The sequence below is a fragment of the Ursus arctos genome, unplaced genomic scaffold (assembly GCF_023065955.2).
Source record: "Ursus arctos isolate Adak ecotype North America unplaced genomic scaffold, UrsArc2.0 scaffold_4, whole genome shotgun sequence".
Taxonomy (NCBI): Eukaryota; Metazoa; Chordata; class Mammalia; order Carnivora; family Ursidae; genus Ursus; species Ursus arctos.
The window spans coordinates 32,826,182-33,068,726 of NW_026623056.1; the positions used below are offsets into that span (position 1 = coordinate 32,826,182).

General features: G+C 36.2%; 1 protein-coding gene across 5 annotated transcripts; it reads left to right on the forward strand.

Moving 5' to 3' along the window:
* The first annotated feature begins 40,017 nt into the window (after positions 1-40,017).
* On the forward strand, positions 40,018-241,942 carry GSK3B (glycogen synthase kinase 3 beta). 5 transcript variants are annotated; one of them, XM_026494220.4, is made up of 13 exons: positions 40,018-40,618; positions 97,641-97,834; positions 127,651-127,734; positions 156,499-156,609; positions 165,144-165,274; positions 168,695-168,801; positions 176,469-176,566; positions 198,681-198,776; positions 207,111-207,149; positions 209,848-210,034; positions 224,103-224,201; positions 232,699-232,768; positions 237,038-241,942. In XM_026494220.4, exons 1-13 carry the CDS (start codon positions 40,531-40,533, stop codon positions 237,042-237,044), a joined length of 1,311 nt encoding a protein of 436 aa, XP_026350005.1. In that variant the 5' UTR covers positions 40,018-40,530; the 3' UTR covers positions 237,045-241,942. The 5 variants fall into 5 exon arrangements, with proteins under 5 accessions (XP_026350005.1, XP_044238367.1, XP_026350012.1 ...); XM_044382432.3 differs by lacking the exon at positions 232,699-232,768 and adding an exon at positions 228,729-228,778 and having other exon boundaries at positions 237,038-237,213; XM_026494227.4 differs by lacking the exon at positions 232,699-232,768.
* Positions 241,943-242,545: the final 603 nt, after the last annotated feature.

A 242,545-nucleotide genomic window follows, 5' to 3' on the forward strand; every position in this document is an offset into this window, starting at 1 on the left:
AGAACCAAGTAAGGCAAAGAAATGAAACATGCTTTCATGAACTTTAATAAAGATAAAAAGTAGAAATGGAAGAAAACGAGATCAAAGGAGGAAAACATGGCATGGGGTTGGAACTGAAGACTATTCCATCTGCTGCTCGATCTTATCACACGTTGACCTCGGTCTCTAGAAAGCTTGTATCACTTAGTTTCTTGTTTATCTTTTCCTTGATGTGCAGGCGGTGACTCCTTGCCTCACTTCTCCCAACTCAGGTCCTAAAAGAACCCTTTCTTCCTCTGTCTCCAACCACATTGGCTTTTCCTAACAGAATCAGAAGGGGCCAACAGTCCCTAGCGTGGCAGCTGTCGTTGAGCCATGAAGTGACCAGTCAGAAATTGGTCCTGGGGACGCCTGGGTAGCGCAGTCGTTAAGCGTCTGCCTTCGGCTCAGGGTGTGATCCTGGCGTTCCGGGATCGAGTCCCACATTGGGCTCCTCGGCTGGGAGCCTGCTTCTTCCTCTCCCTCTCCCCTGCTGTGTTCCCTCTCTGGCTGGCTGTCTCTCTGTCACATAAATAAATAAAATCTTAAAAAAAAAAAAAAAAAGAAATTGGTTCTGGACCAGTGTGAACACATGTGTTCCTTTGACTATATATATATATATATATATATATATCCATAAATTTTATAACAGTTTAACATTTTCATATTTTTAATATTTCTTAATTTTGTGGTAACAGTTTAATAATAACAGTATTTGTTGTTAAACTATTACCACAAAAATTACCTATAACCCCTTCACCTAAATACAACTATTTTTATCTATCATTTTTGTGAGCCTTAAAATGACAAACATATCTGAATATAACCCATGTTGTCCCAGGCCACACCTGTCTGAAATAAAATAGTCAGTAATGGTAAAAATGGCATTTCTCTGGCTCTGCTGTCACCTTCAATTCTGGAAAATCTGATCACTCTCAAATTCCACCCAACTATTTCTGGGCGTCTCTAACTAAGGAGGAGTAGAGATGAGGATGATCTCTTGTGCTTTCCCAAACAAGGTTACATGTTACATGTTAACCTGCTACATGTCTCTACACCCAAACTGTAATTCATTCCCCAACATCTCCACCCCATAGGGTCCTACCAGGCTCATTATAGATTTAGAGTCATCTCAAAGGTCCTCCTTTCCCCTTCATCCCTGCATGAGGCTCTCAATGTTCTCACAAGACTCTGGTTCACCCACATGACCCATGAGTATTGGGCTAACAGACAGGCTGAGTGAATGATGACGTTCTGAGCTTAGAATCATATAAGTGGACACACTCCTAGGCAGACCCTTGGTTGTGTGTAATCACCAGTGCCATAGAAGTAGCTCCCCACCAAGAAAGCCTATCAAGACTGAAGTGATAGACGGTGGTGTTAATGTGGGAGAGAATCTTAAAATTGTTTCTTCTAATTGGTTATTTTAAAATGTATGATCTCCTGTTTAAATGATTAGTGATAACAAATGGTGACACCCCCCACAACCTGACATCTCCATTAAGAACTGGAAAGTTGGATGGTTTTTTTTATAGGAGTTCAAAGGATTGGCTCAACCAGGCTAGGAAAGCGGATGTTTCATACAGAACATGAGAACTCTTTATTAGAGAGAAGTAAAATTGATTATGGGTAATAAGAGCTGGGGAGGGTTTTTTATGTGGGGAAGATGGTAAAAACACAGGCACAGAGGCAAGAAAGCACAAGGCTTGCTCAGTGACCCATTTGGCTTTAACTGTAGGTTCATGTGGGGAAACAGTAGTAGATGCAACTGGAAGGATAGATTTGGGGGCCACCACATTGAAGAGAAACCTTAATGCCAGCTCAGGAATCTGGAGTTTTGCTGAAGGCACAGAGAAATACTGAAATATGTTGTGCATGTAAATAACATGATGAAATTGACATTTTAAAGAAAATTGTTCTGGTCCTTGTATTCAGAAAATGTAGGAGAGAAAATCTGAAGGAGATAAAGACAAATATAATTAATCGTACCTAACTCTTTGGATTTCTTTGAGTCTTGCTTTTTTTTATTATAATAATACTTTTTATTAGATTATGTTAGTCACCATACAGTACATCCCTGGTTTTTAATGTAAAGTTCCATGATTCATTAGTTGCGTATAACACCCAGTGCACCATGCAATACGTGCCCTCCTTACTACCCATCACCAGCCTATCCCATTCCCCCATTCCCCTCCCCTCTGAAGCCCTCAGTTTGTTTCTCAGAGTCCATAGTCTCTCATGCATCATTCCCCCTTCTGATTACCCCCCTTTCTTTATCCCTTTCTTCTCCTACAAATTGCTTGTTTAAATATAGTTATTGCTAATGCTAGTAAACGTGGCATCGAGTACATATTATTCTTGACAATCTAAAAAATTCTATATTTAATAACAAAAAATATATGCATGAAGAAGCACTCTGTTATTCCACTAACCATGCTTATAGGAAGTTCAGCTTCTTAAAACTTCAGACTATATCTAATTTACCAGACCATTAGACTATACGTAATTTACTGTATCTAATTTACCTGTTGGTACATTAGAATAAATAGCTTCTAGTAACATTTAATTCATCAAAGAGATTGAAAAAATGGCAGGTATTCTGAATCGATCTTTTGGCTAGAAAACCATATAATACAAGATAAATGTGTTTCAAATATGAAAGGTACATAAAATCAGATGGCTTCATAAAATTTTTTCCTCAGATATGTCAGAAATGTGTGCATCCATTTTTCTTTAAAAATTAGTGATCTTTATTAAAGGACTCCATTTATGTTAAACTTTTATTTTGGTTTGGTTGGGTTGGGTTGGGTATGTATCGGGTTCTTTTGTTTTGTTTTACTTTACTACTTTTTCAAAAATTTTATGAAAGTAAATTTTTAAAAAAGATTTTATTTATTTGACAGAGAGATACAGCGAGAGAGGGAACAGAAGCAGGTGGAGTGGGAGAGGGAGAAGCAAGCCTCCCACTAAGCAGGGAGCCCGATGTGGGGCTTGAATCCAGGACCCTGGGATCATGACCTGAGCCAAAGGCAGACGCTTAACAGACTGAGACACCCAGGTGCCCCAGTAAAGGAAATTTTTAATTTTTATTTTGCCTACCTATGAGTCTTGGCAGGAGCATAATTTGCCTTCCACTATAGAAGCTGTAAGTTAAGATTCTCACTTTCTAGCTCCTTTGTCCTTGGGCATGGGAAAATATCCTAAGCTAGGTCAAACAGGTGTGAACTCCCTGAACTTTGAAGCAGGGGCTATAGTCAAAAAGAGTCTGATATCCATTTGGAGACAGGAGAAGGCGGAAGAGTTTCCAGGTCAGCAGCAGTGGTCTCCATCAATTAAAACTGGACAGCACTGTGAGCTGTGGTGGCCAGGGGTTAGTGGCAGTCATGGCCAGGGGTTAATGCAACAGCAGCAGAATGGTTCTGGTAAGGACAAGGTGAGGTTTGGGCTCCCTGGTAACTGCCTTCCTTCCAAGCTTGTCTTTATAGATTGCCAAAAATGGTCTTGTGAGTTCCAAATATCTTCTCAATAAGCTCCTCTTCCATCTGAATCAGCCTTGGTCGGCTTCAAGCTTTCAAGAACTTTGGCTGATATGACAAGTCCATTGTTGAAATTAAAAAAGAAAATAAAATATAGACAAGGCAAAAAATAAAATCACTCATAATTTCCTTTATGATAACTTTTTTTAAAAAAAGATTTTATTTATTTGATGGAGAGAGAGACAGGGAGAGAAGGAACACAAGCAGGCAGAGTGGGAGAGGGAGAAGCAGGTTTCCCGCTGAAAAGGGAGCCTAATGCGGGTCTCGATCCCAGAACCCTGGGATCATGACCTGAGCCGAAGGCAGATGCTTAAAGACTGAGCCACCTAGGTGCCCCATGATAACAACTTTTAACATTGTGTCTATAGCCATTCCGAATTTGTTTTATACATCTATATACATTAAAACACACACACATGGGGCGCCTGGGTGGCACAGCAGTTAAGCGTCTGCCTTCGGCTCAGGGCGTGATCCCAGCGATCTGGGATCGAGCCCCACATCAGGCTCTTCTGCTATGAGCCTGCTTCTTCCTCTCCCACTCCCCCTGCTTGTGTTCCCTCTCTCACTGGCTGTCTCTATCTCTGTTGAATAAATAAATAAAATCTTTAAAAACACACACACACACACACACACACACACACACACACACACACACACAGAGTTAGTTTGGGTGTTTTGGATGCAATAACAGAAAACTCAACTCAAATTGCTTGTAACACAGCTGCTATTCTTGCCATCCTGGCCTTTAACCTTACCCAGGCCTCAGAGACTGAAGAATATGGACTGACCCCCTAGCCATTCTTAATGATCCTGACTTGCCTATTATGAGTCTACCATTATCATTTCATAGAGTCAGGGGGTCCTGGATTCCACTAGCCACAGTGACCACCACCTGATTGAGTGTGGTAGCAGCAGTTGCCTGCAGAGCCCCAGGCTTTCTGGACCAACAGACATCCACCCTCAGGAGGATGAGCTCTGCCATGGCATACCTCTCTTGGACCATGTCATCTGGTTCTATGACACCCACTCAGGTTTTCCTCCTTGGGCTCTTTGCACTACTTCCTGCTTAGATCTAAGAGTTTCCCTCAGATCTTGATTCCCATAGTTTGTCCTTTCTTGGGCCTGACATCTTCTATGATATCTTAATTCTGGCCCTGGACCACCATTTATTTTAGGTGGGGGAGGGAGGTGGGAGTGGTGGGGAGGCAGAGGGAGAGAGAGAATCTAAAGCAGGCTCCATGCCCAGCACAGAGCCCAACACAAGGCTCAATTTCACAACCCTGAGACCATGACCTGAGCCAAAACCAAAAGTCAGACACTTGACCAACCGAGCCGCCCAAGTACCCCAGGACCACCTTAATCCCACCCTTTCCTCACAGAATTTCCACCTTTAATTGTCCCATTGCCTTATCTTAGCCAGCTCCCGATTTGTGATTTGGTATTTTGGGTCCTGCTGCTGATCCAGCTCAGGATCCATGGTCCCTGAACCTGGTGCCAAGAATTGGGTCAAGGTACCATTTCTCCTTGTACCAATGAATACCCTATAATTCTGGCAAGCCTGGAAAAGGAAAGTAACAGGAAAAAAAATTATCAAAATCTCCATATTATATCAACAGAGACAATCTGGGAAATTTATGAGGAAAATTTGGTTTTCCTCTTTGCAGTTGTCTACACCAAAAATTTATATTTTTTAAGTGTAGTAACTATGACCATATGTAATCCATTAACAACTAAATAGGGTTTACCCATATTAGCATGATTTTTAAAACTATACCCACTGATTTTTCCCCTTTTATAGGGTGGCAAGAATTGTTCCAATTCTTAAAGGAAGGATAGAAAGAAAGATTGAAATGTCAAAACATCTATGAGTTATTGGGTGCTGCTATTTGCAGAAAGGGACCCTTCACTTGTCATGTAGAACCAACTTCTAGAACACTTTTCATTGGTCATCAGGGCCCCACTGACACTAAAGTCAAACAATTTTGCCTAAGAAATTGCATATTTCAGTTGTACAAGTACCTTAAACCTGCCCCTCTGCCTGTGACAGCCAAAGAAACAGAGAAAATAGGGGAATGCACACATCTGACCGTGCAGGAATGACTGAAGACAGGCAGCCATTGGGAAGTGTGTCCCACGTAATACATGAATGAATGGTTGGGTGAGTGAGTGAATAAGCCCACCCTTCAGGAAACCCTTTCCGGGAATAGAACATGTTTCTTTTTAAAAGTGTTTCCTTCTTTTCCTAATTGAGAAAAATCTGCTTATCTGATCTGATCTGCTCAAGTCCTGGTCATATCAATTTGCATTTGAATTATTTACCCAATATGATCTCCTCACAGGTCCTGAGTCAAATGCCAACAAGACGAATTGTGCTCTCAGCTGGATTTAATGTAGGAGTAAAGGAGTCTTTCTTCTTGATTATTTCCTATGAGTCCCTGCAATGCCCTAGCACTTTCAGCTATAGGCATGGATGTTCCTAACCTATGGGCTTAGGGTCACCATGTTCTTGAGCTGATCTTGACCAAGACAGGAGACTAGCCCCACCAGCTGGAGGGGCCTAAATATACAGTGTTGTCGTTTGTTGTGAGTCTCAGTTGGGCATCAGCAAGCCAAGTGTCCACTATGCTACTGCATACTCCAACGTACCATGTGTATCCATCTGTACTTGACCTCATCCTGCTTGCCTAGAGCTCTGTCCTGAATCTAGTCCATTTCGCCAGAGCCCCAACTCTATTTGGATCCTAGCAACACTTTTCCATTTTCCCCCTATACCTCCAAACTCAGGCTGGGCAGGGATTTGAATAAACAAAACTTTGAAAGTTATGATTCTGTCCTTTCCTGACTTGAAGTATTAGCAATACCTAGAAACAGTTCCATCCGACACAGTGAACTCCCTTAAGTATCAACATGGAAGTGAGCCAACAGTCTTAAAATGATATCCCTATTTAACAAGGCAGATGGGGTATGAGCGGAGCTAATATCAATCTGGTGGACAAGGCATGGCAGCAGACAGTGACATTCAAAGTCAGGTAGTTGCCATCTGTAGCAGTGGCTTAGTTCGAGACCATCTGTTCATTTTTGGCAGGTAGGGTGGCTGGGTCTCAACTCTTGGGAAAAGTAAGCTAGACCTTACTTAATTGAGCTAGGGTTCAAGGGAGATCTCCAGTTCTGATAGGCTACCAGCTTGCCAAACAAGGAAACTCAAACAGGTGCCTGCTTCCATAGACTAGTTCAACACAGGGTAGGGAAAAAGACGGCAGAGCTTTTCATAAGGCGGGTCTCAATGAACTAGTGATTTAAAATCAATTTAAAGGGTCTCTATAAGCATTTTTCTAATGAAATTCATAGAACAGAACAGAAGATATCAAAGTAAACTGAATGTAGTAAGGAGAAATATATTTCATGAAACTTTTGCTTCAGTTACATAGCTTGTTATATGCACTATGTCTGAGATATGTGAGAAACAAGAACTGGGAAGATGGAGAGGGAGATTTACTTTCATTTTCAGTTTGAAGTTTTTACCACATGGGGAACATAAAAAATGTAAGCAATAGAAAAATATTTGCAATAAACATAATGGACAAAACTCAATATTCAACTCCTACAAGAAAACCATAATTGTATAAAGATAGATATGTTAGTGCAGCAGTGTTTGTGATAGAAACAAATTGGAAATGATTCAAATGTCTGTTAATGAAAAGCTAAAAAAGACTATGGCTTATGCTACTTTGGACAATTATACAGTCATTAAAAAGAATGAGGAAGATGTATAGTACTAACGTGAAAAGATACCTAAGATGTATCGTCCAGTGAGAACTTAAGTTCCAGAATGATACATATGTCATGATATTCATGTCATTTGTGTAAATGACAATTTATCTACTCAACAAATATTTGTTGAGCACCTACTGAATGCTGGACACTATTTTAAATATTAGGGATCTAGTGAAGAATAAAATAGACAAAATTCCTGTGGGTCTTATGCTCTAATGGTGGAGACTGAAAATAAAATAAGTAAGTTTTCTAGTACAGAAGTGAAATGTACAAAGGATAAAAATAAATCAGGGAAGGAGAATAGAGTCCTGGGAGGTGAAGTTTGCAATTTTAAGTAGGGTGATAGGGAAGCCCTGCCACAGAAGGTGGCATTTGAACAGACTTGAAAGAGGAGAGGGAACCGGCCACGTGGTCCTGGGAGAAGCGCTTTCCAGGCAGAAAGAACAGCAAATCCGTGTCTCTGAGGATGGAGCATGCCAGAATGTATAGAGCTGGATAAGTGTTGCTTTTATAAATTGAAAAACATAGATCTACACGTCAGTAATAAATACTTAGACTCCATGGGCAAGTAGACTATGCCAGTGACTAAACAGTTCACATGAGAAAAAAAAATATAACCTCAAACCAACATTTCAGAATATTTGTGTAGCTTCTCTAATGTAAAAATCAAATATTCAGGTTAGAAGAATTTCCCATGTGCCCTTCTCACATGCCTGTTATGTATATTGGAATTGCTTGTGTCCCCAATAGTCTGTGAGCTTCATGAGCATAGAAACTGTTTCTGTGTCTGGGGCATTTACAAGTTTCTTTCTGGAGTCTAGCACTGTTCCTGGCATTCATGGACACTCACAATGGTCTGCTGTTAAATGGTGCTTACCAAATACCAGCAACAGTTCTAAGGAGCTAACTTATTTAATCTTCACAAAATGGTTTTGAGGTAGGTGCCGTCATTGTTGCCATTTTTTAAAATTTTATTTATTTATTTGACAGAGTGAGAGCGAGTGCACAAGCAGGGGAAGCGGCAGAGGGAGAGGGAGAAGCTGGCTCCCCACTGAGCAGGAAGCCTAATATGGGGCTCAATCCCAGGACCCCAGGATCATGATCTGAGTTGAAGGTAGACGCATAACTGACTGAGCCATCCAGGTGCCCCTCGTTGTTGCCATTTTACACACACAGTACTGAGGCACAACAAAAGTAAGTAACTTACTGAAAGTCATTGTTAGAGCAAGAATTTGAACCCAGGCAGTCTGGTGCAACAGTCAGCTTAAGCCATTATAATGAATGAATGAATCCATTTTAATAAATTTATAAGAAACAAATAAAACGATTTTGATAAATATTTCAATAAATTCTTTAGATATGAAATAAAACAACACTTATTCGATTAAAATGAAAGGAATAAGAGCCCTTGCTGGAGGGGCTTATGGGAAGGCAGGCCTCCTGGTCCATTCTGCAGAGCACAGTGACTTAGAATCTGTCTCTACACCAATCTCTACAGGCAAAATTATTAGAACTGTTTATTCCTTTCATGTACAATTGCTTCTTTTAGTAATGCATAAGGAAATAATTTAAAACAAAAAAAAGTTTGTGAATAATGATATTTATATCTGTACCATTTATAATAGGGATAAACTGGGCACAACCCAATTGCCCTGTCTCAAGGACTGGTTTTGGAAAATATAAGGTAAAACAATGTAAGCACAGAACAATTAAAGTAAGAACTTCATGATGTATTTGTGTATCTAAATGTGCACTGAAATATAGCTAAGTAGAAAAAGAACCAAGCTATTGTGTATATAGGCATTAAAAGTATATATTATACTTCTGCAGAGATAATTAACAACTGAGATTTATGTCAAGAGATCAATTCTTTGTGTTTTTTTTTCATAAAATTTTTTTTGTGTTACTACACATCAACTCTTTGTGTTTTTTCCATAAAAAATTTTAATGTGTAATAGCAGGAGAGTGAGGTATATCATCCCTTACTAAGGCTGAATTTGTGAGGCAAGGTCAATAAAGGCCATCTTTTCTAAGAACTAATTTCAGATTGTCGGTAGCTGCCAATATGTGCACATGAGCCTGGAGTTAGGATGGTAGAGTGGTTCTTTCAACCCCGCTTCTAGGTATAGAGAACTTAACGCAGTCTTTCCAAATCAGAATTTCTGGGAAGTAACCCAAGTGTCTGTGTTTTGAGAGAAAACTCTGAAGAAATTCTGATGAATGGCAATGTTTGAGAATAATTGCAATGATACTTCAACAAATATGTATATATTCTTAGAACCAATCAGTGTGCCTGTTTTTCCATAGTCCGTTTAATAAAGTATTCTAACCTTCTATTTTAGCTAATTTGATAGGTATGAAGTATTATTTCCTAGCTGATCCATTTTATTGAGCACATTCATTAAAAGGCATCATTAAGGCACACACTTTTTTAAAAAGCAGAAAAATGCTAGCAACAGACTAGAAACGATCTAAATATCCATCATTTTCAGACTGGTCAATAAATAATTGTATTTCCACACAATGGCAACTATGCTGCTGTTTAAAAAAATGGAGCAGAACTCTATGTACAAATAGGACATTTCTCAGAGATACATTGTTAAAAGATAAATGTGAGGTAGAGAACAGTGTGTCCACTGTGTTGCAGTTATTACCCCACCCCACCCCCCACCACCCCCATCTTGTATATTCATAGATTAGCTCTGGAAGGAGACATCAGAAACTGGTGACGATAGTTGCCTGTGGGTACCAGACTTGGTTGATTAAGGTTACAGTGATTAAGTAAAAGGGTAGATTGACTTTTAATTTTATACCTTTGCATGTATTATTTCTTAAATAAGAAAATGCGAACAATTAGGTACAAATGGAATCCCAGTCTACCTAAATTTCATCCATTATTAATTATTACCAAATTATCTGGGATGTCAACCCAGATTTAGGTTTGACACTCACTACAAATCTTATGCAGGCCTCATTCACTTTACTGCTTTGGTTTCCAGGGCTGTTAGGTTGGTCTTTCCTCTGGTGTTCAGAGCTTAATTGGTTGTTTGTCCTATTTTCTCTATGGGAATGTATCTATTCCTGTATCTTAAAGCATTCTCATTTCAGCTACCTGGGGCTTCCTGGTGGTGTAATCAGGAAGAGGAGAGGCCTTTGTTCTTTTCCCACTGACCTAAAGAGGTCAGAGAGACACCCACCAAAGCAAATAAACAAACACACCCAGTACCATCAGAACACTAGAATTTCTTCCAGCAAGCTTCGTGAATCCTAGCAGGTACAACACTTTGTGCAATGGAACTTCTTTATTGAGCAATGAAACATTGAGAATTTACAATGAATTGGCTTCTAAAGACTCCCTGAAAATAATTTCAAGAGGGCATTTTAAGCACAGTTTGAACACATTTCTGTAAAAAATAGGGGTATATCCAAATGCATAGATTATACAACACCAAGAGTGCACGCTAATGTAAACTATGGCCTTTGGGTGAGTATGGTGTGTCAGTGTAGTTTCATCAGTTATAACAAATGTACCACTCTGCTGGGGGATGTTGATAATGGGGGGGGGGGGTGGCTATACATGTGCGGAGGTAGGGAATATATGGAAATTTTCTAGATCTTCCTCTCAATTTTACTGTGAACCTAAACTGCTCTATAAAAAATAAAGTCTTTTAAAAGAAAGATGGAATCTAGTTAATAAGTTGAAGAAAAAAGCTACAGAAATTCTTGGCTTTAATAAACTATAGAAAGCACGGGAAAAAATAGTGGTATATTGGATTGCCTATGTTTAACACTGTACATAAGTACATAATGTACCTAAACATTTAAATACATATTTTGTTTATAATTTCCCTTCTTTGAGACAACATCACATTGCCTCAGATTATCACAGGATCATCACAACCGTGAGGAAACAACAGAAACTGCAGAAGTCAACTGGTTTCTTTTCCCATGTACGATGAAAATCATGACACGCTATTTATAACATGTGTGCCTCTGGAACTTCGAGAAAGGTATTTTCTCATTTCAATCATTTCCGTGTCTTAATGGTTCTCATGCTAGAAAGTATCTTTTTGTTTTTGTTTTTATTCTGTTTTTTAATGTCAAGTCATGTTTTGTCTTCTGCAATTTCTATCCTCAGATTCTTGTTTGCCTTCCACTAGGGAAAAAAATTGGTATGATCCTTATAGGAAACGGTACATTCAAAGTGGATGACTAAAGAGAATCTGATAAAAGGACTATTTACAAGGATCAGGAGCAAGATAAGGATGTCTGTTCTGTATTCAACATTTCTACTGGAGCTTCTACCCAGTGCAATAAAACAAGAAAAAGAAACAAAAGGCTTTTGGATTGGAAAGGTTGAAATAGAAATTTTATTTCTTACAGTGAGGGTGTGCCAATGACAAATTCTTCCAACTTCAGCTTTTGTATGTATGAAAAATTATTTACTCCACCTTTGTTTTTGTAGTCAAGTTTTTATTTAAACTCCAGCTAGTTAACATACAGTGTAATATTAGTTTTAGATGTAGAATTTAGTGATTCGTCACTTACATACAACACCCCGTGCTCATCACAGTCAATGCCCTCCTGAACCTATCACGCATTTAACCTATCCTTTCTCTGCCCTTCCCCGTCCACTTGCCCTCCAGCAACCCTCAGTTTGTTCTCTACAGTTAAGAGTCTGTTCCCTTGTTTACCTCTTTTCCCCCATATGTTCATTTGTTTTGTTTCTTAAATTGCACATATGAGTGAAATCATATGATATTTGTCTTTCTCTGACTTATTTCGCTTAGCATAATACTCTCTTGCTCCATCCATGTCATTGCAAATGGCAAGATTTCATTCTTTCTGATGGCTAATATTCCATTGTACACGTATACCACATCTTTATCCATTCATCAGTCAGTGGGTATCTGGGTTCTTTCCATAATTTGGCCGTTGTTGATAATGCTGCTATAAAAATCAGGGAGCATGTATCCCTTTGAATCAGTACTTTTGTATGCTTTGGGTAACTACTTAGTAATGCAATTGCTGTATCATAGGGTAGCTCTATCTTTAACTTTCTGAGGCCCTGCAGTTTTCCAGAGTGGCTGCACCAGTTTGCATTCCCACCAGCAGTGTAAATCCACCTTTGCTTTTGAAAGATATTTTCCCTGATGGAGAATTCTAGGTTGACAGGTACCTTTCAGTACCTTAAAGATGTTGTTACACTCTCTTTTCACTTGTATTGTTTCCAACAAGGAATTTGGAATCCTTATCTTTGTTTCTATATAATATGTCTGATGTATTTTAAGTTTTTCTCTTAATCACTGGTTTTGAACAGTTTATTATGTGTCTTTATGTGTCTTGTGCTTAGGATTTGCCAAGCTTTTTGGACCAGTGGATTTATAGTTTTCATCAAATTTGGAGTAATTTTGGCCACTATTTCTTCAAATATTTTTCTGTTCATCCCCCTTCTCTCCTTCAGGAAGTGCAATTGCTATTAAATTGTCCCACAGCTCACTGATGCTCCATCATGTTTTTTCAGTTCTCTTTTCTCTCTTTGTTTAATTTTGGACAGCTGCTATTGCGATGTCTTTAAATTCAAAATCTTTTCTTTGGCAATATCTAATCAGCTTTTAATCACACCCATTGTATTTTTCATCTCACACGTTATACTTTTGATCTTTAAAAGTTTGATTTGAGGGACACCTGGGTGGCTCAGTCGGTTAAGCATCTGCCTTCAGCTCAGGTCATGATCCTGGGGTCTGGGGATCAAACCCTGGGGGGGGGGGAGGAGGAAATCCCTGCTCAGTGGGGGGTCTGCTTCTCCCTCTCTCTCTGTCCCTCCCCCCCATTTGTGCTCCCTTACTCTCTCTCAAATAAATAATATCTTTAAAAATAATAAAAAAATAAAAGCTTGATTTAATCTTTTTAAATATATAACTTCCATATATCTACTTAAATTTTTGAGCCTATGGAATACCATTTTAATATTTCTATCCAATAATTATAAAATCTATGTCAGTTCTGGGTTGGTTTTGATTTATTCGTCTTTAAATAAATAAGATATCCTGCCTTTTTGCATGCCTGGTAATTTTGTATTGGATTCCAGAAATTGATAATAATAATGATATGAGAGCACACCACACACACACAAACACCACTATGCAAATTCTCCATGCAATGGGAAACATTCTCTAGTTATTAGGTTTTATCAGCCCATTCTCTTGGATACTGGAATATTCTATAATCTAATGCTCTTTTGTGTTTTATATATGTTGCGTTTTAAAATAATACACTATTATTGGTGGTTTCTTTTTTCTAATAGTGTTGAAAGAACTGAGTTATGGTTCATGGAATCCAATGCCTCTTTGTTAAATCAATAAAGGGCAGTGGATGGTAAGAGATGCCAGATTCTCTTCTGTTCTCTGTTGATTGATGAATGACCTGGATAAGACCCACTGTTTATCCTTTAATAAAATCTGCCTGTTTTTTTTTTATTGATTCCTTAAATGATTTCACATAATTTTCTTGATGTATTTACTTGCTTGTAGTAGCAGGTTGACAAACTGATGATTGTTTCATTCTTCTGTATGGTCACCTGAAATTAGTGAATAGTTTAAAGGACAATTTCTAATGGACTTAACCTTTCAGCTCTTCAGTTTTCTTATGGGTAAAGAGAATAAATAATAAATGTTATTTATGTGTAACATATAGTATATAAATAATATAACACTTAATAAATAATAATAATAATCAGATTGCAAAAATGGTGTGAGGATTAAATGAGATAGCACGTGAGAATTGGCCTAGAAAAATGCCTGGTATATAGGAGATCCACCATGAAAGCAAGTTCTTCTTTTTTTTTTTTTTTTTTTGGTGGATGCTATGACACTTCGTCAATGTTCTCTTATTTGTGGCATTTTTGCTCTGAATTCTGCCCTAACTCAATCCAATCCTGAAGAAATTTTAGATTGTACAAGAAATCTGCTTGAGAAACCTCATACGCTTCTGTCTGGTATATCTCTTTTGGTGTCACTCTTAACTTTGGATATGATAGTACCTGCCATTTAGGCCACATGACGTCTGGGGAGCTGACCAGACATTAGCATAGAGCAGTGGTTCTCAAAGTGAGGTCCCCAAACCAGCAGCATCAGCAACACCTGGCACTGTTAAAAATGCAAATTTTCTGACCTCGTTCCCAAAATACTAGATCTGAAACTCTAGAGGTGGGACCCAGTAATCTGTGTTTTAAGAAGCCCTCTAGGTGATTCTGGTGCATGCTGGAAGTTCAGAATTACTGTTGGAGCAACAGATGAAGGAGGGAGCCAACAGTTTCCTAACGGCTGGAGCAACTTCAACAGCGTTGCAGGGAATAGAAAGTTCGAAGAAAATGGGCAAGTGTGTGTGTATGGAGTTGGGTGGGAGGGGAAGCATTGGGGCTGAAAAGGGTTAAGTGTAAACTTATAGGGCTGGGAGCAAAAGATATACTCCTAAAGGGCAAAGGAGAGGATGTGGGGTCAAAGGAAGAGGACCTAGAGCCCTGGGGATTTGTTGCTTGTGTGTGTGTGTATCTTTTTTTTGAATATTTCTATATTCGGAAGTCTTTTATCAACCACCCTATCATTCTTCAGCAAAAATATCTATGTGTGTGAACTAAACGTTTAAAAACTTTCTTGTGACCATAAAGCTCTAAGTATTGAAAAGTTGCTTTTACATTGAGCACTGAAACAATTATTGGAATTGCCCAACTGAGCAAACAGACTACATTATCACAAATTTTAATAATCTTACTAAACCTAAAAAGTAAAACTTTATTGGAACTGCACATCTAAATGAGATTTGAGATGCATTTTATAGTATTCTGACTAAAGGAATTGCCACAAAGTGCCTTTGTTTGTTGCTTTGGAGATTCAACACTTCAGGGTGATGTGCAACTTTGGTTTGAAATGTCTGTCTTCTACAAAGCAGAAAAATCATTGAAATGTGAGGAGGAAAATGAGACTCTCAACTGCAGGTGCATACTCAGGGCAATTTTAGGGAACAGTTCAGACAGAACTTGAGGATCTGGAAATCAGCTCTCTTGAAACGGTCCCTGCCCCTGTATCCCTTAGAAAATCTTCACAACCTCCAGGGGTACTTTAATTTGAAGACCCCTATGTATGAAAAGGATGCCAGCTTGGAAGTTAGAAGACCTGGGTTTGCTTGAGTTTTGTTTCGTCACATTAGCTACAGAAACTTGCCCAAAGGGGAGACGATCGACATCTTGCTATGGGCTTCTACCATGTGCCAGGTACTGACTAGATGCTTCACATGCTACTCAGTCACACAGCAACTGTATGAAGCAGGTGTGATGATCAGTAGCCCCATTTTCGGATGGGAAAACTGAGGCTCAGGAAGTGAAGAGCCTAGCCTAATGTCATAAAAGTAGGTAATAATGAATCCAGGATTCAATCCTAGCTCTGACTCTAAAGACCATGCTACAGTCATGCTGTAATAATGCTTACTTGAACAAGTCATCTCCCCACTGTGGGCCTCAGTTTATTCACCTATGCAATAGAGAGAGATGGACAAGGAAAACTATTAAGCCACTTCCAGAGTTGACATCCTACGAGTCTATGTGCAGTCAAGACCAGGGCTTCAGAAGACAATATAGAAGAGATCCAGAAATTCATTAGACCTAGTGATAATTTCAACAGAACTGACATTGGGTTAAAGTCCAAAGCGCTTGACCTGCCATCCAGCTGGGACAGAATTAGGTGAGAACTGAATTCAGAGAAAATTGTTGGACATCTAATAGTCGGACACCTAAGAGGGAACCGGGGGTGGGGCAAGAAAATACATGTAACCCCATTTAAATTCAATGAAATCTATCCATAAAAATCTATTTCCATTTTTCTTTTTAATATAGTGAGATCTGCTGAAACCTGATACAGTCATAAGGCCTATAAAGTGCCTAATTCTGAATCCAGTTGGAAATTACTGTGAAATGGTAGTTAACCTCATATTATATCTTAGAATGTGTGGATCATATGAAGCTCATATGGATTTGTTTCTTTTTATCTTACATGTATTGTAAGACAGCTTCTCAAAATAGTCTACATTTGCAGCTTTGACTTCATTGTTACAGTTTACTCACCTTATTTCTTAACAACTTGCCGCTGAGCTCCAACTTCACTGGAATTATTCTCCTCAAGGTTATCAGACTACCTCTTCATTGACAAACTCAGTAACATCTTAAGAATTTTTGTTCTCTGGGAGCTTTTTGCTGTGTTTGATGTGACTGATTTTATCTTCTTTCTGCAATAATCTGCAGCTTTGGCCGACTCGACATTAAATTCATCAAGTTTTCCTTATACCCTCTGAGCATACCTCTCTCGCTTTCTGGGAAATTCTGCCTCCAAGTACCCATTGTAGGAGGCCAGTGTTAAAGGTTTTGTTCTTAGCCATGTCTTTTTGTCAGTCCAGATGATTTTCAACATTCTCATTGTCTGGGAAAGCTGCAAGTATCTCCATTGCTGACTCACAAATCCATATTTCAGCTTTGTGCTCAAAATCCATAGTACTAAAAAAAGTTGTCCAACTGCTTCTAGATATCCTCAAATTCAACATGTCCCAAACCAAATGCTTCATTATCACCTTAAAGTCTATCCCTGGATTTCCTAACTCTGTTAATGGGACCACCGTTCTCTCAATCATGCGGGCTAGAAACCTTGCTACATTTGACTTTTTCTAGTATGTGCAAATATTGTAACTAGGAAAAATACATATAAAAGACTAAAAGACTATGTGGTGTGCTTGCTTCAGAGGCAGTGAGGTAGGGAGAAGCTGGGAATTGACTCCTAATTCACAAGCAGTCTGGAGAGAGAGGCATCCATTGTGACAGTGAGCTATCAGTCACTAAATCAGTGAGTTGCAAGTTCTGTTGATCATGCCTTGAGTGTGTTTCTCTTTTTGTTTCTTCCTTTCTGGCCACACTGTGCTAGTTCAGTACCTTGTGTCTTTTGTCCTGGATTATTTTAATAGCCCCCTAAATGTGAGGTCTTGGGCTTGGCTTTCAAACTCTATCTGTACAAGTCAAGACAGGAGAGATGTTAGGAAGCAGTAGAACATAGCAGGGGGTAGAGGAAGTGGGAAGGAGGGTGGTTATCTGACAATTAGAGACACAGGAGGCAACGATGTGAAGTAGGCCTCAACAAAATGCCATCTTGGGTTACACTGTGAGACCTAGAACAAGAGAGATGATCAGACCTCTCTAGTTAAAGGATGCCATGAAGTTGGAATACTGCCGTCTGTTATTGCAGAAGAACATTAAAAGAAATAGAGACAAAAGGAAATTTGAAAGAGTAATCAGGATAGTGAAGGATCCCAAAGTTATATCTCATGAGGACTTGTTAACCAACTGGAGATATGTAACTTGGAGAAAATACAAGGCAGATTTTACAAATGTCTCTGCAAATGTAAAAGACTGTTTTGTGGATTTATAAATCTACAAATCTTTTTTTTAAATAAATGGAGTTATCCTGAGATGGAATGCATTCATTTTAATGAATATTTATTGTATGCCTACTCTGTGTTAGGCACTGAGGATACCTGGCAGGCAAGATAGTTCCTACCCTTGTGGAACTTGAATTCTAGTCTGATAGAGACATTAATTGAATAAACAAATAAATAAATGAGTAGTGTAATTTCAGAAAGTGATGAGATCAGCTACCCTATGAGATAATGGCATCTGTTGCTATGAACATGTGAGCCTAGCTTTGATGACCACTTGGCATGAAGGTTTTAGAAGAGATTTAGACATAGGATGGGTTATTGGCTTAGATGACCTTAAGGGACTCTTCAACTCCAAGATTTTATGACCCTGCCTTCTACTATCATCTACCAAATTAGGACTTCCTTGCAAATACCCTAAGGTTTAGAAACCCCAAACTGCTTGCTATTCCAGGAACAAGCCCTGCACTGAGGTTAGTGAGTCAATAGTGACTCAGTGTGAGTATTTACCCATGTGGTTCCTGTGCCTGGAATGTCTTTCTCTCACTTCTCTGCCTCTCAGAATCCTCCTTGTTCATCAAGGCTCAACTCAAAGATAAACTTTATGGAAAGCATTGTTCCCTCTCTGGGCCCAGTGGCATTTAGCTTGTAGCACTATAAAAGCTCTTACTGTCTTTTACTTATATTGGCATTCACTATTTCTCAGTCGGCTTCCCTATTAGTTTTTGATTTTTTTGAGGGCAGGGACCATACCTCCCTTCTTCTATAATACTTCAAGGTGCAAATCTCCTTGTCTTGCTCTGCACCCTGCAGATATTCAACAAATAAATGAATACAGCACCAGGTAATACATGTGATCATTATTATCAGGAGTGAATTAGATATGACCACTGCTTGAAGTAGGAAAAAGATTAACCTACTGGTTTAACTAAGAACCCTCTCTCCCAGTCTCTGCTGTATCCCTCTCTCCTCACTAGGTATGTGGCCCTGGGCATGTTGCCTACCATCTTCATGCCTCAGTTTCCTCACCTAGACAATGGCAATATCAATAGTATCTACTTCAAAATATTGTTGCAAAGATTAAGTACAATCCATGTCAAGCACCTAGGTCAGTACCTACCATATAGTTAACCCTCACTGTAAATTAGCAATTATTATGATTATGATTAGACATTCCTCCCCTCCAATAGATTTTTGGTTTAAATGTATCATTTAGGGGTATGAAAAGACAGAAATTACAAAAAGAAGGCAGATGATTGATTTTATATATGGTAAAGTTTCCATCATCCTATCAAGCAAAATTAGAGATATAACTTTAAGAAGCCTCTATTTGTATTGAATAGGAAAATAGTGTAATAATGGAAAAACTGAATATGGTTACCAGCAAAAACTCCTGTAGGTGATGGGCATTAGAGACAACCTCTCCTTTACAGGTAAAGAAACAGATGGTTTGGAAAAGTTCAGTAACTCACCCAAGGTCATACAGCTAAGGTCAGAATAGGGAGACTAACAGCTTTCCAGGTCTGCCCGGCTCCTTAGCTATTGCTCTTTCCACTGCACCCTGCTGCCTCCCAGTTACATGGCTGAGGCCAACACACACTGGAGATGCTGTTACTCCAAAGCCTCGCAGGCCCCAGTTCTTCATTGCTAGCACTCTATGGGCAGCAGGCCTAATTTCAGACTGATGGGGCTGAGGCTGCTGATACTCCTCTAGCCTTAGGGAGAACTGACTCACGGGCTCAGACAGGCTGGGGCCCGCAGGTGGAGGTTATATGGGGCTCCATCTGTGAAAGGTTGGGGACATGATAAACACAGAGGCTCTGAGGTCTGACGTGCATTTAACCCAGGAGAAGTAGGAGAACACTACATAGTTCTACATCTAGTATGCCCAGGAAGACAAAGCCAAGAATGTATCAAGTGACACCCAAAATGTCAAGACAAGCAAAAGGATTTTCAATCTTTTTGGAGGAACGAGCAAAAATCAGGAAGAGATAGCTCTCTCAGCCCTTGCTCTTTGAGAATTGGTGTAATGTTAACAAAGAATTGAAAGGAGGCAGAGTTACTCTGATCTCAAGCAAAAGAATGGTGTTCACTGCTGCGGTTAGAGAAAACAGAAGAAACTGAAGACCACCTAAGAGGAAGAGGAGGAAGTCAAAGCGTATTTTGCCACTTCTCCTGAGCCTTGGGCTTCAAAGACTTACATACCAAACTGACTGAATGCCTAATATTGATCTTCATATTATTACTACATTATATTTGCATAGACCTTTTCAGTTACAAAGAGTTATTATTTCAATGGTCAACAAATTCAATTTAACAAACATTTATTGAGCTTTTGCTTATGCAAAGTGCAGTTGCTTTTCCCCATTCAAATTGGATGATGTGACCTCTAAAGTCTTTCCTAAATATAGATCAAGCACACCCTGCTGGAGGCTGTTTTTTATGTTTTCTTTAGTATTTAAATCATCACCATGGAATTAAAAAAAATAAAATATCTCTCATCATTTTCACATACACAGAGACTAAGTACTTATTTGGACTACTAACAATTTCAAATAAATGGAGCCTGAATCAATGAAGTTAATGAACTCTGGGTTATGGAGGGCTCTGGGTGCACCTCTGCCATGTGCCAGGATAAAGGCAATCCAAGAATGGAATGAAGCATCTTCCTGAAGAGTCAATTACTTGAGGATTTATGTGTGTGTGTACATACATGCACGCATGCACATCTGTGTGTGTTGGCGTGGGGGATTGTAAAGTGCATATTTGTATTAAAACAAACAACCATTTTCTATTTTGTGGAGTAGAGGACAAAGTCTGCTCCTTTGAGCTTTGTTATAGGCAGGTCCTAGTGCAATAGGGATATTTTTTTAAGTGCTGAAGTCTGAAAAGTACTTAAAATTAATACACTTAATACTTAATAAGTTAAATACTAATATACTTACTTGTAGGTATATTAAAACTTCATTAATTCAGGCTCCATTTGTTGAAATTTTTAATAATCTGAATAAGTACTATAGTTTATGTATATATAAAAATGATATTTATTTTTTAAAGTTCCATGGTGATGATTTAAATACTAAAGAAAACTTATAAAAAAAAACCCTCAAACACTTTATATGGAATAATTTATATTCAAATACTTAATACACAAATTAGAAGTATTCTTATCTACTCTTCAAAGCAGATGTGGAAAGTGATCAGTCTCATTTTGAATTGCATTATGTATTTTAACTTTTACAAAACTTCCTTTCATTTTCTTTAACAATATTCTTATAATCAAGGCTTTTCCTTCACTTTTTTCTTCTTCCTGCCATTCGTGATAATCAGTAAGGTTTTAAATCACTAACCACCTAAACCTTCTAAAGAAGGTGTGGTTTCCTAGCTTCTAGTCGGGCAAGTTGTAACAGGGTCATTGTACTAAGGTTCCCCAATATGGTTACCCTTGGAATGACCTTGCTAGCTTCAATTCAGAGCAAAATCTTGGCAAACAATAATAATCCAATGGGCCATTCCCCAGGGATGCCTAAACATGATATTAGTCATTTCTAGCCCTGAACCATTTCTTCTATTTAGATAAAAGACAATTGTCACAATTTTCCCTTCCGAAGTTTACAGATTAATTCCCAACTTTAATGAATTCCCTATTAAGAGGGTAGCACATTCTATGTAAAGGTCATTTGTTGCAAACACAGTATGTTGCAAGAGCATTGAGTTTTTAATTCTCATTATTGCTTCATGCATCATTTGTCCCATACCACACTGTTCCCTGGACACCAGTTCTACTCCTCCTGTCCTGGTGCGTAGGACCAAAGGAACAAGTTGTGTGGGGAATGGAAAACATGGCCACAGTGGGAGAGCTATGTGTGGCCTGGGAAATATCACCTCACCTCTCTGGACTTGAGTTTCCCCAACTATGAAAATTCAAGGATTGGATGAGCATCACCTTTTTGATGACTGCCAACTCCAATGGTACCTGCTTCTGGGATGTGAAGCAAAAAGAGGTGAGATTGGAAAGGTGGTGGCAACTGGTGTGTGAGGGGCAGGGGTGGGTAGCTGAAGGAGGACTTTGAATGCATGACTGAAGAGCTTGAATTTTCTATAATGGACAGGGGAATCAATTTAGGTTCCTGAGAAGCTGGGTGACGTGATGAAAGTGGTGTGAGAGATAAATCTGACTAGCATGTAGGAGTGGATTTAGGGATGTCACACATACACAATGATGCAAAGTCAAGACAAATATCTCATTATTTTCGCCTCCCACAAGGGAAAAGGTTAACTCTGGTCTTATTGGAAAGAGTCAATTAAATAAAAACTTGTAAGCCTGAGGAAAAATGCAGGGCTTGACTTCATGCAGTCCTCCGGTAATCATCCTCACCCATACCCCTGCATGAGTACAGGCCTTTAAAATTTCCAAACAGTTTTCACAGGTGCTGTCTCATTTCATCCCCCTCAAATACCAAGTATTTTCCAACAATGGAAACAGTTCTAAGCCAAGGCCAAGAAGCAACTAACCAAATTCTGTTAGGCAACCTGGCTGCATTAGAATTTCATTATGGAAAGATTCACTCAGCCGATGGCTACTCAGAGGTACTCTTGGGCAGTGGGCCATGAGTAGTGACACATGGAAGTCTACCTCCTGGGGTCAGCTGAATGGTAGATGGGATTCCTGACTTCCTAGCCATTCTCCTGAGTGACTCAGATGAGAGCCCCTTCCATAGCCAAGTGTTTTTCAGGGCCATCATTTTCTCATCTGAAAATGGAGTAGGCATCTGTCACATGGGAGCAATCCATAGGCAAGGAAATAGGTTTTAAATGACCTGACAATTCCCATTGATAATCGTGTCTTCTTAAAGTGCTGTGTTAGTAGAGAAGGACCCTGAGACTGAGTTACCTATTGTCCATGTTGGCCATGGGTATAGAAATGGAATAGATGGTGTCACGGGTACTCATTTTTGCTATGCCTATCCTTAGGCCTTTAACACTTAGGGCTTAAAAACCCCACCCACGGATTTACCTTTACCAAGGTGGTTTCTAATTTGCCAGGTCATTAAATTAGTACGATGCCCAGTTATTACTATTGCCTTCAGCACAGCCTTCAGCAAGTCCTTCATCAACTGTCTAGATGGCCATCTCTAATACTCTCTCCCTTCCGGGTTATGTGAGGCTTCTTTGTTGTTCACCATGGAGTGATATTTTTGGCAAATCATCATTTGGCTGCCAGCATAGTATGCATCCTCTTCCTAAAGCAAGGTAATCCTAATTTTGGCAGGGAACAGGTTGTTTCTCTTGGGAGCATGATGAGGCCTCTTTCATAAGTTGTCATTTGGATGCCAATAGGTTATAGCCTCAACAGTAAAGTTCAAGGAAAGGGACTGGTCTTCTAAATGGCCACCTGGCAAGAGCACTAAAGTTTGTCCCCAAATTCACTGGGTTATGAACCACTTCCCAAAGGAAAAAAAATCTATTAGATTGCTTGATGAGGTTTCAGCCAGTTTCTAAAATTTCAAGTTTTGACTCATTCACTTTGGAGATAAATTTTCGTGTATTTTTGCCAAAATCCTATGACTACCACTGTCCCTGCAAATGTACAAAATCTGTGTGAATTATCTCAGTTTAATTTGTACTTTCTTCATCAGGGAAATTCCAAACTACTACTCAATTTTCCATCGTATTAGCAAGTAATGCAAAACTTAACTTAGAAGAATACTTGTCTCTGTGCCAGCTTTTAGCTTCCTGAGCGATCATCTCGCTCAAGTTGTTCCTCCAAGATACCACTGGAGTCAGGACAGTTTTGCCTCTAAGATAAACATTAGTATGCCCATATCCTCGTAGTGTACTCTTATCTACCTCTAATCCCTGATTTCCTTTGCTTAATTATATTTTTTTATCTATTCAAAATTGCTTTGCAACCTGACCTCACCTTCATAATTATGACTCTACATTTTTCAGTCTTTTTTTTTTACACAGACATATACACACATTTCCTCATTTTCTTAGTATATATCATATGCTACCTTGGACCAATAGTAATCTCTTATAGTCATCCATCTGATCATTCATTAAACAAATATCTGTTGAGGACCCTCAAGATACCTAGTCTATATCTTATCCCTTTTTAGATTAAAAATTATTAAGGGTACTGATCATGTCTTATATTCTTTTTTGATTCACTTTCATTAAGAACAATACTTTGCACATAATAGATGCTCAGTGTTTGTTCACTAATTAAATTCCATTTGTAACCATATTTCAAATCTGGTGGGACCCTGTATGTATACCTTTCCTTTAAAAAAATCTCCCATTTGTATATCAAATGCCATAAACATTGTTCTACACTCTGAGTGTATTGGTTTCCAAGGCATCTGTTTATCTCTGTGCAATTATTAAACACCAGTCACTACAACACATAAAGGAATAGGCCAAAGAGAAAAAGAAGGCCCATGAAATTTTTTTTTTTTAAAGAAAGGATGTCACCTTATAAACTACCCTCATTTCATGAGAGACTTCTCTTGCCTCTTCAGAGCATACCTACTATAGTGTTCTTTGCAAACTATTAAGCACCATATGAAAGGTGAAACCCTGGAGTTGCCTCTTTGGCAAAGTTTAGGTTCTAAGAACAGTATTTTAGGTGCAAATCACATACATCCAAAATTATCCTTTAAAAGACCTTAAATATCAATAAATTCAGCCCAGCTATTTTTCTCCCAGGATTGGAAGATATTGTTGTTTCTTTGGTTGAACATCAGATGAAGAATTGTATTTAATTTCCACTTATGGGTCATGTTATACAAAAAATATGCCCCGTATTTTTAAGAACTATCAGTACCCTCAATTTCCTGAAATGCTCACACAAATAAGCATGTGGGAATGGGGACCACTGAGTGAAGGAATAGCAGATTCACTTCTCACATCTCATATTCTTTATGAACTAAAACCCATAATTATGAACTTTTTACTAATGGTTTTATAATCCATATTTCATTGGCTCCTGCCTTTGCCTGCTGATATGGGACCTCCAGCTCCTTGCAAAATCCTCTGCCCATAATTTCTAAGAGCCCTGAGACAGGGATTTACACGGGTTCAAGAACAAGACTTATCTGTGGCATGTGGATATCTGTTGCTGAAGTTTCTGTTGTCTTTGAACATTTCTGGTACTAATCGTTGAGCCAGCCCCTTAAACCAGGTTATCACCACCTTCTACTGGTCATTTTCATGATCTCTATTGTGGCCCTAAATGACTTAAAATGCTTCTGTGTTTTCTGGAGACTTCAATACTACAAAATTATGTCACATTTCCTGCAGAAGTGGAAACAAGCCCTAATCACTCACCTATGGATTATATTTTGTGATAAAATAAAGATTTTAATGCGCTCCTATTTCTGCTTATGGTACTTTCCAAGAGGAGTTCATGAAGCTGTCTTAGAGAGAATGAATCTTCCGGATAGGTAAGACCTTATCCCCTCAATCCAAGAGTGACACCGAAGATATAGCATGACATGGGCACCGACCAATTGGGACACTAGCCTAGCGCACTTTAGCAGTGCAAACAGACTGAAAAGTAGCCTAGCTAAACTCCCTTGTCAGTGGTACCCACAATTCTTAACAGTCTTTCTAACAAAACCCTTAGGCAAATCACCTCTTGGCTGCCTAAACTCACCAATTTGCTAGATATGCCAAGAGATGTTTGAACCCCAGTGGTGGACAGAGCTTTGTCCTACTGTGCTTCTCTGTTATACTTGAATGCATTTAATTAAAAAAATGATACTCAAATTATATTGTAGCGACAGCAATGGAAACACTTTAAATGTAAGAAAAAAACATTCAGAAAACCAACAAATGAATCAAACTGTTATTTCCTCTGAGTCCTTGTCCATACACAGATATTTTATAAAATTGTAATTTTAATAATTATAATTAAGTTTCACTTTCCAAGTGCAATCATATAGCTCATTTTGCCAACATTTTTTTGAGTTCCTACTATGTGTACAACATCAACTGAGATCAAGAGAAATGCTTTACATCTCCATTTACGTGAGAAGAAAGATATAAAGGCAAACCATATGGATGTCCTTTTTGGGTGACTCCTGTTGATTTTTTTTTTACTTGATGGCTTCTGTGATGCTAAGAAGTACTTCGCTTTAACTCCTCTCATGCCAGATTAAAAGCTTAACCTCCACAGAATAGTTTACTTACTTAGAGTTCCAGCTGACTTGGCTCTGTAAAAGATTTATTTTTAATTCTGAAAGGGCCCATACCCTTTTGACCTTGAAAATATTTTAAAAATGCAGATAAACAGACCTTAGTTAGGTTTTAAAACATATACAGCAGTTTTCTCAATCTGCTGCAAGCAAATGTGTTTCCCACCATATCTGGCATAGTTCTGGGCACATAGAGACACACAATAAGCACTTCCTAGTGGAATCAGGATATTCAATATTGGCTCTTTTAGTGTTTTCCAACACAGACCAGCAACATTTATAAAATTTATAGTACCACAGCCAAAGAGTTTAATGATAAAAATGAGGACAACTGGATCACTTTTGATAAGAAGACTAAATGGGAAAACTATTCAAATTCTCAGAAAATGGTTAGAGAAAGTAGAATACTGATTCGAGGATCTGCTCAACTGTTTCAGACTTGTTCTTTTGGAAAGAAAAAAACCCAAGTTTTTACTGGCTGCATAATTATGGACTTCATATAATTTACCTAACTACACCTCTATTATCTGATACTGTTTTCCCTTATTTTCTCTAGGTCTGTATCTTATATGCTAATCTTCTATGCATAATTTCAAACTACCTCCAGCTCTCTGAATACCTCGCTACATACATTTCTGGCATTGCATAACCTCTTCTCTTTGCCTGTATATTCTTCTCTTTACCCATCTGGAAAACTGACCTTTGTTTAAAATAGTGGTCTACAAACTGTCTGAGTTAGTACTTTCCTGAGACTCCCAAATGCTCCTGAAAGAGTGGTGAGATTATTTAGGGAACCAGTGGTTATTTTTCCTAAATTATTACTTTTATTTCAAGTACTAGACACTAATAATAAATACACAATATAAATTATAAAAATATCAACAATAGGCATGGTGAAATATTAATGGATTTACAAAACTGAATTATAAATCCTCTCCCACAAAAATCCTTTCTGGTCTGATATCTGGTACTTTCTACTACTATCTGGTCAGAATGTCACACAGGAACACACAATCCTTGGGGCTTTGTGCTTTCTCTCCCATTCCCTTTCAGAAATCCATCCTACAGCAATGAAATCAGAGCAATGATGGCCATCTTGATGGCCGTAACCAAATGAGGGGGACAGGCCCTCTCTCATTCTGGAATTTCTTTTTGGATAATCCACGGGACTTAAAAAAAATTTTTTTTCAAGTTTTTCCCCCACCGAGTTAAGATATTCAATAGCTAAGAAACAGAATGCCACTTTTCTTGTAGCTTTCACATTTGCCACAACATTGTTATATAAAGGCCTAAAGATTTTTATTTTATTCTGAAATGTGAGTCCTATTTCCATGTGAGGAAGAAAATCTTGACCATTTCTGATTTGGTTCTGGCTAATGAGTTCTCGAACTTTTTTTCTGACTGAGAACTTCTCAGGCATATAACTGTTACATTTTAATGCACATAAAACAAGGCTGAATTACCTAAATTTGTTGTAAAGAATTATGTTTAAGTCAAAGTATTCAATCAACACATACTGTTTTAATTCAATTCATGTGAACTGATCTAAAAAAGCTCTTCTCAAAAAATGCTAATAGGAATGGACTAAAATAATATTTTCACATTTCAAAATAATCTAATCAGTAATAATATATTAACAACATAGTTCTGCCCTCTTAGAAGGGCATATGTTATAAGCATAAAAAAACCTAAAGGATTCATCACGGGTTTGTTTTCCTTTTATCTTAGATAGTACACTCCTTTGGATGGTAAGATTATTTATATATGATCTGTCAAAGACTTGATATGAAACTTTTAATACAACCAGAGTCTACTTCACAGTGGCAATATTTTAAACATGGTCCTTCTTCTTTTTGGCTAGTCACCCATTACTTTCCCATTTGGGCACACCTCATTGGTTGGAACAAGCATGACCAAGTATGCTGTGTCTTTGGATTCTGGGCACATTTCAGCAACCACATAAGTGTGTTTCCTCAGAGGCTTTCCTACAGTGACAATGTCTTATATCGCTAAAATACCTCCCATAATTTTCCACTGTCTACAAGACAAAGCCCAGATTTCTTGGTGTAACATTCAAAGCTCTGTCAAATCTGGCCTCAAACTACCTTTTTAAACCTTATCTTCCATTAGTCTTCTCTATCAACTTTCTGTTCTAGCCAAACTGGTTTTTCTGAAGTCAGAAGAACAGACTCACATTGCCCTTAGTTGCTCTATTAGCTCCACCCACCTCAGAGTTTACTAAGGGGGTTTGTCTGGTGGGTTGGAAATGAAGTGGTGGAAAATAATTTACTTCTTCTCTCTTTTCTTCATCTTCAAATCCTAGTACTCATCCTTTAAGATCCACTTTAGATTGAAGTGTTTTCCACTCACCTATTATAAATAGGACAGCATGAGCAGTTAGTTAGTTTGAGCAAATCATGTTCTGCCTCATAAATTTTTCATGGATTCAAAATGTGATTTTAAATAATTATTTATTTAACTTTCCATGTGTATGTTTCCCTAGAAGATAATCTCCCTAAGGACATAGAGCTACTCATGTGACTGATGCACCTCTTTATATCAGGTGTCTAACAGATGTCTTGCATACAGTATGTACTTAGTAGATTTTGGCTAGTTTTATTAATTTAACTCACATTACAAAAGATTATCAATAAAAATGTTATCCAAAATGTTGGATAGCTTTGCTAAGAAATTTGGAGTCTTAGTTAAGAATCCCATGCAATGAGAGGCTTTCTGAGGAATATGTGAATCACAGTGAAGAAATGAATTAGTTTGGGAATGAATTTCCTTTAAAGCCAAACAAATTTATTGTAAAAATATTAAATGAAAACATTTAAAGTTAATATTTTCATCTACAACTAAATATGTTAATATATTAGCAAAATTATTCCAATTTCTGTCTTCCTTTTTAATCTTGATCCAAATGTATATTTAGCAGAACTGGAAATATGGTAACATACAATCTGCAGTTCTATATTTTTCAATTAGTATTGTTTCTGAGTTGCTATTAGTCTTTACATTGTTACTGGTTGCATAATATGGAATTAATATAATTTACCTAACTACGCCTCTATTATCTGATACTGTTTTCCCTTATTTTCACTAGGTCTGTAGCTTATATGCTAATCTTCTATGCATAATTTCAAACTACCTCCAGCTCTCTGAATACCTCGCTACATACACTTCTGGCATTACATAACCTCTTCTCTTTGCCTGGTATGTTCTTCTCTTTACCCATCTGGAAAACTGACCTTTGTTTAAAATAATTGTCTACAAACGTTTTTGATCTTACACCCTACTAGTAAAGAAAGTTTTAGTATCAGCTCCAATATAACCTGCATTACTTATAAAACATATACTCTTGACCTAATGTGACAAGCACATACAAGACATATACAAGAATAAAAAAGGATAAGGTATAATAAACAATATTTAAAAATTGATTTTTAATTAAGGCCTCAAACCTTTTTGTTCTTACCCCTCACCCCCCTCAAAACTAGTAACACTGTCCCAGATGCAAAGTCTTTAAACATTTTGGTAATTGTGAAGACTTCACACTGGCATTAGCTACATTAATCATACTTAAATTTAGGGTAAGCTTTGTCTTCACCTATAGTAGATGGTAACTGCATATTTCCAAAATTCTTCCTGAGAACTTCAAAATGTTCAGGCCCATTTCTTGTCAAATTTGATTAGTTCATTAGCTAACGATGTGAATGATGAAGAGTTCCCTTCCAGAGTAGGAGAATGTCAACTTTGCTATTTTGTTTTCAACCTGCGAGGGTTGATTTAGTTAAAAGCCAAATATGACTGAAAATCCACTTAAACAAGCACAAATAAAGTGCCACATATTGCTGAAGACTTAAAAAAGCAGGAGGGTGTCTTGTATTCACAACCGCTTCAAGGCTGTGGCTTCCTCCTCTTCTTTTAGGATAGCTGTAATGTGAACCATGTGACACCTCTTCTGACACAGGATCCGAGAAGGATGCCAGTATCTACAAGTTAATCAATCATTAGAAAGGTAATTTCTTACTTTTTAAAGATAAAAATAAGTTTTAATAGTTCTAACACCACAAAAGGTTATCCTGTACAACCTCTGGGTGCATACACTCAATTCTGGAGACCAGTAGTTTGAACACAACTTAGAAAATGATCTCTGGGACATCTCTCCGCCATGCTAGTCCATAGCTGCACAAATGATATTACGATGTTGCCTGTTTACATGTTTCCACTCCACAAAAGCTCCTCTAAGACTGGAACAAGACAGTGTCCTCTCTGAATGGCTTTATCTTAATATTTCTGTATTCTTAGGCCTGGCCTACAAAGAGATAAGGAGCTGAATAAATGATCACTAAATGGATTTGAGTGAAACTTCTTCTGGACTGTTTCTTTTGGATAATTTTCTAAGGAGAAATTCCTAGGACAAGGGCACAAGAATTAAGCTATAGGTTTCAACACTACTTTCTAGCTGTATAAACTTGAGCAAGTTAATTCCCTTGTTCCTCAGTTTTCTCATCAGTAAAATAGAGAAAAATGTTATCTACTATATAAGGGCTTATGTGCCCCAAACACCTACCATGGTCCTCAGATGAGTTAACTTTTATTGTTGGTAAAGGGTAAGATTTTCATTAAAGGGAACTCTTTTTTATAAAAATAATTTTTATTTTGTTATATTAGTCACTATACAGTACATCCCCAGTTTTTGTAAAGGGGACTCTTTGAGTGGAAAGGAGAGACCAAAAGCGACAAAGACAAGAAAGGATCAGAAAATCTCCAGAAACAACTAAACAAGTAATAAAATGGCAATTAATACACATCGATTGATAATTACTTTGAATGTAAATGGATTAAACATGCCAATCAAAAGACATAGGGTGGGGATGCTTGGGTGGCTCAGTCAGTCAAGTGTCTGCCTTTAGCTCAGGTCATGATCTCAGGGTCCTGGGATCGAATCCTGCATCGGGCTCCTTGCTCAGTGGGGAGCTTGCTTCTCCCTCTGCCTGGGGCACCCCCTGCTTGTGCTTATGCACTTGCTCTCCCTCTCTCTGACAAATAAATAAATCTTTGAAAAAAATTAAAAAAAATAAAGACATAGGGTGTCAGAATGGATAAGAAACAAGACCCAACCATATGCTGCCTACAAGAGACTCATTTTAGACCTAAGGAGACCTGCAGATTGAAAGTGAGGAGGTGGAGAAACATTTATCATGTAAATGGATGTCTAAAGAAACCAGGAGTAGCAATACTTATATTGGACAAACAAGGCTTTAAAACAAAGACTGTGGGGTGCTGAGTAGCTCAGTCAGTTAAGCGTCCAACTCTTGATTTTGGCTCAGGTCGTGATCTCAGGGTTGTGAGATTGAGGCCTGTGTCAGGCTCCACTGTGGGCGTGGAGTCTGCTTGAGATTCTCTCTCTCCCTCTCCCTCTGCCCCTCCCCTCCTGCTCTCTCTCTCAGTACGTACACACACACACACACACACACACACACACATACATACATAAAACAAAGACTATAAAGGGCACTACATAATCATAAAGGGGACAATCCAATTGTAAATATTTATGCACCTAACATGGGAGCACCCAAATATATAAAACAATCAATAAAAAACATAAAGGAACTAATTGATAATAATACTATAATACTGGGGGACTTTAACACCCCACTTACACCAATGGACAGATCACGTAAAGAGAAAATAAACAAGGAAACAATGGCTTTGAATGACACAATGGACCAGATGGACTTAAAAGATATATTCAGAACATTCCATCCCTAAAACAGCAGAATACACATTCTTTGCAAGCGCACATGTAACATTCTCCAGAATAGATCACATATCACGTCAGAAAACAGGCCTCAACAAATACATAAAGACTGAAGTCATACCATGCACCTTTTTTGACTACAACACTATAAAACTGAAGTCAACCAAAAGAAAAAATCCGGAAAGACCAAAAATACATGGAGGTGAAACACCATGCTGCTAAACAATGAAAGAGTCAACCAGGAAATCAAAGAAGAAATTAAAAAAAAATACATGGAAACAAATGAAAATAAAAGCAATAGTGAGACCTTTAGGATACAGCAAAAGCGATCCTAAGAGGGAAGTGTAGAGCAATACAGGCCTATCTCAAGAAGCAAGAAAAATCTCAAACAAACAACTCAACTTTACACCTACAGGAGCTAGAAAAAGAACAAATGAAGCCTAACACCAGCAGAAGGAAGGAAATACTAAGGATTAGGGCAGAAATAATGATACAGAAACTAAAAAAACAAGAGAACAGATCAATGAAACCAGGAGTTGGTTTTTTAAAAAGTAATAAAATTGAGAAACATCTAGCCAAACTTGTGAAAAAGAAGAGAACGGACCTAAATAAATAAAATCACAAATGAGAAAGGAGAAATCACAACCAACACCACAGAAATATAAGCAATTATGAGAAAATATTATGGAAAACTATATGCCAACAAATTGGACAACCTAGAAGAAATAGATAAATTCCTAGAAACATATAAACTACCAAAACTGAAATAGGAAGAAATAGAAAACTTCAACAGACTGATAACAAGCAAAGAAATTGAATCAGTAATCAAAGAGCTCCCAACAGGGCCTCCTGGGTGGCTCAGTCATTAAGTTGTCTGCCTTCCGCTCAGGTCATGATCCCAGGGTCCTGCTTGGCGGGAAGGCTGCTTCTCCCTCTCCCACTCCCCCAGCTTGTGTTCCCTCTCTCGCTGTGTCTCTGTCAAATAAAATCTTTAAACAAAACAAAACAAAACAAAACACCTCCCAACAAACAAAAGTCCAGGACCACATGGCTACACAGGTGAATTCTACTGAACATTTAAAAAAGAGTTAGTACCTATTCTTCTGAAATAGTTCCAAAAAATAGAAAAGGAAGGAAAAGTTCCAAATTCATTTTATGAGGCCAGCATTACCCTGATATTAGACCAGATAAAGACTCTTCTAAAAAATAGAGAACTACAAGCCAGTATCTTTGATAAACATGGACGCAAAAATTCTCAATAAAGTACTAGCAAACCAAATCCAACAATACATTAAAAATATTACTCACCAGGATTAAGTGGAATTTATTCCTGGGTTGCAAGCGTGGTTCAATATTCACAAATCAATCAGTATGACACACCACATTAATAAAGGAAAGGAGAACCATATGATCATTTTAATAGGTGCAGAAAAAGCATCTGACAAAGTACAACATCCATTCATGATAAAAACTCTCAATAAAGAGGATGGAACATACCTCAACACAGTAAAGGCCATATATGAAAAACCCACAGCTACTATCATAATAAATGGGGAACAAGTGAGAGCTTTTCCTCTATGGTCAGGAATAAGCAGGGATGTCCACTCTCACCACTGCTATTTAACACAGCACTGGAAGTCCAAGCCACCACAATCAGACAACAAAAAGAAATAAAAGGCACCCACATTGGCAAGGAAGAACTAAAACTTTCACTGTTTGCAGATTACATGATACTAACATATAGAAAACCCAAAAGATTCCACCAAGAAAAACCTGCTAGAACTGATAAATAAATTCAGTAAAGTCACAGGATACAAAATCAATATACAGAAACCTGTTGCATTTCTATACACCAACAATTGCATTGCATTCCTATACACTAATAATGAAGCAGCAGAAAGAGGAATTAAGAAATCAATCCCATTTACAACTGCACCAAAAACAATAAGATACCTAGGAATAAACTTAACCAAAGAGAAAGGCCTATACTCTATACTCTGAAGACTATAAAACCCTGAGGAAAGAAATTGAAGATGACACAAAGAAAAGGAAAGACATCCCATGCTCATGGATCATAAGAATAAATATTGTTGAAATGTCTATACTACCCAAATCAACATTCAATACAATCCCTATCAAAATACCACCAGCATTTTTCACAGAGCTAGATCAAACAATCCTAAAATTTGTAGGGACCACAAAAGACCCCAAATAGCCAAAGCAAACTTAAAAAAGAAAAGCAAAGCTGGAGGCATCACAATTCTGGACTTTAAGTTATATTACAAAGCTGTAGTGATCAAAACAGTATAGTACTGCCACCATAGATCAAAAGAACAGAAAACCCAGAAATGAACCACAACTATATGGTCAATTAATCTCGACAAAGCAGGAAAGAATATCCAATGGGAAAAAGTCTCTTCAACAAACGGTGTTGGGAAAACTGGAGAGCAACATGTAGAAGAATGAAACTGGACCTGGTTTCTTAGACCAAACAGAAAGATAAATTCAAAAATTAAAGACCTAATTGTGAGATCTGAAACCATAACAATCCTACAAGAGAATATAGGCAGTAAATTCTTTGACACTGACTACAGCAACTCCTTTCTAGACATGTCTCCTGAGGCAAGGGAAACAAAAGCAAAAACAAACTATCGGGACTTCATCAAAATAAAAAGCTTTTGTACAGCAAAAGAAACAATCAGCATAATTAAAAGGCAACCTACAGAATGGGACAAGATATTTCGAAATGACATATCTGATAAAGGGTTAGCATTCAATCTGTAAAGAACTTATAAAACCCAACATCCAAAAAATAATTACTTACCTTTCCTGTTAGATATTTTCCTGTGGAACATTTATCAAAATTATTGACTAAGGGTGCCTCTGTAAGTTTCAGTTTATTAATACCTAATCAAATTGAGCAATTTCATTTTTTTCTTTGGTTCTTCTGCAATCCTACCTTTGTGTTTTCGTCTTAAGTGTTTTGTTTATGTAAAAGTGGAAAATGAAGATATTACTGGAAAGCATGGAGACAATAAAGATCATCCAAAATGCCATAAAAATTAATATTTCCAGACATCTGTGTGTGCTTGCATAGATAATTTTATATAAATGAGATAAACAGTGTTACTTTTTAATGGAAGGCAGAGTAATCTAGCAGAAAGACACTCAGGTGTAAAATCACATTCCAGTTCTGCCATTTTTTAAAAGGATTTATTTATTTATTTTAGAGAGAGAGAGAGAGCGCGCGCGCACAAATGCAAGTGGGGATTGGGGCAGAGAGAGAGAATCCTCAAGCAGATTCCCCGCTGACCACAGAAACTAATGCTGGGCTTGATCCCACCACACGTGAGATCATGACCTGAGCCAAAACCAAGAACTGGTTGCTCAACCGACTAAGCCACCCAGGTGCCCCTCCAGCTTTGGCATTTACTGATCATGTGACCTTGAGCATATACTTATTTTTCCCTCTGTGTATTAAAAGAAGGCTAAGAACACCCATCTCTTGGGGTTTTGAGAGAAATTAAATAGGTACTCAATAAATGTAAGTTTATTTTCCTTTTTTCTTAATCTTTAACCTTGATATTGGAGGGTTTTCCTAGAGTTCATTACTAAACAACTCTTGTTTATCTCATAGTATTTGACTGTAAGTATCTGGAGCAAAGAGACCATATCTTACTAAATTTTGAAGACCAGCACCTTTAGGGGTTTAATATATGCTGGCTAAATAAATGAGGTCCTATAAGAAGAGTTTCCTTGTGGACTTCCATTTGGAATGGCTGACTCTGGGTTCATTTAAATAAACTGCATCTCATGTTCTATTTACTATCTTCATTCTTAAACCTGCCTCTATTTTCTCCTAGTTTCAATTAAAAATGCAGCTAAGTGGGGATGCCTGGGTGGCTCAGTGGTTAATCGCGTCTGATTCTCTCTCTCTTTTTTTTAAGAATTTTATTTTTTATTTAATTTTATTTTTTTAAGATTAAAAAAAAAGATTTATTTGAGAGAGAGAAAACATAAGTGGGGAGGGGCAGAGGAAGAGGGAGAAGCAGACCCCCGCTGAGCAGGGAGCCCTACATGGGGCTCAGTCCTGGGACTCCAGAATCATGACCTGAGCTGCAGGCAGAGCTTAACCAACTGAGCCACCCCGGCGCCCCTAGGCATCTTATTCTTGATTTTGGCTCAGGTCATGATCTCAAGGTCATGAGATCCAGCCCCAAGTTGACCTCCACCCTCAGCAGGAAGCCTGCTTGATTCTTTCTCCCTCCCCCTTTGCCCCTCCCCCGGCTCAGGCAGGCACTCTCTCTCTAATAAATAAATAAATCTTTAAAAAAAATGCAGCTAAGTGATTTTAAGCAAGTCACTTACTGTAGTGTACAGTTTCCTCATTTATAAAAAAAGAATAATAGTTTCATACTAGTACTTCCTAAACTTCACAAACATGATAGTACCTCCTAACTGCAAACTGCTATATAAATTTGTTACTACAGAAGTTAGTTCATTGTGCATTTTAATTCATAATTATTATCTTGTGGACACACTCATCAACCTCTTTTTTTCCTACCATACTCCAGTTCTGTACCACCCAGCTTTCCTACATTTATCTTTTTCTAATCCTTTGGTTTATTGTTACTGTGACTCAGAATCACTGATCTTTGCAAGGGAGCATCTGATGAGCCCTGGAGGAAACCAAACTAGAGATATGTTCACAAGTCACACACAGTTCAAGACATATGGCTTAAACTTTAAGGTAAAGCAAGACAGACCAGGAGAGGTGAGGACCGTGTTTGAGAGAAGTATGGAGTACAGGATAGGAACAAAAGATCTGAATCCTGGTTCTGTTACTTTAGCTATGTGGACTTTAGGTAAGTTAGTAAACCTTTCTGGCCCTACATTTCCCCATCTGAAAAGTGGAGGTGGTAACAGAACTTACATCATAGTATTATAAAAACACAGATAATATGTGTGAAGCACTTAAGAATAGTGCCTGGCACATTGTAAACACTCAGTAAATATCAACTATTATAATTATTATAAACTGAGCAATGGTTGACAACAGGTGGGAAGGTAAAGCAAGAGTTTGAAAGTCCAGAGAAACACTGAATGTTAATTTCAGTAGTTCAGTATTTTCTCATTAACTCCTCCCTTCCTAAGCCCTAATTCTAGACTGAAATACTTTTTTTTCCTTAAAATTTCCCTCCTTGAGTCAGGCTTTTTTTTTTTTTTTTAACAGCATCAGTTCAAAATATTTGAAGGCAGTAACAGTAAAGCTACTAATCATAACCTTAAGTTTGACTATTTTTCTACTTTATCGTATATAGAACAGCAGCCGTGTTTCCAATTTGTATAACCTAAACATTTGTTATTTCTGCTGGTCTAACTGGAAGTAGGGGTAGGGAGTTAAGAGGAAGGCAGGATTTAAAGCTTTGCTTCACAACATTTTAGGTGCTAGGGGCAAAGGTCTTTCATAATGCCATGGAGAGACAACATTCACCTGACAAAGTTGCCATGCACTGAGTTTGCTTTTGACATTCTTTATCCATTTCCGTGACATCCAGAGACCTTATGTTTTCTTTTAATTGCAAAGAACAAGAGTCTCTATTGGCTCTAAAATCTATGTTCAGGTTTGATACTACAAATTGACTGCATGCTGGCCATGTCTACTCCTGGATGTTTTTAGTTTGGCCTGCAGCGTTCTGAATATTGGTTGCCAATACTTAAAAATCCTAAAATTTCAAAATCCAGCTTTACGGTTACTCTTGGGGGAAAAAAACCATGTATCTCAGAACACTGGACCCACGTTTTTGTGAGCAACAATCTCTTAGGGCTTAACAGCTGCTCCTTTCAGGTACAGCATGGACACTAATTTGCCACATTTCTTATTATTCTCCATTGTTTTACACCAGGCCAGTTTCATTCATTTGCTTTATTTTTCTGCCCCACCCCCCATAGACATTTGAGTCTGCAAACCCTATCTAGACTTTTCCTGTCTCCCATCAAAGCTTACTTTGTTCCAAATCCCTCGCAAGCTTTTCAAAGCAACAGCTAAGTAATCTGATCAACTATGAGTATTTTTACATGTGCTTTCTGGAGATAGTATCTTCATAAAAAGTATGACTCTGCAGGTGGAAATTACAGGCACCACGGCATTAGTCAGGATGGCAAGCATCCATTCTACTTTTTCTGCTATCCTGGCGTAGCCATACCTCACTATCCTCAAGCAAACCTAAGAAATTGGTTCTCAGTAGAACAATGAACACAGGCCTATGTGTGAAACTAGTACTTTTATGGACTTGACCTAGTTCCAAAGGACCAAAAGCTATGGGGCATCTGACTCCCCGTTTCCTCGGAGGCTTCAGGATATCCGGTCTGACGGCATTTCCCCATACCTGTTTTCGGGGCTCGCTCTGCGCTGGGCAGTCGCGCCCAAAGAGCGCGCGCATCTAGCATGAGCTCATTTCTTAGGGGCGTTTCCAGAAGGCCCGGCCTGGCTGCGCACACCAGGCGCAGTCTGGCCTCTTATCAATGGCCAACGCTGCTGGGCAGGGCGCGAGCGCCCAGAGGCGCTGCCTCTCTAGAAGCTTTTATTCCTACTTTAGCGTCTGAAAGTTCGCACCGGGCCGACTAGGCGCCCCGGACTCGTCTGTCCCTTACGGGGAAGACGCTCGTTCTTCGGACGCGCTATCCCGGGCGGAGGGAAGGCTCCGGCGCGATTTTAGCCGCGCCGGGCCGAGAGACACTTGGGTGGGGAGAGCCCTTCTTAACTCTCTGTCCGCTTGAGCGCTCCAAGCCCAGCACCGCTGACCGCAGCAGTTTCGGACAGGCTGCGCGGAGTGCCCGCGCTCCCTATCTGCGGTTTCCACAACGGCTGAGAGAAGCCGCAGACAAGCCCGTCACACCGTCCGCCACGACCCCACTAGAGCCTCTCTCCACTCTTGGGACCGCCGCCGGAGGTGGAAGGCCAATCAAACCGCATCTAGGTCTTGCGATTGGACGGCAGTGAGTGCTGATTGGCTGCCGCTGCGGGTTTCGGCCTCCCTCCTTTTCACTTTTGCCCCCACTCCAGTTCCAAAGCTTCAAGCCAATAAGAAGGCGCTTTATAGACGCCCTCCCTTTTCTTTCTTCTTCTCCCCACCTTGGCGAGGGAGGAGACGTTCTGACTGGTCATACTGACCTCGGAAGCCCCCCTCGCTTCACCAATCAGTGAGGGAGGTACACTCCCAGCGGAGTTTTCAGCCAATTGCAAGGCTGCCGCGGCGCCCAGCCGTGCTGTTTCACCAGTGACTCCGGGTTTCACGGTTCTTAACTCTTCAAGCTTTTTTGCGAGGCCCGGCCACTGTGATTGGCCACTGCTGCCATTGTCGAATTTCTCCTCTAGCCAGCCACAGAACGAGAACCCACCTTCTTCTCGTTCGGCTATCTTCGGCATTTTTCGCTTTTTGGGCGTGGATTTCTAGCGACACTTTCTAATTGGTTTCTCAGTTCGATCGGCTTTTTCCGGGAGGAGTCGCAAATAATCGACGTCCGTGATTGGCTCTGCTTCGGCTTCGGCTCCGTAGCCGAAGCGGGCGGGCGCGGACCTCGGCCGGCGATTCCCAGACGCCTGTTACGCGGGTGGCGGGGCGCTGGGCGGTGTAAGGCTGGGTGGGGGAGGAAGGAGGCGGAGGACGAGTAGGAGGGGGGAGGGGGAGTGGGGAAGAGCTAAGCGGCTGCGCAGACGGCGCTCCTCACACAGAGCAGCCCCCGACCCGGTCGAATGCAGGCTTGTGCTGCTGCCGCCGCCACCGCCGCCGCCGCCGCCTCCCGGGCCGAGTGACAAAGGAAGGAAGGAAGAGAGGAGGAGCCGGCCCCGCAGCCGCTGACAGGGCTCCGGGCTGGGGGCAAAGCGCGGACACTTCCTGAGCGGGCACCGAGTAGAGGCGAGGGGCGGGAGGGCGGCCGCGCTGGTGCCGCGGACGGGGGAGGGGGCCCCAAGGGACGGAAGCGGTTGCCGGGTTCCCATGTCCCCGGCGTATGGGGAGCAGTCGAGGATCCGCTGCCTGGGGTCTGAAGGGAGCTGCCTCCGCCACAGCCGCCGCCATGGCCGCTGGATCCAGCCGCCGCCTGCAGCTGCTCCTGGCGCAATGAGAAGAGGAGCTGCCGCCACCGCCCGCCTCTGACTGACTCGCGACTCTGCCGCCCTCCAGTTCGCCGGGCCCCCGCCGTCAGCCCGCCGGATCCCGCCGCTGCCGGAGCCGCAGCGTTTCCCGTCGCATCTCCGAGCCACCCCCTCCCTCTCCCTCCCTCCTTCCCATCCCCCCTTCTTTTCAAGCGTGAGACTCGTGATCCTTCCGCCGCTTCCCTTCTTCATTGACTCGGAAAAAAAATCCCCGAGGAAAATATAATATTCAAAGTACTTATTTTCAATCAAGTATTTGCGCCCGTTTCACGTGATATATATTTTTTAAGACTCCCCCCTCCCTTTTTCCCCTCCAAGGAGAGGGAGGGGAAAGAATTGTATTTTTTTCCCCAGCCCCGAATCATCTATATGTTAAATATCCATACTGATCTGTCTTGAAGGAGAAATACATCGCTCGTTTTTTTTATAGCTGTACAAAAGGAGTGAAAAGCCAAGAGGACGAAGTCTTTTTTTTTTTTTTTAATCTTCTTGTGGGAGAACTTAATGCTGCATTTATCGTTAACCTAACACCCCAACATAAAACAAAAGGAAGAAAAGGAGGAAGGAAGGAAAAGAGGGTGATTCGGGAAGAGAGTGATCATGTCAGGGCGGCCCAGAACCACCTCCTTTGCGGAGAGCTGCAAGCCAGTGCAGCAGCCTTCAGCTTTTGGCAGCATGAAAGTTAGCAGTGAGTATCGATTTTATTTTACACCCCTTCTCCACCTCACCCTTAGAATAAGAAGCCTTAACTAACCAGGATCTTAAAATATTAGACCTCCTGATAAGAATAATCAGAGGTAGGGGAAAAGGGCAAAAACCTGTTTTCAGTCAAGGATGAGGCAGCTCCCTCTTTTCTCCTCCCATAACACCTCCCCCGGTCTCATTAACCTTGAATTGAGAGAATATGCTTTTTATTTGGATGATTTGATTTGAAACTTGTTTCTTTTCTTATACTTTTTGTGCTGTTGGTAGTCAGCTTTATCATGTGCTTGAGTATTTCCATGTTAAAATAGTGATGAAAGTATTTACTTGCTCATCCTTTTGAATAAAGAGAAGGACAAGACGATAAAAATCGTTATGTACATTTGCAGAGTATGTGTCTTTTTGGAATGAGACTTATTTAGCTCAGGTCTCAGGGGTTATCATAGTTTTGTATACTTTCTAGAAAGACTAAATGTCACAGTCTTCTAACATTTGTTTCTTGCTTGTGTGGCTACAAAGTATTTGTTCTTAATCCAGAGATGAACTTGCTCAGTACCTAGCATTCACGTTTGGAGGCGAGCCTTGAGTTCACCCTTTAGAGAGGGTCGGTGGGGGCTGGTAGAGACCCAGTAGCTGTAGTATCGCTTTAGGCATTGTTTTAATTGGACACATGATTTAATGTTATCTCTTAACCTTCCCGTTTTGACATTACCAGTTTACCACTATATAATTTATGTTTAATCAGAAGGTAACTAGGAAGTAGGTCCAAGTTTTGATTGAGGTTTGTATTGTCATGTTGCCAGATACTAAGTTGAATGTTAATTGTCACTGACTCATCATAAAGTTCGGTTTTGGGGTGCCATTGCATTCAGCACTTGTTAAATGATCTAGAGTTCAAGGGTCCCTTCTTAGGACTATGTAAAAAAATACTCTTGCATTGGTTTCCTGCCACATTTAGATAAAACAATGGGTTTTAGTTATAACAGTGTGAATTTAGACCTTTCTGTCATAGGTTTTGCAGAAGGCTGTAGTCCTGTATATAATAGGGGTATTTGAACTTGTGTTCAGGGTTGTTGCTAGACTGTACTTTTGTCCCAGATTTGTGCTAAATAGTCTGTGTTCTTGAGGTGTTTGATATACTAAGTATCTACTGTTACGAAGTATCTCTATTTGTAGATATGTTTATATGGTATTTAGTGACAGCTTATTTAAACCATACTTCCAGAATTTGACAAAAATATCTACATTGTTTCCTTATTCCTTGAGAAAGGGGCACAATGAGGGCAAAGAAAAACTATTTTGTTGCCTAGGAGAAGGAGAGAACTGAAGAACCGAGATTTTAAAAAAATATATACATGCTGTTATGTGAAGTTGATTATATCCTTAAGCAACCTAAAATTATCATTTTTATTGAGTTTAGGATTTCGATTCATGTTGGCTTTTGGACTTGACTGAAACAGGGTAGTCTAAGGTAGTAGCTGAATGGCAGATCAGTTTTAAAAGTTATTTATTATTTATTTTTGTGACTAGTACAGAATGCTGGGTATGTGAAGAGGGGAGCTGATGATGCATTTTTCAGAGAAGAGTCAAGCTTTCTAAGCACTTCATAGGGTCATTTGAAAGGAATATTTTAAAATTCTGGGGTAATTTTCAGCTATGATGAGGCAAATCTTATAATAGCTACTTAAGAGCCTCTTGTGGTACTGGAGTGTTTGTATGTTTTTCGTCTTGGTAATATAGTTTAAAAACCACTTGAAATCAATTTTAGGTAATTATTTTATTAGATCAATTTCAGAGAGCAAAATAGAATAGCTTATAATGTTAAGTTTTTGGACTTTCCATTTTGTTTCCGAGATTTTCTTTGAAAATGACTCCTTAATTCTTGGTAACGTTATTGACTGAGGATGGAGTAACTCTTGTAAAGTGCATAGGTTAAAGTGTTTAATTTTCTGTTCTCATATAGGTCAACTTAACATTTAAAAAACTGGAGTTCAATGCAGATTTTGTGTTTTTGACTACTTTGACTGTAAGGACACTTTAGAAGAAAAAGTATCATTAAACATTTGTTACAGTGCTACTGTTCTAAGGGACCCATGATCAAAAGAGAGATACATAAAGAAATTAAAGTCCTTGGCCTCCAAAAGCTTATCATTTAGTCATAGAGGCAGGTTATGGGACAAAATATGAAAACAATATCATGATTACTGCAAGATTACAAATACAAAAGAATGTTTTGTTAAGAGGGATGAAGAATACAGGGGTGGGGTGAGGCCTCTGGGTTGGAGAGGAAGGACTTCCTGCAGAGATGTGTTTTAAGACAGGTGTTAAAGGAGACAGTCGCTTGAATTGATAGAGAAGCATAAAGGATTCTGGATGGGAGGAATGGACAGAGGCACAGAGATGGTGATTTTTGTGTGGCAGGTAGATAATTTTTGTACTTACCGAGCAAGTTGGTAAATCTGAGTTACAGGGGCCTAAGTAGGAAAATAAGAGATAGAGTTTGGAAAATGTGTTAACCATAGCCGATGGAGGGAAGAGGGGGCCTGTAAGAGTTTGGTTGTGATTCAAGAGAGATTGGGATTTACCGTAGATTGGTGAACAAGATATCTGAAGGTGGTTTGGGCAGCTGAGTTAATAGATAAATTAGAGCCCTTTCAGGGAGATAGTAGGGTATGTTGTGAACATGAGGAAGTATAAAATAAAATGTGAAAATGGTATGAAAATAACACATTTGAGAGAGTGTGAATGAGGAACTGGCAGGACTTTGGATTGGATCGAAGGGGAATATTTGGGAAGGAGTCAGGAGTTAAAAATAAATTCTGATGTTGTTGGTCTGGAAGACTTGACCGCCGAGTTATATTGTCGATTGTAATGGGAAAGTTGAGAAAGTGCTGAGATGAGAAGGTAGATGAGTTCACTTTTTAAAAATTTAATGTACAATAGGTTCCCTTGAAGTTCAGCAGACAGCATTTGGTTACTGGAAATGATATTTAACTTTACAGTCTATTAATTGCACAATTTCTAATTTTTCTTCACCTAAAAATATTGGGTTTATTTTTGGGAGCAGTAAACTAATGGTTTTTATTTAATGCTTTCTGTTAAAGTCTTAAAAAAGAAAGTAATTTTTTATGTAGGTTCAAACACTTCACCCTTGACCCTAGTTGTAACAGTTCCGTGGTAATTTATCAAAAACCAGTGGAAATATTTTTTGGACTAAACTGTGACATAAAAACTTTAGGTATTTTATTTTTTATTTTTTTAAAGATTTTATTTATTTATTTGACAGAGACAGCGAGAGAGCACAAGCATGGGGAGCTGCAGGCTGAGGGAGAGGGAGAAGAAGGTTTCCCGCTGAGCGGGGTGCCAGACGTGGGGCTCGATCCTAGGACCCTGGGATCGTGACCTGAGTCGAAGGCAGATGCTTAACTGATTGAGCCACCCAGATGGCCCCAAACTGGATACTTTAAATAGCCTTTAGTTTAATCTTTGGTACGTTTAAAACCTGTTTTTCATAAATAATGGTTATTCTTAGGTAAACTTTGCACTTAAAATAAATGATAATAATAATAGTAGTCTTTATTTGGTTTGTGAAGGTTGAGTTAAGCATTCATCCCAATTTTGTTTGTTTATTTATTTTAAAGATTTATTTATTTAAAGAGAGGGAGAGCACAAGCAGGAGGGGCAGAGGGACAGGGAGAGAGAAACTCAAGCAGCAGAGGGCAGAGCCCGAAGTGGGGCTTGATCTCACAACCCTGAGATCAGGGCCTGAGCCCAAACCAAGAGTCAGGCCCTTAACAGACTGCACCACCCAGGCGCCCCACTCATCCCAAGTTTAAATCATGTATTTAAATTGTATATTTGAAATATTTCTTTTTACTTAACTATGGTGAAACCAGGGTTCTCTTTTTGGTTCACATTCAGACCCAAGTGTTATTAAGTAAATGTTAGCAGCTATACAGTTCCCCCTGTAGCTTTGTAATATTTTATTACTCAAAGTTTTGAGTAATATTTTACTCAAAAAAGAGAAGGTAAAAGACTTCCTGTGGTGATTTTGGTTAAAATATTAGTAATAAATCCTTTTGGTGTACTGTTGGAAAAAATTTAGCTAATAGGCTAGGTTTAATTTTTAAATACAAGATTTAGAAAGAGGAAAGTAAATCAGTGAGTATCATTTATTTCCTCATATAAAACTTTTTACATCAATTTTTTTAATGAAGAGAGAATAATTAATAGTAGTTGCATATTATTGTGCAGTATTTAGTCATATTGTATTAAAACCAAAAACTATGTGGCAACTTAAGCGTTATCCTGTTCCCAAGGGAGTTTAACCTCCTTGTGACATCTAAAAATTAGCTTATTAGAATTTAGCCAATTTCTAGATCATCCATGTTTATGTGGATGAGAGCTCATATATGAGACTGAAAGCCTTACTTTCATTAAGTTTTCATTCTTTTCCCGACCAGACCTTTCCAGAGTTGTTAAAACACTAATACTTTCATATAAGAATTGCATACTCTTCTTGTTGCATGCATCTGTAGAATGCTAATTGTGAAATGATTATAAGGTACAAGTACTAGGACAAAACTTTAAGGGAACCCAAAGATTCATAAATCGATTTATGGCTGATTGAGAATGGCATTGAGAAAACGAGGTGACATTCATTTCACTGGCGTAGTTCACATGAAAATCAGTTCTTGTACTCTGTGCTGCCTGTCCCTTGTTTTGGCCTTCGGTTGCAGGTGTGAGATACTGTTTTGGAGAAACAGCAAGGCTGGTGAAGCCAGAGTTTTTTAAGTGTCAGCAGCAGATTCTGAGACTAGGGGAGCTCTGTTTTTTGCTTTATGTATGGAGAATGCTGTGAAACAGACACATGCTGACCTGATGCCACAGTTTCATACTTTTTAATAAGACTCATGGGATTGTGGGATAGGGATGGGGATGGGCAGGCTGTAAGTCTGTGGTGTCTCTTGTGATGCTCCACCCTACAATGGAGAATGGAGGGACAGCATGTGGGTGTGACTGGAGTATATGCTGGTACTAACAGGACCAACTGATTTCCCAGATACTGTTCTAAAAACATAATCATTGTAAGTACATGAATTTGTTGGAACAGTTAGCATCATTTTCTAGCATCTTTTTGGGCAGGGGGAGTGGTGGAAAAAGAATCTTAAATGATTTCAAGAATAGAGGTATTTTTATGGTTTACTGGTTTTAGAGTAGGGGTTGCAGTCTTTGGATTGTAATCTTGGTTTGTACAAATCTTCCTTGGTTATGTGAATTGTCTTTGAAATTGATTGAATGTGATGTAGAAGTGTATATTCATATAAAGACCTGTGTGAATAGTATAAGGAAAAACCGACAATAGAGTTAAAGGAGAAAGCTTACTTGTTTTTCCAAAAGTTTCTACCGTTAAATTGATTTTAAAAAGGGACATTTATTTTATTCTATTACTGAGTTTTCTGTTTTTAAAAATAAGTTAATACCCAGCACATAATGGACATTCAGAAAATTATTTCAATATATACTGTATCTGTAATGTGCTTGGTCTGGTATAAAATATAAAGGTAAAACTTTGTAGATTTGGATTCTTAGTTTACAATCCCCCTGCCCCCTTTTGCTTATGTTTTAGGGAGAAAGGTCTACTTTTAAAGGGTATGCAAGTTAAAATTTTGTAAATAGTTGAATCTTATATTTTTGTATTGAATGGTTTTCTCAGAAGCATTCTGGTTTGATCAGATTGAGGCAATGATGTATTTTTTTGGTTTTCAGTTCTGCCAAATCAACTTTTCCTTTTGTCTCCAGGGTTCCATGGCCAACAATGGCATAAAATATAAATCCCTTAATGTGTTCTCTTTTCAACAAATTCTGGAGTCATTAATTTCTTGATTGTCCTTTGAAATTAATTTAATAACATTTCTGATAGAAGAGGAACTGTTTTTCTAGAAACTTGTATTTTAGATGGTGGTGAAATTTAAATGAACTTACAGGCCTAGGATTGAACAGGCGTGCCCCAAAGTCAAAAGTCAGAGAGATGGGTAGGCAGGCAAAAATATTAGTAACACTGGTACAAAACACTAACGTTAGGACTCTTTTTCATTATCATGTGAAATCCTAGGCTTTTGAAGCTAAAAATAAATAGGTTACTTTAATAGAAAGTGGCCACAGATAGTGTGATTGACATGTGATATGTCTATTGAATATTTACTGTGTTCTAAATAAGCATTCTGCCAAGTTCTTTATATGCAATATTTCATTGTAATCATTACAGCAACTCTGCAAACTAGCTAATATATTATCCCCACTTTATAGATTAGGTAAATGAAATTTAGAGAGGTGAAACAATTTATCCAAGATTACTTGGACAAAAAAAAGTTGCTTTGCTAGAATTTAAACCCAGGCATTCTGATTCTAGAGCTCTCGCTCTATATTGTATATATTATAGAGAATTGTAATGCTGTTACCTGTTACTTGGATTCCAGAGGTAAGCTAAATTGCCTTTTGCTTTTAGGATAGTCTTTCATTGCTAATTAGTGTATGTGTAAGACTTTCATGATTAGGGGCGCCTGGCTCAGTCGTTAAGCGTCTGCCTTCTGGCTCAGGGCGTGATTCCAGCGTTCTGGAATCAAGCCCCCCATCAGGCTCCTCTGCTGGGAGCCTGCTTCTTCCTCTCCCACTCCCCCTGCTTGTGTTCCCTCTCTCTCTGGCTGTCTCTCTCTGTCAAATAAATAAATAAAATCTTAAAAAAAAAAAAGACTTTCATGATTAATACTGCTTTTAAAATTAGTTTCAGGCATGCCTGTTAGCAAATATAGTACTTAAGTATTTAAAGTTATATTGAAAAAATGGTCCATTCTCTTAAGATTTCAGGAAAACTTAAGACAAACATGAAAATAGAAATATTAGGGATTATGCCGGTCAAAAAAGAAAAATAAGTAATATATGGAATTTTTTTAATGTTCAGAAAACTGATTTTTTTAATTGAAAAGTAATGATCATACGTAAATCTGGTGTATTTATGTTTCCAGGTAGTATTAGACTGTGATTCTCCAAATAAGCTATTATTAAGGATTATTACTTCTGTCTCTTTCTGTAGGTTGTGAAGTGTTCTGAGTGTTCTCTTTCTCCTTTCAGTATTTGACAGCAGACTTCATGAGTATATATACGTGTGTGTGTGTAGTTTTGTGATGTTACGTATATACAATTAGTCAAATGTCTATTGGACATTTGTTATAACTGTGAGGCTTCAGGGTTTTTTGTTATTGTTTTTGTTTTTTTAAAGAAGAATAGCTATGCATCAACGTGGAATTGCGTTTTTTGGAAAATTGCCTTTTTTGGAATTGGTTTGTATTTGACAATCAGGAAGTAAACTAAAGAGGCTCCTGAACATCTGAAATCCCCAGACAAATGGTGCACTTTGTTCATATGTTTGTTTTTAAGCTGTTATTTACAATTCTTTATTATTATTTAACACATAGTTGTAATTCATTCAGTTGTCTGGTTTTTTAAAACTGCAAATTAGAAGAGAATGAATGGATACTGGTATTAAGCATTACACCTCCTAAAAAGAATAGAAGGAAAAGCAAGCATATTGGGATTACTTAGTGTAGGCTTACAAGCTCCAGGGGAAATCACTCTGATAATTGTTCAAAATGTTGACCTAGAGAAGTTTAAATTATATCTCTTTTAAAAGGGCAGGAGGATACCTGGGGTTCTGTAATAACTTCTCACTACATCAAACATTCTCTAATTTGTTGGTCACTGAAGTGATGAGGAAGAGAAATGGGTCATCACTGGTTGACCAACTTTATTTGCCTTCCAGTGGTATGGATAAAGGTTCTGAAGTTTTTAGTATGCTAGCCCAGATACGTTTATTATCCAGGAACAGCATTTTATCTGATTTAAGGTTTGTTGTCTTTTTTTCTTTTCTTTTGTGGTATTATAGAGTTGCTGTTTGGATTTTAACCTGCTCATAACTTCTATCTGTGGAATACTTGGAAGGCACTGCATAGGGTTATTAAGCTTTTTTATGAATTATGATTAGCTACTGGTAACTTTATCAAACACACTTAAGACCTATTAATGAGAATTTGAAAAGGTGGGTATCCTAATTGTTGATCTGAAGAAAAAGGACAATCATGGCCATCCAATCATCTTTTGGGAGTCTAAGAAATTCTTAAGGGCTTTATTGGTTAGTATAACTAAAAAATGTTGGGTGTTTTCGATTTCTTTCCAAGGAAGGGTAACCTATCTTAAAAATGTGACTCCTTTTACTTTTCCTAATTCCATAAAGTCAGTTAATTCTTTTTTTTTTTAAACTGCTTTTATTTTTTTATTATTTTTTTAGAGAGTGCACGTGTACACAAGTAGGGGAAGGGGTGGAGGGAGAGAAAGACTCTCAAACAGACTCCACATGGAGTCCCACACGAGGCTTGAGCTCAGGACCCTGAGATCATGACTTGAGCTGAAATCAAGAGTTGAACGCTCAACCAACTGAGCTACCCAGGCATCCCAGTTAATTCTTTTTAATGGATTAACCACTTTTTCATGACATGTGTTGAAGTCCTTGAGCTGAGTCAAATTGCTCCTCCTAGATTTTTAAGTCTGTAGAGGCATCATCTGAAGAATTTGTGGTGCTGGCGTAAATACCTGGCATCAGACTGCCAGTATTGCAGGTGTATTTGCTGCAGTTCCCTATTGGCATTTCAGTTTTCACACTATTTATTAAACTCTAAAGGGAAGGGGGAAACTTTGAGTTGGTAGGGTTTCAGTAGTAGTACATAACTGTATGCATATAGGTATATCATATTTATATAATTATAGCAATAACCACAATATTACTAATTGGATGCTGTATGGTAGACAATTACATGCTAGTCTTATTTACATATTTTGCTTTAAAAAATGGAATTTACTCATGTGATTAAAAATTTTCAAGGTTTTTAGTGATGTCTTTGTCTTGCTCCTGCTTTTTAACTACCAGTTCCCTTCCTGGAGACAGCATCCCAGTGTCTTAAGATTCCTTCTGTAGATACTCTGATTCTTTACATGTTATTTCTATTATGGAATTATATTTTGTGTATACATACCTAAGTGAACACAGCTTTAGCATAAGAGTGTTAGAATTAAAACAATTTAAATCAATAATTCTAGAAAATTGCTAATGTTTTCCTTTATAGTAGGTTACTAAGCCCTTATTTTACTGAATGTGAGTTAGATGGGGAGTAAGTGCAAAGATGAGAGAGTGCTTCTCTTGGTAATAAGTAAAATGCTGATAGTCACAACCGGTGAATACTTAGCACGTTTAAAATATTTCCTACTCTGTATTTGAGAAATGATCCATAGCGTCAAGCAGGTATTATCATTCTTGCTGGAAGTAGTTGTCATGGTAAAGAAAAACGCAAAGGAAAACTCACCTTCTCCTTTAACTTTCCATTTTTCTAACATCTTAGATGAGAAAAACCTGTTCTCTTGAGAGATCAGAGGCGCAGAGTGCGTCAATGTCAATGAAGCCTGTGCCTTTTACCTCTTTAAGAGCGCACGGTTTCATTCTGCTTCTAAACCAAGCACTCGTTAGTCTTTTAAAAAATTTTTTTTATTTTTATAAAATAGTACATTCATACGATTTAAAGAAATCAGATTGTGCAGAAAGTCTTATGGCAGCCACTCTTTTCTCCTTTCTATTTCTCATAGGCAAACTTAACTCTGACAGCTGTTTTTCCCTATTAGTTTTTGTCATATTTTTAGTTAGTATACTTTTACCTATTTGTTAAAATTACTTTTTGATATTTGTTTTCTCATTATGACAGATATTATTTATTCTCATCGCCCTTTTGCTAGCATGCTAATATATTATTTTTAGCTAAATAATTCTTTAAATTACTATTCAAATGATTAACACTCAGTATCTAGACACTAAGCAGTATTCTTAACAGAAGCAGATAGTATGCAGTGATCACATAACCTTTTAAAAACGGCTTTATTGAGATATCGAATGATATCTCATACCATAAGATTTATTCATTTAAAGTGTACAGTGGTTTAGTATGTCTACAGAGTCGTGTAGCTATCAACTAATACTAGCACATTTTTGTATGTGCTATCACCCTGTATGCAATGATAGTCATTCCCCACATTCTCCTTCCTCTCAGCTCTAGGTAACTACTAAACTACTTTCTGTTTCTATGGATTTGCCTATTCTCAACATTTCTTATGAATGGACTCATACAATATGTAGCTTTTGTGACTGGCTTCTTTTATTTCATATAATGTCTTCTATGTCCATCTATGTTGTAGCATTTATCAGTACTTCATTTCTTTTTATTTTTGAATAATATTCCATTGTATGGAATTGCCATCATTTGTTTATCTATTCTTCAGTTGGTGGGTATTTGGATTGTTAGCTACTTTCTGGCTAGTATGAATAATACTGCTATGACCATTTGTGAACAAGTTTTTGTGTGGACATGTATTTTCTTATCTTTTGAGTATATTACCTAGGAGTGGAATTGCTGGATTGTATGATAACTGTTAAATATTTTAAGGAACTATCAAACTGTTTCCAAATCGGCAATCACATTTCCTTGCTTTTAATTTTTTTTTTACAGTTTATTGTTTCCATTTTCTTTTTTCTTGTACTGTTTGCAATTATCATAATCTTGATTTTTTTTTTTTACCCCTCAAATTTTATCAAGGATTCTCTAGATTCTACTCCACCCTTTGTCCTTTTCCTGGAGTCCTCATCTTATTGCTGAGATCTGGCTTGGTAGTTCTCCAGGCTCCACTGTATAGCTGTCACCCTGACTTCATTGCTCTTCAGGGTCCACTCCTATTTCCCTGGATGCCATGTCTTTGTATCACAAAGTACTTATCTTAACATAATCTCATGACATCAGCCAGCAATGCCCCCCAAAATTAACTGCTTGGTAAATGTATCTAGAAAAGTTGTTTGTTGGTTGTTTTTTTACACATTTGCTCCAACACAGTAGTTAAGCTGACACACATTTTTGGCATGTGTCTCATCTTTTCAGTGTCTAGACACTGAGGCATAGATGTTTGGGAGGTTACTTTATATCATTATGATCAAGTGATTACCATGCCATCATGAAGCGACAGCTAAAACAAGTACAGCTAAAACAAATATAGAAATCTGAACAATACTAATACTAGACAATTGTTTAAGCCAGAGCTATTCAATATAATGTAAGCCACAAATGTGAGTCACATATGTAATATAAAATTTTCTTTTTTACATTAAAAAGAGTAAATAAATACAGGTGAACTTAATTTTAATAATATTTTTATTTAACCTAGTGTATCCACAATATTATTTCAACATGTAATCAATATAAAATTTACTAATGAGATATATTACATTCTTTTTTTGGTACTATATCTTCACAACCTATTTTACATTTATAGCATATCCTAATTTGTAGTAGCCACATTTTAAGACCTCAGTAGCCACATGTTGCTGTTGGTTATCCTATTGGACGGTGTAGGTTTAGAATTTTGTCCAGGAATTATGTTATCGTGTAATACTGTTGTCAGTCTGTTCAATCATATAGTCTATTTTCAAGGAACAGATAAGATGTATGTAGTTTAAACATACTTCGTTGATATGTCCTATTGCTTTGTTTTGTTTTTAGTCATGTCTTCAGTTAACTTTGAAATTTTATACCACATTAAAGGAGGTTGAGAGATTTATGTTCTTCAGAAAGGTGCTTGCTATAGGAGGTAATGATTTTCCCCCATGTTTTAGCACAACTATTAAAATGTATATTGAATTCTTATTGGTATGTTTGTTAAATGTTGTCATTGCCATGATTGTCCTGAACCCAATGGAATCTTATTAGTCTAAATAGTCTTTATCATACATTATTTCCCCTTGCTGTTTCAAAGACCTGCCCAGCTTTCAGAGACTCAAATGCCACTTCAACCACTTAACTCTTCCCATCCATGCCTTACCCCAAGGCATGAAATTCACTTGCATGTAACTCCTGTAGCACTCTCTATCACTGTTATATTCTGCCTTGCTTGCATTCTGGTTAACTTGTTTTGTCTCTCCCTAGGGGATTTTAGGCAAAAGGAGTATTTTAATTATTTTTGTATTTCCTGCAATGTGGAGCACAGTACCTTTTAAATTGGGTCACTTAATACATGTTTGAGTTGAAGGCAGTCTGTTACGGTAGTTATGTGTATACTATGAATGGTAGTTATGTGTATACTATGCATAGTAGTTACACGGTATAGAGTTTCCAGGTCACCAAACCATCACTGTTATTTCTAGGAACATTTAAGTTTTGATATAAGAAATTAATTTATAAAGTTAAATACGAATTTTTTAAAAAGATTTTATTTATTTGAGAGAGTGAGAGTGAGAGCGTGCGCACGCACGAGCGGGGGCGGGGAGGGGGAGACAGAGGGAGAAGCAGACTCTCTGTGGAGCAGGGAGCCCAATGCTGGCCTGATCCTAGGACCCTGGGATCATGACCTGAGCTAAAGGCAGATGCTTAACTGACTGAGCCCCCCAGACGCTCCTAAATATGAGTTTTTATTTAAAAATGAAGGAGCAATACCAGGGAAGGGTTAAAGACACAGAATTATAGACACTTTATACTATGTGCTTAGCACTGAATGGCTCTGAAACCTTTGGATGGGTAGCTGAATGAATGAAAGAACTTGGGTGCTAGGTTTCATTGGTTGGTGAGCACAGTACCTTTGAAACATTGAGCCTGTCCAGCCACTACAATACCCTTAAGCCTTCCAGGATTTTATTTGGAGTGGGTGAGGATAGAAGAGAAGATTTAGATCAAAGAAGTCTGACAAATCAATTTTTAAATTTTCACTGTAGCTTATCTACAGGAAATAAAGTGAAGAGACAATATTTAAATATTAACAGGCCCTTTCATCATGGATTACTTAGATGTCTAATCTGTATTATGGGGATTTATGAAAACTTTAATTTTTATAGGGCTTCTTTTTGTGTCTCTAAGATAATATTTGTTTGATATAGTAGTGCATATTAGTATATCAGTTGAAGAGAGAGAAATATTTGGGCTCTCTTGCTAAGTAATCCAACCTCGTAACTAGCTGTAAAATTTGGCTGTATTTGGTTTTGAGAAGTCATGTTGTCATAATAATAATTTGGATTCCACTGATCAACATGGTATCTGCCTCTGTGACTAATTGTGTACATCGTGAGATGTTTGGCTGGTTTTTAGACATGGAAAAGATTTGTTTTCTCTGTAACAATTGTTTGGTATGCCGTCCTTGAAATCCAAGAGGAGTTACTAAAGAAGAAAGTATAGTTCTATTTAAATTCAGTCGAACATCAGGGATAACCTTTCTTGAGAGACTTTTGAGACCTTAATATTATATTTTATTTATTATTTATTATTATTATAAAATATAATATTATATTTTATTTATTATTTTTTATTATTATAAAATATTATATTTTTCCTCTCATGAGCTTCTAGATACATTAAAGAGTGACTGTGTACATTCAAAGGATAGAGGGAATGTTCTAGTGTTATATTTCTGCCATAGTGGAGGATGAGTACCTAGTAGAAAATAAAGGGTGTGTGTCATGACCTAAAACTGGAGCAGATGGACCAGTTCCTGGGGTCCTTAGAAAAGGAAGATCCCAAGAACCTGAGGATTCTCTGACTCTACTGCCTTGCATATAGCATTAGTGTAAATTGTACAGCATGTCAGCTACCAGCATTAGTTTAGGTATAAAATATTGTTTAAAAATCCAGTGTCCCAGTTAAAAAAATCTTTTTATTTCTCACATATACCTGAGAAAGCCTGTGTACTTTCTAAAGTTTAGGGAAGAGATGAGCAAAGCTGTTGTGGACCATGACAGTGAGGGTTGGGAAGAAGTTAATTAGAAAAATGTTTATGGTTATGATGGATATTGAGTTTCTGTGGATGCTGTATTGATGGTACCCCAGATCTTAGAACTAGAGTAATTCAGATTCAGTTGCCCTTTGAGTATTTGCTGTGTCCCAAGCACTATCCTTTCATTTAACTTTCATAATGCTTTGAGACAAAAGTATCTCCATTTAATGGATGAAGAAGCTAAGTTAAAAATATTCTAATTGCTTTATTCAGGATCTTATAGGTAGTAGAGAATAGGTCCAGCATGTTGAACTCAGGACACCAGACTTAACATAAAAGAAAAAAACTTTTGAGAACTTACTATGTCATTGTACTGTACTAAGCCATTTATTTGTATCTCATTCAGCTTTTACAGCACCTGGTAAGGCAAATGTAGTTTATAAATGAGTAACCTTGAGGCTGAGAGTGTCTTACATAGCCAGCAAATTTTATCATCATACTTTGAATTTGTTCTCTTAACTCCTGCACTGTGTTGCCTTTATAATTTGGAAAGAGAATAGAACAATTGTGTAAAATTGGTTGAATTAAGGTTTCTGTGGATAAAGCTTTGGAACTTTCACTTTTTATAATGTTTCTTACCAAGAACAACACAATTGTCAGTCACGTACAAGTAAAGTTAAAATTTTAAATACCTTTTTGTGATAAAACTTTAAGAGCAAATACTTTGCTTTCAAAATTAATACAGGCTATCTATAAAACAGTGGCTATAAGAAATGGGTAAAAAATATAGTTGAAATCCATATCACAAAGTCAGTGTTGAGCCAGATCCCCTTATCTTTGAGGAAATTGAGGTTTATAGTGGTTAAGTAACTTTCACCAAAGTTTTAGAACCAGCAGATGGCAGAGCCTGTATTCCAATTTAGGTAATTTAGGCTAAAGCTCTTATTCTTAACTGCTTTTCTGGTCTAAGAGAATGTGAATGATTGTGCAGAAATGGAGCCTTGCTACCTCTGGTAACTTGAAGACAGTAATCTTAAGCGCAGATAACACATCATAGTTTTACTCAAGGCAAAAGTGTTAGACTTCACCTGCTTCCATCCTTATTATTTCCTGTGGTCATGTATCTCAGTATTTTTCTTGTTGCTTAATATTATTCTTGAACATAAAGATTCTCTTTATCAAGTTGGCACTTAATAAATGTTGAATGTTGAAAAATAAGTAAATTTAAAACAGTCAGTCTTAAGTATAGAGACCAAATTTTAACACATCCATTGATAATCATGTTTTTCTTTTTAAGAATTTCTGTAGTTTTTGAGAGTAGTTAAATATTAATTTAAAAGGTTGATTTAAGATTCCCCTGACTTGGAGAAAATTTTCTGTGCTTCTGAGCAACTTTTCTTAGTTGATGAGTGTTTTAAGTGTCAGATTATAATGAAATCCTGTGATGATACAAAATTCAGATAGAGTATAATTGGCTCCTACCCTCTGCCTTGTCCTATTGCCTGACAGTGAGGCCAGGTACACATTTTGTTCGTAATAATTGGTTTATTTCATACAATTCTGGTAATTGAAAACTGGTATATGAATTTTTCCTTTCTTGTCACCTTTATTCTGTAACTGGAAGACTATTGGAAAAAAAACGTTTTCTGTTAACTTTCCAATAGTAAGTCCTGTTTTTCATCAGTTAGGTTTTTTGGATCATACTTATTAGAGGATATCTGGGTTTTAAAGTACAGTGTTTAATAAATGGAGTATTTATATATCCAGAAGGCACTTCTTTGCTGGCTTGACTGTACAGAATGAAGGCAGGAACTACATAGTGGATAAAAATGACACTAAAGGGGTGCCTGGGTGGCTCAGTCGTTAAGCATCTGCCTTCGGCTCAGGGCATGATTCCGGAGTCCTGGAATCAAGCCCCACGTCATGCTCCATGCTCCACTGGGAGCCTGCTTCTTCCTCTCCCACTCCCTCTGCTTGTGTTCCATCTCTCGCTGGCTGTCTCTCTCTCTATTAAATAAATGAATAAAATCTTAAAACAAAAAAACAAGAAAAGAACACTGAAGAGCCAAAAGAGCTATCGTAGAATCTGAAACAAAGTTCTGGGTTTTTTTTTTCTTTACCCTGTATGTAATTCCTTTGGTTAGTGTTTCCTACACTAATTACTCTAATTGGTGTTATGCTATAATAAATACTCTCTGGCCAGAGAAGTTTAGAAAATGTAGCTTTTAGGATCCCTGTATTCCTTGAATCATACTTGGAAGCCCTGCCTTTGGTATTTGGATCTTGCTTTTATTTTAGAAGAGAGGGAAGGGAGCCAGCATTTAAAAAGCATTATTTCATAGGGCCTAGGTAATGACTCCATTTTACAGACAAGGAACCCAAGGCACTTCTGGAGGGTAGAGGACACAAAATTATTCACAGGGCAGAACTGGGAATGTCCAGTGTTACCGTCTAAGCCCGGATCTCTCTGGTTCCTAAATCTTTGCTCTTTTGACTTTACTGTGCTACTATGTGATTGTAATGAACTTCTGGGTTTTACTTAGAAACAACAATTTAGCAGTAGTACTAGGAAAGAGTATAAACTGCTCTATTTAGGGAAGAAGGAAAGGAGAATAAATTGACTAGTCGAAGCATGTCCTGCATCCTTTGTTTTGCATACATGAGCTCCATGTCTGGGAGGGGAAGGTTTTAGAGAATACTCTGTAAATTAAAGTGCTGTTTGAGTGAGATTTGATACTGTCTTTAGGTATGTATAGTTTTATATCTATTTTTGACATCATAAGGTTAGAGCCCTCTCTTTGATCAGTTATAGTGAGCTTAGACAAGTTATTAATTTCAGTTACATACCTTTCTGGGTGGTTGTAAAGCTTAAAGGAGGTAATTATGAATGTCAGGTGCTTGGCACAGTGTCTGGACATGATAATCTTAGCTGCTATTATTAGTAGTAATAAAAATAATAAAGGCTTAGATGTAGGTTGTTACCTCTCTGTATCTGTTGTATGTTTATTATTTTTTTTAACAGGCATGTGTAGGGTGGTCATAAAGAAAGCCTCCAAATCTTTTTTTTTTTTAATTTGAGGAAAAATCGTCGCCAGATGCCTTTTAAGGTAATGGAAATTCCATCTTGAATGTAGTTATAGTGCATTAAGAAAGTTACAGTTCCGTTAGAGATCTGGCATTTTCAATGAATACTAGTTGTAATAAGTAGATTTTGGCCTAATGCCCATAATTTTTTTCTTTTTCTTTTTCTTTCTTTCTTTTTTTAATGTGAGATGTATATTTTAAGTTGATCCGGTGTCTGTGTTGTCAGTCTTTTTAGACTGCATATTTTTCTTCTGAAAACTATTTTTGTGTAGTCTGTATTTCAGGGACAGTTTGGTTTGCATTGACCATTAGATTATTAAATGTTTAACTATGATGGGCACACCAGAATACTATGGAATGTGAAGATCTTTCTTCCCCCAAAAGCAGGTGTCTGCAGTCTCCTTTGGTAGAATTAAATGGCCCGAGTACTCCCTGAAAATGTGGGTAACTATTTAGAACGATTCAAAACCACTAAGGCTGTTATTAGCTGTGAATTGAATTAAGCAGAATACTGTGTTCTTTTCCTTTAGTTTTGATTACTTCTCTATTTTGATGAAGCTGGGGAAAGAAACTCCTCCCCCCGCCAGAGTTTCTTCTTCCTTCCTCACTTTTTATTTACTGCTTTGAAACAGCCAGGATCTTTGGGGGCTCTAAGAATATCAGACAGTTTTCACAGCTTGAGGCAGAGTGATTTTCATGGGAAACCTTTTCTTAAAAAGTAAAATACTCTTTGTCCTTGCCAGGCATTCTTAAAGGAGCAGCCAGCAGCACCTCACGGCTTTTTCACTAACTAGAATGAGGGAAGGGGAGAATGAATCACAGATCCTTCTTTCTCCTTTTCCTTTTATCTTTTCCCTTTCCACTTAGCTCTTTGTGGGTACCGAACCTGGCTTCTAGTAGAATGGGGGTAATTTTCATTAAATTTTTTATTTTTAGGGAACCTAGTGTTCCCAAACAGGTGTTGAATATTTTTTTCTATTTTGGGGTGTTTCTTCATAAATTACTCATAAATTAAGTAGCTTTGATTATATAAAAGTAGATAGCGTTATGTAATGAACCACCATATATCCATTTCCAATTTCTGTATTATCTGTATGTGGTCAGTCTTAATTCACCCGTACCCTCACCACTACCCAGCATACTTACAAGGCAAATTTCAAACATCATGTAATTTTATTTTTTGGCAAATCTCTCCAAGGAAGCTTAAAATAAATAACGTAACTACAGCACCGTGATTCTACCTTTAAAATATTTAAAAAATTCCTTAGGATAATCAGATTTCTAGTCATTGTTCACATTTCCTGATTGTATCTTTCTTTCCCTTAAAATAAAATTTGTTTGTTTGAGTTAGGACCCAAAGCAAGGTCCATACATTGCATTTGGTTGCTATTTTTAAATTTCTTTACAATTGGTGTTAATTTTTCTTTCACCCTTTTCCTTGCCATTTATTTATTGAAGAAATCAGATCATTTGTACTTTGGAATTTCCCACATTCTAGATTTTGCTGATTGTATTCCTGTGGTCATTTAACACATTTACACATTACCACATTTTGCTGATTGTATCCCTGTGGTCATTTAATAGAGGGGATGTTCATCTAATCCCTCCAGTGTTTCCTGTAAACTGTTAAGATTTTTTAATCAGATTACTTTATTAGATGGTGCTAAGTATCTCTTATTACATAATATCAGACTCTGACTCTCTTTTGTGATATTACGATCGATCACAGTAGGGGTGTATCCTTGTCAGCCTGGTTCACTATCCACAGTAAGGTTCCTCGTCAGCCTTTCATCTAATGGTTTATCAGTCATTGATGATTATTATATAGATCATGGGTTGGCAAACAGGCCAAGTTGCGCACAGGCCAAATCCTATTTGCTCCTTATTTTGTAAATAAAAGTTTATTGTAATGTTGCCACAATAGTTCTGTTATGTATTGTCTGTAGCTGCTTTTATGCTACACAGGCAGAATTGGTTGTTAATACAGAGGCTGTATGGCTTGTAAAGCTTAAGATATTTACTGTCTGATTGTTGATAAAAGTTTGCTGACTGGGATCTAGATCATCGTATCTAGCGGTGGTGATATTCTATCATTCCTTCTGTTTTATATGCTGGAGTTCTATAAAAAAGAACATTTTAAACCTCAATTATATGATTATTCTGAAGAACAGCAGAATCTTTTCCTACTATTCGATAGAGGTGGCCAGCGAGATTGTTTAATTTTTTTTGTACCTATATGAACCCCTGGTTTTGAATATGTTTGATGTTTTAATCTGTTGTAGTATTCTTTTTAATTTTCAGGTTGTCCCATTTTAGCCATAGGAGCCCCTTCACGTTGATTCTGTATCTGTAGATATAACCTCAGTAATCTTTGGTAATTCTGTTTTCTAGTATAACAAGATATTTCAGGCTAGTTTCATGTATCACCTTCTTAGATCCACAATCAGTTACTTCTCCAAGGGGTTCTGATTCCTATTAGTGATAGTATTTAAAGGCCATAGTGTGGGTCTTTATTGCTATGGGCTGATTGTTGTTTCTAGGCCCTTTTAGTGGACAGAGCTAGGGTCTTTATGGATATGTGTGTGTGTTGGATTTTTTTTTATTGTGGTGAAACAATACGTAACATAAAATTGATCATTTGAACCTTTATTTATTTAATTATTTTTAAGTAGCCTCAGGACGTGGAGCCCAACATGGGGAAGAGAGTTGGACGCTTAGCTGACTGAGCCACCCAGGCACCCCCATTTGAATCATATTAAAGTGTACAATTCAGTGGTATTAAGTACATTCCCAGTGTTGTGTGTTCATCACCACTATCTTGCTCTGGATAGTTCATATAAATAGAGTTATACAATATGGGCCTTTTGTGTCTGTCTTCTTTCACTTAACATAATGTTTTCAAGGTCATCCATATTGCAGTATGTATCAGTACTCCATTCCTTTTTACGGCTGAATAATATTCCATCGTATGGAAAACTACATTTTTAAAAAATCTGTTTAGTTGATTGGTATTTGAGTTTTGGCTACTGTGAATAGTTTGTGTAAGTTTTTGTTTGAATGCTTGTCAGTTTTTTGAAGGTATTTACTTAGGAGTGGAATTGCTGGGTCATACAGTAATTCTGTGTTTAGGAACTGTCAGTCAGTTTTCCACAGTGGTTGTACCATTTTGCATTCCCACCAGCAGTGTATGAGGGTTCCAGTTTTTCCCACAACCTCTCCAACCCTTGTTGTTTTCCATTTTTTGATAATGGCCATTCTGGTTGGTGTGAAATGGTACCTCATTGTGATTTTGATTTGCATTCTCTTAGTGACTAATGATGTTGAGCATCTTTTCATGGGCTTCTTGGCCTTTGTATATCTTCTTTGGAGGCATATCCATTCAAGTTCTTCGGCCGTTTTTAAATTGGATTGTCTTTTTGTTGTTGAATTGTAAGGATTCTTTAAAAATTCTGTATCTAGACATTATCAGATATATGACTTGAATATATACTCCCATTCTGTGAATTGTCTTTTTTTCACTGTCTTGCTAGTATGCTTTGCTGTACAAAAGTTTTAAATTTTGAACTCAAATGCATCCATTTCCTTTTTGTGCTTTTCATATTGTATCTGAAAAAGCACTCCAGATTTACCCATGTTTTCTTCTAAGTATTTTATAGTCTTATTTCTTATACTTAGGTCCCTGATCCATTTTGAGTTAATTTTTGTATATGGTGTGAGGTAAGGGTCCAATTTTCCAAGTTCCATTTGTTGAAGAAGCTGTTGTTTTCCCATTGAATGGTCATAGCACCCTTGTTGGCAATCAGTTGCCTATAGATAGCTGGCTTTATTCATGGACTCATGACATATATATACTTTTTTATGCCAGTACTACACTGTCTTGATTACTGTAGCTTTGTATTAAGTTTTGAAGTGGGGAAGTTTAAATAGTCCAATGTAGTTTTTTTAAGGATTATTTTGGCCGTTCAAAATTCTTTGTGGTTCCATATGAATTTTAGGATCCTCTTTTCCATATCTACAAGACAGCCTTTTGGAGTTTGGATAAGGGTTGTGTTGAATCTGTAGATTGTTTTAGGTAGTATTTACATATTAATAGTATTAAGTTTTCTGACCCATGAATATGAAATGTCTTTCCATTTATTTAATTCTTTAATTTCTTTCAGTAATGTTTTGTAGTTTTCAAGTCAACCTCCCTGGTTAAATTTATTCCTGTTGCAAACTAAATTGTTTTTAAATACCCTTTTCAGATGGTTTATTGATAGTGTATAAAAATACAACTGATTTTTGTGTTGATCTTATATTCTACAACTTTGCTGAATTTGTTGTATGATTGAGAAGAAACACCATAGTTTGTACCAATATTTCCAAATCTGATACCATTTCAAGAGTAAGAGTTTAATATTATAAGATTTTTGCCTTTGACTTTTTTAAGCTTTGTATCTATAGCTCTTTTATGCTAAAAATCTTGAGAATAGCGCATTACTTGCTTGACTTATATATACATATTAGTGTTGTTATTTTGAGATTGTTGTAGAAAATGGTTGCTGCAAACAGTTTAAGAATTCTTGCATTTCATATAAATTCTATTAGAGATTTACAGTCAAATTACTATTCTAAAATTATTTGAGGGGTGCCTCCATTGGTTGGGCATCCAGCTCTTGGTTTCAACTCAGATCATGACCTATAGGTGGGGAGATCAAGCCCTGCATCAGGGCTCCACGCTCAGTGGGGAGTCTGCTTCCCCTAGCCCTCTGCCCTTCCCCCCACTCACGTGCGCACACATACATACACTCTCTCTCTCTCAAATAAATAAATCTTTAAAGAAAATAAGTAATTTGAAATGATTTCTCTCCGAGTTTAGAGCACCCATTTGATATATAGTTTCTTTTGTTCATTTTGCTGTCAGTTTTTGGGAGTAACTTATTTTCCTTTTGATTTAATTTTGTTTTATAATTACGTAAAATATTTACATTGTTCCAGGGGCGCCTGGGTGGCTCAGTCAGTTAGGCTTCCGACTATTGATTTCAGCTTGGGTAATCATCTCAGGGTCCTCAGATTGCCCTATGTCAGGCTCTGTGCTTAGCAGGGAGTCTCCTTGAGATTCTCTCTCTCCCTCTGCCCCTTTCCCTCTCACTGCATTCACTCTCTTTCTCTCTCAAATAAATAAATCTTAAAAAAATTTTTTTTACATTGTTCCAAAACCAAAACTACAATATGGAGTATAATCAGAACAGTCAGCTTTTATACTTTCCCTCCCCTATAGGTAACTTTTTTTTTTTTTTTGGCCCCGTAGTTAACCTTTCTTATTTGTTTTTGGTTATTTAAAAAAAAAAAAAAAAAAAAAAATATATATATATATATATATATATTCATATTTCTCTCTTCATAGATAAAATTTATAATGTGTTTAGCATTTTGTATTTTTTACTTAACAAAAATCCCAGAAATTACTTGTAGTATATGAAGCTCTTCCTTACTGTTTTGTATACCTGCATAGCACTCTGATTTTTTATTCAGGCGGTTCCATATAGATGGAGATTAAGGTTTTACATAGGGAAATTTCGATGGGACCAATTGCCCAGTTCTTCTGGCACTGAAACTTTAAAAAGTATTTTATTTTTCATTTTTATCATGAAGATATTATTTTACCACAAATAAACAGTATAGAAACCATACAAAATAAAAAGTGTGAAGTTTTCTGATTCCCATCTGCCCAGTTTCCCTCTACTCTTATCTCCAGGAATTACTGCTAAGTTAGTTCACCCATTTGTCAACATATCTACATATCACAAATGGTTTTTAAACAGAATTAGGATCATATCATGAATATTCTGCAACTTCATTTTATTATCATCAATTGAGCTTTAAATTTGGATAACAAAAAGAGATTCCTGGGTATAAATAAGACTTAAAAAATAGTTTTAGGACTTTTTTTTCCTTCTGTTTCATTAACACTAGGTAGTATATTTTGTGTGTGTGTTACTTCCTAAATTTTCTGTATTGTAATTACTGCTCTAAATCCAAAAAGTAGTAAAAAAAAAAAAATCAGAAAGTAGTGTGTGTAGTCAGATGTTATTGTTGTCATCTGTTGTGGCTTAATACTAAAAGTGAATGTAGGGGCACTTGGGTGGCTCAGTAGTTGTCTGCCTCTTGATTTTGGCTCCGGTCATGATCTCAGGGTCCTGAGATTGAGCCCGGCTTCAGGCTCTGTGCTGAGTGGGGAGTCTGCTTGTCCCCTCTCCTTTCTCCTGCTTGTGCTAGTGCGCGCGTGCTCTTTCAAATAAATAAAAAAATAAATAAATAAAATCTTTAAAAAAATACTAAAAGTGAATCTAAATAAAGTCAGGACACTTATTAACCAGGCTGAATGTAGGCTTTGTAAAAATAGGAAAAAAATTTGCCTTTCTTGTTCATTACTGGGTCCCTAGCACCTAGGACAACAACTTGTTCCTTGTTCTTCCCACTCTGTACTTGTTTTATTTTCACCATATAAATTATAAATGGATGGTGCTATACAAACTATTCTGTGTTCTTTTTTCACTTGTTAACATATCATGGACATTTTCCATGTCAGTTCTTAAGTCTTAAGTGTTTGTTCTGTTAATGTGTTAATGGAGATACCGTATGTTATATATTTAGGTAGTTTCAAGACTTTAATTTGAACCATTTTTCCCTCTTAGACTTGGGCAGTAGTGCTTTGTTTTTAAAATATTAGTGGAAGATACTAAGTTGGGGGTTATTATGGAGTGAAAGTATATAACTCCCTTTTTTCAAGTGTGTAACATAAACATGTATATGTAGAATGGCAGTATATGTAACATACCTTAAACAAATCTAATATGATTATTCCGACCATGAATGTTGGAGTAATTCACTTTGAAATATTTTGACAAGCAATTCACATAAGCAGAAATAATAGTTAACATGTTAAAGTGTTTATTTTAGTATAGTTGACAAAACACAAAAATAAAATGAGAAAAAATTGTACCCCTTGCTCCCCAGTCAAATTGGCAAAGCTTAGGAATATAATAGTTGGTGACAAGGGTTTTGGGAGTTGTGCTGCTGAAGAAAAATAAGTTTGTACGTTCTTTTTGGAAGGCAATTTGCAGAATTTCAGACGTTCTACTTCTAGGACTTTATTTTAAGGGTAAAAATTAAAGACAGGCTCACAAATTTAGATATATCTGAATTTTATGAACATTTTAATCCTGGGACTAATAATACTACTTAAATAATGCTTCCCCATGCCTTACTTTATATTTATTTTATCCTCTCAATAATCTTATGATATTCATGCACTAGGATTAAAAATGATATGAGAATATTTAACACGGATATAAATTCATAATAAGAATGTGTGAAAATAGTGCATTACAAAGGAGGCTGTGAAGTGTGATTGCATTGACTGCGTCCAAACTGAGACTATTCTCCAAAATATTTATACTTGTACTTCTGTATTGTAATCTGTTACTCCAATATGTTAATTTTATTCTTTTTGCTATGTTTCTTTTATGGTTTTCTTCAGTGAACATATATTGTCTAACAAGAAGCCCAAGTTTTTTAATAAAGGTCCTTTGATTTTACAGGATTTACTTCAGGATTTCTGAACACAGCATTCCCTAAGTACCTTTAAAAAACAATTCCATTGGTAATATTTTAAATCTGTAAGTAACTTTAATCCTAGTAAGGTTTAAGAGCTCTGTTGCTCTCTGTGACTTTATGATTCATCCCAGGGATTTTGCGTTATTAAGTATATTTCTTTGGAAATAAGAAGAAGGAAGTGAGTGGATGAAACTTACTGCAAGATTGCTTTTTTGAAATCAAAACTGTTGTTAAATGTTAATTAGCACCACAGTTTTGTGTGAAGGCTTTTGGACTGAGTGATAATGAGACTCATTATTGGAGAGACAGTGTTAGGTGTTCCAACATCTCCACATTTACTCATCCCAGTGCTTAAGACCAACTATATGCTAGGCACTCTGCTAGACTCCTGAGGATACAAAAGTCAAATAGGACAGATTTTTAGTAATGAAGAGATGGTAAAAATGTTTGTTTCATACTGGTTTTCCTAAGCTTGGGGTTTCCCAAAAGGCAGGAGGATTTATTTTCTTGGGTATTTTTGGGTTTGATTTAATTTAAATTGAAAGTGAGAAGGAGCCATTAACTATAGAAAAGATACATAATTAGAATGTAATTTCTTTTATAGTGTAGCTTTCATATAACTTGCTATTCAGTTAGAGTTTATATGTATATATGTCTTTTTGAAGGAATTAGCATTTATTGAGTATTTATCTTTTACTTTTAACATGGTCCTTATGACAATCCCATGAGAGAGGAATTATTGTCAGTATTCAGTGAATAAGAAAATGGAGTTTTGGAAAGGTTAGGTGATTTGCTTAAGGTTCACAGCTTAAGAATTGTAAATTTTAAACCAAGTCTGTTGATGCTAAAGTCCATAAACTTTTTGTGATATTTGTACCAGAGAGAGAGAAAGCGCAGGAATGGGGGAGAGGGGCAGAGGGAGAGGGAGTGGGAGAGAATTGGACTGCCCCCTGAGTGCAGAGTTTGACTTAGCTCCATCTCAGGACCCTGAGATCATGACCTGAGCTGAAACCAAGAGTCAGACGCTTAACTAAGCCACCCAGGCCCCCCATAACTGCCTTTTTAAAAACCTATATATCAAAGATATCTTTCCATATAAATGCCAACATTTTAAATCTTCAAATAATAACTTATCTACATAATGGGATGCTGTAATATATTGTTATCCTCTTCTTGGTAGACATTTAATTGTTTCTAGTTTTCTCTTTTGCAGTTATAAATAATGTTTCAATAAATATTCTTGTAGTAGACCTTTGCACATGTTTTTATAGAGGTTGAAGAGTACATACACTTAAGATTTCTGATCCATGTTGCTGGATTGTCTTCTGAAGAAATTATAACTGTGTTCCTAACAGTAATATATGTGGTCACCGATTCTATATTTTTGCTGAATGACATATTGTAATTTTAAAACATCATAGTTGATTGGATTAGTTTTAATTTATGTTGTTTTGATTACTAAGTTTGAGGGTTATTTTTCTACATGCATATTGGCCCCTTGTCTATTATCCTGTTTTCCCTTAGTTTTCAAGCCCTCATTTCCATTTTGGAGGGTGTTTATCTTTTCCTTAGTGATGGAAAGAGCTTTTCATCTATGAATACTGTTAACTCATTGTTGTATGTTCGAAGTACTTTCCCCCAGATTATCAGTTTTTCTTGTGACTTTGCTTATGTTTATTTTTGGATGTATAGAAGTTTAAAAAATTTATGTCAACATATGTGTTGATATTCTAGCTTTGGGAATATGCTCCCCAAACTATATAAGTTGGCAGTTCTCAGATTTTTTGGTCTTAGGACCTCTTTATACTCTTAAAACTATTGAGGACCCTGAGTGTTCATGTGGATATTTGTAGATATTTGCCACATTAGAATTTAAAATTGAAAAATTTATTAAATATTTATTAATGTATTAGAAATAATAAGTTTTTGCATGTTAACATAAACACCATTTTTAATGAAAAAGAATTATATCTTTCCAAATAAAAAGAATGGAGAAATTTTGTATTTGTGTACATCTACTTCCCTACCTTCCAATTCATTAGCGTGGTTGGTCCTAGCAGTCATACCACTTGCTCCTTGTTCTCTGTTTTGGTATATTTATGTTTTCTTAGATTCCTGATGCATCTCCAAAACCCTGACTTCAGTTTCACAACCTGTTGCCCCAAAAACTTAAAGATGTTTTATTCATGTTGATTGTGGCATTTTACTCAAATACTGTTTCCTCACCAATTATGAAAGGGGTGCATGATCATTGTAGGAAATTTAAAATGTATATAGAAGCATAAACAAGAAAAGAGTATTTTGTCACATTGAATATGCAGAGTGCTGTTCATATGCTGTTATTACTGTACTTTGATGAAAGTTATTTTAATATTGAAAAATGCTATCAAGTTGAACTATACATAAATTCCTACTCCATAGTTAATAAATTGTATAACTTTTGATATATTGCTTAGCTTCTTAGGATTCCTCACTAGAGTTAGGTTTACTACTCTTTGTATGTTTCTAGCTACTTTGGATAAAAAGAGACATGGTTTCCCCGTCACTGTTTGTAGGTTAATGAAGGAATATACATGTTCTGTGATAAGTATTACTATAGCCACAAGTAATTACTAATATTATGGGAGAGCCTAAAGAGGCTATTCTTGAGAAATGATGGGGGAACAAAGAGAAGGGAGTGGATTTGCCAAGATCAAGGTTATACAGTCTTCCTACAGTATTTGATTGGCTATCTGGTAAGAGACGGAAGGAGTCAAAAATGATTCCCAGCTCAATGACTGGGTGGATAAATGTTTACTAAAATAGTATGTCCCACTCCCAACAAAATAAAACTCCCTATACATCTACATTTTCCGAGGCTCTATTCTTTTGCTTTCTAAGATGAAGTTCACTTGTGGTCATGTTGGATTTGAGGGGCCTGGGAATACTCAGATGGAGGCATAAAGCTGCCAGGAGAGTGGTGTGGGCTAGAGTTAGCAGTATAACATATGCAGTTGAATAGAGATTAAGATCCTCTTTTGAGAATTCTTTTTTTTTTTTTTAAAGATTTTATTTATTTATTTGACAGAGAAAGAGACAGCCAGCGAGAGAGGGAACACAAGCAGGGGGAGTGGGAGAGGAAGAAGCAGGCTCCCAGCGGAGGAGCCTGATGCGGGTCTCGATCTGAGGACCGCGGGATCACGCCCTGAGCCGAAGGCAGACGCTTAATGACTGATCCACCCAGGCGTGCCTCTTTTGAGAATTCTTAACAGGAAAGAAGGCAGCCAGGGACCCTCTTGCATTTGAGGGTAGGCAAAGGAAAGTGAATCTAGCAAAAAGTTGTCAGAAGAGCGAAAACAGAAGGGTGGTGGTGTAAAAGGCAACTGACCAGAATTTAAAGAAGGAAGGGAGAAAGGGATCTGAAATGTTAAATCCTGCTTAAAAGGGCAAATAAGACCTGAAAATTGTTCATTAGATTTAGGAATAGGAGGTATTAATGACTTAGACAAATACAGCTTAACTGGGAAAGCTGGGTACAGAAGCTGTTAGCAAAGAGAGTAGAGGCAAGGAAATGGAATATAGTGAGTTTTGGCTACGTTTTGAGAAGCTTACCTATGATGCTGACAGAGTGGACAAAAACAGGGATTTAAGATGTTTATGTTCTAAGGAAGAAGAGAGACTAAGATTGAACGGGGAGATGGGGAAATAATGTCCTTTTAAACTTTCTAGAGAAATGATTTCAAAATTTTTTGTTTGCCTTTTTGTAAAACTTGTTTTAAAAGATACATTTTAGATAATACTGAATATGATTTTTGATACCTTCTTATGATACTTAAGTTGTCATGAATATCAGTTACTTTACTGTTCTACTGGAGGATTTAAAATAGCCTCATTCTAAAATATAACAGTTAAGGGATATTTAATCATGTGGTAGCTTTTTAATAGTCAATTTCATCTTTTCCTTGTGCACATCTACTCCCCTACCTCCCAGCTCATTAGTGTGGTTGGTCCTAGCAGTCATACCACTTGCTCCTTCAAGTGTGTGCTTACCTAAGTAACTGTGAACTGGGAAATCCATATTACCAATTGTTAGGGTTGTGCTCTCAATGAGATTACTAATTTTAATCCATAGGTTATAAAGCAGATCTGGGAGGTTGCTTCTATAAAGCTTAGTCTCTTATATGGTTTTTTGCTGCTGTGTTTCACTTAAAAAACGTACTGCTTTATAGTTAGGTTGCTTTAGAATCCTAACTCCCAACACTTACCAACTCTGAACATGAGCAAATGACTTTCAAAACTTGGCTTTCTTCATCTTTAAAATGACAATAGTACTTACCTCGCAGAACTATTGTGGAGGTTAAATGGTGTAATCCCTGAAAAACAGCTTGGCACAGAGTGGCTAGATTCAATAAATGTTAGCTGTTAATTATTTTCTGTCTTCAGGGTTTTGATTTTATAAGCTTGATGTTCCTGGTAGTCTTTGTGATTAGAGGGCTGTTACTATATTTGAAAAAGGAATAGATTCAAGTAGAGTCATACCATAGATTTTATATATATATGGGAGGGCAGTGAGAATTTGTAGCATGTAACAAGGAGATTTACTTCCTGGTATAGGTTGGTTGGTTGGTTGGTATAGCTGCTTAGGGAATGTTTTTCTTAGAGGCATTTGGAAACACTGTATTTCTTGAGGTGGTTCTGTAAGCGCTTAATTTTTGGATTGAATACTAAAAAGTATTTAAAAAAGGGGGGGGAGGTAAAAGATGACCTAAAATTATGGTATCGGATATTTTACTTGTGTGTGTAGGAGGGTAGGGGTTGTTGTAGACTAGCTATTTTAGGACAGGAAATTAATTAACCTGGTGAGGCTCTTGAATATTGCAGGCTTAGTATCAAAACTACTCTGTAACCTGTAATTTAACCTAGGGCAGTACTTGGAGGTCAGGAAGTTAGGTTTGTGCTGTGGTCTGAGAAAGCCCTTTATTCACCTTTTTTTTTTTTTTTTTAAGATTTATTTATTATTTGAAAGAGAGTGTGCATGGTAGGGAGGGGGCAGAGGGAGAGGGAGAGAGAGTCTTAAGCAGATTCTGCTTCAAGTGCAGAGCCTGACCTGGGGCTCGATCCCACGACCCTGAGATCATGACTGGAGCTGAAACCAAGAGTCAGATGTCCAACTGACTGTGCCACCCAGGCACCCACCTTATTCACCTTTTTATTTGAGACTTATATGCTTAAAATAGAGAGTGAAATTATTTAGGATATTTGATAACCATCAATTTAGTCGTTCTTTTCTTCTTTCTATCAAATGAATTGTACTATTCTTCTAAACATTTAGAGTCCTGTTGAATCAGTACCTTTTTGGTATAATAAAGCATTAATGAATGGAAAATCCTGTTTTCCAGCTTTTGTGAATGTAGGAGTACATTTGTAAGGTTGCCCTTGCCATTAAACTTCTTTAACACCCACAGACCCCCTTAATAAAGGAGAGAAGCATTTAGTATGTTTAAAAATAGTAAACTAAATTGTTTTCTTTTGAAAATTTCCCTGGGTGTTTTAATGATGTTTAAAGTTCATTGCTGCTAAACTCACACAGGAATTTTGACTTGTTTTAAATGCCATAAAAACAAATTTTATTTTTATTAATAACTGTGTTAGCAAAAAGGCCATGTTAAATTCAGGAATGATTTTAAAAACTAAAGTTTTCATTGTCTTTTTTAAAAAAGTACTTCCTATATGTAAGTCTCGCCATGTCTGCAGTCATACCAAATGCAAATGATTCATGAGTGCTTTATTTCTTGCTTTGTGTACAAAATTATCCTCTTAGCTATAGGTAGAGCTGGCATTGGCAGTAATAGGTCAGTGATTTGACAATTAACGCACTGCTGGTTTTTTGTTGAAGGGAAAAGAGATGAAGTCTCTGTCATTTGTTGAAATATGTTAGATGCCTGCAAGTTGAGAAAATGATTGATCATACTGTTTGTGGGAGGTGTTTAATTAATATGGCTTAGTATTTTTTATTTTTGACTTGCAAATAAGATTTTATTTTCTTGTATTTAAAAGTTGCTCTTATGGTATCATGCTTCTGAAAATTGAAAGTCAACAGTAGTAGCACCTGGAAAATTTAGAAACTCTTGGAGAATTTCTTTACTTAAACAACAACAACAACAACAAACCATAAAAACTCCAATTTTAGTTAGTTATAAAAATACCTCCCCTCTAAGTACAGTTAGTTGCTTTCATGTGATAGTTGTTTTCCAAAACACACCATGTTATCAAAAACTGCATTTATGTTTTTAATGGTTTTAAGATGCTGTGATTTTAGGGGAAAGGGTGGTGGTGGTTTAGATCAGTTTTCAGATTCCCAATCACAGAGTAGTCATAGGAATTTAATAATTAGGTTTCCCTTTTCTCTTTAAGTTACACGTGTGTATCTATAAAACCCAAACCACAGCGAACAAATTAGTATTTGATGACATAAATTTAGCTTTTATGCCAAATTAATGGTCTTTTCCTGTCATCAGTATTATTATTAGTGTATGTTTGCTATTGATTTGTAACAAACCATTCTAAAACTTAGTTTAAAACAACCACCTTTTTTTATTGCTCATGAGTCTTTGGGTCAACTGGGTAGTTCTGCTGATCTGCGCCAGGCTTAAGTGATCTTATATGGGTTTGCTCGTATTTCTTGTGGCTTAGCTGGTAGATTGGCTAAAACTAGCTTGGCTAGGGTAGTCTCACTCTCATGTCTGGTGGTTGGCTGGGTGTCAGATGGACTAACGGGAACTGGGCAGTGTGTCTCTAGGTATCCAGCACACTGGCTTGGACTTGTTTCCTGGTAGCAGAACATATTTCTAAGAGAGAGGTTATGGAAGCATGCAGGAGTTCTTGAGGGCCATGCTCAAAACTGGCAAACTCATTTTCACAGCTTTCCATTGGCCAAAGCAGGTCATCAGTCCAGTTCAGATTCAAGAGGTGGGGAAAGACTACAAAGTCACTTTGCAAAAGGTGTAAATGTAGGGAGACCTGAAAAATTGGTGGAACTTTTGCATTCAATTTCCCACATTTAGTATAGTGGTTTTTTTCAATTACCCAATCATATACTTTTTAAAAACCCTTATTAATGATAAAGCGTATATTCACTCCACTGGGTAGCTGTGCTATACCTACAGCAGCTTTTGTCTTTATTTCTTTTATAGTTACAGCTTCCCTATATAATGCAGATTGGGTTCCCTAATTAAACAGTTAAGAAAACTGAAAGAGATACATAAAATTGTCTTCTGCTGGCTATTTTAATCTGATTAAGTTTTCTGCCTTTCTTGAAGCCTTTTAATAATCTCGTTTCTCATAGTCTATTCAGTTTTATTTCCCAGTGTTTTGTTTTCTGGCTTGCTCACGGATTTTTCTCCCTGTCATTTTTTTTTTCCAATTGAGATGAAATTGTTACAAAAACAACAAAAAAAGAGCCACTTTAAAGTGTACAGTTCAATGGTATTTACATTCACAATGTGCAACCAACACCCTTATCAAGTTCCAAAACATTTTCATCACCTCAAAAGAAAAATCTGTATCCATTAGCAGCCACTCTCCATTCCCTCCTCCCACAAGCCCCCGACAACCACCAATCTGCTTTCTGTCCCTATGGATTTACCTGTTCTGGGCTGTCACTTGTTTTTAACCACTGTGCATCTGTTTATGTTCTTTCTCTCTAGAGTATCCTAAATCCTATTAGACTTCTTCAGTGTTGGCCCACTGATTTCTTCCTCCTCACAAATACTGTATCCTGTAGTTAAATTTGGCTGCAGTGACCCTTAGTACTGCACTACTGAAACTCTTTGTCTCTCAGATTGTTTCCTCTCAGTCTTTCCTGTAGGGTGGGGGGAGGGGGAAAGGCCCTCCCCCATAGTTAGTATTTGGACCTCATCCCTTTGTTCTTAGTCTTCCCACCTTCTTTCTCCCTCAGTGATCTTAACTGCTACTGTAATGACCCTAGATCTTTATTAACCCAGTTCTCTTCAGAATTCCAGACCTGCTGGAATTTCCACCTAGGTGTTTCCAATCTACTTTAAACTGAACGATAAAACTGAAATAATTTTCTCTCCTCACCCTTTCTCCTTCCTTAAACAAAATGAAACTTCAGTTACTGCTCTTCTTTGCAGTCTCTATCTTGGTAAATGGGACCATCATACATAGAGATCCTTGGGTTTGTGCCTAGGAATCAGAGTTTTTTCTTCCTTATGCCTGATTCTCTACCTGTAGTCATTCTTCAAGTCTACCGCATCCCTAAATCTCTCTGGGATGTCTATTCTTTTCCATTTCTATAGCCCTCACTTTAGGACCTTATCACTCTGCTTAGACAGGGGTTCACAAACTATAGCCCACAGGCCAAATACAGCCAGCTGCTAGTTTTTGTAGATCAAGTTTTATGGGAATAGAGCCTTGCTCATTAGTTTAGGTATTTGTTGTCTGTGGCTGCTTTTATGCTGAAAAGATGGAGTTGCATGTTTGCAACAGAGCCCACATGGCCTGCAAAGCCTAAAATATTTACTGCCTGACCCTTTACAGAAAAGCTTTGCCTACCCTTGAACTATAACTGATTTTCTGTTTCTAGTATTCTCTACCCTTCTCTCCCACCCTAGGTAATATTCAGAAGTCTGATCATACATCCTCTTGCATGAATCTTTTATTTACTATTCATTCCTTACAAAATAAAGTTTAAGACCCTTTCTTATCATAGCACGAAGTCCTTGCCTACTAGAAGTTGACATTTCAGATTATTCTCTGCTTTCTTCATACCTTCTGCAGCTTTTGCTGTACTTAACATACATGTTGTGCAGTTGTATCAATTTAACAGTATTCCCCTAGTAGACTTGAAAACCAACCTTTTGCCAGACCTGGAACCAGGCACTGAATACTCCTTCAAGAAGTGTTTGTTGATTGAATGGATTGGTTACTTTTCTATTAGAGTCTTCCTAACTAGTCTGCCAAGGCAGAAATTAAGTCTTTTTTTTTTTAATTTTTTTTTTTTATTCATTCGACAGAGAGACAGCCAGCGAGAGAGGGAACACAAGCAGGGGGAGTGGGAGAGGAAGAAGCAGGCTCCCAGCGGAGGAGCCTGACGTGGGGCTCGATCCCGTAACGCCAGGATCACGCCCTGAGCCAAAGGCACTTGCTTAACGACTGAGCGCCCCAGAAATTAAGTCTTAAACTACTTTTACATCCTCTAATTATATCTAAGGAAATATTAGTTTCATAGTAGGTACATGAGTGGTTAAAATATTGATTTGAATTATCACCTAGATAAAGTGAGAAGGCACAAAGATTCCTTTTGGGGAGAGTTTGGCATTCATCAAAGTGAAACTAGCTAAGCCCATTGAAAAGAACTTGATTTGCCTTAATTACCAACTTTTCCACCTTGTCATATATAGACATTTTTTCCCCTCTGTACTTGAGAATTTGATTTTAATTGAATACTTTTCTGCCATCCATTAGGCATCATATAATCTCTTCTACACAGTACATTTATAAGGAAGGATTTTTAGATGGAATGTATTAAGTACTTTTATTCTAAAAGTACTGAGTTAGTCTGGGTGTAAATGGCAACAGAAATAGATTGTTACTCTTGCCATTAGCCGTTAGCTATCTGTATTTTTTCTTTACTGGATTAGTTTGCCTATTTGTGTTTACCTAGGTGCCAATTCTTGGTAGGATTCCTAGCAGCAGCAGCAGCAGAAGTAACAGTAATAGTCGTCACTTGTCTAGTGCTTTTCATGTGCCAGCTGCTGTTTTAAGCACAATATATAGGTTAATTCATTTATAACCTGTGAGATATATCTTCTTACCACTATTTTATAGATGAGCAGCCTGAGGCATAGGGAAGTGAGGTAAATAAACTTGGCTAAGATAATATAGGTAGTAAGTGGTACAGCCAAGATTTAATCCCAGTTGTCTGGCTCTAGACTACACATTCTTGGTCACTATGCTGGATTTTCTCTTAATGGATCATGGAATGATTTAAGTGCTCAGTTCTTGCATTCGTTACATTTCTTTCTAAAACAGAAACTCTGAGTGGGATTTTGGGTCAGTGGGGAAAGGGGGAAGTACTAAATGGTTAAAAATAGATTTTTTTTTTTAAGATACATATATCCCACTTTATATTTACCATGATTAGTTGTAGACTCCTTTATATTTACCATGATTAGTTGTAGACTCCTTTTTAGCACCATTCCATTTTTATCTTTTACTGGAAGATAAGGCAAGAGTGTGGTTTGCCTTAACATGTATGAATATATAGATGTTTATTAAATGATCTTTCTAAATGATCTGGCTTTAAGCAAAGAACTGTGGGGCAGTAGAGGCAAACACATTACAGTTGGAAAGTTAAATATATACAATGAAACAAAATTATGTATGTGGTTCTAGAAGATGTAATTTTATTTAGTGTGAGGATATATAGTCCCTTGTCCTCTAATTATATTGTGGTAATTGAGAGGAAATCATCATTGGAGCTGGGTGGGGTTGGTCTTGTAGATGTTGCTTTTAGCAAACTTAAAAAAACACTTGGAGGTATAACTTACATATAGCAGATTGCATAAAGGCTAAGTGTACAGCTCAGTGAATACCCTACCCCTCAGATCAAGTGAAGTACAAAATATTTTCATCATTGTCGAGAAGGCTCTCTTATAGTCCCTCTCAATCAATAAATACCTCACCCCTTACCTTGCTTAATTTTTTAAAATTGCATTTATTGCCACTTGGTATGTATTAGTTTGTCTTTCCTGCTAGAGTATAAATAAAGTTCATGAGGATAGGGCCTTGATTTAGTTCTATTCCATTGCTCAGCGAGTGCTGGACATACAGTAAATGTTCAGCAACTATTAGATTGCTATAAATTAATTGAAAAATACTTGCTTGTCCACTACATACCATGTTATGTGGTATACAGGTACTGTTTTATGTACTACGTATTGAGGGTAGATGATGAATTATAGTTTTCTAGGAAAAGACTTTTGACATTGAGCATGATAGTAAGCCAATTTTAAGATAAGGAAATTGAAATTGGGTTTGGTGTGTACTGGCCTTTGCTCACGTGAATGTTAGGAAATAATGGCAGCCTATCTATTGGATTGCCTTCCTGAGAGTATCTGTTTTCTTACAGTTATCTCAGATTCTTAACTTACACCCTTGGTTTTCTCTTCAAACACCTCAAAGAGTTGCAAAAGACTAAATGCTCCTGTTTTTGTGAAGAGGGAATTGTAATAGAAAAAGCATTGGTTTATTTAATCAGGTAAGGCAGTTTAGTTGTAGTTTAAGGGTCTTTTGTAAGTAGAGGAGTTATGTGGTTTAGAAATCTTTTTAAGTTCAAACTTACATTCATATAGAGCAGATAGAAATTTTGAGCTGAAAGTGACTAATATTCTGGTTCATGCTTTTGTCTCTCAGGTTTAACCCTCTTCTTTTACATTTGAGGAAACTGGGGTGCAAAGAAGATGTGTAATGTGCTTGCTTAGTACAAAGCAGCAACCGAACCAGTCTGTTTACCTCAAAAGTTAAAAGGTTCTTTTGCATCATGTTGACAGTAGAATCATTTGGGAGTTTTTGTAAACATACGTGTCTTAGGGTCCAACTCCCAAAGCTTTTATTTTTATTAGATTTGGAATGGGGGTTAGGCATGTGTAATGAGATAACAGAAACAAAGCAAAATAAAAACTGAAACCGTGCTATCCCCTCAAATTTTAAATAATGAATTAATTTTCCAAGTGATACATGCTCTAGTGGCTTAGGGCCATTATGCTATAATGCCTCTTTTTTCTTTTCTTCTCTTCCCTTCTTTTCTTTCCTCTTTCCTCTTTCCCTTTTCCTTTCCCCTCTCTCCCTCCCTCCCTTCCTCCCTTCCTTCCTTCTAGATTTTATTTCTTAGACCAATTTCCATTTTACAGAAAAACTGAACAGAAAGTACAGAGAATTCTCATACACTCCCCCCTCCCCACACAGTTTCCCTTATGGTTGGCATTTTGCATTGTGTGGTAGCATTTGTGAAAACTGATGAACCAATACTGATACATTGTTATTAACTGGAGTCTATAGTTTATTATTCATAATTGCCATTAGGCTCACTCCTTTTGTTGGATAGTTCTGTGGCTTTTGACAAATACCAAATGTTTTGTATCCTTCATTGCAATATCATTCAGAATAGTTTCACTGTCCTAAAAATCCTCTGTGCTCCCCCTATTCATTCTTATCCCCCCATCCCTGCAGCCACTAGTCTTTTAAGTATCTCTGTGGTTTTGTCTTTTCCAGAATGTTATGTAGTTGGCATGATATAGCTTACAGCCTTTTCAGGCTTCCTTCTTTGACTTAGCAGTATGCATTTAAGGTTCCTCCATGTATTTTTGTGCCTTGATAGCTTATTTCTTTTTATTGCTAAATAGTATTCCATTGTATGAATATACCAAGGTTTGTTTATCCTTAGACTTATTGAAGGACATCTTGGGTGCTTCCACATTTTGACAAATATGAATAAAGCTACTATAAACATTTGTGTACAGGTTTCTGAGTGAGTGCACATGTTTTCAGCTCACATGCATAAATATCTTTGAGTGCAATTGCTGTATTGTATGGTAAGAGTATGTTTCATTTTGTAGAAAACTGCCAAACTGTCTTTCAAAGTAACCATACAGTTTTGCATTCCTATCAGCAGTCTGTGAGAGTTCCTCTTGTTCCACATTCTCACCAGCTTTCGGTGGTGCCAGTGTTTTGGATTTTAGTTATCCTAATAGGTTTGCAGCGGTAACTCATTGCATTTTTTGTGCATGTGGTTTTTTTTAAAAAAAGATTTTATTTATTTATTTATTTGAGGGAGCGAGCGTGCACATGTGAGTGGGGCAGGGGGGAGGGGTAGGGGGAGAGGGAGAGAGAGAATCTCAAGCCGACTCCCCGCTGAGCACAGAGCACTAAATTAGTGGTCTGTCTCTTGTTTATTCACATAAGAAAGTGTTTTAGAAATATTTTGAAAAGTGTTGAAAATTATAACTTTTTCAAAAATCCAGACCTTCTGTTAAATTTCTTAGTATTCTGATCCATGCAATTTTGCATTTTAAGATATTTTGAAACTTTACCATATCCTTTTATAATAAGGATTATTAAATCTAATATTAAATGTAGTTATATTATGTTTGAGATGAGTTGTGGGGACATTATTGTGTATTAAAAATATAGATTGGGCAGGTCTTTTTTGTGTTAGCTGTATGGTTGTGGGTAATCGCATTCATGTACTGATTTTTTATTCGTTCTGTAGTTTATATGTTTAATATGGTTAGGATATTATTTGTGTATTTACTTACTTACAAATTATGGTAAGTGTTTTGAAGGAAAAGAACGAGTTACTGTGAGAGGATAACAGAGGAAAATGACTTTAGATTTGGATAAAGAAGTCGTCTCTGAGGAAGTGACTTTGAAGCTGAGGCCTAAAGGGTAAAAAGGAATGGGCTAATGGGCTAGAAAAAGAACATATTAGGTAAAGTGAAACATCATATAAGAAGTCCTGAAGAGGCAAAGAGCTTTGTGTATTCAATAAATTGAAAGAAGTCTAGTGTGACTGAATGATAGTGAGCAAGAGGAAGAATGGTATGAAATGAGAATTAAATTAGATCTTGCAGAGTTTTGTAAAACATTTTGAAGCCTTTCAAGTGTTTTGATCAGAGGAATGAAATAGACAGGTGTTATTTATTTATTTATTTATTTATTTATTTATTTATTTATTGCGAGCATGCATATATGAGGGCAGGAGGGGAGGGCAGAGGGAGAGGGGGAGATAATTTTAAGCAGGCTCCATCCAGTGCAGAGCCTGACGCAGGGCTCAGTGTCATGACCCCTGAGATCATGAAACCAAGAGTCCGGTCTTTGACTGACTGAGCTACCAGGCGAATACCAAGTGAATGCTGAAGTGGGAAGTGGATTATAGAGGTCCCTAAAGGTTGAAAGAATAGTCTGGGCTACCGAAGTAAGTTGGAGAACCAGCAGGTCTCAAATGATAATAATTTACCAAATATTTAAAGTTCTGGGAATGCCTAAGATAATTTGGAGGAGAGTATAGAGGCAGAAGAGAAAGGGAATCAGGATCAAACTTAGAAAAACTCCAACATACAGAAGTTGGTAGAAGAGGAAGCAACATAGGGCCTCAAGTAATTAGGAGTGTTTGTTTTTTTTTGAGGATGACCAAAGGTCCTGAAATGGCTGTAGGGAGCAAGGGGGACATTATTTTGAGATGTGTGGAGGAATTGAATGACCTTAGCCTTTGTGGAGTTTATGAAAGTAGTGTCCTTGAGGTAGTTATATTTTCCTTAAGTCCTGAAGGTGGAATATGCTGGTTACAGACTGGTAATTGAGAGGACATTCTAGAAGAGGTAGGGTTGAGGAGTTGACTCAGATAAGAAGGCGGTATAGAGTAGATGGAGGAATATATAATAACAAATGGGAAAGGTTTGCATTTTTGGTGAAGCCTCAGGTAAACAAGGATATGACATGATATATTTAGTCCTTGAAGTCTTTTGTAGGCTGGAGAGATCTATGGCCTTAGTGGTGGGACAGTTTTAAATAGTTTGTTGGGGGAAGAACAGTTTTTGGTGAGGTAGGTCAGCTTTAGCAAGTTCCACTTGTGATGTGATGAGGCTCTGGGCTGGCCTCTTTAATCTTCCATCTGCTAAATAGTAATACCTCCTTGACTGTTTTAGGATTTAAATGAACAGTCACAGGCGTTTCATAAAAGTTGAATCTGAATACAGAAACAGCGCTTTAGGAAATCTTTTAGATATACATCATAATTCATGATTTATTAAGCTTATTTTCTTGTCATTGTTTTCTGTATTAAGTACAAGAATCAGTGCTTAACATTGACCGTGAATAAGGTACTCAATCCATTTCTTCATAATGCTTTTATGCTCAATTTTAGAACTTAGGATAAATCATTCAGGTAGTAAACATTTCCTCATTTTTACTTTTTTTTTTTTTAAAGATTTTATTTATTTGTTTAAAAGAGAGAGAGACAGCCAGTGAGAGAGGGAACACAAGCAGGGGGAGTGGGAGAGGAAGAAGCAGGATCCCAGCGGAAGAGCCTGATGTGGGGCTTGATCCCAGAACTCCGGGATCACGCCCTGAGCCGAAGGCAGACGCTTAATGACTGAGCCACCCAGGCGCCCCTCATTTTTACTTTAAATAGTTCCTTAAGCATGCTTGAAATTTTTTAGAACCAGTGAAGAAATTTTAGATTATATTAATACTTTAATGAAAAGAGTTAACTTTTTAGAACTTTAAACAAATTCATCTTTAAAAAATTTATATAGTTAATTGTAGAGAATTTGAAAATTACAAAGAGGTACAAAAAAGAAAATAAAAATTTACCTGTATTCTCACTATCCAGAAAAAGCTCCTGTTTACTTTTTGGTGTACTTACTTATGTAACATTTGTTTTCAAAATCAGGATCATATAATACATAGCAGTTTGTAACCTGCTTTTTCATGTAATCTTATATCATGAATATTTTCTTACAACTTCCTTAAGTATTCTTTGAAAATTTAATTTAATTTAATTTTTAAAAAGATTTTATTTATTTATTTGAGACAGAGAGCACAAGTGGGGAGGAGTGTCAGAGGGAGAGGGAGAAGCAGACTCCCCACTGAGCAGGGAGCCCGATGCAGAGCTCTATCCCAGGACCCTGAAATCATGACCTGAGTCGAAGGTAGATGCTTAACTGACCAAGCCACCCAGGTGCCCCCAAAATATAATTTTAATGGCTGTTAAGTATTTTGTTCGGTGTAGACATATATTTACCTAATGATTCTGTTATTATTGGGCATCTAGATTGGTTCCAATTTAATGATACTATATATAGTGCTTCGTTGAATATTTATTACATAATTCAATCATTTTTTCTTAGTTTTTGATTACTTTTTTCCCCCCATCATATTCCTAGAAAGGGAAATACTGGGTGAAAGGCTTTGTAGTTTGTTGTTGTGACTACTGCTTTTTAGGAAAATTATACTTAATCAAAGCAGGCTCTAATATAAAACAGGACTTCACATTTAAGAGTATATGTATATGTACATATTTGTGAATATGACATTATTTATCGCTCTGTTCCAACAGTGGTTGATTTGTGTATGGACTTGGAGACCCCCTTGAATAGCAAGTCCTTACAGGGGCTCTTTGGCTCATATTGAAAACCATTACTCAGTTTTCTCCTTATCTACACCTTATCTTTTATGTCTCTTGCTCCAGCAGATACCTTCTTCTTGTTCCTAATACTTCCTTCTTCAGTGACATTTTTTTCTAACATCCTTGCTTGATATTTGGGAACTATGTTAAGGCATTTTTAGCAGTTTTTAGATATTAATTAGATATTAATCCTCCAACACTGAGAATAAAATTGTAAACTGATAAAACCTTTCTAAGAACTCAGTTGGCTTGAGCTAATTGTGTTTGAGAATGCCTAGTTTTATTTTGAGTATTTACTTTAAAAAAATATTTGCTAATTTGCTAGGTAAAATATGGTAGGTATATTTGGGGGTGGGAAGAATGACTAAAATAATAAGTTTCTTCTTTTCACCCTGTAACTGCATAGAAATTGGAAGGTGAGAACTAGGCTATAAAACCCAGTGTTTGAAATTTATCCTCTTCATGTACTGCCATAGAACTGTACATTTTTAGAGCTGATGGGGAAATAAAAGTTTATATTTTTTCAGTTCACAGAGGGTAACTGAGGTCTAGAAAGGAGGTTCCTTGACTTTCCCAAGGTCATAAGCCAAACAGTGGTAGAAAAAACTTGGCCTGCTTTTTCATAACTAGTCTTGTTTTTCCATATATGTCCCCTCCTTGCTTGTAGGTGACTAATTTTTTTTGTTTTGGATGCCTGATAGAATCTTCTTTTATCCATTTAACCGAGATACTTTGGTCATTCTGAGTCAGTTCTTCTTGGTATACACTGTATCTTTTTGTCCTGTAGATACAGTTTGCTCATTTTCAAGGAGATTTGTATCCTTGAATACTTTTTGTGTTCAGGTGTTGACGTCCATTCTTGGAACAATAATTACCATTATGTTCAATCGTCTTTGTTCTCTACATTTATTATCATCTCCATTATTTTAGTTTCTTCATTGAGTGCCTCTGCATTATGTGACTTCATTTCTTCTTCATTTCTGCATGTATTTTTCACTAAGTCTCTTCTGTCCATTACTGTCTAGTTTATTAGATCTCTGGTTGTTTTGGTAAGCTAAGAAACAAATTGAGAACTGTGGTAGGCTGAAAATGGCCCCCCAAAAGATATTCATGTCAGGTTCTAGCAACCTGTGAATGTTACCTGATTTGGAAAAAGGGTTTTTGCAATCTGGCCCTCCAAAAGATATTCACATCAAGTTCTAGGAACCTGTGAATGTTACTGGATTTGGAAAAAGCGTTTTTGCAGATTGCAATTAAATTAAGGATTTTGAAATGAGATCGTCCTGGATTATCCAGGTGGAATCTAAAGCCAACTGAAAGGTGTCCTTAATAAGAGGTACACAGAAGAGAACTGACACACAGAGGAGGAGGCTCTGTGACTACGGAGGCAGAGCTTGGAATGATGCATCCATGAGGCCACAAGTCAAGTAACATGGACAGCTACCTGAAGCTGGAAGAGACAAGGGATGGATTCTGTCAGCCTACAGAAGGAGTACAGCCCTGCCAACATCTTGATTTCAGACTTCTGGTCTCCAGGACTGTGAGAGAATAATTTCTGTTGTTTTAAGCAGCCCACTTTGTTGTAATTTGTTACTGCAAGCTATAGGAAACTAATACAAGGACCAAAACAATTTTCTTTTTTTTTTTTTTCCTTTTTCTATTGTTTCATGGCCTTTGTATTGTTTTATTCATTTTGTGTTCTTACTAAGTTCTTTTGTAGCACTGAACTCTCAGAAGGAATGTTTTCTTGCCCTTCAGATGGTTTTCTTCCAGATACAGTTTTTGGTTTGGCTTTTGCATGTTTTTCCTGTAGTTGTGTTTGTGTCAGTGTTTTTGACTTTCTTATAGTTAAATTGGGTAGCTCTTTGTAGATCTTTTGTTGTGATATAGTGTCCATCAGTCAGTTCTTCCTCTTTTGCACCTTATTTTGGGTATCTTTATGATCTAAGAATGTGGCTATTTTTTTAATTTGCTTCTCTGTAGCCTGAGGGGTGTGGTAGGAAGGTAAATAGAGAAGTTCCCTAGCCTGTGCGGTCCTTTCTGCACATCTTTTCCATCAACCAAGCCAGGGATCCATCCCACTTTTGTGGGTTTTGTTTCTTCTCTCAACTTAGTACATTAACCTAGGAGATGGGGCCTTTCTGCCTTTGCTGAAGTTCACTGGCTTTTTGGGATACAAACATTAGCCTTAGCCCCCCCCCTTTTTTAATCTTAACAGCTTTATTGAAATATAATTTACATACCATAAAGTTCACTGATTTAAAGTGTACAATTTGGTTACTTTTAATATATATACACATACACACACAATACAGGGTTGTACAACCGTCACCAGAATCTAATTTAGAACATTTTCATCATCCCCAAAAGAAATATCTTAACCCATTAGCAGTCACTCCCCATTTCCTCCCCATCTGCCTCCCCAGCCCTAGGTAACCACTAACTTACCTTCTGTCCCCATAGATTTGCTTATTCTGGACCTCATATAAACAGGGTCATGTAATAATATGGTCTTTTGTGACTGACTACCCTTCTTTTATTACCATATTTTGCTAAACTCCTTCAATGTCTTTCTTTTTCTGTGCCTTTGTTATTTTTTCCCACCTCATTGTCTCCAGGCCCGCTTCACACTTTTCAAATATCAACTGAAATATTTTTTCAAGGCAACCCAACCCTGATTAGATTCTAGATCCTTCATCATAGGCTTCCTTGCATCCTGTAATTCTCTTTTATACATTCTTACCTCAGTTAATACATAGCTGGGCAATTATTTGTATAAATAATATTGCTGTTCTTACTAGGCTGTAGGTCCATGAGAGAGGGAGTTTAATAATTTATTTTTGAGTTTTCACAATCTAATCTAGGGAGAAATAAATACTTGGGTGAATATATTCAGGTGCTCAACTCAGTGGAAGGGGAAAGAAGTTTTCAGAGGAGAGGGTGGATGTATGTGTATTAACTGTTCATGTGGGAACACTGTTCATAGTTGAAAATGTAAGCTGGAAACTTAGAAAATTAGTGATTAATTTGGCTTTGTGTATGTGTTTTGGACAGATACATTAAGAATTGTCTATTATACTCTCCCAGAAATATGAATCTGGGCAATTTCTTATTATAGGAAAACTTAAGACTCTCAGTTCCAGGTTAATTTCTGGAGTCTACTTATGTTGTTGTTCAGGTTATCTGGAATATTTGCTCTACCCAAGAAGTCGAATAACAGAACTAAAATATCTCTTTTTTATTTGGTTCAGTTTTCCAAGGGCGTTTGTAAGTTATCAGATCCTACTCTCTTCTTGGAACACAGTTAGTTTCAGGAGCGTGTTGCTTCACTTGCTTTGATGGATATATTAATGAAATTGGTGAAGTTCAGCTGCTGTTATGGACTTCCGAGCTTCACCATTTTTCTTATATCTGTCATGGTGCTTGGATTGTTAGGTACATTTGTTCTCTTCTCCCTTAATGTTTACTTTGTTCCTTTTTAGGTAATGTGGGTACTTGGACAGAGGAGCACAACTATGGGTTATGTGTATGGGGTCTCAATTTAGGGTAAATAATATTTTTCTTCTTGATGGAATTCAAAGTGGCACTTTAAGAGTAATGGATTAGATGGCTTTCTATTGACCTTGTTGATCTGTAGAACTATTTACTATATCAAATCCCTGAAGCCTTAAACTGTATCTACTATAGAACTCTTCAGTGGGTATGTAGTTTCAGTTTTTATAATGGCAATTGGTTAGAAAATAGGATGGCTCTACAGCTAACTTTATTTAGTTTGTAACTAACTTTCATTAAAATATATTTTATCTGTGAAGCACGAATGTTGTACAGAATGGAGGGCTATATTGGATGGAGTCTTGGAGGAGCTCAACTTGGAAAAGTTTTCAGTGAATTGTTGGTCCTGTTATTTGCCTATGTTTACATCAGAATATTTTTAAAGATTTTTATATTTTTATTTCTACACAGGAGTTCAAGTTCATTTAGTAATCTGGGCATCCACTAGTATTTTTTCCTGTTTGGCTTTTTCTTAGAAGCAGGTTGATACATTATAGTGGTAGAGTCGACCCTTGGAATTAGAACAGCTGTTTTAATGTGGCCTTTCTTATTTGTGATCTCTAATAAATCTCTTAACTTCTTGGAGCCTTAGTTTCCTCATCTGTGAGATGAAGGTAATTTCATGCACTTCACAGGATTGTTAAGATTAAGTGAGGTTTTAGTGAAAATAATTGGTAAGGTACCCAGCTCTATAATGTTATAAGAGATACTGAACCCAGATTTTGAATAAATACTGAATCTGGATTTTATTAATAAATAAATTCTCTTTGAACAGAAATCTCCCATAAACGAAGGGGCCTTATTTGTCTTACCCATTTTTTGTGACCCTAATTCCTTGCACAGTCTGGTACACAGATAGCGCTTATTAAGCATGTGATGAATTAATCAATAATGACAATGTATTTGAACAAAAAATTCTATCGTATCTTCTTTCCTTTCCTTTCTCAGGATTTTTGAAACTTTTTTATCATCCTAATATTCACCATTAACATGAGAGAATACTTAAAAAATAGAAAGATTATGCATGGTATAAACATATATGCCAGAATCAATAATTTACAAAGCCACAGAGGAGTGATTTATGAAAGTACAAGTACTGGAAGTATAGGATTGCATCTCTTTCTCTCTCTTGCTTTCATTTTAAATGGAACTCACTTTTCCACTGATTTTCTTTTAACATAGCAGAAGCATTGTTGGAGGTATAGTTAAAAAAAGGAATTTAGCCAGCAGTCAGTGTTAGCTGACTCATGCTGGTCCTGTCCTGGTTTATCATTGGGTCAAGTAGGTAATAGTAGGAGGTGATAAAGACCATCTGAAAAGGCAAGGTTAGGAATGTAGTCATTTTCCAAGGATGAAAGTTCTTTGTTCAGAGAAAGTGTCTCCTACCTTTAAGTCCTCTCTACTTCTGTCACTTGAAGTAATGAGTCAGCAGTGTGGGAAGTACTCTGCCCTGGCATGGGGTGTACCCAGCATACTCTTCTATGATCCACTGGCAAGAGGATTGGCCATACTTCCTAGGCAGTGACAACAGGAACCAAGACTTAATATAGTCCCACTGTGAGTGTAGAACTATGTCATTCCAGTGGCCTTTAACAGAGCCCAGTTAGCATCTCTTCTAGCAGAGCTTTGTAGGAAGAAATGCTAAGCGGACTCTGCTTTGTGAATTTACCCAGTTGATCTGTCAGTACTCTTCCGTGGAGAGATGGGCCTATGGCATGTCGTTTGCCCTATTTGAGCGGTACTGCTAGGTTCTCTAAAGTCCATCTTTACAGGGAGAGTATTAGGGGATGTTAAGCTAGTTTTTAGAGGGAGGAAGAGGGGGCAAATACAAAAACCAATATGGATTTGATTCCAACTGATTAGAATCAGTGGGGATGATGTTATTTAATATGTTTTTGTCATAAGCATATTCCTAATTAACTATAAACGTAGCATCATTACTCATATAGTTGTAACTGGAAGCTGAAAAATTAGTTAATCACTATTTGAAAATGTGTGTTGCCTCTTGCAGAAATGGAATTAATGACTGAATTCATACCTGGCTATTTTATTTTTCATTGTTAATAAGATTCTTATAAAGCTCTTAGGAGCCAACCTACCTCATTTCCACTTTAACAGTTAAATAAGTTAAAATGTAATATTTTAGGTGTATTTCCCCCCCAGATTATACAGAAAAATCTCAGCCTGTAAACAGATTGTCTTCTAAAAGTTCATCAGTTGTTTTGGAAATAAGAACATATTTTTCCTTTGAAAGTTTTGTTAAGTATGCAGAATAAAAATGAGGTTCCCAGGTAGGCTGTCCTACAAAAGCCTGAGTCATAACTTATAACTTAGCTCAGATATCTACATATTTAAAGTGAAAAAAAAATATTGCATATTATAGTAATAAAAAAAACTACCCCCCCCCAAATTAGCTTTGAAAAAATTATCCTAAGTGTTGGTACTTGATCGATAAAGAGATTTAATTTGAAGGAAATAAGGAATAGATAGAGACTTACATGAGGCTGACAGATCTTTCTGGTTATTTTCAGGAGCTTTATAGGTTGATGGCATTGGCTTTTCAACTCATGGCTTTTCTCTTAACTGGTATAGAGCAGAAGTGCTACCCTTTTGCTTACCAGCTGTATTTAAGGTTATTATGATTATTGGATTATTTTAGCTCTTGAGTGGAATGAAGAGAGTAGGGAAGAGGAAAAAAAAAAAAAGTTTCCTCTAAGATTTGAGGGAAAAAAAAGGTGGAGTAACCTAGGATGTTGCCTGAGGTGGATTTAACTGGCAGAAGAATAATGCAAGTTTAAGGGAGGAGAGAACATAACAATTTGAAGACTGGGGAGAGAAGATAATAAGAAAGGGTGGTGGGTTAGACATCCTTGTATTGGTCAATTGCTGGTCCTGGTTATCTTTGGAAGCTGTTTAGAACTGGGTGTGAGGAACAGTGCGCTACTTTGGTGTTTATATAGGCATATATTTCAGAGTTAGTTTTTTGTGATGTGGGACAGCAACCACCACCCAAATATTATATACATTGGAGTATTTTTATTTATTTTTATTTTAAAATTATTTTATTATTTATTTTTTAAAAGATTTTTAATTTATTTGAGATAGAGAGCATGCAAGCAGGAGTGGGGAAGCAGAGGGAGAGGGAGAAGCAAACTCCCCGCTGAGCAGGGAGCCTGATGCAGGGCTCTATCCCAGGACCTCAAGATCATGACCTAAGCCGAAGGCAGAGTATTAACTGACTGAACCACCCAGGCGCCCCATTTGGAGTATTTTTAAAAAAAGTAAATCCAGTTCTTCCTCCTCCTCATCTTCCTCCTCCTCCTCTTTTCCTCCCTACTCCCCCTTTCCTCCTCCTCCTCCTTCAACAAATATGCTCTATTATCTTTAAACTTTTGAGAAGTAAAATAATGTAGGTTAGCCAGATCAACAGGAGATTCCTAAAACTGTGTGATGTAGAGAGATTTAGTCTTCATATTCCTTTTTTGTTTATTGATTAGAAAAATCCTGCTTCCCTGCTTTTTCAGTTCCCAATATTTCCTATTTAGAGTAAACCAGGCCAGATAAATAAATAAAAGCAGGGAACATTCCTTGTATTCCTGCAAAAGTAGAAGCTGTTGGTAACCAGTGGATTATTACTTTGTATTCTGATACATCTGTTCAGGTACTTAGTTAAATGTATGCTGTCAGTTCATTGATTTGATTTTCCTCAGAATTCCAGCTCTTCTTTTACTCATTTTAAATTATTTGTCTCATGGAGCCTTATATCTCAGGCAAAATGAGGCAGTTTTATAGTATAAGATATTTTTGCAGTACATATTAAAAGGTGTGAGGACATTTACTTAAAATGTGTGGTTATATTGGACTTATTTTTGTGAATTTATTTTGAAATAGAAATAAATGGCTTGGTTTGCTTCCATTTTTATAGGTATTGCAAAGTGTACTAAACTTGGGAACTGGTTGAACTGGGTTGTAGTTTTCAATATCATTGTATAACCTAGAGCAATTTTACTTATTTTTTGAGCTTCAGTTCTCTCTTCTCCATTTAGTATTGGTTCTCCCTCCCTCAGAAGACTATTGCTTGGATAAAGGGAGGTAATAAACTGTAAAGTGATTCACAAATATATTATTTGTGATGATGATGGACGGTGATGGTGTACGGTGATCAAGGTTGGTCCCAGGGAAAATTGTCAGATATGTGAATTTGTTTTTACATTTGCTTCTCAGTCTGTTGAACGACCCAACCCTTTTGAGAGGTGACTACAGAGTCCTCCTGTGTCATCTTAGAGGAGGAGTTAGAGGTACTTACTTTAGTGACTTTCAGACCTTTAGCAGTTTCCAAAGTATAGTGGAATCCTGTAGGAATTTGTTCACTTATAAATGAACAAATATTTTACAGCCTGTGTGCATAAGGCATAAAAAGGGGCTACAAGCAACAAACATGAGATAAACATGATTGTTGCCCTGATAGATTGAATATTGTTAAATTGTAATTGGTAAAGCATGTAGGACCTACCTAGAATAAGCAAGTCTTCAGGGAGAGAAAATAAATCCCATCCTGCCTTCTTCCTCCCTACCACTGTTTGAAATTTAACAGAAAATTTTAGATTAATAACCTCCACTTTAAAATGCATATAAAATGTATATAAATTTGTATGTTGTGCTATAGGAAAAGCAATTTGGATTTGGGGGTGGGGATAACTTTGGTGCATAGGTTCAGAGGAAAGCAAGACTGAGCGAGCTGTTGCATTGCACAGATTTGGGTTGTTGGAAGGCAATATTGAGGATGAAGGAGGTGTGTGTGGTAGGCTGAAAACAGACCTAATTCATTAGAAAAGTTGTTGAGTGATGATTTTAATATTACACTCAAAGACTAGAATAAAATATATCAGCTCTGTTAGAGCTTGTTTTCTGGCTTTCTTCTGGATTTGTCACTGCTTAAGACTGAAGTGGATAGAAGTGTGACCACTGGATCAGTGAGTCATTGTGTTTTTTAAAGTAATTACTTGTTTCTTTTGTCTAAGCATTTGCTATTTACTCTTTGCATCCATCTATAGTATACTATTATTTTTGGTAATATGGTAAACTTCCTCATTAAGAAAACTTTAAATATTCTGCCTACTCCCTCCACCTCCAAACTGGGCAGTTTGAAATCAAACAGGTAAATATGTTTCAAACTTAAAGATTCTCTTTTTTAAAAAGATTTTATTTAAGAGAGAGGGAGTGGGTGTGGGCATGCTAGAGCACCTTGGGGAGGCAGGGAGGAGGAGAGGAAGAAGCAGACTCCCCTGAGCAGGGAGCTCTACGCGGACAACCAGGTTCAACCCTAGGTCCCGGGGGATTAAGACCTGAGCCGAAGGCAGACGCTTAACCTACTAAGCCACCCAGGTGCCCCAAAACCTAAAGATTCTAATGTAAATCCTAAAAGCTGAAGCTCAGCTCTTTACATACATGCTGCAAAAGCCTTTTAGACTTTCATGGCAAATAAACCTGTTTCTAAAATGCATCTTGATATTATTTCAAGTGAGGGCTTAAGACCAAGTGAAGTATTTATTCATTTTGGGTTTGGTTTGATTTTATTCCAATTCACTAGAGTTAGAAAAAAGGAAAAATATACTTGATTCTATTTCATGGCTCATAAGTAAAATAATATTTAAGTTCAGGCTGTTGAAAATTAGCAGGGTTCATTCTGGTTTTGGTTTGGTTTAAGGTAAAACTTGTTTTTTAAGAGACTATAAAAAATTGAGTCAATTAAAATTAGTTCAAAAGGAATATGTATATTTTGAATTAGAACTTTTAACTATCTCATAGATACTTGTGTCAGAACCTTCTGTGAAGTATTTGAAATTTTCAGTTTTGCTGAAAATAGAAAAGTTGATTTTAGGACCCCAGCTCCTGTGTATTGTTTTTATGGCATGGTCTCAAAGCAAAGTAATGTAGTAGGGTATAGGTTTTAAACAGTTCTGAATCCTGTGGGTGCAGCTTGTTGAAGGGAGTTACCTTGGGTAAATTATCAAAACTTTTTGGACACCTTAGTTTCTTCCATTTGTTAAATGATCATCATGAGTATGTCACAAGGTTATTGTAGGGATTAAATGGTATTATGGTGGTTGAAACTGCATTAAGAATTAGGGGGGTAGATGGGGTGCCTGAATGGCACAGTCACTTATGCCTCTGACTCTTGGTTCAGCTCAGGTCATGATCTCCAGTTCGTGAGATCTGTCCCTGTCCATCTCTGCACTCAATGTGGAGTATGCTTGAAATTCTCTCTCCCTCTCCCTGCTCCTCCTGCTTGTGCTCTCTCTCTCTGTCTTTCTCTTGCAAATAAATAACTATTTTAAAAGAAAGAATTACTGGGGATGGTTATTAAAAATGCAGTTTTCTGAGCGCCACTGCACACCTGGTGAGTCTCTCTGGCAGTGAAATTCTTCATTTTCAGTAAACTTTCCCAGGTGATTCTTGTCTGCTGTGTGTGGTTCTTACAAACTGTAAAACAGTACTCAGAGAATGTACTTACATGTAGGGGTGTCCGGGTGGTTCAGTCAGTTGAGCATCTGACTCTTGATTTTGGCTTGGGTCATGATCTCAGGGTGGTGGTATCAAGCCCAGGGTTGGGCTCCGTGCCGAGTCGGGAGTCTGCCTGAGATTCTCTCTCTCCTTCCCCCTCTGCCCCTCCCCCTACTCACACATGTGCGCCCACCCTCCCAAATAAATAAATAAATCTTAAAAAAAATATGTTCTTACTTATAAATTGATGTACATTGAACTTCAGACCTCAGAGGTGTTCCCTATCCCTGAAGGTGAACTTCAGATCTCAGAGTTCTTATCCATTGCTGCATATTGATGCTTCAAAGAAACCAAAATTATTTGGAAAATTGTTATGAAACATACTAATTCTCCTACCTTTAAGTGTGGCAAATTAGGTCATTTGTTTTGGCTGCATGTTGTCACTATATTTCCAGTAAGCACTCCATTCTATTTTACTACTGGTAAAGCCATTCTATATACCTTATCCCTGGGGATTTGTAACTGATCAATGGCAAGCATAAGAAAAAGTAAACACACTGCTTAATGTTTAGCATGAAATAGTTCCCAAATCCTAACAATTGTGCTTGAGTAATTCTACATAAATTCAACAGTAAACTATTGCCGAGCACCTGCATTGTGCTGAACCCTGTGCTAATAAGCACTAGGGAAATGTAAATGATTCAGATAATGTTTGGCTTTCCTAAGAGCTCCTTAGTCAAGTGAGGGGCTCAGACTCTTAATAATTATAGAACGTTGTGATAAGCACTGTAGTAGGGCATGTGCCAAGTGTTGAAAGAGCATAACAGGGCAAAAGAATGTTTTTTTTTTCCTATTTCCGTGGCCAATAATCAAAGTTCAGAGAAACTATAATTTATTGAGCTTCTCTGTGGGACACGCACTTAAAAAAATGCTCAACTTTTGTTATTTAATCATTACAACATGCCCTATGAAGTAGCAGCTATCTCCATTTTATAGATATTAAGTAGTAGAATATGTGATTCAAACTTTGATAAGACTTCAGAGCCCATATGATATCATTATGCCTCTAGCACAAAAACTTGACTTTTCCCTGCCTCTCCTTTTGTTTACTCTTCCACCCCCAAAGGAAATTTATTAATTCTTTGTTTTATTTTTCCCAGTCCTTTACATAGAATCATGTAGAGATGAATGGTGTCTAAGGGGAAAGTCTCTGCCGGAAAGATTTTTATCATATCAAGGTTTCATAGAAATTGCCTTAAACTATTTATCCTGCTGTTGATCATTGGGGTTGATTTGGCTGATTGAGCTGCTTGATTGGCATTCCTTTCTTTCATCCAAGTCTTGCTCCATGGTTGTGAGCAGATGCACTCTGGGTAGAACTTCCGGGTCATAGAGTAGAGTCCCTATTGTTTTTTTTTAATTTGTCCAACTCTCATTCTGTGGACCTCAGTTCCTTTTTATATGTTATGATTTTGCTTATTTTTATGTTGTTTTCATGTTTTTAAACTGTCTTGTTTATTTTGGGGAGAACATCTTGCCTTACTAGATGTTCCTTAGCCAGTTACTTTAGAGTATTTGAACTTTGATATCAAAAGAAAATTTGACAGTAGTCAGTGTTTCCCCTTCAGACAGTCTTAATCATGCTTCAAAATGAGGTTCTTTTTGATTCTTTTGAGTAATTTATATATTTCTTAATAGAGTATTTGCCGTGGTGTTGTTAAATATAAGTTAAATTAGCTCTTTAAGATAGAGAAACAATAGGCAGTGCGTTTACCCTACTAATGCTGTTGTTTAGATAAAAAACAGCAACAAAAAACTTCTTAGCAATATTTCGTATCTTCCTTACAGTCACAGTGGTGTGCTAGTTTCTCTGTGCTTTTGTTGCAAACTTTTTACTTTCTGTTATTTCTAAATGGAGTGGTTATTCTTGAGTTAAAGGAGGATTTTTAGACAGTCATTATTGACTTTGTTCAGTTTGTGTCAGTAGTCTGGCTTATTAACAACTCTACGAGCCTCAGAGTTAAAAAGTGTTGTAGTTGTTGCTTAGTGTAACATTTGTTCCTCTCAAGGTGAATTGGTTTGAGGAGTGACTTCAGAAGACTTAAAAGATGTAACCACAAGGTGTTGCTTACAAGGTACAAACCTGTGTTTGAGAGATTGGGTACTAGCTCACACATACTATTTTAGGATATGCCTAAGGCTTTTAAAAAATTATATTCTGTATTTAGCACCTTCAATAGAAAATGGTTATTCTGTTGCATATCATCTTTCTATTGCTTTATAAGGAGTCTATTGTTTATATATTTAAGATTTAATTCTATTTTCTAATTATAATAGGAAATTTATATTCCCTGAGTGAATTTTAATTGTAATGGAGGATCCCAGGAGTCCTCCGGTAGGAGGCAGGGCCTCCTGGAGCTGAGCTGTTTCCACTGTTCTGTTGTACCTGCAAGACAGTGGCGTTTTTTAGGAGACAGTTTTGTTGTAATTGGTATAAGACTCACTATATCATGTGTTCTGGGAAATTTAGTATTGGGCAGAGTGGTAATTTTTTTTTTTTTAATGAGGCAGATTTGTTATTTCCAGCTTTTCATGAGGATTTTGGCCTGTTGGGAGCAGTGCTTATAATGCTCTCTTGCTAAGATCCAAAATTACAGTTTCTAGTAGCAGATGTTAAATTGTTTGAACATCACAGAATCGATTATTTTACATTTTTGTTTTCCCTATGCTTTTGCTTTGGGATAAGTTTCAAAATCTAAGGTTACCAAAGTATTTTTGGAAATAGCTCTTTAGTTATTAATAAGTGAATGATTGAGGCCTGAAAACTATAACAGATTATCATTTATTCTCTTATTTCTTACTGCTTTGGGGCTGATTTTTTTACATTATATTTTCAGAAACATATGCTTCTTGGGGGGGGCAATAGTATGTGAAGTGTTTCAGCTGTATTAGGAATATTGTAAAATATAGCAGAGGCAGTATGAGGCAAACGAGTTCTTGCTACTTAAAACTATGATAGTGAGTAAGTTAAACTCTTAGTTTTAATTTCTGTATTTGCGTAGTAATGTAATAATGTCTTCTGCATTTATTATGAGAGTAGATGAAACAGTGAATTGGATGGTTCTTTATACAGCGAAATTTTATACAGCTGTTTTATTGCTAAATCGGCAAATTACAATGCCAATTGGTGACATGCTTTTCCTTGGCACACTAGCTGCTAACTATCCCATGTGCTAATATTCATGCCAAGTCATCCCCAGTGTTATCTTGCCATTCTTTACAGCTCTGCTATTTCAGATCTGTGATGAAGCAGTCTGAAGAGCTTGATAATTTCTGAATAAAAATTCCAGAATGCTTGAGGTAGAAAGCCTGAGAACCATTGTTCTTAGTATACTTAGGGATTTCATATTAGTAGGGAATATAGCCTGTAAGAGTTCTTAGCAGTTTCTGAACTGCTCAAAAGAGAATGGAATAAATCTTTAATTTCTGCTAAGTCGGTAAGTATACTTTTTTTACTAAATGTACATGAGGGTGAAAGGATTGGTCCTTGTCCACATCCATTCGCAATTTAAAATTAAGAGGCCTTAAGAGTGTCTTCTAGTGATAGCATCTGTAGAATCTGTTTATCTTATTACCCCGCTTTAATATTTTTGCAGAATTTTTTCATTTATGCATTATAATTTATGTGTGAGAAAAAGCATAATTAGATGTTAGATGTTGCCTGGGCTTAGTAGTTGAGGTTGAAGAGATTTTAAGTCTCAGGGTTTTTTCTGATGGATACCTTTCATAGCTGGTTCTTGAAGTCCTGTTTCTGAAATGCTATGGTTTCTTTAGAAATGCAACCTGAGAAGACAAGTGGGGGAAAGTCATTACACATGCTTATGTTGTTTAAAGTTCTCTTATAGAGTCAAGTACAAAGCTGTGGCTACTGTTTTCTTTGTTGAAATATGGTTATACAGTAGAAAAGCATAATTTTTGTTTATACCTCAGCTTTTGTTTCTATTAAAATTGTGGAATACAACAGCCATTCTTAAAATCTGTTTATTTATTTTAATTAAAAAATAATGATGCTCTGTTTTGTGAATTAGACCGATGAGATTTTATAAGCAACTTGTCCAGGGGAATTATTAATAATTCTTGAAATATGTACTTTTTGGTGATATGGTTTTGACTTGGATGATCTAGGGAAGAGTCAGACTGTTGAAATCAATTCTGTTTTTTATTTTCTTTGGGCACTTGGATGATAAGAAAATGTATTCAATACCTTGGATTTTATTCTTTCTGAATCCAACCTTCCTAGATCTCTTCATTTAGAGTTTTAGTTCAGAAAACTGATTCTGTCTTTAGAGGAATGTTACAATACAAGTAGAGATAGGTTTATTTTATAAATGAAGAAGAAAATAACTTATAGTAAGGTTTATAGTCAACCTGAAAGGTTGTAGTTAACATTAACATGTTCAGAAATGAAAGTAATATGGAATATTTGGGGAGTTGAGCATGATGATTTAGAACTGAGATTCGATTAAACTAGGTTTTGCAAATATATTTGAGATTTATCTTGCTAGGAAGTGAAATGTGAAGGGATCATTTGAAAACATCGAGAACTGCTATATATGTGTGGGCTTCTGCTGGGATTTGCATGCATTTCAAGTACATATAATAGTGTTATGAAAAAAATGGTGTTGATAAGATTAGAATTATCTTTCTACAAGTGGTGTTGGATTTGTGCTGTCATACCTGTTGGGTGTTATACCTTGGAACCAAAAACATACATATTTAAGGTAGTTAACCATGCTATAATATATAATATAGACTGCTGGTAATTCACCTAGCTCTTAAGTAGGAATCCTTCATTGCTTTTGTGTCTGTCATGAAGTCTGCCTTATAAGCAGTAGAATTAATCAGTCACAGGTATTGCTTATTGGTTTTTGTCTATATTAGTACCTCTGTGAACGAAAATAGCTATACACATTGGGTAAATATGTCAGTAACATTTGGACATTCATTTATCTGGTAATTTTATATTGGGGAAAAACTCAAACCATTGGAAAATGAGATTATTATATTTTTCATTCTTTTATATGTGAGTTACAAATGAATACTTCATAATCTAGGCTTGGTATCTAGAGCTAAAAACTACATTATTTTTTCTTATATTAGGTTAGTATGAATTCAGTTAGCATCATAAAAATGATAAAATTGAAGAGTCAAGAGGGAAAAAAAGGGAAAAATGCAGTTTAGTCAGTGAGCCTAAGGACTTATACTGAAAATTGGTTTTAGATTTCTCAGGGAAGAGAGAAGCACAAATCATCATTGCTACTGCACAATGATTGTACTCACTAGAACCTGTATGTATTCTGAAATCACTGAAAGAACAATTTAAAGTTCTTTAGAGTCAGGTTCTAGGTAGCGTAGTATGGTTTAGAATAGTTTAAGAATTTGGAGAACAAGGTGACTGTGAACCCTGCCTAGTCAAGTAGGTTCTTGAGCTTGAATTGAGGAGTCTTTGGATTGTTACTGGGAGGGGAGGGAAGGTACAGAAGGTAAGGCAAGAGCCATTGAGTGGACAGAGACCAGAGAATGTCAGTGAGCTACTTATGAATGAGGTTCAATTCAGAATGGATTTGGTTTTTCTTTTGTGTTTTACAACTCTTACCCCCAGTTCACACTCCATATTCCTTTTCCCCGTCTGACCTTTCTCTGAGAGGTATTCTGTTTTCTTAAAAAGAAATAATATGGCAGAGAAGCAAAAACTCAAAGCCTTCGCTTCCTAAAGGCCGAGTGGTCTGAATAGAGTCAACATATTTAGATATTTTCAGTTGCACATACTGTATTTTCAAGTAAAATAAGGACACCTAGGGCCTTTAGAGTTGAACGGATAAGGATTCAAACCCTGGTGGGTCCATCGTTCAACTTTTGACTTTGAGCAAATTTAACATTCTTTCCATTAATTTTGTATGGGAACAATACTATATACCTCATGGGGTTGTTGTTTTCATTAAGTGAAGTCATATAGATAAACTAAGCATGATGCCTGGTTTACACAATGACCGAATAAATGGTGGTTAAAAAAATTAATTATAATTGAAACAAATAGTTGAAGTAATTTTATATGATAAACTAAGATGAACATTTAAAAATAATTTGTAGTTAAGAATGTAGTTTACTTTGTGTATACTTCGGCAATTTTCTCTGTTTAATTCTTTACAGTTCTCATTTTTGTATTTCATCTTTCTTTTAGGAGACAAGGATGGCAGCAAGGTGACCACAGTGGTGGCAACTCCTGGGCAGGGTCCAGATAGGCCACAAGAAGTCAGCTATACAGACACTAAAGTGATTGGAAATGGGTCATTTGGTGTGGTATATCAAGCCAAACTTTGTGATTCAGGAGAACTGGTTGCCATCAAGAAAGTATTACAGGACAAGAGATTTAAGGTAAGACCTTTGGTATTTCATGTATTTTGTTTCTATCAATAGATGTAAATGAGTATTTTTTTCATGCATTTCTCTTTGCTTCAGATTTCATTTACTGTGCAAATTTATTATAGAGACTTTATTTTCTGTTTTGTATTTTGTAGAGATAACGTTTACTAAAGATTGTAATAGTTTTGAACCACTGCTGAGTGATATATGATTTTTAAATGTTATGAAAGTAGATTAAAATTTCTTAATTTATACTTTTAAAAAGTCACCTGATCTCATTGGTATAGGAGACCAGAGAAACACTACCTGTGGTGTTTGATCGTTTGAACAATTGACTATACTTCCTTATCTTAAAATTTCCTTTGAATCTGTGATGCAACACCATCATTTATTTTTTCGCAAATAACTCTGACTTTTCTTTGCTATTTTCTTATGTCTTCCATACGTCTACCCCAAGAAACCAGCCATCCCCACAGTTTTCGTTTATTTTCACTTTTTATACTAGCTCTTTACGGGATCCTATGCATGAATGTTCAGAGAGTCAGGACACCTGGGCTCTAATGTAGGCTTTGCCATTAACAAGCCAAACAGCTCTGTTCCGTTTTCTACTTCTCCCACCTGTGCAACATTTTACTGAGAGTCTCCCCTGTGCTAGCAACTATGCCAAACTTGAAGGGCTATAAACATAAATGAAATGATCACTCCTCTGAAACAGCACACAGTCTACTAGCTGTGTTCTCTAGAATGTCTCAAACATTCTAAAGAGGTTTTTTTGTTTGTTTGTTTTTGTTTTAGAAAAAATATTCTTACGCCTTTTGTCTTCAGTTCTCACTCTCTCCCCTAAGTACTAGTACCCTGTTGCCAAATGCCCATTGGATCTTGATTTGTTGTTTCAGATTGGCAAGGCTTCTTATCTAAATCTGACCTGACTTAAGATCCAATGGAAATCCTTTCCTTTTGGTTCCCATTCCTTTTTGCTTTTTCCTTCTAACAATTTTGTCATTCACCTTGTCATTTAGGCTTTTCTATTCTCTCATACCTCATATCTAGTTGTTCCCATACTTCATTGATTTTTTTTCCCCTCACTGCCTTGATGATCTGTGACTTCTTTCCCTTTTTTATCACTACTATTCTAGTTAGTCCCTTGCCATCATTTGGCTTACCCACTAGTAAGACTCTGCTTATCTTCTGCATATCAGCACTAGAATAACCCCACAGTGCAGTTTGGTCATATTGTTTCCCCTACACACAATTCTTCTGTGGTTCCTCATAGTCTAGAAAATAAAGCCTGCTCAATTTAGTAGTGCGTTCAGGAACTTCCACAGTCTTGCCTTAACTCCAGATACTCAGCTTTCCAAACGGTCTTTAGTGAAATATATTGGTTTTTATGGCCTCTTTGCTTTTATTTAGCTTCCTTTATCACTCCCATTCTCTTGCTAATCTAAATCTTGTGCACAAGTAAAGACCCTTGTCAGATTGCTCCTTTATAAAATTTTTCACATGATTTCAGCCAGCCTGTAGGATCTTGTTCTAAATTCCTTGAACACTTATTGTCCATAAACTAGGAAATTCCAAATTTTTTTTCATGACAAGGACTCCATTTTTATTATGTGTATCCCAGGTGCCTACACATTGAGTGTTTTTTTTGAATTAGTAGTTGATGATAGCAAATGCTTAGCAAATTTTTGTTATATGTTCAGGGATTTACTAAGATTTTTACATAAGTAGTTTTATTTGCACCTTATCATTAGTTCTGTGAGACTGGTACTGTTATTATTTGGATAAGAAAACCTACGCACAGAGATTATAAATTAACTTGCCCAGGGTCACACAGTTAGCAAGTGGAAAATTGGGCTAGTATTTGAATCCAGGCATTCTGACTCCAGAGCACTTTACTAAACATTTTATCATCACTGCATCAGAACAGTGGATTTTGTTTAGAAGGTATTTGGTTAGTTCTTCTTTTTCTTGCTCTTTTTAATTAAAATTTTTTCCTTTGGTGTGATTAGGTTATTCCTTTGAAATGCAGTTTGGTTCATTTGTTTCTGTGTGTATCCCTTCTTAGAATGTTACCCTTGTTCTTGACTTAATTAAAAAAAAATTATTTATATTTTCAGTCTGTGAAACACACTAACATGGTTCCAAACATCACAAATATACAAATGTCGTTTCCTCTCTGTTCCGTCTTGTTTCCATTCACTCCCTCTAGATAGCCAATCTCTTTATGATTTGCTTCATTTTTTTCTGAGTTTCTTTTGCACAAATGAGTAATTAAGTATAATTTTCTTGTCTTTTTAGTGTAAAAAGTAATATATTAGGGATACTCTTTTGTACTTTGTCTTTTCTCTTAACTATGATTCTTAGAAATCATTACATATCAGTTCAGAGATTTTTCTCATCCAGCTGCATAGTATTTCAGAGTTCATTCAACCGTTCTTCAATGTATGGATATTTAATTTCTTTTCAATATTTTGTAATCTGTAAGAGGGCTGCTATGAAAAACCTTTTCATATATATATTTTTAATTAGATGTGTGTCTTCAGGGTAAATTAAGAGAAGTAGACTGCTGAGTCAAAACATAAACACTTACATAGCTTTGTTTGATATTGCTAAATTCCCCTATATAAGGGTTGATCCAATCATCATTCTCTTCAGTAATATGAGTGTCTATTGCCCCCCAGTGTGGACAACATGCATTGCCTAACTTTTTCAATTTTTGTCAATCTGATAGGTGAGAAGTGGTAGCTCATTGTAGTTTTAATTTATAATCTTATTATTATGAATGTAGTTTAACATCTTTTCACCTGTTCAGGGTCCATTTTGTTTGTTTTTGTGAGTGTTTGTGAATTGTCCTTTTTTTCTTTTTTCTCTTTTTGCCCATTTTTTAAATGGGCTTTTGGCCTTTTCCTCTCAACTCTGAACAGTTTTTTATTTTGGATTTAGCCTTTATCTGTGATATATGTAGTATTTTTACTTCATGTATTCTATTTTTCTACTATATGAAAGTTTCCCACTACCCCATGCAGTCATATTTATTGTTCTTTTCTTTTATCATATCTGGATTTTAAGTTATAAGTAGAAAGTGTTTCCTTATGGAAAGCCTTTTCCCCAGGTTAAAGAGAAATTCATCCACATTTTTTTCTGGTAGTTACAAGATTTCACTTTTTACATTTAAACTCCCTGATCCATTTAAAGTTTATTCCTGTTCATGGAGTTTATTCTTATGTATGGTATGAGTTTTTGATCTAATTTTATCCTAACTCATTAACCAGTTAGTTGCTCATTATAGTTATTAAAAGGTCTGTCTTTGCTCCAGTGACTTGTGGTGGTATTGTTATTATATGCTAAATTTCCACATGTACTTGGTCTATTTCTGGACTTTCTGTTCCACTAGGTCATTTGCATATTCCTATGTCATTATACCACCCTGTTTTAATTATAGAGCTTTATCGTATGTTTTAATGTCTCTTAGAGCTAGTGTACCCTTGTAGCCTTCCTTTTTTGTGTTTTCTAGCTATTCTTGAATGTTTGTTTTTCCATATGAACTTTGGCATCACTTTCACTAATTCCATAAAATAGCTTTTTGATATTTTTAATTGAAATATCATTAATTTATAAATTAATTTAGGGAGAACTATTTGTGATGTTGAATTATCCAGGAATAAGAGATATCTTTCTGTTTGTTCAAGTTTACTTTTGTGTCTTTCAGAAGTATTATTATATAGGCTTTTGACATTTCTAGTTAAGTTTATTCCTAAATATTTATTGCTTTTGTTGTGATTGTATGGTTTTGTTTTTGTTTTTATTTTTTTTCTTCTACATGCTAAAAAGTGGTAAGTTCAGTTCTTTCCACTGTATCACTTTCCTTTGTGAAACTTAAGTATTCTTTGTTCTCCTTGCTGAATGTTAACTATTTCCAAAAAAAAATAAAATTTGATATATTGGCCAATTCATTTTTCTTATTATCATAAAATAGTAGGAATTTTTATGACAACTTAAAATTCTGTAGTTTCACTTTTGTGATTTACATAGCTGCTGCCTAGGATCACATTAAATAATTATGTATTTCCAAAAAAGGTTGAAATAGGTTCTTCTCCTTCCCCAAAGAAATCGTCCTGCTGAACCTGCTAATATCAATGAGAGACAGTTTGTTTTGGTGAAAAAATGAGAGAGAAAATGGTCAGAGACAAAAAGAAAACCAAGAGTAATTATCCTTGCATACTAGTCACATAAACTATATCTAAGACACTGAGCTTTTCTATTAGGAATTTTTGGTATAATAAGCTTCATTTCAGTAGTGTTGTACGTATGATTTGAATGCTTTTTTTTCTTCTGTGAGCCATCATACCATGGCAAATTACTTAAACAGAAATTAAATTACTTCACTTGACTGGTTTGGAAGTGCTTGTGATAGAAAATGCTTTTGTGGTTTTGTAGGGGTAAAGTCCAGCTAGGTACCTTATGTAGGAGACCTTGATGTTAGAGCAGGGAGAAGATTAATCAGATTAGTCCCCAAAACTATTGACAGTTGTTGAGACTGGCTTTTCCAATCTGAAAATCGGTTAAGTTGCATTTTTAATTAATTAGTGATCTTAGCCTCATTAACTATTAATTTCAGTTCTCTTTTGAACTGAGTCATAGGTTTCAGGTCTCCTGCTTGGTTTCACTTGTTCTGTGGTTAGGATATGGGGGTGGAGATGTGAAGTGTAACTGTCACCTATTGTGAATAGAGAGTGAATAGGGCCCTACTTTTAATATATACCATTTTCGAGAACGAGGAGAGAGAATGCCTGGTTTTGATCCTTGGGGTTATTATTATTCTCTGCATGGATATTGTGGAGACAGCATAGAAGAAAGAAGACCTTGGTTGTTCACTATTAGTAGTTTTGTAAGCTAGAGCATATTCATTAACTTTATGAGCCTCAGTTTTAGCATCTGTAAAATGAGGATGCTACTACTACAGCAATGCCCCAGCCACTGTTTGGCACAGAAAAGAACTCAATAAATATTGTGTTCCCTTTTTTTCTCCAATGTTGTGTGAATCAAATGAAACAACGTATTATGAGAACATTTTCTGAATTTTGAAACTCCTCGTAACTAAATTCTGGTTTTGCTTTTAGGCATCTGAATTACTGCAAATGGCTATTCACTTTGGATTTTTACCTGTTTTACTTAGTCTTAAATTTGGTAATCTTTTTTTTTTTTTTTATGTTTTTTTCTTTTTTAAAGAGGGATGGGGGAGTGGCAGAGGGAGAGGGAGGATCCTAAGCAGGCTTCATGCACAGCTCAGAGCCTGACGTGGGGCTCGATCTCACAACCCTGAGATCATGACCTGAGCTGAAATTAAGAGTCAGACACTTAACTGGCTGAGCCCCCCCCAGGTGTCCCTAAATTTGATAATCTTATTTTGAGGCACCTAATTGTTTATATTTATATAACTATTTTAAGTCATTTGTGGAAAATCTGTTTCCTGATAAAACTGGCAAACAACTTGAAAAGAAATAGTAATCTTTATTTATGCCATATGGAGTTATGTTCTTTGGGTCATAGAAACTTGTTATCAAGAGAAGCTAAAAACCAAGTCTTAGCCTCTGTGGAGGAGAGAGGGAAGGACAGTAGGTAGGAAAGATTTTATACTGCTATGCAACTCTAAGAAGGTTAAAGCAAAACCAATGAGGAAGTCTCAACCTGAGGTTGAATCATCAGAAGAGTACAGTGTCTCCTGGGAAAAGGTCTCCATTAAATATGTCTGCCATGCTTAGTCATTTTCTGGAACAGTTCATGGGAAGCTTGGCATGGCTTGGACAGAGGAATGGCTTGGAGAGCTCAGCAGCTGGGGTTGTGGGTTAATGATGCTCCTTGCAGTGGGAGATCTGAGAGGCACATTTTCATAATTACTAAACCAAGCCTTATAGGGATAGAGACCCTTTTATGCTACTTTCCCTAGTGTGTAGGTACTGACTAGTAAAATATTTTTTTAATTGAATTGAATTTTTAGAGCTTGTACAAAGGTTGCTGGGGAAGAGTTCTGTTGATTTTTCTTTTAAAATTATATATATTTTTATTGTATCTATTATTCCAGAGACACAAAAAATGGAGGTGTGATATTTGTGGTCTTAAATGTCCTTTTTCTGGCTTTCAGTGGCTTGAGTGAATGAGAAATAAAGCTTAATATAAGGCAGCCAGAGTAATTAGGCAAAAAAAAAAAAAAAAAAAAAAAGGAAAGAAAGAAAAAAGGAAAGGCATCCAAGTTGGAAAGGAAGAAGTACAACTGTCACTATTTGCAGATGACATGATATTATATATATAGAAACCCTAAAGACTCAATCAAAAAAACTTTTAGAACAAATGAATTCAGTGAACTTGCAGGATACACAAATCAGTACACAAAAATCTCTTGCATGTCTATACACTACTAATGAGCTATGAGAAAGAGAAATAAAGAAAGCAGTCTCATTTACAGTTGCATTAAATCCTAGGAATAAATTTAACCACAAGGTGAAAGACTCAATATTGAAAATTATAAGATAATTATGAAAGAAATTAAAGAAGACACAAATAAATGGAATGATAATCTGTGCTCATGAATTGGAAGAAATCAATTTTGTTAAAATGTACATATCACCTGAGGTAATCTACAAATTTCATGCAATCCCTATAAAAATTTCAGTGGTATTTAAAAAAAAAAGATTGATTTGAGAGTGAGCACGAGCAGGGGAAGGGGCAGACAGAGAGGGAGAGAAAGGGAGAAAATCCCAAGCAGACTCTGTGCTGAGCACAAAGCCTGATGCGGGGCTTGATCTCATGACTCCCGAGATCACAGCCGGAGCCAAAACAAAGAGTCGGATGCTTAACTGACTGAGCCATCCAGATGCCCCTGCTATTTTTCAAAGAAATAGAGCAAATAATCCTCAAATTTGTATGGAACCATGAAAAACCCTGAATAGCCAAAGCAATCTTGAGAAAGAAGAACAAAGCTGAAGACATCCTACTCCCTGGTTTCAAATTCTACTACAGAGCTGTAGTAATCAAAACAGTATGGTATTGGCATAAAAAAAAAGATACATAGTTCAATGGAACAGAATAGAGAGAGCCCAGAAATTATGCATATGTGGTTAATTAATCTATGACAGAGGAGCTGAGAATATACAATGGGAGAAAAAAAGGATAGTCTCTTCAATAAATGGTGTTGAGGAAACTGGAGAGCTGCATGCAAAAGAATGGAACGGGATCACTGTCTTACACCAAACACAAAAATTAACTTAAAATGAATTAAAGACCTTAACATAAGGCCTGAAACCATAAAACTTCTAGAAGAAAACATAGTAAACTCCTTGACATAGGTCTTGGCAATAGGTTTTTGAGTCTGACACCAAAAGTAAAAGTGAACTAAAGCAAAAATAAATAAGTAGGACTACATCATACTTAAAAAGCTTTTGCAGAGCAAAGGAAAGGATCAACAAAATGAAAAGGCAACCTACTGAATGGGAGAAATGCACTGAATAATATCCCATTGTATCCATGTACTGCAGTTTGTTCATTCATTCACCTATTGAAGGACATCTTGGTTTTGGCAGTTATGAATAAAGCTGCTGTAAATATTCATTTGCAGGTTTTTGTGTGGATATAAGTTTTCAGTTCATTTGGATAAATACCACGTAGCACAATTGCTGGATTGTATGATAAGAGTTTGTTTAGTTTTGCAATAAATTGCCAAGCTATCCTCCAAAGTGACTGTACAGAATGATTTTATATTTCCAGCCAGCAGTGAAAGAGATTTTCTATTGCTCCACATCCTCATCGGCCTTTGGTGTTGCCTGTGTTTTAAATTTTAGCCATCCTAATAGGAAAGCAGTAGTATCTCATTTTAATTTGCAGTTTTCTGATGATATATGATGTTGAACATCTTCTCATATACTTGTTATCTGTGTAACTTCTTTGATGAGGTGTCTAGTCAAGTCTTTGCTCATTTTTAATGGTTGCTTGTTTTCTTACTGTTGAGTTTTAAGAGTTCTTCATATATTTTAGATAACAGTGCTTTCTCAGATATGTGTTTTGCAGACATTTCTTTCAGTCTTTGACTTGTCTTTTCATTAGTAGAAGTTTAAATTTTAATCAGAAGTCCAATTTGTCAATTTTTTCTTTCATAGATTATGCTTTTGGTGTTGTATCTAAAAAGTCACTGCCAAACCCAAGGAGACCTAAATTGTCTTCTATGTTGTCTTCTGTGTTTTGTAGTTTTGCCTTTCTATGATCTATTTTAAATTAATATTTGTGATAAGTATAAAATCTGTGATTACATTCATTTCTTTGCATGTGGCTGTCTAGTTATTCCAGCACTATGTTGAAAAGGCCATCCTTTCTTCATTGAAATGCCTTTGACCCTTTGTCACAGTTCAGTTGACTATATTTGGTAGCTGTTTCTGGGCTCTATGCTTTGTTCTAGTGATCTATTTGTTTGTATATCACACTGTTTTTTGTTTTTGTTTTTGTTTTTTTTTTACTGTAGCTTTATGTTAAGTCTTGAGTCAGTTAGAGATAGTTTCTTGATTGTTCTTCAATATTGTGTTCTCTGTTGGATGTCCACAAAGTAACTTGCTGGGATTTTGATTGGGATTGTATTGAATCTATAGATCATGTTAGGAAGAACTGACATCTTGACAATATTAAGTCCTCCTATTCATGCACATGAATATATTTGTTTATTTAGATCTTTGGTTTCTTTCCTCAGAGTTTTACGGGTTTCTTCATGTAGATCTTATACATATTTTGTTGGATTTGTATAAGTATTTCTTTTTGGAGAAGTGCTGAAGTAAATTGTATTGTGTTTTTAATTCTAAATTCCAATTGTTCATTGCTGGTGTATAAGAAAGCTTTTGACTTTTGTACCTTAAACTTGTACCTGAAATCTTGTTGTGATCACTTATTAGTTCCAGCAGGTTTTGTTGTCGATTCCTTGAGATATTTTTACATAGACAATCAGGTCATTTGTAAACAAAGATAGTTTTATTTCTTCTTTTCCAATTTATATACCCTTTATTTTCTATTTCTGTCTTACCGTATTCTGTACAATCTTGAATGGGAGTGGTAAGAAGCCTTTTTTTGTCTTGTTCCTATTCGTAGTCAGAAAACACCTAGTTTCTTCCCATTAAGTATGTTAGCTGTAGAATTTTGTAGATGTTCTTTATCAAGTTGAGGGTGTATCCTGCTGTTGTTGGGTAAAGTTTTCTGTAAATATTTATTAAATCCAATTGATCAATAGTGTCATTCAGTTCAGCTATGTCCTTACTGATTTTCTGCTTGCTGGATCTATCAATAGCTGATAAAGGGGTGTTTAAGTCTCTAAGTATAATAATGGATTTGTCTGCTTCTCCTTATGATTCTTTTTATTTTTGCCTCAAATATCTTGATACTCTTCTGTTAGGTGCATACACATTAAGAATTGTCTTCTTTGAGAATTGATGTCTTCTTCATCATGTAATGGCCCTCTTTAACCCTGATAATGATTCTTGCTCTGCAGTCTGCTTTGCCTGAAATTAATATAACTACTCCAGCATTCTTTTGATTAGTCTTCGTATGGTTTATCATTCTCCATCCCTTTACTTTAAAAAAATTTTTTATAAAAAATATAACGTTAAACTTACCATCTTAACATTTTTTCTAGGTTTGTTGGTTTTTGGTGAACTCTTTCTCCCCCAGCTTCATTGAGGTCTAGTAGACAAACAAATTGCATATATTTAAAGGGTACAGTGTGATGATCTATGTATACATTGTGAAATGATTGCCCCAGTCAGGTTAATTAATGTATTCATCACCTCACATAGTTAGTTTTTTTGCACATGCATCTGTGGTGAAATTACCGAAGATCTACTCTCTAAGCAAATATCAAGTATATAATATAGTGTTATTGACTATAGTTACCATGTTGTATATGACATCCCCAGAATGTTGTCTTCTTTTTACTGAAGACTTTCCATTTTCTCCACTCCCCCAGCCCCTTGTAATCACCATTCTACCCTCTGTTTCTAGGAGTTTGACTCTTTCTTTCTTTCTCTTTCTCTTTCTTTCCTTTTCCTTTTCCTTTTCCTTTTCCTTTTCCTTTTCCTTTTCCTTTCCAGGATTCCACATGTAAGTGAGTTTGTGCTTTTATTCCCATTGGCAATCTGAAGTTTTTAAGTTCGATGTGGTCTCATTTGTCTGTTTTGCTTTTAGTTGCTTGTGCTTTTTGGTGTCCACAAAAGAAGGAAATCCTGTCACTTGTCACAACAAGGTTGAGCCTTAAGGACATAGTGTGCTAAGTGAAATAAGTCAGTCACCAAAGGTTAAGTATATTGCCAACTCCAGTGTACTGAAGCTCTTCCCCTGTGTTTGCTTATAGGATTTTTATACTTTTAGGTTTCATGTTTAGGTCTTTAACTCATTTTGAGTTAATTTTTGTGTGTGGTGGAGGTAAGGGTTCATCTTCATTCTTTTGCTTCTTGGTCCAGTTTTTCCAACACCCATATGCTTAAGAGACTGTCTTTCCCCCATTTTATAGTCTTGGCACCATTGCTGAAAATTATTTGGCCATACATGAGGGTTTATTTCTGGTTTCTTCTGTTCCAGTGGTCTATATATTTGTTTTTATGCTAGTTCCATACTGTCTTGATTACAATTGGCTTGTAGTTTGTTTTTAAATCAAGAAGTATTAGATTTTCAACTTTGTTCTTCTTTCTCAAGATTGTTTTGGCTATTTGGGGTCCCTTGAGATTCTGTATAAATTTTAGGATTTTGTTTTTCTATTACTGGAAAAAAAATGCCATTGGAATTTTGATAGGGATTACATTGAATCTCTGTATGGCTTTGGGTAGTATGGACATTTTAATGTTATTAAGTCTTCTGAGCTACAAGCATGGGATGCCTTTCCATTTATTTCTATGTTCTTTGATTTCTTTTGGCAGTGTTTTATAGTTTTTGATGTACAATCTTCTGCCTCCTTGGTTAGTTTTTCCTTAAGCACTGTATCCTTTTTGGCACTATAGTAAGTGATTACTTTCTTTTTTGACTGGTCATTGTTAGTGTATCGAAGTACAACCAGTTTTTGTCCATTTTGTATCTGAAACTTTGCTGAAATTGTGTCTTCATTGTAACAGGCTTTAAAAAAAAGTCTTTAGGGTTTTCTACATATAAGATCATCTCCTCTGTGAACAGAGATAATTTTGCATCTTTTCCAGTTTGGATGCCTTTTGTTATTTATTTTTCTTGTCTAATTGCTCTGGCTATTATTTCAAGTACTATGTTGAATAGTAGTGGCAAAAATGAGCATCCTTGCCTTGTTCCTCATTTTAAAGGAAAGCTTTCAATTTCAGTTTTTCACCAATGAATATGATGTGAAGGTGGGTTTTTCATCATATACAGCTTATTATATTGAGGCAATTCCCTTCTATTACTAGTTTGTTGAGCATTCTTATCATGAAAGAGTGTTGAGTTTTGTTAAATGCTTTTTCTGCATCAGTTGAGATGACTGTTTGGTTTTTGTCCTTTATGTTGGTAATGTGGTGTGTTTACATTCATTGATATTTGTATGTAGAACCATCCTTGCATTTCAGTTATAAACCTTTCCATTGCAAGTATAAAGTTTGGTTGTATAATCATTTGGTGTATAATCATTTCAGCGTGCTGTTGTTTGGTTTGCTGGTATTTTGTTGATGATTTTTGTATCAATATTCATCAGGAATATTGGTCTGTAGTTTTCTCATTGTGTCCATCCTTTTATTTTTAAAGTATATGTCTTTTATATAAATGGGTTCCTTGTAGATTATATATAGTTGGGTCTTTTTAAAATTCATTTCTGAATTTTTATTTTTAAAAATTGAGATATAATCGACATATGACGTCATGTAAATTCTCTGTCTTTCCTGTTGGTGTATTTAAGTCATTGATGTTCAAAGAGATTTTTGATATAGTTGGAGCATATTTTTGCCATATTTGTTACTGTTTCTATTTGTTGTCCTTGTTTCTTGTTTTTTCTTCCTCTCTTTTTCTGCTTCATCTATTTTTGAGCATTTTATATGATTCTATTTTTTCTCCTCTCTCACAGTATCTATTATACCTTTTTAAACCTTTTTCAGTGGTTGTAGTTGAGTCTACAGTGTACATTTACAATTTTTTGAAGTGCACTTTCAAGTAACACTATACTCTCTCACAGATAGTGCACTTACCTTACGACAGAGTATTCCTAGTTTCTGCTTCCCATTCCATATAACACTGCTGTCATTATTTTCACTAATCCATAAACTATAAACACCGAATACATTATCTCTGTTATTATTTTGACCTGTTGCTGCTAGATCAGTTAATTCTCTAATGCTCTTGCTTTCTTTACATAGATAATAGATTTCTTACCTATGTCATTTTCCTTCTTTCTGATGAACTTTTTATTTTAACATTTCTTGGATGCATGTCTGCTGTTGACAAATTCTGTCAATTTTTGTTTTCTGAGAAAGTCTCAATTTCTCCCTCACATTTGAAGAATAATTTTACTGGGTGCAGAATTCTAGATTGGTTGTTTTTTTTCTTCCAACATTTTAAACATTTTACTTCACCCTGTTCTTGTTTGCATGACCTTTGAAGAGAACTTCAGTGTTATTCTTACCTTTGCCTGTCTATGCGTAAGTTTTTTTTCCCCCTCCTTTGGCTTCTTTCAGAATTTTTTCTTTGTCTTTGATCTTTTGCATTTTGAATATGATGTGCCTAGATATAGATTTTTTTGGTATTAATCCTCTTTTATGTTTTTGAGCTTCCTGCATGTGTGGTTTGGTGTCTGATATTAATTTTGGGAAATTCTCATTTGTTGCTCCAGTACTTTTTCTGTTCCTTTTTCTCTTCTTCTTGTGGCATTCCCCTTATGCGTGTGTTACAACTTTGTAATTGCCTCAATAGTTCTTGGATATTCTCTTTTTCATTTTTTTTCTCATTGCATTTCAGTGTTGGAAATTTCTATTGACATTTCTTTAGGCTTTACTGATTGTCCCCTTGGCCATGTCCAGTGTATTGATCAGCCCATCAGAGGCATTGCTAATTTCTCTTACACTGGCTTTGATTTCTAGCATTTATTTTTAAATCTTTTTAAAGTTTCCATCTCTCTCAGCTTACATTACCCATCTGTTTTTGTGTGTTATCCAGTTTTTCCATTAGAGCCCTTAGTGTATTAATCGGTTGGCTTAAATTCCTAGTCTGATAATTTCAACATCCTCAATATGTTTCAGTGATTCTGATGCCTTGCTATGTGTATTCACACTTCGATTTTTGTCTTTTAGTATTCTTTGTAATTTTGTGTTAAAAGCTGGATATGATATATTCAGTAAACATTACTTAGGTAACACACTTTTATTTTGAGTTTTTGTTTATCTGGCAGGAGTTAAACTGTGTTTATTGTTTGTTGTAGCTGTATGTGTCCGAAGCTGCAATTTCCTCTGGTGTCTCTCTTATTTTTTCTCCTGTTGTTTTTGAATTTCCTGAGAGACTTCTTAAATAAATTCTGAGACGTGCATTTCTTTCCATTGTGTTTCCCCATTATTATAGAGGAATCCTATTGATCTGGTGGTAAGGTGTGACAGGAGAAAAAGTGTTCTGTAGTCTTAAAATCAGGTCTGAGTCTCTTAGTGATCTGTGCTGTGCGCTTGACCTTTATAAATGCTTTTCAGTTTTTTGCCCCTCTTCCTCCCTCATGGGTGAGATAAGAAAGCTAGAGGGGGCTGAAGTTTTATATCTTCTTTCTTGCACATGGAAAGCTAGATGAGGTTAGAATTGGGTATTTCCCTTTCCCCACTTTTAAGTTTAAAGAAGGCTAGAGTTGGGTATTTCTTTCCCCCCAGTTCAGTTAGCTTTGGTAGAATAGTTTTCCTTGAAGGCAGGTGTTAAGAACAGAGTACTCTGTGCCTGTTTTATAAATGGCTACTTTTCCTCTTATCTGCTTCCAGCAGGTTTTTCCTAGATCTTCACTGTGAGTATCTGGTAGAGCTCCTAGAGATAAAATTGAGAAAAGCATGGTGGGGCCCTCTCTAGAACTCTTAACTCCCAGACTTGTTCATAACGCTCCTTTATCAATTACAGTTTTAAGTTTTCCTCTACTGGTACTAGCTCTGTAGGCAGTTTCTGCTCCTGGGCTTCTGTTCCAGTAAGCTGTAATTCTGTGTATCTACCTGTCTGTCTCTAGTTTTTAGGGCAGTGGTTTGCCATGTGACCTCAGTTCTTTTGTGGATTTAAGAAGAGTTGTTGATTTTTCCGTTTGTTCAGCTCCTTTCTTGTTGTGAAGATGAGAGGAATGACTCCCAAGCTCCTTACATACTAGACTGGAGACCAGAAGTACTTCCTTTGATCATTTTATTTGTCTTTTTATTGTTGAGTAGAGTTCTTTATTCTGGATACAGATCCCTTATCAGATAAATGGCTTACAAATGTTTTCTCCAGTGGGTAGGGCAGTCGGTAGAAGCCTTGTTGGTCATAGCACGGATTTTGGCTTTAAATCTCTTCAAAAGGGGGAGCCACTGGAGGTTTTAAGCAGAGAATCCCATTATCTATCTTATATTTTTAAAGGTAAGATCACTCTGCCTGCTTTCTTGAATGTAGATGGAAGGTTAACAGAGGGAACCCGAAAGACCACATAGCTGAGCAGAGGTGTGCTGAAAGACTTACACTAGAGGGGTGGTGAGAAATGATCATTTCTTGGAGATACACGCACACACACCACACGTATTTTTATATTCAGATAATTGTAAATACAGCTGCAATTGTAAGAAATAATACAGAGATCCCATGTATCCTTTGCCCAGTTTCCCTCAGTGGTAACATCTTGCAAAATTATTATAGTTTAGTGTCACAACCAGGATATTGACATTAATACAATCCACCAGTCTTGTTGAGATTTCCCCAGTTATACTTGTACTCATTCGTGCATGTGTGTGTGTACTTTTATACAGTTTTATTACATATGTAGTTTTGTGTATTCACTAGAACAGTTCCTTCATCACAAGTATTCTTGTATTGCCCTTTTATAGCCATACCCATTTCTCTCCTTGCCATTCCTCCACTCTTAACCCCTAGTTTAAACCCTTGCAATAACTAGTAATCTGTTCCCCTTATCTATAATTTTGTTATTTCAAGAATGTTATATCAATGGATTCAAATACGGTATGTAACCTTTCGGGATTGGCTTTATTTGCTCAGCATAATTCTCTGGAGATTCATTAAAATTGTTGCATATATCAATAATTAGTTTTTTTCTTTTTCTGAGTAGTTTTTCATAGTGTGGTATATTATGGTTTGTTTATCCATTCACCTGTTGAAAGACATCTGGTAGCTATTCTGAATAATACGGCTATGAACATTCATTTATAGGTTTTTATGTGAACATAAATTTCCATGTCAGTGGGGTAAATGCCTAAGAGTGCAATTTCTGGAATCTTGGGGATAGACACACATGCACACCCATATTTTTAAGATTTTATTTTTATGTAATCTCTATACCCAAAGTGGGGCTCAAACTCAAAAGAGTCTCATGCTGTACTGGCCAAGCCAGCCACATGCCCTTTGGATATATTTTGAAGGTGGAACCAACAGTATTTCTTGACAGATTGAGTATGAGGTCAGAGAGAAAAAAGATTCAGGATTTGAAAATTTTTGACCTGCACAGTTGGAAGAGTCAAATTGTCAATAATTGAGATAGGATATGGGTGGAGCAGGTTTAAGGAAGATGGAATTTTGCTCAGGACATGTCAAGTTGAGATGCATATTAGACACAGAAAAATTGACATGTAGTTAGTTGGCTGAAAGTTTCTGGAGTACACAGGAGAGATCTAGTCTATAAAATTGGGAGTCATCAGCCTTTAAAGTCCTGAGGCTGAAGAGATCATTGAGGTAGCTGAAAAGAGGTAAGACACCAAGTTCTGTTTATTCCATTGTTTAGAAAATAGATTAGAAAGAACTAGTAAAAGAGTGAATTTGGCCAGGGAGGAAGAGAAATTGTGGAGAAGGCATTTCAGAGAGTGACCAACTGATCATCTATTTTTGTGGAAGCCATAATTATAGCAGATAGGCATAATCCCTGTAGTAACCTGAGATTTTAGTTGGTTTGTTTCTGGTGGTATATGGGATGATATGTCTCCTTTCTAGTTTCTTCTTAGTGAGGAAAAAAAGGGGTTTTGAGTTTTTGTTCATGTATTCAGAAAAGCTAATGGTCCCAGTTGCTAGTTAATACCCAACTTACTGTGTATGCTTTCATGAAAAAACTTTTAAATTTAATGAAGAAGTGTTCTTTATCTTTTCAAAACTCTCACATCATTTTTTAAAAACTTTTTAAAAATTTTATTATTTGACACACACAGAGAATACAAGCAAGGGGAGCAGCAGAGGGAGAGGGAGAAGCAGGCTCCCCACTGAGCAGGGAGCCTGATGCAGGGTTTGACCCCAGGACCCTGGGATCATGACGTGAGCTGAAGGCAGCCGCTTAACTGACGAGCCACCCAGGCACTCCTCACATCATCTTTTTTTTTTTGATACCTCTAAAGGCACTTAACGTTTTCTGTTATGTGGTATCATTATTTGATATTTGCATACTTGTCTCATTTTGAATTGTAAGTGCTTTCAATACTGAGGTCCTGCTTTATTGTCACTGTATTCCTCAAGCATATAGTAATAAATGAAGTTGATGGAATTGAGTACATTTTGTTGTGGTAGTTAAGAGCATGGGCTTAGGACTCTGACACACCTGGGTTAAATCTTGTCCCTCCTCTTTGCCAGCAAATTCCTTAACCTCACTATGCCTTCACCCCTTTTCTAAGTGGGGATTGATATTGTTGCCTAGTGAATTGGTTTGTGGAGAGGATTAAATGAAGTCAGGAAGATAAAACTCTTAGCAGGGTTCCTGGCTCTTGATTTTCAGTAATCCTGTAGTTGTTGGCACCATCATTGTTATGCTAATAATAGTATCTATTATATTGACTTTCAAAGATACAGAGTTAAAGCAGTGTTGCATTTAAGTTACTCTGACTTACATGCTCAGGCCTCTGAAAACTAAGCATTTAGGAATCCTCATATTTATATTTACTTCAGGCCATATTAGCTGGCTGGGAATAGAAGTCCGTTAGGCTCTCCAGGTGTCCCTTCTGTTGTTTCCCTTTCCTTTCCCCTTTCTGTGCTGGGCAAGTTGTTTGTGGGACTGATTGGGAAAATTTGCATGCATGAATCCTGTTTATTATTCCTATAAAATCGGGATTTCTTTGTAGAAAATTTTAAGCCTGCCTGAGCAGTGTATATTTTATAAATGTAATTTACAATTTAGGTTTTTATTTATATACTATCTAATTATAGTAATGTAAAAAAAATGTTATTGTAAATTTCCAGAATGTGACTTGATATTAGAAAGTCCACTCTGTATATGATATATGCATATAATATATATTTTTTATATATATCAATGTATATATATACTAAGTGTGAAAGAGATTGAATATATAAGGAACTTTCCTTGGCTTCTAGAGCAAGAGATGCCATCTAGAGATGGCAAACTGTGCACCTGTTGACTATTTTTGTAAATAAAGTTTTATTGGAACATAGGCACACCCATTCCTTTACATATTGTTGTTGACTGCTTTTCCACCACAACTGTAAAGTAATTGCACCAGAGACTATGGCCTGTAAGCCAAAGTATTTATAGTCCGGCCCCTTATAGAAAATGTTTGCTGACCCTTATTCTAGGGTGTTATTTTGGTGGCTCATCTTTTACAGCCTTGCTCATTCTCATTTTCTTGTATGATTCCTTTTCATCTGTCTGCCTACATGTTGATATTCTCCAGGATCTTCTTGGGAATGTCTTACCTGTCTTGGGGCTTTTGTGATACCACTGTCCAGGTTATACGGCCTGACCAGTTTATTAGTGTCCTTTATAGACTTCTCTGCTGCTGGAGACTCTGGCTACTTATTTTTCTTATTTTACAGGCAATTTTATCTACTCCTGTGGCTTTAAGAACCATCTAGACCTCTTGCTAGAGGATAAGATGAACATATCAGCTTGCTTTCTGGACTTTTCCATTTCTGTGTCCTTCAGTCATTTCAGTAAACGTGTCCCAAACTGAACTCATTCCTTTCCTCTTCCATAACAGTGAACTCTACTGTCATGTTAATAGTCACATGAGTCAGAAGCTTGATAGTAATCACTCCCCTCCTTCCAGTTACCAAACTAGGAGCAAGTGGTCAAATAACTGTTGATCTGCCTCTCAGTTGATCTGTCGTTCTCTTCCTCTGTCTTTACTTTTTCTACTTCAATGCAGGTCCTAATTTAATTTATCTTCTCTTCCTTAAAAAAGATTTTTTTCATACCCAGCAATCTTCCCAAATCAAATCTCTTGTTAGAGCAGATCAGTGTTTCTTTATGGCTTGTAGTATTCAGACTTTTTAGACTTTCCACCAGGCCCCTTTCCAGAATTTTTCAAGGTACAAATAAGCAAATTTTTCTTAGGTCCAATCCCCATTTACCTGTAGCACTTTCCGAGTGAGCTAGAGTTTTCACCTTGTATTGTAATTGTTGAGTTGGCTTACCCATTAGAATATGAAATCTTTAAGGACTATGAATTTTTACACACTCAGAGTCCTGGCTCTGACGCATATTTGGCTTCAAAATAATTGTTGTACACATGGAGTTATTTTGAGATGATATTCTAGCCAATTGTAGGGTCTCTGGGGGCCATCTGAATTTACTGTGTAATCAAAGGTTTAGAGATGGATTAAACAATTTTTCAGTCCTAGTGTGATTAAAGGAAAGGGTGATGGAACTCTGGCTTTTATTTTAAAAGATTTTGTTTATTTTATTTGAGAGAAAGAGCGCATGTGCGCATGCGTAGAGAGAATGGGGGAGGGAAAGAATCTCAAGCTGACTCTGCTGCATGTGAGCCCGACATGAGGCTCCATCTTAGGACCCTGAGATCATGACCTGAGCCAAAACCAAGAGTTGGACGTTTAACTGACTGAGCCACTCAGACACCCTTGGATAGTCTTTTTTTTTTGAAGATGTGTTTCAGAAAAATAGCCTTTAAAGCAAAACTTTTGAAGTCAGTCCTACTTTACTATATTTTATGGAAGTGGAGCTTTCTATGGTAGGAAAGATCTGGTAGAATGAAATTTGGTGAGGAAGAGAAGATGATAGCCATATGCTGCCTATCATACATCCACGGTATTATTAAGTTTGCTGATTGTTACTTCACCTAAAAGTTAGCTTTTCCTTTAATGAGCTTGACATAAGGGTACATAAAGTACCCTTTTGGGAATCCCTTGACTCAGTGCTTCTGGAAGGTTATTTTTTTCCCCTTTTCTTGAAGTGTGAGGTGTCAAATGATGTAAAAATGAACATAGCCTCTGTCTATTTAGAGGAGGATATATGTTAATGACTATTGGTTAAACCAAAAGGATAACTTTTTCTTTAAATGTGGCTTTTAGGTTTTCTTATATCGGTGTGCTGTTTATTCCATCTTGAGCAGTTATTTTGTTTTTTTAGATGGGAATGGTAAATAAGAATTTAGTTTACCTATAATTTTTTATCTTTTCTATATTGGAAAAATATTACCTTTATATAGACAGGTTGTTTTTCTACAATGGATTTTAAGTTTTTAATTATGATCGTATAGTAAGAAATACGTTTTACATGCAACCCAGTGCACAGAAAAATAACAAATAAGTTTGGTTAAAAAGTCCATAATCTCGATATAGTAAAGTCCTTATTCTTTTTTTTTTTTAAGATTTTTTTTATTTATTTATGTGACAGAGAGACAGCCAGTGAGAGAGGGAACACAAAGCAGGGGAGTGGGAGAGGAAGAAGCAGGCTCCCAGCAAAGGAGCCCGATGTGGGACTCGATCCCGCAATGCCGGGATCACGCCCTGAGCCGAAGGCAGATGGTTAAGGACTGAGCTACCCAGGCGCCCCAAAGTTCTTATTCTTTTCTCTTCTCCTTACCACCCCCTTCTCAGTCCTGATTGTCTGAACCCACAATTTGGAAAATATGGGTTTATAGTAAGTTGTAAGGTAGAAGCAATTACAGAAACAGGGAATTTACTCTGTGAAAGACAAAGTAACCAGAGTATTGAGAGCTCTGTGGCTGATACACGAAGATATAAAATTCAGCTTTTCCTGTTAGGCATTTATATAGTGAGTTAGTTGGACAAGTGCTGTGGGTGTGGGTGTGTATGTTTCTCCTATAGTCACTGCAATGTAATACCTGATTTCTATAAGGTACTTTTTGAGAAGTATTCTTTTATATAATGCCATTGAACTCTAGTTTGAAGAAGAAGAAGAAAAAAAAAAGAACTGAGAGAGTATTTAATAAATTCCAAAATATTTCTAGGTGCTGCAGGAATTTAGAGATCAGAGAAGATTGGTGAGTTGGAGCAGCTGGGGATGGCCTTGTGAAAGAGGTGGGAGTTATATAGGAACTTTAAAGATGGGTAGAATGTGTGTAGGTGGGAGGGAGGGTGCAAACATTCCAGTGATGGTGTGATCAGTGGCTTAGAATTGGGAATGAAATAATAGAAAGAGTGAGAAGTGGAATCTAGTTATGATCACATTGGTTATGAATGGAAGTAAGATGAAGCTAATAAGAAGGAACTAGAATATGAAGTGATTTAGACTTTATCTGGTAGGACATGGGAAAATCTCTAACTCTCAGAATTTACTTTGTCTGCTAATAACATTACCACTCCAGATCTCTTTAGGTTGCTGTTTGCGTGGTGTATCTTTTTCCATCCTTTACTTTCAGGCTGTTTGAATCTTAAGTATGTGTACTGTAGGGATGCCTGGGTGGCTCAGTCGTTGAGCGTCTGCCTTCAGCTCAGGGCGTGATCCCGGAGTCCTGAGATCGAGCCCCACATCGGGCTCCTCTGCTGGGAGCCTGCTTCTCCCTCTCCCACTCCCCCTGCTTGTGTTCCCTCTCTCACTGGCTCTCTCTCTCTCTCTCTCTGTCAAATAAATAAATAAATAAATAAATAAAATAAAATCCTTAAAAAAAAAAAATAAAGTATGTGTACTGTAGAAAAAATGTAGCTGGAGTTTTCTTTCTTATCCAGTCTGACAATCTCTGCTTTTGATTGTGTGCTTAATTACATATTTTGTAGTTTTTGTTATGATTCGAATTACCTCTGTCATGGTGCTCTTTATTTTGTTTCTCTCTCATGTTTTTGTTCCTCTGCTCGCATGTATTGCCTTCATTTTTTAAGGTACCGTTGTAGGTCCAGGGTTGGTTTTTTTTGTTTTGTTTTGTTTTGTTTTGTTTTTAGTAGTAGTACAAAAATTATTTTCTTAGTGGTTGCTTTAGAAATTACAGTGTACATTTCAGTTTATCAGTCTGCTTCAGGTTATACTAACTTAATACCAGTAAAACATAGCACCCTTCCACCAATACAGCTACTTTTTTCCCGTCCCTCTTTTCCTACCATTATTGTCATGTGTGTTACATCTATTTATGTTATAAACCTAATAATATACTGTTATTTTAATTGCTTTATTTAATATGTGTATTTGGTGAAATTAAGGGGAGAAAAGAAAAAATATATTTATACAGTCTTTATATTTTCTTAATTATATTTACCATTTCTGGTGCTCTCATTTCTCTTTGTAGATCAGATTATCTCCTGATGTCATTTATTTAATGCAAGTCTGAGAAGCTTGCATTAGTATTTTTTAAAGTCAGGTCTTCTCCTGTAGAATATTCTCCACTTAAAAATAAATCGGGGGGGGGGGCGCACCTGGGTGGTTCAGTTGGTTAAGGTCTGCCTTCAGCCCAGGTCATGATCCTGGGGTCCTGGGATCCATCCCCACATTGTCCTGCTGCTTGCTCAGCGGGGAGCCTGCTTCACCTCTCCCTTTGCTACTCCCCTGCTTGTATGCATTCTCTCTCTCTTTCAAATAAATAAGATCTTTAAAAAAATAAAAATAAATCTGTTAATGTATTTTTCCTTTCACATATGAAGAATAATTTTTCTGTATATAGCATTCTTGGTTGACAGGATATTTAGTTGTTTATTTTTTAAGATTTCATTTTTTCATTTGAGAGAGAGACAGAAACAGAGAGAGCACAAGCAGGGGAGAGGCAGAGGGAGAGGGAGAAGCAGACTCCCCACTGAGCTGGGAGTCCAACATGGGGCTTGGTCCCAGGACCTGGAGATCATGACCAGAGCCTAAGGCAGATGCTTAACCATCAGAGCCACCCAGGTGCCCCAGGATTTTAAAATTTTATCTTATTTTTTTGCCCTCTGGCCTTCATCAGTCTGATGATTAGTCAGCCGTTTATTGTATTATTTTTTTCCATGTATGTTATAAACCATTTTTTGTTATTTCTTTCATGATTTTCTTCTTTATGGCTTCAGTTCAAAAGTGATGTGCCTAGATGTGAATCACTTTGTATGTATCCTTTTGGGGTTCATTTTGCTTAGGGTTCATTAAGCTTTATGGTCAGCAGATTAGTGTTTTTCATCAAATTTTGGGAATTTTCAGCAGTTATTTCTTCACATACTTTTTCTCCTCCTTTTTCTTTTTCCTCTTTTTTTTGATGCTGACTTTGTACATATGTTGGTAGGTGTGCTGTTATCCTACATTAGGCCTTTGAGGCCCTGTTCATTTTTCTGCAGTCTTTTTTTCCTTTGGTTCTTTCAATTGGATAATTTATTTCTCTGTTTTTAAGTTCACAGATTTTTTTTTAAATGTCATCTCAAATCTTATCTTGAGCCCATAGTGAATCTTTGACTTTGTTACACTTTTCAACTCTAGTATTTCCAGGTTTAAAAAGTTAGTATTTCTTTATTGAAATTTCCTACTTGCATAATTGTTGTATTTTTCTTTAATTTTAATATATGATTTCCCTTAACTCTTTGAACATATTTATTCTATATTTTAAAAAAGTTTCCCATCTTTATTGAGATATAATTGATATATAACGTTGTGTTTGTTTAAGGTGTGCAACATGTTCATTTGATGTACTTACATATTGCAAAATGATTACCACCATACCACTAACTAACATGTCACACCTTATAATTACCATTTCTTTTTGTGGTGAGAACATGTAAGATCTGCTCTTTTAGCAACTTTGAAATAAACGGTATGGTGTTATTAACTATAGTTGCCATGGCGTAGGTGAGATTCTCAGGACTTATTCATGTTATAACTAGAAGTTTGTACTCTGACCAACATCTCCCCTTTTCCGCATCTTCAGCCCCTGGTAACAACCCTTCTTGTCTCTTTGTGTGAGTTTGAATTTTTAGACTCCACATATAAGTGATATATGCTATTTTGTCTTTTTCTGATTTATTTCACTTAGCATAATGACCTCAAGGTCCATCCGTGTTGCAAATGTCAGGATGTCCTTCTTCTGGCTGAATGATATTCCTGTCTGTCTATGTCACATTTTTTTAATCCATTCATCTGTTAATGGACACTTAGGTTGCTTCCATGTCTTGGCTATTGTGAATGATGTGCAGTGAATATGAGAGTAAGGTGTCTCTTCAAGATAATGGTCAGATATATATACCCAGATATATACCCACTTCTGGGATATATATCCAGAAGTGTAATTGCTGGATCATGGTAGTTCTGTTTTTAATATTTTGAAGAACCTCCGTACTAATTTTTGTAGTAGCTACATCAATTTAATTTACTACCATCAGTACACAAGGGTTCCCTTTTCTCCACATCCTCACCACCACTTCATCTCTTATCTTTTTGATGATAGCCATTCTAACAGGTGTGAAGTGATATCACATTGTGGTTTTGATTTGTATTTCCTTGATGATTAGTGATGTTGAACACTTTTTCATTTACCTGTTGGCTATTTGTATGTGTTCTTTGGAAAAATGCCCATTCGGGTCTTTGCACAGTTTTAATTGGCTTGTGTTTTTGCCGTTGAGTTGTATGAATTCTTTATATATTTTGGATATTAACCCCCATTGCATATATGATTTGAAAATATTTTCTCACCATTACATAGGTTGCCTTTCATTTTGTAGATGGTTTTATTTGCTGTGCAAAAGCTTTTTAATTTGATGTAGTCCCACTTTTTAATTTTTGCTGTCAAATCTAAAATATCATTGCCAAGACCAATACCAGGAAGCTTATATACTCCCTATGTTTTCTCCTAGGAGTTTCGTGGTTTTAGGTCCTTATGTTTTTCAATAGAATAGCTGCTTTGTATTCTTGTCTGCTAAATCCAACAGTTGTGTCTACCTAGACTCACTTTCTATTAGCTGTTTTTTTTTTTAACCTAAGAGTAGGTCAGCTCTTTCTGTTGTCTGTATGTCTCACATTTTCTTTTTTCTTTTCTTCCTTTTTTAAAAAAAATTTTAATATTTTTACAGTTGGACATTTCAGATAATATATTTGTAGCAACTCTGGATTCTGATTTTTTTTTAATCTTCCTGAAGGTTGTTATTTTGGAATTTTCCTTTTTTTTTCTTTTTTTGTAACTTACCTGCATCTAATCTGTAGGATCTTTTACCTTCACAGTTTGAATCCCCTAAATTCTGTGTTAATTTTTTTTATTCTAACTTTAATTTTTTAGCCTGATATTTTTCAGTGGCTGACTATGTCTGCATAGTTTAGTGGGCAGGCAGTTATTGGTTAGAGATTGTGCTCAAACATCTTGAATTTACAAGGCTTCCATCATTTTTTGATGATTCTGTACATGGGTGGGGGCGTCCATTTAAAATTTGGCCAGTTTTAAGTTGGCCTCAGCTTTTACTTTCTCTGAGGCCCTATTGGGTTTCCCCTGCATAAGTGCACAGCTTTTCAGTCAGCCAGGAATATGTGGAGAGCTTATTTAGCCCTTCTGTGCATCTCATGTCCAGGATCTTCCTGTTAAATATTTTAGTGTTCTGCCGAGTCTGTCATTTTCCTCAGCTGGGACTTTATCTTCAGGGTAACGGAGCTGTGAGCTTTCTCACTTTGTTTCCTATCAGATATGCCATTTTTACTGCCAGTGCCACTGGACATGGATTTTTCTCTCTTTTCTAAATGATGGTAGCTCCCTCTCCAGGCAAAATTCCTGGTTTTCGTGCGCAACCCTGCCTGGGTAAAACCTTCTCAGTCTCTGAGCTGGGCAGTGGTGGTTGGAGATGGAAGCATCCCCTGGCAAAAAGGCCACTTATCCCCATTATCCCACTTCTGGTGTCTAGCAGCTTCTCAAGAGTAAATGCTACTTGATTTGTTGTCACCTTTGATTTCCAGAGCCTTGAAATGGTGTTTTCTACAGTGTAGTCCTTTAAAAAAAAAAAAAAAAAAAAGTTTATTTATTTCGAGAGGGGGGGAAAGAGAGAGCTTGTGCCCGAATGTGTGGGTGGGGCAGAAGGAGGGAGAGTCTCTCAGGCGGACTCCCCACTGAGCGAGGAGCCCGACCCAGAGCTGGATCTCAGGACCCTGAGATCATGACCTGAACTGAGACTAAGAGTCAAACATTTAACCAATTAAGCCACCCAAGCACCCCTACAGTGTAGTCCTTTTTATAGGTGTTTTGAGGGGGAACGGATTTATCAATCTCTTTATTCCACTGTAGCTGGAAATACTGCCTCTTTTTAAACTTTCTAATTTCTTACACCTTCCCCTATGTCTTCCAAGCCCACCTTAATTCACTCTAGTCAGGCTTTTGATGCCACTGTTTACTGAAGCCACCTTTGTAGGTCACTGGCATCCTGCATTTACCCTTTCCAATTATCAGTTTTCTCTTTTCATCTTAATCAGCCTTTCAGCACCTTTTCACATAAGCGGTCACTGCCTTTTTCTGAAAACTTTTTTAAATTGGCTTTTAAGATAACCTTCTCTCCTATTTTTCATCCTACTTCATTACTTCTCCGTGTGATCCACTTCTTGTACCTCTGAATATTTATTTATGTATTCTGGTCTAAACTTCTTCTCTAGGTGATGCCATTGGGTTCCCTTGCTTTAAGTTCCCTTTATGAAGATGACCCTCAGATGCGTATTTCCAGCTTCAGCTTCTTCTACCTTGAGCCTCACAGTATTTGCACTTGGATGGCCAGTAAACATTTCAAACTTAATAGATGAAAACAGAAGTCTTGAACCACTTTCTCCATCAAATTTATTCTCTCAGTTTTTAGAATGATCTTTTTAAAAGGGTAAATCAGATTATGTCATTTTCCTGATCAAAATGACATTGGCTTTCCTTTACATTTAATATGAAACTCAGTTTCTTACCATGATTAAAAGAGTTTATAATTTTGGAAAACAGTGTGGAGGTCCCTTAAAAAGTTAAAAATTGAGCTACCCTATGATCCAGCAATTGCAGTACTGAATATTTACCCCAAAGATACAGACGTAGTGAAGAGAAGGGCCATATGCACCCCGATATTCATAGCAGCATTGTCCACAATAGCTAAATTGTGGAAGGAGCCAAGATGCCCTTCAACAGATGACTGGATTAAGAAGATGTGGTCCATATATACAATGGAATATTACTCAGCCATCAGAAAGAACAATTATACAACATTTGCAGCAACATGGACGGGACTGGAGGAGATTATGCTAAGTGAAATAAGTCAAGCAGAGAAAGGCAATTATCATATGGTTTCACTCATTTATGGAACATAAGAAATAGGAAGATCGGTAGGAGAAGGAAGGGAAGAATGAAGGGGGGGGGGGAGAAGGGGGAATGAACCATGAGAGACTATGGACTCTGGGAAACAAACTGAGGGCTTCAGAGGGGAGGGAGGGTGGGGGATTGGGATAGGCTGGTTATGGGTATTAAGGAGGGCACATATTGCATGGTGCACTGGGTATTATATGCAAATAATGAGTCATAGAATATTACATCAAAAACTGGGGGTGTACTGTACGGTGACTAATATAACAAAATAAAAATTATTAAAAAAAAAGTTTATAGACATACCCCCTGCCTGCCTTTTCTGAACTTTTCTTCTCTTCCTTTACTCAGTGTGCTGCAATCACATTATTCTTCTAGCTTTTTCTTGAATATGTCATGTCCACCTCTAGCCATTTACATTTGGAGGTTCCTATAAACTGCAGTGCTCTTCCCCCGTATCTTCACGTGGTTGTCATCATCCTATCATTCAGGTTTGCGTTCAGATCTTACCTCCTTTGTGAGGTGTTTTCTGACTTCCCTATCCAAAATATAGCTCCTTGTCTATATCATGCTCTGTCTCCTTAAGGTATGTGAAAATAATACTGCTTCTTCCTCACTGTCCTCAATAGACTGTAAGTTTCATGAAGATAGGAACTTAGTTTTGTTCACTGCCATATCCTTAACATTATGAATGATGCCTGGCATAGAACAGGTGTACAATATTTGTAGAATAACGGTGTTTTCTATGGAATTAGTATTTCATTAGTGAATTAATAAAGAATGACTTAGAAACAATGGCTAGGCTTGTAATAGTTGTATATTTAAATGCAGTCAGGCATTAACTTTGCCTAATGTTGGCATGATTAATACTTATAAATGTTGCTCTGTGAAATTTATATTTTAGACCTTTTAGGGAATTTTAAGATGAGAAAATTTAAGACTTTAAAAAGAATAGAATATGTCAAAAGAGTAAGGGTAGATGAATATTTAGGTCCATGTATTTGCTTCACTTATGCATTCTTTCTGGTAAAATATAGTATGCATAAACTTATATAACTTCTGTTATCTGAGAATTTAATAGTTCTCTTTTATAACTTGGTTAATGAGTCTGGAAAAAGAGCTTATTTTAACATAGTTGGCTATGTTGAAAAACAATCTTAATGTCTGTGTATCATGAGAGCAGAGTCTTAGCTTACTAGCAGTTCTTCCACAAAACTGGCTATATAGATGTGAACTGGCAAAGTATAGACATACTTCCAGACTTAGCATCAGTTTAAAATGCAAATAGACACAGTTTTGAAGTTGGTAGTTTTTTGTGTTCTCCTCTGTCACAGTTAAAACTCAGAATGTGACTTGAGTTATCTTTATTAAAGCAATTATACTGTACTGAGTTTTTGTTTATTGCTTCAGCTATAAACATTTTATAACAAGTAATGGGATGAAAGATTGATGTTCTATAAAAGAATTTTTTTTTATTTTTTAAAAAAGATTTACTTATTTGAGAGAGAGCATGAGTGGAGGGAAGGGCAGAGGGAGAGGGAGAGAGAGAATCCTTAAGCCGACTTCCCACTGAGTGCAGAGCCTGACGTGGGGCTCCATCCCAGGACCCTGAGATCATGACCTGAGCTGATACCAGGAGTCATCTGTTTAACCAGCTGAGCCACCCAGGTGCCCCTATGAAAGAATTTTAAATATCACTGTACATGAACCCAGCTCTCACGGTCAATTTAAAGGGATAGAGGAAAGTCCTTTCGAGTTTCCAGTTTCCCTGAGATGACATGCTAGAACAATTATAGAGACAGTTGAAAGTTTCTGGAGGAGGAGAAACGTTTGCATATTTCTGGTACCATCTTCTAAAAACTGAAGCCCGCTCTGCTCTAGGACAGTTCTGCTTTTTAGGCTCCTCATCTGCTGTGCAATCCTCAACCCCTCTTTTTTTGGCCTTTTTTCTGACCATAAAGCATTTTTCCTTGCAGATTCCCAGGTATATAACTTTATGTTTTGTAGCTCTTCCAGAATTTTGAAATTTTATATTTCCTGTCCATATAGCTAGTACTTTGTAATATTTTCTCTGTGTTATGTAATTTGGCCTTTATTTACTGGACTTCTGATAGTCAAGTATACTTTTGGAATTTATCTTCTTTGTTAATATATACTCTGCACATTTATTACTGCAAAAACTTATGTTGTTAAGAAGTCATCGTATTATTTAATGCTTTCTTTTCACGAAGAATGACATAACTTTGAAATTCCCCAAAGGAAAAAATGATTTGTGTGGTCTGTAAATTTGTCAGGACCATACAATTTCTAGTATGCCATATTTTAACTTAGCAACTGAGCCCTTCTTATGGGCTCTCAGATTTTTTTTTTTTTTACTGTATCGTGGAAGATAGTATGGCTTGTAAGAGCTCTTTGCACCCAAATTCATTTGTTTAGTGAGAAGTTAGATTTTTATTATAGTTGCGAAAGATTACAGTAGTAATAGCTCATTCCAGATATCTCTTACATACTATACACACTGCTTCTCAAACAGTGGTGAAATATTAGTTTTAAAGATTTCCAGTTCATCGAAGACTGATATTTTTGTAAAATATAATACAAATCAGTTACTAGAAAAGTGAAATTTAAAAAAATACAAAATATAGGCCCCATTCTTTATTATAAAATTCACAGATATGAAATTATTCTATCAAATTGCTATAAAACATTCTAAGTACTTATTCTCAATTTCTGTATTTATCTTATTTCAGAGTAGTAGAAAGTAGTAGACTAGTAACATAGACTAGTAACAAATAGGTTGCAGGTCAGCATTGGTCTATAGGCCATACTTTTTATTTTGTTTAAAATTTTTTTGTTATTTTTTTAATTTTTAAAAATTTTAATTGAACTATAGTGGACATATAATATTAAATTAATTTTAGGTGTACAATGTAGTGATTCAACAGTTATGAAATTACCATGATAAGTGTATTACAGTATTATAGACTATATTCCCTATGCTTTACTTTTCATCCCCATGACTTATTTTACAGTCGGCAGTTTGTACCTCTTAATCCCCTTCACCTATTTTGCCCAGGCCCCTACTCCCTAGACCATAATTTTTAGTAACATACCCATAGCCTGCTCTTTGTAGTGTTTAATGTAATGAGATCTTAGAATCTTAGTCAATATGGTGAATAGCATTTATCCTTTAAAAAATATTTTCATGTGTTTCCTTTTCAGAACCGAGAGCTCCAAATCATGAGAAAGCTAGATCACTGTAACATAGTCCGATTGCGTTATTTCTTCTACTCAAGTGGTGAGAAGGTAGGTCTTGCAGAAAGTGTGTACTGAATATTGTGATAGACTTGTTATTCTTCTAAAAATAGTCATCATTCTCCACCCCACCCCCCACCCTAGCCCAACTAGCAGAACAGTTTTGCTAATTAAATGGAAGAATTCTAAAACACAGGCCATAGTGATTCTGAGCTCAAGATATAATCATTGAATATCATTAGTTATATCAGAAATTGTTTATGAAATAATAAAGGGAATGAATTTTTAAGAATTTTCTTTTTTTAGAATATTTGTCTTTAGTTCTTTATATATATACATACATATTTTAAATCTTCTGTGTTCCTTATGTGCTTCTGGAGCCCCATGATAGTTCCACCTGTTTATTAGAGGTGGAAAATGATGTCATTTTAAGTGGAAGTATTGGAGGGAAAGGGGAAACAGGAATGGTTAGGACCAGAATGAGACTTAAACATAAGGAGGCAAGTTTAACCTATTTTTGGCAAGGGAAAAAGTTAGAAAGGTATAATATTACAGAGCTTGTTGTAAGTGGTCACTGTTTATGATCATATTTAATTTTGTGAAAGCAAAAGATAATTAAAGGAGACTTTGTGCTGTGCATTCCCGTCCCTTTTTGTCTTTCTGTTCAGATGATGAAAGTAACTAATGTCGTTGTGCTCACTGGAGTTTGGAAGCACAGAAAGTCAGTTTCTTCTGTTTTACCTGCTTCTTTCTGCCTGTTCACTCTCCTTTCTTCCCAGATTCAATATTTTCCTTACATTTTTTACTTCATTGGTTTGGGTGAGAAGGCAGGGCAAATAATAAACCACTTAATCTTTTTGGCTGAACAAATATGACTTTGGATAAGTCCATTTGATATTTTGGACCTCAGACTTCTGGTATATACTATCTAAAGTTCCTAAATCCATAATTCCTCTTGATTTCTAAGCCCGGTATTCTTTTTACTTCATATAACTATTGCCCAGTGTACCAGTGTTTAATCATTTTCCATTAAATTTTATTTAGATTATTTCCTTACAAGTTCTTTTTTTCATGTCAGAGCCTGTAATATGGGAAGGTACCTATGTATTAAGCCATGATTGTGATATACTTCCTGTAGATACATAAATGTTAAATATTTGTATGTGTTTGTGTCAGTCATACCTAATGTTTTAGCAACCGTAATTAGCAAATTGGCTCCTTAGTGACTCTTGTTTCTCAGGTGCTTGTATCAGGGACTGTAAGCCCTTGTAAGTATTTGAGCACTTTTGTTTCTAAAGCAGGTTATGAGGTTCATGCTACCTTTTTTTTTTTTTTTTTTTTAGCCTAGCAAACTGCCTGTTATGTCTTTAATCTTATCTGTTTTGACATGTCTTTACTTTTTCCTGTCCCTTCCCAAATAAAATTATGGAACATCTGTTATGTTCACAGCACTCTTATAATGGAATTTTGCATCCTCATGACTTTTTGTTATTAGATGCAAGACATTATAATACCCCAGGGAGGAAAGTAAAGGTCAGAATTATTTGTTCTGTGAACCACTGGATTACATGGAGATTGGCTTGCAAAGGCCTCCTTACAAATCACCTAAACATTTTCTCATGATTACTTTATTTATATAGCTTTTCCTGTATAGGAGACACTGTTTTTAGTACTTTACAAACATTAACTCATTTAATGCTTACCAAGATAAAGAGCAGAAAAGGAAGAATGTCAAACTTTTGAATATAAGACTCTATTTGTGGCAGCATCAAAAGGTTTATGTATTTGGTTTTGGTCTGGTGAAAGCCTTGATCACAGTCTGCCCTCACCCTCACTTAATCCTGCCTTGGGAGTGACGGTGGACTGTTATCTGTGTACCCCAGAGGATGGATTTTCCTCCCTGCTGCTATTCAGAGCTGCTTATCATAAATGGTCTACAGATACAGAGCAATTGAGAAGACATTAAGGGAGGTTAACCAGAAGGACACTGAACCTCTGTCTACTATGAAAAAGAAATGTACTTTCTAATGTTTTATTTATCTCAGAACTTTCTCTTGAGCTTTCTAGATTTTCCAAAGTGAAAAAAAAATTCCTCTTAATTTTGGATAGCTTTGTTAAAAAAAAAAAATAGAAAGAAAAGTTGTGATATATTGCTGAAAATAACGATCCTTCCTTAACAAAAAAGAAAGGTTTTCTGAACATATGCAGAAATACACAGGTTCAGGACCTCCCATAATCTTCTAGCCACCAAAAAAATGATCTCTTCTTGCCCTACTCATGGTCTCTACTTCCGTTCTTCTGAATTGTTCTGGCAGGGCTGACATCACTCAAGAGACCAGGTAGTAAATTAATATGTCCCATATGTGAAGATGGGTTCAGCTCTCGAGTTGAGAGCTCAGGTTTGTAGTTACCTGTTCTAACTCTTATGAGTAGGTTACTGAGAATGAACTTGGAACTATGTTTTAGAAAAGGATCTAAATGTCTTAGGAAATTCTTACAAATCTTTAAAGATGATTTCTCTCTGAATATGACAGTCCTGTATTAGGTAGGCATTTTTCTAACAGAAGCATTATGTACTGCCTATATGTATATATTAGAAGAGTTTGGGGGGAGGAAATAATAATAGTTCGAGATGCCTCTGGGACATACAAATAGAAATTCCCATTAAGTAGGTGCACGTATGATTTCATAGGTGGTAGTCTAGGTGGCAGTGGGGAGTGCGGTGCTAAGTAGAGAAAGGATACTGACAAGATTGCTTTGATGGAGTTGTGTAGCCATGTGGTAGAGCTCTTAGGAGTTCTGGGAGAAGGGAGAAGGGATGTTTGAAACCAGGACAGTAAAGAGCCAGCAGTAAGTATTGCCTGCTGATCCTAGGATGTGAGAACAGTCTCCATTTGGGAGAGCTGCAAAGAAGCCAGTGCCTTTGGGTGGGATCCAGGTTTTGTCTAGGGCAAAGCAGTAAAAACAACAAAAAAACCTCTATGAAGAGACTGGGATTCAAAACTCCATGAAGAGTTTCTTTTCGGAGTTGTCAGAGAGCTTAGGGGAATGTCCGGACAGGAAATCAATGGTCAGAACATGAGCCTAAAGGAGATGTGAGGAGGCAATTACGGGGACGATTTTAGAAATTGTAAGGAGGAGAAAGAGAAGAATTCAGTGTTTCAGGATTATAAGGGTGAAAGACTTGGTTGATGTATATGGGAATATTTCATAACTCTCTTATTGTCATCCTCATCTCTCCCTCTCTACCATTTTCTCAGTCTCTTCGATGCCTTTGTCTCTGTTTACTTTCTGGTTTCTGCTTCTTTCACTCTGGGTTCTGGGTCTCTATCTCTTGGTCTTTGGTGTTCTGTCCCTCTCTTTTGGTCTGTGTCACCCCCTCAGATTTCTTTTCCCTCTTCAACTCTGGTATCTGTCTCTCTGTCTCTCTCTCTCTCTCTCGTTTACTTCCTATATGGATTTCAACCTCATTCTCTGGGTTTTCTGTACCCCTCTTTTATTGGGTTTCTACCCATTTTTCTTTGAATATCTGATCTTTCTGAGTCTTTGTATGAATTCTCATCTGTCCTGAGTGACCTTCATTCTCTTTCTTGGTGTTTCTTCTTTCTGAACCTTTATTACTCCCTTTTTGGAAAATTTTAAAGAAGAAAAAATTTTCACTCACTATCCTGACTTTTGACTTCTACATTATCCATCTATCTGTCTATCTTATTTCATTTGTACATGTTTTACATAGTTGCATGAGTAATTATTTATGACTTATAAACTTTGAAGATCTCATAGAATTTTCCATTTTGCCTCATAGTATTTATAGTTATTGGCTATATAATATTCCATTGAGTTTTTGAACTGCATAATACTCCCTAACAATTCCCCCACTGTTATTTTTAATTTTAAAATGGTAGCTAAGCTACCCCAGGGCTTCATCATAATTTTTGTCTGTAAGCACTCTTCAGCTCTGGGTGAAGTAAGAGTAGGATTACTGCAATATTTGGCAAATATTTCCACTGACAACAGATTAACTGAAGGCTTATGTCTATTTTGGTGAACTTGTCTTTATTTTGCTCCACTCTGCCATTTTAAAGACTATTTTTCTTTAGGGTTTGTAAATAATCAGCTTTTAGCATGTAACTGGGGAAAGGACTAACCAGGGTAACTAAAAGAAGGGGGAATTAAGTCAGGACAGAGACCAGAGGTGTGACCTAATTATAATTAGTCTTAGTCATAGTCTTCTGGTTTGAATTATTAGTGTTTGCTATAGTAACTAGAGCATCTTGTAGTCAATTAGTATACTTTAGATTACCCAGTAGGTTTTAGTAACTCTGATTTAGTTCAGAAAAATTAGCACTCTTTCTCCTTGACCAGACAAAAATGGGGATTTTTGAATGTTTGGAAAGTCTAGGCTTATGATACTTTTGTGAGTTCTGAGTTTGTGTGTTTTTTCAATATCAATATTTGGCAGTAGAAGCTCCTTTTCCCCTAAACAAAATTTTATGAAGAACCCTATTCTATAAATAGAACAGATAAAAAGCAAAGTTGCTTTGGTTGAAACTAGGGTATGGGACCAGCTGACATTGTCTTTGCTGAGTTGCACCTCACCTCTGCTAGGATTCTGAAGGACGGATATAGTATGTAAACCACATTGTGTCTTTACAGGAGCCTCAAATTTTATTTAAATTAATTTTTTTTTAAGAAAAATTTCTGTAAGTAACCTTACATGTGAAAATATTTTACCTGTGTTCATCATAGATTGATTACTTGAATAATAAAGAAATAGCCTTCCTTAAAAAAAACTCTCATCTACTTGCGTGAGAGGCAGTAAATAGCAAGAATGACAAACTGATTTCATTCCTCATACCAACTTTGTTCTATTGATAGTAACTGTGTAGAGGGCTGTGTGCAGAAGCAGAAGATTCTACCACTGCTTCTGGGATCAGAGAGAACAATGCTGTGCTTGATTATGCCTATTTGTCACTAGCCTTGGAGAGGAAAGGGTAGGGGTGAATCTATTCTGAAAATTAAAGAACTCTGGCTTTGTAGCTTGGTTTACATCCCAGTTCTGCCACTTGATAGCAGTATGACTAGGCAAGATACTTACCTTAGTAAGCCTTTTTCCCCTTGTCATCTGTACAGTAGGGATTTTGTTAGAAAAAAAGTATAATAATGTTTAAGTGCTTTATCGTAGCACTTGGCATATAATTAACACTTAATAAACATTAACTTACTACTTTACAAATTGTTATTTAATAATAGCAAATACATATTGCACTTCCTATGCATCAGATATTGCTCTCAGCACTTTACATGTAATTATAACTCACTTAAAACTTATAGCCGCCCAGTGAAGAATGGGCACTGTTATTATCCCCCGTTTTATAGAAGAAACAGGCACTTGTAGTTAAGTAAGTACCTGAGAGTCATACAGCTACTGAGTGGCAAAGTTAGGAGTCTGGGCAGTCTTTCTCCAGGGTCTGTATAGTATGCTGTACTGTTTAGCATAGAATGTCTATTTCTCCAGGAGCAGTGTATTAGAAATATAACATTTAAAAATAACTCAGTAATTATTGCTAAACAAGGAGAGGTTGTACAGTGTCTACTTTGGAGAATTTTTAGAAAAGAATAAATAGCCTTTTTGTTTTAGGACAATAATAGTAGTAGTAGTGATGATAATAGCCAAAATTTGTGTGATGCTTACTGTACACCAGGCATTAATCTAAACACTTAAACTCTTCTGTTTTTTTTGGAATAGCTTGTGAAGAATTGTTAATTCTTTATATGTTTGTTAGAATTTACCATTGAAACTATCTGGTCCTAGACTTTACTTTTTTTAAGTTTTTGATTACTGATTGATACAGTCTCTCCTTACGTAGGTTTGTTGAGGTTTTGTATTTTGTTTTGAGTTAGTTTAATATTTGATGTGTTTCCTTGAATTTGTTGATTTCATGTAGGCTATCTAATTTGTTGGCACACATTCGTTCATAGTATTCTGCTTTGGTCCTTTTTATTTCTGTAAGGTCAGTAGTAATGTCCTCATTTTCAGTTCTGATGTTAGTTTTTTGTGTCTTTTTTGTCAGTCTAGCTAAAGGTTTGTAAGTTTTTTTGAGCTTTCAAAGAATCAGCTTTTGATTTTCTTGAATTTTTTTGGTCTCTATTTTATTTGTTTCTGGTCTATATTATTTCCTTCCTTTAGCTAGCTTTAGGTTTAGTTTCCTCTTCTTTTCTAGTTCTTCAGGATGTAAAGTTAGGTTATTGACTTGAAATCTTCTTTCTTAATGTAGGCATTTACAGCTCTCAATTTCCCACTGAGTGCAGTGAAGATAGCACTCAGAGGGTGGTATGTTGGATTTTTGTTTTTATGTATCCCAAGTGTATTCTAATGTTTCATTTTTCAGAGTGTGTTGTTTAATTTTCTTTGTCCTGTTGGTTAGAGTGATGTTTATTTTCCACACATTTGTTATTTTTTTCCTTCTGTTATTTATTTCTAGTTTCTGTTATGGTTGGAGAAGATACTTCATATGATTTCATCCATTTTAAATTTATTGAGATTTGTTTTGTTGCCTAATATATGGCCTATTCTGGATAATATCCAATGTGCACTTGAGAATAATGTGTATTTTTCTGTTTGGGGATGTAAATATAGATAGATAGATAGATAGATAGATAGATAGATATCGTTTTGGTTTATAATGTTCAGATCTTTTATTTCTTTATTGCTCTTATATCTAGATGTGCTGTCCATTATTGAAAGGGTGTATTAAAGTCTCCATCTATTGTAGAATTGTCCATTACTTCCTTCAATTCTGTTTTTGCTTTATATATTTGAGATTCTGTTGTTGATACATTATATGTGCATAGTAGTTATATCTAAGTGATGAATTGACCTTTTTATCAAAATATAATGTCTTGGATGCCTATTATTTTTTTTTTTGCCACTGCCCCAGCTAGAACCTCCAGGACAAGGTTGAGAAGAGATGAAAGCAGACATCCTTATTTTGTTCTTGATTTTAGAAGGGAAAAAGTATTTAGTCTTTCTTTTTAAGTATGATGTTAGCTGTGGGTTTTTTATAGATGTCACTTATCAGGTTTAAAGCAGTTCCCTTTTATTCCTAGTTTGTTTAGCATTTCATGGAATGTTGAATTTTGTCAAATTACATTAATTTTTTGAATGCTAAAACCTACTCGGCATTTCTGAAATTAATCTCATTGGGTCATGGTGTATAATCATTTTATACATTGCTGAGTAGTAGTTTTTTTAGAGGAGTTTTGCATTCATAAGGGATATTGATTAGTAGTCTCTTATGAGTCCATCTCCCCCCCCTCCCCACCCCATGATGGTTTTGGTATCAAGGTAATACTGGCTTCTTAGAATGAATTGGGAAGTGTTTTCCTCCTCCTCCTCTTCTTCTTCTTCTTCTTCTTTTCTTTCTTTCTTTCTTTCTTTCTTTCTTTCTTTCTTTCTTTCTTTCCTTCTTTCTTTCTTTCTTTCTTTCTTTCTTTCTTTCTTTCTTTCTTTCTTTCCTTCCTTCCTTCTTTCTTTCTTTCTTTCTTTTTCCTCCTCCTCCTCTTCTTCTTCTTCTTCTTCTTCTTCTTCTTCTTCTTCTTCTGAAGGTTTTTGTGAGCTGGTATTAATTCTTTCTTGAAAGTTTGGTAGGTTTCTCCAATGAAGCCGTCTGTATACTGGGGTACTTTCTGTGAGAAGTTTTAAAATTACTAATTTAGTTTCTTTACTTGTAATAGGTATATTTAGATTTTCTGTTTTTTCTTTTGTCCACTTTGGTATTTTGTCCATTTTATCTAAGTTATTTTACTTATTGACACGAAGTGTTTCATACTTTTCCCTTATTTTATTATTTTTTTTATTTCTATAAGGTCAGCTGTGATGTCCCCTCTTTCATTCCTGATTTTCATAATTTGAGTCTTTTTTTCCCCCTCGGTCAGTCTAGCCAAAAGTTTGTCAGTTTTCTCGTTGTTGTTGTTCTTGTTGTTTTATTTTTATATGAATCAACTTTTGGTTTCATTGATTTTTTTTTTTTCAATTGTTTTCCTGTTCTGTAAATCACCCATTTCTGTTCTGTTCTCTTTTATCATTTCCTTCCTGCAGTTTGCTGTGGGTTTATTTTACCCTTTCTTTCCTAGTTTCTTAAGTTAAGATTCTTGATTTGAGATCTTCTTTTTAATGTCACTGATTGGTCAAAGGTTGTACTTTGAGTTCCCTTAGCCAGTTATATTTTTATCCTTTACTATTGCATGTGTGAGTGACGTGGGTGCCGCTTCTCAGTTCTAAGAGTCTTGAGGGCGCCTGAGTGGCTCAGTCGTTAAGCGTCTGCCTTCGACTCAGGGCGTGATCCCGGAGTTCTGGGATCGAGCCCCACGTCAGGCTCTTCCGCTGGGAGCCTGCTTCTTTCTCTGCCACTCCCCCTGTTTGTGTTCCCTTTCTCTCTTTGTTAAATAAATAAATTAAATCTTTAATTAAAAAAAAAAAAAAACCAAAGAGTCTATATTTGCCACAGATCGAACCAGTTACGAGTGGCTTAGAATTTCTCCTCTGATTGCTCCTGAGAAGGTGCAGCCTTGGGCATTCACGTTCTTTCTGACTGCCAGGGATGAATATGATTTTATTTCCTGGAAGTTGCTCTTGGATCAGAGTAGCTTATTGTTCCGTGTTTGATTTGAGGTTGCTTGTAAATCCCTTATGCCAGTAATGCTTTTACTCTGTGTTGATATATCTGTGTACAACTTGGGGAATGCTTCAAGTCTCCCCCACATCCTGCACAACCCAGCACCTGTGCATATCCTTAATGACCTCCAGAGATGACTGTTGCCAGGTAGGCTCTTTTTGGCTCTCTCTTTTCTTGTTTCTCTTCAACTTCTGGTGCCTTGCCTATTTGCAGGGACCTACCCATCCTCCACAAGGATCCCCATTGTTTTTAGACAATGCCCATAGGCATGACGTTTTCCCTACTGTGTGACAAATAAAAGTCTCTGTAGGCAGAGCTAGCCTGTCTTTCCCTCTGGACAGAATCCCTATTCTACTGCACTAGAACTCGGTGTGAAGACTCACTTTTTCTAGAGTAACACCCCCACTTTATCAGTGGGCAGTGGAGGATGGGCAGTGGCAGCCCCTGTTCTTCACACCTTGCCATTCCCAGCATGGGCGCTCTGCTGTATGAGCAAGTTAAAGGTGAGACTCTCAGGTCCCCAGCCTGCTATGCCTGGAGTAGAGCTTCTGACTTACTTTTGGGGAGTGGGTGGGGAAAGGGAGACACAGTCCTCTTGGCTCTGCCCAACTTGAATAGATCTTTTGCATCTTGGGACACAGCCTGTCCCTCCCGGGGTGAGACCATAGCCCCAGACTAGAGCTGAGAGGAGAGGAAGCTACCCATCTTATTGACCATACCTGTCTGGAGTAAGTACTGAATAGAGCTTCTCAGACATGGAAGTAGGATATTAGGGTAAGGGAGCAGGTCTTTACTAAAATGCCACAGACTCTTGCTGTTCTTATTGAGATTTGTTTCTTCATTTGCTGTATGCCCTTATAAAAATTACCAGATACTTCAAATGATTGTTTTTTATTCATTTTACCAGTTAAATTTTTGTTCTGCTGAGGAGACCTCATGTGCTCTCTACTCTGCCATTCCAGAAGTCCTGCTCTCCACTTTCTTTCTACATTTTGTGGACTGCTTAGTGAAGTTGTTATGCTGGGTAGAAAAGATGAATAAAATAGAGACTTCCAGCTATAGTGGGTGCATATTGTATTGTAGAGGGATACACTGAAAAGTAATGATTGAACATATGCTGATTGTCTTCTGTTTTGTTTACTTCATCAGTAAATAAATTTTAAGTAAGCACAATAAATTAGTACTATTGTACTAAAATATTATAAAACATATATCAAAATAGATACTTAAAAACATCAAATAAATATAATATACCATATATATGATAATTTTTATCAGATTCATATTCTTAGAGATATTCTTTTGATTACTGTAGAGATTATTATATAATGTCTTAAATCATGAATAAAAACACTAAACTTTTTGTCAAATCTTATGATTCATAAAGTGCTTTTTTCTATGTATATTTTGCATTTTTCTCATTTAGTCATCTTGGTGCTTACAAGGTAGGTAATAGTACTATTTTATTATAAGTTTATCTTTGAGAATATCAAAGTCTAGTGTAATTAAATAATTCGCTCAAAGTTCCATAGTTAGTAACGAACCACAGGAGCCAATTTCAAATGTAGACTCTTCATCTATAAAGTCTGTGTTCTTCCAATCACCTACTCTCTCTGGATTCTTGAAGTTCATTTCGGTTTACTGGCACTATATAGTGTTTTACGTACAAGACAAAGTATAAGGTTTGTTTAAATGAGTTTGAAAAAGACAGGAAAAGAAATACACTGTAGAATGACACATGGAGTAACAATTATTTGGACTATGAACTGAAGTACTATAGAGAAAAGGAATAAATTATCCAGAAGGGTCAGCAAAGGAATTACGTAGGAGAAGTGATACTTATTCAGGAATTCTTTAGATAATAGGTATGTGTCAAATTAGAAGTACAAGATGTTCAAGGGCACCTGGGTTAAGGGTCTGCCTCAGCTCAGGTCATGATCTCAGGGTCCTAGGATCGAGCCCCACTTCGGGCTCCCTGCCCAGCAGGGAGTCTGCTTCCTCTCCCTCTGCCCCTCCCACCTCCCTAGCTTGTGCTCTCTCTCTCTCAAATAAATAAATTAAAAAAAAAATAGATGTACAGAATGTTTGAAAGGCTTGGTGAGGTTAAACAACATAGTCTGTGTAGAAGAAATACAAGTATTTTGAAATTTCTGGTACATAAATTATAGGAGTATGGTGATAGTAGTGGGAGGTGAGGCTGGGGATGTAGAAGTGGGTTCTTAAGTGATTGTTTGGGTCAAGTCAGCTCCCCTAGATGAAAAGAATTTTTTGTTGTTATTTTTTAATTAAATGAAATCTCAAGTTACGGAAATGGTGTACATATAGAAATGCTGTACAGAGTTATAGCTAAGTGTATACATGGTCTGGTTTACAAAATACAACTCCATTTCTTTTCCTTCTCTCTTACCTTTCTTTGTGAAAATCACTGATAGCAGAGAATTTTATTTACAGAAATAAAAAGGTTGCCTAAATAACCCCAATTTATTTCTTCTTTAAAATTGTATTCTATTAAAGTGGTATTTTCATTCTGTATGAACATTTTGCTGATGAAATGCTGACATTTTAGGTGAGAGTGAGACCTAGAGAATGAATATATAGGTAATGTAAAATTCTTGAGGTAGATGAATTATCAAGACCTCTTCATGAATTATAAAGGTTATAATACCAAATATGATGATAACTGTTGTTTGCTTGAAGATGTAAATCTAGGAGTTTCTTTTGAATATCAATTACCACCTTGTTTTTATATTATTGTAATATTTTAGTGACACTAAAATATTATTACAATGCATATTGTAAAAAAATTGAAATAACACGGGACGGGTAGATAGAAGTAAAATCTTTACCCTGATCACTAAATCCTCAAATCCTTCCTATAGAGGTAAATTTCCTGTATGCAAACATATGCCACATGTTAATGTAATAATATTCATATCATTTTTAACATGTTGCCCCTCTTTTCCCCAAAATATAACAATATGGCATTTTATGTCTATATGCACAGACACTGCACCCAGTTTTCCCCTATTGTTAACATATTAGTAAGGTTACATTTATTACAATTAAATCAATATCAGTACATTATTATTAACTAAATTCCATAGTTTATTTAGATTTCCCTAGTTTTTATCTAATGTCTTTTTTCTCTTCCATGATCCCATTTAGGTTACCACATTATGTTTAGTTAACTATGTCTGTTAGGTTCCTCTTGACTGGCAGTTTTTCAGACATTCTTGTTTTTGATGATCTTGACAGTTTTGAGGAGTACTGGTAGGCTGCCTCACTATTGGAGTTTGTTTAATGTTTATCTCATAATAAGCTGGTTATTTGGAAAAAGTCCACAGTGCCATTTCATCACATCGTATCAAGGGCACATAGTATCAGCACAACTTGTAGCTGTTGTTATTAGCCTTGACCACCTGGCTGATTTCACATTTTTCAGTTTTTTCCACTGTAAAGTTACTCCCCCTACCCACCCCCTCTGCATGCTCTATCCTCTGGAAGGAAGTCACTGTGCATAGCCCACACCTAAAAGGGAGGAGTTCCTTCTCCTTAAGAGCAGATTGGCTACATAAATTATTTGGATTTCTTCTGGTTAAGAGATTGTCTTTTCTCCCCATCTTTTAATCTTTTAGTCATTAATTTATATCATGTGGACTCATTTGTTTTATACTTCGGGTTATAATTGAATACTATATTTTATTGATCAGATTGTTTCAGCTTTGGCCTTTGGGAGCTCTTTTCAGTTAGCTTCTGTGCTGCTTTGGCATATCCCATTAATGTGGGCTTTTGTTTTGTTTTGTTTTTGAGCATGTCTTTACTTCCTGGCTTGTAGATTATTATTAATTTCTTGCTCTCCACAAATATTCAACAGTCTTTGTGTGTTCATATGAATAGACACACATTTTCATACACGTGATTCCTAGAAATGGCACTGCTGAGTTGAGTTGGATGTCCGTATGTCTTTGCTTTGGGATGAATATATTAGCCCATTGATTTCCCAAAAGGTTGTAAGAGTTTGGGTTTTCACCAGAAGTGTGTGACGGTGCATATTGGACGTGGCCCCATTCCAATACCTAGTTTTCTCATACTGAATTTTCTTTTTTTTTTTTTTTAAGATTTTATTTATTTGACAGAGATAGAGACAGCCAGCGAGAGAGGGAACACAAGCAGGGGGAATGGGAGAGGAAGAAGCAGGCTCACAGCGGAGGAGCCTGATGTGGGGCTCGATCCCGTAACACCGGGATCACACCCTGAGCCGAAGGCAGGCGCTTAACCGCTGTGCCACCCAGGTGCCCCCTCTCATACTGAATTTTCTTTTCCAATTTGATAGGTGAACAGCGGTAGCTCATTGTTATTTTTATTATATATCTTTAATTATGAATGGGGTTACATATCTTAATTTTTATTGGCCATTGGTAGGACCATTATTGGCCATTTGTTTATGTCCTTTTTCAGTTTTTTTCTGTTGGAATGTTAGTCTTTTTTTATTGACTTATGTCATAATTAATGAGCTGTTTGTATTTTAAACAAAAATTCGTCCTTTGTCATATGTAAGCAGAAATATTTTTGCTAAATATCAAATTTTTTTTTAAGATTTTATTTATTTATTTGACAGAGATAGAGACAGCCAGCGAGAGAGGGAACACAAGCAAGGGGAGTGGGAGAGGAAGAAGCAGGCTCTCCCAGCGGAGGAGCCTGATGTGGGGCTCGATCCCAGAACACCGGGATCACACCCTGAGCCGAAGGTAGAAGCTTAACGACTGAGCCACCCACGCGCCCCCACTAAATGTCAAATTTTTAAAATTATAGTTGACATACAGTGTTATATTAGTTTCAGTGTACAACGTAGTGACTCTTATATGCACTACAACATGCTCACTACACCTGTCACCATACAAAGTTATTACAATATTATTGGCTATTTTATAGTTGAAGTTTGTACCTCCTTATCCCCTTCACCTATTTCACCTGTCTCCCCATTCCCCTCCCATATGGCAGCCATCAGTTTGTTCTCTGTATTTATGAGTCCGTTTCTGTTTTGTTTGTTCGTTTGTTTTATTTTTTAAATTCTACGTTTAAGTGAAATCATATGGTATTTGTCTTTCTCAGTCTGACTTACTTCACTTAGCATAGTACTTTCTAGGCCCATCCATGTTGTCATGAATGGCAAGATTTCATTTTTTTTTTTAATGGCTGAGAAATATTCCATTGTGTATATGTACCACATCTTCTTTATCCATTCATCTACTTATTGATGGACACTTAGGTTGCTTCCGTATCCTGGCTGTGGTAAATACTGCTGCAATAAACATAGGGATACATGTATCTTTTTAAATTTGCGTTTTCATTTTCTTCAAGTAAATACCCAGAAATGGAATTGCTGGATTGTATGGCAGTGCTTTTAATTTTTTGAGGAATCTCCATACTGTTTTCCACAATGGTTGCACCAGTTTACATTCCCACCAACAGTGCACGAGGATTTCCTTTTCTCCACATCTTTGCCAATACTTGTTATTTCTTGTCTTTTTGATACTGACTGGTGTGAGGTGATATCTCATTGTGGTTTTGATTTGCATTTCCCTGATGATTAGTGATGTTGAGCATCTTTTCATGTGCCTGTATGCCATCTGTATGTCTTCTTTGGAAAAATACCGATTCAGGTTTTTCACCCATTTTTAATTGGACTATCTGGGTTTTTTGGTGTTGAGTTGTTGTATGAAGTCTTTATATATTTGGGATATTAACCCCTTCTCAGATCATTGCATATATCTTCTCCTGTTCAGTAGTTTGCCTTTTTGTTTCATTGAGGGTTTCCTAGTCCCAGTTGTTTATTTTTTCTATTGTTGCCCTTGCCTGAGGAGATGGATCCGGAAAAATTTTGCTAAGGTTGATATCCAAGAATGTATTGCCTATGTTTTCTTTTAGGAGTTTTAATGATTTCTGTAAGAAAGTAGTTTAGTTTCATTCTTTTTCATGTCCAGATTTCCCAGCATCATTTATTGAAGAGTTCGTCTTTTCCCCAATGTATATTTTCACCTCCTTCATCATAGATTAATTGACCACATAGGGCAGGTTTATTTCTGGGCTCCCTGTTTTTTAAAACCATTGATCTATGTGTTTATTTTTGTACCAGTATCATACTGTTTTATTAAAGCTTTGTACAAAGTACAGTTTGAAATCTGGGATTCTGATACCTTCAGCCTTATTCTTCTTTATCAAGATTGCTTTGGCTATTCGGGATATTTTGTGGTTCCATAAAAATGTTAGGATTATTTCTTCTAGTTCTTTGAAAAAACACTCTTGGTATTTTGATAGAGATTACAGTGAATCTGTAGATTGCTTTGGGTAGCATAGACATTTTAACAGTATTCATTCTTCCAGTCCTTGAGCATGATCTGTCTTTCCATTGTTTGTGTTGTCTTTAATTTCCTTTATCAGTATTTTATAGTTTTCAAAGTACACGTCTTTTACCTCCTTGGTTAAATTTATTCCTAGGTATTTTATTCTTTTTGATACAATTATAAATGGGATTGTTTTCTTAATTTCTCTTTCTGCTACTTTGTTATTAGTGAATAGAAATGCAACAGATTTCTGTATATTAATTTTGTACCCTGCAACTTTACTGAATTCATTGATTCTAATACTTTTTGATGGACAAAAATATTGTCATTTTTAAAATTTGGCTCTGGTTTTGTTGTTGTTTTCTCAGAAAGTAGTGTAAAAGTTTTACATTTTTTGTGATCTAATTGGCATCATTTTCCTTAATAGCTTATAGATATTTTGTCCTCCAAGATTGCAAACACACTCATGTTTTCTTCTGGTAGATTTAATTAAAAAAAAAAAAACTTTTGATAGTTTGGTATTTATTTTGCGTTAATGGTGTGAGATGAGGATGAAGCTTGCCATAATCTTGTTGTATGCCAAGTATTTATCTCCCTTTCCCCATCCCAAGCAAAAGAATATTTCCCTTTTCCTACTCCACACCCACTTTATTGTTAGTGTTATTCCCATCTCTAGCCAGCCTGGCACACGTATTGGAGAAAAGGTATCTATTTTCAGGTTTTTTGTTTTTTGTTTGTTGGGGTTTTTGCTAGTCCAAGTTCCCTCAATTCTGAGGAGAATCCTGGGCTATCATGATACTAGGTTGAATGTCTTATTGCTGGGTTCTATGATATGCTGCTTCATATCCCATCACATTTTTAGAATTATAGCATGATTCTACTTAAAACTGTAGCCTCGAGTAATTTTGTTTCTTTGACCTCAAAAATCATCTGAGGATAGAGTGTAATAGTAGTATCTGTTATCCAAATGTAGAATGAAGTTGTTCCAGTTCTTGTTTAATTGTTGTCAAGTGTGATTGAAATATTGTTATTTAAATTTCTTCTTGAATGAATAGCTTTAGAGTGAAGTTCATAGAGGAGTGGTTAAGAGCAGCTAAAGAGTAGTTTATTAATAGAAGTGATAACTAGGAAAACTGAACCACTGAGAGAAAGACTCCCTAAATTGTACCTTATGCAATTTTTTGGAGATTTTTTTTTTTAAAGATTTATTTATTTGAGAGAGAGAGAGAGCATGAGCAGGGGGAAAGGGAGAAGCAGACTCCCTGCTGAGTGCAGAGCCTGATGTGGGGATTGACCCCAGGACCCTGAGATCATGATCTGAGGCAAAGGCAGATGTTTAACTGACTAAGCCACCCAGGTGCCCCCAAAATGACATCTTTTAAATGTATATGGTCATTTACACTGTGCCTACAAAATGGACAGAGCTTCTCTATGGTTCTAAAGAAATTGCAAGTTTTTGGTAAGAAATGGAGTGAATAAACAAAGTATGAGCAAAGAGATAGGTTTATGTTAATCTGCAAAGTAGTAGTCTAAATATCATTTAAGCCCCCCATATTTCTCATAGGGTAGTATTTTAGTATTTCAACCTATAGCAGACATGGTTTCTTTAATCTTCCTTTGAGGTATTCTGCTTTGTTAATATTATAAATAAAATACATTGCCTAAAAATGGATATCATCAATATGTCAAATGAAGCCTGAACTGTGCAAAGCAGAGTGGAATTATCTTTACTGATCCGAACACAGTACTTGAGCTGTAACCTAATATTGCACTAAGGTTTTCATTAACTGCAGCTCGATGTTGAATGCCTTTTAAGTTCTCTTCAGTTAACACCTCTCATTTATTTTTCAGCTGAATTACTGTCAAGTCTTATCTGTCATTCTACATAATAAATTGATACTCTGAGTTTAATCATAGGGTTTTGTATTATATTGAAGGTTTGGCTTAGGTTTCCAGACTATTAGAGTTCTTTAAATTCTTATTTGGTCTTCCATTTTAAGCCATTCATAGGTTTGTGTCACTCTTTGGTGGTTATGTTAAAGTCAGAAATTATAAACTGACTGCCAAATTTATCCCCTGGCGTGTTTTATTTGGCTAGCACATTCTGTTAATATTTTTATGAATTAGGATGCTTTTAGTTATGTTTTGTACTGTCTATCTGATTTATCAACCACTACCCCTTACTGTACTACACACTTTGGCTTCACACATTTACATTTGTTGCTTAGCCAATGAAGGCATTTGCTTTCGCAACCCCTAATATATGAAATCATTTGAAAATATTGATTGGGACAAGAGAAGGACAGAGCTTGTAGTCCTACAACTGGAAACCTTCCTTGAACTTGACATTTATGTTTTCAACTTTTTATTCTTCATTTTTGGTATGATTGTTTAGCAAATGAATTAAATTATAATACAGTGCTATACTACACATCTTCAGGTCATTCATAAATATATTGTGATTAACTTTGTCAAATGATTTATTAAAATCAGGTTTCTTGATTTTCAGCATTTGTGTTAATGATCTTTCTGAAACCCAGGACTAACCATTCCTTCATTTCTCTGTACATACCCTTTGGTACCAGTTAGGTATTCTATTTATGTATTCCTTTTAGTAGACCTCATCTTCGCTGGGATCTTCTTGTCTAAATCTTGATCTCTGAAATTTTCTTCTCTTAGCTGCAGCATTACTTTTGCTGCCTTTAGTTCTGCGTATGACCTTATTTCTTATTTTACAAGAAGGAGGGTCATCAGACATACACTCACTTTACTTACATTTCTTTCTAACCTAATCGCTTATTTTAGATGTACAGGAAGAAAAATGTGGTATCATTTCCTTCTAAAGATGATAATAGTGAAAATCTGAATCTTTATAATTTGCCAGGTAATGTGCTTAAAGAGCTTTTTATAGATTATTATAATCTCAAGACAGTCTTTTAAAATAGATGCCATTGTTAGCATAATTTTTTTTATTTTAATGTTTTTTTATTATGTTAGTAACCATACAGTACATCCCTGGTTTCTGATGTAAAGTTCGATGATTCATTAGTTGCGTATAACACCCAGTGCACCATGCAATACGTGCCCTCCTTACTACCCATCACCAATCTGTCCCATTCCCCCACACCCCTCCCCTCTGAAGTCCTCAGTTTGTTTCTCATAGTCCATAGTCTCTCATGCTTCATTCCCCCTTCTGATTACCCCCCTTTCTTTATCTCTTTCTTCCCCTACTGATCTTCCTAGTTCTTATGTTCCATAGATGAGAGAAATCATATGATAATTGTCTTTCTCGCTTGACTTATTTCACTTAGCATTATCTCCTCCAGTGCCGTCCATGTTGCAGCAAATGTTGAGAATTCGTTCTTTCTGATAGCTGAGTAATATTCCATTGTATATATGGACCACAACTTCTTAATCCAGTCATCTGTTGAAGGGCATCTCGGTTCCTTCCACGATTTGGCTATTGTGGATAATGCTGCTATGAACATTGGGGTGCATATGGCCCTTCTCTTCACTACGTCTGTATCTTTGGGGTAAATACCCAGTAGTGCAATGGCTGGGTCATAGGGTAGCTCAATTTTTAACTTTTTAAGGGACCTCCACACTGTTTTCCAGAGTGGCTGTACCAACTTGCATTCCCACCAACAATGTAGGAGGGATCCCCTTTCTCCACGTCCTCTCCAGCAATTGTTGTTTCTTGCCTTGTCAATTTTTGCCATTCTAACTGGCGTGAGGTGGTATCTTAGTGTGGTTTTGATTTGAATTTCCCTGATGGCTAATGATTTTGAACATTTTTTTCACGTGTCTGTTAGCCATTTGTATGTCATCATTGGAAAAGTGTCTGTTCGTATCTTCTGCCCATTTTATGATTTATTTGTTTCTCGCATACTGAGTTTGAGAAGTTCTTTGTAGATCTTGGATACCAGTCTTTTATCTGTAGCATCACTTGCAAATATATTCTCCCATTCGGTGGGCTGCCTCTTAGTTTTTTTCACTGTTTCCTTGGCTGTGCAGAAGCTTTTTATCTTGATGAAGTCCCACAAGTTCATTTTATCTTTTGTTTCTCTTGCTTTTGCAGATGTGTCATGAAAAAGGTTGCTTTGCGGGGTGCCTGGGTGGTGCAGTCGTTAAGTGTCTGCCTTCGGCTCAGGGCGTGATCCTGGCGTTCTGGGATCGAGCCCCACATCAGGCTCCTCCACTAGGAGCCTGCTTCTTCCTCTCCCACTCCCCCTGCTTGTGTTCCCTCTCTCGCTGGCTGTCTGTCTCTCTGTCAAATAAATAAATAAAATCTTAAAAAAAAAAAAAAAGAAAAGAAAAAGGTTGCTTTGGCCGATGTCGTAGAGGTTGTTGCTTATGTTCTCCTCTAGGATTTTGATGGATTCCTGTCTCACATCGAGGTCTTTCATCCATTTGGAGTTTATCTTTGTGTATGGTGTGAGAGAGTGGTCAAGTTTCATTCTTTTGCTTGTAGCTGTCCAATTTTCCCAGCACCATTTATTGAAGAGACTGTCTTTTTTGCAGCAGATGTTTTTTCCTGCTTTATCAAAGATTAGTTGCCCAAAGACCCGAAGGTCCATTTCTGGGTTCTCTATTCTGTTCCATTGGTCTATGTGTCTGTTTTTGTGCCAGTACCATGCTGTCTTTGTGATCACAGCTTTGTAGTACAGCTCGAAATCCGGCATTGTGATGCCCCCAGCTTTGTTTTTCCTTTTCAACAGTTCCTTGGCGATTTGGGGCCTTTACTGGTTCCATACAAATTTAAGGACTATTTGTTCCAGTTCTTTGAAAAATGTCCTCGGTATTTTGATCGGGATAGCATTGAAAGTGTAGATTGCTCTGGGTAGCATGGACATCTTAACTATGTTAATTCTTCCGATCCATGAGCATGGAATATTTTTCCATCTTTTTGTGTCTTCCTCAATGTCTTTTAAGAGTGACTTATATAGTTTCTAGAATATAGATCCTTTACGTCTCTGGTTGAGTTAATTCCAAGGTAATGTATGGTTTTTGGTGCTATTGTAAATGGGATGGATTCCCTAATTTCTCTTTCTTCAGTCTCATTATTCGTGTATAGAAATGCAACTGATCTCTGAGCATTGATTTTGTATCCCGCCACATTACTGAATTGCTCTATAACTTCTAATAGTTTGGGCGTGGATTCTTTTGGGTTTTCCATATAGAGTATCATGTCATCTGCGAAGAGAGACATTTTGACTTCTTCTTTGCTGACTTGGATACCTTTTATCCCTTTTTGTTGTCTGATTGCTGTTGCAAGGACTTCTAGTACTATGTTGAATAATAGTGCGAAAGTGGGCATCCTTGTCGTGTTCCTGATCTTAAGGGAAAGGCTTCCAGCTTTTCCCCATTGAGAATGATATTTGCTGTAGGCTTTTCATAGATGGTTTTTATGAGATTGAGGAATGTACCCACTATCCCTACACTCTGAACGGTTTTAATCAGGAAAGGATGCTGTATTTTTGTCAAATGCTTTTTCTCCATCAATTGAGAGGATCATATGGTTCCTGAGTCTTTTCTTGTTGATATGATGTATCACGCTGATCGATTTGCAAATGTTGAACCACGCTTGCATCCCAGGTATGAATCCCACTTGGTCATGATGGATAATCCTTTTAATGTACTGTTGGGGTCTGTTAGCCAGGATCTTGTTGAGGATTTTGTCGTCCATATTCTTTAGGGAAATCGGTCTGTAATTCTCCTTTTTGATGGGGTCTTTGCCTGGTTTGGGGATCAAGGTAATATTGGCCTCATAGAATGAGTTTGGTAGCTTTCCTTCTGTTTCTATTGTTTGAAATAGCTTTAGGAGAATAGGTATTATTTCTTCTTTGAATGTTTGGTAGAATTCCCCAGGAATACCGTCCGGGCCTGGAGTTTTGTTATTTGGAAGGTTGTTTATCACTGACTCAATCTCTTCATAATTAATTGGCCTGTTTAAAAAATCAATTTATTCCTGTTTCAGTCTTAGTAGTTTATAGGTTTCCAGGAAGGCCTCCATCTCTTCCAGATTGCTTAATTTATTGGCATATAGCTGTTGATAAATGTTTCTAATAATCCTTCCAATTTCATTGGTGTTGGTCGTGACCTCTCCTTTTTCATTCATAATTTTATTAATTTGGGTCCTTTCACTATTCTTTTGGATAACTCTTGCCAGTGGTTTGTCAATTTTATTGATTCTCTCAAAGAACCAGCTTCTAGTTCTGTTGATCTGCTCTACTGTACTCCTGGTTTCTAATTCATTGATTTCTGTTCTAATCTTGGTCAACTGCTTCCTCGTGAGTGGATTAGGCCTGTCCCTCTGTTGCTGTTCCAGCTTCTTGAGGTGAGAATATAAAAACTGCATTTTAGATTTTTCTATTCTTTTGAGTGAGGCTTGGATGGCTATGTATTTCCCCCTTAGGACTGCCTTTGCAGTATCCCATAGGTTTTGGACCATTGTGTTTTCATTCTCGTTGGTCTCCATAAATTGTTTAAATTGATTTTTGATTTCCTGGTTTATCGAGTCATTCCTGAGCAGGATGGTTCTTAGTCTTCAAGTTTCTTCCAAATTTTTCCTTGTGGTTGAGTTCCAATTTCAGAGCGTTGTGGTCTGAGAATATGCAGGGAATAATTTCAGTCTTTCGGTATCAGTTGAGACCTGTTTTGTGACCCAGAACATGGTCTATTCTTGAGAATGTTCCATGGGCATCAGAATAGAATGAGTATTCTTTGGTTCTGGGGTGTAGTGTTCTATATATATCTATGAGGTCCAACTCGTCGAGTATGGCATTCAAAGCTCTTGTTTCTTTGCTGATTTCTTGCTTAGGTGATCTGTCTATTGCGGATAGTGGAGGGTTGAGGTCTCCTACTATTAGTGTATTTTTATCTATATGTCTCTTTATTGTGGTTAAGAGTTGGCTTGTGTATCTTGCTGCTCCCCTGTTGGGGGCATATATATTTATAATTGTCATATCCACTTGTTGGATACATCCTTTAAGAATAATATAGTGCCCTTCTGTGTCTCTAACTATAGTCTTTAGTTTAATTTCCAATCTGTCTGATATGAGAATTGCTACCCCAGCTTTCTTTTGAGGTCCATTGGCGTGAAAGATGGTATTCCATCCCTTTACTTTCAGTCTGAATGTATCTTTAGGTTCAAAATGAGTCTCTTGTAGACAGCAAATGGATGGGTCATGTCTTTTTATCCAATCTGCAACCCTGTGGCGTTTATGGGAGCATTTAGGCCATTTACATTGAGACTGATTATTGAGAGAGATGTTTTTAATGATGCCATGTTGCCAGTAAAGTCTTTGTTTTTATAGGTTGTGACTTTCTTTTCTGTATCACTCTTGGGGCCTTTTTACTTTTATAGAACCCCCCTTAATATCTCCTGTAGGGCTGGTTTCGTGGTTACGAAATTGGTCAGTGACTGGCGATTCTGGGAGGTCTTTATTTTTCCCATCAATTCTGAATGACAGACTTGCTGGATAAAGGATCTTTGGCTGCATGTTTTTCTCTGAAAGAGCTTTAAAAATGCCCCCCCCCCAACCCTTTCTCTCATTCCAGGTCTGTGTAGACAGGTCTGACGTAATTCTGATACCTTTGCCTTGGTACGTGAGAAATTTCTTTGCCCTCGCCGCTTTCAATACTGTATCCTTGGATCTAATATTTGTGAAATGCACTATGACGTGACGTGGTGTAGGTTTGTCGTGGTTGAGCTTGGGAGGGGTCCTCTATGCCTCTTGGACACGAATGTTTGTTTCCCTTGCTAGATTAGGGAAGTTTTCAGCTACAGTTTGTTCAAATATCTCTTTTAGACCTCTGTTTTTCTCCACCCCGTTGGGGATGCCGATGATTCTTACATTGGAACGTTTCATTGAGTCAGTAATCTCCCGTAACCTACATTCCTGAGTGTGGATTGTTTTGAGTCCAGATTCTATTTTAGCTTTTTCTTCTACTAACCCATCCTCCAATTCGCTGATAACGTTGTTCTGCCTCATTCACCCTGGCCGTCAGAGCCTCTAGTTTTGCCTGCATTTGGCTCATAGAATTTTTAATTTCTGCCAGATTCGCTCTCATTTCCTCCCTTAGAGATTCTATATTCTCATTAACATTTTCGTTAATACTTTTTTCAAGTCTACACATCATCTTGACCATTGTTACTCTGAATTCCATTTCTGATAATTTGGTTATATCTATATCCATTAGTTCTTTGGCAGAGGCCACAGACTCATTGTCTTTTCTTTGCTGGGGGGGATTTCTCCTTCTTGTCATTCTGATGAGGAGAGGTTGCGGGGTTGTCCAGAGGCCAAATTATTGACCAGGACCCAGGCTGTGCGCCCTTGTTTTATAGGGATCTTAGGGATGTGGGCTTCTTGATTTTTCAGCCTGTCTTCTGGCGAAGGGGCCTGCCTTGCCGATACTCAGGCAACCCTGTTTGAGTAGAGTCTCCGTGTCCCCTGCGAGGGGGGATGGGGATTGGCACACTGTGAGCCGGTATTTCCAGGCTTTTGTTCTCTGGCGGCTTTCCCTGGCGGTTTGCTGTGCCTCTTCTGAGAGTCAGAGCAGCAGTGGCCGAATCTCAGCCTCTGTCTCAGAACAGAGGGATCGCGGACCGTTCTCCACTGATGTTCTGGCCACTTTAACTCTGTTACTGTTGGTGATGCTCAGCCCTGCAGCGTCCCGGGATGTGTGCCCCACACCCGGCGTCCCAGCCCTCACTTCCAGGGCCGGCGCGTCTCTGTCCTTTGTGTTTCTAACACCACCAGTCGCCAGCTGCCAGCTGCTCCCGTGCTCTGAAGCTCCGGCCCTCAGTCTGGTCGCTCGCGTTCCCCAGTTCACGGTCTCAGTCTGCTCTCTCGCAGGTGCCGTTGGCGAGTCCACCCGCTCCCCCGTGCAGGTGGCTACCGCTTCCTGGCGCCCGAACACGGCGGCTCCCTCCCCCTTCCGTTTATCTTCCGATATCTGTGCACGGTTTCACGGCTCCCTGCTTCGAACCTCAATACTCAGCGCTGGAGATGTTCATTTGTAGAGATCCAGATGCATCTTCCTGCATCTCAGGCTGATTCCGTGGATATTCAGGCTGGTCTGGTACCTATCCAGCTCGACTCAGGGGACCGGCTGAAAAAGGGGTCCCCTACTCCTCTGCCATCTTAACTCCCCTCCATTGTTAGCATAATTTTGTAGGAAACTGAGTCTGAAAGAAGTTAAGTAACTTGCTTGTGGTCACAGAACTTGTACTATCAGAGTTTGGCCTTACATACTTTGTGCGACTAATGCTAACCTTGCCTTTTAATTGCACTGTCTACTACTCTGTGTTCTTGTTTCTCATTTCTCATGATGTTTTAGAACATTGCTTTATCAGTTATCCCTTTTCTTTCCTTTCTTATCACTTTATTCCATCCTTTTATTCCATCCTTATCCATTCAGCCTACAAATAAATTTGGGTCTCTTTTAGCCATTTAAAAAATAAAATGAAAAACACACCAACAATTCTCTACAGTCTCTCTTCGATTTTGCCTCTCCTCAAGTTACCAGCTCTGGGCTTTCTTTTTACTTTCACCATGAGGGATTTTGTAAGAACAAACTAAATTAGCTGCCTCGTATTCCTCACCTGTCATCTGCACACTCTTGATCTCATTATAGGTTGGTTGCTACTGACACCATGGTCTGAAACTACTCTTTCCAGGACCATCACTGAACCATGATATACCAGATCTAACAACCTTTTCAGTCCTTATCTCCTGCCAGTGAAACACTTCGCTGTTCCACATCTCGTCATTATTGAAATTTCCTTGCTAAAAAGCAAGGCATTAAAAAGTGCCTCTTAGTTCTCTTTCTTAGTCTTTACAAAGTTGTCCCCTAATGTAATCTCCTTAAGTTTGTGTTTTCCAGGATTCCACACTCAGTCTTTTCTCACTCTCTTACTGTACACATTCTTCTGAGGTGAGTGAGGCTGTTCTCATCGTTTTAGCTATTGTCTAAATCTCTAGACATAACTCCATTCTTCTTTTCTTTGTTCTGACTTGACCTGTGTTTCTAGCTACCTGTGGAGCATAGCCACCTAAAATGTTCTGAGATCTGAGATCCATTAAGTAAAAGTTAAAACTTTTTCCTTCACACCTTTTTTCCTTTTTATGCTTTCCTTGTTTCCTTACCTGCCCAGTCGCCCAAGTTTAGAGACTGTTTAATTAATCCAATTTTTTTGTTTCTCAGGTTCTCTATTATTCTGATGTTTAGGTAACCAATATACCTGCCCCTCCCATCCTCCCTTTTCTTTCAGTCCTTACTGCCTAAGCCCTAGTTTAGGTCTTGGGTACTTGCAGGAGGTTTCTGGAAGCTCACACTGTTTTCACTGTCACCTTCCGTCTTACCCCCTCTCCATACTCACTTTTCATAGTGCTGTTTGAGTTAAAGCAGACCTGTAAAACTGCCATCCTAATTCTTAAATAATATTCATTGCTTTTGAGCTTAATTTATTCAGCAAATATTTATTGAGTGCCTACTGTGTGCTAGGCAGTATTCTAGGTGGAGAAGAATGGTGAACAAAACAGACAAAAATCTTACCTCTCATTGAGCTTAGTCTAGTTGGGGGGAAGCAGCATTTTCTATGTGGTTAGAAAATGATAAGTATCATGGGGAAAAATTAAGTAGGGAGGGCAGGTAGGAGTGTGGGGTGGAGAAATTGGGGAAAGCCCAATTAGGGAAAGCCATCTAAAGCAGTAACATTTTAGCAAAGATTTGAAGGAGTTGAGGCAAGTGAGCAGTGTGTATATCTGAAGGGGGAGAACATTCCAGGCTGAAGGAGTGATCAGTATAGAGGCCTTGAATGGGAAAGCCTGCCAAATGTTTTCAAGAAACAGCAGGAAGCTATTGTCAGTAGAGATGAGCAAGCAACGGGGCAGCAGTAGAGTAGAGGACAGAGAAATAAGGAAGTGTGTGTGGAAGACCTTGTAGACGACTTATAAGAATAAATCTTGATGAGGTGGAGTGGAAGAGCTGGCATCTAACTTCTGTTTTGTTGATATGGACCAAAGGGGTAAAGGTAGAAGCAGAAAGACCTTTTAAGAGGACATTGCAATAATCCAGGTGAGCAGTGATGGTGTTTCAGACTAGGGTTGTAGCAGTGACGATGGTAAGGAATGGTTGGATCCTGAGTAAATTTTAAAGGTAGAACCATTAATACTTTTTTTGGTGTATGTATATGTGTGAGAGAAAGAGGAGGTTGGGAATTATGATTCTAAGGTTTTTGGCCTGAGCAATGTCAAGTACACAATTTGACATACTAGTCTGGAGTTAAAGTCAGAAAGGTCCAGCGTATATATGAATTTGGGAGTCATCAATGTAGAGTATTATCGAAACCACCTGACTGGATGAGATCATCACAGGAGTGAGCTTACATAAAGAACAGAAATCTGACTGAGCCCTGGGATCCTCCATTCCTTAAGAGAGAAAGGGTAATAGAATGAGCCAGAAATGGAGAGCAAGAAGAGTGGTCTTTGAGGTAGGATGAAAACCAGAAGAATATAGTGTTTTAGAACCCAAGTAAAGCAAGTATTCGAAAGAAGGGAACATGATCCAACTATGTTAAACAGTAGTGCTCAGTCAAGTAAAAAGGAGAGATAAGATGATGACTGAAAATTGACATTGGATTCAGCAACAAGGAGATTACTGATCTTAAGGAACAATTCTGGTGGAGCAGTGGTGCTGAAGTCTTATTTGGAATAAGTTTCAGAGAGAATTAGAAGAGACTGGTATTGGGGAATGTCCATTTAGACACCTTTTTGGAGGAATTTTACTTAAAGGAGAGCAGAAAATATGGTGGTAGTTAGTGCAGTTAGAGTTTTCTTTTTAACGATGGGAGAAATAACAGTGAGTTTGTGTGCAGATTGTAATGCTTCCACAGAGAGAGAATAATTAATGAAGAGAGATAGGAAAATAACTGAAGTGTTGGTTGTGATTAGGAAAAGCAGAATAGTATCATTGTTTTTTACATGTAGCAGGGTTTACCTTAAAAAGGAGCTTAGTCACTTTATCCCTAGTTAGAGAAGGGAAGGAGGAGCATATGGGGTTAGATGCTGTAGATAGGCACATGTAGTGGTACAAGCAAGGTCACCAGCTGAGGGTGAGGATGGGAAAACAGGTATTGGAGGCAAAGTAAAAGAAGAAATGAAGTACTTGGGGAAAGTGAATAGAGTAGGCAAATATATGATTGTTGGGCCAATTGAATTTCTTGATGATGAATTTACTGTGAAACCAAGCAGCACAGTTTTTGTAGCCGTGTTCAGCAGTTTGGATACAGACATGGAATAAATAGGCAGCTGGATTTAACCAGGGTTGTGGTTTATCAAACAGGTATGATATAAGAGAAGGATATATGCTAGAGCAGACTTGGCACACTTTTTCATAAAGGGCCAGATAGTAAATATTTTTGGTTTTGCAGGCTATGGTCTCAGTTGTAACTACTTGGCTCTTCCCCAAAACAGCCATAGACAATACTTAGATGAATGAGCATTGTTATGTTCCTATAAAACTTTTTTATAAAAACAGGCAGCAGGCCTTTGTTGTTGTTTACTGACCACGTGTTAGAGAATCAGGGTAATGGTAGACCTTGTAACTTAAGCTGGATATGGAGAGAAGAGAGGAGAATGTGGAAGAGAGAGGGATAATGAAAAGGTAGTAGAGTCAATGGCATGCCATCTCACTAAACTGTTTCCTGAGCTCTGCTGTTTTCATTGACCCCGCATCTTGAATGTAGTTTTTCTATGCCTTAAATGCTCCTTTCATACTCAATTTAGATGTCATCTCTTTTATACCTCCACCTTTACTTCCTCTGCAGTGGCTACTGACATATAGAAAATGCTCAATAAATGCTGAAAATTGAAATTCTTCACTTCATTTTGGTAGGTAACATGATTTCAAATTGAGAAGACTGTGAAAGTTTGTTTACCTACAGATTTTTCCCCTTCAGTAGCCAATTCTAGACTTGAAGTGATTCTCAACTTTGTTTTCTGCCTCAGTTTACCTATATTGTTCACATGAACAGAGTAAAGGTAGCGCTCTATTCCTCTTTCCAACTTGGTATTTAGTTGGAATTCCCTTCTTTCTATCTACTGATCTTGGATTGGTGTCTTTAGGCTGCTGAGAAAGGATGTTTAAACATATGACCTGCAATAAACTTGTGAGTATGGTAACTCGCTGCCTTATTATTCTTTTTCTTTCAATTACTTGTAGAAGACAAGTGGTTATTCTACTAATTATAGACTATCAGATAACCAGAGAATCTTTTTTGTAGAGGTTAGAGAAATTTTGAAGAACATCTAGTCCAATCATATTCTAGTTGAAGGAACTGAAGCCTGGAAAGATTAAGTGTCTTGCATACATTAGTTAGTGGAAGAGCAAGGGCTGGAAATCTTTGCTCCCAATTTAGTATTCACTCTACTATTATGACAGCTTTCCTGATAGGATATGAGGGTACTGATTCTCAAACTAGAAAATAGGAAATTTTGTGACCGGTGAGATCCTCTAAAATCTAATTACCAAAATAATAGCTTAAATATAATTGGGAATCTTAGCAGATTGAAATGGCTGGTTTTTTCCATGAAATTATTAGTAAAAAGGTACAGTAGACTTGTTTTTACTATTATGATTATATTCTGAATTTTGTATAATTAAAATTGAATGCATGAATCTTAAAAATGTGAATAAGTGAAACTAAATGTATAGAGATTTTACTCTGGATATTTAAAAGACTAGTTTCTGATTTTGTTTTTCTGTTTGTTTTTAATAAACTCTTTCAGAAAGATGAGGTCTATCTTAATCTGGTGCTGGACTATGTTCCGGAAACAGTATACAGAGTTGCCAGACACTATAGTCGAGCCAAACAGACGCTCCCTGTGATCTATGTCAAGGTATGTAAAAGTGGAGCAATTTCCCATTTTAAAAAGTACGTAATATGAGCCAAGGAATGTGCTGAATGTGTTTTAACTGTATTATTGCATATAATGCCAGGGAGCGAGGGGAGCTGCAAAGTTGGTATTGCTAGACCTTCATTAAATTCTTGTATAATTTTAAAGTATGAAACCTTTACCTTTTAAACTTTCATGACTCTCATATTAAAGATATTTTGTCATGTTCTGAAAAGTGAATTTTTTCACAGACATTTGTGGATTTTAATTTTGCTGGCCGTGACACCTTTTTATTTAATTTCTAATACCCTTATTATGGCATAGACTGAAAAAGGAGCAGGCATTATCATATAAAATTATAAAATATATATATGATCAGATTAAACATTATATTGCCATTTATAGATATACCGTAACTGTAGCTAAAGTTTAAACTTTCTATAATTTTAAATATGTACAGACTTTATGAAGTTGTTACTTAATTTTTAGTACCTAATGTCATCTGTGAAAGAACTCATAAGAAAGTGGCTAGGAATTTATCCAGCATAATTCTGATTAAAGTTGTGATCGCTGATTAGAAACATTGTTGTCATTTTTATTGTTATTAGATTGTTCAGATCTTTAAAAAGAATTTTATTGAAGTATGGTTGACACACAGATTACTATTTTTTAACTATGACATTGTGAAAATGAGGTGTTAAGTTTCAAAGTCTACCTTAATCTAAATATAATTTTTGCATTTTATGCTTTATGGAAATGACTCTAGAAAATAAAATGGCATTGACTAAATGTTCTCAGATTGAGTATTAAATTTTACTTAATAGTTAAAATTTTTAACTTTATAGTAATAAAATGGGTACCAAAGCAGAAATTTGGTAGCTAGATAATTATGACAAGGAGTCAGGATTCCCATTGAATTCAGTGCTAGGAATTTAAAAATCTGATTCCAGTATAATTTTATTTGGACTTATCAGACTTGGTTGAGGTTGGTGGTTAAATTGATCATAGTAGGAACTAAAAGACATAGTTTTTGTACTACATATTTACTTTAGTACTTTATTTTGGTTTTAAGATAGCAGGGTCCTATTCAAGGGTAAACTGCACAATAGAATATCCCTTTGAAGTCCCTAAATCTCTTAAAGTAATCTTTGAACTTCGCAGTTTAGAATGGTGATGGATTTATGAAGCAGAAGAAACCCTAGATTTAGTTCCTGAAGACCTAGTTTCGAGACCCAACTTTGCCACTAAGTTAAGTGATTTGGGGGAGTTACTGATCTATTTTCTACTTAGCTCCCATGTTGATAAAATTGTACTTGTTTCTTTCCTGCTCACAATATAGCACTGTTGTTCTATAAGGTGAAATTAACATAGGAGAAAACATTTTTGGGACTGTAAAATAAAAGTAATAGATCTTAACACTAGATTAAAAAACGACATGTTGTGGACATTTAATAAGAGGTTCACAGTGGCTAGACCAGTTTTTTGTTTCAACTCTAATTCAGCAAACAAATGCTGATTGCAGAATAATGTGAAGCTTAATAAAATATTTTATTCCTCTTCTAATAAGGAGAAAAAAAGATTACGCAAATAACTGTAAAGCAAGAAAAAAATATAGTGTTATCAAAGTGGTTAGATAGGTCATATTCTTTTGAATTGGCAAAATTCCCAAGAGAGGGTTGTTAGTACTATCTCTGTTGAATCTACCCTTCAAGTTTACTTACCTCCTAGCAGATCTGTATTGCTCCATAGCTGAGCCAGTTTTCCCACCACTTAACATAAAATGTGTCAAATGATTTTCTTTTCCTATATCTGTCTACAAAAATTTTAGTTGTTTCAGGATCTTTTCTTTGGTCACTCTAAACATTTGTTTTTACTATTAAAGATTTCACATAGAGGGGCGCCTGGGTGGCACAGCAGTTAAGCGTCTGCCTTCGGCTCAGGGCGTGATCCCGGCGTTATGGGATTGAGCCCCACATCAGGCTCCTCTGCTATGAGCCTGCTTCTTCCTCTCCCACTCCCCCTGCTTGTGTTCCCTCTCTCGCTGGCTGTCTCTATCTCTGTCAAATAAATAAATAAAATCTTAAACAAAAAAAAAGATTTCACATAGAAATAAAAGAGAAAATGGAATAATGAACCCCCATGTACCCATTATACAGTTTGAGCAATGGTCAGTTCATGGCTACTCTTGTTTCATATATACCACCATCTACTCCCCACTTCCTTATTTTGAAGCAAATCACAGGTACTATTTTCATCCGTAACTCTTTCAGTATATATGTGTAAACGATAGGGATTTTCTTTTTAAAAGCTTAGTTTCGATACCATTGTCTTTACCTATACAAATAAATAATAAATCATTAATACCATTAAATATCTACTATTTTTATTCCTTGTGTGTGTGTGTGTGTGTTTAAGTTTCTTTGTTAGAATTGGGATCTAAGTAAGGTCCATGTATTATAATTGGCTGATGGATGTCTAATGTTTCTTTTAATTTATAGACCACTCTCTCTTAAACTCCAGTATTGAAGAAACTGGGTCAGTTGATGTGTAGTTTCTTGGTCTGAATTTTGCTGATTAGATTACTGTAGTGTTAGTATGTTGCTCTGTCTTCTGTATTTCCTGCAAATTCGTGATTAGATACATTTTTATAAAATTCAGGACTACTTCGTATGTATTGTTGAGTGCTTTCCTAAGGAAGAACATAATGTCTGTCTTTTTGTGATGCTTGTAACCATTGATCATTGCCTAAATCCATTAATTTATCAAGGGTTATAAAATATGGATATTCTAATGTTATTACTCCTTAATTTATAAGCTGGGGGACGCCTGGGTGTCCTACTTGGTTGAGCATCCAACTCTTGGTTTCGGCTTCAGGTCATTGGATCCACCCTACATTAGGCTCTGCTCTTCACGTGGAGTCTGCTTGAGATTCTTTCCCCTTTCCCTTCTTGCCCCCCGCCCTACTCGCCCTATCTCTCTCTCTCCCTCTCAAATAAATAAGCAAACAAATAAATAAATGAAATCTTTAACCAAAAAAATTTATAAGCTGATATAGTTTCCCATGTCAACTATTTGATTACCCCGAGGTGCATTTTATATAATAAATACAGGATATATATTTGATTATATCCCTTTATTTACCAAAGTTTATAATAATTAGTTGGTTCATAACTTCCTCCAGAAGTGACCAACAAGGTATTTTTTGTTGTTGTATGTTTGTTTTAAAACTTTAGTCTCAGTAATCTAATGTTTGATAGCTTCTTCACTTTCTAGCATGGTAGTATTCTAAGTTCATCTTACACATTTTTCCCCAGACTTGGAATCACTCTTTTCTTCAAGGAGGACCTTACTCTTTTAGTGAGAAATGATATTTAGGGACCACAGTCTGGATGTTAGGAGTGGTAATTGCTACAGGGTTGGTTACTCTTTCTGGGTTTTTTAGTGGACAGAGCTAGAAAATATTTTGATAATTTATCTCAAAGGTTAATATTTATTGACATTGCTCATTCAATATTGGGGTGTTTAACAATCTTACATCTAATATTTTCTTTCTCTTACACTAAAAAATTCCATTTTTCAATGATAGTATAATTATTTGTTCTGTCCTACACTCTATGTACAATAGTCTTAGAATAATAATACTGACACTACCACCACCAAGTGAAAGTAATTTGAGATCTCTTTGCATTTCTTTTTATTCCCGTGGTATATTTTATTAGGTATGAACAGTAAAATTTCTATCCTAAAAAAGCATTGAGTATTTCTCTCTGTGATTATGCCTCATTAAGCTTTTTAAATTTTTTTATATATATTTTATATATTTGAGGGAGAAAGAGAGGGAGCACGTATGAGAGAGCACAAGTGGTGGAGAGGAAGAAGCAGGTTGCCCATTAATCAGGGAGCCCGATGTGGGACTTGATCCCAGGACGCTGGAATCATGACCTGAGCTGAAGGCAGACATGTAACCGACTGAGCTGCCCAGGCGACCCAAGCTTTGTTTATTTCATTTTACTTGTATTATAGATTGCATTCAAAAATTTTTAAATTAATGGGGTGCCTGGGTGGCACAGTCAGTTAAGAGTCTGACTCTTGATTTTGGCTCAGGTCATGATCTGAGGATTGTGAGGAGCCCCACATCAGGCTCCCTGCTGGGCATGGAGTCTGCTTAAGATTCTCTCTCTCCCACTCCCTTGGGCCCCACCCCCTCTCAAAAACATTTTTTAAATTAATTTTACTTTAAATTTTATGTCAACAGTAATATAAAATATTTACATAGTTCCAAAGTAAAATCTACAAAACGAGGAATACAGTCAAATAAGTTTAACTTTTTTTTTTTTTTTAAGATTTTATTTATTTGACAGAGATAGAGACAGCCAGCGAGAGAGGGAACACAAGCAGGGGGAGTGGGAGAGGAAGAAGCAGGCTCATAGCAGAAGAGCCTGATGTGGGGCTTGATCCCAGATCGCCGGGATCACGCCCTGAGCCGGAGGCAGACACTTAACCGCTGTGCCACCCAGGCGCCCCAAATAAGTTTGAGTTTTATACCTGTTTCTTCTACCCACCCTATTTCTTCTCTCCCCCAGAGTTAAATATTTAAATTTTTTATAGTCCTACCATTTTTAAAATAAACAAATGTATATAGTTATTCCTCTACCTCCTTTTTATGTAAATGGTTACATAATATGTACATTTTCCTCCATCATACTTTTTAAAGTTAAACATATATTCTGGAGGGGTGCCTGGGTGGCCCTGTCAGTTAAAGCGTCTGCCTTCAGTTCAGGCCACGATCCCAGGGTCCTGGGATCGAGCCCCGCGTTGGGCTCCCTGCTCAGCGGGGATCCTGTTTCTGCCTCTCCTGCTTCCTCTGCTTGTACACTCCTTTCTCTCTCTCTCTCTCTCTCTAATAAATAAATAAAATCTTTATATATATCTATATCTATATCTATATCTATATATATCTGGAGATCACTCTTTATTAATATAGATACACAGCTATTCCATCTTTCTTTTTATAGCTGCACATTAGGGTATTATATGGCTGTATCCTAATTTATTCAGCTGGTCACCTATTAATGGTGTATTGTTTTCCCTTCAGGTGTTTTTGTTTTTGCTATTACAAATAATGTTGTAGTGAAGAGTCTTGTTTTTTCTGTGGTTTGTTTTGTTTAAAACATTCTATTTATTTTTAGAGAGAGGGAGGCATGAGCGGAGAGGAGGGGCAGAGGGAGAGGGAGAGAATCTCAAGCACACTCTGTCCTGAGTGGGGAGCCCAACGTGGGGTTCAGTCCCTGGATCCTGAGATTATGAAACCAAGTCAGATGGTCAACTGACTAAACCACCCAGCGCCCAATGTTTTCTGTGTTTTTGACAGCATATATTTGGAGGAGATCTCCATCCTGGCATCCTGTATTGTAAAAAACAAAGTAAGGTTATTGTGCGTACTGAAGTCGGCATACAAAGAAAGATCTAACACTCCTTTTTCTGCTTTGTGGGAAAAGGATGGTTCTTTTATATAATCACAGCCCTTCCAGAGTCTGAGCTGTTGGCCTGTTGTTCTTTTACGACACAAATCTGTTCTTATGTTTAAGAGTCTAAAAAAGATAAAAACATTATCTGAAATTGATAAGTTGATCTCATTCACTTATTCTACCTAGTTTTATAAAAACTATTTTCTGTGAAAAATACTGGATTGGGAGATGGAAGTAAAAGCAATAAGCACATATACTCTTGCCTTCATGGACCTCACCATCTAATAAGGACTTGTTTAGCGCACATGTCATCAGAATGGCAGCTGCAATCCTTCATAATTGTTTGATGTCCACTTTTTCACTTTTTCTGGAGAAGTTGAGTATATTATATTATTGTTTCAAACCTTTCTTCAGTTTTTATAGTACAGGTCACTTTGTAGTTGATGGTGGTTAATATACAAGTTAAGACGTTTTTAGCACCTTTGCTTTTCGATGTGCATCTTTTATAACTAAGTAAGTTTCAGAATTCAAGTCTGAAACAGATGCCAGGAAAATCATCATTGTGAACTTGAATTTTTTTTTAATTGAAAAGACAGATTTAAGAACATGGTCCAAATGTACAAGAAAGCTGACTGCATTTTTGTGAATCATAAACAGAATTGTTATTTTGTTATTTGTTTTAAACAGGTTTAGTAGCAAAGAGGAAAGAACATTGGACTTGAGTTAGATTTGATAACTTTATAACTGATCAAACTATTCATTGGGCTTCAGTTACCATGCCTATAAAAATGAGGATAAATGTGCATCTCACAGAGTGATTGCAAGAATTAAATAAACAAAAGAGTAAAACAGGGTTGGTTTGACAGTACATATTAAATAAATCTTGAATTTCAAAATGTGCTAAATATCTCTTGAGTTTCTAAGAGTTTATCATTCTTATTTTTATTTAGTGATCAAGCTATTTAATGGTTACATTTTTACACTTTAATAGAATAAAAATATGAAAAAATACAGAAATCATTATTAAAGAGGTATACTTACCCAAGCCACTATAGAATATTTAGTATCTGATTTGGATAAATTGCTTAACTTCTGTGCCTCAGGTACTTTATATGTAAAATAAAAATAATAGTAGTACCTATTACATAAAGGTTAAATGAAAATACATGCACAGCACTTAGAATAGTGGCTGGCACATGATAAGTTATTTTTCTTGTTATTGTTATTGCTATCTTTAGAGTATAGAAGGCCTCTCCATTTTCCTATAAATATGCTTTTACAGAGTCAAAAACAAAATAAAGAGATATGAAATTGTATATTTCTTCTTTATCTTTTCAAAAGATTAAGTGAGAAGAATGGATACAGAGTAGATCTTTCAGATCAATGAATGTAGTAAAAAGACACCTCAACCTTATTTAAGCTCTTAAGCAATTTTGACAAAGAAAACATTTTTTTCCCCACTGATTATTGCTGACCCAGAGACATTAGTGCCCTGACATAGAGTTAGTAAAATCTCTCCTTTAGTAAATTAATGCCTCTGAACTTAATTTCTTATTGGAGCTTATTTTCTTAATGGTAGTAAATTAAACTTTTAGAACTCTCAGAGTAAGCTTTAGGACTTGGAGATAGATTCTGTGAACAATAATACCGTGATAGAATTAAGGAAGCTTTTAAAGAGTTATATGGATACCTAAATCCCTTAATTCTAACTTTGGGGACAAAATGCTGACCTTATCGAAGATCTCATTTATACATTTTACATCATGCTTCATTTTTAAAAAGACAAACTTTTCCAGCTTTAGTTCAGTATAACATTAAGGATGTACTGAAATTCAGCTGTGTGTACTGAAATTCAGCTGTCTGTAGTTTTCATCCATGCCTTTTTGAAGGAAAGTAGGCCTCATATTAACTTCAAGAAACTAATAAGTCTTAGCAGTAGCTCTGAAGGTGCCTTCTATCAGCACTTCTTCTGAACTTTGACTGTCTTTGTCGTTGTTTTAACCAAGATACTGGTTACCTTGATTTGAATCATTTCAAAAATTCTTTCCGTGATATATAACTTTGAGGTAGAGGTCAGAAGGTGAGTAGTCAGAAAAATTTAAATACCAACCTTAGGATAAACAGGTTTAAGATATACTCACTTTCTTCATAGAGTCCCTGTGTTCCCCAGCTAGAGTCTGAGTCTCTCTTCCATGCAGAGTCAGTTTCTTAGTGTATTTTTTAAATAATAGAATTGAAATAAATATTCCTTTAATTTGATGTCAGTAATCAGCAAGGATGTGTTCCTAAATGGCATTTTGAAGTCTACTTATTTCTGAAGGATAATACAGGAAGAGTGGTATAGTCACTGATGTCTTAATAGATCATTGATTATAGATTTTCTCAGTTCACATGTGAGTTTTCTCAGTCCCCTGTATCAGTAAGCTCTAGGGCTGACATCTCAGAAAAATACTGTTCTAAAGATGAAATTGTCATAAAGAATGGTGAACTTAAAAAAACAGAAGACTTGGGGCGCCTGGGTGGCACAGCGGTTAGGCGTCTGCCTTTGGCTCAGGGCGTGATCCCAGCGTTGTGGGATCGAGCCCCACATCAGGCTCCTCCGCTATGAGCCTGCTTCTTCCTCTCCTACTCCCCCTGCTTGTGTTCCCTCTCTCGCTGGCTGTCTCTATCTGTGTTAAATAAATAAATAAAACCTTTAAAAAAAAAAAAAAAACATAAGACTTGGCTTCTAAACATTGTTACTTGTTAGCCACATGATCTGGAATACCTTTCTGGGTTTTCCATCTGTATTTTTTTTAAAAGCCTGTCTTAGGAGGCTTGAGGTAAGGTGTCAGTAAAATAAAAATTATAAAGCACATTGTGACATTTCCTTTTTTAATTTATTAAAGGATGGTGCAAATATAACATGGTTAATGCAACTTTAATTAGCTAATTAATATATAAATGACATGAAACTCTTAAAAGGAAGATTGAGTGATGTTCTTTTCTGAAAATCTGTTACTTTATGTACTGCTTAAGGATTCTGACTTATTTGGGACAGAGTCTTCAATTTTTACTGTTTTTTTCCAGTTGTATATGTATCAGCTGTTCCGAAGTTTAGCCTATATCCATTCCTTTGGAATATGCCACCGGGATATTAAACCACAGAACCTCTTGTTGGATCCTGATACAGCTGTCTTAAAACTCTGTGACTTTGGAAGGTAAGCTAGCTTTCTTTTCTTCTCCCTTCTTTCACTCCTCCCCAGTCCCACCCCCCTCCTACTCTATATGCTCTTTTAAAACTATATGCCTTTCACAATATCAGTCTAAAAATATCGTAGTCCTTATTCAGGGAGTATGCACTAGTTACAGATTCTTGTGAGAGTAGTTTGGTAAATTCTGTCAGAATTATAAATATGTATTTTATCTAGCATTTTAATTCGTAGGAATTAATTCCTTAGAAATACTTTAAAATAGTGTATATACAGAGATTTTTATCATAACATTGTTTATAAATCTCAGTAGGAAAATGACCAGATAAATTATAGTGTGTACACATTTAATGTAATACATGCAACTGTAAAAAGAGTGAGGTTTTCTATGAATTTAAAAAGAATGTAAGTAAAATAAAAGGAATGATGTTTAAGAAATATTAAATTAAAACAAGGTCAAGACTATATAAAGTATGTTCCTTTTTGTGTTTTAAAAACATAGTATAGCCATGTGTATATAGATATATGATTATTTATTTCTGGAATGATATGTAATAAACCCATAACATTGACTGCCCCTAGGAAGGAAAACTGGGGGTATGGTGTGGTTGGGAAACTGCTTTTTCATTGATGGTACTTTGTATTGTTTGAATTTTTTATTATGTGTTTATATTCCTTTCTTAATAAGAACTAATTTTTTTAAAGGTTTTGTTTATTTTTTAGAGAGAAAGGAGGGGAGAGAGGATGCCAGGGGGTAGGGAGGGAGAGGCAGAGGGACAGAATCTCAAGCAGATTCTGATCTGAGCCGGGGGGCCCAAGGCGGGACTTAATCTCACGACCTCGAGACCATGACCTGAGCTAGAACCAAGAGTCTGCTGCTCAACCTGCTGAGCCACGCAGGCGCCCCAGAACTAATTTTTAAAAAAATATTAGCATTCGTTACTGCATTCTTTTCACTTCAATGTTAACCTTAGTAGCAGTGTTTTCTTCCTTTTTCCTCTGTAATTGAGTCTTTTATTCTCCTTTTCCGCAAAGTCCAGTGCACTTTGTTTTCTTAAACTAATTCCTTGGTAATATTATTTTGTGTGATAAGACTTCATCCTCTTTATCTTCACAGTATTCAGCATCTTGTGCTTCTTTGATCTATCCTTTCAACATGAAACCAAGCTTATATCCTCATGTAACTCAGTTAACCTTCTTCCACCTAGGTTAGTCTCTCTCTTCTGAGTCCCTAATACATTGCCATATAACTTGGATTCTCTCCAATTTTTTTCATCCTCCCAAATCCTTTTCAGTTCAGCTCTTTATAGATATTGACTCACATCTCCTAATATCTCTATTTCCACCTCTTTGTAATACTTTTGTATCAACCCACAGTTTAAATTTTAGGTTTAATGTAAGATATATTTTCCATAGGCTGTCTCTTGAGTGTGTCAGAGAAACAGGCACATGTGCTCTGTCAGAGTCAATTCTTAGTCTCATGATGGTGTGCTCCTTCAGACCATCCCCTTTTTACAGTTAACTGATCTTAGACACCTGTTGTAGGATTCAGCTCATTTTGCAGGCTATAACTCTTCCTTCAACTATAAGAAAAGCTGAAGGATATTAAATCAAAACCCTTACCTGATGCATGAAACAAAGTGGACATACTGCTGAAATCAGATGAGTTCTATTATTACGGGGGTTCCCCACTGACAGTGACTGACTAGTATGAACTGTAAAAAGACTGTGAGACATCAAGTTTAGTGGAGTTTCTGTTCTCACCATAGTGTCAAAACACTGCTGCTATGGACCATTTTATTGGGACATAGGAATTGCTTTTTTCTAATATATTTAGAACAGGGATTTCAGTTCTATGATAACAGGTCATTTTTAATAGCTCCAATAAATAACAAAGTTGCCTTTGTTTGTTTGTTTGTTTGTTTGTTTGTTTTTAACAGTTGGTTTGGGCAAGTAGGGTTTTAGATACACTTTAGATTCCTAGTGCCAGTTTGGTGGTGACTTGAACAAAACAGTATTACTCTCTTCTAGTGATTTTTTTTACTGGATGAAACAAGGGCTAGAAGTAGCTAAAGGGCTAGCTTGGCTTTCTCAGAACTATCTGTGGTCATTATATTGGATGCTGTCATCTTTCAGAGGGTGGGATGTACGTACCTTCCAAACTCATCTGAAGAGAAGAAAAGTAGCTTCATCAAGTATTGAGGAAATCTACAGGATGTGGAGTTTCCAATATTACCTTCTTTATCTTAGACTGAATTTTCTGACTATATATTTGGCATCTGTCTTGGTAATACAGAAAACCCTTTATAAAGTAGAAAGGCTTAATCACTTAAGCTGAAAAGGTATCTTAATATTCATGCAACCTAAAAACAAGGATTGATATTTATTAATTTATAAAATTGGTGCTGTGTGTCAGTACTTGGGGAGAATGTTTAAAAATAAACTGCCTCCCCCGTTCAAAACTTGTAGTGAAGGAAGAAAGAACAGGTTAAGGTGAGGGTTATCATTGACCAGAAATAAATGGAAGAAAAGAAAGCCCAAACTTTGAAACCTTTGTGACTACTTTCATTTGTCTGTACTCTGATTTCCTGTACCTTTACCTCAAAATTTTCCCCTTCCTTGTTACTTATGTTCTTACTATTTTGATTTTGTTGTTTGTGTTTATTGCCTGTATTTATCTTTGCTGTCCTCATATACCAAAGTAGTTAGCTTTTACAGGAGTTTATTTCAGTGTATCTTTAAATTATCTTGAGAGACATCTTAAAAGAAACTGATCTTAATTTACTTTAATGTTTAAAATACATGCCACAACGTATTTTGAAGAAAAGTTAGATTAGAGAACATGTAACTAAATTTACAACAGCAGAGTTAGAATTCAGAGGCTGTGAGTCATCTCTGACCTACGGGGAGGAGATTGTATACTGTTAGGTAAGCCTTGGGATGTTTACTCTGGTGCAGAAGTCAAATTATAAGAGAGTGATTAATTTCTGTTAAAAACAAAAATCGGGTAAGAAGTATTCATTCTTATATTATAATCCTTTAATGTGCTTTTTGGTGGGTGGAGGTACTTGTTACTTTTCCTGCCCTTCCTTCATACTTTAGAGGTAGTATTCAAGGAACAAAGGATAACAAGAAATTCAGCATTTGTCCTGTCCTTTTATGACTTTCTATCTCTTTTTCCTTAGGTGACAGTTGACAAATGCATTCTTTAAAAGCTACCGTTTTGGGTTTTTTTTAATTACTTTTATGTTTAAATTTTAAGATTCTTTTGTCAGGTAGTTATGGTTCATATTTTTCTGTTTTGCATGTTGTGTGATTTAATTGTGTGAATCTTAGATAAATGTTTAGTGTTGTGAATGATAGTTTAGGTTCTTTTAAGGTTTATACTTAAAGAATTTATGCTTTTTTTTTTTTTTTTTTTTTTTTTAGTGCAAAGCAGCTGGTCCGAGGAGAACCCAATGTTTCGTATATCTGTTCTCGGTACTATAGGGCACCAGAGTTGATCTTTGGAGCCACTGATTATACCTCCAGTATAGGTAAGTACTGAATACGAATGTGATGGCTTGCAATTATTACTTACATCTTGTTTTTAGTAATTTAGTATTACTAGTCTATACTTCCACTTAAATATAAAAATAGGAATGACCTAAAGTCTATTTCTCCTTAAAGACTGATGTACAAAAATGTGTAGAGTATTTTAAATTTCAAGTCTCAGAATTTAAGGTATATTTACCATTTCATATTAAGGTTTCTGGGATTTTTCGAGAGAATAATAAAGCTATTCCTTTATGATTGCATGGTTCCACTATGATTATATTTGTTTTTAACATAAAATTTCAAATAAATCCTAAGTGTATCTTTTCTTTTTTAAAATTTTAATTCTCCTGAAATACTAACTTCTGAGCTTCATCCCTAGTTGGAGAATTTGCATCCATATGTTAATGATGAAAATGATAGGGTGGCCATATTGTTGACATTCCCACTGTGCTGTCCCAGTTGGTTATTTACTTTTAAGTCAGGTTAGGGTTAGGTTATCATTGACCAGACCATCTGACTTTTTCATTTGTTTGGCTAAACCCACTGATTCTATAGAAGTCTTCACAAAAGATCTTTAGTAATAGCATGAATTGAATAGGGATGATTTGCTTCAGTCTTCAGTAACCTCCTCATCTACACCATTTTAGCCCACTAATAGAAGTGAACATAGTACTGTCAGCTGCACATCAAGAGTAAAGCTAAGAAAGGAGGAGCAACCTTAGGCTAGGTGTACAGGTGGAGGTCAGAATTATTTTATTGTTATTTACTGTTTCTGAAGAGAATTCCTTAGTCCAAAAACAGAAACAAGAGCATGCAAATACCAAACCAACCAACCAAAAAGAATGACCATGGTTACAGAACACTAAGAAAAACCAGAATGTGGACAGTTTTTCTCTTTTAATACCAGTGGAAATTATCTGATATGAACACAGGCCTCTAAACAGAAACACATTACCATTTTTATTTTGTGTAAAGGACAAAATGCCCAAGAGCAATTTGATTTGTGCCGAGGGACCCACAGTTTTACCCATCATTTCTTTTGCACCATCAGTGCAAATGTCAATACAGTGAAAAAGGTAGATAACATCTTAGTATTCTTATGAAGATAGTTTTACCCGTTAGGACCTCTGTAAAGGTCCAGGAGGCCCAGGGATCTGCAGACCATACTTTGAGACCTGCTATACTGGAGGATAGAGAGTATAATCTCGTGTGTGTGTGTGTGTGTGTGTGTGTAAGTGTGTGTAATGCTTAAAGTTTCATCATGGCTGTTACATAGCCTATGTTAAGGGACAAATGAGAAATAGCAAAAAGGGCATTTTGGTTGGAGTAGAACTAGATTTGAGTTCTAGGTTTGTTACTACTTAGCTAAGCTATGAAGTGGAGATTGCTAACAGTTCTACCTATCTGAGTGACCGTGAAGCTTATATAAAATATTAGTGAAAGTACTATAGAAATATAAGATGGTATTCGTTTCGTGCTATTTGTTAACTTGACTCTCCGCAAGAGCAAACTGTAGCCCTTTATCTTTGGAAATGTTGTTGGATTTTTCAGCTGCTTTATATTTTATTCAAATATATGATACTGATCATCTGCATACCAGACATTGGATGAGTTTTGCCAGGGTCACCTAAAATAAATGCAGTTTGCTTCTTTTTAAAAAGTCATGACCATATCATCTGACACATTAATAAGGCATGTTTATCAAAACTTGTAACCTGCTTAAGAGTGCATTACTGCTATAAATGTCCATATGCCTTAGCAGTTCTTTGGAATCATCTCGCAAAAGAAGAGCATTTTAGTCCATTTCGTCTATTAGGAATCACTTCTCTGGATATTATGAGTGTCTGCTTTCCAGTAGCCTCTTTTGTATGCCTAACACCAGAATCTGACTTCCTGGGCTTAGGACTCGCCATATGCCACTGATTCAACTTTCGTCTTTTGAATCCTAATAAGCCTGGATTTGACCTCCCTTTTTAGACTTGGATATTTCCTCTCATGACTCTGTATGATTTGTAGACAGACAGAAACAAAAGTATTTAGAAGTGTACTAATGCAGATACATTTTAGAAATATTTTTAACAGTGATGTTTGAAATGAAAGAGTAGTGGTTCTGAGTAGATTATTGTCCTATTTGGATATAACCAGAGCTCAGGCTGATGGCTCTGATTATATTGTCTTACTGAGAAATGGCAGAGGACAAATGGCTTCTTCAGGACAAAGAACTGAGTTTATAGACCCTCGAAAAAGCAGTTGGTTATTCTCTGACAGTGAGGCATTTATTCAAGACTGTGGTCTCTTGGTTGGAAATTGAAATTGGGTTCCAAGCCTAGCTCTGCTATTCAGTAGCTTTACGTTGGACAAGTTCCTGATCTTTATTGTGCCTCAATTTCCTTATCTGTGTATTAAATATGTTAAAGTAAATGGTCTTGAAAGATCACTTTTACCAGGAATTAGAGTTAAGTATGAAGCAGAACACTGTTTTGGTTGAAATCCCCAAATAATCAGATAAGTCAATGGGCCAAAGTGCTTATTTTATTGTACCTCCTGTTTTATTCTATTTGGAGAGTATCATTCATTTGTCCCATTTAGTATGAACAGAAGATATTTTGGTATCTCCCAGAGAGTAAATGATAAATACCTTGATTTTTGTAGTTTGCCTGAGTTTTAACATTGAGGACCACTTATATAGTTGCCTCCTGAATTTTAGGATTATTAGTCTGTGGCAACTACTAAGCAAGTGTTCTTCAATTGTTTACTCCTTGTCTCCCATATTTGTACCTAAATCCAGCCTAAGAAAGTATTTCCCATGGTTTTTTAATGAAAATTTAATTATTTCCCTGCAGTTTTTCCAGCCTTGTCTTCTGAGATGAATTATTCTCTGTTATAGAGGAAAGAAATGAGTGAATATTACCTTCCATCTAATAGGCTAGGTAAAGGCATATTTTTAAACTTAGATCAAAATAAAGCATTTACATTAATGAAGATATATATCTTTTCCACTTCCATCGTAAGAGTTAGTATTACTTGGCTTTGAATGAAGTAAAGTTTTCTTAGCAGGTTTCGATATTTGCTTCATTTAGCAATTACCTAGTATATCGAGGAGGGCTCTTTTTGGTCAGTGTTTGCAAAATAGGTGTCTTGTTTATCATTGCTTGGAACTGGACAAAATCAACTTGAATTTCTTAAATAAATTTTTTGTCATCATTTTCCTATGTCAGTAAAAAGTTAGTCACTGGAACAGGGATTTCTAATCCCTCTTGATAGTGCATCTCACCGTATCAGACCTCTTAAATTATTTATTGACCCCATGCCATTCACCATTCTTCTCCTTTCTTACTGGTAGATGAGAAAGCCCAGCAAAGATTTATGCTCATCTTCTGAAGCACTTGATTGTTGGTTCATACAAAACCCAGGAATCTCAGGCATCCAGAAACAGAAAATTAGCCTTTCGTTGCAGAAAGTCTTAATGATGGGCTATAAATAGATCAACCATATAATTTAACTTCTTATTTGGTAATACTTTTCAAAGAGAAAGAGAATGCTATTGGTAATTATCCCAGGACAGTAAATCTAAACCAGGACTGTCTTGGGTAAGCCAGGATTGTATACTTTAAATTATTTTTTAATTAATTAATTAAATTTATTTATAAATTATTAAAACTTTATTAATTAAATTATTTTAAAAGTTTACTCTCAGGATTGAGGCATCCACTTTGACTTAAAAGTGAATTATTTTAGGGGTGCCTGGGTAGCCCAGTCGTTAAGCGTCTGCCGTCGGCTCAGGGCGTGATCCCGGCGTTCCGGGATCCAGTCCCACATCGTGTTCCTCCGCTGGGAGCCTGCTTCTTCCTCTCCCACTCCCCTGCTTTTCCCTCTCTCGCTGGCTGTCTCTCTGTCACATAAATAAATAAAATCTTTAAAAAAAAAAAACTGGATTATTTTGTTTGGGTTTTTTTCCGTAAAATGTTTTAATTTTACAACAAAATAATACACTGGCAGGCTCATATCTCACATTCCCATCCAAATTTGGACTTATTATCCCTCAACTTCATTTTTTTCTTTCCTCATCTGTATTTCCAATTTTTTTCTCTCTTTATCTTGCTGCTTGGTTTCTGACTCTGCTTGGTTTCTGACTCTGCTTGCTTTCATGTACCCTGATACTCGTTCTCACATCTCTTATTTTCCTTTGCTGTCATGCAGCTCTTCTTCTTTTCCCAAACCTCCTGTCACCTTGTAATTTTTTTTTAACATGAAAAATTCATTTATTGAAAAACTAAGTACAGAAAACTTCTAGTTGGCTAAAATAAGCAATTCACACTTAAATAAATTTTATTTTATAGATACTATATATAGTCAGCTTCTTATCCAAATTACTACCTGGATATGCCATAACAGCATCAAAATTTACAGTTTGAAAATTAATGATTCTCTCTCTAGTCTTAACCTTGACCTCTTCAAGTATTTTCCCTATTTTTGGTCTTTTTTAAAGTTTTTATTTAAATTCCAGTTATTTAACATACAGTGTAATGTTAGTTTCAGGTGTACAATACAGTGATTCAACACTAACATACAACCCCCGGTGTTCATCACAAGTACACTCCTTAAATCCCATCACCTATTTGACCCACCCCCCCCCCACTTCACCTCTGATAACCATCAGTTTTTTCTTTGTAGTTGGAGGTCTCTTCTTTGTTTGCCTCTCTCTCTCTTTGCCCCCTTTGCTCATTTGTTTTGTTTCTTAAATTCCACATATGAGTGGAATCATATGGTATTTTTCTTTCTCTGACTTATTTCGCTTAGTGTAATACTCTCTTGGTCCATCAATGTCTTTGCAAATGGAAAGATTTTTGTTCTTTTTTATGGCTGAGTAATGTTCCATCATATATATGTATATATGTGTGTATATATACATGTATATATGCATACGTGTGTCTTTGTGTGCACATCTTCTTTATCCGTTCATCAGTGGTTCCATAATTTGGCTACTGTAGATAATGCTGCTATAAACACTGGAGTGTGTGTATCCCCTTGAATTAGTATTTTTGTATTCTTTAGGTAAATACCTAGGCTGCAGTTGCTGGAACTTGGGGTAGTTCTTTCTATTTTAGACTTTTTGAGGAAACTCCATGCTGTTTTCCAGTGTGGCTGCACCAGTGTGCATTGTTACCAACAGTGCAGGTAACACTTCTTTCTCCACATCCTCGCGGTTACCTGTTGTTTCTTGTGTTGTTTTTTTTAGCTATTCTGACAGATGTGAGGTGATACCTCATTGTAGTTTTTGATTTGTATTTTCCTGATGAGCAGTGATGTTGGGCATTTTTTCATGTGTCTTTTGGCCATCTGTATGTCTTCTTTGGGAAAATGTCTGTTCATATCTTCTGCCCATTTTTTAATTGGAGTATTTATTTTGTGTGTGTGTTGTTTTATAAGTTCTTTATATATTTTGGATACTGACCTTTTATCAGATCTGTCATTTGCAAATATCTTTCCCATTCTATAAGCTGCCTTTTAATTTTGCTGATTGTTTCCTTCGCTGTGCAGAAGCTTTTTATTTTGATGAAGTCAAATTTTATTCTATTTTTAAATAGTTATAACTATTTATTAGTAAAAATAATAGTTTATTTTTGCTTTTGTTTACCTTGCCTTAGGAGATATATCTAGAAAGAAGTTGCTATGGCTGATGTCAAAGAGGTTACTGCCTATGTTTTCCTCTAGGATTTTTATGGTTTCAGGTCTCACATTTAGGTCTTTAATCCATTTTGAATTTATTTTTGTGTTTGATGTAGGAAAGTCCAATTTCATTCTTCATGTTGCTCTCCAGTTTTCCCAACACCATTTGTTGAAGAGACTGTCTTTTTCCCATTGGATATTCTTTCCTGCTTTGTTCAGATTAATTGATCATATAATTGTGGTTCATTTCTGGGTTTTCTGTTCTGTTGATGTATGTGCCTATTTTTGTGTAAGTACCATAATGTTTTGGTCGTTTCAGCTTTATAATATAACTTAAAGTCTGGAATTGTGATGCCTCCAGCTTTGCTTTTCTTTTTCAAGTTTGCTTTAGCTATTTGGGGTTTTTTATGGTCCCTACAAATTTTAGGATTGTTTCTTCTAGCTCTGTGAAAAATGCTGGTGGTATTTTGATAGGGATTGTACTGAATGTTGATTTGGGTAGTATAGACATTTCAACAATATTTGTTCTTCTGATCCATGAGCAGGGGATGTCTTTTCTTTGTGTCATCTTTGGTTTCTTTTCTCAGTGTTCTATAGTTTTTGGAGTACAGATCTTTTACGTCTTTGGTTAGGTTTATTCTTCTGGTTTTTGGAGCAATCGTAAATGGGACTGATTCCTTAATTTCTCTTTCTGCTGTTTCATTATTGGTGCGTAGAAATGCAACAGATTGTGGTACATTGATTTTTTTTATCCTGTGAGTTTACTGAATTCCTTCATCAGTTCTAGCACTTTTTGGTGGAATCTTTTGAGTTTTCTATATGGAGTATCATGTCATCTGCAAATAATGAAAGTTTTAGTTCTTCCTTGCCAATGTGGATGCCTTTTAGTTCTTTTTGTTGTCTGATTGCTGTGGCTAGGATTTCCAGTGCTGTGTTAAATACCAGTGGTGAGAGTGGTTATCCCTGTCTTGTTCTTCACTATAGGGGAAAAGCTCCCAGTTTTTCCCCATTGAGGATGATATTAGCTGTGGGTTTTTCATATATGGCCTTTATTGTGTTGAGGTATGTTCCCTCTAAACCTACTTTATTGAGAGTTTTTATCATGAATGGATGTTAAACATTGTCACATGCTTTTGCTGCATCTATTGAAATGATCATATGGTTCTTAACCTTTCATTAATGTAGTGTATCAAGTTGATTGATATGTGAATATTGAACTGTACTTGCAACCCAGGAATAAATCCCACTTGATTGTGGGGAATTATCTTTTTAATATATTGTTGGATTTGGTTTGCTAGTATTTTATTGAGAATTTTTATATCCATGTTCATTGGGGATATTGTCCTGTAGTTCTCTTTTTTATTGGAGTCTTTATGTGGTTTTGGTATCAAGATGATGCTGGCCTCATCAAACGAGTTCAGAAGTTTTCCTTCCTTTTCTTTTGGATTTGTGAAATAAAATTTATTCCTCTGTGCATTTAAAAATTATAATATATTTAAATGCATTTTCCATCAATCATATTACAACACAAAAGCCAACCATTTAAGGCTTAAAATTTTTTATCAGAATGCGCATTGGTTTAAAACTCTATGTATAGAGATTGAACCCTTGTTTGTGGCTATTTTGTAAGCACTGCCAGTGTACAGAGGTTGTATCACTTTGACTTATTTTAAGTTGTGATAAGTAGATAATCATTCCCTAAGTTTTGGTGCTATAATCCCTTGTCTTGGTTGTTGAAGATTTGAACACCTGATATTTGATAATTAAATGGACTTAACCCTTTGTTAGAATTTTCTTACTGGCCTTGTTTCCTCTTTGGTAAGTTTAACACTTTAGGGATAATTTGATGACTTTCCTCCCTTGGTTTTGGATTGTGTAGTGTTTTGCTTGTGATATTTACCCTGTGATCAAAGTAAAATTAGGAAACATATACAAATAGTTTTCAATGCAACTTAAGCTACAAGCATTAGTAATTCTTGTTTTCTTTTCTTTACAGATGTATGGTCTGCAGGCTGTGTGTTGGCTGAGCTGTTACTAGGACAACCAATATTTCCAGGGGACAGTGGTGTGGATCAATTGGTGGAAATAATCAAGGTGAGAAGTTTGAATCAGAATTTTTGAACTGCAGTGAATTTTGTTGTTATTCTAAGAATCCATATCACCCACACCCATGAAAAGCTTTAAAAATGGAGAAAGTGATCCAGAGTCACATAAAAAGGTCAGCTATAGAGGAAGTATAAGAACACAGCTTTTTGGTTTCTAACTGAATTACTCTTCTGTTATATGATCCTATAAAAGGTATTTTAGATACCTGATGCAAAAAAAATGGATATATCTGTTATTTAAAGTACTTAAAAGCCGTAAGATCGCTAAAATGTATATAAACCAGATAAAAGCACAAGTTGTGTGTATTTTTGCTCACTATGCTCTCTGCTCCTAATATTCTGCTGAGCACATGATGCTTATATTTTTCAATATGTAAATATTTATAAAATTAAAGAATGACTGTCTATTGGTACAAGCAGACCACTAACAGAAGCGGAATTTCGACTTATGTGTTTAATATAATTTTATTTATTAGATCTTATCAGCACTTTTATTAACAACACCAGATTTAAAATATTATTACCTTGGAATTAATATTGTCTCCTAAGAATGCTAAGGCTGAGATTTTAATTGATTTTTAAATGTAATTTTTAAAAGTTTTTAATATTTGAGACCTTAAAGTTCCCACCCCCTTAAAAAAAAATCAAGTGTCTATATATTTAGACCACTAGATTGCTTCATTCTACGGCTAATGTTTGTCCAAAGCAACAACACATGCTGTCTTTTGGGTTTTAGTCTTGATTTTCTAAATATTTCTTAGAAATGTAAAATTGAAAATCTCCTTAGAGATCATGTAGTCCAATGCTCCAGTCAATGAAAGAACCATTTTGGTTCTATTCCTGGCAGATGGATTTCCAGTGTCTCCTTAAATTCTTCCAACATCAAAGCACTACTTTAGGATTCAGTCTGCTCTGTATCTAGACACCTTGAATTTAGTTTTTCTTTGCCAAACCATAACTCCTCAGTAGCTTTTATCAGTTGCACATAGGCCTATGGTTACGATACTTAAAACTCCTTGTGCTTCATTCTATAAAAATATGTTACTTTTGGTGGGGTGATTTTGCTAAATATTAATGTGTGCAAGTATGGTTGAAAAGACCAGCGTGTGATCAGAAATCTTCCTTACTATTCATATGATTCTTTTATGATTTGCACCTGAGACCTCTGTAGTATTTGCAGTCTTTTTGGTGTAACCATCTTTAGTTTCAAATTAAACTTTAACCTTTGTTCATCAGATCTACTTTCTGATTCCCACACTACACTCAGATCTAAGTTCAAATAGTTTGGTCATTTGGTTTCCTAAAAGCCCATTCCCCATTATTCAAATTAATATTCTAATTCAGGGGTTGGCAGACTTTTTCTTCCAAGGGCTACATAAAATATTTTAGGCTTTGTAGGCTAAAACACAAATCAAGGATGTCATAGAGATATGCCACAAAAGAAAACAAATTTCCGCAGATTTTTCATTGAGGAAATTAAAAATACAATAATTGAGTACAATTTTTTTGTAATACAAATTACTAATTAGATTAGAGTTCCTTGGAGGGGGACTGTAACATTTCTTTTAATTGGGGTTCAAAGTTAGTATTCTCTATCATGAAATTGATTGCAGATTATTATCTGTAAAATCAATTCTTAGTTCAAAGGCCCAACAAAAACAGGAGATTGGGCCATAGTTTGACCTATACTATGGTGCAACCATTCAGCATTTCTTTTATACCCAGGCTTTCACTTGACGTACTTGAGCTCACCATACTATAATTCTCTGGGCATATTGCTCTTCTATTTGTCATTTATGTTTAGCTTATTAGAATTGTGTTGCTTTTCTATGGGTTATAGTTTAGAACTTTGTGATGATTTATTCTTTGTCACTAATTTCAGTTCATACATGATACAAATGAAATTATTCATGAAGCAAAGTAGCCATCTGTGATAAGTCTGTATCCCATGCTTGCCATCATATCTTATAAACCTTTATATCTAGAGCTTTTTGTACCACCACTGTTATAATCCTTTTAATTCAGTTTTCTCCTTGGTTTGTACTTGTTTAATAGTAGAAACTACCAGTTTGTTATTGAGGTTTAAGACTTCATTTTCATTTAGGGCTTATTGTTGTAAGTTGTCCATGATCAATTTGTAGTAGTAGACCAACTCTAAAATAAAACACTCTTTTCATTTATGGTTATCTTGTCATCTTGCATTTATATGTAAGGAACATAGTCACGACCCTGGTGTAGTTCCAAGATCACTGTCTATAGATGTTTTGAAGGTGATATGAACTAAGGGAATTAGGATCCCAAGCATCTTGATCTGTTTTACAGTTTTAAGCGTACCTGCCCAGAATAAATGAAATTCCGGTATTAGTTTACCACCCCTTTGGTGACCTGAAGTTTATACATTACATAGAGGTTAATAGACAATTTGTTGTGGTGTGTGTGAGTAGCATGACTCTAAATCTTATTGCATGGAGGTTAATAAACATTGTACAGGTCTCTTGTATGTGTTTAATATAGCTCTAAAATCTTGTTGATCCTGTATTTCTGTTCCCTAAATTTTAATATCTGTGACGTTTCATTGAAATAAAAATTCATAACTAGTTCTGATGTAACTGTTCTAGTCTTCTTGATCTAAGTTGTAAATTAGAAAAGAAGTTGTGTAGGTTAACTTTCAAAGTTAAGTGTTGCTAAACACATTTTACATCTTAGATATTGTCATTATTGCTAATTAGGAGTTCAAGAATAGATTTGAATTTTACATGAAATATGGTCTTGTGGGTGCCTAATTCAATTCTCAGTTTTTTTTGAGGTGATAGTAATTAGGGAATCCATGAAAATCTGTTATTTTCTGATACTTTCTCCCTTTAAAATTTCATGGGGATTCCTTTGGAGTATCTGGAGATAGCTGAACTCCCCAGTAAAATACTCTTCTCTCTGAATCTGAGTTTATGCAAAAAATGAACAGTCATCCAGCAGACTTCAAGTATTTTATATGTGGTAGATTTGCCTCATTACTGTATAAACTTTCTGAGCAGGGACTTTTTTTATTGTTGTGTTTCATTATCCAAGGGCACCAGAATAGTTTCCAGTAAAGATTTAAATTGAATTAAGCTGCAAGACAATCCTTGTTCATTCATGAATTTGGAATTACCTAGGAATTAATAAAGTAAGTTGTGATTGTTCTATATGTTCATTAAATTTTATTGGCTCAGATGTCCATGTCCATTTTATAAACTGAGCTAACTTCATCTCATTCTAACCAACCTTTTTAATTTCCTCTCTTCCTACCCTCTAATAAGAAGACTTTTACAAAATATTTGGAATAAATCCAATAATGTTATCTTGGAATAAGTTAAAATTATAAAGCAGAATAGAATTGAAAGTCTTGAAAAATCATTTCTAAGCATGAAGTACACTTAACTTTCTGAGGTTGATTTCATAGATAGGATTGTTAGATCAGGATTTCATTATGCCAGGGACTTCTCAAATAAGATTTTTTTTTTTCTTTATAACCTCAAGAAATATCTGATGTGGTTTCAGATATCTGATGAAAAATACAGTATTTTGGGAGACTCTCTACCAGGAGTTTCACAAACATAGGTTCAGTGACATAGCATTGTCCTCTGGCACCTCTGCTATCAGTCATAGCAATACAGTTATTTAGAAAGGAGTCTTCTGAAGACTTGGAGGAGGTAGCTTTTTTTAATGGCAATAACTTTGTTTTATGATTACGCTGTATTTTCTATGCTCCGTTCAGAAGACTGAGAAGACACAGGCATAAAATACAAAGAAAAGAACAAAAACAGTCACTGTTCTGGCACATCATGAAAAATAACTTCTATAAATATTTTTATATCCTTTTCTGTGCATATATATGTTTAAACAAAAATCTGTTTTGTAGACTTTTTTACTAAGTCATTTCATTTCTCGTAAGAAGTATATTTTGACTTAAGTGATTTTTGAAAATGTATAGATTCTGGTGTATGATTGTATTCTGAATTACATAATTGATATTGAGAAGAATAGCATTGTGAAGGTAAAGTGATATATTACTGCCTTGAAAAGAAATTACATGATATATTTGAGTTCTCAAAGATTTGATCATTAACTTACGTAAATGACAAATGTACCCTGTATTCCCCAAATGTATTGAAGTGGCAGCGCTCTATGAAGCTCTGGGCCTGGGAATGCTATAAATTTTACTAATAGTTTCTTTTCCCCCTCCAAATTCTAAAATACAAATTTCAAGTAAGGAAAGGTGAACTCAGTGCAAAGTTCAATTTCTGGATTAAAATACCACAAAACTAAAAGCTTGAAAGAAACCAATTTTTTTTTGTAGAATTTCAAATTTTAAATTAATTAGTGTTCCTAGAGATATTATTGCCTTTATTTATTCCAGAAACATTTATTTATGCTTAGTAATAATTTGACCATTGCTCTCTAATGGAAGAGTTTTAGAGCAGAATTAGAGTCGCACCTCTTGATGGTAGAATTTCAGTGTAGCTTCCGTAGTTTTAGATTTGGATATATCTCTTTCAGAAAAACATGACACTAAACATATAGATACTTAAATTATTTGTAGTAATAAAATTGTTATAAGACAATTAAAGTTACTTAATTTATCTTGTAAAGCAACTTTACTAAATTGTTGTTTAATTTAGCAATAATTACTCAATTTAGATATCTGGCTAGCTAGCTAGCTCTTACATAGGTTAAGAGCTAATAAAATCTTATCTCTGATAGAAGTTTTATTTAAGAATTTGAAAGTATTCCTACTTTCCTACATTAAGATCCAAATAATCTTTGATTATGCTATTACAGCTAAGTAGATGGAATTCATTTCTTATGATGCCTATCAGTAGAGAAAGATTTAGAAGAAAAAAGTTTTAGCAGTGGAGAGTGGAATTAAGGGGCGAGGAAAAGGAGAGGATTTTCACTTTTTATTGTTCTGTGATGTTGATTTTTTCAGTCTTTTAGTAGTCACAGAAACTATGAAAACAAAGATGTTTTCAATTGTTTTGTTCTGGAATCTTTTGTTAGCAAACAAAAACATACTGAGTTAAGAGAGCCACATTTTATTATAAATGCTTGTCTAAATAATTGTTTTCCTGGTCTTCCAGTTTGACTGATTGCTGCTTATAGTATAATTTAAACAAAAAGATCAGTGATTACTTGGCTCCTCAAAAGTCTCCATTTTCAAATATTGGGAAACTACTGCTAATCACAAAAGCTGCCACTCATTGAGACTTTACTTTGCATCAGGCCCTGAGCTAAGCACTGGACATACAATACCACTTTAATCCTTTCATTAATCCTAGGAAAATGATGATGATTACCACCACCACCATATCCGGGAGAGGCTGGGTGATAGAAAAATTCTATCTGATTCATCTTTAGTAAATTGGTGTCCTCTGCTTATGGAATTTTATAGCTCTGGGGAGAAAATACGATCCTTATGTCAACTTGATATCCAGAACCGATTGAACCATATTTATTATATATTGGTGTTAAAAAAAAATGTGATCACGAACTAAAGGAAAAAGCCCCTAAATCTTATTGTAATGAATATACCAGATCAGTTTGAGATGTCATTTGGACTAGGTCTAATTGTGCTTCATCTAAAGTAATCAGTTATAATGGGAGATTTCTTTGCTTTCAGGTACAGCTCAACCTTAACTTTCACTATCTTTGTTTAGCAAATGTTTTAGATTTTCAGTTATCCTATCCCCATATTATGGCTTGTTCAGCACCTGTATGCATACACTCTTCTTCCCTGGCTTAACATTTTCACTATCAAATAGTCTCTCAGTCAGAGCTTTAAGATATTAGTTAAACCAGAGTTTAATAAATATAAAAAATACTTATTTTCCTAAGATTTTTGATGGATCCATGATGTGTTTTTGCTAACGTGAATTTGGAGTTTAATCATATGTTACCTGGTGACGTTTCTTATATTATAGAGCTCTTGTCTTGGTAACAGACCATAGGAACAATATATTAAATTTAATTCTGTCTCTTTTTTCCACTTTCCAGAACATCTGAGTATACCCCGTTATATGTTGTTATACACTTTTACTTGTAATATATATTATATGTAATTATAAACCAAATATTTGATTCCTTAATTCATTCTTTTATTATTTAAATTTTTCCATGTCTGTTACTGACTGGAGCAGCAATTTTTAATAACTTTTGGATCGTGGACCACTTTGCAAATCTGTTTATAGCAATAGACTGTCCTCCAGAAAAATGCATACATAGCAGGATTTTACATACAGGTGATTCTTGGGCTTTCTAAAGCTCATCCAGGAACCCTAGGTTAAATATCCCTATACTAGTACAAGGTACTATGGTTACTCTTTTTGGTGACTGTCTACAGTAAATATGATGTCAGCATTTTTTAAAGTAAGTGAATGGGTAAAGGAGGCATTTAATAATTATTTTAATGTAATTGCTTGTCTGCATTTTTACATTAAGTAATGTTTTCTATAGACCAAGAGAAACATCAGTTTTAACTTACTACTATGAAATTTTACTGACTCTACAGTAACTTACTCGTCGTACTTGGTTAAATCTCTGTGCACTATAGGTATGAAAAGTGGTTTCCTGGCAATGTGACCCCATTCATCTTTTGACTTGAGAATGACATCTATTTGAAATCTTTACATTCCCCAGAACAAGCAGTGTGAGATAATTTAATAAGTTGCCAGTAGTTTTATTTAAAGAAATTTTTACACACAAATGAAGTTTCATGACATTGTCACCTCAAAACCAATTTACTGATAGTCATATTTTAGGATCTGTGTCAAAAAAACATTCATAGGATTACTCATCTTGGGACATAAGTACCCTTCACTTAGCAACTGCACATTCTTATGCATAGTTGCATTTTTAGTTCTTGTGTGTATTTGCTTAATCTCAGGGCCCTGGTGTAGTATATTATTTTTCTTTGGCATAATCTATAAAGTATGTAAAGAGGCAGGTGAGAAATGGGACAGGGTCAGAAATCTTTCAGGTTAACGGTATTCATAATCCAGACCCTGATTTCAAGACCAATGTTTACTGAGAAATCTCTGCTTCCTTTTTTAGCAAAAGATGAGAAATTTTGAGAGCAATGATTCTTAACAGTTGAGCAGTGAAAAACATAAAAAGAAACACTGGAATCTTGGAGAGGGTCATTTATAGTTTGTAAAAGTGTACTGAGTGCTGTATCATGTTTTGTTTTATTGATAACATGATAGAAAGAAAATATGAAAAAAATCACTGTAGTGTTAGTGATTCTCAAAGGAAGCAAGAGTTGGGTGATGTGTGAATAAAATATTTACATGTCTCAGGGCGCCTGGGTGCTCAGTTGGTTAAGCCTCTGCCTTAGGCTCAGGTCATGATCTTGGGGTCCTAGGATAGAGCCGCATCTGGCTCCCTGCCCAGCAGGGAGTCTGCTTCTCCCTCTCCCTTTGCTTCTCCCCTGGCTTATGCTCTCTCTTGGTCACTCTCTCTCAAATAAATAAATAAATAAATAAATAAATAAATAAATAAAATCTTTAGAAAATATATTTACGGGTCTCGACAGGGGGTGTGATATTTTAAAAGTTAGAGCAATAAAGTGGGTTTTTTTTAAACTGAAGAGATTCTGATCTCCCCCCTGCCCCCATCCCCCACCACACATACCACTGCCACCCCTTTCCTTTCTTTATTCCTTTGTTGAGCATACTACTTTGGTTGAGGGAAAAAAGGTCTTTTGACTTCTGTGAGTATGTGTCAGCCAAGAATGACTGTTATACTTACGTTCAATAGTTTGCTTAATCAAAATAGCTACCTTTTTGGGGGAGGACGAGGGGCCTTGTTTCCAAGTATAAAATTTTATTCAAGAAATAATGAGAGTCAAAGCAATCTTTAAAAAGCATAATGAAACTGGAGGCATTGTACTTCCGATTTTAGAAACTTATTATGTAACTCTAGTAATCAAGACAAGTGCATATACAATGGGATAGTATTTGGCTATAAGAAAGAAGGAAATCCTGCCATTTTCGACAACATGGTTGGATTTTGAGGGCATTACCCTGAGATACACCTGGCAGAGAAAGACAAATACCGCATGGTATCACTTTATGTGAAATTAAAAAAAAAAAAAAAAAAAGGAAAGAAAGAAGTCAAAATCATAGAAATAGAGAGTAGAAGAGTGGTTTCCAAGGCCTGGGGAGTGGGGAGAAATGAGGAAAGGTTGTTAAACGGTACAGACTTTCAGCTATGAGTAAGGCCTAAAGATCTGATGTAAAACATGATAACACTGCATTATTTAATTGAAATTTGCTAAGGGAGTATAACTTAAATGTTCTCACCAAAAAAAAGATGAAAGTGTGTGGTGATGTATGTGTTAGATGGTAGGAATCCTTTCACGATGTATATGTACGTGAGATCACCAGGATATACACTTAATGTCTTACAATTTTGTCAGTCATGCTAAAAAAAAAAAAGAGGAAAAAAAAGACATAGTGGCACAAGCATAGCCCTATAGATCAATAAATTAGAATTGAGAGTCCAGAAATAAACCTTTACACTTATGGTGATAAGACAAGGGTTCCAAGGCAATTCAGTGGGGGAAAGAACAGTCTTTTTAGAGCTTGGAACTAAATATCCATACGCAAAAGAGTGAAGTTGGACTCCCACCTCATACCACATCAAAAAAATTAACTTAAAATGGATCAAAGACCTAAAGGCAAGAGCCACAACTGTAAAACTCTTAGAAGGAAACCTTTGTGGCCTTCAGTTAAGCAGTGATTTCTTAGATATGACACAGAAGATACAAGCGATAATAGAAAAAAGATACATTGAACTTCATCAAAATTTTAAAACTTTTTCAAAAAAGTTAAAAATCCACAGAATGGGAGAAAAATTTTACAAATCCTGTATATTATAAGGGACATTCAGAATATATAAGGAACTTTTACAACTCAACAATAATAAGACAGCCCAATAAAAAAGTGGGCAAAGAGTCTGAATAAACATTTCTTTAAAAACATAAAATGGCCCGGAAGCACAAGAAAAGATGCATAACATCCTTAGTCATTAGAGAAATGCAGATCAACCATAATGAATACATCATGTTCATTAGGATAGGTAGAACAAAAAGACAAACAATAACAGTGTTAGTGAGGCTATGGAGAAATTGAAACCGTTATACGTTGCTGGTGGGACTGTAAAATGGTGCAAACCAAAAATGGTTTGCATAAATGTTTAAAATATTAATCATAGAATTACCATATGACCCAGCAGTTCCATTCATAAGTCCGTACCTCAGAACATTGAAAACACATGTCCACACAAAAACTTTTACACAAATGTTGATAGCAGCATTATTTATAGCCAAATAGTGGAAACATTTCAAATGTCCATCATCTGACGAATGGATAAAGAAAATGTCAAGCACAAAAGGCCCCATGTGTGTGATTCCATTTATATGAAATGTTCAAAATAAACAGATCTGTTTAGATCTGTTAGACAGAGGTAGATTAGTGGTTGTCAGGAGCTTGGGAGGAGTGGGGAATGAAAGTGATTGTTCTTGAGTACAGTGTTTCATTTTGGGGTGATGAACATGTTATAAAATTAGATGACAGTGATGGTTGTACACCTCTGGGAATATACTATCAAACCACTGGGTTATATACTTTAAAGGAGTAAATTTCATGATATGTGAAGTATATCTCAATAAAGATGTTATTTTTAAAAAGGAATACTGGCATCTATCTGTGGAACTGTGTTGCTAAGGTAGCTTTGTTGTTTCCACCATATTTTAAGGAAGGCAATAAACTCTGACCGTAGTTTTGCAAAAGACTCTAGAAGACTTCTCATATTTATATGTCTATCCCCTGGCTTCCAGAAGGGGAGGGGGCACATCAAGTTAAGTGACAGATGGTGTAAGAGTGAATGGACTAGAGCACAGACACATAAAGGGACCCTCCTACACTAGTTCATTCTCCCTAGGCTGAATACTTTAAACTAGCCAAGTCATTTAGTTGTGTTCAAATAACATGATAACTTGCTGCCCTTTTCAATGAAATTCTCATGAGATTTAAAAATACGTGCTGCTCTTTTTACAGCTTTTTATTCCTTGCCTTTTGGAATTTGGAAGGGAGAAACATTGCACCCAAAAACAAGGGTTTCTTATACCAAAATTTCAATCATATATTATAGGAAAGACATAGAAATTGGATAAAATCTACAAATGTTGAAAGTTAAGTATTACAGTGAATTTTTTTTTAAAGATTTTATTTACTTGAGGGAGAGAGCAAGCGAGAGAGAGCACGAATGGGGGAGAGGGGCAGATGGTGAGGAAGTCTGCTGAGCAGGGAACCCAACATGGGGCTTGATCCCAGGACCCCAAGACCATGAACTGAGCTGAAGGCAGACGCTTAACTGAGTGAGCTACCCAGGCACTCCTACCTAGTGGATTTTAAAAAGGAAAACCTTCAAATTGTAGGGAAATGCCAGAGGAAATGACATTTTATGTTAGTTTCCTGGCAGCAAAAATGTAGTGATTCCAATATCATTAGAATACTGATATTTTGAAATAGAATAGTTCAGTGACGTGCTTTCTAGTTTTTAAATCAGAGACATTTGTCAAGCTTATGGTATAGGCAGCCAACCTGAGAGTTACCAAAACTGAAAAACAGTTCTTTTTTGCAGAAGTGAAGATGTTTCATTATTCAACCATGGTACATATAATCTCTCTTGCCTCTATGTTAATTCAGTTTTTATCCACTTATTTAAAAAGTTTCATTATATATAGGCCTAGCCATGTGTCCCTTTAGTCTTTCAGGGTGCATATCACTTTAACTACTACTGTTGTTTTTGTTAGGTGCTGGACTAGAACATAGAGGGTCCTTGCTCTCAGCGAGTTCAGAGACTAAGGGAAAGAGAGGAACAAAGAGTACAAAGGCAGAAGTATTCTATGTGGAGGTAGTGCTGTCTGGAAAGGCATCATAGGACAGGTAACAAGCTAAATCTTGAAACATGAAAAGATATTCACCATTTAGAGAGAGGAAGGAAATGGAGGACATATGTATGAATTTGGGCAGATGCTTATTGGAAATGGTTCTGTTGTGTGTTTATGGTTTGAGCTTAAGGTTCTGAATTGTGGGTATAGTAGAATATGAGTTTAGTGGAGCAGAGAAGGCTAGAGTTGTGGGCAGTGGCCCGACCACATTAGCCTGTAGGTGATTGGAAACCACTGCAGATTTTTAAGCAGAAGAATAACAGCTTTCTAACAGGATTTCTTTTACTTCACCCTTGCTTTTAAGGCTGTACATGCAGCCTTCTATTGCTGAAGTTTGGCGACCTCTGGTGTTGAGCTATTAAAAATAAAGCTGTGAAAACTGTTTTCTTAGCTTTTGTCAGATGATTCCAGCTTTATGTCTTTGAAGAAGTAAATCCTAATTCCTAATTTAATATTTGTTAGTGTCTACATACATATGTAACTAAATGAACGAGAAAATGTTAGAACAAATGTGGATGGGACCTGGGTACAAATGAAATGATGAATTTAACCATGCACGGCATCCCAGAGGAGTGTGACCGACTTGATTTCTGATTCTTTGGATCTTTTCACCACCTAACCCCTCATGATCTAGGATGATGGGCCAAAGAAAAGGTGCTTTTTTGCAATAAATGGAAAGGTCTTATTCTAATAATAGCTAACTGAGAATATATACTTTTTCCAATGGTGTGATAATTTTTAACATCCCCTCCTTTTTTTAAAGAATATATTTTTTAAAGATTTTATTTATTTATTTTACAGAGATAGAGACAGCGAGAGAGGGAACAGAAGCAGGGGGAGTGGGAGAGGAAGAAGCAGGCTCATAGCGGAGGAGCCTGACGTGGGGCTCGATCCCATAACGCCGGGATCACACCCTGAGCCGAAGGCAGACGCTTAACCGCTGTGCCACCCAGGCACCCCCTCCCCTCCTTTTTTTAATTGTGTGGACTATCATACTTACAGAAAATACATACAACATTTATATGCAGTTTCATTTCCTTTAAGTCGAGGAACTCAGTTTTGAGGAAATCCAGAAATAAGGTTTTGTTTTTGGGTTGGTTGGTTGTTTTGTTTTGTTTTTTAAGTATATCTGTAGTCTAAAAGTTTGGGGGAAAATATTTTTCTGTCTTTTAAAATTCAAGGGAATTCTAACACTTGATTTGTATCTGAAATGATGAGGTCCATTTCAAACATATTTTTTAATCCATAAAATGAAAAGGTTCAATTTATATAATTTGAAAGATTCCAAATACATAATTCAGCTGGAGTAAATCAGGTAGAAGTATACTCTTCATAGAGTAAGTCAGGTAGAAATACACTCTGCATATAATAAAACATAATATAAAACCTAAAGATATACTCAAATAGAAATAGGACAGTTTGTTAAATTGTCCTATATTTATTATGTTGATTACAGATAGTGATGCATTTAGAATCTTTGCTCTTCATAACCTGTCAGCCACTTACCTTTCAGCCTTTAACATTGCTTTCCCTCCATTATCCAATTCTTAGTCTCTGTCAACACTCAGCTGTTACTTTATCCAAATCGGGCCATTTTCTACTTCACACTTAGTGTGTAGAGAATATGCTTCTGACTCATTTACTTCCTAGACTCCTTACATAAAATCAGCTCTTGTCTTTCCTTCCAGAGCCTTTCCTGAATCCCTTCCTCACTCGTGCAGGGTAGCACTTTTACCTCACACGTATCTACACTTAAACTTTGTTGTACTGATCTTTGCAGATTTTATAAGTCTCTCTGCCCTAGAGTTCTTTGAAGATAGAAACTCAGTAAATGTCTTGAATGAATGAATGACTTAAGAGGCTGATCAAAAATCTTTAAATGCCTGTTGATTGTCTTACCTTTCTTACATTCCTTTGCATCTTAAATCATACCTTAGCTTTCTTCAAGACTATTCATATTGTATATAAAATAATTCTGATTGTAGGGTTTGATATAGACTCTGATACTTTTAATGCTAGCCTTAACAGAGCAACATAAGAAAGATAAACATCTGGTTTTATTTAGTGTAGTAAATGCATCACAAATTACATAATGGTCTGTTTTACTTTTTAAATCAATATCATCAGGATGTAATTTACGTAAAATAAAAGTAGCTATTTTAAGTATTCAGTTTAATAAGCTTCAACAAACATACATAACCACTGTCTAATTAAGATTTAGAACATGTCCCCCACCCCAAAAATGTTCCTCTGTACAGCCTGAGGTGAGTAAACATCCCAGTGTGCCCAGGACCTGAGGGCTCTTCCAGAATAGCACCAGGCAAAACCAGGACAGTTGATCATTCTGTTCATGCCCCTTTGTAGTCATTACCCCATCTTCTGTGTCAGGTGACTGTTGGTCTGCTTTCTGTCACTACAGATTAGTTTTTCCTATTCTATAATTTATATGAATGTATATTTCTTTTGTATTTGGCTTTTTTAGCTCAACATGTTTTTGAGATTCATCCATGTTATTGCTTGTATCACCTGTTTATTCCATTTTATGCCGGGTTGTATTCTATTAGAACATATCACAATTATTAATTATCACAAACACGGATGTTTGACTCTGGTTCTTAGTTATTACAAGTAAAACTGCTATGAATGTTTGTTTATAAGTCTTTTTGCAGGTATGTGTTTATATTTCTCTTCAAGAAAGGACTATGACTAAAGTTGCCTGTCATGTAATAAGTGTATGTTAACTTTATGAAAAGTTACCAAATTGTTTTCCAAAGCAGTTCTATTTTTCACTCCCACCAACAACATATGAGAGTTCGTGTGTTCTACATTCTTATCTACACATGGTATTCACATTAATTTCAAGTATAGTCGTAAAATTACTGTTATAAATAGGAAATGACCCTCTTTATTTTAATTTCCTTGCCCTGAAGTCTCCATTTTCTGATATTAATGTAGGCACTCCATCTTTCATATGATAAGTGTTTGTATAGTATAACTTTCTGCATTTTAACCTGGGTGTCTTTATAGTTAAAGTTTATTTCTCACAGACAACATATGCTTACTGTCTTTTTTTATAGAGTCTAACAATTTCTGCCTTTAATTGGAGTGTTTAGACCATTTACATTCAATGTAATTATCAGTATGGTTGAGTTTAAGTATTTTACTTTGATATTTATTTTTCATTCCATTTTTTTTTTCTCCTTTACTGCCACCTTACGGATATAATGAGCCTTTTTTATTTCCCCAATGGGCAGTTTAAGCTATACATCCTTATTGTATTTTTTAAGTTATTCTAGGATTGAAAATAGGCATGTTTATTTTATCACAGTCTATAAATAATAATATACTACTTCACATATAAAGTAAGAACCTTGCAATAGTATATTTCTATTTCCCCTTCCTGTCCTTCATGTTAGTGTGTAATACATTTTACTTCTATAATACTTTTATAATACTTTGTTATTGTTTTGCTTTAAGCACTCAGTTTCTTCTGAAGAAATTTAAAAGCAAGGGAGAAATATACATTTAGCCACATATTTACTGTTTCTGGTGGTCTTTATTCCTCTGTATAGGGAGGAATCCTCTTCTTCCATCCTGAAGTACTTTCTTATAGTGAAAATCTGATGACAAACTCTCTTAACTTTTGTTTGCCTGATAATGTCTTTTGAAGGTTTTTTTCACCAGATATACAATTTCTTGGTTTCCAGCTTTTCTTTTAATTTCATTCTTTAGAACAGTCTCTAGTTTCTTCTGGCTTGAATTGTTTCTGATGTGAAGTCAGCTGTCATTACTATTGTTGATACCCTGTGTATATAATGTGTCTCTTTTTAGAGTTGTGGGAAAGATTTTCCCTTTATCGATGGCTTTTACTAGTTGACTATAACTCCGTATGGTATGTTTTGTATTGTACTGCTTGAGATTCATTGAGCTTTTCAGTGAATTTTCATCAAATTCGGAAGAATTTCAGCCACTGTTTCCTTAGTTTTTTTGCATTTGTTTCCCCGTTGCCCTTCTCAGACTTGAATCATATGTACATATGTTTTTCTGGCCTTTTTTACCTTCATGCTTCAGCTTTTTAGTTTGTGGTGTTGTTTTTAGATTATTTATTTATTTTTCAGTGGGGGAGGGGGAGAGAGAGAGTGCACGAGCCAGGGGAGGGGCAGAGGGAGAAGCAGACTCCCCGCTGAACAGGGAGCTGACGTGGGACTCAATCCCAGGACCCCGGGATCATGACCTAAGCCAAAGGCAGACGCTTAACTGACTGAGCCACCCAGGCACCCCTATGTTGACCGTCTTTAAGCAGTTATGGCTCCCAAAGTAATTCAATAAGAGCAGTAGTTTCTGTAACTTAGGTCTTACAATAAAAAAAATTCTTGCAGTACATTTGCAACATGGATGGAACTATAGAAGGTATTATGCTGAGCGAAATAAGTCAGTCAGAGAAAGACAAATACCATATGATTTTACTCGTGGAATTTAAGAAACAAAACTGATGAACATAGGGGAAGGGAAGGAAAAATACAATAAGATAAAAACAGAGAGGGAGGCAAACCAGAAGAGGCTCTTAACTATAGGGAACAAACTGAGGGTTGATGGAGGAGCGGTGGGTGGAGGGTTGGGGTGACTGGGGGCCATTAAGGAGGGCACTTGATGTAATGAGCGCTGGGTGTTATATGCAACTGATGAATCACTAAATTCTACCCCTGAAACTATATGTTAACTAAATTGAATTTAAATTAATAAGAATTAAAATTGAGATAGAAATTCATGCTACTTACAATATGCACAGCTATATTGCCCACCATTTAACGTTCAAACCAAGATTTTACACATGTGAAGCAATCACAACAGACAAAAATATTAAAAGTTGTGTCCTTCATATTGCACATATACTTAAGCATGAGTAAGCATGGGATTTACAGTGAAAATCTACAATTCAGACTGAAAGTGATTTATCAAAATTGCTAAATCATAAGAATTCTTGCAAGAATTTGTAAAATAAGTTTGAGATTTGTTAAACTTTCTAATTTTCTTTAGCTAATTAGATGCTTGCATTTCTTCATGTAATTCTTCTGTTGCCTTAAATCTATAATATTAACAGTACACAATATTCTTTTTATTAAGTTGAATTATTAGATATGGGTAGATTTTATTTAAATTATGGAGGGTTTTTGTTAAGTCTGTTTTTTAAACTTACAGCCTCGTGATCTTATAAAATCTTAGTATATCCTGCACAATTCAAAAGGATTTAGATTTCATCTTATGGTATAATCAGTGGAGTTTAAGAAAATGATTTTTTAAAAAGTAGTTTTAAAAAATCTTTTCCCTGTTTTTGCCCTTAATGTTGGGTAGACTTTAGGAAGTCAACGGCACATGCGTTTGAATCCCATATTTACAACTGACAAACTGTAGCTTTGAGAAGTCAACTTACCTCCATCAACTATAGGTTTCTTTTAAGTGTAAAATGGGTAACCAAGTATTATAAAGTTTAAATGAGAAAAGAAGATTGATATACCTCACACAGAGCCTTTACATACTGAGTGCTCCGTAAATATTTCTTCTCTTTGTTCTCCCCTTTTCCTCACTGTTGGACCTTTTGAAAGGAGAACTTAATATATACTGTTTCTGCTTACTTATTTCAGGTGATTATGGTCTGCTTGTTCTTTTCAGATGATTATGGTCTGCTTGCTCTTTTCATGGTTGATCTCACCATGATCAGAAAGGAAGTCACTTCCTGGCCAGATATAGTGAACACCTTTATTTTATCTGAGCTAATTATGTCATAAGTTACTCAACTCTTTGTTCTTTAAATGTTTACTTTCTTTGGCTTCCATGGTATCATTGTCTATAGAACTTCTTCCAGTTTCTTGGACTTCTGTCTCTGTTTTCTTTTTAAATTTCTCTTTTTCCACATATTTGTGTCCTGTGGGTCCCCATCTTTAGTACTCTTCTCCTTCAACCTGCTTTACCTGTTACACACTTTTGCAGCCACCTAGCATCTGCACATCAGGTACTACCAAACCTGTTTTTCTACCCTCAAGCCCTCTCCCAAATGATATGTCCATTATTTATCACTTAGTTCTTCTTGATTGTCTTAAATATTATTTTCTCTTCCAGCTCTGTGCCTTCATGCTTAATAGCATCAGCATCTTCCACAACTACCAAAATTAGAAATAGAAATTGTTCATTTTGCAACCAAGTCCAATAAACAGATTCTTTGATACCATCTCCTAAAATTGGTTTGCCACTGATGAGATTTGAATTACGTCCTAGCTCTGGCTCTAATTAGTTCTGACCTCTGAAAAGTTGCTCCTTCTGGGCCTCAGTTTTTCTTATCTTTAAAAATGTTTGAACTAGGTCAGAGGTTGGCAACTAGGGCCTAGGAGCCAAATGCACTCTGCTACCTATTTTTATAAATAAATTTTTGTTTACAGCTGCCTTGTGCTACAACAGCAGAGTTGATTAGTGACTGAGGCTCTATGGCCTACAAAGCCTAAAGTATTTACTCTCTGGCCCTTTACAGAAAAAGTTTGCTGACCCCCTGTTCTAGAGGGTCTTCCATTTAGTTCCATCTCTATTAGCCAGCCTGGGAAGAACCTGGTTTTAAGATTTAAAAAAATAATAAGAAAAAGAATAGAGAAATGATTATAGTAGTTGAGTATTTGGCAAGAGAAATTAAACATAGAAAGTCCTGTGACATTAGAATCTTTGTTTTCCCATCTAATGGCCTTAATGATTCAAGATCATGTGGCTGTAACAAAGGAATAAGAAGATCTCCATTGCTGCTTTGTGGTGACAGACTAATTTATTTGGTTAATTGTTTTAAATGATTGATAGTGTATAGATCAGAGATTCCATTTACTGGTTAGTAATTAGCTTCTTAAAAGTCACAAATACACGTATTTTGAAAGAAAAGGACACAGTTAAACTCTGACCATCAATCAGAATTATAATTAAGAGTCTTTTTGATATCACTGTTTGTTGAAGCAGATTATTTTCCACATGTACATACTGTGTATATTGAAGGAAGATTCCAAGTATGTAAAAAAATGCTTAAATAAAAGTCATAAATATTTAACCTGAATTATATATATGCTGACATGTGCTAATGTCTGCAGCTGACTTTGAAATGTATCAAAAAAATAAGGTGGATTGATATATGGATAGATGGATGGAAATGTGATGAACCAAACATAGTAAAACAATCATGGAATCCAGGTAGTTGGTATAAAGGAAGAGGGTTTTCACTGAAAAAAAAAATTGTGACTTTTCTCTGTGTTTGAAATTTTTCATTTTAAAATTTTGGGTACATGTTTAAATGTGAGTGGCTGTGAGACATGAATTTAGGGAGAAGATATGAGAGTGAAAACACACATATACACCTTATTAAAAGTTCGTATTAAGTAAACCTTGTGTATATTGCATATGTTTCTCAGCTGTTTTATTGTGTATTTCACAGATATACTTCAATTGGAAATATCCTTCTATTGGGAATGTTCTTAGGATGTAATAAAAAACAATAAGAATTATAATATTCACTTCAAGTAGTGTCCTGCCTTTTTATTATACAGTTTGTAACTTGAATTCTCTCACATAGCCCCTATCAGAAAGTTAACCAAAGGGCTGATAAGTCCATGTGATCTCTGTCCATACAGTAAAAGGATGCCTTTACTAATGGACATCATACAATTCTCATTTTTTTAGCATTCTTACCAACTTGTGGGGAGTTAGAAGCATGTCTTGTGTTAACAAAGTACTGAATAAACAGAGGGGGACTGCACAGCAAATACTCACTGATTCAAAAGTGGGCATTTCTTTTTTTTTTTAATTTATTTTTTTAATAATAATTTTTATTATGTTATGTTAGTCACCATACAGTATATCCTTAGTTTTTGATGTAATGTTCCATGATTCATTATTTGTGTATAACAAAAGTGGGCATTTCTTAAGTCACATTTTGTTTATTGTGATATATGTCATAATCCAAAATATATTAAAATGTGTTCAGTGTAAAGCACAATAATAAGGCAAATATCCGTGTAATTATCACTCATACTAAGAATTAGAGGAATTACTTAAGTCCCATCCCAGTCACAATCTCTCTTATATCTTCCTATTAAGCTGAATAATCTATACTTGAATTTTTCTAATAAATATTCCCGTGTCTATTTTTAGTTTTACAATTTTACTATATTTACTATACAATTTTACTAAAATATAGTTTAGTCTTGCCTGTTTTTAAGCTTTATATAAGGCAGTCCTTATGTATGTATTTATTTATGTATGTATTTAGTATGTATTTATTGCTGAGTGAAAACTCACCATTTTGTGAGATTCATCAGAAGGTATGTGTAGCTCTGCTTCATTCATTTTCATTGCTAGTTAGTGTACCATTTTATGACTACACTACAGTTTATTTACTAATTCTACTTTTGGATTTTTGCTTGTGCCTGTAGTATTTTATTATGAACAATGTTGCCTTGGATATATAAAAAGTTCCTCTAGACTAGAGTATATACCTTAAAATGGAATTGTTAACTTGTAGAGTCATTGAAGGTATACATTTTTAAATACTCATTTATTCATGTCAGTGCTGTTGGGTTTTTTGTTCAGCAGTTAAAAGAATCCAGTGGGGTTGTATTTGGGGGGTAGAATTATTGATTAGCTCACTCTCCCTTTTTCACTCCTCTCCCTCTTTCCCAGTACATATAGACACACACACAGACACACAAGCGTGCACACACACACCCTTCATCAAGGGGTAAAATAGGATGTAAGTGTCTGCTTTATTATTTAAAAGTAAAAATTAAGATTCCTTTTTAGCCTTCATATTTTAAGTGTGAGATTTCCTGGCTTAAAAGTGTCTGTTATCTACAGCAACAAAGGCCAGAGGCTTCCCTTCCCAATACTAGATAATACCTTGCTCCTCTCTATAAAGCTGGATTTCTGCTGCTGCAAGAAGGAAGGGAGATACGTGTTTCCAGTGCCCAAAAGCAAGCTCTCCACAGAATGATGTGTTATAATTTAGATTATTTTTATACATATTTTCTTTTCTTTCCAGTAAAATCAGGGGTTTGCTCAGAAATTGTCTTTTAGAGATAAAGGTCAGTTTATAGTTAACTAGATTCCTTTTATTGACAAATAATACTACAGCTCTATAGCTCAGAATGTCCTTTCCACTTATCTTACTTAAACTTTATGTATTCAGATATTTAAATGATTCCTGAAAGATGTAATTGGCATACAATAAAGTACACATACTTAAAGTATACAGTTTGGGAAGTTTTGGCATATGCATGTACACATGAAACTACCACCATGAAATCAAGATAATGAACATATTCCTCACCCCCAGTAATTTCCTGGTGCTCTTTGTAATACTTCTCTCCAGCCTTTCACTATCATGGCTTTTCTTTCTGTTGCTGTAGACAAAATTTTCTAGAATTCCATATGAATGAAATTATACAGTAGGTGCTCTTTTGGGTCTGGCTTCTTTACTAGGTATAATTATTTTTAGATTCATCCATGTTCTTTTTTTATTACTGAGTAGCATTCCATCGTATGGATATACCACCATTTGTTTATTCATTCATCTGTTGTGGACATTTGTGGACATTTAAGTTCTGCTTTTTGGCAGTTGCAAAAAAGATGCTTTGCACATTTTTGTTAAAGTTTTTGTATGAACATATGCTTTCATTTTTCTTGGGTAAATACTTAGGAGTGGGAGTGATGGATGTATGGTAAGTATATGTTTAACTTTTTAACATACTGCCAAAGTGTTTTCTAAGGTGCCATACAATTTTACATTTCCACTAGCAGTGGGTGAGAGCCTCAGTTGCTCTACACCCTCACCAAGGCTTGGTATACACAATCTTTTTTTTAACTTTATTCTTCTGAGTAGGTATGTGGGTGGTGTCTTACGGTTTTAACTAGCATATCCCTGTTGATAATGATGTTGAGTATTTTTTCATGTGCTTATTTACTATCTGTGTCTTCTTGGGTAAAGTGTCTAGTTATAGCTTTTGCCCATTTTGGGGGGGTTGTTTGTCTTTTTGTTTTTGAATTATAGGAGTCTTCTGTATATTCTAGATAGAAGTCCTTTGTAGAATGTATGTTTTACAGATGTTTTCTTTCAGTCTGTAGCTTGCCTTTGTGTTTTCTTAAGAGTGTGTTTTGAAGAACAAAACTCTTAAAATCTTGATTAAGTTCTGGTTTTAGTGAATTCTAGAGAATTAGAACCAAAGAACAAACAAGCAAAAAAATCCCTGAAATTCTTACTTTGCCCTGATCACTGGTTGCTACCACAAATCAAGTACTTATTACATTACACTCCTTTTGTGTCACTATTTTTGAATTGTAAATGTCTGAAAATTTTAACATTTTATATCAGGCTTTAGAATTATAAAGATGAGTAATATATGTCATCTTTCTTCAAAGTGCTCATTTTTAGTAATTAATGTTTCTTCCCATCATCTGTCTTATGCAGTCAGTTCTGTATGCTTTCCTTTGTCCAGTGCATACTATATCTCTAGAGGCAATGAAGTAATCAGTATATTTTTATCTTGTATTATATTTATACTTTTTCCCACACACAAACATGTGAGTTCATTATAACAAGAAATCTCTTGTTCTTTGTATTCTTCATTTGTCATCGCATAGTTCCTTTACACAGGTAGCAGTCACTAAATATTCACTGATTGAATGGAGTTATTGATGACAGTGTCTGAGTAAGGTTCTCCTGATTAATTTATTGATAATAAAACCTTTGGCTATACTTTACTAAATGAATAAAGATCCCATTTCAGATGCCCATGATTGCAATAGATGGTTTTTCTCGATAGAACAAAGATGTTTGATTTTTACTTGAATGTTTTTAAGTGATCTTTTTTTATAACCCTGGTTTAAGATGATTATCATAAAAGTCTGTGTAAGGTAGTATAGCATAAGATCTATAGTCAGTTAAAAATCTTTTGTGAAGTCTGCTCTATTTAATGCGTTACAGACTTCATGACTTTGGAATTCTTTTTTCCAATGAAACCAATACATTAAAACGTAAAGACTGTATTTGTAAGTATATATAAAAATACGGCAATAACTTGCTTTCTCTGTCTAGGTCCTGGGGACACCAACAAGGGAGCAAATTAGAGAAATGAACCCCAACTACACAGAATTCAAATTCCCTCAAATTAAGGCACATCCTTGGACTAAGGTGAGTCAAAATGAGTTTTTTAAAAAGCAATTAACCAATAGTTAAACTTGGGTTTCTCATTGTTCTTAAACTGAACTATTTTGGTACTAGATAGCTGCCTGAGTAAAAGTACACTGCAGTTCTGCATGTAAAGATAGTTGGGAGGTTGTACTTTAGTGTTTCATTGGCTGTATAGTTTTGTTCCCACTGATTTCCTGGAGACCGTTTTCAGCCGGGGTTTTTATTTGTAGGTTGAGGACCTTTAAAATATAGAATTTCATTAGGAGTAGTATTGTATATATAAATTTTGACTACTTAAAAACTCAAAAGTTAATTTCTTTACACAGTTAGTAGTGCTTACTCAATATCATATAGCATATGAAAACATATATTTCATGTATTTTCTTTATTCTTTTTTGAAACAGTTTATAGGCCTTATAAGTGATACTGTGTGTTTTTCTTCTTTTGTTTGCCTTCCTCTTGGTATTTTGGGAGGGGAATAAAAAGATTTGATCTTGCTTGGAGTATACATTGAAAGCATCAATATGTTAACGGGATGTCATTAGCCATTGGATAGCCTGACCAATTCTTAGAGCATAGATGGAACCAATTTGAAGAGCATAAGTACTAATTTACCAGAAAACTTTGTTTTTTGCTTTGATCCTTAATTGAAATGATTTAAGAGAGCTTTTGTTTAAAATTTTTTTCATTTCAGTTTAATTTGTGACATTAAGGGCAGAGAACAAAAAGTCTCATTAGGGCTTATTGCTAGAGTGAATCTCTAGCATCCTTATTCTACAGATTCAGAAACTCTGGTCAGAGATACCAAGTGACTTATTCTAGATTACATAGGTGGCCATGACAAAAAACTAGGATTAAATTTCTATTCGTGTGTGTGTGTGTGTGTGTGTGTGTGTGTGATGCCAGACTTATAGTTATGTACCATGCACCTCCTCTCATGTTTACTTATATTTTTGTGAGTTAATAAATTTAGTTCAACTCTTGTGTAGTTCAAGCAGAGATTTTCTGTACTGAAAAAGGTACATATAACAGTTTGTTTTGAGCATTGGTAGGTTCATTTAATTGGTTATAGATCTTTTATAATAAGAGGTGAAATAATTGAGAGCTATAGATGAAATAGTTTATATTCCCAGGTTCAAAGTATGTCTTTTTCTCTCTCTAAATTGTATTATGATTCTAGTTACTTCCTTCAAGTTCTCATAATCTTATTATCTCTCTTCATTGCAGAAGATCCTTTTATTACTAATTACTTATCAGAGACCTTGGTATTTTAGTTCCATAATTATAAGTTAGCTTTCACTGACCATGATGTTGCCTTCCCCACCTCACTTAAAATTTATAATAAACACTCGATGTTCTGAGATAAATCATTCTTTGATCTTTACACTTAAAAGTATATTTTGAATCTCGGTCAGAAGGTACTTAGGGTCTCTTACCTGGCTCTAAATTCAGAGAATCCTAGGTGGCCTATTGGGATTTAAAGGTTGAGTTGCAGTTTGAATCCACTGAAGTTTTTATAAGTTAAAGTGCTTATAAGTGATTTGTGGTATACTATGATTTCAGTCATGTTAAAGAAAAAAAACAAAGACAATTCTGTATAATGAATAAATATAGGAAAATATTCCAAAATGCTAATGGTAGTTTGGGTGAGAAGAATGTAAGTGATTTTATTTTTGTTTTGCATTTCCATATTTTCATTAATAAGTATGTCATTTTTATGAAGAAAGGAAAATAAAGCTCTTTTTTGGTGTAATCTAAGTATTCCTCACATGCTACCCTTAATATAGAGTATCCGACCAATATAATGCTGAAAATGAGGTCATGAAATTTTATTTAACAGTCCCTATCACTTTTTTTTTTTTAATATCAAGACTGCTACCAGTATTAGTGTGTGTCATAGTCGACATCCTCCCCCCGCCCCTGGATTATATCTTTTCAAGTATTAGCCAAGATGGAATGTGAGGAATGGTAGGTTATAATTAAAATGCAGTCAATAGAAGATTTGTGGTCAATTTGTATGCTTTGCTCATGTGGATTCCTGATGTTTTATATCTTACACTAATGCTCTTCAAACTTGAATAATCTACACAAAGCCCTTTTATTTGTTTTATTTAGGCTTCCATTCCTATTTCATGTGTAGAATGAGGACTCCATTCTCCCACCTGTTTTTCTGATGAAAGTACTGTGAACTCTTCATTTATATAGTGTGCATTGAAATAATTTGATTTTCACTTGGTACAAATATATTTATTATATAATAAGCACACTTATGTTAATTTCTCATTAGTGTACACAGCTAGGTTGATGTTATTGTGGTTGTAAACATAAAACCAAATTCAGAACAGAAATTCCATGGTACCGTTCTGTCATCTGGATGAATCTAAATGATCCAAGATATGCTTATATTGTTTTTTAAAATAGGTTATTATCAAAATGAAAATACAAAATTCTTAATTTCTAGAAGGAACACAGCCCCCTCTCCCCTCTGTTATGATAGTAGACACCAACTTGAGAGGGCTGTCTTATGCTAGGCAGCCAATGAAGTTATTTTTTAAGAAATACATACTACTTTTCTCTAAGAAAAGAGCTTCTTGCTCTTTGAGGGCAGGTAAACAGAGTCTGGAAACATAAGCTGTTTTGCCTTTATTTTGGTCTTCTCGTAGAACCCACTTTAGCCCCATTTCCTAAAGCTGTGGACATGTGAACCCTGCTTCTCTGTGCTGCAATGTAGTACAGCTGTATCCCCAAGGATAGGAAGCTGGTGTACTCAAAAACATAGGCAGACATAAAGATCAAGAGATAAAATGTCTTCCATGGAAACATTGAGGTGAAGGGATTCAGGTGTCTAGGAAAGATAGCAAACAGAAGAACTAAACAGTGGGATGAATCTAGTGTGGTTTATGGCAAGAATCTTGAGAATTTAGAAATCCAGTCAGTTGCCCTTAACTATTACTTAATAGCCAGAGTAATCTAATTCATTGATAAAGGAAACTGGTGCTAATGTTTTGAAACAGGGACTGTTATTGGATCCAGTATAGGAGGATAAAGACCTTCTGCATTGGTGTTTACGCTGTAAACTTCAAAGAATAAAAAGCCAGAAAGAAAGCAAAACAAATGATGCATAGGAAATTTGAGAATTAAATAGAGATGGAGATTCATTTGGCAGAAGAGAGGAAGCTTAAATTCTGCATTTAGTATATGGAGGTATGGTTAAATCACAGTCTACTAGGTATGAAGGGAGGATCTAGTTTGAGTACTGCTTATACTCTTTGTGCATCAAGTTTTTTCTTTTGTAAGGTAGTAGTTAGCTACTGTCTTTCTGATTCTTTTGTAATATGCATATAAAGGGATATTTTATTTTAGTTTTAAATAAATATAAAGATCCTGCCTCCAGTATAGTTCTATGATTTGTCTTATCTCCACTGCCCTGACTTTAGGCCATCGTCATATCTTAGAATTTGTTAAAACAACTTCCTAACCAATTTCCCTCTTTCAGTTTAACATCTTTTATAATCCTTATTGCTCTCAAAGTTAGTTTTCTTAAAAGCACATGTAATACTGTCACTCCTACATAAAAATCTTCTCTGTTTACGTATTGCCTTTAGGAAAATCTGACATAATGTGCGTATAAGGACAAGGGTGATTGTATGTTCCACTTAATGCTTGTTCAGTGTAATTATTAATTGAATGCCCTTTCACTCTCAAAAGTGTCCCATTTCTGGGTAAAAGTTGTATAGTCATTCTATCACTCACTTACTGTTTCTGTCTTTTCTTTCCAGAGAAGCAAGAGGCTTATTCTTGTCCTGTTCCTAACCTTTCTAACCTCTTATTTTTGCCCAGAGAAGCCATGTATGTTTCTTTTTTACTAGTGTCTTCTTTTCACACTTAGAATGACCTTCTTCTTCTCTGCTTACCAGATCTTAACCTTTTCTCAAGACCTCAAATCTTAGTTCTCCCATGAAATACTTTCTAATTATTTGAGTTCTCCATGATTAATTCCCACCATGTAACTCTTATAATACCTTCCAAGTCATACCATATGTATTATAGCAGTTCCTAATTTCTTTTTCATAGTGGTAATAATAAGATGGATATCAATTACTTTAAAATGTTTGTTACTAAGTTTTTGGCATACATGATAAGTTTATTTAATAGTTAAATACATGTTAAATGTTTATGGGATATGTGGGACCATAGATTAAGTATCCTAGAAAGCAGTATCCACAAGTCAGTCCTTACATACTCAATTTCTTAGAACAGTAGCCACATACTTGAAAATGAATGAATTTAGTACTATTTACAACTAGCTAAGAGTAATCAGGAAGTTGAAGTTGAGGTCAGTTCAGCTGTTAAGGTACCAGACTAGACAGGACAGGTTATATTTATTATTCTCTCTGCTTAAAGCTAAACATAAAACCCTACTATACTTATTTTTTTTCCTACTAATTTTTTAAGATGTTCTTTATAATCTTACCTTTTTTTCTGAGCCTTTCAATACAAGATTTTTCACTTGGTAAACTTACCTATTTCAACTATACATATTTATAGTTTAAAAAATGCCTTCGGGGTGCTGGGTGGTTCAGTTGGTTGAGCTTGGTTTCGGCTCAGATGGTGATCTCATGGGTTGTAAGGTGGAGCCCTGCATTGGGCTCCATGCTCAGCACGGACTCTGCTTGAAGATTCTCTCTCTCTCAAATACATAAATCTTTAAAAAATTGTTTTAATAATTAGAAATGTCTTCAGAGGGGTCAAGAGAGCACAAAACAAAACTTGTCAGACTTCTTTTTTGCAGGTAAACTCTATCAGCCTTTTCTGGTTTTGCTCACATGCGCTCCAGAAAGCATACAACTATGTTGGGACTTTAACTGGTTCCTAAGATTGTACTTGTCTGTTTTGTTCTATTGCTTAGGTAAATTAGTTTCTATATTATTACTTAACATCCCTCGACCCTGAACATTCTACTAATCCATTGTCACTTGTCTCGTTAAATACTCTGTGTTCTCTACTGAATTTTCTACCTACATCTTTGTTAGTGTTAGAATGATCACTTTTCCTTGTCTAACATTTATTTTCCTATGTGAGTAGACTTCCTCACTTTTCTGGTTGTACTGGCTACAATCCCATTTCTTTGCTGGGAACTATGCACTTTAAAATCTAGCTACTTGGGTGGCTAATTCCTATGTAAGAGGAACAATATAAAAAAGAAAGAACACTAAGGTTTAAGTTTCAAGATCACTTGTGGGGAGCAGAGGGATAGGGTTGGGGTGGATTAAAAAAGAAAGCAAAAAATCTGCTTTTAATATATCATTTGTTCCTTAAAACCCGTATCTCCTATGTACCCAGCCCTGTGCCAGATACTATAAAGGATGCAAAAAAAAGTAAAATATATAGCCCTTGTTTTTGAAAAGCTTACAGGCGATATAACTGACTCAGTTGAAGCAAGTATTGAATAATATAACATAACCACATACTTGATTGTGCTCTGTAGGTGTTCAAAGGTGTTTCACATGCAGTAGGTCTAAGTCAGATCTCCAGTGAGGGTAGTGGAGGAAAAAAGGAAGCCTCCCTAAAGGTGATAGAAGGACTAGGTGGGGTGGGCTGTTGAAGGAGGATTTAGATTTGCTTAGATGTTGGTAAGGTCAGGAATTGTTGTAGCCTAGGGGACTGTCCCTTAAGATGAGGAGGTGTGGATGAAAAGAAAATGTTCCTATATTCCTAAGAAGGTCAGTCTGACTATAGTAACTATTTTATGAACAATAAGAGATTAAATTGAGTAAGTGGACATTTGGTAAATCAGACTTCTATGTAAGCCTGCAGTACTATTTTATTAGTGAATGAAGTTAGAGGAGGAGATTACATTGCATAGTTAACTGCTGATATCAACACATATAATATTTATGTGTAGTAGAGTTCAGGAAAACTCGGTAAGCCTTTTAATAAGTACAGATGAAATTTATTGAATGCTGGCTCTGTTGTGGCTAAGGAAAGGATGTTTGTGTTTCTTATGAATTATGTACCTCGTATCAGCTGTTTAGTAGACTTAGGTTCTTTTTGTAGCTACTTAACCTGGTTAATTAACATACTATTCAACAAATCCATGGCATTGTCTCACTTTTAATCCTGTATTTAGGTTTACAAATTGCAAATAATTTTAGATGATTAATCCATTACTTGAGAGCCAGCATTGGGGTTGCTCCTTAAGAGTTCATGGTTTATCAGTTTTTAACATTGGGTGCTTGTGTATTTTGTTTATAACCAGAGAACAGTGTCTGTTTATTTATCACAATGAAATCTAGGGAGCAGTAGCTGTTCGGAACTGGCACAGCACTTGTTCTGTGTTCTACTTAGATTATCATTGCCCTTAGGTATTTTACATTGCTCTGGTTGGCTGTTTAATACAGTAGAATTGTTGAGAGCTGATGCTGCAAGAATCAACTGTAGGCCTTGATATTGTATATATGATTTGCAAATGGTAATTTTAAAAGGCTTAAGATTCAGTCGTAACAGTTAGCTCCAGGTTGAAATTTGATACTGATGGCGAAAGTCTGTCCTAGGCCATGTAAGGGGAAAATTGCCTCTGTCATTTTTGAGTTATCCAAATGCAAATTTATTTTGAATAATTCTTCATTTAAGGACTCATTTGCATTTGTTCAATACCATAGAGACTTTCTTTTTGAAAAATGAACTGTTTCTCTTAGTTTCTTCTATGGACTAGTATTTGTGGTGACAGTTTGTTTCAATTTAAGAAAATGAGTTGCTGCACAGGTGAGGTAGTATTTGAATCACTTAAAAGTTCATGTCAGTGTTTTGGTTCTTTTCAATTTTTCCTTTCTGTTCTCTTTCTTTCTTTTGTTTATTTATTTATTTTTTGCTTTGTTCTGTTTTGTTTTATTAATTTTATTTTGTTTTTAGTTTTTACAGGGGGGTGTTTTGGGCTCTTCATGGCCTTGCTGACATACTTGGCTGGCCATATTTAGTCTGCGCACTAATTGTTAGTTGGCCCAGTTGAGTCTTACTTTGTGCTTTCAGTTTTTTTAGTCTCGCTTTCTATTTTTGTCCACCTGACTGTGTTTTAGTTCATGAGAGATTTTTATTCTGATGGGCCGGATTTTAATCCGTGTACTAAATTTTAGTCTGCAGACTAAAAGTAATCCGCGGATTATTTATTTTTGCAAAATATTAATTCCCCCACTGGAAACTATCCTAAAAGAATGTTAAATTCTCTTAGAATAGCCAAGGGAATTCACAGCTACTGGTGAGTTCTGCCATTTTTTGTTCTCAATACCTAGACATAATAGATCCTGCTACCTCCCTTGCATATTTGGCTCCGTTGTGCCTAGGTGTTGGTGTACATTACTATGCATGTCACCTATAACTGTGACTGTCCCTTAGTTGTATTGTTTATTGTATATATTTTTTGTTTAGCTTTTGGTGGGTGAATTGGGCATATTTGCACATGGAACTGTGTTGAATTTGTAGTGCTCAAAGATACAGGATTTTTTTTCAGTGAGTTTTTCCAAAAAGGAAAGAATGTTCTATATTTATTTTTACTAAGTAATGGGTGCAAGGGTATGAGGGGGCAAAGCCCACAATAGAAAAAGTAAGTTATACCCGCACTCCTGAGGTGATATGTCAATTGCCTGAAGAATCCTAAAATAATGAGAATGTCAGCAAATATCTTTTAGCAGGGAAGTCAATCCAAAATGGAGAATAATCCGCGGTGGCCTGATCCTTCTTAGCTCACACAAATTGAAAATATCTGGCTTGAAATCTGTAGTAATATAAATTAAATCTATTTATTACTTTCCTCTCATCACTAATAATTAAGCAAAAATGTTTATACTGTCTAACTGGAATATATTAATAGATAAAAATTAGCATATTGGGAACTGATATCTTTAAAAGCAGGCTAATATGCCCCCTCCCAGCCATGTCAATGGATGATGAATCCAGGTCGTAGAAGACCAAACACTTTACTTTGGGAAGTTTACTTCTAGATTTCATTTTGATTTTAACTTTTTTTGGTTTTGTATTTTTTTAATAAACGCACTGGCATTGGAACATAATAAATTAAAATTAAAATGTTTCTTTATTGTGCCTCACCATTGCGCAATCAAAATTTTTTTTGCATACACTGTGGTGAAATAATTTTTAAAACTTGGACTTGCTACTGTGGAGACTGATGTTTAAAGTTTATAACTGTATAAACATTTTCTATGTCCCCCCCCACACCATGGATTTCTTATAACACTGGATATATTTTTCCTTGCTGGACTATTCTCTTTTGGATTGACTTCCCCTGTTTGGATTATTTCACTGCATTATCATCTTTAGGATTCGTCAGGAACAGGACATTTCACCTCAGGAGTGCGGGTATGTACTTAATTTTTTTTTCCCAAAATTTCAGGGCAAGTCTATAAAACTAGGGGGAAAACTTTTTTTAGAAAGGCTAAACCATTACTCATTCTAGAAATGTAATAGTAAAAACAATGTAGGTAGCTGTGATTTTTTTTTTTTTTTAAATCCACTGTGTGGGATAGGTTTTATGTATGGTATATTTAGATTATCAGTCTCCTGAGTGGTTTATTAACATCTAGACTGAAGTTTAGGAACTGTGGGGTTTAAAAATTATTTTTACAGGAGTAAATAGTATCAAAGATCCACAGAACTAAAGGTTCTGAATGTTAATTTAAATGAGTAAGGATTAAAATGGCATTAGAAACTTCGTTATTAAAAGCCATATTTCCGTTGTTATTGGTTTCCTTTTCTTTAGAAACAAAGATAAGTCAGAAGAGCTATTTTCTAGTTTGGCCTGTAATTTTTTGAAGTTGCATGCTACCACAAACGGTCACAAATCTGCAGCTTAGAAGACACTGGGCTTTGACTCCACATAATTTCCCACTTAACCTTTATCCATAGAGTACTAAACCAAGGCTTTGCTCATCAGGAATCTCTCAAAGGGTTTAAAATAATAATGGCTATTTTTTAAAAGGCAGATTAAGTCTTGATTTTAATGTGGGCTCTTAGAATGAATTCTTCTCTATTGTTTTTAACTCTTTGATTCCATGAGTTAGGATTCCCTGGCAAAATGGGCTAATATGTGTCTTAGTGCCAACATGGATGGTTACTTGTAGCCAGTAAGATACCAAATGGATGTGGACAATTTTTTTTAAAAATAATTAGAGATAAGCTTACAATAGTAGTTTATTAATAGCTTTAATACAATATCCTCATTAATGTAACATGAAATTTTTTCACTTAAAATACATTCACTGTCCAGCTACCCTACATTTGAATGTTGGCAAGAGATATTTATTACTACTTTTGGTGGTAGTTTTAATTTTAATTTAATTTAATTTTAATTTAACCCATATTGGTGCAAAAGCATTTTTCCTTAGACTAGCTAGCAAAATAAATCCATATGCTGTGAAATAAATACAAACAGCCCTCAGGGATCAAATATGTCGTAATGCTTAATATTTTTGTGAAAAATTTTCTGAGTTTTCCCACTGATTATTTTCTTTTACATTTGGAGTTTGATTATGGACCTGGCTAGGAAGCAAGAGAGGGAAAAATTACCGAGAACAGTGGAAGATCTAAGCATTTCAAATAATACAGTACCTTTAAGGTTTCCTTGACTGAGGTGAATCAGATCACTCAAAAGAATAAAGATAAAGCAACTTTTGACCATACAGAAGGTTTTCTAATATAGTCAAATAAATAATTAAGGTCTTTGGTGTTCTGAAACAAATTCCTAGGATCCTACTCAAACCAGTTTCTCAATTTCCATGGAAAATATCTTTATTAATAATAAACTTTGTGTAAAAACAAAAGAAAAAAAAAAGGTTTTCACTGTAGAAAGTTCTCTTATAGCCTCTTGAAAAGTAATGAGCTCTGTAGTAGTAACTAGTTCTGCTGCCTTCAGCCTAAGTGATAGTCAGATGTTATATGAGCCATTCTCATTAGGAAACCTTACTCCCAGTCTCCTCCATCCTCATCACAATCTACATGTCCTTCCCTCACTATTTCCCTCACTTTATACACTTCTGCCTCTCTCTTATATGTCTGTCCACTACCACTACCACACTTTGTTTGTTTTCCCCATCAAGGGATATATGTTTCATTTTTCTTTAGTTTCAAAGGCTTTCTGTCCATCTGTTTATGTTTATTTCTGTTTTTCCCCTTTCTGCTTTTATTCTTCAACTGTCCATAATTTAGAACAAAATTATTTTCATAGTTTTATGTATCGATTTGGAGTTTAAGACATAGATGTGTAGAAAGCTTTCTATTCTTTTAAGCAGACTAATTTATTTGCATTTTGCTTCAACACAGCCTTCAGTTGACTTTTTCTATGAGTTAATGGCGCTTAATGAAAAGTACATTTCTCTCTTCCTAATTAAGACCCTAGAATATTCATTCAAATGAGGGTAATCTGGCCATGTTTGTGATAACAGCTGTTCTTTGAGAAAACAGTTTTGGATATTTTGTCAAGTTCTGGGTATTCAAGAATTTCTTCAAATAAGATGGGCTCTGTTTATTGAAGAGATAATACCAAATCATTAGCATTTCTAGACCTAAAGTGAATAGCTTTTCTTTTTCAAAAATACTGATTGCCAAATTTGAGTAGTGCTGTCCGCTACTAACAATTATTCTGCTAAAAATCACACACAAGAGGCAGCCTTTTATTCTATTGCCACAGTAGTCAAAACTTTTAGAAAATTTCAATATTCTTCTAGTTATGCCTTCCTCCAGAACTCAGCCTTTCTCTTGTGCCTATCATATCATATTTTGTGTACATATTTAATTGTACTGCTCTATGATTAGCAAATGTAGAATTTTTTTTTAATTTCCCCTAGTTTTTTCTCTGAGTTTTTCTCATATAGTTCGTAATTAGCTGTTCACCCCAGTGTGGTGAATCATATGGAGTTAACTCTTTTCATTCTAGAAGGTTCTTTTCACAAATGCAACCATGTTGTTGTACATGGTGGGAATTAACTCATACTCAAAAGATAATTTGCTACAGTTCTTACAATAAAGCATTAATTGTTCTTTGCCCTTTTTTGTACTGCAGGTCTTCCGACCCCGGACGCCACCGGAGGCAATTGCACTGTGTAGCCGTCTGCTGGAGTATACACCAACTGCCCGATTGACACCACTGGAAGCTTGTGCACATTCATTTTTTGATGAATTAAGGGACCCAAATGTCAAACTACCAAATGGGCGAGACACACCTGCACTCTTCAACTTCACCACTCAAGGTAATTCCAAACACTTAGTTTTGTTTTTTACCATTTCTGAGAAAGCTACATATGTGTGTGAAGTGATATTCTTTTAATTAAAATCTGATAGGACAAAAGTGGACATGTTAAGTACTTATACAGGTAGGAAACATCCTTTCTAACCACTTATTAGGCTACTACTTGTATGGTTTTGAACAAAATAGTGGCAGATAAAATTTTTCCAGTAGAGGTAGCTTTTCTCATTTTTGGCAGATTATAATAAATCTTGGCACATGAGAAGTAATAGAGATTTCACTATTAAGACTAATGTACAATTTAACCTTCAAGTTTGTATTTGAAACTTAGAATATTAGCATTTCTTTTACTTTCCAGGATTTATATCAAATTTTTTAAACATGGAAATAAATTGGTGGCTATATTTGTATAAAGCCAGATATCTTACAAACAGAAGGAAAACTGGAATTCTAGTACTCTCTTTCTTAGAACTTACATAAGGGATGTAGATAGGGAAATTCTCTTGCCTTCTGGGGCTTGGCACCATTGATGCTGCTGAGAAAATGTTGAGAGGGAAAACGGAGTTTGTGCACTGATGGTTTCTAGGGAGAGTCATTATTTCTTAATCACTTTAGTGTTTGCTTTTCTTTCCTCTCTGATTCAGACCCTAAGTGATTCATTTAATCAACTACACTGCCTTTGATGCTGATTTTCTTCATAAACTGAACATTAAAAGTATGCAATTTCCTATAGATAAAACAAGCAATAAATAGCCGATGGATTGATTAGCAGCTTAGTCAAGCTAAAAATATAGAAGGGAGTTGGAGAGCTTTCTGTGACCAGGAAATAGATATATTTCCTTTATTCTAAGATGAATTTTCCTCCCATATTTAAACTTTTCTAAAATTGAAGGTGGGAAAATGCATCGCTTAAGTAGTAGATTTGGAAGACATGAGTTGCTAGTAAAATAGACTTGGATGATTCCATTGACTATCATCTTATGCAGTCAATAACATGTGACTACTAGCAGTGCTGCTATAGTCTTAAACTACATTCATAAAGGAAAAATGTTCAGATATCCTGGGATTAATTCTATTTAGGGCTGATCAGAAATCATTTGGAATGTTGTTTTAGGTCCTGGCTACACCATTTTAAGATTAACGTTAATGAATGGCTAGTAGGGTATACAAAGGAACAGAATTGACAATAGATCCTGGGAAAGTGAAGACTTAAGGAGCTTTTGAGACTGGTCTAAACATACCTCATGAATAATCTTCTAACGAAAGGTGTAGACCTGTATTCTTTCTCCTGATCATAAAATTGAAAATAGTAGTAGCAGAAAATTAGAGAACAGTACGTATTTTAATTTATTATACAAACCTCAGCCCCTGGCATAGATCTATAGAGACTAAATAAAATTATTTATTCAATGAAGTTTTCACTTGTTTAACAGTGAAACAAGTTTTTGTTTGTTTGTTTCCAAAATACCGATCTTTATATCAGGAAAAAGCTGGATGATGTCAAATGTTATAGATAAGATTATTCCAATTTGGCCATAGGTTAGACTCTTTTAGAGCAAAGATTCTATGATTTTGTATCATTAAGAAAATAAGTTTTATTTTCAATTTTTACTGCTTTGTTTTAATCAAGAGTGGTACGTATGTATTGAGGAAAATGTTGAAAATGCAAAAGAAGTATAGAGAAAATTAAAATCACAGTCCCCAAATAATCACTTTTTAGCATTCGAATTAATCACTGTAAGATTTTATAGTGTAGCTCTTTTCAGTCTTTCCTCTAATGCATATACTGATAATCCTTGAGTATAAAGTGATACTCTACTTTCCCATTAAGAATATCCCAAAAAGGTTTCTTTTGGTTAACTCAAATGTATTTAAAATTATGCATTATAGTCTCTCATGCTTAACTGAGGGCTTCAGAGGGGAGGGGGGTGGGGGAATGGGATAGGCTGGTGATGGGTAGTAAGGAGGGCACGTATTGCATGGTGCATTGGGTGTTATATGCAACTAATGAATCATCGAACTTTACATCAAAAACTGGGGATGTACTGTATGGTGACTAACATAATATAACAAAAAAATATTATAATAAAAAAAAGATGATTTCTTTCTCCAAAGTCTATACAATAATTTCTATACTTACTTTTGTTTTATCTATGAATACAACTTCAACTATGAAATTCAGTTCAATATTCTGTGTATGTCAGGTAGCAGAGAAGCATGCCACAAATCCTTTGTATTTCTCTCCTATTTAGCTGTGAAAGGGAAAAGAATAAAATTTTTAAATAAAATTTATGCATTATATAAAATTAATATTTAGGAACTTTACATTTTTTACCTCTCAAATTTCGTAAAACAATTTTATTAATACTTTTTATATGTATCTTTTATATCTGTGTCTTTGTCATAGTAGAGCTGCATTTTGAGCTACCATAAATTTTTTTATTTGAAGCAGTTTTTGAGTCTATATGAGGCCACCACTGGAAATTCTACAAGTATCCATTTTCATAGGTTGTTTTGTTTTTGTACTCTAGGTATCTGTTTATTATCTGTACATATAACTATCTTCTGAGTTGCTTTTTAAAGTGGTCTCTAAAAGGCTGTGTATCCAGTGACATGCAACACTTGGCAACTGCAGAATCTTGGCATCAGAAACTAAGTTAATGTTAAATTTATTTGTCTCCCTTTTTTTAACCAGTTCTGTCAGGTGAACTTTAGAGTTTCCCAAACCAGTATTGATTGTGGTTTTATTCACACTAAGTATCTTCTCCAATAAGTACTTTGTTTCTCAAAATACATGAATCAAGGAAGCCTTTTGTCAAGTAAGCAACTTGGTAGAACCCCAAACACAACAAGATATTTATGCTGGATACATTTTGGAGAATAATTCTCCCTATATTCAGACATATTAGGTATGTACTCTGTAATGTATGTGTTAAACATTTTATTTAATCAGATTTTAAAATCCAGGATTCCGGGGCGCCTGGGTAGCGCAGTCATTAAGCGTCTGCCTTTGGCTCAGGGCGTGATCCCAGCGTTCCGGGATCGAGTCCCACATCGGGCTCCTCCGCTGGGAGCCTGCTTCTTCCTCTCCCACTCCCCCTGCTTGTGTTCCCTCTCTCTCTGGCTGTCTCTGTCAAATAAATAAATAAAATCTTTAAAAAAAAAATCTTTAAAATCCAGGATTCCATTTCAGTGCTCATGTGTACCATTTTAAAAATAACTGCGTTTGATTCTTTAGTCATTGACTAATAATTTTTCATTATTACTAAGAAAATAAAATTTTAAAAACAACTAAATTTGTTTTTCTATGAATTTCTAAACTTTTTTGAAAACTGAGAATTCATATAACATAAGGTGAGCCATTTTAAAGTAAGCAATTCAGTTTACTTAGTATATTCACAATGTTTTACCACTACTGCCTCAATCAAGTTCCAAAACATTTTCATTGCTCCTAAAGAAAACTCCATACCCATTAAGCAATCAGTCTCCATTAACTCCTCCTCCAACCCCTGGAAACCACCAGTGTGTTTCCTGCTTCTGGACTTAACCTATTCTGGATATTTTATATAAATGAAATAATATCATGTGACCTTTTGTGTATGGCTTCTTTCACTTAGCATAACGTTTTCAAGGTTCATCCATGTTGTAGCGCTGTATTAGTATTTTATTCCTTTTTATGGCTGAATAATATTCCACTGTATTATGTCTTAATCAGTACAGGCTCCTGTAACAAAATACCAGAGGCTCTGTGGCTTAAACAGTAAACATTTTTATCTCAGAGTTCTGGAGACTGGGAAGTTCAAGATCAAGGTGCTGGTAGACTCAGTGTCTGATGAGGGCCTACTTCCTGGTTTGCAAATGGCTACTTTCTTACCGTATCCTCATATGGTAGAAAGAGATTACCTCTCTTGTTTTCTCTTACAGGGCCACTAATCCCAATCAAGGGGGTTCTACCCTCATGACCTAGTTACCTCTTAAGGGCCCCATTTCCAAATACTATTACATTGGGGAGTAGGACTTAAGCGTATGAATTCTAGGGGGGTACATTCAGTCCACAGTGTATGGATACACCACATTTTTGTTTATCCATCATCTTTTGATGGATATTTGGTTTGTTTCTACCTTTTGACTATTGTGAATGGTGCTGCTAGGACCATTTGTGTACAAGTATTTATTTGAATACTTATTTTTAATTCTTTTGGGTATTGCTGAGTCATATGGTAATTCTATGTTTAACTTTTTGAGGAACTGCCAGACTATTTTCCACAGTGGTTTGCATGTTTTACATTCTCACCAGCAATGTACAAGAGTTCCAGTTTCTCCATATCCTTGCCAATACTTATTTTCCTCCTCTTCTTCTCCTTCTCCTTCTCCTTTTTTTTTTTTTTTTCAATAGCCATCCTAGTGAGTGTGAAGTGGTGTTTCATTGGGCATTGTGGTCCTGAGTTTATTGCAATATAATGAATCATGACCTGGTAAATGTTATTTACCTATTCTCTAGTAAATTACACTCAGACAAATGGACATGAAAATAAATTGGCTTAGATTTTAGAATATGGTCTTGAAAATATTGGAAAGACTTGTGAACAGGCAGTTTTCATATTGTAAACTAATAGAATCAATAACTTTAATGTCCTTGAAAGTCCCTAAAGATTTTATTAACTTCAGCTTTGACACGTGCCTTTTAAAGTAAAGGCTCAATTTGAAGAAGAATAAATAATGTGGTTCAAACTTTATACATGTCTGATATTTACATATTTTTAAAAGGTGTGAAGATTGTTTTATTTTGAGATTTCAAATTGTTATATTTGCCCAGAATATCAAACATAACTATGGTTTTCTGTATGTCTGGATGTACATATGTATCTTTGGAGGACTTAAAGAATATGTATATATTTGGATTTGGTGTGTGTAGATGTAGTATGCAATCTCTACAGCTCCAAGTATTTCTGTGACTCTGCAAGCAATGAAAAGGATGTACATGAATGAACTCTGTAAATATGTCCTTGAAATTATTTTCCATAAAACTAAATGTATTAAATTGAAAGTTCCATCATTTTGAGAGATAGCCCTTGTTTTTTAAGCATTAAAATGCCTTATCTTAGCAGCTATTCTGAAACTGGGTTATGATCACCTGTAGTACTTTCTTCCTTTCCTTCTACATCAGTAGTACACTTGAAAAGTGTTTCTGTGTAAGGGCACAGCTGTCCAGGAAAGAAGTATTATTTGATGTTGTTATATTTGATCCTCTATATTCTGATTTTGGATCAATGCTTCCAAATGATGATCTTGTTTACCAAGGCAAAGATGTAACTGTTGTGCAGATACAACTTCAAAGCACATATTACTTAATTGCAATTAATAAATGATCAGAATAAAACTGGGTAATACAAGAGTTTGAAAAAAGGAGAATCAAGCACCCAATTGGTTGTATAGCTAGAGAGAGTCCAGAGATAAGAAACACTAAGGGTGGGAGGGTGTTAGTCAAGTTCTGCTATAAAACACTCCTCCATCCTCACAAATTTTTGTGAAGTCTGTACTAATCCCCCCCAAATGGAATAAAGATAATTCCTTGACTGCATGTAGTAGGTACTTAATGAATGTTTGAGTGACACATGCCACTTTTAAATAAACCCAGTGTTGATTCATGCAACCAATATTTATTAGACATTTCTAATGTTCTTTTTAGTTGCTGTTAGTGTTGGGGTTTTTTTGAGAGAGAGAGAGAAAGAGAGACAGAGATAACGAGAGAGCACAAGCCAGGAGGAGAGGCAGAAGCAGGCTCTGCACTGAGCAGGGAGCCCGATGCGGGGCTCAACCCCAGGACCCCGGGATCATGACCTGAGCCTAACCGACTGAGACACCCAGGCGCCCCTAGTGTTGTTTTAATTAGTAAAGTAAACCTACATTTTGAATAGAACTATGAAGATTAAACACTTGAATAAAACACAGGGTTGTATTAAGGTAAAGCTTAACAACAAAGCTAATTGCACTTTGATGTTTATTTCTGTGTCATGAGTAATTAGCTATAAATGATAATTAGTATTACACTCATATAATTAAAACAAGTATTTCTGTGATGAGCTAGAGGAGGAAGAGAGATGAGCAGATATGAGACAGAAAACTTGGAGATCCTTTTGACCTCCTGGATCCACAAGTCAGATTATCAGATGTCTCATTTTTCTGGCACTGGTGCTTCAGTGTTCTGGGACCCCCTGACTGATACTGTCTGCATCTAGACATTGGAAACCTGGACAGACCTTTGGCACGCCCTCTTTTCCTTCGGTGTTTGGATCTCAAAGGTGGGACATAACTGAATCAGACCTTAGGAAGCAGGTGGAATCAGGAAATTCCAACAGGGATCATTATTTTCTATATTCACCAATTCCTTGCCTATTCCAAGGCTGGAATATATTGGGAAATAGGTTGCTTTGTATGTTTAAACGTGAGTCTCCCATTAATCCCACCACACATTCCCAATACCAATTTTCTACCTAATTTATAAGAAATTCTGCCAAGTGAAGTTATTTTAGCAAACATTATCCCCTGAGGGCAAAGGACAAGTTGGGAGTTGAGCAAAGATGAATAGAGATTATCAAAACATTAAAATGATTTAGTTTGAAGATTACTGTTTTATTACTTAGTTGGGTTATCTGAGGGATTGGTAGATTTGTGGGGATATATAGAGGAGTGGTGGCTTATTGGCTGGACCAGAAGAAGGGGGAACTGCTTAAATGAGAGTTAAAATAGGATGTTTGAGGCTGCCAGAGAGCACCATGCAAACTCAGGCAAATTGGATGTCTTGGGGTAAAACGGCAAGAGTATCTGCACATGAGGAAAGCAGATGAAATAGCAAAGAGGTTCCAGAAAGCAAGTGAAAAAAAGGACAATAATAGAGAAAACAAAAAAATAGGGGAAAAGGGGTGCCTGGGTGGCGCAGTCAGTTAAGCGTCTGACTCTTGGTTTCAGCTCAGGTCATGATCTCAGAGTCCTGGGATCCAGCCCCGAGTCGGGCTCCACACTTAGCATGGAGTCTGCTTGAGATTATCTCTCTCTCTCTCTCTCTTAAATAAGTAAATAAAATCTTAAAAAAAAAATAGGAAAGGGATCAGAGAGATTTTATTTTATATGTTACAGAATAGGACGTAATGAAAATGGAATTGAGATTAAGTTGGGGATAAGCAATAAAAGCAAGTGTTCTAGAATCCCAGTTCATCAATGGGTTATACTTCCTTCATTTGAAAGCAGATTACTTATTTATAAAATTTGTTATATGGAATTAAAAATTTTTTTTAATCATTGTAAATCATTATCATTATTTAGGGGGTTCCATGATCTTTGTAGCAATGAATTTTAAACCAATTTTCCTGTTACAGAATAGTGATACACATAAATATGGTCAGCTACCTGCTTATCTGCCTTTCTATGTCCTGGGCAGTTTCTTTTAGCCTCCCTTATCCTTAGCTACATCTAAAATGGCCACAGTAGGGGCGCCTGAGAGGCGCAGTGGGCTAATCATCCAACTCTTGATTTCGGCTCAACGTGATCTCAGGGTCATGAGATAGAGCTCCGCATCAGGCTCTGCACTCAGTGTAGAGTCTGCTCCAGATTCTCTTTTCCTCTCCCTCTGCTCCTTCCACTCATGCTCATGCTCATGCTCATTCTCTCTCTCTCTAAAATAAATAAATAAATCCTTAAAAATTAATTAATTAAATAGCCACAGTATTTCAACAACTTGAGGTAATGATGATTCTTCCGATATTATTCTCAAATTACTATAAATCCCTGAGTTGGGATTTTTTGGTTTAGACTTATTATAATTATTACATATTATTATAATTTACAATAGCAAGGATAAATTTACATAAGATAGAAACTCTTGTTTTACATGTGGGATATGAACCAGATCACAAAGTGAAACTCATAGACTGTTCTAATTTGCAATGCCTCTGTACGTTTTGTTTTTTTTTAAACTGAACTGTAAACTTTTTATGTGGCTATCCCTGTTTCCTATTGTGTGTTCTTTTGAGTGAAAATGACTATAAAAGGCCTTTATAGAACAATGGACTTGAGGAAATTTGGTTTTAAATTAAGTGGATTATTCTGGTAAATAAATAAGAAGTGGAGTTGTTCATACTTATCAAGGGAGTTGATGTCAGAATTATTCTTTAATATTTCATAAAAAACCTAGAAGAGTAAATTTTCTAGGTAAGCAAGTTGTACTCTTCTAGGTGTTAAAATGCTAAACCAATGGAAATACACTACAGGGAGAACTTGAGAAAATTCTTGAGTGACTGAAAGGAGGCAGATAAGTCTCTTAGTTCAGGTAGCTAAAGAACCAATGACAAAAATGTTGACTGTATTCAAGATATTAGGATCTAAATTATTAATTATTTATGAGAATTAATTGTCATTTTTCCCTGAGGTGATTTTGTCCACTGTTTGACCATACTACAGGGAAGAATGTGGAATGGTATAGGAACAAACAATCAAAAATTAATATCTTAAAGTTCTGTGTGTGGTTTGGACAGATATACTTCCAGGAAGACCAGAACACTAGTAGTATATGATTTATAACCAAGGCAATAAAGATATGCGGTATTGCATATGAAAGGAGGTAAGTCAGACAGACCTAAAGTCTAGTTCTCAGTCTTTAAACTAGTTGTAGACCTTGGCCAAGGTACTATCTCTGAGTTTCCTCACTTAAAAAAAAAAAAAAAAAAATTGGAGTAAAGAATATTCAAGGACACTTTCAGCTCCCAAATGCTGATTATTATAAAAATGAATTTACTTCAGAAAGATGAAGGAAGGAAGGAAGAGAGGGAGGGAAGGAGGCGGGAGGGAGCTAAAAACCACGATAGGGTGAGAATGTAAAATCATGGTATAAGTGGATACAGAAAACACAGACTCACTTTCTCAGGATGCAGAATATTAGCAGTATTATTTTTAGATGCCACAAAAGGTTATTAGCCAGCTAGACAAAATAATTCATATGCTACATTTATTATACTTCATCAAGAATGGAGTTGGTTAGGTTTGTAGGTTATTAAGACCTATTCTTTTTAATCACCAGAACTTTTAAAATACTAGCATTTTGCTAGATAACTTTCAAAGTCTATCACTTCTATAAATGTAGTATACTAAACGCATTCAGACATTTTTGGGTGACTGGTATAAATTGTGATACTCCCTCTTGGGCAGTTCCAAGGCAAAGTAGTCATGGATTTGTGTAGATATTATGTAGTCCTCACATTAAACATCGTTAATATCACCAAGAAACAGTAGTGAGCCTTGTAATTATTTGTTTACTATTTGTCTGATCTTCTAATTAATTTAGTTATTTGTTTAATTTTAGGATTTAGTTAGAAACTTAGGGATTTTCTGGGCACTTTGAAATTGTTAGGAGAGGAGAGGAGCCATTGTGATAGGGTTGTTTATCTTTAAAAAAAATCCAAATAAGCAACATTAGAATTTAGTAATGTGTGAAATCAAGTTGCACATCCCAGCATTTGAATTATTACTCAAAAAAAGTACACAAATAAAATGGACATGCCATTCTGAAAATCATCTAAACCTTTCTGTAGAGAAATACCACTTTGTATAGACAACCACCGGCAATTTTCATACATAGATAGGAAGCCTGATACACACAGGAAGACTTCAGACTAACTGTAGAAGAAAAAGTAAGTCTGCCTCTTTTAGTGACTCCTTTCTGGAGATCTGCAGGTTCGGTTTCACAGCTAATGAAGAATGTAACTTTCTACCTGATGACTGGCATTTTATTATATCACTGTAAGAGAAGGTCTGGTAAACAAAGGGATTGATTTCTTCCCTCTGGTTAACACATTGATCGCTTCTCCCAAATGTATTATCTTTATTATCAGCTTTCCCAATATCCACAGTTTGAACAAACATATATACCCTACATACCCACTGACCCACTGCTCCCCCCCCCCCACAAAAAAAAACCCAGGAAGGTTTCTTATCTACCTCTTATCCTTAAAATTGGGACTCATATATTTGGAAGAATAGAAACTTTAAGGAGTACTCAAGGTTTTGTCAACTAGATTTATGTTTTATTTTAATATTTTAAAAGATTGTTTTATCAGGCAGTCCAGTATGGTTAAATTTATTCAGTTTATCTTTTCATGGGAATGTTTCCTCTTTCATTTGCAATTCTAAACAACAGTGCAGCAAAATTCAATTAAATGAATTTGGTCTGCCTTTTGGCTGATAGATATCTATCTTGGTTTTATTGATAACTTTTTAAATTCATTTGGCTTTTCTTTAAACTGTCCATTAAAATGTTTGGTTATGGAGCACATAATGATTGATACACTATCAAAAGATTCTTGATATTCCCTGATAAACTATTGTGTGGTTTTTTTTTTTAAGAGACTTTTTTTTTTTTTAAAGATTTTATTTATTTATTTGACAGAGAGAGAGACAGCCAGTGAAAGAGGGAACACAAGCAGGGGGAGTGGGAAAGGAAGAAGCAGGCTCCCAGCCAAGGAGCCTGATGTGGGGCTCGATCCCAGAACACCGGGAGCCGAAGGCAGACGCTTAGCGACTGAGCCACCCAGCCGCCCCTACTGTGTGGTTTTTGATGTCATCTGTTTCATGTCATCTGCAGTTGGTTAAAGAAACCTTCACCATTGTTAACTTTTCTAAAACCTTGTGAACCTGTTGCCATGTTATTTTGAGCCACGTCTCTGAGATAGCATGGTCTGTCTTGTTCTTCCTACCTCTTCTCCAAAGCTAGCCCCACTTCAGTATTATGGACCTCATTGTTCCTTAATTATCTCCCTACTCTCAAGCCTAGCACACATATTTATTCAATAAGTATTACCTTGCTTTTTATTTTCAGTCTCTTCTACACTCCTTATTCTTTGTCTTCAAGAATACATGCATTCTCCCTGATCCTGAAAGGCTCTTTTGCTCTGCTGTTCCTGTCCTCTAAGATACCATCCTTTTTTACATTCTTTGCCCACCCTGTAGTTTGTATCCACACTCACTGACTCAGTTTCTTTACTGAGTACTCACTGTCATGGATAGACAGGGAGACTGGGAGTAATTGTCATGAGCAAAAAATCATTTCAACCATTTTGTGCCAGCCCCATAGGAATGCCCGTGATCTGTCCCCACAAAAGGGACAGACTTTAGTGTAGAGAACAGGACTATAGCAAGAGTTTAAGGAGCCTTCCTCTTCCACATAGGCGAAAGTTATGACAACAACCTTTCTGAAGTAGAGGAAAGGTAATAGATGGAAAGCAGTGGACCTCAAGAAATTCCTATAATTAGGGAAGAGAAGGACAGTGAGTTTATAGAGGTTGGGGGCGGGGGTTAGCATTCCTTAACTTTTAGAATGTTAAATTCAAACAAATTTGCAAAAGCCCTCCCCTCCACCCAAAGGCTACTCATTGACTCTAGGTTAAGAATCTAGTCCTTTTAGTTATTTTGTGGACTTTACTCTCCTCTTTGTCTTTGAAAATGGCAAAACCTCCAGGATCTCATAGGTTCTCCTTTTCTTGCCTCTTATTTTCTTCACTTTTCTCCTTCTTTCCTCTCACTAGTTACCTCTCTCTCCCTATCCAAGACCAAAATGGCTGTCTCCTCTCTAAGGAAAAAGAAGCTGCTTTTTTTTCAAGCCCTGCCCGTGTGTGTGTGTGTGTGTGTGTGTGTGTGTGTGTGTGTGTGTCACATAAAACCACCATGCCCCCACAACTGGGCATACAGATACATAGAAAGATAAGTGATCTGATAAAAGAGAGTAAATGAATGGGAGAAAGTGGGTAGCATGGACCACAAGTGAAGGGACGATATTCAGTTTATTTTAAAGATTATCTTAAAAGTGGCTGTGTCAAAATGTCTTATCTTAAAATCTCTGATCATCTTTTCCTTTTTTAGATTTTCTTTTAGATGTTGGGCACTTACTTGGTCATAGAGATTTTTTAATTTAAAAAGTGCTCCTATCCTGAATAGGTTAAATGCCTTTCTTGCTAGCTTATTTGTGCAGTTGTCCTTCCATTTTCAATTTCTGTTGATCAGACAAAGACAGTTATCTTTTTCTGTCCTGGGACCTAACTCACTGTTTCATGCTCAGTATTGATAGATAGATGGGAGCATGGATGGATGGATGGATGGATGTTTAAAAAAGGCTTTCTATTTTAGCAGATTTTAATTGTTACTGGGTTGGTAAATCTTCCTTTTAGGTTAATGAAGAGTAACTGCCACATTCATTAATTTTTATTCTAGAACCATGGAGTCATCAGCCATGGTAATTGGGATTCTCTTGCTTTCCTAGGTATAAGATTATGGGTTGAAATTGGACTAATTTGAATAAAACAACCTAGGATCTTCCTATTCCTCAGTGAGAACCAATACAGCTACTAAAGCTGATTTTGAGAAAACATTATCTCTTCAAACCTGATAAGTAGGGCCGTGATTTTCCAACTGTCTTCCACCTGTTAATTTGAGGAGCTTCCCTACATCTTCTCACTTAAGGGGAAAAAATAATGAATAGTCTTCTCTCAGTTTTAGGCTTTTGGTCCCATTCATTTTTCACAAATCTTGGCATGAGCTTATTGGTTTTTGGTTTTTTGGTGTTTTTTTTTTTTTTAAACCAGAATCTGGTATCATTTAGCACAAAATTTAGGTGCCAGTTCAAATAAGTCAACGGGGCTTTGCAACAAAAAACATTTTTATTTTTTTAAATTTGTTTTTAAAGATTTTATTTATTTGAGAGAGAGAGGGAGGAGCAGACCCCACGCTGAGTGTGGAGCCCAGCGCAGGGCTCAGTCACACAACCCTGAGATCATGACCTGAGCTGAAATCAAGAGTCGGACACCCAACCGACTGAGCTATCCAGGCACCCCCAGAAGACATTTAAACTACAGTATTAAAACACTCTTTCACTTGCTAGGGGCTGGTGGGAGAGATGAATGGGGAGTGACTGCTGAAAGGTTTCCCTTTGAGTAATGACAGTGCTTTGAAACTAGACAGAGGTGATGGATGGTTGTACAACATTGTGAATGTATGAAATGCCACTGAACTGGGCACTTTAAAATGGTTAATTTGATGTTATGCAAATTTACTTTAAGATTGTACTATTTCTTATTTTTTTTATTCCATGCTATGTCTGTGAATTGTCAAAATGTATGTTTTAGCACAGGGAATAAAGTCTTCCTGTAGCTAGTATGGTTGTATAATTATCCCTTCGAATTACAGCACTTATTTGAGTGAAAATGAAGTTACTGGGTAAATGCTCGAATAACAAGAATTAACCAGGGTTATCCTGAGAAGACCAGGAGAACGGTCACATTACCTAAAGCTAACACCAGATTCTTACATGTAAAAGCTTACCACACTCCTTGCTATCTGTCTACATCATTAGATCCAATATCATCTTAAATTATTTCTTAAGGCTTATATATAGAACTTGATTCTCTGAAGAAAGCCACTCTGTATAGTATTGACAGAAACTTCTGCGTGCAGGTAAAAAGCCTATTTCAAACTAACAAAGTAACAATCTTACTGAGTTAAAAAGCAAAATAGAATGGAATAAGAGCATTCTTATTTTTAATAAAGCAATGAAACTTTAACTGTTGGGTAGGTTGGTCCATGCATGCGGTGGTGCATACATACATATACACACACAGACATTAGCCCTGTTCTCTTTTCTATAACACCATCACTCTCAATTCCTGTAGTCAAACATTGTCAGAGTAGTGTGGGAAAACCTAGTATATTTAAGTTAATGAAAGATGGAAATATATCTTAGTAATATGCTTATTCTCAAACTTTTGGCCAGTACGTTCCCCAAACTACCTTTAGTTCTCAGACATATTCTAAGTTTAGCAGGTAATGCCTTAGTTATATGTAAACATTTCTGTGGACTTTCTGTGTAAGTTGATTACTAGCTCATTGATTTAGTTTTAGGTGTAGGTTTATTGTGTCTTTTTTTCTTTTAAGCCAGTGTTTAAATGCACTTTTATGTTTATTGTTACCAATAAAAGTAGTTTCACCTACAAAGTTAAGAATGACCTCTAATGTGTGTCTTACCTTTTCTTTAGAACTGTCAAGTAATCCACCTCTAGCTACCATCCTTATTCCTCCTCATGCTCGGATTCAAGCAGCTGCTTCAACCCCTACAAATGCCACAGCAGCCTCAGGTGAGAACATAAGTCTCTTCTCTAAAAACATTTTATTTTTTTAGAAAGATGCGACTACATCTATTTTATTTCATGCGTTGCATATGAACATTTAATACCCTCCAAGCTTCAAAAACATAGTACAGCCAAATGAATAAATGTGAATAAAATGTTGCTTTGTTTCCAAAAAGCACAAATGGACTCCATAAATACTTTATATATAAATTGTAAATATCTTATTATAATGTTAACTTCTGTCATCTTAGTTATCTTTAAAGTCATAATTTCTTGATAAATACACATCAGATGAGATGCCCATAGCAGAAAGCAATCTGTACAAATGCAAAATTATTGAAGATAATTTACTTTTGTTTCATCATTCTGAGTATAAATTATATTTGTATATTGGGGAGGCAAACTTTCAAGAAGTATAAAATATAGATTGGTGTAATTTAATCATTTGAAAGGACTAAAACTGTAACGCAAATACATTTAAGATTTATACCAGAATGTGACTAGATGTTGTCTATCTTAAAAAAAAAAAAAAAAATGCCTTTATAGTCTCCCAGGTTAGAGCTCTGGTATACTGCTGGTCTCTTAGCCAGCTAATGGGGCCTGATTTAGTGAGAATTACAGATATTCTGAAAATAATCCAACCTTTGAATGAATTTAAAAGTTCTTCAAAGAATGGCTGGATGCCGTTTAAAATCAAGTTAGAAATATATAACAGCATAATTGGGCTCAGAATTTGGTACCCTTTTTTATCCCCCTCTAAAAAGCAGATGTCAGGAGCTGGCTCCGTTTTCATTAAACCATCTATTACATCGAAGTGAGTTGGATCAGACTCATTTTTGCCTAAGGGTATTGATGCTGCAGAAGATAAAATCTTTCACTATTAGTTCTTGGAATTCCTCGGTAAGGTCATAATCCATCTTCTGTTGCCTGATGCACAGTTGTTTGTTCCCGTGCAGAGATTTTTTAGAGCGTTGCTAATAAAGATGAGAAACATTTCTAGTCTATGTCCTGCCTTTGTTCCAGAAAAAGTCTGGAAAGAAAGGTTTCTTTTCTAGTTCTAGTTCCATCAGCACATGCTACTTTGAGAAAGTCATTTGAACTTTATTAGTTTTAGTAATGTCTTACTAGTTTTCTCGATCTGTAAAATGAGTGGCATTGCTCTCCTAGAATAATGTAAAAATCAAATATGTGCTGAATTGTGCTTTAAATTTTTTAAATAATAAGATTTTTAAAACTATGGCCAATTCATTTAGAAGGAAGATAGAATTGCTTATGTGAGCTATTAATAAACCTAAATAAATCCCTAACCCAAGTTAGATTTTAGATTACGTTTATTGTTCAAACCATGAAATAGTCCCTAGCCCTGAACTAATGCAGTTACTTATTGAGCTTAGTTTCCAGGACTTTTATTAAAATTGCTTTAGGGGCGCCTGGGTGGCATAGCAGTTAAGCGTCTGCCTTCGGCTCAGGGCGTGATCCTGGCGTTGCGTGATCCTGGCGTTACGGGATCGAGCCCCACATCAGGCTCTTCCGCTATGAGCCTGCTTCTCCCTCTACCACTCCCCCTGCTTGTGTTCCCTCTCTCGCTGGCTGTCTCTCTCTGTCGAATAAGTAAATAAAATCTTTAATAAATAAATAAATAAATAAATAAATAAATAAATAAATAAATAAATAAAATTGCTTTAGACTATGAATAAAAATGAAGTTAGAGATATAATAGCACCAGTTATGATTGGTAAGTTTTGGGTAATTTTAAATGATTTCCTTAGTATGAGATACTAAACAAGTTAAAGTAAGGTTTTTGGGCAAATTGCCTAGTATGACCTGATTTTTATGTTGCTTCAATACAAGTTACAGCAGATCCCCAAAAATATTTCATTGCTATGTATATATTCTTAAAGCCATTTAAATCAGATTTCAACATGAATATTCAAAATGACATTGGACTCTAATCCTAAGAGTTTACTTCACAGTTGAAATACATTAGAGTTTGAGAAATTTAGTAGAGGAATAGCAGGCTGAGGCTAAGGTCAGAAATTAAAACTAGTTGAGAAAAATGCCTGCCTTGGGCATCTTGGTAAATAGTTACCAAAGAGGGTATCAGTTACTGCTTTGAGCTTCCTAGTGGCTAAAGTAAATAAAGGAATATTAACTGTTAAAATTTCCCATTGTTCATTAGATAAGCATTCTGATGGCTTAGGAGAAGCAGAATGTTTCTGGGCCTGCTGTTTGAGAAGTACTTCTCCCTTAGGGCCTCAGATTTGGTACCGTAAGAGATAGTTTAAATGAAGTTCCCTTTACCAGTCCAGCAATAAATGTAATAATGAGCCTCATGTGGATACTTTTTTAAGTGCTCCTCTGTGTGAGCCAATGGCAAAACACCACAGTATAGTCAGGGGAAAAGTTTTCCTTTGGGCCAAAGTAGTGAGAACCAAGTATGTTACCAAACATATCTCAGGAAATGCTGATCTAGATGTAGGAATTGACTGTGCGACATTAATGGCTGTCTGTATTTAAATATGTACATATGTATGCATATATATATGTTTTAAATAAGAATCTGGCAGTGTGGGTTATATTCTTTAATAAGACCTTAAAATATACATGTTCTTGTTGTCCCTCTTAGCTTCAGGTTCCTTATCCATAAAACAGGAATAGTAAATACCCACTGCATAGACTTGTGAAAAGTAAGATGTAAAGTATACAAAGTACTTAGCTCTTGTGTTACGTTCAGAGTTCAGATAGTGACTGCAGGTGAATTGATTAAGACCTGTTAGAAGGCATTACTATATACAATAAGAACTATAAGAGTTCATACTTTTTAGCTCACTAATCCCACTTTAGAGATCTTAACTTCAGGATACTTCTGATAACAAAAAGCCACCATGTACAGAGATGGAAATAGGAATAATTATATATTAACGAAAAGGAGAGCCAATCTGATCTGAATGGTCAAGAGGAAGAAGTTGTTTTGATACATTATGGAATCTCCATCTTTATATAATCATAAAAAAATCGATTATGTAGTTTATAGACATTTGTAGAAATATATACCTGATCTTATGTACCATGTTGGGAACTGCCAAAATGAATATTTGCATGTGGGTAGGGACAAGATAAAAACGGTTGTGTTAAATTAGTGGGTGTGGATGTTGATTTTTTTTTTTTCTCATAACCTTTCATATTCTTTCTAAATTGTTTTTAAAAAGTACCTCAGTATCAGGAGGCATTATGGTTGATCATGGCTCTGATGAGAAATTCTTGAAAATTACATATACTATTCTCAGTCCATAAAGTATAATTTTACATATGTATAATATATAATTTTAGTATATAACCTTAGTATATATAATATGTAATATTAACACATATACATTTAATATATATAAAAATTCTGATTTTCTCCACACCCCCAACAGATCCTCTCATGTACTCCATTTGAGAAACCATTCATCTAAGCAATTTAAAGTAGTAAATCTTGAGAAACTGTGGTTTTACTGATCAAATATGAACCACTTTAGAGATTATGTGGTCCAGTGCCATGTGAGTTAAGTGTGAGATGTGGTAGGGAATTTCAAGTAGAGCAGTTTTCTCTGTTTTATCTGTTTTGTATATCAGTCTTCTGGGTAAGGTTTCTTTTAGTGCAATGGTTCCACTATTAAATTTAAAAAACACTGATTGCAGCTCATGTTTCTTACTCTCTGCTGAGAAGTAGCCATCTATCCCATGCTTATGTATATTCAGTATCTGGAAGCTCATTACTGCAAAAATAAACACATTCCATCTTTGTATCATTCTGTTAGAAAGTTTCTCTTTTTTTCACCCTGAAATTTGTCCCCCTATAACTTTCTTCCATTCAGTGATCCTATGCTGGGGTTACACACTCAAGTCCTTCCAATTTTAATGATAGCTAACTGCCTTCCATATTAATGAGGGTTTCAAATTCTAATCCTGAATATGTTCTAAGTGTCAGGGTGGGTTTTCTATACAGTTATATATCATCTGCACATTTCATAAACATAACAATTTTTTGCCTCTATTTAAGCAACTAATAAAACATCAACAGTACAAGGCAGGGCCTACTTAGAGATGTTTTTGCCTTTTCCCAAGTTACTGATAAAATAAGTTAAATGGTACTAGGCAGGGCTTACTAGAGATTATTCTTCTGGTGATTTCTGAGTGATTGTTTACCCCTCTTGTTCACTGAGCTACAGAAAAACCTTACAATATTTCATTTGTATAATAATGTTTTGAAAAACTTTGTAAAATGCTTTGTTGTTGTCAAGAAAACTTTCAAGAAAGTTTTTCCATCCAAAAGGTAACTCTGTCAAAAATGGAAATTAAAAAATTTTTTAAGACTTAGGGAAATTTCTGATGTCTGCTATTTGTCCACTGTGAGTTTCTGTAATCCATTTTAGAATTTGTTTCTTGGAGTTTGGATCCTGGGTTTAAAGACATTTAAAATGTGTAGATTGCCCTCACCTTCCTTGGGCTGCATTTTGTTTATTAGGATTTTTGTTATATCCTTTCCAGGTTGAAAACCCTTCTAACAGAAAAGGGAATCATGATAGGAGTTGGACAAGGTCTGTCTTCTCTTTTTACCTGGTCAGGGGGTTTAACTTTTTTTTACCTTGCTTTGACAACCTTATGCTGTTATTTAAACCAAATCTGGCCTGTTCTTACAGGTTCCCATTGTTTTCTATTCTTCCTTAAATGTGTGCCCCTCTTCTTAAAGTTATCTGTATTTAAAATGATAAGCTCATCAAAGAAAACCCTTTTGTTGGTTTCTTTGGTTCTTCTCCCTTTACTTTGCATTGAGATTATTTACAATTGCTTGGTCAGAGTTTTGTTTTTTTCTAATTTTCTATTTCTTGTCAGTTTTGAGCTCCTTTTGAAGACTATAGCCACAAAATCATACGTATTGTTCCCTGAACTTTTTGAAATGCGTTATACTGAAGTCATGGCTCAGATTTAGCCAGGGCCTGTGGTTCCCTTTACTTACTGTACTACAGTTACTTTACCCCAGAATTCCTGTCACCTACATCACCAGCCAGTCCTTTCTAGTTGGGTAGAATTAAACCCAGAATAATTTCTCCCATTGTTTATTTGTTTCCACTAGTTTTGAGAGTTGAAATGTTAGACAAATTAAGTCCATGGATCAAATACTTTCTAAAATCACAGTTACCATCCTTTCATCCCCTCCCCAAGTACTATTATCCTTTGACTCTTTACCACTCTACAGTGTTCTCTGGGAAGGCTGTATCCGTATCTTGTCTGGTTTTAGAATCTTCATGGTATTGCCCTCAAGTGTTCCTTTTCCTAACCCTTTCCTTTCTGTTGTCTCTTTATCTTAACCCAAATAGATATGGAATTTCTAAAAATACATAGCTTTTAAAAATGGGGATGTTTTTCCATTAAAAACATATAGTTATTTTGGAAAATTAAAGTCTCCCATATTCTCAATTCTAAAAATAATGAAAGGTAACATCATTTTATATTTTAGTCTGTATATGAATGGGCAGAGAGACACGCCTTTTGTTTGTTTGTTTGTTTTAATGGGCCCTGCTGTTCAGGGGATGGGGTATATAACTATGCATCCTAAGCCTGTACTATAATTTATTTAACTTAATTTCTTATTCTTAGACATTTGTATTGTATCTCAGTCTTCAGAAGTGTAATTGCCTTCCAGAAAGCTTGTCCCAGTTTATACTGCCACTGGCAGTGCACATATTTTTCCATTTCTCCATTACCTTAACATTAGCCAGCCCAGAGTGGGGGTGGAGAAGGTGCTGCATGCATGTGTGCACATATATTTTTAGGTGTTACCAACTTGGTAGCCAAAGAATGTGGGTGTCTTTTTTAGGTACAGTGCTATACCCATTTCCTCTTTTTGGCTCTGTGTTTGAAATACAGACTTCCATCCACATATGCCAATTTGATAGACTGACACCAATGAGGATGTATCTATCCTGAGTTAAGGTTTCAAGTTTGCTTGGCAAGTTATGTGTGTAGATACCTAAAGTTAAGCCAGCTCAGTCATTATTTTCCTCAGAGCAGCGTTAAGTATCATTTCGAGGAAATGTTTCTTTTTATTCAAAACATGTTTTCTCCTATTGAGTCAAAATTTTTGCCTGAATTTCTCCCCCTCCAAAAGTAATGTAAAATCATCTTGATTAAGTTGATAAGTGTTCTAACAAACATTCTTCTAGAAGTTCTTCAAATGTTCCATAGTTCCTTGCTTAAAGTCACCTGCTTACAATCATATGGCTTTTCTTATTCTTTTTTCCTAAATTAGATCTTTTAACTTAAAAGGTGAAAATGTTTCCTGTGTCCTCATAGCCTTTAGTTACCTACCCTGAGCAACCAACCCTCAGAATTAAAATATGCTCTACCGCGGAGCCCAAAGCACCTAAGATCTCTCCGCTGCTGGCAGATAAGAGATAAAGTCTTATTGACAAGCCCTCCAACTTTGTTAGTTTTTTGGTGGCTTACTGGCATCTGAGTTTTATTTCTATTTTTGAAATGACTGAAGCTACTTTGGTGTCTTGTGTCACACCTTTTCCTCAGAAAAACAAGAGAAGAGAGTAATGATGCTTTGCTAAGGAGGGGCCACCCTTCCTCTCCCTCATTATTATACACCCCAAATTGTCAAAGTCATAGTAGATACTATAAAGAGAAGAATGAAAATTGAGTCCTTCTCTTTATAGGTGATAATTTTACTTCATTAATGTAGATTATGATTTCAATTAAAATGTAAATTTAGGATGTACAATTGTTTCTCTGTGAAAATGGTCGTTTGTTCCTGTGTCAGTTAATAACACTAATACCAGAAACATAGTTTTTTAATAAAGACATTTCTACTTGGAACAACTTGAATAGGAACTTCCTGAGTATAAATAACATATCCCAGGCTGCCAAAATTTTATTTTTTAGAGGAGTTGACCTGTCATGAGACATTTGTAACTATTACAGAATGAGATAGTAGAAATAGAAACATAAAATGAGCTCAGAGAGCTTAAAGGAAATAAGGAAATAAAAGTATACTTAAAGTTAACCAAATATAAAGTCCTTGTAAAATACAAAAAGGATTCGATATCTGAAATATGCTCTTTTACTAATCTGCCAGTAATAAAAGTATTAAAAATTTAAGGATTTTGTAGCTTTTGAGAACTTGAAACATGTTTAGGATAAATAGGGAACGGAGTTTTTATTTTTGTTTAATTTCAGTTAAATTTAACTAACCATATGTAGTTAGCAGCCACCCTATTAAGACAGTACAGATAGAACATTTCCATCATTGCTGCTGGGCCAAACAGTGAACACTCCTATCACTCAGAAGGCTTTATCTTTTAGATAGATCCATAGTTGCAGAATACTGATTCATGGTGGCAGAACGTTTGGAACCCCAGCCTCCTATTTTTACCCACTGTGCTTTCCTCCCAGCCTGTTTTTCTTACTTGCTACTCTCTTTTTATTTAAACACTTTGGCAACAGATTATAAATGTAGGACCTTCCATTCACTCTCCTTCCCTCCCCATTGGCACATTTGATTAAACACATTTTGAGGCAGAATGGACAGGACTTGCTGATGCATTAGATGTAGGAGGGTAGAGAAAGGAAAGAATCAGGTGACAACTTTTGGTTTATGACCTGAGCAAGTAGGTGGGGCATTTTCCTCAGTACTGAGACAGCTGCTCAGCAAATCCATGACTCACTTATCTAGCAACTCTTACAGATATCTGAGAATCTAGGAGGTGGAGAAGAAACTATGGGTCCAATCCTAGAAAAATGTATGTATATCATATATGGAATTTTACACATCAAAATTTTCTCTAGGACAAAAATTGCAGCCTCATGGATTCTGTTGGGAACCTGATACCTTAGGGGGCTTCACCCTTGGCTTCACTATGGGGTTGCCCTACTTGTCATTTTTATCTCTGAATTCACACAGAATAAAATTGGTTTCAGTAACTATATGTACAAATTCCCTTTGCCATATCCAGCACAAAAGCTGTAGAACCATAGACTCTTCTTAGAATTAGGGAAAAAACAAGTGATCATCTGATGCAATTTTCCTTATCTTTTGTTTATTTTATTAGGAGCATACCTACATATCTTGTAGAGGGAGTTGTTCAGGGATGGTCTCATGGGCTTGTGGGCATAAATTCTACCTGGCATTTAATTTATTTGGACTATATGTATGTGTTACTTAAATGTTGCTACAGATCAAAATACCCCAAAATTTAACAGCTTAAAACAAGAATAAACATTTATTATCTCACATAATTTATGTGGGTCAGGAATTCAGAAGCAGCCTAGCTGGATGGTTCTAGGGCACGGTCTTTTATGAGGTTGTAGTCAAATGTCAGCTAAGGCTACAGACCTGGGAAGGCTTACCTGTGGCTGGAAGATCTACTTCCAGAATGACTCATTTATGTGCTTAGTGAATCAGTCCTGGCTGCAAGAGGCCTCAGTCCCTTACCATTTTTGTACCTCTCCCTAGGGCCACTTAGGTGTCTCACATGGTGGCAGCTGGTTTTCCCTGGACCAACTGATCCAAGAAAGAGGACAAGGTAGAAGCCACAGTATCTTTTATGTCCTAACCTGAAAGTCATACCCCATTGTCTCTGCAAATATCCTATTGGTTTCATAGGTCAGCCCTATTACTAGGGGAAGGAACTACATTAGGGCATGGACACCCAAGAGACATGACTCATTGGGGCCGTCTTGGAAAGGGGCTAGCTACCACAGTGTATAAGAATGATCTTATACCTTTGTCCCTCAAAGCTGATTATTCTGTCTGTTCCTCCTCAAGTCCATCTTTGGGTGGTTGGTTGCTTGGTTCTGAAGTAGCATCAGAAGGATGGTAATGGGCATTGGTTTCTAGGAAGCTTGGAAGTCAGTGAAATATCACCTCTGTAGTGGTTTCCAAAACACTTATTATCTCTGCATACCCCATACAGACTGTTTGAGAAGTAGGAAATAAAATAACTGTACTTTTAATTCTTCTTATCATAAATTCACAGATCTGTTTTATGTAGTAACCCTTTTGGACAATAAAAATCGGCTTCTAGAAATCATAGTGGATTATGTAGGCGTTAGGTCTGAATGAAAGTCCCCTTAATTTCTTTTCTTCCTTTGCTAGGAAATCTTCTCTGCTGTCACTTGTAGTACCCATAAAGGCCATCATTCTCTTCCTCTAATACTTCTGTGGTCAGTTCTCCCATTTGTTAGCTCTACAACCATGGTCACATTGCTTGATTTCTTTGTGCCTCTATTTTCCCATTTGCAAGATGGGGGCAATAATTGTACTTATCGTTTGGGGTTGCTCTATGGGTATGCAGTGTACATAGTATGATGTCTGGCGCATTGGTAAGCATTCAGATGTTAACAGTTGCTGCCACTGACATTATGGTGGTGATGATGGTTATTGCAGTCACACTAAACTATACAATTTATGTATTTTTAGATGTCTCTTTTGCCTTTCCACTTATTGAACAATTACTATAACCCAGGTACTGTGCTAAGCCCTTCCTAGGCCTTATTTCATAGGCAGGTGGTACCGTCTCCATTTTACAGATGAGGAAATTGAAGCATAGAGAGGTTAAATAACTTGTTCCATGTCACATAGCTATTAAGGAGTACAGCTGGGTCTCATACTCAGTGTTTGTGGAGTTGGATCAGATTGAAGAAAGAAACATCATTGTGAATTTCAGGATAGCATCTCAAGACTAAAAATGAGATTATACAGTCTTTGGTTATTCATTGTTGAATTGGATGCTTTATAATCAAAAGATGTTAGCTGTCCTTTAAACCACAATGCCAAGTAGCATCACTTTTACCAGTATGAATGTAAAGGGAAGGGAATGCAGGATCTAGGAGCAAAATGAATTGTGCTGCTTTTAAGGAGTTACGGTTTAAATATTTGAGAATAGAAATTACAGTAAACATCCAAATCCAGTGACAGTTTTTAATTAATGAACATTTTTATTATAAAAAGCCCATATTAATTCAACTATGTAAGATAAGTTTACAGAATTGGCAGTAGGAGCAAAGTAAGTATGTACCAAGAAGAACTTACGAAATGTAGTTTTATTCAGTCAGTAACCCGGGTGTTCTGTGGGAGCTACTCTTGAATTTGTAGAACTTTACATTTTCTCTGTTGTGTGTTTCTCCTCCCTCTACTTTGCCTCTGAAAAACAGATCTCTCTGTTGTTTTTCTCACAAAGGACGTAGATAATTTGATTTTAAATGTAATTTGTTGCAGTAGGCAAAAGTTTTTTTGTTTTTGTTTGATGAATGAATGCAGTGCTGTGACTTTAGCTTTCAAGGATATTTGTAATCAAAATATTTAGCAGTTAAAATTTTACTTAACCGGGGATATGGAGATAATTCAGGGAAAAAAATATGAAGTCATTAAATTACAAACCTGAGGAAAATAAGTGTCTTTTCAGATTTTATTTCAGAAGTTGAATTTGGTTCTTCAAATTCATGCACACAGTAGGATTTTGCTGAAGAGTAAATTAACATAATGAACTGGATGGCTATATAAATGAACCTTAGTGGGTATCCTCCAGTGTAGCTGATGCCTGCCATGCCTGTCATGGTCAAGCAGGTAAATTCCTCAGGATTGGTAAATCTCTTAAGTCTGGAAGACCAGAACATGAAAGTTTTACCTGTCCTCTTCATATACGAAGAATGAGAGAGAAGTGCTGCTGGATGATGATCGCGCATAGGTTCTGAGTGCCGTCCAACGCGGCACTCCTAGCTGTAGCAGGAATTTTTTTTTTTTTTAAGATTTTATTTATTTATTCGACAGAGATAGAGACAGCCAGCGAGAGAGGGAACATTTGGGAGGGTTGTTATCATTCTGAAGTAGCTCTGCGGCCTTTCAGGCTTTTTCTAGACTTGTTTTTGAAGCACCCTGTGCCTGGATTATGAAAATGATTGTTTTTCTTGAGAAAGGCTTACAGGAACATGTGACCTGGACAGAAATTGATGTTCTCATTGATGACAGAATTTGGATGATCATTGAAGAATAAAATTCCCGCTAAGAAGGGCATATCTAAGAAAGACCAGGAGTCATGAATGAAGTATTAGACATAGTTATGTAGTGATTATTGGAAAAGGCATACACCTGCCCTTGGAGAAAGGTTCTGTGTCATATACCTTGCCACCTGTCCCATGGGCCATACCGAGGAGTTAATATGACTCCATGCATGGACCCTGATGCTGTAATGTTTGCACTTATTTTTGTGAAAACAGGATTAGAAGCAGCTATAAGTGTTTTTGAAGGAAATTAAATGAATTAAACATAACCAGTCAAATCGAGAGATATAAACATTTCTTCCCCAAGAGCTGAGTTAAGTGTATATAAGGGCAGATTATTTTGAGGGCAGGAAAATCAGGAATTTAGAAAAGAAGTTTTTATAGAGTGGCCATTGGAATGATAAAACGAATAGCTAATTCTTAAGTAAAGAGTTCCTGTGTATCTTTGGGGTCTTTTTGTTTCTTGCTCTAATTAAAAAATTCAAACAAAAAAGATCCAAGGACAAATGTTGCATTCAGTCATGACAGTTGTTTACTCATCAGAGGATATAGGAGAACTTCAGTCTCTAGGGAGACAAAACTTCTGAACTTGTTTTTTTAGTGTCACCAGCTTTGATGGTCAAGAGCAGTATGACTTCTAGGAAGATGGCTCTTCGAAGTTACCCATCCCAGTCAAGCCACATCTTTTCTTGCTCAGGGCTCAGTGTGAGGTGTTTGGGGGAAAATACACCCAGCAGTGTGAATTAGCAGTCACATGCATGATGACACAGGGACGCGGCTGGACTAGCCAACTGAAACAGCGGCCTGTTGCCTACCTGAGATGCAGTGCTGATCCAGGTGCAGCCGAATGCCCACTTAAATATGACTAGATGCTGTGGAATAGTAATGGACCTTTAAAGGGGGGGTAGGGAGTTGAAGTTAATTATAAAGTTATACATACTTCCAAAAGGTTAGGCAAAGTAAGCTCAGTGCCAAGATACTTAACTACAAGATGCTTTGTTGAATAAGTGAATCAGTCCTGCACTGGCTGTTTCTTTTTTTGCTCATTGTCTTCCATTTCTACGGATAATGAAGAAGAACTGTACTTAGAAAGTAAGCAGCTGAGGTTGATTTACGCATAGTGCTTCTGCCTCTCAGTGCTGACCCATGTAACGTTCAGTGCCTCCACGCATTTCACCCACTTAAGCAGATGGCATACATACTGTAACCTGGTTCAGAATGATTAGCAAGTTTTCCCAGCTGTGCACTGTTCACTTATTTTCAAGTGATCCAGGCTCGCAGCTGGGTATTCGTGCCCATACTGCTAATCCTAGCTGTAGCAGGAATTTTTTTTTTTTTAAGATTTTATTTATTTATTCGACAGAGATAGAGACAGCCAGCGAGAGAGGGAACACAAGCAGGGGGAGTGGGAAAGGAAGAAGCAGGCTCATAGCAGAGGAGCCTGATGTGGGGCTCGATCCCATAACACCGGGATCACGCCCTGAGCCGAAGGCAGACGCTTAACCGCTGTGCCACCCAGGCGCCCCTGTAGCAGGAATTTTGACAGAGTGGTCTCTGGCCCCAACTTATTCAAAGACACTTATCTTCCCTGCACCAGGTCCAGGCCAAGGCATGGACTCAGCTTTAAGCAGAAAGAAATTCAGATTTCATAGTATTGGCCATATTTAAAACAACCTTTTCAGATACAGCTTGGAAGACCACACAGCTCACAGTCTGCAGTTGAGGCAGTGTACTTTTCTCTTTGGGGGGATAAAGCATTGCTCATGCTCTCTCTTGGGACTTTTGATTTGCAGATGCTAATGCCGGAGACCGTGGACAGACCAACAATGCCGCTTCTGCATCAGCTTCCAACTCCACCTGAACAGTCCCGAGCAGCGAGCTGCACAGGAAAAACCACCAGTTACTTGAGTGTCACTCAGCAACACTGGTCACGTTTGGAAAGAAAATTAAAAAGAAAAAAACCTGCTCATTTTAGTGTTCAATTTTTTTATTATTATTGTTGTTCTTATTTAACCTTGTAAAATATCTATAAATACAAACCAATTTCATTGTATTCTCACTTTGAGGGAGATCCAGGGGTGGGAGGGGTTGTGGGGAGGGGAAAGCGGAGCACTAGAACACACAATCTCTTTCCCACGACAATCTTTTTTTATCAAAAGTCTGCTGTTGTATACTTTGAAAACAGGACTCCTGCCTCATGCCCCTTCCACAAAAGAAGACTTTGTTCTGTGCTGAAGTTTTTTTGAACTTTGTTTTCTTTTAAAGTCAAGTGTAAGACTTTGGTATAGTGCACAGCTTGAAATTGGTTGGGAGCTTAGCAGGTGTAACTCAATGGGGACTTCAGTGTCACTTGTAAAATTAATCCATATCCTCGGGTATTTGAAGACTTGCCTTTGGCATGTTGGTGGCAGGTGTGGCAGACAAAAAAGGAAATGTGTATCATTTGTATGTAACCCAGGGAGGTCAATAAAGTTTGAAGATTCTTAATTGACTCGATAAGGTTTTGTTTTGCTCTTAATCAGTGCTAGTGGTGAAGAAACTTAAATTGGAGGCTATCAAAGGAAGAGCATGCGTGCTCTGAGGGTGGATCTTTGTGTGCCTGACCAAAGCTTCCCTGCAAATCTTAGTACAGTTTTAAACTAGTGACCAGAAGACTGAAAAGGATGTTGAGCCAGTCACTCTGGCTGCGGAGGTCAAAGCTGATGAACCTGGAGGAAGGGGACAGGCCAAGAGGAGATCTCACCACTGTGAATGAATTTGTCCACATTTGTTTCTAAAGTTGCTTCCCTTGGAAAGATACACTTGAGAGGACATTATAGTTAAATAATGTGAACTGTAACAGTCTACTGGTTTATTTTTCATATTTTTAATTACAAATTGAGCTTGTAGAAATTGCCACATTCTGCACATAGTTCTAATTTTAAATCCAAATCTAGAATCTGTATTTAATTTTAGCTTTTTTTTTAACCTCATGCTTTTAAAATTTTATTTATTGATGTATGTCAGATAGACCATTGTGATTTTAGGTGGTAGAAATATTAAGAACTACACATCAGAATGGTATAAACAGTCACGTGTACCTGCTGACTTTATAGGAAAGCTGATTATATAAATGTGTGTATGTATATATGTTATATATACATAGATTCAATACTGCCTTTTATTTTTGTTTTTGTCCACAGTATCAAAATCAACTGGTTGAAGCATGAGAAGAATGTTTCCTCCCACACCCAGTTAAGAGTTTTTGTTTCTGTTTTCTTTGTGTATCAGTGAATGGTGTAAGACTCAGTTTCTGTTTTTGAAGAAAAAGCAATATTCCTTGGAAAGCAAAGAGGATTGAAGGATTATGTTTGCAGTGAGGAAATAGATTTTCACAACTAGTTTGTTTTATACTTTTAAGGTTGACATCTTTGTGGGCCTTATATACTCTAAAATGAACCTTAGTCACCTTGGTGCTTATGGGCCATTACTTGACCTATGAATCTTTAAGGCACAATCAGTTGTACTTTACATATAAAGATCACTTGAGTGATGGCCGCCTTTCCCTTCTACCCACTCTTTCCCTACACACCTTCCAAGGTTAGTTGATAACTGTAGGGCTGTAGAGCTGAGCCCTTGATCGTGTGTAACCTCCCTTCACCTTCATCATTGCCACCTTAGGTCGTGTTAGGGGTCTTGCCCTCCAGGTAATTTGGAAGTGGAGTCTCTTGGCAGCCCTCAGCGCAGGTCCCAGTACCCTGTCCTGCTTCTTTACCAAGTGTGTGTGACTCTCCAAGAGAGTCCTACTGCCTGCTGACGTGAACCAGTACCCAGAAGGGCAACTGTGAGCCATCTTAGTTTTCAGTCACTGTTCAGCTAAGCTCTTAGGCCACAAAAGGGGTTTCTCAGACCCCTGGTTATATCAGAGTTCGTGAGAAAGGAAATAACGCTCAAACCAAATCGAACAAATTGACTTTTACATTTCACGATGCGCTTCTGAGAGCTAATTAAGCTTTGAAAGAAGTCTGAATCAAAGTATTTGGCCGGGTAATTCCTAAAGGGAATGGCTTTGGTAGACCATTTTCAGACAGGATTTATAAAGCTGAACAGCAGGTCTATGACAGAGAAATGGACCTGCTTTCACACCAAACTGCCCAGCCAAACATTTGGACACAGACACTACTCTGGACTTGGTATATTTGCTAGAGTCTGTAAAAATCTTCTTGTTTTAGGAAACACTCCCCCTCCTTTGCCCCCATAAATGGGGTAAGAGAAGAAGAGAGAAAAGTCCGTTGCTTTTCTCTCACTTCTGTGTGTGTGTGTGAGGGCTGAGGTGCGTGATTTTTCTTTCTCAAGGATCATGGCGGTATCACAGAACTCTTTTATACAAGTGAGATCCAGGTCTCTGAATATCTTTTTGTAAATAATGATAATAATAATAATAAAAAGCTCCTCACCAAATTCAAGCTTGTACATTATATTTTCTTTCAATGTTTTTAAATTTAAGTTTTATTGTTTTGTATGTAAATATGTGGACCCAGGAACTGTTAATTAATGAGCAAAAAGTTACTGTTCAGGGCAGTGATTCTGTTTAATAATCAGACAAAATGTAGACGAGCTTTTTAAAGCCATATAGTTTTAACTCTGTACAGTAGGTACCGGCCTGTATTATTGTAACAATAACTCTAGCAATGTATAGTGTATCTATATAGTTTGGAGTGCCTTCGCTTCCATGTGTTTGTTTTTTGTTTTTGTTTTTCATTTTTCAAATTTTAATTGGTTTTTAAATCCATGTCTCCCTGTCCTACCCCTTTCCCTTTGAAATAATAACTCACTCCTAACAGTGTCTTTGCCCCTTCCACAGTTAATTTCAGTGATACCATGCTCAGGAGTGGAAAGAGGAAACCGTGTTCATGAACTCACTTCATTTAAGCCCTGCCTTTATTTTGGTTCTGAGCAGCTGTTTCCTCCTCAGTCAGTAGCAGTGACCGGTTTCATTTCATACTTAGTCCATCCAGGGACTTTGTGTCATGCCGGGGAGCCCTAGAGCTGGAAGAGACCGAATCGATGCGAGTTTGCTCATCTCTTCCCCAAATCCCAACCATGGGTCTTAACAAACAGCAGATTCAGGAGTCTTCCATGCTCCCCCTTTATCTACTTCCTTCCCAAATGAAAGACAGAGAGAGACAGTGGGTTTTTATAAATCCAAGTTTCTTAATAGTACCAGGTTTTGCTCCATTGGTCTAAAATGCTGTCATGTGATTACTAGCAGTTACTGCGCCCAGTGCCACCCAGCGGAGAGAGGACTGTTGTGTTAACGAGGGAACTCAGCCCATCCCCTCCCTCCTGCCACCTCTACCCCTGTTCAGTGAAATGTCATTTTCATTTCCTTCTTAAAAAATAAGTTTAATTCTTACTGTGTGCCCATCATGAAGGCCTTTTTTGAAAGAAAAAAAATCAAAATCATTTGTTTTGCCTCCAAGTACTCCATATAAGATGTCTTGAGTAGAAGAAAACACAAACTTTACCAAACCAAAGGTTGCTATTTTTGAAACATCGTGTGTTCATTCCAGCAAGGCAGAAGACTGCACCTTCTTTCCAGTGACATGTCGTGTCCGTTCTTTAAGTCCTCTTACTTTTTAAACACATATTTTTGGTTTGTGTTTTAACAAAGCCTGCCAACCAGTCATCTTGTCTGCACCAATGCAAAGGTTTCTGAGAGGACTATTGTATTCTCTATCCCTGTGGATATAAAGACACTGGCATTTCATTTCTTTTTCCCTTTCCTTTTTAAGGGATTTAACTTTGGAATCTTCCAAAGGAAGCTTGGCCAATGCCAGATCCCCAGGAGTTTGGGGGTTTTTCCTTTGTTTTAAACCAAAATTATATCTGATTTCTGTTGTTCTCATGTTAGTGATCATCTAATCACAGAGCCGAACACTTTCTCCCCTATATAGAAATTAAACTAAGCATGCTTTACAATAAAATATGTCTTTTCTGGTAGAAACCTGAGCCACTAAAAATAAGACAACTAGAAGCAGAGTAGAGTCCCAGACTAAGGTCTATGTTTGAGAGGCTTGAAAGTAATCCCTGGGGTTTGGATTATTTTCACAAGGGTTATGACGTTGTATTCAAGTTTGTTGCTCCGTTTTGCACCTCTGCAATAAAAGCAAAATGACAACCAGTACATAAGGGGTTAGCTTGACAAAGCAGACTTCCTTGTGTTCATTTTTAAGTTTTTTTTTTTCTGATTATATCTGTCTACAGGCAGATACAGATAGATGTATGAAAATGTGCTTGCCTGTAAAATTTGCATTTATAAATGTGTTGCCGATGGATCACTTGGGCCTGTACACATACCAATTAGCGTGACCACTTCCATCTTAAAAACAAATCTAAACAAAATTTATTATATATATATATATATATATAAAGGACTGTGGGTTGTATACAAACTATTGCAAACACTTGTGCAAATCTGTCTTGATATAAAGGAAAAGCAAAATCTGTATAACATTATTACTACTTGAATGCCTCTGTGACTGATTTTTTTTTTCATTTTAAATATAAACTTTTTTGTGAAAAGTATGCTCAATGTTTTTTTTTCCCTTTCCCCATTCCCTTGTAAATACATTTCGTTCTATGTGACTTGGTTTGGAAATAGTTAACTGGTACTGTAATTTGCATTAAATAAAAAGTAGGTTAGCCTGGAAATGAAATTAAAATTCACAAGTGTGTGGTCTTTATTTCAGTACCCAACCCTCTTTTCTTTACCCTACCTATTTTGCTACTGCAATATGTAGTCACATCACCATTTCCATTCCTCCAATTAGAGAAACATGGATCTTTGTTATAAAATCAAGACATGAACACTAGTTCCCGTTCTTTAAATGATCTTACTCCATTGTATAGCCCCAAGAGGTGCAGCTTCCATCTTGGAAACCTTTGGATTTGATGTAGAGGAAGCTTTGCAGACACTGCTTTGAAAAGAAAGAAAATGTCCTTGAAAGGGACGAATTTTTAAAACGTGTATAAGCTGCTGTCTTTGATTACTGTGTTCATGGTTTGGTGTAGCTGTATTTTCTTTTAACTTTCATCCCATTAGTAATGGTCTTTGGGAGTATCTGTAAAATATATGAACACCACAAACCGTGGGGCTGTACCTCCCAGGTAACGAACACATGTTGTGTTTGAATCTGCTCATTTCCAATACTGGATGATGTATGTAAACATGTTATGTCTCTTAGTGCAAAAAGAAACATCATTTTTTTAGGGCTGGCTCACTCTGTCAGGCCTAATCTAAAGGCTAGATATAAAGTCAT

Bases quoted from the DNA above. Each gene is read 5' to 3' on its own strand.
- GSK3B (XM_026494220.4), top strand. From the start codon at position 40,531: ATGTCAGGGCGGCCCAGAACCACCTCCTTTGCGGAGAGCTGCAAGCCA. The intron at 40,619-97,640 runs GTGAGTATCGAT...TCTTTCTTTTAG, and splicing joins TGGCAGCATGAAAGTTAGCA to GAGACAAGGATGGCAGCAAG. The intron at 156,610-165,143 runs GTATGTAAAAGT...GTTTTTTTCCAG, and splicing joins TCCCTGTGATCTATGTCAAG to TTGTATATGTATCAGCTGTT.